Source organism: Rhynchophorus ferrugineus, unplaced genomic scaffold (genome assembly GCF_030347505.1).
Source record: "Rhynchophorus ferrugineus isolate W39M unplaced genomic scaffold, kcgeb_rfMv2 rfM2, whole genome shotgun sequence".
Taxonomy (NCBI): domain Eukaryota; kingdom Metazoa; phylum Arthropoda; class Insecta; order Coleoptera; family Curculionidae; genus Rhynchophorus; species Rhynchophorus ferrugineus.
Window position 1 is genome coordinate 82,565,037 of NW_027472581.1, and position 211,969 is coordinate 82,777,005.

A 211,969-nucleotide genomic window follows, 5' to 3' on the forward strand; every position below is an offset into this window, starting at 1 on the left:
TTACATTCAACTCTTCTTCTTTCACTTCCACACCACTTATTCTAGGTGCGTATTTTATGTAGTGGTATCCTCTGGAGTTCTAATCCACCTAATTAACAATTGTATATCCAAGTAGTATATTTTACCTTTAACGCTTAATTGTTTCCTTCGGTTCACTGTATTTTTTGTTTCTTTCTCCATACTTTGTCCAGTTACACCCTGTATATGTCTCTCTTGACAAAAATAAATTTAATCACTGAATTCTCCCTAATATATTTACAATATCTGCAAAAGAGTTAGCGTTCTTTATCTATTTACAAACATTAACCAAATGTTCGTGTATATTCTGTATAATTACACATATATTTGTGCACATAAATCCTTCACACTCTACAATAAGGTTTCCTACAGTTATCGTATATTAATTATATACAACTTTAGTTGTTTCCACTTTCCTGACCCTATCTTGGAAATAAGAAAGTTTTATTCATGTAAATAACTAAGCTGTTAATTTCCAATTTATATATTATTTGTTCACGATTCCATCATTTGTAAATATATTCTTCAATATGTGTTTATCCAAACCGAAGGTGTTATTGACCTATCCTGGTTCCAGCATGAAATATAATATATGTGCGATAAATTATTAATAAATGTTATGACTAATAAAACCTAATCATTTGTTATTCCAACGTTTGCCTTTCTCTATTAACCTTTGTTTTATTATCACATTATCATGAGTGGTTATATTGGAGTTGGTTATCTAAATGGACAAATTGAAATAAAATGCCTTCCTTGACTGTATTATATCCTTCTAAGAATTGTATTCTCTTGAAAACAGTATCTGGAAGGTCCATTAGACTTGTCCGTCGGTTATTTTTACAGCATTTAAATTCTATATTACAAAACAGTGTATGAAAGCATGTTCTACATCACTCAAACAGCTGCATATCTAGCTTTCTACGGATACCTTCTAGACTAACCATTTCCTCTTAAATAATTATATTAAATTATGTTTATTTTGAAAAAACTACTCAGTGTTTTTATACATTTCATATATTTGATCTCTGATAGAGCTAAAATCAAGCGAATCTTAATTCCTCACCCGCTTCATATGAGGATAGTTTCTTTTCGGTGAATTCAGGATTATATTCTTCATTTTTCTTCATTATTCTTTTGAGACATTTCAGTAACCATGTCCACGCTAATATTTAGAGCAGCTGCAACGCACAAAAAATACTTTCAATAAAAGCCGCAGCAAATTAATATTTAGCAGTTAAAATGCTTAGCTCTCTAATGAATTTTATTTGCGAGAAATCGGAGGTTGCCATGATCTCATGGCTGTTCGAAGGAACTGATTTGCGACGCAATCTGTTCTGTCTACCTTCAGCATTTTCAATCAGAGTAATAATAATCAACGATTTGAAATGTATCAAAAGAAGCAAAGCGTTAAAACAACGTTTACCGGTTTCTAAGCTGTAGTTATTACAGTTAATATTTTGAAGAATTTTGCAGACGTTTGACAGCCGGACGACTTTTGCAAGCTGGTTCAGTTGTATATTCGAACTTACGAGATAGCATTGTGTCTCTTTTTAACTGGAATAAAATGAGAAGGGAGATATTGTCTGATTAATGTTTAATGGCAATACATTAAACATCTTGATGACGTAAATTCACTGTTATTTTGATTAGATTATATTTGTTTTTATCTGTAGCGACTTTGAATGTCATGTCAAATTTCATTAATACCCAGAAATATTATCCCAGATTTTGAACACTTGCGGGGCACCTGATTCGAGATGAGTAGTATATATATAAACCATGGGGTATTATATAACATGCGGACTTTTAACTGGAACACTTGGAGTAGTGCCAGTTGTCTCTCAGAAACGTACCTGTACCACACCTGTGCCCCATAGAAGCAGACTGGGCGAACTTGCATCTTTTACATTATCTTGCTTTTTCTGCCGAGGAGTGGAAATAGTAGGCTATACATGCCATAGTCTTTACAACCAGCGTTCCATAATTGATCTGACCCCTGGAACCTACGGTCGTATTGGAGATCGAGGTATGTTACCTTCTGGAGCAAAGGGATAGGAACTTTTTCGATTTGGAGGCTATAAGTACGAAACCCCTTCTTACGGTGGAACAGAATAGCTTGAATTTTGCTCCGGTTAGTCTGCAGCCGCCAGAATTTCTACCACACAATCACCTGGTTGAGATGGATCGCGGATGGCGGCTGGACTGGAACACGAGGGCTCTAAATATTTACATTGTATACTAACCGGGGATGAAATGAAAATACTGTCAATAAATCTTTGAGCTACCTCTTTTATTTTATTCGGCGATTTTGCCAGGTCGATAATATAACAAAATTTTTGTCAAATGTTTAAAAAAAAGTAAATTTAAAACCATTCAATTTTACATTCCATAATGATCTTTCACATAAAATATTAAAAATAATAACAAGGTGCGTAATAACTTTTGAGTGAAACAAGTGAACAGAATATTAACAGGTGAAGACTCAAAGTTTGCTTTCAGTGTAAGAAAACAAAAAGACGTAACTCTGATATATCTTATTAAATTGATGGCACTAAACAAATATGAAAAAAGAAATAGACGGAAGAGATAATTTTGATTTGCATTATACCAAAGTTTTTTGTTTATAGTTTTATATATGTGTATATAATGTTTATATTTTATTTATATATTTATTTTTATATTATATTTATATTTTACAGATTAATCTACATTTCACATTTATATTTATTTATTTTTTAACATATCTTTTTATTTTTATTTTATTAAATATTATTTAATAAATTGATTTCTGAAAAGAATTGTTTTTTATTTATATTTCATTGGTCAATTAAAATGACGTCAAGGATGTCACGTGCCAAACACTACTAATGAACCATAGAAAAAATAGAACTTTCACGGTATAGGCGACCTTAAGGAAATGTTTTGTTTAGTTCAATCAACGGTAGCGCTGCAATCGCAAATTGTGATTGGATAGATTAAATTCCTGGTGCCGCCACTAACATGGAATGTGATTGGTCGATCAAATTGTGTGAAGTCAGCATTTTCTATGGGCGTCCATTTTTAAGTTTGTCGTTTGAAGGTTTTGGTTTTTTTTGGATCAAGAAATCTTTGTCTTATGTCGAGCATATTTTCTGTTTTACATTAATTATTATGGAGTAATAATATATAAATTGATGACAATGCGCCAGTGTAGTAAAAAATGTAGTGTACCGGGGTAAAAATCTACTACGGAAATTAGATATCGTTTCCCAAAGAATGATCTCGCTCCTTTCCAAAAATAGGTTGATCAAGTAAATAGTGGTAAGTTACCCGGATAAACCAAAAAGCAAATATATCAACGTCATGGTATCTGTCACGGACATTTTAGTGAAAAAGTTAAAATTACCCTTCCTTCACGAACAGGTATTAGAGTAAATGCATATCCAACATTGTTTTTATCAGGTATATATAAAATTATCTATCTACTACATGTCTGCTTATATATTGTTTGTTTACAGAAATTCAAAACCTACTTATGAAGATGTTAGTAGTAATAAAATTCAATTAATCTACCAAGTTATTCGTATGCTGTCAATGTTATGTCTCTACATAAAGAAGTCTTACAAGAAGGTAATAATTAAAATAACTGGATAATTAGTAGTAATAGATACTACTTTTAGTTGTAAAATATCCCTAAAATATTTGTAAAACTTTAACTTTTTTGAACAATCAGTGTTCAATAACTTTATAATAGAGGTATTGTATATTTAAATGTGATTGCCTTGTTAAGAAAATATTTGTTACGGTGCCATCAATTAAAAATTGAATTGCTACTTTTAGGGGATTTATTACCATAAAGAAATCTATTTTGTCTAAATTTACAAATAACTACATTTGTTTAACAAATCTTAACCAAGATTGCTTAGAGAATTTTGTTGGATCTATTAGAGGTCATGGAGGTAGAAACATCATCATTCACCTAGTATGTTCGAGAAATCTTTAAAAGGGCACAATCATCTCTTCAATTTTTTCACATCATTCTCCCGGAGAAAATTGTGAAGAAGATTAACATGTTAGATAACTTATATTCTTTCTTAACGGGAGATCTAGTACCACTTGAGGTTGTTAAATCACCAGTTGAGTCTATATTTTCAGTTCCAGAGAACTTTGCTCTGAGAAATACAAGAGTCTAAAATTGTATTTCACGCTATTTAACAAAACTTCTAAAAACGAGACAACAAGCAATATTTGTCTACATTCTATATTAAGTAGTTCCACAGGTTAAATACTCTAAAATCTAAATATCTTTAAAAAAACACATACATTTTTAGTGTTTTAACTGTCCAATCCATAATGATTTTCAAGACCAAATTTTAAAAGTTATTATGAGGTGTGATTATATTTTTGGTTTAATAAAGTTAATGCAATATCAACAGGGAAGGATTTAAAGTTTGCCTTCAATATATCAAGATAAGTTAGAACTCAAATAGATCTCATAAAATTGATGACACTAAACAAATATGGGAAGGCGTTATAGAAGAATTATAGATATTTTAATATTGCCTAGAATAGAGTTCATAATTGTTTTTTTTTGCTTTTTGTTTATATATATTTATATTATTTACACTTATGTATATTTGTAAAGGATTTTATTTTAATAAATTAATTTTAAAAATTAAATTTGATATTCATTTAAATACTATTGGCCAATAAATGTGACGTCACAAAATAATCAGGCGAAATGGCAGACCAATCAAAGCAAAGTATTTTCCTTACAGGTTTCTACATAACTATTTTAAACTAACCAATCAAATTCACGTTGTCAGCGCCGCCAGTGATTGAACTAAGCAAAACTTTGCCCCACTACTTACCACTGGAGTTGCACACCCCTGCTACTAATGAGGCTAATGACTTAATGCCTTCACAGTAAAATATTTCTCTTACAGGTGCCTATAATGGAGATTTAAACTGACCAATAAAATTACTTGAACGGCCAATTATGACGCCCTATGGACTGCAAAACTTTGCACCAGAGTCCCCTATTGAGTTACATCTCTATTACTCTATGATGTTAATCCTAAAATGATTATTTAAAAATAATGTGGAATATTTACGAAAAACGTTATTAACTAAAATTCGAGAGAGCAGTATTAAATGTTATTATGTTGTAAAATTAGAATGATATAGAATTTAAAATAGGGTGATAGGTGAATTGATAGTAGAATTAAATAGTGGCTATTTCTAGAAAATCCTAACCAGTATTTGACAAAATTCAGTAGTTTCCACTTGATTTTGCGACGTTGCCATTTACAAGCAATCGACACGTAGAATCCAACGAACTGAAACAGCCATTTTGGATTTGACCAAAATGTAAATTTGTAAATTCCAAAATATATATTACACTCTTCAAGTATGCGAATAATTTACAAGAACTATAATTTTGATTTATTAATATAGTGTTTATATATTAATATATAATTACATATTGTATTGTTTTCTCTTTTTCTTTAAATAAATATTTTAAAATGTTATTAAGATGTTTATACAAGTTTTTTGATGTTATATTTTTTATATTATAGAGCACGAAAAATGTACCAAAATATTTTAATTTAGGCCCCAATAAAAATATTAGTTTATTTATATTATATTCTTCAAATATACATAATTCTCAACAAACGGCAATGTTGCAAATTCAAATCGTGCGAAATCCAGCATTCTCCAGAACTCTAAAACTCTTGTCTAGAATTAATTCTCTGCTGAAAAATGAAAACTAAACACAAATGAAAAACTTTTATACGAAGCTATTAATCAACAGCTAATGAAACTAATTTTTAATTACCATTAACTTAATTGGAGAAAAAAACTTTTTGTATTTTGTACTTGATTTAAAACAAAATAAAAGGGCTTACAAAATTACTAATATATAATATGACAAAAATAAAACTATTAATTTATTTTATGTGTTCTATAAAATTAAAAAAAAAAACAATTTTAATGAACAATTAAATTTTACATTTCGAATTACCCCTATAAACGTTCAAAATACTTCTTGATATGCCGCGGTATCAGAAGGAGTAAGTACGTCAACATAACCTCAAATTATGCGCCTGGACTTTTAATGTGCTTTAAATTTCTATGCTCTACTTCCTCAGCCGAAAAATCATTTGTTAAATAAGGACAACATCACTGTAGGGTCGTGGTAAAACAGTGTTCTGGTTTTAGTAATCAATGGTCAGCTGTTTTTGATTATAAGATGAAATTTGATCATAAACTACCTTATACAGAGTGAAGGAAACAGTTTAGTGATAATAGCAAGGAGTAGTGTGATTTTTGGTGAAAACAAATAGTAAAATACAAAATGGGTAGGAAGTCTGGTCAATCAAAGAACACAAATAGAAAAAACAAAGCTCCTAAAGAAGAGAAAGAATTGTTGGAGACTGTAGATAGTTTACTGCGACTAACTACATTGCCTTTGCACAACAATTTGACTCAGTCATTGGATTGCCAAAAAAAAATTAGCTCACTGATAGAAAGAATCAGATTGCTTGAGGATAAGTTAAGTAAAAAAAGTGGCAGGGTAGGTACAATTATATGGTTTTCAATAACTGAACATTCAATTATGCATATATCTTAATCATAGGCTTCAACAAATAATAGCACTGAGAGATCCCGCATTGATCCTGAAACCGTAAAAAATTTCACTAAGTGGATTCAAGAGAATGGGGGTGAGCTGCAAGGATGTAGCATTAGCAGTTTTGCCGGTTATGATGTAGGTTTAAGGGTAGAACAAGAAATACCTCAAAGCTCTTTGGTTATTGCTGTGCCAAGAAAAGTAATGATGTCAGTAGAAACAGCCTCCAACAGTATTCTTAAAGATATTGTTAACAAGGTACTTATATTACGAATAAGATACAAAATAACATGTTATTTCATATAAATTCTAGGTGGAGATCTTAAAAAATATGCCTAATGTCTTACTAGCTGTGTATCTCTTAGTTGAAAAGTTTACACCAAATTCTTTTTGGAAACCATACTTGGATATTCTGCCAAAGTCATATAACACAGTTTTATATTACTCATATAGCGAGTTGGAGGAGCTGAAGGGCAGTCCGACTTTGGAAGTAGCCTTAAGACAAATAAAAAGCATCGTTCGTCAGTATGCATATTTCCATAAATTGTTCTGGAATTCGGACGATACCATCAGTGAATTGATGAAGGACAAATTTTCTTTTGCCGAATACTGGTAAGTGTTCTTTGCTTTATACTTTATAGGTTATGTTGTGTTATTTTGTTTTCCTCAAGTGATAAATAATAAAGATAAGCTAACCACTACACACAGACGAAATAGGGTTTATTCATCTGGACAGTTTTATATTTTCAAAATTGTTGGTCTGGCCTTATCATTAAGGAAATACACTTTATGTAAAAAAATATATAAAGTGTGAGAAAATGTATAAAATAAATATACAATTATCAAAAATATATATTTAAATAAATATTTTACATTATATTTTAGTATATGTATAGATAACTACATATCAATAGTCTGAAAATGTAATATACAAAATTAAATCTTACACGAGTGATAAGAATAAAAAATAAATACATATTGCACTGTTCAAAATGCAATTAATTACTGGCTGTGTTAAATTAATTGCTTTTAGGATCTTTTTTAGTTATCACTTAATATTGATCCCTTTATTTAAATGATGTATATGATACACTACCACTGTTAAAGTTTATAAGACACAGGGAATTATCACATTTACATTTGGTAAGATGGTATATGTCCATTTTAAAATGACAATTTTCTTTCACTGCCTTTATCCCAAATACTATCGCTTTGCAACTGATTTTTGTAATAATTTATTTTTGTTTTACCCAAGGTTTCCACCATGAAAGTTTTGATTTTTTTTGGTTTCACATCAAATAGGGGAGGTTTCAGGCTGTCCCTATGGCATAGACGTTTCTTCTTCTTCTGTGTCCATTTAAATATCATCAGTATTGTCACGAACACGATCAGGGATAAGCCCAGTATTAATAAACTACCCAAAATAGCAGACTTTATGGCCGGTGGAAAATGTTTGAAAAGTATATTGGAGTCCTCATCTACTACTACTGCTAGTTCTTCGTTGGATGCAGACGAGGAATAAGATCTACTGTTTTCAATGTCGTCCAATCGTTGAATGTCGTTTTCGATTATGTCGTCTGGAGGTGAATGAGCTTGGACGGTTTCACTTTCAAGATCCAACAGTTTGGTATATAATTCCTCCCAAGGACTGTTTAAATTAATGGTGGGCGCGTCTATTTTGTAACTAGGAAATGGGGAAGGCTTCTGAGTAGTGGATTCCTCTAGGAGACTTTTTGATTTCCGCGGAAAGGATGGGAAACTGGGAAACCCCTCTTGTGCCGTATTCACGTGCCCTTCCAAAGGCTCGTCGACGGGCTCGGGCTCCAAGGTGTTGTTGTGGAACATATCCGCTAGATGGCGCTGACTCGAACCTCGTTCTCTCTGTTCTATCAGCTCCTGAATGGTCATGTTTCGCGCTTCTAATATCTTGGCCAAGTCTTCCCGACCTTTTGGATCTTTCAGGATCTCCAAGATCTCCTCCTTGGCGGTGAAGGGTTGCAGTTTGTGTCCTTCCTCTGTGTAGGACATGGTTTGAATTGTTGTGGCCTGAGCTGTGACCGGTGTTTGTGTGGTTACTTCTAAGTCTATATTCATTCTTAATGGTTCATCCTGAAAGAGTTATATTTATTTAAATGCTATACGTTAAGACATATAGATAATGCCGATTACCTGATGGGTTATTAGACTGCTTTCTTTCTTGTATAAGCTGATGATTTCATTAACATCGATTTTGTACGGTTTAGGCGGCAGGATGGGTAATTTTGGATAGTTTTCTGTTTCTTCTTCCACCTCCTCCGCGTTAACTACATGCACAGTTTGTTGCTGTTGGTATTCTTTTTTAGGAGAAGGGGCCTCTACTATTTGTTTAGTTATCAGTTTTGTTAATTTAGAATTAGTTAGAGGGAGACTACGTTTAGTACTGGTCGTTGTTGGTATTTCTGTTGTAGTAGTTGTTGTCGTGGTCATTGTCGTAACCGGTAGGTATAACTCTGTCACGGGACTAGCAAAATCGTTCAAGCCCGGCTTGTAATTAATGGCGGTGTAGAGTTTGGGGTGAGAGGGAACAAATATGCTTCGGTTCGGACCTGGATCTTTTCTAGTGGCTAATTTTTGTAGTAAATTCGACCTTTTCCTTTGCATCTCGGCTAAATCCGCGGTATCATCCGTTTGTTCGATTCTACGATCGATTGTATTTTTCTTAAGCATAACCGATGGCGGAACTCGCTGGTATCTGGTGGTACCCGCGGGCTCCGTCGAGCTGACCATTGGGGAAGAGGACGTCAGGGCATTTATGGCATTTTTGTTTCCCATGAGCAGTTCGGCAAGCGACAGATTCTTCTCTTGTAGCAGCTCGCTAAGACTGAAACCGCCGTTCTGTTTCAGGATTATTTTCAATTCGTTTATTTCAGGAATAGCGTTCGATTCGGGGCTGGTGGTTTGTTGAACTTCGACGCTCGCACGGTTGCCTATCGATGGTTCTTGGGAAGCAGGAATCTGTAATTTTAAAACAAAATGTTTTTTGATAATAATTAACAAGTATGATGTGTTTATTGATATAAACTAGTGTTCATTAAAATGGGTGTATTAGTATGTATTAGGTGAGTAAAAACATATACGATAAAAGTGATTTTATTCAAGGAGGTAATCCTTAATCATATCAACAATTTTGTGTGATTTAATTAAGCTTTTACTAGTTCGATTTATTAGATTTCATTAGTAATTATATTTTGTTCCTTATAAGGAAAAAAGAATACCCTAAATTTTTACTTCATAATTATATTGTTTATTTAATTAAATGCAAAAGTAAATAATATTTGCATGTGTGTTCAATGGAATTACCAGTCAGTAATATAGCTATAAATTTATATGCAGTAATATCTCTTCTCGTAAGGCACTTTCGTTTCGACAATTTTTATACGTTCATTGGTCACATTTTATTACCATCTAGTTTTTGAGTTATAATAATCAATCCTTTTTCATCGCATGAAACAATTCTATGAAAAAATAGGTTTATTTACAATTTACTAGTCAATGAACAATTTTACATATCAGCATTATTATTTATAATTAACTATTCCAAAGGCAATAGAAAACGTAAGTATTCAAAAATAATCTCTAAGACGTATAATATAATACATTTGACTAACATTGCCACATAAATAAATACATTCGTTTTAATTAGATTTGAATTTGATTAGAAATAATCACAGCAATAATTAGAAGCAACGTTTTTTAAACTTTTTTCTATACTTTGCCAGATATGTTCGAATGCATACGAGATTCCGTAACATATAGTAGTAGAGAAAACAATTTATTCTATAGAAACGCATTTTTGAATTTCGGAATCGTAATATTATTATACAACATGAAATAATGTTAATAATGCGAGAGTTCATGCCAATTGATTTTTTAATTCATATAGGGTGACTAATACTAAATTGGACCAACTTTGAGTTGAATAGGATGGTAAAACGTGCAGTACTATACGCGAAACTATTGTAAAGCATCAATAGTTGAGTAGGCATTAAGTTGACCAACAGTCTCTCGATTTAGAACTCATTGGTCAGCGCGGCCATTGCACTATTTTTTTTTTTTGAATAAACGTTACTACAACGAATCACAAAAAATTAATGTAATGGGAAATAAAATTGAGTGTTTAGAGTGAAATAGCCACTTCAAATTAATTTAGTTTTGCTTTTTTCTCAATAAATGGTTTTTAAAGTAAAAAAAAAGATAAGAATACATGCAACACCTATTTTATTTTTTAAATACACGTTAACTTTGGCAACTTTTTTTAATTTTTAAAGTATTCTGTAGCTGACAAATGGTCTTGAATCTAAGAATAATTCGAATTTAAGAGTCCAGTCCAGTCCTAGTTGGTAAAAAAGAGGCTTCAGAATACATTTTTAAAGTCCGCTTCATTCCTTTTGTTCCAAATATTTTTGGACTCCAAACAAACAAACCGAACTAATTTGTACTCCCGATAATATCCGTAGATTATGTCTTGATGCGTGACTTATTATTAGCGTTGAGAACTATCAATTGAAAACAACTATGGACTGTTATGATTAATTAACTATTTTTTTACTATGGACTGTTTCTGTCACTATTTTGTTTATTCTTAAGTTTCTGTTTTTTTTTCGTCTTAATCGTGATATTAAAAATAATGTATAGATTTTATGTTTATATGTAAACATATGGTTTTATGTTTTGTTTATAATATGATTGTAAATAGTAATATACGTTAGTACAGCAGCATTTAGGGACTCTTATTTTTTTAAATTGAAACACTGATTGATAAATAGTAAAATAATATGGACTGAATTTATGTTATCTTGGCAACTACTAGGTCTTTTTTGATCTTTTGTATTTTATAGGTCTCTCGATGCTTGTTCAAGCCCTTTTAATGTTAAAACTTCTTTCATTGAAGTTTCAACGAATAATAATTTTACAATATTTCCGATTAACGATTAAGGAAACTATTATATTATTTAAAAAATATGTGGTAGTTGAATAGTTGATAAAAATTCATTGAGAAAATACATTATTTTCATCCTTTCCTCTATCAAAATTAATAAGGAACTTGTACATCTCCGGCTGTGATCAGAAATAGAAAAACAGTAGAAGCGTGTATTTGACTGAAATAGTAATTACGATTTTCAGTTGACTACTTTTTTGACTATCGACTAGTTCGACTGTTTTACGATAGTTTGTTGATATTTTTGATAAACCTTTACAAATAATTATCAAAGTATATTGGAACTTTAAAATTAAGTATCAAAATACACTAAACATTTAAAATTAAATACCAGTTTAAAAGGTTTATTAAAAATAACTAAATAGTTGGCTTGGCTGGCGCATTGGTAAAGGCGACAGGATGGTCCACCTGCTGTTGCGAAAGTTGCTGTTTCGAATCCTGCTTGGGCATGGTCGTACATTTATGTTTGTGATTGTTTAATATTTGTGGTTGTCCTAGGCAAGAGTGCAAAATCCGACAAGGAAAATGATCTCAGTCACGCCAGGAACCAAGCTGGGTAAGACCGGATGTCTTCTGGTATGATTTTTATGTTGGTCACTCGCCAGTCGGTAGGCTTAATCCCGAGGACCGTGGTTCGGAGCCCACGTTAAACAGTAGGTCCAGTCCAGATAAACCCATAGTTGGTAAAAGGGAGACTTTAAATTGTGTTTAAAAAAAATTGAGAAATATCGAAAAATGTCGACTTAGAAAAATATCGATATAGCGATATATCGGCTAAAAATATCCTAGTTCCCGATGCTGCCTACTATATATTTAGCCTTACCGAAGCTTCCTCGCTGTCATCGTCCCATTCTCCGTTGACATTGGGCCTCTTCCGCTTCTTGGGCGGCAGATAGCGATTCTCCTCCTGCTCGAAACGGTCCTTTAACACGGCCAGTCGCTCTTCCTGTTGATTCTGCTCCAGGGTAGGTCCATCGTCCTGATCGCCGACCGAACCGTACCGAACTGCATCTTCGGTGGTCGAAGGGCGCCTCTTCCGTTTCCTCAGCCGGCGCCTCTTGAGCGGCAACGAGTTGGGCCACTCGCCTCCCGACACCTGAGCGATCCATCCGGACGAGCCCGGCTGCGGGACGACCTGGATTCCCCTCCAGTTCTGTAACATATTAGAAATCGTTATTTATCGGGAAAGTGCAAGTACGGCTCGAGTCTGTTTGTATTTCTATGTAGAGAAAGTGGCGATATTAGTATGCTAACGATCATAATTGCCGATAAAATACGTGTGATATTTTCACACACGATGTGTCCATATTTTAAAACAAGAGCTAGCTTAATGAACATAGTCAGAATGCGAATTACAACTCATACTAAGTTTCAGCTATTATTTTGTACTGCGATAAAAAAACGATTACTAAAACTTATTTTTACAATATATCAACATAAGATCAGAAATATATTGAATATATAATATTAATTAAGGTAGATGTGTCTGTATATTAAAATATATGCAAGCTCAAATCTCAAGAACACAATTTAATTAAATATTATTACCATTATGTTTCAATAATCAAGAAAGTTGAACACACCGTTGAACTTTAGAACAAAAGTATCATAAGTAAGAAAACAATAACGAACACAATTGGGTACTTTATTTTTTTACAATTTAGCAATGTATATTAAGGGAATATATTTACAATCATCAAATAAACTATAGACTTTTCAAAACTTAGCTCTATAAAGTAAATAATCAAAATAATTGATACAAGGTTCAAAGAATAAAATGTTATATGCATATCATATTAGACAGTTTCATTTTAACAGCGGCATATTATGATTACTTCATTTATGTGATCATATAATCTTTATCTTTTATCTATATTTCTAACCTAAAATTAAAACTGTAGCTGTTTTTTTTTCCTATCAGTAAACTTAGTTTAGTTTAATTCAGCTTATTGTCCAAGCAACATGCACAATTTCCAAGTTCCATGGATTTTTTTCCATGTTATTTTCAGCTTAACAAAATACGTAGAAATCAGTTGATAATAATCACATAACTTATATATATGTTGCAGACCTGAGGAATTAACATGTAAAATGAATGATTTTGAAGACTTTTGCGACTAAATTAACTATTTAACAATGATATATTGACGTTATATGGTATCGGGGAACGTTTTGGTGCGAATTTAAATATTATAAAATATGTTTAGCAAGAAATTGAACCGACTTCAAAAAGTAAATACCAAAAATTAAAAACTCATAAAAAATTACTCACTAAAAATTAATAAATAATCGAACTTAGATTTTTAACACAAAAAGTGTTTTAAAATAAAATATGTACATAGTAATCGTACGGCAAAAACCTTATAGATATATATGCGAACATAGAACCTCCTTCTTATTTGAAGTCGGTTAAATATAGGAAAAAGCGGTTTTTCTTCCTGAAAACCTTCGGAAACAATTAATACTATTGCTGTTGTTTGTTTTACAACGAAATAGTATTAATTAGTCGTTTTCTCAATTATCCACTAATTTCACATACTCAACGACGTTCACTTAATCAGAATTCATTAATTAATTAAAAAAACAATATGTGTAAGTAATTAAACAAAATTAAATGGCTGTTATTAAAACGAAATATCTTTGCGGCTGCGAAATTATCCCATGGTTTTCATTCGAATTACTATCGGACCAGAACAATTGCCTAACCGCTCAGGACACTTCCGGCTCTACCCTGTTCGTTTCTTGGGGTTCTCGCGTCGTATTTTAAACGTTCTACGTGATGAATGGCATTTCAGTTGCTTGCACAATGTTTATTTTACGAAATCGTTATCTTTTGTCGGGGCGTATTTAATTGATGGTACACCAACCAGTCGATATGGTTATCGATGAAAAGGAATGCACAGATTGATATTTGTACGTTATTGATAAACAACCAACCAATACTTGATATGAGGATTGTGAATAAGTTTTTTTAGAGTTTTTTTTTTATAAATTCGTGTTTTTTTTTCGTCAAATATTATGTAGTTATTTTTATTTTTAAATATGTTGTCCTCTGATGTATTTTTGAAATTATTATCTTACACTAAATATGCTCAGTGCATTCTTAAAATACATATGAATTTATTACTATTGTCCTGTTGTGCTTGCATCAATGTACAGGAAGACGAGTGTGGGATAAATTTAAATTAGCAGGTCGATTGAAAAGTCCCTGGCTTGACGCATAGATGGCGCTACTATAATTAAATCTATATGTTTTTTTACTTAACCCTAACCCTCAAAAGATGGGTGTATAAATTTGACAGCTGTCGGATCATTAGTTTGTGAATTATAGCATTTTGAGTAAAACAACTTCTGTTATTATAAAAAAAAATGGATAAAAAAGAATTTCGCGTGTTGATAAAATATTGTTTTTTGAAGGGAAGAAATACAGTTAAAGCAAAAACTTGGCTTGATGTCGAGTTCCGGACTCTACCCCAGGAAAACCAACCATCAAGGATTGGTATGCCAAGTTTAGACGTGGTGAAATGAGCACCGAAGACGGTGAACGCAGTAGACGCCCAAAAGAGGGTTGTTACCGACGAAAACATTTGGAAAATCCACAAAATGATTTTGAATGACCGTAAATTGAAATTGAATGAAATAGCAGCACTCTAAAGATATCATCTGAACGTGTACATCATATCATTCACGAATATTTGGGTATGAGGAAGCTCTGAGCAAAGTGGGTGCCGCGCGAGCTTACTTTTAACCAAAAACAACGACTAATTGATGATTCAGAGCAGCGTTTGAAGATAATAAAGCGTAATAAACCCGAGTTTTTACGTCGATATGTGACAATGGATGAAACATGGCTCCATCATTTCACTCCGAAGTCCAATCAACAGTCATCCGAGTGGACTGCACACGATGAACCCGCTCCAAAGCGTGGCAAAACGCAACAGTCGGCTAGCAAGATTATGGCATCTGTATTTTGGGATGCGCATGGAATAATGTCTATTGACTACCTTGAAAAAGGAAGGACCATCAACAGCGACTATTACATAGCGCTATTGGACCGTTTGAAGGACGATATCGCCGAAAAACGGCCGCACTTGAAGAAAAAGAAAGTGCTGCTTCACCAAGACAATGCGCCGTGTCATAAGTCAGTGAAAACGATGACAAAAATCCATAAATTAGGCTTCTAATTGCTTCTTCATCCACCGTATTCTCCGGCCCCCAGCGACTATTTCCTGTTCTCAGATCTCAATAGAATGCTCCCTGGGGACTATTGAATTTCGTCGAATGAAGAGGCGATCGCCGAAACTGAGGCCTATTTTGAAGCAAAGGACAAATCATACTACAAAAATGGTATCAAAAAGTTGGAGGGTAGCTATAATCAGTGTATCACCCTTGAATTGAATTATGTTGAATAAGAAAAACTAATTTTGCCAAAAAAATGTGTTTTACTATGGTAGGCCGGGGACTTTTCAATTGACCTGTTAATTATATCACTTCACTGATACCCGATTCGTCAGAATCGGCTATATACCTCGATATCCGTCTTGATGGTAGGTTAAACTGGAAATTTCTTAAACAAAAATCAGTGCAGATCAGGATCAAAATCAAATAACTGTACTGGTTAGTCAGTAGATACTCTCAAATTTACCTATCATCAAAGGGATTGGTTTATCCGTCAATCATAAAGCTAATTCGGACTTATGGAGTCGTAATATGGGGCTGTAGTTGACAGATAGCATCAAACCTAGTAATCCAACGTTGTCAAAACAAAGTTATTTGATTAATTTACAAAGTCCAACACTTACTTTTAATTTTAGCTTAAATGGTTTAATTTTATTTGAATTTGGAAAATGCATTCTGATGTATTTATCTCGTTTTGCCTATATATTGATGAAGTTACAACAGAGTAAGTAAGTAGTAGTAAATTCATTTGTAGTTGTTAAAAGTTAAGATTGTACCGAGCATATCTAATGAAAGATGTAGTTCAAAAAAAAAAATTATGATGATCTAGAGCCTCAGATGAAACTCAGAGGGTTTTTACTGTTCATCCGTATGGTTCGCCAAGTCCGATTCTTTAAAATGGCACTTGGAATGCCTGTTGGTACGTCGAGTTATGTCCGACGCGGGAAACGAGGGCGGTGAGGGGGACCTACAGCTTAAAAATTTTACCACGACATTAGCTGGTGTATGTTTTCGGAATCCATAAACGGTCATATGTTGGGTTAATAACTCTAACGAAGGCGAAACGATAGCTGATTGTACACCGTGTCCCAAATAAGGATACCGTCATCGGGTGTTATAGTTTGTAATAGGTTCTTGAGGACGTCTTTATTCTTAATACTTGGGTCATCGAACTATCATTAATTATAAATTTGGCAATGTTCAAGCCTCTGTGTTAACATTAATTAACATTAAACATTTTTATCACTAAGTATCAGATAGATTGTGATTTAATAGGCTATTTATAGCTATTGACTATTAAGTTAAAATGACTATAATTTAATTATAATAATAATTTTCACTGCCTTTATCAGTATCAGTAATAATTTATTCTATTAATATTGTAATGATGGTTTGTAATTAATCTAGGATCTATAGTTAAATCTCCTAATGATAGCAAAACAATAACGTCGAATTTTTTCTTGAAGATTTTTTACATCAAAACAAATAGGTTACAATTCGGATTAATGTCTATAGTCATTAAATTAATATAAAACAAAATGTATGATAACCACGATGATGACCATCATCTAACAATTTAACAATAATAATTTCTTCTGAAAATATTCTGGGAGCACACAGTTATGTTACCTAAAGGTACTATACATTTTTCTGTCCAAGTTCTTAGTATTTGCATATATTATGGGAGACATTATGGAGGTCTTCGTGTAATTAATAAATGAAACTATGTATCCCTTAACACTTTATTAATAACACTAACTATTATACAACTAATTAACTAATGAAAATGTATGAATGTTTGATTACTGAATGGATGAGTGTTGATTGAATGTAGGATGCTTGGACGTCGAAAGATGAATGAATCTGATGTCTATTTTTCTGCGTGCCCTTGATCGTTTTTGGTCAGTCTTATTATGTGGCCAGTCCGCGATAAAAAAAGAGGCCTGACGTCACCACAACATCATACCTTTTCATTTGACATAAGTAGTCTTAAGAATAAAGCAACTAGGATGAAACATTCTATTTATGCTTTTCCATGTACATTTACAACATGTGGCCAACAACATAAAACAAAAAAATTATTAGAAATCAATTTTTCAAAGTGGACGCTATGTGTGGTATGATCGATGAAAAAATCCTAATACAATATTCGTTGATATCAAGTTATGGTTTATATAATGTCAGTTCTAATGAAGTTCTCAAATAACTATTTCGAGAAAATTTAGTAATACATAGCTTATTACTAAAAAGAAATCCATTATATTTGCATTAATTGTTTATTACGCAGGTTTCTCTTGGGGCAAATTTTTAACCAGCAAAATAACTTGTCATAAACAGGAGCAAGAGGTAATCACTTGGTGCAAGGTCTGGACTATACACTGGAAGCATAAAAATCTGCCAACTATGCCACCGGACTTTCTGATGAGTCATTCATTTGATAAGTGATCTACTTTTCATCGTCAGTCACTATTCGCTTTAGAAATGAGTGGATTTTGTTGCGATTCATAGATGAAAATTCGACCCATGAAGTTTTTTTTAATATAGATGATACGGCACCATACATCCAGCATCTTTTTGTATCCAGGCAATGGTTTCAAACGACTTTTTATAGAATGTTTGGCACTTGAGCAATTCACTTGAACACTTGAGGAAACAGTTCTTATATAATGGTTGGGCTCCATGTCATTTCCATGATTTTATCCACATTTTCGACAGTTGGTCTTCCAGAGCGTGATTTTTCTTTAACGTTGTGGAAATCCGGAACGAAATTTACGAAATTAAAACTGCACTTGATTGCCTGCTAAAATACCACAACTATAAACATTATTCACAATTTCAGCCAACTGTTCCATATAAGAAATTCATCAAACATTGTTCCTTTTCAAACAGTCCTTCAGCCTGAGTTCTGTCTCCTTTTTGCCTCGCTCGTATCACCCAGGATTTGTGAATTAGAACTCCAATCTTATCGTAATTTTTCTTTATCGTAATTTAACTTTGATGTCCATGGCCTATGGTATTGACAAAGTATAAACAATACTTCTCAAAGATAGAGAAAATGATATTTCACAAACCGTGAATTTACCAAGGAATCCTACAAATTAATTCACTTTCTTTATAAGTTCAATCTTTATATAATTTATAGGCCTAAGAGACCATTGATGAATACATAACATACCATACAGGCCGAACAGGTGAATATTACATCGAATCTATTCGATAGGCTTTCCGATACCCGCATTACCATATTTTATAAAGCTATGCAAAAGAGATTGGCCGTTGGAATTCCTAAGTCATACGATTTTCCGCGATAGATAAAAGCGTTCGAAGAAATCAGTGAAAATGTTTAACGTTAATGGTCAAATGTTGTTTATCTCGAACGGTTCGTTTCAGCTGAACACTAATTATTTCGATAAAAGATCTCTTTCCTACTCATTCTCGCTGAATGGAAATACAATATAATTCGTAAATTATATTATTTTCTAGTATATAATAAATTAAATGTTTAGTTGTCAAATAAATAATATTAGTTTTGTAATGTAATTTTGCATTGCGTTTTACGTTAATTAACCAAAGTATATCTGTGTATGTATATTTCGATAAATAATATCATCAATCGATATGTAGTCTATTCAAAGTTTTTTTAGTAATGCGTCATGGATATTTATGACGTCGAAACATTGCAATGTTGTCGCATCAACTCTGAGTTTTAGTTCAGATTGACATACAAGAAAATTCTAATCTAAGTAAAGTAATTGAACGAAAATGTTATCAAATATAATTTATTTTAACATTATAGTACATCTAATACATATATTATCGAAGGACTAAAAACTACAATTAAGAACACACGTATAATAGTTTGTAGGTTAGATTTGTTTTGTTTACATTTAATTCTTTTCCACGCCATCCATGAGGTAGAATTTCTGGGTTTTTTATGTAGTATTGTCCCTAATCCACCTAATTAACAATTGTATATCCGAGAAACACATTTTACTTTGATTAGAGAGCATATTTATCTTTTTACGTTTAGTTCTTGTTGCCTTCGATGGTGTGTTTACTTTGCAAGTCATGTGCATAGCTTTAGTTGTTTCCACTCTCATCACTCTGTCTCAGAAATTCCAGCATTCTTTTCCAAGTTTCCTCCAGTCACTTTCACTTTCCGACTCACTCTCCAATTCAATCACCAAAATGTTCATTTCTAATCTGTCTACAACATGTTCATGATTCCACTATTTATCAATTACTTCCTCTGTATGTGTCATCGAGTTCATTCAAACCAAAGTTGTTATGGTTGACAATGCTTCCTTCCACATATCCAAACAGTTTTTGATGGAATATCCTTCTCAACCAGCAATATATCTGCAATTAATTATTAATAAATTGAAAATTGAATTCTTTTTAAGGTAATGCCTGGAAGTTCCATTAAACCTCTGCGAGGGTTATCTTTACACCATTTGAACCCTATGCTCTGTAAGAGAGTATGAAAGGATGCCTTACATCCCTCAAAAAGCTGCGTGTCCCTAATTCTTTTATGTACAGTTTCCAAAGATATTCTAAAATAATTTTATTTAATTGTGTTTATATGGATAAAATAGTTTGTGTACTTACTGTTCGTATACATTTCGTATATTTGGTCTCGAATAATTGGCCAATATCAAGATGGTCAAGATTTTTCACCTACTTTGTATGTAGACGGGTTTTCTTGGGTGAATCTAACTTATTATTCTTCATTTTGTAAGCGATGTTATTCACAGTACCCACACTAATATTTAGCAAGGCGGCAACCCCCTAAAAGACATTTTCAATTAATTTGTAGGGACTTATATTATTTATTATCATCAATAATTACCTCTCTGACGGAATTTACCGGCAAACGGGGGTCTCCATTATCTCGTTCCTTTTCGAAATAACCTATTAAAGCCTCAATCAATTTGTGACCCTGAATATCTATTGTTTTCGGCATTTTCAAACAAAGTAATATGATATATTACGGAGCAACTTAAAATTTATCAAAATAATCAAAGGGCTAGAATGTTTACCGGTTTAACCTGTAATAATTATAATTAATATTTTAAATAATTTTGCGTACATCTGGACGGCGACCAGCTGTCAGTATAAATTATTCTGGCTGTATAATTAACTGTAGTTTTAGATGCACTATTATGTTAAAATAAATTATATTCGATAACATTTTTGTTCAATCATTTTATGTAGATTAGAATTTTGTTGTATATCAAAGCCAAACTGAATTAAAATTCAGAGTTGATGTGGCAACATTGAAGTGTTTCAGCGTCACAAATATCCATGACGCATTACTAAAAAAACCTTGAATTGACTATAGCATTAGCGTGTCGTATTGACTCGTGATGCAAGACCTCGCTAGAAGGCACATGTCGAAAAGGAGGACAAGAAGTTAGTATATAAGTTTTCCAGTGCAGAGTTCTAAGAAGCATAATAAGTGCATCCAGATACTATTACACCAAGACCTTAAGATAGCCTGTGTCACTCAGGAAATCATGAGTGTTAATATCGAGGTATTGCAATTCTTGGATAACGACAGAACGGGACACAGGCTCAAAATAAACAAACCATTTGTTCTTGTGTAGTATAGTTAGTTTCGTATAAAAAAACCGCAAGATTAATGCATAAACATTATTATATTAGAGACTAAGTTGCTACTTAAATTTGAGCTTAAAGGCTTTTAAGACAAATTATAAGTACTGCTATTGGTACTCTTAACCAGATGTACCGGAAAGTATGCAATGTTATGATTTGACACATATGTCATTTTATTCTACTGATAACACGCTTTGCAGCTATACATGTTACATGTTGGGAAAGTAACACCGTCATAGATGCATACCTCTTTGAACATGTCATGTTTCGTGCCTTATTTATTATTTAATCGAAAGAAAAAAGCCGCTGAAAGACATCGTTTGCTGATAGAAACTTACCTTAAGCATGCTGTAACCTTAAAAACATGTGAGGCGTGGTTTCGAAAATACAAAAGTGGTGAGTTCGATGTGGAAGAAAAATAACGTTCTGGTGGACGGAAAAAGGAAAAGACGCGAAGCTGCAAGAGTTACTGAATGAAGACCCAACCCAAATACCAAAACAATTGGCAGAAGTGTTACGTTGCTGCGAATTAATAATGTTATTTCATTATTTACTAGCGACCCGCCCCGGCTTCACACGGGTGCAATGCTGATACTAAATTAAATACACTACAGAAAAAATATGAACGTTGTATATAAAAACATAGCGGCCCGCTCCGACTTTGCACGGGCATAAAATATATATGCCTATGTCACTCAATGAAAACATGATTAAAATCGATCCAGTATTTTTGGTTCATTCATTACTGCCCTTGGCCTGCACGCATTAAATTTGGAGTAAAACAATTCCTCTTCCCCTATACTTACTATGAAGATTTCCTGCTATCTTTGGAATATCTAAATTCATACAATTTTTATTACATTGCACATTTTTAAACGCAAATTTTAAATTTGTAATATCTCCGAAAAATATTTGTTTAATTTACATGCTGCAAGGAACCATATTGATCTATATTAATTGCACACTGTATTTAAGGTACTTAATTCGATAAGGATTAATGCCGTATTGCTTAAAATAGCTTCGTAAATAAGCCATTTTCTCACGTAAAAGTAAACAATAAAAATGGTTAATGTGGGTTATCCCTAAAAGATAAACATATACCATCGCGGACTTTTTTGTAGACCTTTTTATGGTGTACAATACTGTAGTACATTAATTTGATCTAACTCGTAGGGTTAGGCAGCGTTTTTGCTAATTGCTAAATAAGCCTAAAAAAATAGGTTAATTTACGACATCACGTTAGAAACCTCTAAAATTAGCAATGTTGCCTTAGTATATTATGCATGTATTATACATATAAACCTTCCTCTTGAATCACTCTATCTATTGAAAAAAACCGCATCAAAATCCGTTGCGTAGTTTTAAAGATTTAAGCGCACATAGGGATATAGGGACAGAAAAGGCGACTTTGTTTTATACTATGTACTGAAGGCGAAATCTTGGACAACTTCATATATTCATTTGATTTCGAGGTCGTTGTGCGCTTTTTTGGTGTGCATTACGTAGCGATAAATATTGGATCTTCCAACTTGCTAGTACAGTTCTTTGATTGTGCGTCTGATATAGTCAGCCCTGGTATTTCGCTGATTCTACTTGAGGAACTGGGTTCTAATTTAAAACGAAATCTATTTTTTGTTATTAGAACTTTTAAAACAGTAACTTAATCTTGAGTGATTTACACCAAGATGCTTTTATTTTTATTTTATTTAAGTTTTACGTGTTGTATTACCCGTTAACAAAATACCTCTTCTTCTTTACTGGAAAAAATGAGTAGTTTTGTGTGTATGCCCAAAAATGAATCCAACAAAACCCAATAATGAGTTGACTACCTTGAGCTTTCGATTAACATACTGTACATTTTCTAGCCTAAAATGAATGGATTATCGTGCTTTTAAGCAAGCTGAAACAAATCTCAGTCAATACATAATTATTTTTACAAACAATAATTTATTTACCTATACTCTTATATAATAATGCATTGTATTTTCCTTGTCTCATTAGATCGTTAGGGTGTCGTTGATAGTTTCATATTTTGTTTATTTGATCCAGGTCTATTTTTGTTAGCAAATTTAATTATTTCATTCTTATAGTATCACTGTACACTGTTCTTACATCTTAGGAAAATGCCGTCTAATTTCTTCTTCTCTGATTCTCTGAATTTCACATTCTTCGACTTTCACTCTCAACAAATTTTAACTACATCTTAGCTATAAAATAAATGTCTAATTATTACCAGTTACTACAATTTTTGCTATTATTATTGATGGACAAACCTCATTAATGACTTGACTAATTCCAACACAACTCTTCTCTGTTCTTGTTATCATTAAATTTTGACATATGTTGATACCTATTCGATGTCGTTGAAAATTATATGTTGTAAATGTTGCAGCTAACATTCCCACTATAAACAAAATTGAGGCTGTTTGGTTTTTATTAATTTTTAAAAATTTAACCTTACATTCTGCACTTACCCTTGTTCTTCTATATTTTAAAACATATTAAGGGTATATTTTTGATTGGTTTAGTTTTGAAAATATGAAATAAACTCGATTTTCTTCAAATTTCTGACTAGAACACCCTTAATCTTAATATAATTAAGCTGCTTCTAAGAAATTCTATGAAATCGACTTGATTCAATTTTTCAAACAGAAACCACAGAAGAAACAATGTCGATACCAGTGAAGCATATTTGGTTTTAAGCATTTTAATTTTACTTAAAAAAAACAACGCCACGAACTTTTTCCTAGATCCGATATAATCGAAAATTATATAAGTCTTACGTTCGATGCCTACGTTGCCAATCGTACGTTTAGTTAGCGAAGTTAGTAGAGTTACCATAAACCGCATCCCATTTAACTCGTTAAAACTTTTAAATCGATCTAACTTTATCGGCAATTTTGCATTTCTGTATTTGTAATTTGCGCGTTTTGTGTTCGGGGCAAGTTTCCGCAACGAGGGGCGGCGTCATCGAAACTTTATTATCCCGTTAAATTTGGATAATTGATTTGGTTTTTTAAGTTATAGCGATAGAGAGAAAGTAAATCTTGTTAAAGTTGACAAAAAAATCACGAGTCTTCCGATCTGTCTTATTGAAAGGTACCTTTAGAGTTATACAGGCGGTATTTATACACACCAGCCACAGTATCCGTGGTAATGACAGAATACTCAACACATGTTAAAACATCAGCTCAGAGGAATAGTGGGCGAATCCCAAAATTAACTGACAGAGACCGACGAACCCTAAAAGAGATTGCGACCAGACAACATAAAACTACGGCGGCAGAACTCAATACTCACTTAAGGAATACTGTTTAGTAGGACGGGAGCTCTGCAAAGCTAACATTCCTAGAAGGGATGATTGCAAAACCCTTTATAACGGAAGCCAACGCTAAGCTTTTTAAATTAATCTCTTAGAACTGCAGAAACATATTTTTATGATTTCCGTTATACAATATAACTATACTGACATATAGAAGATCGCTTCAGTAAGTGATTTGCTGTACAAAATTATAATCTAAATCTTATTTCAAAGACTATTATAACTTATTCTAAACTCCATTCTAACTTATTCTAGAGATTATTATATCTCACTCTATGTGTCTATTAATCAGTTCGTATGGTAGTATGTGTTTGATCCTACGCGCTTCATTGTCATCGGCCACATTTAACTGTTTGGTAAGTGCATTGGGTTCTAAGGCGATATCGGGCTGAATTAGTTTGTTGGAGACGTAATATGGGGAATCGACGATGGTTCGCTTTATTCTGGAACCTCTAAAGGATAACTATGTTTGATTTGCTAGCAGTAGCCCACAGTTCAATAGCATAGGTCCAAAAGTATTGACTTATTCAGAAAAACCTTATTATTTAAGTATAAATTAGATTTACGCCCTATTAGCCAATACATTTGGTTTAGTTTAAGCCCAAGCTGTTTTGTGTTTTGTCACTAAACGCTAAACTGCGAAAGAAATGGTGCTCCGATCACAAAACCTGGACACGTGATGATTAGAAGAATGTGGTATGACCGTATGAATCCTGTAGCTCAGAATCTTAGAGGTTCTATTATAATATGGGCAATATCGAGGTATTTAGCTGCTCCTCTCATTCACATCATTGGTCCGATAACCACAGACTAAACATAATCCCAAGATGATAATTCGCCAATGCAAAAAGATTCAGTCAGCGATTGAGGAGCAGCAAAATATCATCAAGCATTCAACCAACACAAATCTCTGACCAACACAGATGCCAGACCTCCACATACCAGGTGTACCGGAAAGTCATTACGGTTTTTTCGAAGAAAAAATTACATGGTTTTCAAGAAAATGGAAAAACGTACTTATTCAAAGTCTTGGCTATTGATTATGTGCAGCTTGCTTAGGTTATCTTTCAGGCAATTTATGGAGGCCATCCCAAAAAAACTCTTTGTCCGGTGAGCAAAAAAAACATTCACCGAGTAATTTTCTAACTTCTTCGAAATTGCTGCTTTGCAAGCTCGTTTCCCTTTTATGCGAAAAGTTAATAGTCGGAAAGTTTGGAGAGTGCGATAATAACGAATCTAAGTGCTTTCAACACTTCCTTGACCGGTTTTGCTTTATGAGACGGCACGTTATCATGCAGTAAAATCACTTTACCGTGTCTTCGAACCCATTCCTAACGTTTTTCGGTCAATTCCATTGTAACACAACAAAAATCCATGAATTAGGCTTCGAATTGCTTCCTTATCCACCGTATAATCCAGATCTGGCCCCCATCGACTATTTCCTGTTCTCAGGTCTCAAAAGAATGCTGGCTGAGAAGAAATTTTCGTCGAATGAAGAGGTGATCGCTGAAAGTGAGGCCTATTTTGAAGCAAAGGACAAGTCGTATTACAAAAATGGTATTGAAAGGTTGGAGGGTCGCCATAATCAGTGTATCACCCTTGAAGGGAATTATGTTGAATAAAAAAATCTAATCTTGCTAAAAAAAATGTGTTTTACTATGGTATACCGGGGACTTTTCAATTGACCTGTTACGTGTCCAACAAACTGATTCAGCGCGATATCCCCATAGATCCTATAACGAGGGTGATTCGGAGTGTTAGTGCAAAGTACTCTGAAAGACTATTAGTGCATCCCAATGCACTCGCCAAACAGTTAATTGTGCGCAATGACAGTGAAGTGCGTAGGCTCAAACGCAAACTACCAACGAACTGATTAATAGACACAGAGTGAGATTTAATAATCTCTAGAATAAGATTTAGATTATAAGTTGTAGAGTAGATCACTTACTGAAGTGATCTTCCACATGTCAGAATAGTTATATTATATAACTGATATCAAATAATAATAGTTATTGCCCACGGGCAGATTGTTGACGTTCTAGGAGATTAGTAAAAAACAAATATCGCCACCGCAGAAGAAGATTCAAGGGCATAATATCTTGCTTGCTGTGTAAATAGTGGGATAAACAAGGCATAATATTACGAACCGTTGGAACCCACACTGAAACTGTTATTGCAGATATATGTCAATTGAACAAATTAAACGAGGCATTGCTGTAAAAAAGACCAGCACTACCAGGTAACAGTCAAAAAATCATCCTTTGCCTAACAATGCTCGGCAACACATAGCATGGTTGAACAATGTGTATCAACACCGAAAAAATTGTAGAAAATGATGGAATATATTTTGATTAATAGTACTAGTTATTCTCAGTAAATGCTTTTTAAAATTAAAAAAAAATGATCAAAAGATATTTAAACAGAAACAGAAATGGTAAAAACTCTATATAAAATTGAAGACAATATAATGACTACTGTATTTTCATCCATATATTCAGAAATAGTACAAGAAGCCATAAAAAGTAAATCATAATCTTGGGCATATAACTCAAAGAAGTAAAACTCTTGGCGGTTCCAGTTTTAATTAACAACAATATGTAATTTAGCATTAATCTAATTAAAAAAACATTTCGTGAATTTCGTACCGACATACTTTTCTTCAAGACATCATTTGTCAAAACCTTACTATTCTGTTAGATACGAAAAAATGTATCAGTATATCTTATATAGAACTGGTTCAAGGTTCATTGAATGAAATAACTGAAAACGTTTTAAATTAGTTTTACTGTTTGACATCATCAATAATAATTTAATGGTTTGTATTTTTTGTGCTAAATATTTTGGTTTGAATTGGTTCGATCCGCATTTTGATTTATTCGGTTGGATATTTCACTGGTTCAACATTTTTAATCGTTTTAACTGCATTTCTAGTCTGGTATTTTTGGGTAAAAGTGGTAATATTCGTTTGAAATAACTGATTGTGACACAATTGCTATTTTATTTATCCAACCAATTCTAAAAATAAATGTTCATAGAATAAATGTTTTTGCTTATAAACACTTTTTTGTTGAGTGTTGAAACTTTTTTGTGAAGTTCTTGAGTATTTAGGTAGAAAATATGGTGGATGCGAAGCAAGACATTTTTCCAAATCAGGGAATTTTAGCACAAAGACGACTTATAGAAAGTCAAATATGAAATATAGTAAATCCGTATCTATTTCAAACATTCTTTTGAAGTCTATTCACGAGTTTGTTTATAGTTTATTATAAGCAATTCCACCATTGCGGGAAGCTGTTTAATATACAAATGAATTGTTAAAATATTCTGCACTTGTTCAGATAAGATGCCCATTGTCTCAGAAGTTTCACACACTTTCACTCTCTGATCGTTTAAGTGAATCTTGTTTATTATTTCTGGAGTGATACAACAAATGATCAAAATTTATTCATGTAAATTCAACCGTTTAATTTTTACTTTAAAATTTTATTGATGATAACAAGACTTCAGAATCGCAATCTCCCGTAACTCTCTATGTTTTGTTCTGTCTATTCTGTCCTGATCTGATATACAATTTTGTCATTGTTCTAAATTGAGGGTTATTTATGGCTTCCACTTACATACTAAACCACTCATTAAACTGAAAAACTGTCATAACTATTTCTTACCAGTTACTTATAGTACAACTCTCGAATTATCGGTAAAATCTACAGTTTTACTGATTTTTCCTTTACACATTAGCTCTGGTTTGTTTTTTCCAAAAAATGTACCAAGAGTTGTACAGTCAAGAAGTTACAGTCATTAGAATCTACTACAGTGACGAAAAATTGCAATATTGTTCATCATTACTTTTTTCTTCAGACCAAATTGTAATTACTTAATTGTTACTCATCACTTACGTAAAACTATTTCATCACTTACGTAAAGCTCATTTTTTAATCACAATAATGTACTTTAACAGACAGTATTGGTTACTCACAAGTTTTTTTTATGAAAACTTCAACTCATATAATTTCGCTCCCTCTCTGTTTGCCCTAGTCAGCTTCGTCAATACTTCAGAAAGTCAAAGGTTCTAGAGAAAGTATTGATATAAATGCAATATGTCCTAAAAGGTTGTGGGGTGTAGCAAACATTGAATACTTCAATTATTGAAATGTTTTAATTAAACATTTATAATCTAAGATCATGTTCTATTCTCCAGATCCTTATAAAAACGATGACAATAATTGGACTAGAAACAATAAGGAAAATGCTAACATTTTCTCTAATCACTTAAATTTGTTTTAAGCCTTTCACATCTGGACTAACTTTCTTTATTTCTTAAAGAAAATTGAATTTCTAACTTCTGAAATTTGCTATTTCAAATGGATTGGATTATAATAGGGAATTTAATAGTGTTGCGAACTTTCGACTGAAATTGACTATCGACTGTTTAGTGATTTATCGACTATTTACTATCGACTTTTTACTATCGACTGTTTCAGACGCTATTTTTGGTTCGACTGTTTTCAGTCGCTATTTTGAGTCCAACTTATTTTATTACTATATACTATCGACTGTTTCAGTAGTGTACTTTTAGTTACTATTTTCGGTTCTACTAGTTTCATTCGACTGATTTTTAACTTTCTGGCTGTCGTCCTAGCCGCGACCTTGACAAAAATATGCCAAACCTAGGGTTATATAGATTTATATGTAATATATATAGTCTTATAATTTTTTTGGTACTTTGCTTGTAAATAATAACATATTGTATATTAATATAACAGCATTTTGGAACGATACTTTTTAAGATTGTTAATGTTATAGAGTAAAAAATTAAAATTGTGAATGATAAATAGTAAAATATTTTGGGCTATTTTTATGGCAATAATTTGTCATTCGTTGTCATTTGATTTCGAAGTCGGTTAACAAGGATCGTTTCGCGGATAACCTCAAATGATACATCGTTCTTTCGGTGTGGAATCCGTAAAATGGCTGCAACCTGGGAAAAATAGTGACTATCGATGGACAATACCTTGAGTAAAATACATTGTACCGATTTTTCGGAATTAATCGTTTTGTTAATAATACGTTTATTATTTAAATCGCATCGTTAATGTAAACATTTAAATAATGTGAACTACACTTGGTCTTAAATTACTTCATATTAATGAACGTCTCGATATGTATATGGCGCTACTTACGTCGATATATTCTCGAGATTCTCGCACTTCACTGGCTTCGTTTTCGATCTCCTCACTGCTGAAGTCCTGTCCGTTCACCGAGACACAGTCCAGAGCGATTATCGTGAAAAACAACACTGACCAGTGGTACAACATCGTCACGCTATTTCGAATCGGTCGAACGAATCAACAATCATCTGCTATATCGTACGGTAACGGAATTGTGTGTAAATGTTCGTGTGCCGCGAAGGAATGGACTGTTAGTCGGCGGTTCATCGGTGGGCAACATGTGTTCAAGCCGCGCCGAATGGTACAGATCGTTGGTGGGATGAATGGTACCTTTGATTTTGTTGTCGGCGGACGGTCGCTAGAGAGAGCGAGAACGAGACGGAAGGGTATTTTGGATCATTCATCGGGCTGTTAATTCCCACAACTGTTGTTATTGTCACGATAGAGAATCAGTAAAGTGCATTAGTGGTACTAACTTTTTTTCTTATTTGATGCACATAGGTTTTTTTTATCTATAGTTTCGATTATATCCTTTTATTCAGCTACGATGTGTAATTTTAAGTACCTTTTGATTGTTTGAGATCAATATTTACCGAACCGGTTTTATGGAAATGGTAAACAATAGAAAACAAGACCTAAAGAAATAACAGTAATCACATTATTTTTAATTTAGTCGTGTTACCTTGTTTGTTTTTTCGTAGAATGTGGTCGAAATTTGTATATTAGAAATTAATTATTACATTATTATCTACTATTAATTATGCTGTCATACTAGTTTTTAAGTTAAGTTCGTGCTTTTTATATTCACATTGAACTCTTTTCCACATCACGTATGAGATAGAGTTTTAGGCGCGTTTTTTATGTAGTGGCATCCCCTGAAAACCTTATCCACGTAATTAACAATTGATAATTAATAATTAACAATAACAATTTTTTACGTTTAATGGTTGTTTCCTGCATTCCCTTTCCAAGTTATTTTCATATCACTATATTTATGATTTTCTTCTGTTAGTACCTGTTTGTGATTTTTCTTGGTAAAATTAGATTTAATCACTGCATTCTACCTAACGCACTTATCATATATACCACATGGGCTGAAAAATCCCTGGCATATCAAAGAAAATGCGTTTTTTTTTTCAAAATTGGCTTTATTCATCAATGTAATCTCCATCAAGAGCCACGCAATCATTCCAGCGCCGCTCTTAACATTTCAATACAACTTTTGTAGAACAATTTATCTTTTGAGTCAAAAAATTGGCCTATCACCAATTGCTGTCCACTCAGATGAAGATCGTTTTGATTACGGAGTGAAGTGATGGATCCATGTTTCATCCATTGCCACATGTCGACGCAAAAATTCCAGCTTATTATGTTTAAACATGACCAAACACTGCCCAGAATCATCAACATATTTTTATCTTTGGTCAACAGTGAGCAAACGCGGCACCCACATTGCCAACCCACAACAGAGCCACATTGTATAGTCTAATGCTCATGCAATATAAAACCAACACGTTCTTTTGTTATCTTTACGATGTTAGCTAACTCACGCAACTTCGTTTTTCGATCATTCAAAACGATTTTTTCTGGTTTTCTAGTGTTACCATCTCATTTGTACGTCCACTGCGTTCTGCATCATCGATGTCTACACAACCACGTTTAAAGTCAGCAAACTAACATTTTATTGTTGTTCTGTTGACACTTTGCAAGCCATTATTCTGATTGAACTGTATTTTTCCCATCTAGAAGCAGTGAATATTAAAACACGAAATTATTTTTGATCCATTGTTGTGAAAGTAACAAAAATAGTGTCATTGTTAGCACAATAACTCACAAATGTATGAGTAGAATATCATGAAATTGTGACAGATTTCTTTTGAAGGGTAGTAATAACTGAAAAAGCGGCGAATGCAATAAAACTAGCGCCATCTATGCGTGAGTTTAGTTGTTTCCACTCCCATCACCCTGTCTCGGTAATTGTCAGCATCGAGTCGGAATCTCATATCTGGAAAGTTTCATTCGGTCACTGTCACGTTGAATCGCTATTTAAGTCAATAACCAAACTATCTAACATAAGTTGTTCAGGATTCCATCATTTATCAATTTCTTCTTTGGTATGTCAGATGGAGTTCCCCCAAACCTCAGTGTTATGTTTTACAGACGATGCTTCTTTCCACATCTCCTCACAGTTCTTGCTTGTATATCCTTTGACAGTAGTTGTAACTCTAACATAACAAAATACTAATGTATATGAAATGAAATAAAAATAGTGTTATCATATATAATTTATTTTAACGTTGTAATTGATCTAATGTATATATTATGAAGGTGAAAGGTGTAATAGTTTGTGGCTATATTATTCATCCAAATGATTTACCATGTATTTTTAAAAGCAATTAAACATTTCATTTATATTTACCGAATAATAATTTGAAATAGTTCACACTTTGGCAAAAAATTAATTTGTCTTGCGAGTCATTTCTTAATAACGACCTTTGTCTTATTAACACCTTTTCCATCGTTGCAATTTGCGCATTATCCTTATCAATAATAGATGGTTCCAAGTTCTTCAACAGCTGATATACCAGAGCAAAAATATGTTATGTTTAATTTCTCCATTGTCCTTGCATTTAAAGGAAAACACTAACTATGCGCCAGGAATAAATCTATTCCTTTTTCCAACGTGTAGAACAAAATATCTGCAATGAATTATTAATAAATATTATAACTAACAAAACCTAATAAAATGTTAATCTAAAGTTTACCTTTTATCATCAACTCTGATTGTCTTTATTCTATTTTTATTTTGTGTTCCTTTTTGAAATATCAAAGGCTAAATACACTAATTGAAATAACAAGTCTTCCTTGATTTCATTATATGCTTCATTTATCAAAATCATTTATTTTGCATATTAATTGTGGATTCTAAAGTATATAAGTGGTATGTAATCCCGTAAAAACGCAGATAAAACAATCAAAAGAGAAAAATATCCAGAAATTGGACAAAGGAAATGATCGCAAGGGGCTAAGTCTAGAGAATATTCTGATCAGGGGGCAGTTTGTTGCTCAGTTTATGGAGTTTTGCCATAGTGACTACACACGTGTGCACTCGTTTTTAACAAGTATTTAACATTTTAAATTACATTCGCTGATTCTTAGGTTCTGACAACAAAATACATATGAAATATCATAATTTTTTATCTAAAATCAATTTTAACAAAAATACTGTTTCTTTTTAGTTTCATAATAAATTCTAATTTTATTACCGGTGTAACAACTCATGTTCTAATGATAAAGAAATCCGACACAATGATATATATGGCATCCTTTTTTTCGTACTGTATTTGTGAGACAATAAAACGTTTTTGCCGATATATCGACAAGAAAAAGGTGAAAAACAACAGACTGGAGAAACCGTACGGTGCGAAATCACAATATCCTCGACTGCTGTGGCTGTTCCACTTTACGAAAAAACCTTAATTACTGCTTTCCCATTCGCGGTTCATCTTCTGCTGATGCTCATTAGTCGACGGTCTAGGTCAAAGCCAAGAACGGAGATTTACGATGGCAATGGACGAGAAATACCGCGGGAAAAGCTGTCTTTTTGTTCGCGGTATTGGAATGAAGATCGGTCGTTTAGTTATTTCATAAGAAAATTACTATCCAGTACGTAGTTCAGTTAATATCAAAAACATCAACCCTTCGATCACAAGGTGGTCTCAGGTTTTATTTTTATAATAATTTTTTTATATGTTGTACAATTAAAATTACTCACAGAACTCAGTGGTGAGGGATCGAAACCACTTTTTGATGAATACGTATCAAACACTATAAAAAATATCTAAAATACTATTGCATATATTTTAAGCAAGTAACGTTGGAATACGTCAGCCAAATGTTTTAAAATTAAACTTTTTTGTCGTTGAGTTGAACCCATTCATTTCGTTCATCTTTAATAGGCGCCATTCTAATAAATAATCGGTCTTTGCATCTCCGAGTTGTTTTCCATAGCGAGTAATCTTTGTCTGCCTCCGCGCTTAATTCACTTACATATTTTTCGAAGCAATTTGTCCGATTACCAGTTCTGTTAAACATTGTTTGTACGGCATTTCTGGTTCTATATCATACTCTTCTACCTTTTCATCTTTCTTTTACCAATTCCTTAATTTCTAAGAGGAAATTAACAGTTATCCCGAATTTGTTCGATTATATTTCGAGTTTGGTGCTCAAGATCTTGGTGTCTTGGTGGACAGTACATAGCGCCAATGTATTTCAGTACCGTTCTTTTCAATCCTAACTACGGTAGCTTGTAAAACAAATCTAATTTGTTGCTCGTACCGACTTAAAACTGATCAGTTGGTAGTAGTTAAAATAATATTGCAAGTAGTTAAATAGGTTTAGGTGGGTATTAAGCTAAATTGTGTATATAGTAGAAAATAAAATACGTGTAGTAGATAGGTTAAATAAAGTTTTTGTTTATTTTCATTTAGTTATTATAACGATTATGATGTACATATTTTATTTTAAAGCGTTTTTTTTTAGTTAAAAATCTAAATTAGATTATTTTTTGCTTTTTAGTAAATTTATTATTTATTTTCTAAAGTCGGTTCAATTTTTTTGTTAAAAATATTTATTATTTATTTGTGTTTCATGTTATAATTATTTTAAGAACGAATTACTCATTTTTGTTTTTCTTTCTTTTATTTTGGGAATTACCGGATTTTTCAAATTTTTCTACCCTAGCCACCCTTTCTACCTAAGCTTTATCAAGTTGTCTTAAACGTTGTACTGCTATAATTTTATTTACCTGAAATTCTTTGTTTAGGTGCAATAAAATATTGCTACTACTATTATGTTTTTCTGTATTAATTTTGTATGTGAATAAAGTAAGGATTTTTTCATGTAGCTTAGAACTAATTAAGTAATTTTGAGTGCCATATAATTATGATGCATAGTTTAATTAAATAATAATTTTAATATCATATCAGACCTTGGGCTTAGTTTGATATCATATACGTACAGTACCGATCATATATGAAGAAATTTTCAAATATTGTAAATTTGTAAATCAAATACTAGAGCCATAATATGATCAATATAACATTTTTTTAAACAACAATGTATTCTTCATACATTCTACATACTTGAATAAAAGTAGAAACATTATCAATACATCTGTCATATGGCCCATATATCATCAAACGCTTTATCTGCATAGTCAGGTTTTCTTTTTCCTTTTATTATTACCAGCTTTCTTTTGACTTTTAATGGCCCAGGCCCAGACCTGGTTTTGTATGGTTTACTCGCATTTTTAATATATCAACATTTTAAAACAAATTATGAAACGAATGAATTTTAATTTAAATTATATAGATTATACAGATTTAGAACATATCTTACTTACTTACTTAATTAACAAATTAAATTTATATTAATAACATCTACTCGATTTATTTTTTATGATACTATTCAAACTACCGTAAAATTTTATTTATGGACAGGGTGAAAGAAATATACAAAATTTCAATGGAATATTATTCAGAATTATATTCTCAGAACTAATATATACACAGAGTTGGGGTAAATATATGCTGAAGATATTTGCGCAAAACAACTAAACACTACAGGAACATCAATAAACGCTGTTATTTATTTTATCCTCGTATAAGGTCGACCAAATATGGCCACGTACATTGCATTCTGGGTATTTAAAACGACATCTTTCCAAAATGTATCAGTTTTAATAATATTTTGGCTAGTATTCACAGTTAAGAATATTTCTATTAATTTTAGTAAGTTTTTAATTGCTTGAGACAGTTGACACCTTAGAGATGTTCGAATATGATTTGACTATAGTTTGACAGGAACATTTTCGATATTATAGATATATATTAGATTATATATAATATATCAATTTAAAATGGGTGATACGTTGACTGAACAAACAAAGTTTTTTTGTACATACGTCATCAAGATGTTTAATGTATTGCCTACCGCATTTTGTAAATTCGTTTTAGAATCAGACAATATTTTCCGTCTCATTTTATTCTAGTTAAAAAGAGACACAATGCTGTCTGATTAGTTCGAACACGTAAACGAATGAGCCTGTTAAAATCGCCCGGTTGTCAGACGTATGCAAAATTCTTGAAAGCAATAGTGATAAGATGTTATAACTCTAAGCTATAAACTATTATGGCTGTATAAATAACTGTAGTTTTAAGATGTACTATAATGTTAAAATAAATTATATTTAATAACATTTTTCTTCAATTATTTTATTTATTTTTATTAAAACTCACAGTTGATGCGGCAACATTGCGACGTTTTGATGTCGCAAATTTAAATGACCTATGTACGAAATAACTTCGAACAAACTATAAACAACATCGCATCGACCATACAAAGCGCAATCTGAATCCGTTGTTGACAAAAGATGGAACTTTGATGAAATCGTCATCTAAGTAGAAGACAGTTGGTGAAAACCGCCCGATGTTATCAAAAATATAATTAATTGGCCACTCGTATAATATTGTATCTGAATTATCTGTTTTATATTCGAGATATGATGCATAAAATTTGAATATGTTAAGAAAATTTGAAAGCTATAAGGCAGAGTTTTTCTTTTGTTCACCAAAGTCTCATCTGTTTTGTAAAAAGTTGTTTGCGTTAAATTCGATATATTTTTCCATTTTCAACGGATATTGATAAATATCTACACCTTTGTGATACTATCATATACACGGCAAGACCTGAGATGTCCATGAATATTCCTCTTCTATATCGATTTGGGTGGTTTTGCGAGGCTAATTCATGACTTTTATGCTTGACATTGTCATAATAGAATCGCCGCTTTTCATCGCCAGTCACAATAAGCCATATTAAAGTCTTTTTTTTTGCCTAGCGAATAATGAAACCGCAATGTTGAAATGGTCCGAAATGGAATTTTCAGGCAAATCGTAGCCAATAAATCTTACAATTTTTTGTCTTTAACCTTTTTTAACTTGATGATTACCACTTGAGTTTCATCATTTTTCTACAACTTCTAGCTTTTCCAATGCGTTTTCAAGAAATATTACAAAATCTTTACAAATAGAGTTTAGTCATTAACACATTCGCTATTTTATGCTCCAAACTCTCCAAACTTGACTCACAAGTAAGAACAGTGACTAAAATTCATGTATTGAAAAATTCAACTCGCCAGCTTGGTCTGCACAGTCGTCAAGACCACAGGACGGTTCTCCTACTGTTGCGATAGTTGCGGGTTCGAATCCTGCCGTGCCATGGTCGCAAATTACGTTTGTCATAATCCAGGAAGGCGAGAGTGTAAAATCCGACAAGGAAAATTATCCCAGTTACATTAGTAACCAGACTGGGATGCGTTCTGGGATGATCTCGACCGTGGTTCAGAGCCCACGTTAAACAGTAGGTCCAGTCCATATAAACACTAGTTGATAGAAAGAGGACTTTAAAATATATCATAAAAAGATAAGTATGAATAAATGCGTTCATGATGGATGTAGGAGAATTTGTTGTTAAATAGAATCGTATTTCTAAAAACTTTATATTTTAGATAGATGGGAAAGGGGCAACTATTTTTAGATTAGACACAGATCAATAAAGAGCCTTATTTATTTTATAAACGGTTAAAAAAACATGGTTAAATTATTCCCTACACAATATTCCGCATGGTATTTAAGCTTCTATTAAAAAAAAATTTCTGACGAATTTTACAAGATATTCTAACGGCATGAGCTTAAAAGATGACTTTTTTTAGCGGTCATTAGGGTTATTTATATTCCCCCTCCCCCTGTTTTTTTTCGGTTCGCCCTCTTTAAAAGGATTCGCATCTTAAACGTTCTTAATACTTTAAAATCTGGGTGAGCCTTTTTGCCATGTTTCTGTTTGAATAATTTTAATATTCATGTGTCTGTAAAAGTTCTGGAATAAGTTCTCGCTGTTTTTATTTGTAAAACTTAATGTTTTACTTAAAATGGTAGATATTGAGAATATGTTAAGGCGGTTTTCGGTTACCGTCTCGTCACAGATTTTCAATATACAGTAGATGGACAAAATAATATGAGAACCTGACTTGTATTGTATGTTATGTATCAAAGTTATTTTGTATATACGTCATCTAAATTTGTGACGCCAAAACGTCGCAATGTTGCCGCATCAGCTCTGAGTTTTAGTTCAATTTGGCTTTAACATACAACATAACTCTATCACTACATAGTATAAAACAAAGTCGCCTTTTCTGTCCCTATATCCCTATGTGCGCTTAAATCTTTAAAACTACGCAACGGATTTTGATGCGGTTTTTTTCAATAGATAGAGTGATTCAAGAGGAAGGTTTATATGTATAATACATGCATAATATACTAAGGCAACATTGCTAATTTTAGAGGTTTCTAACGTGATGTCGTAAATTAACCTATTTTTTAGGCTTATTTAGCAATTAGCAAAAACGCTGCCTAACCCTACGAGTTAGATCAAATTAATGTACTACAGTATTGTACACCATAAACAGGTCTACAAAAAAGTCCGCGATGGTATATGTTTATCTTTTAGGGATAACCCACATTAACCATTTTTATTGTTTACTTTTTACGTGAGAAAATGGCTTATTTACGAAGCTATTTTAAGCAATACGGCATTAATCCTTATCGAATTAAGTACCTTAAATACAGTGTGCAATTAATATAGATCAATATGGTTCCTTACAGCATGTAAATTAAACAAATATTTTCGGAGATATTACAAATTTAAAATTGTATTGCGTTTAAAAATGTGTAATGTAATAAAAATTGTATGAATTTAGATATTCCAAAGATAGCAGGAAATCTTCATAGTAAGTATAGGGGAAGAGGAATTGTTTTACTCCAAATTTAATGCGTGCAGGCCAAGGGCAGTAATGAATGAACCAAAAATACTGGATCGATTTTAATCATGTTTTCATTGAGTGACATAGGCATATATATTTTGTACATATTTTTTCAGGCTTATTTCTAAAAAAAGTAAATTGCAAGAAACGTAATGAAACATTTATTTATATTTACTTAGTAACAATTAGAAATAGTTCAATTTTTAGCATAGTCTCTTCAAAACAGTACAGGTTCTTTAACAATTGATTTTCAATTCATAAGAAAAACATGGTATTGTTCATTCCTCCATAGTAGTCGCCCTTGGAGGAAAACACTAATTCTGCACTGGGAATAAAACCATTCTTATTCACTAAATGAATAACAAGATATATGCAATTAATTATTATTAAATATTAGGACCAACAAAACCTAATCAAACGCTATTGTAACTTTTACCTTTTTCCGTCAATTTTTATTGTCTTTACACTTTTTTTGTTACTGTTTTGCCATGAAAATTTTTAACCATTTAAATTGAATTCTTTTTAAGGCAATGTCTGGAAGTTTCCTTAGACCTCTTCGAGAGTTGTTTTTACACCATTTAAATCCTATGCCTTGTAAGAGTATATAAAGGGATGTCTTACATCCCCCAAAAAGCTACATGTCCCTAACTCTTTTATGTGTACTTATTAGACTAACAATTTTCTCTGAAATAAATTCATTAAATTATGTTTAAATCGATAAAATAGTTTGTGTACTCGCTGTTCTTATACTTTTCGTATATTTGATCTCGAATAGAGCCAATATCAAGATGGTCAAAATTCATCACTCACTTCATATGTAGACGGGAGTTCGCGATTTTAGTCACAGTACCCACACTAATATTCAGCGCAGCAGCAACTTATAATATTTAATATCATCAATATTTACCTCTCTAACGGAATTTACGGCCAAAAGGGGGCCATTATCTCGATCCTTTTCGAAATAGCTTATTAAAACTTTGAATAGATTATACATAATATTTAATGTTGTTGATGATGATGATGTAATTCTAATTACACTATTTCAACCTTTTAAAGTAGCTGCAATTATTCGCATAATAGAGTTTAAATAGTTTCCATCGAGATATTGTCCCATTCTTGCACCAAGACATCCGCCAATTGTTTCAATGATGTTGGAGATGGAATTCTACTCCTCATTCTCTGCTCTAAAACTCCACATAAAGGATCGATTATGTCGATGTATAGCGATTGTGATAGCCTGGGAAGATGTTTAAGATATTCTGATGTTCTACAAACCAAGACTGAACATGGGGGTTCACTGAGATTCTTTATAATGAATATACTCTTCTTGGATTCTAGAGAGATATCACGCTGTTTCACTACACTGAAAACATAGTATGGAGCATCATCCATTATAGGACGCAACACTTTGTTTTGGATGACCAAAAAGAATTCGAATACAGTACATGTAATTCCGCAATCTTAGAAGATTTACAGACAAGTATCGTTATGACGATGGTGATAATAATAAATTGAACATTTTAGAGCGACCAGTTGAAGAAGAAGAATTCTCACTAGATTTTAGAGTATAATTACAATAAATGCATGATGATAATTATTCAGTTAAAATATAGGTACTAAATATAAAATTTATTTTCTACTAAAATATGTTAAAATATAATTAAAATATATCCAAGGTATTTCTTTTCGTTATTTTGCCATTACTTGATAATTATGTTAATATATTTTATGTAAAAATAATGTTATTAATTATTGTATATTAATCTATAAATAATGAAAGGTTTTTCATAACCATTTTTTTCATGAGTAAACTTTATACAACGTATTTTTACTGGGTCTCGCGTCTGACCTTGCATTACACCATATATCTAAAAACCGTTAATTGTATATGTTTAAAATTAGAATTATAAAAAATTATGTGTCCTACAGCATATGGTACATGTTACAATAATATTGAATACATAAAGTTTTCAACTTATTACCCCCCATTCCGAAGCTGTTTTTTTTTTGGTCTTCTAGAATTGTTCAATCTTCATTTCCTGATGTCGAGTGGATTATAAACAAGTAATCAATAGCAATAAAATGATTATAGTATGGTAGGATCGCTGAAGTTGATTAAATGGGCGAGAAAGTACTATCGGCATGAAAATGATAATAATTGTTCAAATATTATGAAAAGGCGCAACTATTCAAAGTCAAAGTAAAACTTGTGATTGTAATTTTTACTGATTTTCGTTCTCCTCTCAACAGTATACACTTGAACTTACTTTGGGAAGCTTTAGAAGCTGAACATGTTCCATGAGCTGCGTCTGATTGTCAAATTTATTTGACATCCAAGCCAGTGTTCGCCAAGAATATGTTGTCTCTTCCCTGTTCTTAACATTGGATGAAAACTGCAGTAAGGAGTAATAGGAGGTATATACAGCAACTTATTATTCGAGGAATAGACATTCCCCAAGAACACCAGCTATAAATTGATAACGAACCCGTCACTTCTTTAAAAGTTTACCTATTGAAGAAGGTGAATATTAATTATCAGTACAAAGAAACTCTTGCAGAAGCTTTTTTTATCATTTATTTGATATGATTTTGGGAAGTGGGTACTGTTAAAGTTAGTTAAAGTAAATTCATCATTTTCCGTAGCTATAGTACCAAATGCTATATGATGCGTTGTCTATTTGTTTTTTCCTTTTATAATTCCTTAATAATCAAATATCCGTAACCCTAACCGCAATGCATATAATATATTCGTATCAAAGTCCGAAATTTCATATCCATAATATCGTTGTTAGCAATGTTAGAGGCCGTTTATAATCTATTTACAAGCCAAGGGAGAAGTAAACAAATAGAAAGGGTTATAACCCCTTTATGCTTGATACTGTGCGCTCCAAAGGAAAACAAATATTCAGTGCTACCAGTCAATTCACAAACATACTAAAATATGTAGTATAAAAATGTAAGAGTAAGAAAATAATTAAATAACAAAGATTTAAATAAACGAGTGTAAGGATAAAAGGAAATATAAAATACAATAATTTTAAAAAGGCCGATTTCTTCATTGAGACTGAGTATTTTAGTAATATTATGTAAAAGTAGTAAAATATTTTCTAAAACATCAGGTAAATGATATCTTTCCCAATCTTCCCCAAAGTTAAACAATGGTCTGATTGAAAACTTTAAAATTAAGTACCAAAATTCACTGAACCTTTAAAATTAAGTATTAATTTAATATGTTTGTTAAAAATAACTTGTAATGTTTGAGAAATATATTTAATTTTTTTGAAAAAATATCGAAAAATGAATATCGTTGATTATCTGTTCTCTAATCTAAAATCTCTGAACCAACAATTCTGAATGCATTGCATGTCTCTGCACAATAAATTTAACAGAATTAACATTCAACTAATTTAAAATTTTAACAGATGAAATATTAGAAATTCCAGTTTTTTCACCTAATTTATTATTTTAAGGTCATTAGCTAATGGTGATTTTAGTGTCAATAGAATAGAACACTTTTTATATATAAACGTGTTTTAATTAAAATAGCAACATTAACAATACATCTGCCAGATGACCCAAACATCAACCAACGCTTCATCAGCATAATCAGGTTGTTTTTTTTTTCACTTTTATTATTACTAGCTTTCTTTTGATCAGCTTTAATGACCCAGACCTGGTTTCCTAAGGTTTACTCGCACTTTTCAATACATCACTATTTCAGAATGAAATCCATCAACAACTAGTTAATATTGATTATTACTAGATTCATACTCGTTTCTTATTAAACAATATTTTTAATATTACTCTACTTTGTTTAACACCCAACATTTAAAGCGTTCGATTATTTAGTTGTTGAAACGGCTAATTATTATTTGCATTTGTTAAGCACATTCTTTTTTATTACAACAGGTTTTTTCCCATTTTACATTTAAATGTATTTTTTGTTTAGCCAATTATTTGAATTTGAGAACAAAGAAATTATTAAATTGGCTAAGGAACGTTTTCTTTTTTACATAATTGGACTTATTAAATATGCTAATTATACAATGTATAGGTTTTTGGTAACAAAACAAAGTTTAAAAAATTAGTTGAGTTGAATGCGTTTATTGAAAGTAATTGATACAATTTAGATTCAATCAACATGTTCCCCATAAGTTTTTTTTATTACTTACTTGGTACCTTTCTTTTTTATGACTTTTTATACCGTGAACCCTTGAATAAATGCTTGGTTAAACACATTTTGCCATGTATCACTCCCCTTCCAATACCAATATTAAGATTTTCTTCTTTAATTTTTTTCTTGCCTATTGAAACAAACGAGAAAAGACCTTCTTTTGTTTCAATTTTGTTATCGTCGTTGATCAAATTTGTTCTTTTCTTTTATTATTTTTTTAAAGTTCATTTTTGTCTTTCATTCATGTTCATGTTTATTCTTGGGTCTGTATTCTACTTAGTGTGTCTTCCCTTTTTCAGTACTTTATACCCATTTTTTGTTTTCTTTAATTGCAACTCTCATGTTGTTATCTTCTCTTATTTATTTCTATTTTTGTACGTCTCAGGTTTCTTCTACCTCTTATCTTATATTTGTTTCTCTTTATTTTCTAGTTATACCAATTTTAACCGCTCTGTGGTAATGATAAATTTCTTATCCACAATTCTAATCGCTTTCCAGTGTTCTCTGTTTTTTTTTTGTCTAGATATTCACCTTTTCTAGTATTTTTATCATTTTGTACTCTCTGACAGGCTGATAAAAATAAAAAATATTTGGAGCTATTAAAAAACCATAAGTTTCTAATTCTGTTTCTAGTAAATAAGCTATATGTTGAAACAATAATTTTTAAGATGCATAGATAATCTTAATGAAAATTATTTTCTTCTCTGGAAGTTTCCTATATAATTTATTTAAAAGATTTCAATGTTTGATCGATGTTTAAACCAGAATTCTCAACATTCTTTGTAAAACACGCAAGACATTGCTGATAAAGTCGTATTCGTGATGTGGTTTGATTTTATTGTTGATGCCTTTTCATGTATTTTTTTCATGATCATATCCTGTATTTAATGTCGACTGTCTTCAAGGTTTTGACGGTTCTTTTTAAAAGGAACAACTCACTTAAAATTAAATATTTTTAATTTTTCCAGAACTTATTGAACAGCTGTTATAACTTGTTGTTTAATGATTGTGAGCCTGTTACGCACTTTTATCGCCCTTTTCTATCACAGTTCCTTATATAGGGTGGGGCAAAAGTCCCGCTACCATTGACTATTTCTCCTCTTTCTTGTGGCGTATATTCGTAATAAAATTAGGACATCTATACTACACAATGGTTAAAGCGAAACTGGAAATATAGTATTAAATGGTAGCGTGACTTTTGCGTGATTTTGATGGATTCACTTGTATTTAACATCTTGTAATATACCACTTTTTGATGATGTCGCCAACATCAGACCGCCAACCACAGAGCCAGAACGCCATCGCCAAACGCAGAGCTAACAGCAACGAGTCTTCCGTTTCTCAACTTCATTATTTCATCAGCAGTTACTCTAATGTCTTTCAAAAGTTGTTTTACCAGAAGTACCTCACTTGCAAATACTGAATTAATTTACTCATACAAATATAACCTCTTTGATTCTACGGATATTCATTGTTATCGACCATAATAAATCTAATTTCAAGCCACTGAAACTAAACTCAGCAGCTAGAATATGACGAAAAGATCACCATTAAATCTCACAATTGTTTAGTGGATTTCGACAGTAGATTTCTTAAAATCAAATATGTTGTACGTAAGTAATGGGAAACGTGAAAATATAATTTTCAGTGGCCGGACAGTGTAGACCATTACCAAGACCATAATATCAAAATTACGATCTAATAAGTATAAAATATATTTTATTATTCATCTTAAGTGCCTTTTAGTTTGACATACTTTGTTGAAAGTTTCACCAAATGTTCGTTTCAGCAACTATTACCGTGAGAATCAGATTTACTCACTAAGTACTAGAAATTAGATTGTTGCGCGTATTCGGATAATTGTTTTCTCTTTAAGAGGAGCTTGTTGAGAAAAAATCGTACAATATATATTAATCGAATTATTTTAATTCGTTTACTATAAGTTTTCGTATCAACCGAATGTTATTTGGAATGGACGTTTATCTGATTTAACCTAAATGTTTTTAAAAATCTATAAATAACCTGCTTGATTTTACAATAAAAACTCTACTATATCTTTATTATTTTAACTATTGCGCGTTATATTCATTTATTATTATTATAGTTGTATCACATGCATGCATTACAAAAAAAACCTATACAGAACTAAAGCGTAAATAAATAGATCCAGTGTGGATTCTCACAAATTGTCATCCATCGCGGACCCATATGGTTTGAAAAAGAAAAACAGTTTTTTTAGGTTCAATCTACTAACGTCGACTATTTTTAGTAGCGAAACATGAAGTACAGTTCTGTAAAAGAATATTGACTTCATTATTTTATTATCTCAAAATACGAAATGATTAAACTTTGGCTAAATATAACAAAAATTGGAGCGACCTTGAGGCATGTCGAATTTTACATAGTGGAATAACGGTCAACAAAGTACCGAAAAATATAATCCCAGATGTTGAATACGGGCGGGGTGCCAGCAGCGCCATCTAGAACCCGATAACGAACAGCTGACAACCCCGAGACGTTTATCTGGGATGTTATTGAAGGGTATTTCCATTCATTCAGTACTCGACCATCGTTTGGTTTAGACGTGCCACCATCGACTGCCCAAGCCTCGTCCCCAGGTAACACCGCTGCCATCCGTTTTATCTATTTTGTATTTTTCACATTTTTATATTACTTCAATAAATAACGGTCACATAATGTAAACACCACTGTTTCATTTCGTTTTACCTCCATTCACCGAACCACATCATTTACCCTAAAGTGGTGACTGCGACGTGATCTTTCGCAAAATTGGGTTTGGGCTCGTGAATGGAGGGTACGTGCAACATGGGGTATTTTACGTGGCCGTTATATTTTTTGTTTCAACATATTGAATATTTTTAAAACTATTCTTCTTCGATTTTATTTTTGTTTGTTCAGCATTATATTCATTCAAACATTTTTTCCCATTAAATTTTATTTTAGTGCTATAACAGTGGACCTTAAATTTCATTTCATTATTTCCATTTCTTTTTTTTTCAATTTTTTGTCCAAATTTTATTTCTTTCACAATCTTTTGAACTCTTAGAGATTTTTACATCACAGTTTAGTCGTCAGTGTCTCGGCTAAACATTTCTTTCGGCGCTATATTTAAGTCATAATGCCTTCCTTCGCTCGCCGTCTCCGTCATAATGGCAGACATTTTGATTTGAAAGGCTTTGGGCAGCTTCGGTCGGATACCGTCGTTAGTTGTTTTCTCTGAATTACCATAACGTATGTGACTACGGATTAGTCACAGAGCAGCTCCAGAAGCTAGGTACCGATTACAGTCACCGTAGACTTGTCATGTCTTCGCCGAGATACCAGAATTGCCAACGTCGTCGAGTAATCGATCCTCCCACAGCGTCGATTACGGGAGCCCTGTCCGAAAAATAGCTTGTTTTCAACGTCGTCGATGGACCACATACAAGTGCCAAAGCGACGATGAAGCAACGGTATCTGTAGGACCGGAAGATATCAACAGCCGTACCAAATCGCAACCGTTTCGATTTATCATATGTTTCAAAACCCTTTTCATGCATCACATTTTGTTTGGTATATCAGTATTTTGAATTAGATTTTTTTTCATACATTTTTGTATTTTTATTTGCTTAAAATAATTGTATCTAAAATTCTGACAGGCGAGTATTGTAGCGACCTTGAGGCATGTCGAATTTTACATCGTGCAATAACGGTCTACAAAATACCCAGAAATATATTCCCAGATGTTGAACACGGCCGGGGTGCCAGCAGCGCCAACTAGAACCCGATAAGTTGATTAATAGAAAATATATATATGTGATAGTAAACATTTATAACACATGGGCTGTGCGTAACAAAGAAAAGGCGGTTCTTTTTGCTCAAAAGTGGCTTTGTTCATCAACGTAATCTCCATCAAGAGCTACATCATTTCACCGCCGCTCTAACCTTACAATACCAGTTTTGTAGAGCGATTTATCTTTGGCCTCAAAACAGGCCTATCACCTGTTGCTGTCCACTCAGACAACCAGTTTTGATCCCGGAGTTAAGTGATGTTAGGTATTTGTTGGTTACGTAGCGATACACATTGTTAATTAATCGTAGAACTTTGTTTTGGGTGCGTTGGATTACTGTTGGTTTAATATTTTAGTACAACCCCATATTTCCACCCCATAACTCCAGATTGGCCTTATAATTGATAAACCAATCTCCTTGATTTTAGGTCAAGTTAAAAGTATCTTCAAACGCTCTGCTTTTTGTCTAACCTGATTTTTCCAATCGATGGTAGGTTAAGCCATCGAGGAATATTATTTAACATAAAGAAACTTTTATTCCTTAGCAATCTATACAAAATTAGTTCAATTACTATTATTATAAGATTTTACCTATAATTTATACTTTGCAAGCGTATTGTCTACTGCTCAATTTCTTTGTTAAGTAATAAATAATACAGGAATAATATAAACATAAAATTAACAGATAAATACCACCTAATCACTACTCTCATAAATAACAACGCGTGGGCACTAGACACTGAAATGATAGGCAGGAATACAGGAAGTTTGGGAATATTTGAACATGTGCAAGACTATGGAATCAGTGAAGATGACTGTATCCCAATGCTTAAAGGAAACCGTTAGTCCAAGTCGTAGGATTTTCTCTTACATACGCTCGGTCATTTGTAGGTAGCAAAGTAATCATACTACATTCTTCCAATCATCAATTGCTCAGGTTTTATGATCGCTGCTTAAATACATCTTAAAGCTCACTCGATGTTTTCTATCCAAATAATTCTGTGAATTGGCTGAAACCTTGTCTTAAATGAGCTGAATATTGTGGTCAGTATCCATCCAGTGTTCAGCCAAAGTTGACTGAACGGTATGTGAAAACACCTCACCTATGTTCCTTTAGACTTGAGCGCTTTGGGATCAAAGAACGCCTATGTGATTTAAATATAAAATTAATTCGGCAAAACCTCACAAATTCACTGTCACTCGCGGTACTTTTACAACATGCTAGCGCCCATTATTTCTCTCAGCTTAAACGATGGTTGTATATGGCATATGTACAATATGCTATTTTGGGAAACTTCGTAGCTTATATACGAGATTTTTTTTTCACAACTTTAAGTAAGTTAACATTTTAAATTTAGTTTAATTTTAACTTGGTATCTGCACGTCTATCGGGCCTTATATTTAATATTTCTTTTACAGGTCTTTCTCTTGGAAAAATATTTATTACCTATAAAATTGAAACGTCGGCGGTGAAAGTTGGCAACTATTCGAGTTTTATTACGTTATTAGAGATATTTTTAACGGGGTTTTAATAATGGTAATGTCGTAAAAAAGACATGCATTGTTTCGTTTCGAGTTATCAATGGCTTCGATGTGTAATTTGCATCAGAGCCGATGACCTTGTCTTTTTGATATGTTTTTTCAAATTAAATTATAGTTTATTGTTTGAAATATCAATGTCAGGTATGAAAGATGGATGGGTTTTGTTGAATATCTCTTTTTATTGAATATCTCATCTTCATGGCCATTTCTTTCATCAATGAACATATTTTCTCTTTTTTTGATATTTGGTGATATTTTTTTTTATTAAAGTAGCCTCCTTTAAAGTGAATTTTCCTTTATAGAAACGACGTTCCTTCAGTTTTGTTGTCTTTAAATATGTGTATAACTCATTTTTTGTCATTGTACTCATAGCTCACTCATATCACCAATGATGGTCAATCAGTAGCTGGCGCTCGGAGATCATTTTCTCACCTAATACTAACTAAAAGTAATAATAAAATAGTAACAAAATCAGTCGGACCGAAAATAGTAACTGAAAACAGTCGACTGAAACAGTCAGTGGTAAAAAGTAGTAAAATCAGTCGATAGCTCCTAACACTACTTCTTGAACAAATTAAAATTATAATTATTTTCATATTTTTCATTAGTTCGAATACCCTCATCGTCAAGTCCTCGGCGCGCCTCTGCCTTTTCTCGGTTTCTTCGTTTTTCGATCGGAGGAAAAAACGTTTCGGATAATACGCTGCTGTTGGTGCCGCAAAACTTATCCTTTGAATACTCTTCTGACAATGGTCTACCCAAATTTCGATGATATCCCCTGTGTGAAATAATGTCCAAATCATTGGTTAACCCAATAGTATACGGCTGAAAAAGTGACCTACTACAATCCGTCTACATGCAAAGTCCTTTCCAAAGTCCACTAGACTAAGTATGTTAGTTCACAGCAACTTCAATCCGCCTTGTATCCTGAACTGCGATGCTTGTATCAGGAATCCGATCCTATCCGGTTACGATGTTTCCTAATCGGAATAGTTTATGACCACGGGGTTTCTGCCTACCTTTTGTGACCTTGCAGCTTCAGCTGCGAGTACAGCCTTATGATCTCCTCGGAATCATATCGATTGCCCCAATTACGAAATGTAAAAAGTTAAAAATAATTAAAACTTTTATTTTACTTTAAAAATTATTTTATTTCAGCAAAAAAAGTGGCATCGAGAAGTCTCACGCGTCAGATCTTTTAGTTCCAGCATAAGCACACAGTGTCTTCCTTTGAATACACAGGGACACATACCCATATATGGTCAATGGAGATTTTAAAACGCTTTTAAGGTTTTTTTTCTTCTCCTGAGATATGGGCTAGTTCAAAATTAATTGGAATTATTGCTACATGCCTTATTTTGCGATTTTTCTTTCAACTACGATGAAACATCCATCCAGGGATATCGCCTTCAATTAGATTGTTACTGGCGTAATATGGAGCGTTAACAATGGCACGGAGCATTTTATTTTGGAGCATTATCTGAAGCATGACTGTTGGATTTGCTAGTAAATCGATTAGTGCTGTTTGATACCATACGTCCATATGGGCCTAAGAATTGACTTGTACATTTTTATCTTATTACCCAAAGATAATTTGGATTTACTCCTTGTGATCCAATACATCTGGTTCAGTTTAAGCCCAAGTTGTTTACACTTTATTAGTATGTTTCTTCCAAATTAATTCAGTATAGATGTATTTCCAGATATGTAACATCATCCGCTTACTGAGGATCATGATTATTAAGATTTACTTGAGGATAAATCCTCATACGCAGTGTGAAGGTAACATGAGTATATTTCGTCTAATTTGTGTTGAATTTAATTTGATGTTATTTGTGATGATGTAGTAAGAGGTTCCTTGTATGGCCGTATCGTCAGCATATGTTGCCCAGTAGTAGTTTTTGAGGCCGATACGTCAGCTATATTCTTGAGGTATAACAATGAATCAAGGACACTGCCCTGCGGAACCCCTGAACGTACTGGATGTAGTTCGGTGTATTCGTCACTTTGTTTCACAATAAAATGTCTATATGTGAGATCCATCGTTCCGTGGTTGTTACGTAAACCAAATTTATGTTCTGGAATAATATTTATTTCTTCTGTGATTATTTTGATGTATAGTTTCTCGAAAACCTTGGATATCACTGATAATAAGCTTATAAGACGATAGAGGGAAACGTCTTTTGATTGTTTCCATGGTTTGAGAATCATAATAACTTGTCACAGCATGAATTTCATTATTTATTGTATGTTTAGCAGATTAATTTAAAATGGAATGTTATCAGAACTATTTAAATATTTTTCCTCGTCTGCGGATATTTCGGATGGAAATGGATTAAATACGTTTTTAAATGTTTATAAGAAACGTCCGCTTTTCCTTTGTCTTTCCTTGCCCAATTATTATCACCATGCTTATTGAGTGGGTTATGGTGTGGCTTTTAATCATTCTTATTATTTTCCAGAGTTGAAATGTGGCGTATTAATGCAAATGAAACAAAATCTACCCATGTAACATTCACCCTTTGTAGAAGAACTTGTTCTTCAGTAAAATTGAATAATCATGAACTTCCGCAAGCAGACAACGTTAAATATCTGGGTATGCATTTTAATCAACATTTGACGTAGAAAAAACATATAGTGACAAAACGCAAAGAGCTTGGGCTTAAACTAAACCAAATCTATTGGCTGATAGGGCGTAAATCTAAATTGTCATTAGATAACAAGGTTTTACTGTAGAAGTCAATACTTAGACCCATTTTAACCTATGGTATCCTCCAGAGGTTCCAGATAAAGTGTTACGAGTCATTGTCGATGCCCCATATTACGTCTCCAGCAAACTGATTTAGCGCGATATCCCCTTAGAACACATAACGAGTGTGATTCGAAGTATTAGTGCGAAGAACTCTGAAAAACTATTAGTGCATCCCATTGCAGTCGCCAAACAGTTAAATGTACGCAATCACAGTGTAGTGAATAAGCTCAAACGTAAACTACCGTACGATTAATAGACAAATAGAATGAGATTTAATATTCTCTAGAATAAGTTAAAGTAGTCTTTAAAATAATTTAGAATAGTATCTAGAATAAAAATTAGATTATAAGTTGTACAGCAGATCACTTACTGAAGCGATCTTCTACATGTCAGAATATGATTATATAACGGAAATCATATGATAATATTTATGACCCACGGGGAGATTGCTGAAGTTCTAAGTGATTAATAAAAAAAATCCATAGAGAATATTCTGCTGTATCGGTAGGCGTTCTATTTTCTAAATATTTTTGTATTTCTTGGTTTTGTTCACTATTCCAGCTCTTTCAGTTCGTTTCTTGTCATTTTTGATCTTCTTCTCGTCATTCTGAGATATTGGCGAATTCAAACAGAATTATTTCCGCGTGTCTTGTTCTGCGATTCTTCAATCAAGGACGATGAGGCATCCATCCAGGCATGACGAAATCGTATGTTTAAAAGGCACGATGTTGAGCTGTCGCTTGCACAATAACCAGGTCGCCGAAATACGACGAAAGCCCGCGTTTTCGGACAGAATGTTAAAACCGAAAAAAGTAAAAGTGCAGTGAGAGCGGACTCCCAGGCCGGAGCGACCGATTGCTACCGCAGCCGTGTCCTGAATGAAGATGGGCCCGTATAGGCGTCCGAACGTGTCGATTTTGCAATTAGTTTCGCAAAAAAGGGAAAATTCGTTACCGATTCGATTACATGCTAATTCGATCGGTATTGTTTCTGTGGATGTTCGAAAATTATGTAATTCGATCACGGCACCCCCGTGGCCGGGAAATAAGCTGAAACAAATCCGAATATAGAGATTGTACGTTTCTGTAATGAAGTAATCTGGTTTATTTAAAGTATGATCACGTATTATTATATAGTACCTGGAAGACCGAGCTTCGTTCAGGTCATTGAAAGGTTGAAATTTTTATCCGACTTCAAAAAAGGAGGAGGTTATGTTCTATTTGTAACTATGTTCCCATTGCATCCAAGTTAGAATCTATTGGTGTATAATGTTACTGCTGAGCTGATGTGACGAAAAATTGGAAGTAGTTCAGTGTAAAAGCCAGTCAGTTTGCTTTTTAAGCACTAACCATATTATATGAGACGTCGTAGAAACGTTACAGGTAACGGTATGACACTACGGTATATCACTTAGAACGTTGGGCTCACACGCGAAGGTTGCGGATTCAATTCTCAACAAGGCAATAATTTTTTGTTCTAATTTAAATGAAACATTTGTCAATTCACCTAAACTAGGTGGCGGACCCCGGGGTCTGAAACGTTCCTTACTTTCAATCATTGTTTCTTTATTCCTATTTTTCCTATCATTCCTATCATTCCTGTAGTAATTATAACTAATATTTTGAATAGTTCTATGTACGTTTGACAACCAGGGCGACTTTGACAGGCTTATGTCTCTTTTTAAAATGAATAAAATGAGAAATGAATGAGATGATTTCCATTTCTGAATTTCTTTAATATACTAGTACTATCCCTTTTATGTATAATGTATGTTTTGATGTTTAATTTAATGCGCTAAATGTTATGATGTCATAAAATAAATATGTTTTTATTACATTAAAAGTCGTCTCTTGATTTCGCGTTATTAAAAGAAAAAATGAAATACTTTTATAACCCGGCAATGTGGTTCGGAGTCAATAAAAACCCACAACATAAACAACAGTGAAACTTACGGTTTCGTTGAACTTTCTCTTTCACCGGCCGAAATAATGATCGTGTTGATGGTGCGTAAATTTCATCCTCGGACGAGCGTTCTCGAAGACCTGATGACGACGATGGGGTTCGGCGCAACTTTACCAATGACATCTGACGCGAACGGTATTTCACGAAATTTCTCTTATTTTCAACGGCTTTCTGGTTAAGGGTGATCCGGGACCTGGTTATTCGAATATTATCATTTGAATGAATCGTTTTTTTTTTCATATTTTCAAAAGCTTAACCCCGTAGAGACACATCCTTACAAGAATTTTCCCCAACCTATTACTTTAATTCTCATCGATGTTTAACAGCGTGAGCTTTCTTGTTAAATCAGTCTTAGCGTTACTGCAGGTTCTGCTTAAGTTTGGCAAATTTACTATTCTTAAACTTTTAAAAATTCTCATTACAACTTCTCTCAATACGCTTCCATTCTTCGTTCACAAAACTCGACGTTTTTACTAAATATGTGCTTAAATATTTCAAGGTTATGTTATTAATACATTTATGGTATGTCCATATATAGTTATTCAAAGTTTTGTGTACGTACGTCATCAATATGTTTAATGTATTGCCTGCCGCAATTTGTAAATTAATTTTAGAATCAGACAATATTTTCCTTCTCATTTTATCCTAGTTAAAAAGAGACACCTGTCTGATAAGTTCGGACGTATAAACGAATGAACCTGTCAAAGTCGTCCGGTTGTCAGACGTATGCAAAATTCTTGAAAGCAGCAGTGATAAGAGGTTATAACTCTAACCTATAAACTATTGTGGCTGAATCATTAACTGTAGTTTTTAGATGTACTATAATGTTAACATATATTATTATATTTGATAACATTTTTGCTCAATTATTGTATTTAGATTAGAATTTTGTTGTATGTCAAGGCCAAACCGAACTAAAACTCAGAGTTGATGCGACAACATTGCGACATTTTGACACCATAAATTTAGATGGCTTATGTACAAAATAACTTCAATCGCAAATTCTTTTTGAAATATGCTGATACGTTCGAACACGTAAGCGAATCAGCTTACAAAATTATCCTGGTTGCCAAACGTCTGAAAAATTCTTCAAAAAATTATTGGTTATAACTGCAGCTTACAGATTAATTACTGCTTTGCTTGTTTTAATAAATTTCAAATCGCTGCTTATCATTACTGTGATCGAAAATACCGAACCCGATTATCAGAGTCAGAAACAGATCGCGTCTTTAATCAGTTACTTCGAACAGGAACGAGATAATAGATGATTATTTATGAGATTTGCTGAGTACAATGAGAATTTTATAGATTAACAGTAACAATTTTCAAGAATGATACATTATTCAGATTGAAATTTTGTTATATATCCAAACACCAAATTATAATAAAAAAACAGCTAAATTGAGCTAAAACACAAAGTTGATATGGCAACATTGCGACATTTTGACGTCATAAATTTAAATGACGTGAGTTCACTGTTTTATTGAACGGGCTGTACAATATGAACTTTTACAAAATGTTAATCTTACTGGTACGCCCTCTTTTGTGGAAGCACGGGATTACTATAGTCCTTCCAATTAAAACAGCCAATTCACGTCATAGATGGCGTTGAATATACTGTCAAATGCGGTTTGCAAAAAAATCGATTTTTTTTTCTCATTTTACCCTAGTTAAAAAGAGACAAAATGGTTTCTGATGCGTCAGAACATGTAACCGAATCAATATATACAATTCGATTCGTATTGAACCCTGTTGTCGAAGTCTACAAAGTTTTTTAAAATATTAGTGATAATGATTAGACATTACAAATCGGCAAACGTCGTAAACCAAAATTCTACGCAAATACGGCAACATTGCCATGTGTTGACGTCATGAACACCATCGAACGTATTACCAAATTCAGTTTATAAAGACCTAAAATGATTCTTAAACTCAGGCCATTTTTCTTCCTCGTTTTACTAAGTAGTACTACTCTAGTTAAAAAGAGACAGAATGGAGTCTGATGCGTATGAACCAAATCGGTCTATAAAATTCGATTTGTGTTGATACTAGACGACACTGTTATCATATGTAAATGTAAATATAATAAAACAACTCTAACCTACAAAGTATTCAATATAAAATATTTCAATAAAAATTAATAATTAATATTTCATAGCGTTATTCTTGTTTCATTATTGTATTTACCTTATTATTTTGTTGTCGAAATCAAAATAAACGAAAACTTAAATATGGTGCGGCAACGTTGCATTATAAATTTTGATGACGTACATTGGCTGTTTTATTGGATGGACTATATGTATTTTACTCTTAATTCTATGCCAAAATAAGTATCGAACAAAACAATCTGAATCCAAAATATTTGATACCGAAATTTTCGGTTTTTACTTTCGATACTTTAGTTGTATTTACTAGATCGAATCATCCTTAGTTCAAATTGCGAATCCTTTATGGAAAGTATACAAGGGAACGGGAAGAGGAATCGCCTTGATGATGATATAATATATTAGCGAAACGTTACGTTTTCGCTAAGAAAGGACATACCAGTATAATTCCTAATAGAACAGCATACATGTCTTTTACATTATTTATATAATGTCATTTGCTTAGGGTAATGCCAATCGCTGTTTTACAACAACCACTAAACGTAGAAAATGTTTAGTTTCCTCTTCCATGAGGTGTTTCCTTAATTCTAATATGTAACACTTATAAAGAATGACGTAAATTCGTTAAAGCAATTAATAATATTATACTAAACATTTGAAATTCCAATAGAATGATTATTTTGACATTAAAGCTGAATTAATGAAGGAATATCAAATGTAGATCTAAATAAAAAAAAACAATAATACTTAAATATATTACAATCAACTTCAATAATCGTTACTAAATCTAAGAATTTTATTTATAACATTAAAGTAATAATTAAACAGATAAAACATTATAGATTAAATATACCTATAGTCTGCACAACGTTTTTTTAGTAATGCGTCGTGGATATTTGTGACGTCGAAACATTACAATGTTGCCGCATCAACTCTGAGTTTTAATTCAGTTTGGCTTTGACATACAATAAAATTCTAATCTAAATACAATAATTGAACAAAAATTTTATCAAATATAATTTATTTTAACATTATAGTACATCTAATACATATATTATAGAAGGACTTAAAACTACAATTAAGAACACAGCTATAATAGTTTGTAGGTTAGATTTGTTTTGTTTATATTGAACTCTTTTCCTCACCATCCATGAGATAGAGTTTCTAGGCGCGTTTTTTTATGTAGTGTTATCCTTTTATCGTTTTTTATGTAGTGTTTTCCTCTTGTTTTCCTGAGAGCAAAGTTCTCTGGAACTGAAAATATGACTCAACTGGTGATTTAACAACCTCTATCTCCCGTTAAAAAAATATAAGTTATCTAACATGTTCATCTTCTTCACAATTTGCTTCGAGAGAATGATGAGAAAAAATGTAAGTGATGATGAGCCCTTTTAAAGATTTCTCAAACATATTAGGTGAAGGATGATGTTTCTACCTCCATGACCTCTAATAGATCCAACAAAATTCTCTAAGCAATCTTAGTTAAGATTTGTTAAACAAATGTAGTTATTTGTAAATTTAGACAAAATAGATTTCTTTAAGGTCAATTTCCTAAAAGTAGCACTTAAATTTTTAATTGATGGCACCGTAACAAATATTTTCTTAACAAGGCAATCAAATTTAAATATACAATAGCTCTACTATAAAATTATTGAACACTGATTGTTCTAAAAAGTTAAAGTACTACAAATACTTTAGGGATATTTTAAAATTAAAAATAGTATTTATTACCACTAACTATCCAGTTATCTTAATTATTACCTTCTTGCAAGACTTGTTTCAAGATTTTCACCCAGGTACACTACATCTTTTACTACAAGGATGCATTGTCATCAATTTTTAAATTATTACTCCATAATAATTGATGTAAAACAGAAAATATGCACAACGTAAAACGAAGATTTCTTGACCTAAACAAAAAACAAAACCTTCAAACAACAAACTTAAAAATGGACGCCCATAGAAAATGCTGATTTCACACAATTTGATCGACCAATCACGTTCTGTGTTAGTAGCGGCTCCAGGAATTTAAACTAACGAATCACAATTTGCGATCGCAGCGCTACCGTTGATTGAACTAAACAAAACATTTCCTCAAGGTCGCCTATACCGTCAAATTTATATTTTTTCTATGCTTTTCATTAAGATTTGCAAAAATTGTATCTAATATAGTTGATATTCCCACTATTTGCCTATTTAATTAACGCGTATTATTTTATTCCAGCTGGGCAGTATCAACAGTGATGACACGCCAAAATATGATACCATCCTTAGATGGTAGCACTATGATTAACGCTTTAATTCCGCTATGGGATCTTTGTAATCATTCTAATGGGGCTGTAAGTTTTACCATATCAGTTTTTTGTTTGGGGAAATGTTCCGAGAGAAAATTTGATTTTTCCTTTTTAGATATCAACCGATTACAATCCACAACTGGACCGTAGCGAATGTTTGGCTTTCAGGGATTTCAAACCTGGCGACCAACTGTTTATTTTCTACGGTCCGAGGACAAATTCCGATTTTTTCATTCATAACGGGTAAGATGTTGTATTTTTTAAAGTATTGATTATTAAGTTCAAGTAATAAGGGTCCAGATTCACAAATTTACGCCTAATTTATTCATTCTCGATATTAAGCTTCGGGTGTTTAATTTTTATGCCCAGTTTGCTCATTTCCAATATTAAAAGTTCAAGGTTAACATAAATCAGAGTTTTACATTTTTACGGCCCATTTGAAACATTAATCATTTTATTAAATTTTATGTCCATTTTACAATTTCCACTTTCTCTTTCCTGAAAATCTCTAAGAATAAAGATTTTTGTCCAGTGTCTGTGTATATTACGGTTAACCGACCCAACAAACAAAAAAATCAAAAGTTATGTGGTGGTTGTCCCTTATCAATAGGACCATAAATTAGACTCCCCAACCTTTCCCTCCATTCCCAACTCAGATAAAGTGAGTGGGTTTTCTGGTAAATAAAATAAAATGTGTTTAGTTTTTTTTTAATACATACGTTCAAGTTAATATATAGTTGATGCAAAAAAATGCTGTAAAAAAATACTAATAATCATACCAGAACTAAAGAGAGTCATTATTAATAAGAATTTGTTCTGAAATTTGGTGCCAACCTGCATCCCCATATAATTCCTACTAGGTTTGTGACAAAATATCAACATTGAGAAAAATTTTTAAAATTACAGCTAGTTTTGGGAAAGAACCTTTTTAAAAATTAAAGTTTGATTATTTTTTATATATCTTTTCAAACAATATTAATAAATATTTAGTGAATTAAAAAGAAATTACCTCTATAGTTTGTTCAAAGTTATTTTCTACATACGTCATTTAAATTTGTAACATCAAAACGTCGCAATGTTGCCGCATCAACTCTGAGTTTTAGATCAGTTTGGCTTTGACATACAACAAAATTCTAATCTAAATTAAGTAATTGAACAAAAATTTTATCCAATATAATTTATTTTAACATTATAGTACATATAAAAACTAGAATTAATTATACAGCCACAATAGTTTATAGGTTAGAGTTATAACCTCGTAACACTATTGCTTTCAAGAATTTTGCATACGTCTGGCAACCGGACGACTTTCAAAGGCTCTCGTCAGACAGTATTGTGTCTCTTTTTAACTATAATAAAATGAGAAGGAAAATATTGTCTGATTCTCAAACGAATTTACAAATTGCGGCAGGCAATACACTAAACATCTTGATGACGTATGTACAAAAAAACTTTGAATAGACTATATATTAAATCAAGTCTCCTAAACTAACCACTAATTTATTCCTAACAGTTTTTAAATCAGCTCGTACACTTTTGTTCTCTCACTTTACATCCTTTTCACTCATACGGAAGTTCCCAGATTTAGTCCACAAGCGTTGCGTTACCCATCCAATAACTAAAGAGCAATAATAACTCTTCGTGGCCTGGCTTTCTTTGAGTGTAAGAATTCATAGGCTTTATGCAAATCTTCATTTTGTACATACCAAAATGTATTCACTACATTATGCAATACCCTGTTCTAAACGTTTACGGAAGCAGCTCGATCATGCTGTCAAGTGGTTCAGTTTCTGGAGGTTGCAAATCAACCTCCTGAAAACCCAGGCCATCATTTTGCATAAGAAGCGTTACGCACTGCGCGTCTCACAACTTAAGACCAACACCGCAATAATTCCATGGCTGGATAACATCACGTACGTCACGGTCTGCACTTCGACCGACGGTTCTGTAGGCATTCCCAAATCCAGAAAGGTTCGGGGTTAGCAAACCTGCTATATTCTCTGATCTGCCCTTCTAGCAGACTTTCCATCTCCATCAAATGCTTATTTTACAAGATGTTAATTCGGTCCGTACTGCTCTACGGATCTAATGTCTACTTCAAGTTTGTTACACCGATCCAGGTGAAACGGCTTCAAGTTTTCCAAAATAAGCCCCTCAGGAGAATCTTAAACGCTCCATGGTTTGTCAGAAATAATCAAATTCATAGGGAAACTGACACTCCAGAAATCAAACACTTCATATCTCAATCATTCCACAAACAACAATTCAGCTCAAGTTCTTCTGAAAACGCGCTTGTTCGCGAGCTGGTCGACATGCTGGGAGCTTATCATCGCTAACCTCCCCCGCCCCCTTTTCAAGGCTGAAACGACCTCATCCATCGCTGCAGTCATAAGTTTTGCCCTCATACGATAGTATCCAGTCGTAGGTTGACGTTCGCGAATGAGAATCGCCGGGTCCTCGTGCCCAATCAGCGGGAGCCATATCCCCAAAATTAATGCAGTAGCAGTAGCAATCCACAGAGGTCAACTGTGAGACGGTTTCGGTTTAGTGTATTGGTAAGCTCAGAGGCAGTCCCATATAACCCGGTCCAACTTGTCACTCCAGGGCAAGTCTCCACGACCAGGTATGCGTCATGCATTCCACCGCCTGGTTTTAGACCAGAATAAAGAAAACACCCTGTTCTAAAGTGTTTGTACATTCTTTATATTGTTGTCCTGAGTAAGTCTTACAGTTTAACGCTTGTTAAACAACGGTTTTGACATTTTGGATTTTTTCCAAGAAGCCAATATAGCTGCCTATAGTTTATTTTGACTTGGCTAATTTCTTCTTAACATGTTCCTTCCAATTCAAAGCAAATACTTCTTAATCATCGCTCGCTATCGGTAAGTATCCTAATTCCATTCAATTTCGGTATATTACTGGTGGAGGCACTCCCAGTATTTCTTTTAATTCAAAATATTTCTGTATATCTAGAATAATGTATATTTATCTCTCGTACGATATAGAGAATGTTAACATCTCTACCTATTACTTTAAAAACATTTTTTATTTTGTATATCACACCATCAGAGCAAACTTTGTCGAGACAAAACATTCATTGTTTTTTATTGTTTTTGTAAAACACCTAAAAATGTATATCTAAACTAGAATACCCACTTAAATTCAAACAATATTGATTAATATAATTTCATCCAGATTCGTTTATGAAGATAACGACAATGACCTGTACTGGATCCGATTGGGAGTGAGCAAATCCGATCCCCTCCAAGAGAAACGCAAAGAACTTCTGAATAAATTGGGAATCTGGAGCACAGCTGAGTTCTCCATTAAAATGGGTCCTCGACCGATAGATGGTCGTCTGTTGGCTTTTATCAGGATCTTTAACATGGATGAGGGTAAGTTCTTATCTCCTACTATCAAACTTTGCCTCTTTCATATAAACAAACGAAATAATTTTAGGTCAATTGGAACATTGGATTGAGTCTGAGAAGTCAGCGGATCTCCAGTATCAAGAATGTGGTCTAGAAACTAGTCTGGAACTGAAGTCGTGGGCTTTCCTGAGAGCCAGGATCAATTTACTGCAAATGTCTTACAGTACTACACTGGAGCAGGATGAGAAATTGTTGTTGGAGGGTGCACTATCAGCCAACGTCCAGCTGGCTATTAAAATGCGGCTCTGCGAGAAGAAGATCCTGAAGAACTGTCTTCAATACATTGACGAGATGGTTCACAAATAATTCATAGCTTACAGGGAAGGGTACAGTTTAATCCTGAGTCCCTATCCCATATTATATGTGTGTGATATAGATACCCTACTAACAAATTAGAAACTATTTTAGCCAGAGTTTGCTCTCTTTCTGAGTGTTTGTTTTGTGATTTGTTTTGTTTGATTTTTAATAAATGACAAACTTCTATCACATGCCTGTTTTAAAAAATACTATCCTATTAATACTACAATACAATTGCCAACAATATCCGATATGAAAAAATAATATAATTTTAATTTTTTCAAGCAATTTGATGCAATATATCATATATATTTGCATTATTTTTACTACTATATATTAAAAAGAGAATTTTACAAGAGCTTTCACTGTTTAGTGCTTATTAATGATGGTTAAATCACAAACTATATTTTTATGGCCATTTCCTGAAAAAAAAACAAAAAGATAAATTATAATTAAATAATTAATTAATTTTAAATTAAATAATTTTATAATTAAAAGTAATTTGAACATACAGCTAGATAAATTTGACACAACCAATTTATAATCTAATCAAAATACAGATTTCAATTGTCAAAAGGTTTCCCACTAACGACAGAAAACTTCTACGCGCTATCTGCACATAAATACCAGAAACTTGTTTACTGTCAATGTTGTCAACCGAGCAATAAACAATGTAGCCTGATTAAACGCCGCAAGAGCTGTTTTTTTATCAAACCAAATAAAAATACACTCTTTATGCACTTTACGATAATTACTTACATATGCATTGTGGGAAATGATGCATGTAAATAAAATGTATGCATCACTTTGACAAGAAAATATTGCACAATTTTAAAAGGAAACATTGTATTATTTTCTGCTGAGAAATTATTTAATAGCTTTTTTCAATTTATAAAATATTCGCTAGAAAGTGTTAAAATCTTATATTTCATATGAATAGCTTTTATTTGTATGTTAATTTTAAAATAATTAAATTATAATAATTTTATGCAACCAATTATACAATATAAATGTTTTGTTAATTTATTTCGTAAATATTTTCTACTTATAGTCGTTTCTTTAATGTTTCAGTTTTCGAAAAGTACAAAGCTTTTTTAAGAGTTTGATTTAGTTATGTATATATAACCAACAAATAAACTGTATAAATGTTACTCTTATAGACAACCATAAATACAACCTTCGTTTATTTTTTATTATGTATAAACATAATATTTTTACATAATTTTTTAAACAAATTTTATTTAGATAAATTATATAGATTTTATTTTTTTAGCATATTAAATAGTTTACAATTATGAATATATTTAGAATTAGATAGAGATCAATATAATATTTTTTAAAATAGTAGTAATTGATTTACGGTAGCAGAATTACTAAAATTATCGGTGTTTGAATTTGAAGCTTTATCAATACTTTAAAAAATAGAAACGATATTGGGGTTTTTATTTTCCATTTGAGGTTTCTATTTGAAGTGTCACATTTGATAATTTCAAATTTAAATTACTGTCAATCAATATTCGCGCCATAGTTCGGTTGTTTTTAAATGATTTAATTGAGATGTAGGTTTACCGACGTAAAAAGAGGTACGAATGTTTTCAAATGTTCTTGTAGTTTTCAATATGTGACGGTAGTGACTTTCAGTTTATCGCGTATAAGAACTTTAATGTTGTTCCTGTTAATAACCCTCGTTTCAAAGTTATTGTATACAAACAAACATGAGTAGGAAATCACCTAAGAAAGTAACTAAGATAACTCAGAGACCGCGAACTTTGGGCAAAAACTATGAAGTTATCAAACACTTCATCCCTCGCTCAAATTCAAATATTTTGCCTTTGAATGGACATTACCAAATACCTGAGATAAATTTGGAAGATCTAAATGAATGTGAAAATACTTTAAGAAATCCTGTTAGGAGAAAACCAATTAAACCAAAGGAAAAGCCTATTACCGACAAGAAAAAAGCACCAGGAAGTAACCCTCAAGTAAAATGCTTAATAAAACCTCAATATAAAAGCAGCTCATCATCGAGTGTTGAAGACAGATTGGAAAAATTTAATAACATCAAAAAATCAAAAGTGCGCTTAGAAAGACCTAGAATAAGGAAAAGGTCAAAAAGTAATTTAGAAGGAACATCCTTTAAACCAAAAAACAACAGTTTAAAATCTTTAACTGACCCAATATTAATCGAAAAACAGTCTCAAGTCCAGTCTATCAAGAAAGAGATATTGGATAACAGAAAAATGATAGAATCTAACTATGATAATAAGTGGGGTGGTGATAACAGTCATGTCCAGAGCATCAGAAATGAACTATTCGAAAGGAAAAACAAAAATATATTAAATCGAAAAATTTTGATTACTGAACTCAAAACTGAAATAGCTGAATACAAAAGATATAATATGTATCATATATATAACCAACATGAAATTGCTCAAAGTCCTGATAATGATAATAAATTGTGTTGTAATGACAATAGTGAACAGTATAATGTTAATACAGTTGACATCAAAAATAATGGGTTGGCGAAGGAGAAAAATGTTCAAGGTTGTTGTGTGAAAGATCTCTCAAAACAGGTTACGGGTAAGTTATTGAAATTAAAATATTTGAATTTCACCATATTAATTTTGATATTTTAGATGAAAGTTCAACGACGTCCGTACAGGGGTAAGTATGTCTTACTTTTATTATTAAGCAATGGCGAATGCGCTGAATCATCTAGTTTAATCCATAAAAATAATAATCCGGTTTTGTCTTGTGTTTTGTGATAAAAAGTTCTGATGGAGGTAAGTACGATATTTTTGTTTTGACTTGCATTACTGTTATAATTACTTTTACTTTATGTTTATTTTCAACTAAAATACCTTCTATATATAGATTATAGGAAATAACAGTTACATCTGTATACAAAAAACAATACGTGAGTATTTCAAATAATGTTTTAAGGTAAGAGTTCTTAAGTTAACTTAATTTTGCCGTGCTACTTATAATTGCAGTATAATATAGTCCCAATTTATAAAACCCTAGTCTTTTGTTTTTAAAATTTTTATTTAATGTGTTCAATTAGTGACATTTTTTTTGTAGAAAAACTGTTTAGGCTAATTAATGAATAGTGTAAAACAAATCCATTTTGTTCAAAGTAAATTATCTTAAACTTTGGTAAACCACTATTATTAACCAACTTGTTGGACAATATTTGCACATTTATTTTAGTTTTTTATAAACGGTTTTATTAGTTTCAATTAAGTTAATTCATAAAAAATTATTCATTCACATTAAGACACATGCAAGTGTTTCAACTAGTATTTTTGTGAAAAGTAATATTTGTATATTATTTGTTCATTATTTTCAAACTGCCTTCAAATTAACTTGGCTTGCTATTTTGCATATGCATATGATCTTATATTGAAATCTGTTAGAGAGGTCTGAGGCCCTTGAGCAGTTTCACAGATTATTTGTCCTTAAACCAGGAAACCGAAAGATACAAATTGAAATCTATGTTTAAACAATCATATTCATGTATTCATTTTAATCATAACATCATGAATGTTATTAGAAACAATTCAAACTATATTTATATCTCTATTTGGGTATAAAATTATTAAAATTGTTTACAATTATTCTTGTAAACTTAGGAGGTGTACTGTTTATTTTCAAGTAAAATATGTTTTATAATAGATTTTCTGGAATATAAATTCTTGAAATAATGTTTTAAGGTGAGTCTTTTTATTTTAATTTTATTTTATCATGATGCATTGAATTCTTTGACAATTTGATATTATTACAATTTATATTAGCATGTCACCGGTGTCTTTTGTTTTTAAACCTTTAGTTTAATGCGTTTGTTTTGTTATTTTATATAATAGTCCAGTTAGTTACGATTTCTGTTTAGAATAACTGTTTGAGATCGTTACTAATCACTGTTGAGCAGTGAGGTATGTAAAACAGTCCACTTTGTACAAAGTAAATTAACTTAAACTTTGATAAACTGGTATCACTAACCAACTCGCTCAACAATGTTTCAGGCTTTTATTAGCGATTTAATTAGTTTGGATTAAGTTAATTCATACATTTCATTCATTCTTAAGAGGCATGCAATCCTGCCAACTAGTACTTTTACATACTTGTATATTAGTTGTTATTATTTTTAGTTCCAACTAAACTGGTTTCGGAATGACATAAATGTGGTTTAAGTATATATCCCTATATGGGAATAAGATAAGTGTTTACGAATTATTCATATGAAGTTAGGTGTGTTGTTTGTTCTTAGAATAGTTGCTGATAAGCTATCAGTGCCACATTCCTTCGCGACGAATTGGGAAAATGTGTATACATTTTGGTTTTATTGTACAGTCAATGAAATCGAACAATGGGAAGGCTGCGTTCTTAATGTGTTCATGTATATAAGCGAATCCAGTTGTTTTGCGGTTGATTATTTAGCGTTGGCTCTGAAACAGTACCGAAGATTTAACGGCATTCCTTCTCGCACAGCGTAATAAGATGTACGGTTTCGATCGCGCCACTCTCTGTTGTTTGCCTCGGTTAAGGCGTCACGAGGTACATGTACAATTTACGTCAAGCGACCGGACAAAGATGCCTCCGGTGTTTATCAAGCTATTAGCGCGGCATCGAGACGACCGAGAGAGAGTATTCGCCAGCGATGCGTGGTGCTGTGGTGGCCCGTCTGCAGATATTGACCGGTCGGGGTCGTAGTAGAGCGCCTGTTGGATGGAGGACGTACGCTGCTACTGCAGCGATAAACGTGTATTTTTAGGCGGCGTTTCCTTCGTTGCCGGTTTTTATGGGCGCCTCCGCTCGCACGAAACTCGTATAGGGCCTGCGTGCGGTTTTTTCAGCAACGTCGTTGTTGTCGACGTCGTCGGGGACTAATTTTAGACCTTCCCGTTTTATTTTCGCGCGCGATCGACCGGCGGAGGCCTTCGATTTTTTTCTCTTCTCGTTTTGAGGCGACGTTGCCGGCTCATCTTGGTCCATTGTGCAAGCCCGGGTCCCTCCGTTTACTGCTCTGTTTCGACCGAGTTGTGTACGCTTTATACTGTTAAAATCTATTATTTTTTCCCTCGGCCAGATTGGTCAGCTATTCGTGGTATTTCACCGATAATGCATCACTTATGGGAGATTTCGTTCGGACGACGAAAACCTTGAGCTGTAGTTGGAGGTCAACGCTCCTTCTTCCCATCAGGATTTGTTTATTTATTTTTATATCAGCCACAAATTTTTGACAATAAATAGATGATTGGGGGACAATATTATATAAAGATAGAACATAGTTCTTGCCTAGATAATCTTTATAAAACAAATGTATTTATAACTATAGTACTATATGAATACAAAAAGTAAAAATTGGTATATATAACAGGTCAAATGAAAAGTCTCCGACCTACCACAATAAAACACATTTTTTTGGCATAATTATTTTTTTTGTTCAACATAATTCCCTTCAACTTTTAGATACCATTTTTGTAGTACGATTTGCCCTTTGCTTCAAAATAGGCCTCAGTTTCGGCGATCACCTCTTCATTCGACCAAAATTTCTACCCAGTGATCATTTTTTGAGATCTGAGAACAGGAAATAGTCGCTGGAGGCCAGATCTGGTGAAAACGGTGGGTGAGTAAGCAATTTGAAGCCCAATTCATGGATTTTTGCCATCGTTTTCACTGACTTGTGACACGGTGCTGCTTCACCCAGACAACTTTTCAAATGTGGCCGTTTTTTGGCGATTTTGTCCTTCAAACGGTCCACTAACGCTGTGTAATAGTCGCTGTTGATGGTCCTTCCCTTTTCAAGATAGTGAATGAAAATTATTCCATGTGCATCCCAAAATACAAACGCCATAACCTTGCCAGCCGATTGTTGCGTTTTCCCAGGCTTTGAAGCGGGTTCATCATAACTCGGATGACTGTCGATTGGACTTCGGAGTGAAATTATGGAGTCATTTTTCATCCATTGTCAAAAACTCGGATTTATTACGCTTGATCATCTTCAAACACTGCTCCGAATCATCAACTCGTCGTTGTTTTTGGTCAAAAGTGAGCTCGCGCGGCACCCACTTCGCACAGAGCTTTCTCATACCCAATATTCGTGAATGATATGATATACACGTTCAGCTGATATCTTTAGACTGTCTGCTATTTCATTCAATTTTAATTTACTTGGATTCTTTAATTGTTTTCATCGGTAGCAACCTCTTTTGAGCGTCCACTGCGTTAACCGTCTTCGATGCTTATTTCACCACGGCTAAACTTAACATTCCAAACATTGATGGTTGATTTTTCTGGGGCAGTGTCCGGTGCAGCTGTCAAATTTATGCGCGCATCTTTTGAGGGTTGAGGCTAACTAAAAAACATATGGATTTAATTCTAGTATGGCCATCTATGTGCCAGGCCGGGGACTTTTTAATTGACCTGTTATATAAACATCGATATAAAAACATATAAATTAATTTTAAATGATTTACAACAGATGATGTTACTCTGTATTAAGTCGCATTTCTTTTGTTTTTCGCAGTTAATCGCTTTTGCGGGATGTTTTACTTTGTTTCTTTGATTTTGAAGAAAATGTCCTCTGAAGTCGAATACTGTGTGAATACTGATTTGGATATTTTAAAAGTAGTAGTTTTGTCATCGAAGACAAAGAGCGTTCTGGACAGCCAACAAAGTTTTAAAAGTATTTGTGCGTGACAGACAGATCTCATGTATCAATCTACGGTGGCGGATTATCAAACGCTCAAAATGGATGCCTACTAATGTTATTTTTTAGATTTAATCCTCGACGGGGCATTTTTTTGATCTCCTACAGAGTGTCCATGAGGTCCCAGTTTAGCTGATCGAACTGCTTGACGAGACCTGCAATGTATACTCTTAGCTCTCTAGTATTTGCTCCAAAGTTATACTATTCCAATGTCGTGCCATTTCTGTTTACGGCCCAACGGTCTGCCCGCTTGTTGCCTACAATTTCAGTGTATGAGCGCAGCCATATAAGAGTTGATTTACTTATTCTTTGAAGTTTTGTATATTTCTCCTCTATTACAGAGACTGGTGGCTCATGGAATCTGGGACAACCTCTATATTTTTATGATGAGCGGCAGGTTTAGGTACTATTAGGCTCTTAGAAAGAATGTCTTACTGAGTATATTTACAAAAGTTTTCACAAACTGGATTCTTTTCTCGTGGTATATTTTATCATGCACCAGGTTTTAGGGTAAATGATGTGGCTCGGTGAATGGAGGTAAAACGAAATGAAACAGTGGTTCGACGAAATTCGACATGCCTCAAGGTCGCTACAAGGTTACTGATTGATTATACTGGCTAATATCAATATACCGCAAATATACCGGAATCGATATGCCGCAAATATTATCATGTTGAGTTATAGTTTTTTATATAAAATGTACTATAAGATCTTCGTGTACCATAAGATCATTCAGACGGATAATTATTTAAAAAAATATCTTGAAATTAATCTAAGATCTGATGGACAAAAACTGGTAAGAGTGATGACACTGTGTCTAAAATATGTTAGATCAGACAAAGAGAGAATTAGTAAGTGGAAGAACAAGGGAAATGGTTAAAAAGAGGAATACGTCACTAGAACTATCTATTTCATTTTGTCTTATTAATCACCATTAATTCTTTAGTTTTTTTGTTTAGGTATTATTCTATTCTTACTTAGAACCCTTTTATATATACAATTATTACAGTAAATTCATTATGTTAACGCTAGCCATGACCATATTTGGCAATCGAACATGATATATTAATTTCCATCATGACAGTGTTCTACATCATGTTAAACCAGTAAATATCAGTTTTCGATACTACAACTTAATTATGTATATTTCGTCAAAACAAATGAACAACAGTCAACTGCTGGAACTTGAACAACTACAAATCCGTGACAACTGCTAATACCGTACTGTCGAAACATTAACCACGATCTTGCCACCTTTGCCGTCCATCCTGAACTATCGATCTGTTGTCGAATTTCAAAATATGTGACCTAATAAAATGAAATGACGTTTAACATTATTTGAAAATGATTCAAGTCGTTTTCAACATTTTCTTTTATAAACAGCAAATATTTCATCTGTATTGGCCGCCAATATCTCATGCCCAGGCATTCATTGATTCTGAACTGGACATTCATGTACCCCATGTCCAGGCTGACTTCATATAGCTTCTGCACTCGCATGACATCATCATTGTCTTCCTGTTCATCAATGGCTACAGGTATCGCAATGGTCTCACCGTAGACACCCATCGCCCTCCAGGTCATTATGAAATTATCAAGTTATGATTCATAATTGTTACTTCTTGAACTATTATTCTCGCAGCTCTAACAAACACTAGCTTTACAAGTTTATATATCGAAATTAACATCTTCTTATCAAATAACATCTAGTATCAACAAATCAACATAATTCACATCAAACTAATATTATCTTTAGTATTTCGTAGTCATCTTTTTTTTCTCAAAAGCACTTCATATTCTTGATCATCAATCTGGTGAACGTTTATACAATATTCAAATAATTGTTCATTCATTTCCTATCTTGAACATAATTTTACACATTTCTTTCACTGTTCAAAAATTGCAATGATTTTACGTAATGCAGTTCCTATTGCTTCATCGTTAGTTTGATAAATCTTCGTACCAAACCAAACTCAGAAGATTGGTAATTTAAAGTAAAAAATAAACAGTTTATTTCGTTTTGAATCCCAACAAATCCAGGTCAGAAGCAATCCATTTACAGGTTTTCAAAGAAGACCATCGAACTTGTTTTGAGATGTCTCGCTGCTTGAATATGAAAATTAATTTTATGTTGTTAAATGTTGTTATTGCAATATCGATATAGTACCGCGCGGCCAACATCCCTATTATAAAAGTTGATTTAAAGGGATGCAAAAGTGCATTCATAATAGAGAAAATTTCGAAAAATAGTGAAGCTAATTTCGTTAATAAATTAACGTCATTTCATTATTCAAATAACAGTAGATCATTTACTCTCAAGATTATTATATAACTGAAATCATATAATAATACTTATTGCCCATGGGCAGATTATTGACGATTAATAAAGAAAATATATTCAACTTAAATATGGAATATTGGAATCGGTACTTAATTTTAAAGATTTATTATATATTATTGATTATATTGATGTTTTTTTGTATCTCAATATTTATATCAAAATTTTTATTTTTTCTAATATAATAAATATCGATATACCTTTTGTAAAATATCAATATTTTTCTTGGTTGTTGATCGATACTTTTCTTTCTGAGATATGTCGATATCTGTTTAATTATTATTATTATTATTATTTTAATTTATTACTAAAAATAGATTTTATTTTTTGAAATATCAATATATTTTTCTCCTCAGCTGAAAACTCATAGAGTAATAGAGAGACAACTCAATAGGCGGCTCTGGAGAGAAGTTTTGCTTTGTCCTACATCCAGATGGGGTAAAATCGGCCATTCAAGTAAATTGATTGATCAACTTAAATCTCCATTATAGGCAGCTCTAAGGAAAGCATTTTGTTGTGAAGACATTTGACTGGCTCTTTGATAAAGATTGGCACGTGACTGCCCTGACGTCACGTTTAATTGACCAACAAAATTTAAATAAAAAACAATTTAATTTCTGAAATAAGTTTATTAAATAAAATTCAACGAATGAAATAAATATAATCTGTAAAACTGCAAGTTATATATCAAAATATAAATACAGTATAAAAATAAATATATCTATAAAATATAAATATTATCATAAACAAAGAACTTTGGAACAAACAAAAATTATTTCTTCTGTTTTTTTTTTCTTTTTTCATATTTGTATATATATAAATTTAACAGGATCTATTAGAATTCTGGCTTCTTATTGTTTCCTTATACTGAAAGTTTGTCTTTCTATGTTAAAATTCTGTTTACCTGTTTCATCGAAAAGTATAAGGTACATATTATTTTTAACATTCTATCTGGAAGATCATTGAAGAGTGTACAATTAAAAGGTTTTAAATTATATTTTATTAAAGATATTTGGCAAAAACTATGTTATATTATCGACGTGGCAATATCGTAAGATAAAAAAAGATAGTTCAAAAAACTACTGACAGTATAATAAAATAATTTTCTGGGGCATGTGCTATTGCCTTGCCTCGTTTGTTCATATAGGAACATCTGCAATTTAAGGAATAAAATGAAATTGCAATTTTTCAACTCCTGGTAGTACATCCCCCGTTAATATGGAATGAATCGTCTTCATAATTTCCTAAGGCGAAAATAATTTGAAAACAAAAACATACAAACAAAAAACATACTAGCCGAAGTATGTATATTCTTTAATCTATGAACTCTAATAAACCCCAAAAAAAATCAAAATTATCTTGAGTAAGTAGCCTTATTAAGCCAATATATTTATTCGGATAATTACACATTTTTTTTCTTTAATGAAATGAACCCCCTCAAGGTGATTATTAATGTTTTGATTCACTTTAACAAATTTGTTCTTGAATCGCTTTGGACCAAAATTCCTAGTGGAGAGATTCCTAGAGTGGAGTGGAGAACTATAAAATAATTGATCCAATAATAAAATTTTATGGCCGTTTGTGTAGCTCCTTTCGGAAAGGCATTAATTTCTAAAATTAAAAAATAAATATTTGATATTTCAGAACATCCCCATAATTGAATTCCGTATGTCCATATAGGTTTCAATATTTGCTTATATAATAGCAATTTATTATGTACTGATAATTGTGATTTTTTTCCAATTAGCCAGTACATTTTCCTATATTTCAATTCCAGTTCTTTTCTTTTCTTCTTTATATGTTCCTTCCAACGAGGCTTTGCATCGAGATTCATTCCGAGATATTTAGCGTTGTTGCTATATGGAATGATAGTGTTATTTAATGTTATTGGTACTTGTACGGTCTGTTTATAGGTGAACTGCACATGTACAGATTTACTTACATTAATTTTTATTTTCCAAGCTTGTGTCCAATTATTTATATTGTCAGTTGCCTGTTGTAATTTTCGTGAGGCTTCTTCACTATTCTCTCCGACAGCTATAATCGCAGTATCATCAGCAAATGTAACCATCGTAATATTTTCCATTTGTGGTATATCACAAGTGTAGAGTAGATAAAGCATTGGTCCCAGTACACTTCCTTGTGGTACACCTGCTTTAGCTTCTTTTATTGTAGAGTAAGCTTCTTTTTGTTTGACTCTAAACATTCTGGTTGTAATGTATGATTTTAATAGTTGATATTTTATATGATTATTAATAAACGTACCTCAACCTACAAGAATTGTTTGTTGTTGGTTGGTTAATTAACAATGTTGGTTAATCCAGTCAGTTTGGGATTTTTAATAATATCAACCATTTTATAAAGACAGCTAAGATGAAATGAACCTATCGAATCCGGTCGCGGTTCATAGCATAGCGATTAAAACAAATAATAAGTTAGAAGCGGCATCTACATGTTGGACGTCGCGAAACGTTTCTCCAAAATTTCCTATAAAGTTAAATCTCTATTTCTCTATGACAAGACTTAATATATTTCGCAAAGGATTATGAAATTTTGATCGACGCGGCAACGCCGCGGCCCCGATATCAATCAAAACTCGGGACCGCCTAAAAAAATAATCTCGCGCGCCTTGCGACACGCTCTCTCGTCCCTCGATAAAGGTTGTTGACAAGAGATTGAGTAATTCCGTAGATATGATCATATCGCGGTTATAATTAAACGACATTGACGGCACCGTTATTACACGATAACCGTTTTTTTTTTCGGGGACCGGCCTCATTGATTTCGGGATATGATATCGACAGAGTCCCCACATATTAGGTATATGACTTAATGTTTACAGATTTTTCGGCATATTTATTTCGTGTCAAAAAATAAACAACGAACCTAATCTTGTAAATATTGTTCTATGTTTTTTATGATCTTACGCAATGTCTCCGTTAATATATGAATGTCGTAGAAAAACTTGCTGGGTTCGAAGTGATAAAAAGTCATTGACAATTTTGCGGGCATCATTCAGTATTTTTAACTGTTTATCCACTAATGGTCTAATGGTCTCGTGGTGCCAAGTCTGAACTGAAAACAACGTTTTCTGAACCATAGTCGCGTCTGTCGGTTTGTTTTTCTTTAATTTCTTTTATATTTTACGTAATATTTTAAAATAAAGGTTAATTTTAAAACCCAGGACGTAGAATATAAATTATGTTTAAGCACAACAATAAAAAACAATTTAACATACATAATCGTTCGCCAAATCGAAAATTGATTTTATGAATTACGGATTTTGTTCCAGTTCACACACTATGTACTAAGTATACAAACATAGATAAATAAAAACACAGCTCAAAATAAATGATTGAACAGCTACTTCTACAATAAATATAGCAAATTATAACCCTGCGAGATCTTGATGTCGAGGTGATCGGGTGACAGTTCTGAAGATGAAGTGGAAACGTACCTGAGCAACCAATTTTCAATCACAAAGGTGAAATTAGAAATGCGACAGGGATCAGTGATTTTCACAAGACATACTTCTAATGTCAGGTACTACAGTAATATAGTGATACTGACAGTTAATATTACTGGCAGCTAATAGTACGGGTAATTAATTATGCTGACGGTACTGATAAGTAATAGTGCCTATCTATAAATGTACTCATAACTATATATTGGTATTGATATTATCTATAACAGAAAATGACAGTAGCAATGACGGAATAACCATGATCGATCGAACTACAATCTTAGTCCATGGTAGTTAACAACAATGACAGACAATCATAAGACAACAATAACAACAAACGATGGATAATAGAGATAACTAATAGCAATGATAAACTATGCTAGGACGAAGTATGAGAAGTGCACAAGGTACGAAGAGAATGTAACACGCGACGTTCTATCTTTTAGCCTAATTCTAACAATAATAGACGTGCAATGAAATCAAACGAAGGTGACACGCGATATCCTGCCACGATAATTAGTAGGCCCATCTAGTCTACAGCCAAAATCCCAAATAAATTATAGCGACCTTGAGGCATGTTGAATTTTACATCGTAGAATAACGGTCTACAAAATACCCAGAAATCTAATCCCAGGTGTTGAACACGGGTGGGGTTCCAGCAGCGCCAACTAGAACCCGATAACGAATAGCTAGCAACCCCGAGACGTTTATCCGGGATGTTATTGAAAGGTATTTTCATTTCATTCAGTACTCAACCATCGTTTGGTTTAGACGTGCCATCATCGACTGTCCAAGCCTCGTCTCCAGGTAACACCGCTGCCATCCGTTTTATCATTTGTATTTTTATATTTTTATATTACTTCAATAAATAACGATCACATAATGTAAGCACCACTGTTTCATTTCGTTTTACCTCCATTCACTGAGCCATATCATTTACCCTAAAAAATAAATAAGTAAGCAACACTCTTGCTATTATACAGTCACTTTTAACTTCTATGATGAACTTGAACTATGAACAAATTGGCTTTATCATTGACTGCCTTTTGAACAACCCTGTGCACTTGGTTGATTGTCGAGTGATGGGGTAGCTGCGAAATAGGCCTGTAAATCCGGTTGTTCTGTCGGTCTATCAAGTTTTTTGAACATACCTTAAAACATTACAGACACTGAATATATATATATATATATATATATATATATATATATATATATATATATCAACATGATGATTGCTTTTCGTGGCAGCTCGTTCAATAATCCAGATGAAATATCATCACTTCCAGGAGCCTATTTAGGATTGAGGTTGTTGTCAATTTCTATCACGACCTTCATTGGAGAAATCAGATTTACAGCTACATCGGGCTGATAAACAGGATTTGTATCTTTTGTAGATTCTATATCATTTGCGGTTGGAATACGTTAGCTTCAGTTTTTCAGTTTTTTTATAGTTGCGTCTGACCCATTCATTTCGATCATTTTTAATAGGCGGTACTCTAATAATTGGTTTTTTAAATCACCGAGTTGCTTTCCATAGCGAGTAATCCGTCTGCTTCCGGGCTTAATTAACTTACATATTTGTCGAAGCAACTCTGTTTATATTCTTTAATCTTTTAATTTGTCTTATTATTAATTTTTTAGGATAAATGATATGACTCGGTGAATGGAGGTAAAACGAAATAAAACAGTGGTGTTTACATTATGTGACCGTTATTTATTGGCTATATAAAAAAATGTGGAAAATACAATTAGATAAAATGAATGGCAGCAGTGTTACCTGGAGACGAGGCTTGGGCAGTCGATGGTGGTACGTCTAAACCAAACGATGGTTGAGCACTGAATGAATCGAAATACCCTTCAATAACATGCCAGATAAACGTCTAGGGGTTGCCACCAGCTATTCGTTATCGGGTTCTAGTTGGCGCTGCTGGCACCCCGCCCGTGTTCAACATCTGGGATTATATTTCTGGGTACTTTGTAGACCGTTATTCCACGATATAAAATTCGACATTCGACCTCAAGGTCGCTACAATTGTTGTGACTACAGCATTTGTGGTTATGTTCCATACTGTTCTAGCTCTTTGTCTTTTATCCCTTGTTGGGGCAGCTTCTTTTGTTCGCTCGTCAAGCTCGTCTACTTTTGAGTCTTATATTTAAACAAAGTCTCCCGGTGTCCCAGTTTGTAAATTTGTTAGTAAGATTAAGTTTTTTTTTCAGGATTGTCGCGCCTAGTGTTAACAATACTGAAGTGTGATCAGATGCCTTTTGAAATATAAAACTCCAGTAGGTCTGGATCAGTTACTTTATTACTGTGGGTGGCGTTGAATAGTAATTACAATTTGTAATATTAATTACTTTAAGGAAAATGAGTCCCCGATATGAGAACTATGTCTCTGTGATTTGTTCTCAGAAATAGTTCTCAGACTCGTTGATTTAACCAATTGGCCTTCCACGTTATAATTGTTAAGAACGAATTACTCATTTTGATTTTTTTATCTTGTTTTGAGATTTTTCCAATTTTTCTACCCTGTTTGCTAACTGACTGAAATTTCAGTCTGAAATATCTTCTAAATATTGATAGTAGATTTTCATTAACGTGGGGTCATGCGTTATCATGTTATAAATTTAATATGTCAAACGAATCAATAAAAGTAGACTATTTCTGTTTGTGTACTCTACTTTCCAGATCGGTACTATAACGTACGGATTAACTAAGGCTCGAGAAGGTATTTTTTCGTTCGTAAATTTCCAAAATATCCTTATCTCCATTGACGGCAATCATCATCATTAAATACGCCACATCGTTCGTTGCTATGTGTAACGATCTATTCGTGGCCAACGATAAGAGAGCTCACGAAATGTTTTCGTTTGATATCAGGAAATATTTTTAAAAATTGGGCCAAAAAAACATAGCGAGATAACGATATAAAACCCGATAATATAATATCAGACAGACTATACGTGACTGTAACGTTCAAATTGATTTGTTATGCTTCTTTTTTATCTTGTCTTACTCGATCCCGTCCCCTTCATCGGCTACTCGTTACGAATAGCGGCGTCATCTTCACCGATGGATGTCAACCGGTACGCCTTTCGAGACATTATCGCCTTTCTCGAGAGTTTGGCGAGTTATTAAAAAAGCGAAATTACGTACTGATTACCAGCGTTATCTCGGTATTAACGAATTATTTGTTTTTATTGTATTGAGATTCAGTCTTTTATATTTCTTGATAAGAATCCAAATAGTGGTTTTTAAAAAACGACGGAATGTCATCAATAAATTATGTGAATTGGGCCTATAAATTAATACTAGTGATCACCCTGTGGTCGAAATTCGATCACATTGTATTAAATTAATCATGTTTCTGTAATAATAGAGTAAAAGGACTAATTTATTGAAACATTTTTAAAAAAACAATTGAACCGGATACAAAAAATAAATAAGGAACTCACTAAAAAGTAAAAAATAATCAAACTTTTAACACAAAATAAACGTTTTAAAATAAAATATGTACATAATAATCGTTGTAATAATTAAATGAAAATAAACAAAAACTTATTTAACGTATCTACTACACGTATTTTCTATTCTACTATATACACATAATTTAGCTTAATACCTACCTAAACCTATTTATCTATTTACAATATTATTTTAACTACTACCAACTGATCACTTTGAAGTTGGTGCCGTATTTGTATGTTTGAGCAAAAAATTAGATTTATTTTGTTCGGAATTTCATTTTGTGTATGTGTCACAAAATTATCTTATGATTTTTGTATTGTTTGGGTTCAGCACAATCAAAGTGATCAGATGGTAATAGTTAAAATAAAATTGTAAATAAACAATTAGATTTAGGTAGGTATGAAAAAAATAATCAAACTTAGATTTTTAACACAAAATAAACGTTTTAAAATAAAATATGTACATAATAATCGTTGTAATAATTAAATGAATATAATCAAAAACTTATTTAACCTATCTACTACACGTATTTTCTTTTCTACTATATACACACAATTTAGCTTAATACCTACCTCAACCTATTTATCTATTTACAATATTATTTTAACTACTACCAACTGATCACATTGAAGTTGGTGTCGAGCAACAAATTAGATTTGTTTTGTTCGTAATTTCATTTTGTGTATATGTCACAAAATTATCTTATGATTTTTGTATTGCTTGGGTTTGGCACAATCAAAGTGATCAGATGGTAATAGTTAAAATAAAATTGTAAATAGATAATTAGATTTAGGTAGGTATGAAAAAAATAATCAAACTTAGATTTTTAACACAAAATAAACGTTTTAAAGTAAAATATGTACATAATAATCGTTGTAATAATTAAATGAAAATAATCAAAAACTTATTTAACCTATCTACTACACGTATTTTCTTTTCTACTATATACACACAATTTAGCTTATTACCTACCTAAACCTATTTATCTATTTACAATATTATTTTAACTACTACCAACTGATCACTTTGAAGTTGGTGTCGAGCAACGAATTAGATTTATTTTGTTCGTAATTTCATTTTGTGTGTATGTCACAAAATTATCTTATGATTTTTGTATTGTTTGGGTTCGGCACAATCAAAGTGATCAGAAGGTAATAGTTAAAATAAAATTGTAAATAGATAATTAGATTTAGGTAGGTATGAAAAAAATAATCAAACTTAGATTTTTAACACAAAATAAACGTTTTAAAGTAAAATATGTACATAATAATCGTTGTAATAATTAAATGAAAATAATCAAAAACTTATTTAACCTATCTACTACACGTATTTTCTTTTCTACTATATACACACAATTTAGCTTAATACTTACCTAAACCTATTTACCTATTTACAATATTATTTTAACTACTACCAACTGATCACTTTGAAGTTGGTGTCGAGCAACAAATTAGATTTGTTTTGTTCGTAATTTCATTTTGTGTATATGTCACAAAATTATCTTATGATTTTTGTATTGTTTGGGTTCGGCACCGACTTCAAAGTGGTCAGATGGTAGTAGTTAAAATAATATTGTAAATAGATAATTAGATTTAGGTAGGTATTAAGCCAAACTGTGTGTATATAGTAGAATATTGAGTAAATAAAATTCTATAACTTTTCTAACTACGTTATAACTGTTAATACTCTATTCAATATTTCATTTTAACTCTTGATGCAAAAATTAAGGCATTTATTACCTGCAATATTCGGTTAGTGCTTTATTAAGAAATGTAACAAAAAATCTTAACAACCTTTAGAATTACTATAATGATATACTACAATGATACACAAAATCTTAAATAATATGTTTAATAATGGGTTAACCGCTTATGTTCTGTTTTAATATCGTTTCAAATATTAAAAACAAACTTAATTTTAAGACTATCCTATTTGATGTTACAAACTTTTTAAAAAAATCATTAGCCCCAGGGAGGTTCGATCCTAGTACGTTATTGTCGGCGAACTACATCTTAGCCCGCACCAATCCTTAAAAACTGTTTTTATAAGTTAGTAAAAATTAATATTATTCTTAGCGAATACTGCATCCAATAAAACAGCCAATCCACGTCGTCAAAATTTACGACGTCAGCACGTCGCAATATGGCTCCCATCGAATTGGATTTACAACATTTACTGGTTTGTAACTACTAATTATTATCACCGATTTTTTGAAGAATACAGTACCAACACAAATCTAAATTAGTGTGATGGTGTTGGTGTAAATGGTGTGATTCAGTTACTTGTTCCGATGTATCAGACAATATTCTGTTTCAATTTAACTAGTGTTTTTTTTTTGATAACATCTTTATTAGATATGCTTAGTACAATTATAATTATAAATTAATTTATTACTACATTTCATTTGTACTTGGATTAACTCGCAAACAAGACGAGTGAGAGATAAATACATCAATATGTATTCCTCAATTATGTTCTTCAAGTTCGTATGGTTTGGTTCGCTTCGATCTTCTGATATTCTGCGCGTTGTCCAGTAATTGTATTGCTTCCACGTTCGTATCATTTAGTAATCTTCTTTCGTGTTTTATGGCGAAATCTTGAATAATTTCGGGAATCAAATGGATTTCCAGGTCATCGTGCAGTTCTTCGTTGGTTACGTGGCAATAGGCATTGGTAATTAATCGAAGAATTTTGTTTTGACAACGTTGGATAATTAGTTGATTTGAATTTTTAGTGCAACCCCATATTTGCACCCCATAGCACCAAATGGGCTTTATGATTGTCTGATAAATCAATCTTTCTGGTTTTAGATCAAATTGAGAGTATCTTCCGACTAACCAGTGTAGTTGTTTTATTTTTGTTCTAATGTGTTTTGCTTTTTCTCTAACATGATGTACTATACTGCTTTTTTAATTGAGTGACAGTAGAGAAGATATTCGATCTTACCCAGCCTGGTTACTGGCGTGACTGGGATCATTTTCCTTGTTGGATTTTACACTCTTGCTTAGGACAATCACAAACATAAATTTACGATCATGCCCCAGCAGGATTTGAAACCGCCAATATTGCAACAGTAAGAGGACGGTCCTGTCGCCTTTACCACTGCGCCAAACAAGCCGACTGCTTTTGGCATTATATTCGACGTCATCTATGACTGTTTTGTAGGAAGGACTAAGGCTTCTGTTTTTAGGAATTCTAAATAGACTTAGTAACTAGATGAAATAACATCATAAGCCTGCATTTTTCCATTTATATATTTCCAGTAGTGACTCAGCAGAATGATCTTGAAGGGTCCTATGACGATTATACTTGTGTCTTTCACACAGAGATATAGATAAAATAAAATATATACTGTTTGGCGTGCATTAAGGGGATTTCCAAATGACCTTGCAACATCTACCCCACCGTTATTTCGTTCAATCGTCTTATAGCCGCCGATAACCCCTCCACGTCCCCGCCGCCCTTGCCGAAAATCAAACCCAAACAAATATCCGAACGAAGACCATGGCGCAGCTTCCCCGCTAGTCGCAAATCATCACCCTGCCACCCCCGCACCAAAAGCGATCGATACGCACCTAACTGCGAGTGTACGGAAGTACAACCGTTCCAGCACTTGTGCTGTCGACTGTACAAGGTTTGACCTGACGGAGCTGACGTCACCGAATCGATGACGACTCAGATCGAGGCGGCCGTGCATTGTTGCCGTTCGTTTAGCAATTGTTTTTTTGTGACTAGTAGTAGACAAATGAAAATCTCGTTATATTTTTGTTAGCCGATAGTTTTTGGATATTATATTCGATTTGAACAAAAATAACCATATATACTTAATAATAATAAAATATTTAGAAGAAATTGACATTTTTAAAATATCGAAAATATATATTAATATTTTTTGAAATATCGATTTTCTCGGCGGCCGACACCCCTACTAGCGGGTACTTATTGAATCTAAATCAAAAGATAATTCAGACTAGGATGATATGCATTTGTTAAATATAATTAGATGCCTTCTAGATTTAGTACTAATCAAGACTGTCATTAACATTTTAAATTTAATTTGATATATATATATAATATTCGAATACCGTTATCGTGGTATATGTGAAAACATAGCGGATAAATATCGAAATAATTGATACGAATAACGTATATCTATTTGTTGATATTATCATTCATGTAAATACTGAAGAAAAAGTATTCGAGGAATTTTCTCGGAGTTAGTAGTAGAATACCGTCCATTTAGACCCATATAGCATGAGCCTCTTTAGCTCAGTGGTAGAGCACTGGTCTCGTAAACCAGGGGTCGTGAGTTCAAACCTCACAGGAGGCAGTTGACTTTTTTTTATTTTTATTTCTCGATAATCGTACACGTGTCACGGGAAACGATAATAAAGATAATAATAACAACGATTGTGAAAATATCGTTTTGTGTGGTCGATTTTTGGCAGGCCGCGGCGGCGATGACGCGAGAAAGGTAATGTACAAATTGGCAGCGGAATCGCGCGAAAGATGATCCCGAAATATGCGCGGACCTGCGACACAGGTGGCCGTTGTTTACGCCAAACGACGGCGAATAAATTCGGCCGGTGACAGCCATCGACGTTTCGTTTCATTCTTTTTCATTCATTCGCGAATATGGCGGCGAATAAATCATTCGCCGGCTTTACTGCATGGCTATTAATGGATTCGGTTCAAAAACTTGGCGCAGTGGCAAAGGTGACAGGACGGTCGTCCTACTGTTGCGATAGCCGCGGGTTCGAGTCCTGCTGGGACATGGTCGTAAATGTATGTTTGTGATTATTTATTTATTTGTATATTATAGACCCATCAGCGTCCGGGACTATTTAGGGTCTGTTTACAGATATACAATATACAACACATTTACAGTATCAGTTAAAATATATAACGTTATTATGTGTTGCAAGGTAACAAGCAAAACATGTAAAAGCATATCACTACATAGTATAAAACAAAGTCGCCTTTTCTGTCCCTATATCCCTATGTGCGCTTAAATCTTTAAAACTACGCAACGGATTTTGATGCGGTTTTTTTCAATAGATAGAGTGATTCAAGAGGAAGGTTTATATGTATAATACATGCATAATATACTAAGGCAATATTGCTAATTTTAAAGGTTTCTAACGTGATGTCGTAAATTAACCTATTTTTTAGGCTTATTTAGCAATTAGCAAAAACGCTGCCTAACCCTACGAGTTAGATCAAATTAATGTACTACAGTATTGTACACCATAAAAAGGTCTACAAAAAAGTCCGCGATGGTATATGTTTATCTTTTAGGGATAACCCACATTAACCATTTTTATTGTTTACTTTTTACGTGAGAAAATGGCTTATTTACGAAGCTATTTTAAGCAATACGGCATTAATCCTTATCGAATTAAGTACCTTAAATACAGTGTGCAATTAATATAGATCAATATGGTTCCTTACAGCATGTAAATTAAACAAATATTTTCGGAGATATTACAAATTTAAAATTTGCGTTTAAAAATGTGTAATGTAATAAAAATTGTATGAATTTAGATATTCCAAAGATAGCAGGAAATCTTCATAGTAAGTATAGGGGAAGAGGAATTGTTTTACTCCAAATTTAATGCGTGCAGGCCAAGGGCAGTAATGAATGAACCAAAAATACTGGATCGATTTTAATCATGTTTTCATTGAGTGACATAGGCATATATATTTTATGCCCGTGCAAAGTCGGAGCGGGCCGCTATGTTTTTATATACAACGTTCATATTTTTTCTGTAGTGTATTTAATTTAGTATCAGCATTGCACCCGTGCGAAGCCGGGGCGGGTCGCTAGTAGATGTATATATGAATGCTACAGTATAATGGTATAAGGATACAAGATACAAAATATCCAAGCGAACATGCATGATATTACACAGATGCACACTATTATATTTATCCAGGTTTTCCAGCCTAAAGCACTGATCCATCGTCTCTGCCAGGTTGACCACACATCTTTGCGAGTTGTATCTTCGGCATTCGATTAGTATGTGTTTGGTTGACAGTGAGGAATCGCATTTGACGCCCAGTGGTGGACTTCCTCCTTTAATGAGAAACTCATGGGTCAGTTTACAGTGACCAAATCTGAAACGCGAGAATCAGCCTGCTGATAATAGTGGTGTTAAGGCCCTGATAATACTCTTTTTTCACCTTGCAAAGCTTGGTGTTTTCTGTTAGGTCGCATCTGAGTTGATCTGGATTCTAGTAGAGTGGTGCTTCATATCTCCAATCAAGAAGAAGAAATTTTCAGCCCTCTTCCCTCCCTCTTCTTGGCTAAGTAATCCGATCTTTCATTTTAAATGATCCCAGAGAAGTGAGATGATCCCAGAGTGAGAAGGGAGCCACATAAAGGTGATAGCTTTGCCGCTCCTTTCCAATTTAGAGGTTAGTTCACGGATAAGCACTCTTAGCTGGTGTAGAGATAGATATGGTTGGAGGCACTTTACGGAGCTCATTGAATCGGAGGCGATAGCTAATCGTTTGTCTTGCATATCTTGTACTTAGGTCAGAGCCCTATACATGGCAAATAGTTCAGCCATTAATACACTCGATGAAACGGAGACCCTGAAGGTGTTCAGGATATTTCCTACTTTTATATTGATGTATGTTGTTGTTACACTAATGTTAAACAATATATTAGTGATTGTCCTTAGGCAAGAGTGCAAAATCCGACAAGAAAAATGATTGCAGTCATGCCAGTCACCATGCTAGGTAAAATCGGATGTGTTCTGGGAGATGGTTAATTCCTCCGAGCGCCGTGGTTCCGAGGCCACGTTAAACTGTAGGTCCAGTCCAGATAAACGATTATTTAGCAAAAAAAGCCTTTAGAACAATTTAAAAAAAACTGATTAACACGCTACAGGAGGACACATTAACAGGTCAATTGAAAAATCCTCGGCCTACCATAGTGAAACACATTTTTTTTGGCAAAATTAGTTTTTTTTTATTCAACATAATTCCCTTCAAGGGTGATACACTGATTATAGCGACCCTCCAACTTTTCGATACTATTTTTGTAGTACGATTTTTCCTTTGCTTCAAAATAGACCTCAGTTAAGGAGAATGGAGACCCAGCGACCATTCTTTTGAGATCTGAGAACAGTAAATAGTCACTGGGATGAGGAAGCAATTCGAAGCCCAATTCATGGATTTTTGCCATCGTTTTCACTGACTTATGACACGGTGTCACATGATCACTTATGACACATTGTCTAAACGGTCCAATAACGCTATGTAATAGTCACTGTTGATGGTCCTTCCTTTTTCAGGGTAGTCAATGAAAATTATTCCATGCGCTTCCCAAAATACAGACGCCATAACCTTGCCAGCCGACTGTTGCGTTTCCCACGCTTTGGAGCGGATTCATTGCGTGCAATCTACTCGGATGACTGTCGGTTTGATTTCGGAGTGAAATGATGGACCCATGTTTCATCCATTGTCACATACCGACGCAAAAACTGGGGTTTATTACGTTTGATCATCTTCAAAAACTGCTCCGAATCATCAACTCGTCGTTGTTTTTGGTCAAAAGTGAAACACCCACTTTGCACATAGCTTTCTCATACCCAAATATTCGTGAATGATATGATGTACACATTTAATTGATATCTTTAAAGTATCTGCTATTTCATTCAATTTTAATTTACGGCCATTCAAAATCATTTTGTGGTTTTTTTAAATGTTTTCGTCGGTAAGAACCCCTTTTGGGAGTCCACTGCGTTCACCGTCTTCGGTGCTCATTTCACCATGTCTAAACTTAGTATACCAATCCTTGATGATTGATTTTCCTGGGGCAGTATCCGGAAACTCAGCATCAAACCAAGTTTTTGCTTCAATTGTATTTTTTTCCCTTCAAAAATCAATATTTTATTAACCCGCGAAATTGCTTTTTATCCATTTTTTTCACAACAAGTTGCTTCACTCAAAATGCTAAAATTCACAAACTAATGATCCGACAACTGTCTAATTTATACACGCATCTTTTGATGGTTATGGCTAACTAAAAACATATGGATTTAAATCTAGTAGCGCCATCCATGTGTCAGGCCGGGGACTTTTCAATTGAGCTGTTAATATTTCTATTTTCTGATTATTGTGGTGTGTATATATAGCAATAATTATTCATTTAATTCATTAACCGACCTTGGTATTTTAATTGATCGTTTTTATCTTCGACAAGTGTCAACTGTAATTTTTTATATCAGCCAACTTGTCCTACGACATATTTGCTTTTTTTTCAACGCTTTTCTTTGTCCTTAGTATATGGTAAACGTGCAGCTTACTGTCTCGTGTTGAGCCACGTTTTGTCTACAAAGCTCGTCAGATTTATTAATATCTTAATCAAATAACGAAATAACATCTTAATGAATTTTTATTCTATTAATATTTTCATTTGAAAGATGGTCTTTGTAAGATTTACGTTGGCTTTTCGCTATGAAAATTAAACCATCTTACATTAATTAGATTCTAACACATAATTTTTTTTATATAGAGTTATTATTATATCAGTCCTATAAATTATTTTAAAAGTATTTTTAATAAGTTATTATCTAAGTTAATTAAAATATATATCTAACATTTGTTCATGATTCCATTATTTGTTCTTATTAATTTCTTCTTCAACCTATCTTGTCGAGTTTATCAAAACCGAAGGTGTTATTAACCATTCTTGTTTCCAGCACGAAGTACAATATATCTGCAATGAATTAACAATTAATGTTATGACTAATAAAGCCTGATTAAGTGTTATTCCAACGTTTATCTTTTTCCATCAACTTTTGTTGTCTTAACATAATTTTTATTATCATCTTGCTATTCTGAAATATCCATGTCTCATTTAAATACACAAATTGAACTAATAAATCTTCCTTGATCTTATTATATGTTTTTAAAAATCGTATTCTTTTAAAAGCAATGTCTGGAAGTTCGATTAGACCTCTTCGTGGGTTATTTTTACACCTCTTACCCAAGAGTGTATGAAAGGATATTCTACATTCCCCAAAGAGCTGCATATTTCTGAGCTTTCTATGAATACTTTTCAGTCAGTAGTTTCAGTATTAAATTATGTTTATATTGATGTTTATAATAAAGATCCACTCACTGTTTTTATACATTTCATGTATTTGATCTCTGGCAGAGCTAACAACACCCGCTTCAGATGTGGACGGTTTCTTTTCAGTGGATCTAAGATTATATTTTTCATTTTTTCATATTTATATTTCTGTGACCGTGTCCATACTAATATTAAATGCAGCTGCAACACGCTAAAAATATTTTCAATAAAACCTCCAGCAACTTCATATTTAAAACGCGTTAAAATAATGTTTGCCGGTTTATAACCTATAGTTTAATATTTTGAAGAATTCTGCAGACGTTTGACAACCGTACGACTTTTGCAGGCTGGTTCGGTTACACGTTCGAGCTTATCAGACAGCATTGTGTCTTTTTTTAACTAGAATAAAATGAGAAGGAAAGTAATTTCTTATTCTAAAACGAATTTACAAATTGCGACAGGCAATACATCAAAGATATTGATGATCCGAGTTCACTGTTATTTTGAATAGACATTCAGTGACATCTGTTATTCTATGCAATTGATAAATGTTAAATATATTAATGTTGAGAAACCCAAACTGCTGTCTTGGTATTGGTTTTTTTTCTCTCTATAGCTGAAAAGAGAACAGAAGTTTCAGCAGCATTTTTTCCTGCAATTAAACCGAGTAGGATTATGAACTCATTTTGAGAGAATTACGGATAAATGATTTTTTATCGATTTATATACGTTTACATTGCAAACATTAATATATTCAATTACGTCGCATATATTAGAGTGTACGTCATTCAGAGTCATCGACGTTTGTTTCCTTTCAATTCCGATCCCCTCGAAATACTTTCCCTTTCTTCCGAGGACCATTGACTGTTTCCCCTATTTCCTTGAAGACACCAGGTAGGTAGGCCAGCTGCGCGGTGCGAGCATCTGCACGACTGCGTCAACCCTTCACGACCAGACAAGACACAATGGAGACACAAGGGAACACGTGGATTTTCCGTATCCACCACGGCTGTTTGTTCACCAGGGGGACCGGTCTTAACCTTACGCGAAGCAGCTGCGACTTCGTCCAAGATTAGCGCCAGAGAATCTATTATTTTCCAATAATAATCCCATCGATTTTGTTTATGTATGTCGTCTACTATGAATAACGAAGGCAATTTTTTGTTTAATTTATGTTTTGGTCGCCTTTTTAACCGATTTCTAAAAAGGATGAGGCCGTCGATGTTCGGCTGTAATTTTGTTAAATGTATGCCATGTCTCCCTCAATTATATACCGATATTCAAAATAGGATCAGATGGGGGGAAGGGTGGGAAATCGAGAGAAAACCTCAAATTTCAAAGGCACGTGCAATGTTTTCACATGTTTTTTATCTAATATAATCAGATATTTGGGTATAATATTATTGCTGAACTGATGCGACGAAAAATTACAAATAGTTCAGTGTGAAAGCCATTCAGTTTACTTTTAAGCATAAACCATATCATATGAGTCGTAGAAACATTTTAGGCAACTGTTTCTATAGTGTAATAGTGAAAACGTTGAGCTCACACGCGGTGGTCCCGGGTTCTAGTAATAAGTAAATATCTAACAGTAAAAAGAGAAAAATAAAATATTTTTACAAAAAACTGAACTGACCCCAAAAATAACTAAGGAACCCACTAAAATGTAAATAATAATCAAAATTAGGGTTTTAACACAAAAAAAGGTTTTAAAATAAAATATGTGCCTAATAATTGATGTAATAACTAAATAAAAATGTGTTTGAAGTCGGTACCGAGCCGTCAAAGCCTACAAGAATAATAATATAATTTTATGTCATAAATACAAAATTAAAAAGGAACAAAACAAATCTTATTTAATATAACTCTTTGGACACGGTACCGACTTCAAACTTTTTCGGTTTTCTGTTTGATAAACCTCGGTAATTAATCGAAAAACTTAATTTTGACAGCGTTGATTTGCTAGTTGGTTTGATGTTTTATTGGGACCCCATATGGGAACTTGATTTTTGATTTTGTTTCATGTTGGTAGTATTTTCCGACTAACCAGTACAGTATACATTACTCAACAAATATCTCCGGATTTGGCATATGCATACTATCCTGCATAGAAAACCATAGAAAATAATAAACTATATTCTTTATATAGTCGATCACGTCAAAACAACAAAAAAATCTAGAATATTTAGATTTTGTGTTACCTTAATAATTCTATAGTAATAATAATTAAATTGATGTGTTATTCTTGGTGGTTTAACATGCATTGGTTTTAAAATATGGAAAAACAAACAAGGTAAGTGCAGAAGGTAAGAGTAAATTTTTAATAGTTATAAAATCCAAACAGCATCAATTTTATTTACAGTGGGAATGTGAGCTGCCAAATTTATAAAACATCATTTTCAATAACATCGAATAGGTATTAACATATACCAAAATTTAATAACAAACACAGAAAAGAAATGATTCTTGTTGTGTTGGAAGCAGTCAAGTCATTAATAAGGTTTATCCACCAAGAATAGTAGCAAAAATTGTAGTAACTGGTAATAATCGGACATTTATTTTAAACATAATATATTTTAGTAATGATTTGAATTTTATTTTATAGATGAGATGTAAGTAGAATTTGTTGAAAATGAATGCCGAAGAATGTGAAATTCACAGAGTCAGAGAAAGAAACAACTTAAAACAACATAATTTAAGAAATTAGACAACAATTTTCTAAGAATAGTGTACAGTGATACTACAAGAATTGTAGCAAAAATTGCAGTAGCGATCATAGTTGATCATATTTGGAAATTTTTAGGATAATTTCACTGCTTTCATATATACTGGTGGCTTTTTCATTTGGTTTTAACTATATTGGTTGTGTTTGATCTAAACGATTTTGGTCTTTTTTATGGTAATGTTTATTTATATGGTTCTTGGAATTATTGTTAATTGTTCAAATATGTAAATTAATTTAAATATGGTGTTTTTATAAAAATAGAGAGGCATATAGAAATTATTTTTATTATTTCATTTTGTTTAATAATTTTTTAAATAAAATGTTTTATTTCAAAAAAAAATCAATGTTATTTCCATCCTTATATGTAGTTTCAGCATTAAATCAATTATTTATCAAATTTGTGTATATTTAATTATAAAAAAAATAATTTCTATATAAAAAGGAGTAAGTAAATGAAGCTGTATAAACATATGCACCAAACTTTAATTATTCTTTGTTTCAAAAATAGAGTTCAGTAAGCGCATGCGTCAAAATCCGGAGATATTTGTTTAGTAATGTATCCTAACCAGTACAGTTCTCTGATTTGGAGACCGAACTGCTCTGCTTTTTGTTTGACGTGATGTTGAAATCGACAATAGAACGCTGTATTACCTACGCAGTTTATTTTGCAATCACTACATAGTATAAAACAAAGTCGCCTTTTCTGTCCCTATATCCCTATGTGCGCTTAAATCTTTAAAACTACGCAACGGATTTTGATGCGGTTTTTTTCAATAGATAGAGTGATTCAAGAGGAAGGTTTATATGTATAATACATGCATAATATACTAAGGCAATATTGCTAATTTTAAAGGTTTCTAACGTGATGTCGTAAATTAACCTATTTTTTAGGCTTATTTAGCAATTAGCAAAAACGCTGCCTAACCCTACGAGTTAGATCAAATTAATGTACTACAGTATTGTACACCATAAAAAGGTCTACAAAAAAGTCCGCGATGGTATATGTTTATCTTTTAGGGATAACCCACATTAACCATTTTTATTGTTTACTTTTTACGTGAGAAAATGGCTTATTTACGAAGCTATTTTAAGCAATACGGCATTAATCCTTATCGAATTAAGTACCTTAAATACAGTGTGCAATTAATATAGATCAATATGGTTCCTTACAGCATGTAAATTAAACAAATATTTTCGGAGATATTACAAATTTAAAATTTGCGTTTAAAAATGTGTAATGTAATAAAAATTGTATGAATTTAGATATTCCAAAGATAGCAGGAAATCTTCATAGTAAGTATAGGGGAAGAGGAATTGTTTTACTCCAAATTTAATGCGTGCAAGCAAAGGGCAGTAATGAATGAACCAAAAATACTGGATCGATTTTAATCATGTTTTCATTGAGTGACATAGGCATATATATTTTATGCCCGTGCAAAGTCGGAGCGGGCCGCTATGTTTTTATATACAACGTTCATATTTTTTCTGTAGTGTATTTAATTTAGTATCAGCATTGCACCCGTGCGAAGCCGGGGCGGGTCGCTAGTATTGTATAATATACTATTTATTGCCTTGGAATTTGGATAATATCGATGGGGTCGATATCATATAAATCGAATAATTTTCGCAATTTCGTTTGATGGCTACCGGCCAATATGCTTTTTAAGAAATCGCGCTGTTTTCCTCGTCCGGCCAGACATCCGAAGACGTCGATAAGGCACGTACCCATCATCATCGATACCGTTCCACTCCGTCCGGGACGAGATTCCTGACCGTCGTCTCTCGTTCTCGAGGACCCAGCAGCAGAGCAGAAAAAGAAAACGGTCGGTCGGTCCCTTCGCGGCGGCGGCAACATTAAAACGGCCAGTCACGAACCCGCTCTCGGACGAGCCGAAGGAGAAGAAACCGTGGAAGATGAGGTGGAGGACGGGGCGGGGTGAGGCTGGAAAAAAGGAACAAAACCGTAAACTTGCGTCTTCGGCTACGGTTCTACGTGACGGGCCTGGGAAATGGACGCGAGAACCAGGGGCGCGTCGGATTTTACTCGGTGCATTGCCACCTGGATCTAAGTTTGGTTTGTTGTATGGATTTTCTGGATTGGGTTACTCACTAAGGAATTTGTACATTTTCCCGTTAAAATTAAATTTAAGTTTGATTCGTTTAATTTCTTTTAATTCTCACAATTTTAACTTTCATCTGAATTTACATCTACCTACAAATACATCAATCATTTCATTTTAGTTTTTTATTTTTTAGGTTTTTGACAATATACTTTCTATCTGAGCAAATACAGCTATTTTATTTTTCTGTATTGACTTGCTCTGTTCAGTATTTTTTGTTAAATTGAGAAATGTGACAAAGTTCATTTATCAACTTCCCCACCTGTTAATTCGTCCTAGTCTTCTATTGTTTATTTCTATCAGGTCTATAAATTAATTTTATAAAATTTACAACAGAACTGTGTCATGAAGAAGCACCACTTTTCAATATGTATTATTTCGTCGAAGTGTGAACAAAAAATGTTTCCAGTGCGTTGAAAATGTCTGAATTTGTACCAGGTAAATCGCCTTTGCAATTTGAAGAAAAATGCGGCTGACGGTTATCGAATGATGTGTAAGGCTTATGGAAACTACGCTCTATCGATTTCAACTACTTACTCGATATAACCATCAATGGAGATCGCTATCAGTTATAATTGATGCAGTGGAATCGAGCACTGCACGAAAACAACCAAAATACGACCAAAGACACAACAATGTTGACAACGGATTCAACTTCAATGACTCATGACAATGCTCGACACCATGTTATCAAAACGGGGAAAACATACTTTTAAACATTAAAAAGGGAAGTGCTACTTCACTAGTCGTATTCTCCAGACCTTGTTGAACTAATTTATAGGCCTTAGACATTTTTGTAAGACATCAAACTGTTTAGATAATATCACTACTTCTCAAATCTGATATTTTGATTTTGTATCAATCTACTAAATGTACAAACATGATTCTGACCATTTTTAGCGTTTTAACCAAAATATGTCTATCTGAAGCTACAACATTCATCCATCTTTCAAGCAATTTGGTATTGTTTTAGTATTATTAATTTTTATTATTTAATTATTACATTGTCACTAGTCGTTTCCGACTAACGTACAATTTGTCTTTATGATAACATAAATCTAGGTATTTAACTAGGACAACCTCTGGTGAAATAATGTTTGTTCATGTCACTGCTGCATTTTTTATTAACTACACCTCACTACACAACATTACACAAGAGCAGATGGTTTGATCCTTGTGAGCCTGTGTCCTGCACTGGTGGTATTCAAAAGTTGCAATACTTCGATATTCTCATGAGAATGAAGTGTTTCCTCATGCCCCCTTGCAATTCTCTTGATTTCTTGATTGACTGTGGGTATCTGAAGGTCTCGATGTAGGTAGAACAAAGTCTTGTAGTATTTGGCTGCGCACACAATACTTCTCAAGGCTTTGTTCTGCAACAATTGTATTTTGTTTATGTTACTATTTGCAGAACATCCCCACAATTGAACTCCGTATGTCCATATAGGTTTCCGTATTTGCTTATATAATAGCAATTCATTATATACTGATAATTGTGATTTTCTTTCAATTAGCCAATACATTTTCCTATATATCAATTCCAGTTCTTTCCTTTTCTTCTTTATATATACCTTCCAGAGAAGTTTTGCACCAAAATAAATACATTCCGAAATATTTAGCATTGTTGCTATATGGAATGATAGTATTATTTAATGTTATTAATGCCTGTACAGTCTGATTGTAGGTGAACTGCACATGCACAGATTTACTTTCGTTAATTTTTATTTTCCAAGCTTGTGTCCAATTATTTATATTGTCACTTGCCTGTTGTAATTTTCGTGTGGGTTCTTCACTATTGTCTCCGACAGCTATAATCGCAGTATCATCAGCAAATGTAGCCATCGTAATATTCTCTATTTGTTGTATATCACAAATGGTTTGGCACCGGTACACTTCCTTGTGGTACACCTGCTTTAGCTTCTTTTATTGTAGAGTAAGCTTCTTCTCGTTTAACTCTAAACATTCTGGCTGTAATGTACGATTTTAGTCGGTGAGTGTGTGTTTTGGTAACATTTTCTGTAGTTTATGAACATGCCAAACCTTATCGAAGGCTTTCGTAGGCTTTTTCAATAACATCTATTATTCTGTGGACCTGGTCTATAATACCAACACAAACTGGTGTGTTGGTATTGGTTTTTTTCTCTCTGTGATCGGTTTTATTATTTTCAGCAGGAGTTTTTCAAAAACCTTAGATATTACTAGCAGTAGCGATATAGGTTTATAGGTTTTTATTTCGTTTGATGGATTTCCAGGTTTTGGAATGTAATAAATAATAAGAGTTTTTACATGTTTTTGTCCAATGTGTCAAAATCGTTGATTTTTACAATTGATATGCAGTCGTTGCCCTATAACCACAATATCGCTGCTGCTGTTGTAACTGTATGTTTGCGATTGTTTGTAACTGTGATTTTCCAAAAGGAACAACCGTCCCAGTCACGCCTGTAACCAGACTGGGTAAGATTAACATAGATGTCTTTTGGGATGGGATTTCTAAGTTGTTACTGAAAAATCGATAAGTTTAAGTTATTGTCTTTTTCTTAATCTCACTCTCTTCCCAGTTTGGAACTTTATTTCGCTTTACGCTACTCCCATTTATCCCCTGCCATTTTCTTTGCTTAGTTTTGAAACCCTATATCTAGAATGTTCTACGCGATAGACTTTTCAAATTAACTATAAAAGTCGCTGCCGAGCCCTCAAATAATACAAAAATAATAATATAATTTTATGTCATGAATACAAAAATAATTAGGAACAAAACAAATCTAATTTAATATAATTGTTTGGACACGGTACTGACACTTCAAACTGATTTTTATTTAGTTGTTACAACGATTACTACGTATATATTTTATTTTAAAATGTTTTTTTTTTGTGTTAAAAGTCTAAGTTTGCTTATTTTTTACTTTTTAGTGAGTTCCTTATTTATTTTTTGAAGTCAGTTCAATTTTTTTTGTAAAAATATTTTATTTTCCTCTTTTTTAGATTTAATCGCAGTCACACATTTTTTAATTTTATATTAATGGAAACAAATTAATTTTAATTATTTATATCGTCAGTTGGAATAATATATATCATATATTACATATTATAATATTTATTTTTGTTGTTTTTTGTTGTTTTTTATTGTTATACCTTATAGATGAAGTCTCAAAATCCCTTTATTATGTCCTACCTTTTGACTCTCTCCTCATTATACCTCGTAATCATCTGTTTAATGTTTTCCATTGAATCAAAGCAAAGGGCTGAAGAATGGTGTAAACCATTATCAAGTATTAGGATAACTAAAATGTTTCTATGATTTTCTTGGACGTAAAGTAATTTTTTTCGAGAATTAACTGCGAAATGTACTGAATTATTTTTGCTACTGTTTGCTATGCACCAAATGTATCTCCACTCAATTTTTGATTATTCTCAAATTTAAAAAACATATATATACTAAAGAAACGTTTTAATTAACCCTATCAATATTATCCAAATTTAAATTTATATATTGTAAGTGTCCCTTCAGGCGAAACTCTACATGTTCCTTCAAAAAGAAACAACTCTATCAAAATTTAATGGCTTATTTTAATAGTCTTCGGGAAAATTATTAATGTTATAACCAAAGGAATATTAGAACTATATATTATGTGGTCTGTTGAATTGTAATATATTTGAAACCATAACACTTATTGATAGCGTTGGGAACTATCGACTGAAAACAGTCGAAACAATCGATAGTCGCAAAACATTCCAAACAGTCGATAGTCAAGAAACTAGCAATCAAATGCAGGGTTCGACTATTTTTTTCAATTCGTGATGTCAGACGGAGATGTACTAATCCTTTCCTGTACAAATTGTGAGAGAGGAAAAGATGAAGATAATTGCTTGGGGCGTTTAATTTTATATGTGGTTATATTTTCCAACGGTAGTGTTAGCGAGACGGAGATGTATAAATTCCCTCAGGAACTAACTTTAAGAAAGAAAAGGAAAAAAATTATTACTGAATACTATTATAATAATATATAACATGCAATTTATAATTTAATTATAAACGAAGTGGAATTACTTTTAAAAACCATAAAAAGAATCATAGAAAAAAAAACTAATCCATGACATAATTAAAAGTGATCTGAATGAAATGATATAAGTGCTTTATTTACTATTGAACATAAATATTTTTAGCAAAAATCGAGGGAGTAATCGAACCTATTATTGCCATAAAAACAGTCAAAATATTTTACTATTTATCATTTCCAATTTTGATCTTTTTACTTTATTATATTAACATTCTTGAAAAATATCGTTCGAAAATGCTATAATATTAATATATAATACATTGTTATTTACAAACTACCAAAAAAATCATAAAACTAAATATATTACATATAAATCTATATAAGCATAAATTATGTAAAAATAGTAACTAAAAGTAATAATAAAATAGTAACAAAATCAGTCGGACCGAAAATAGTAACTGAAAACAGTCGATTGAAACAGTCAGTGGTAAAAAGTAGTAAAATCAGTCGAACCAAAAATAGCGACTGAAACAGTCTATAGTAAAAGGTAGTTAGTCAATTACTAAACAGTCGATAGTCAATTTCAGTCGATAGCTCCCAACACTACTTATTGAACAAATTAAAATTAAGATTGTTTTCATATTTTTCATCAGTTCGAATACCCTCGTCGCCAAATCCTCGGCGCGCCTCTGCTTTTTCTCGGTTTCTTCGTTTTTCGATCGGAGGAAAAAACGTTTCGGATTCGTTCGATCGCGGTCCAAGGTTCTTTCGCGCTCCACGCTTAACATACCTCCGGAGCCATTATTCGTCGTAAATTGTAGCCGAATTATAGAGATCGGGTTTGGGCGCTCGGGTCACATACGGCGACCGGTTTCCACGTCTTCGCCGTTTTTGCGTTGCTCTCGATGGACGCTGCCCGCGTTTTCATTACCGCCGGGAGTTTTGCGTTTTAGGCCCGCCAAGGTGGCCCGAGACACCGGACCAGAGCGGGAGGAGAGGCAAATATCGATGTCGTATGTATCGATGCTGGTCGATCGGGTGTATCAGTGCCGAGGACGAGTGTAGATGTTTTCTTTTTTCTTTAATTTTCTGCTTTTACATGCTTCGGATTAAACGGGTAGTGAATTAATTATGAGGGTTTTTTTGTAAAGCCTATGTTTATTCGATATTTGTTACTTCTATCCGGCTCGAAGGACCAGTGTGAATTGCTTGTTTAATTCAGTAAATAATTTCCGGAACGCTGGTTAAATAAGATCAAAAATAAGTTGTTCTTAGAGATGTCAGTGATTCACGAAACTGACATCAATTAGTTCCTGGGTATCTTCCTTTAAATAAAAGTAAACTGTTTCTTAATTACTTATATTACTTATGTATGCAGTTACACAATAATAGATGCAATGCAATGCAACACTATAAAATACTCGAACTATCTTCTATCATACGGATCGATCTTAATATACAAATTTGACTAATAATTAGTCAGGATTATTTCATGAATGCCTTATTGTGAATTGGTCGTGAATGATTGCCCGGTTATGACTGGGATTATCGTAGTTGGTTCACTACCGAGGTTTGTGAATGGGTAGATCGATCCTCACTTGAAAGGACCTACCGTCCAAGTATGAATCTATCAGGGAGATTAGGTCATTTGGTAGACCAAGTTCTTTCGCTTTGAATATTAGACCGTTGTGCCATACTTGATCGAAAACTTTGGAAACATCTAAAAAGATGGCTTCAGTTTTTCGACCCTTTCTGAATCCCTGGTGGATTGTTGCTGCGATGCGAGCAGCTTGATGGGGGCTTGAATGTTTGGCACGGAAACGGAATTGTTCGTTCGGAATTATGTGGTGTGCGCCTGTGAAGTTGCTTAAAGCGTGTAATATCGCTTTTTCGGCAAGTTTGGAAAGTGAACTAATCAGAATGGGCCTGTAGTCAGATGGATTGGACTTGGCTTTCTTTTAAGGAATGACAACGACAAGCGCATATTTCCAGTTCTTTGATAAATGCTTTAACCTCAGGATGGAGTTGATGATATTAGCAAGTTCTGATAGTTGGATAGTTGATTGCTAGTGAGGTTTTTCAGATGGTTTACTGTTATGCCATCTGAGCCTGGAGCATTTTTAGAACACATACGTTTTATGGAGAGCTGAAGGTCTCTGGGAGAGACGATGACTCGATAGAGAGTGAGATTGCAGTTGGATGTTATTTCTAACGGCGATGGATGAGCTACCGCCGTGGCCTGTTCTGTCGTTTCGAGAAATCGAATAATTCGGGATCTTGAATCGGATGGAGAGTTTTAGGAAGGTTTCCTGGAGAAGCAATATGTCGACATTGTGTGTCGACAGTGCAGTGATAAGTTCCTCCGTCTTACTACGCACTGAAAATGCATTCCAGGACATTATTGTTAGTGATTGGGGAGAGGGACTAACCATGGCGGACCGATGGTGGTTCTTCCAGAAGCTGAGTACTAGTGCTTGCGGACCTCTTGGTTCGCCCTATTTAAGGTGCTGTGTATGTCACATCTACTCTGAAACTATACGGTTTTGACAATCACCTTTTCGTAGAACCAGTAGTTATATAACCATTTATAAGTACATATTTCAACCATCTTCCAATATTTACCTTTTGATAGTTTTGGACACAAAAATTGGTTAAAAATAATGAAATTATAATATCTAGACAATATAACAACAGTACCGCAAAGCGCGCGTTTTAACGGACAATGACTGAATGAGAAGAAACGTAACACAATTGACAAAAGACGCACGTTTACTGTGTTGCCAATTCACAAGAACATTAATAATGATACCACTACCTATTTAAGATAAGAATAACCCTTTAAAAATAAAATAATTTATTCAAACAAATATAATAAACTATAAATTACATAGATACAGCCGGTTTGGTGGCACAGTGGTAAAGGCGATGGGACGGTCCTCTTACTGTTGCGATAGCCGCGGGTTCGAATCCTGCTGGGGCATGGTCGTAAATTTATGTTTGTGATTATATAAAATTTATGAACGTTCTAGGCAAGAGTGTAATATCCGACAAGGAAAATGATCCCAGTCATGCCAGTAATCAGGCTGGATGTCTTGTGGGATGATTACTAAAGTTGGTCACTCGCCAGTCGGTAGGCTTAACGTTAAACTTTAGGTCCAGTCCAGATAAACCCATGTATATATATATATATATATATATATATATATATATATATATATATATATATATATATATATATATATATATATATATATATATATGTATATATATATATATATATATATATATATATATATATATATATATCTAATAGTTTGGCCACCTACTGTAGATTCATAAAATCTGAAAAAAAATCCCTGCTAATATTTATGAAATAATCGAATCTGTTATCATTTTATTAATATGAGATTAATATTTACGCTATTCTTTGTATGAAGGGGTGTGTCTCTGACCCGGAAAATATCGATATAAGCTTATAGATTGTTGGAAAAACCTGATACGGATTTCTATTTTTAGAATTTTTCCCAAAACGACTTGTTCCTGATAACCCTAGGTACATCCGTTGTCTCTGTATGTTTATGGGTTCTGCAGGTCGATTTTATCGTTCAGGATACGTATTCTGTCCCCAAACCTCTCGGGTATCTTTTATTTTATTCCCCCATCGTTCGCAGGAAGGGACAACGAGAGCCGCGTCCCCCACACCCCCCGTCCGGAGTGTCCGAGTCCTTTCCTCAAAAATCAATTGCCAGGGGGTCCTTACTCCGACACGCGAGAACCGGCAACATCTCGCTCTGTGGGTCGATCGATGCTAGCGGCGTCTTCCCCCCGTGCCCCGACCGCTCTCCCCCTCGTTCCGTTGCGCGTTCCTGTTCTGTTTCCGTTCGCTCGTGAATGGATCTGAGGGGAGTCGAACGCACCCCTCTTTCCTCTTCGCACCTCCCTCCCCCTCGCGTGCTTACGCTCGTCGGGCGTCCTGAAATTCTTTCGGATTTCGTTCGTGCGGTTTTTTTCCTTTCGTGCTGGTCTCTTCTAGGTGTGACGTTTGATAGTTATTTCTCTGTTGTCATGATATAACATGTATATATTTTATTCACAATTAGGGAGTCTCAGCGGTAGCCAAAATTGATTAATGCTGACTTGTGAATGTTACTCTAATGAATACAGTGTGTCCAGGTTTTAAAATATCCTAAAGCAAACAAAACTAATTGTTGAAAGGTATTGAAATAACAAGTTTATTATGTTCATATTCAGCCAGTCCAGTATCTATACTCGAAACACTGCAACCCCGACCAGTTGAAGACAACCATACTGAATCAATTGAAAAGTTACAAACAACTATTGCCTAAATACAATGCTAGACAGAAAAATGACAAGTCAAAATGTACCAAAATAAATCAGTGCATATTGATTTCACTAACAAAAGAATCAACCACAAGCCAAGGAAATATAGCCAAATATCTTGGCATGGCCCTTGATGTTAAACTCAAGCAGAATTTGTATATTAAAAAAATATGAAGATCTCAAGCTGAAATATAAATAAAACTACTATTAAGCCCTGTCAGTATATATAAAAAGCTTAAAGTAAAAGGCAACAACTTTTGAAACCATTGCGGACTTATAATGCTCAACTCTAGGATTGTACAGCCAAAGCAATAGAAATATCATGCAAATATTCCAAAACAAGGTACTGCGAGGTATTGTTGATGCTCGATGGTATATTCCTAGTGATAGTCTGGGTAAGGACCTGAAAGTAGAAACTGTCAGTAACATTCTCGAGAACTATGACCAAAGACATGAACAGAGAGTCCACCAGCACATCTATGTTCAAGTTCTCCAGCTCGTAGATACTTATGTCTAGAGAGTAATACCATTTAATTTAGTTCAGTGAAGTCACATTAATAACAGTGACATAGATGTTAAACCCAAAATGTCTATCGTATAATAGTACTTTGTAATTAGTGTTAATTTACTAGATTGCCATAATAAGTAGTAACAAAAATATTCAAATTAAATACCCATTTATTCAGGAGTGCAGAGAAGAGATAAAAATAGTAAAATTACCGAGTGTATTGAGAAAACTCAAGAATCAACATGCAGCGTGCAAGATAAAAGTATACCGTTCAAAAGGCTAATGAATTATTCGTGGAAATTTACAATAGAGTATGGAAAAAGATTTGCGGATAGAGAGAAAGAGAGAGAGAGAGAGAGAGATAAAAAGGACTGTAATTATTACTGTGTTGCAGGAATACTATGTTGGGCACAAGCACAGTGGTTGTTTGCATGGTATGAATTTTACTTTATTGAAGTTATAAAAATATAAAAAATACAAATAAATAAAAGGAAGCGGCGTTTAGTTTTTCTGATGACGAGGCTTGGGCAGTCGAAGGTGGCACGTCCAAACTGAACGATGGTCAGTCACCGAATGATCGAAAGTACCCTTTAATAATCTCCCAGATAAACGTCTCGGGGTTGCCAGATATTCGTTATCGTGTACTAGTCGACACCCTTCCCGTGTTCAACAGCTGGCATTATATTTCTGGGTATTTTGTAGACCGTTATTCCACGATGTAAAATTCGACATGCTTTAAGGTCGCTGGAAAACTATAAAACAAGACGATGAATTCATCGATACGATATTGTAACTTATATATATATATATATATATATATATATATATATATATATATATATATATATATATATTCCTACTACCATAAAAATCACTATACCAACATATGTAGATAACACAGCAATCTTAGCATCTCACGAGAATCAAAGAACTTCCAAACACACCTTGATAAAATACATCTGTGACTGAAGACATGACATATTAAAGCAAGTGAAAGTAAATCTACCCATATAACAATATAACATTCGTTCTGCATAAAAAAACAACATGCCCACCAGTCAATATTAATTATTTTCAACTTCCTCAAGCTTAGAATGCTAAATATCTTGGTATGGATCTGGATCGACGCTTAACTCGGAAGCACATACGTGCTAAACGAAAACAACTTGGACTTAAACTATATCAAATGCATTGGCTTATGAGGCGCAAATCCAATTTATCAATAGAGTTAAAAAGGTTTTACTATACGAATCAATACTTAAGCCTATTTGATCCTATGAAATTCAACTCTGGGGTACTGACTCTGGAATTTTGAGAGATGCAACTTTTGTTATTGTGAAAAAAATTGATTGTGAATGAAAATGAAGAAGGAATTTGGCGTGTTGATAAAATATTGGTTTTTGAAAGGAAAAATTACAGTTGAAGCAAAAATTTGGCTTGACGCCGAGTTTCCGAACACTGCCCCAGGAAAATCAACCATCAAGGATTGGTACGCTAAGTTTAGACATCGTGAAATGAGAACCGAAGACGGTGAATGCAGTGGAAGCGCAAAAGCGGTTGTTACCGATGAATACACTAAAAAAAATCCACAAAATGATTTTGAATGGCCGTAAATTGAAATTGAATGAACTGGCAGACACTCTAAAGATATCAACTGAACGTGTACATCATATCATTCACGAATATTTGTGTGAAAGTGAGTGCCGCGTGAGGTCACTTTTGACCAAAAACAACCACGAGATGATGATTCGGAGCAGTGTTCGAAGATGATCAAGCGTAATAAACCCGAGTTTTTGCGTCGATATGTGACAATGGATGAAACATGGCTCCATCATTTTACTCCGGAGTCCAGTCGACAGTCATCCGAGTGGACTGCACACGATGAACCCGCTCCAAAGCATGGGAAAACGCAACAATCAGCTGGCAAGGTTAAAAATCGACGAAAAACGGCCGCCTTTGAAGAAAAAGAAAGTGCTGCTTCGCCAAGACACTGTACCGTGTCACAAGTCAGTAAAAACGATGGCAAAAATCCATGAATTGGGCTTCGAATTGCTTCTTCATCGACCGTATTCTCCAGATCTGGCCCGCAGCGACTATTTCCTGTTCTCAGATCTCAAAAGAATACTCACTGGGAAGACATTTTCGTTGAATAAAGAGGTGATCGAGGAAACTGAGGCCTATTTTGAAGCAAAGGACAAATCGTACTACAAAAATGGCATCGAAAAGTTGTAGGGTCCGTATAATCAGTATACCACCCTTGAAAGAAATTATATTGACTAAAAAAAAAAACTAATTTTGCCAAAAAAATGTGTTTTACTATGGTAACTTAAACGCCTACCTCCATCCGATCTGATTATAGGATATATATAGACTTTAGAATAAGACTTAATAGAAGTAATTTTCTACATGTCATTTATTGGGCAGATTGTTGAATCACTAAGAGTACCAAAAAAAGTTTCGGAATCATAATATCTTAAATAAGACAAGCTTTTTCGATCTTTAATCTATAAATAAAAATTGAGAGCGAATCTGTTTTTATTTTAAACGGCGTACAAATAAAACAAAATTAATTTACTATATTTGCGGAACGTTTTCATATAGCATGTTTCCCATTTACCTGGAAAACGCTCGGCGAGCGTGTGCATTTGCCTCGGATGGCCCGGATAGGGTCCTCGACGCCGCGGAGCCCCAGTAAATCGATAGCGGAGGTAGGGTAGGTCCGAAATGGCTCTGCGTCACGCCCTTGTGCCACTTTCGAATCGATAACGTCAGTTCGTACGACCTCCCCTTTTCTGTCGTAGTCGGACGCTACCGGCGCACCCCCTTCCCCATCCGCCCCCCACGGCGGCCCGGCACCCCGGACGCCCCGACGAGTCTAACGCTCTACCTAGAATGTTTTGACCCATTGATTTTCACTTTTTAAGTGATTCAGCACGCACTATCCCGTCGATTTATTTTATTTTAAATAGTGAAAAGAACTTTAAGTAATTAACATATTAAAAATAGAGAAATTAATATTATTTTTGAGAATTTTTGTTTTAAACCTTGTCCAAAGTAATAGGCATGATGTAATTATGAATCAAAAAAATATTGATTCATAATAATAGTAGAGATATTTCATAAAATAAAATATTTTTAACGAAAAAACTGAATTGACTTCAAAAAATAAATAAAGAACTCATTAAAAAGTAAAAAATGATCAAAAGTACTACAATTGATAGACCAAGTAAAAGTACAGCCCGTATGAAGAAAAGCAGTCCTAAAGAGACTATGATTGAAAATAAGGAACGTTTCAGGCCCTGGGATCCGCTCCCTTGTCTAGGTAATTTGACAAATATGCAATGATACGCAGTTACTTTATTTAATATTAAGGCGAGTAGGCCAAGTAAAGTTGCAGCCCGTATGGGGAAAAATAGGAATAAAGAAACAATGATTGAAAATAAGGAACGCTTCAGGCCCCGGGGTTCGCCACAACCTAGGTGATTTGACAAATGTTCTAACCAAAGAGGAACAACAACAAAAAATCGATGCCCCTGCGGGGAATCGAATCGGCGACCTCCGCGTGTGAGCTGAACGATCTAACCACTAGACCATAAAAGCAGTTGCCTTCAATATTTCTACGGCCTCTCATATGATATGGTTAGTGTTTAAAGAGCCAACAGAACAGCTTTTCCATTGAACGACTTCCGGTCTTCCATCACATCAGTTCAGCAATAATATTATACACAAATATCTGATTATTTTAGATAAACAATTTGTGAAGACTTTGTACGTGTCACTATCACATATAACTAGGAGGACCCATCGGCCCTAACTCAGTCTCTGGTGCAATAATGTTTATACATGTCACTGCTGTATTCTTTAATATATGCACCACAGTACACAACACTACGCAAAATCAGATGGTTTGATTCTTTTCAGTCCGTGTCCTGTTCTAGTGGTATCCAAAAGCTGCAATATTTCAATATTCTCATGAGAATGGAGTCTTTCCTCATGCACCCTTGCAATTATCTTGATTTCTTGAGTGATTGTAGGTATCTGAAGGTCTCGATGTAGGTAATCAGTCCTACAATATTTGGGTGCGCCCACAATACCTCTCAGGACTTTGTTTTGAAAAATTTGTATTTTATTTATGTTACTCTTTGCAGAACATCCCCGTAATTGAACTCCGTATATCCATATAGGTTTCGGTATTTGCTTATATAATAGCAATTTATTATGTACTGATAATTGTGATTTTCTTCCAATTAGCCAGTACAATTTCCTATATTTCAATTCCAGTTCTTTTCTTTTCTTTTTTATTGTTCCTTCCTGCGAAGTTTTACATCAAGATTCATTTTGAGATATTTAGCGTTGTTGCTATGGAATGATAGTATTATTTAATGTTATTTGTGCTTGTACGGTCTATTTATAGGTGAACTGCACATGTACAGATTTACTTTCATTAATTCTTATTTTCCAAGCACGTTCTGGTTGTAGTATATGATTTTAATAGTTCGGTGTGTTGTTTTGGTAGCACTTTCTGTAGTTTATGAACAAGGTCTTCATGCCAAACCTTATCGAAGGCTTCTGCTACATCTACGAATTTAGCTGAGCATACTTTTTTATTTTCGTAGGCTTTTTCAATAACATCTGTTATTCTATGGACCTGGTCAATTGTTGAGTGCTTGTTAATAAACCCAAACTGGTGTGTTGGTATTAGGTTTTTTCTCTCTATGATCGGTTTTATTCTTTGCAACAGGAGATTTGACACTTGTTGAAGGCTTGAATTTAATTGATGTGTTTCTTGTATTTTGAGAATATATGGTCGTTTAGTAGTGGACAACAATTAATTTTCAGTGAGTTAGAAGCCCATTTTCTACTGCGTGGTTGACATTCGAATCTTGATAGGAATATATACTGACTTCATGCCCACATGTACGACTAAACTCATTACTTTATATTGAATATAATTTTCCATATTATTTAATAAGTGAAAAAATATCCACATTTTTAGGAACTTATATACACAATAAACAAAACTAATGAGGCCCAACCTCAAATGTTATCGGCAATGTTATTACCTCGATATTACCTTAATTATGCATTTAAACATAATTAAAGGCACTTAAAATAGTAAATACTTACATTATAATGGTCGTTAACAAATAATAAAAATAATTGATATAACGACATTTACCTAACTTTCTTCTGACTTGGGAAAATACACAACTTATTTGGAGTTTTTACTGATGTATAATTATACTAGGGACCTACCATCATATACATTAGAATGTTCAGTTATAACACAGAATTAGTGTAGAATACAAATCCGTGAGAGTGACAAAAGAACTACGTCACACAGAGATTTAGAACTTTTTAACGCACCTTTCAATTTTTTTACAGAAATAATTGTTATTCCGGTTAAAGTAAATACGTAGGCCTCTAATACGTATTGTCTGTTTTGGTTTCAACGATTTGATGGTGATTTTCGTGTCAACGGCAAAGAACGGTCTGAGAAACCAAAAAGTTGATCAAATTCAACGAAGTATTGTGCAACAAGCGACACTTAATTCAACACAGTAGCGTAAAATCAATAAAATAACTTAGTGGTTGTTGGAGGTAGTTCACATATGTTTGTAATCCCTTAATTTGACTTCACTGGCTTACTTAGAACGTTAATTATATTCCAAAACCTTTCCATATTTGCGTTGTAAAATTCTTGTAAAATTGTTTGTATAATAATAATAATAATTTCCACTTTTTTATTTTTTGCATTCATATCATATCAAAATAAATAAAAACTAGCGCTGTTTTTTTTTGGTAAAATTTTCAAGAGATTGTATCCCTTTTTATTTCGACACTTCTTAATTCAAGCCAATATTGGGCAATATTATTTCACTACTCTGTATGCATTATAGGGTGTGTATTGTAGTGACATATTGTATATCAAATTAGACGCTAAATCAATCTAAATAATAACGAGATTAAGAGGGGAGTGTTTCTGCCCTGACAACAATGCACCTAGTTTTATCGAAGACAGCGCTTTTTATTTTAGAATAAGAATGAAATATCATTTTTTACATTTTTATAATGTGGTCTAGTTTTTGTTCTACATATTTAAAAGATTTGTAGACGTAATAACGATGAGGAATGCTGACGCCAAACCACATATTGCACTAGACATCTATACTCAGCAACTTCTCAAGTTACTGTATAATCAATGAAACTATTGCAACTTTTAACACATTTTAATCTCTGTAACGGTCACTCGCTGGTAAAGTATGTTTGGCATAATCTATATATTGTATTTCAATAATTATCATAATCACAATCGACAAAAAAACAATTTTTTTCTGAAATAAATTTATTAAATAAAATTCAATTAAATATAAATAAATATAAATATAATCTATAACATTAAATATAAATATATAATGTAAATTTATCTACAAAATATAAATATAATATAAAAATAAATCTATCTATAAAATATAAATATTATATACATATGTGGCGACCGCCACGACCCTTTAGGCCACCACTAATTCACCATCAACAACTACAAAGGTTGGCAACGCCGGTGGATTGGTACCATGCAAGTTCCAGGGTATAAAAGACCATCACGACGACGTCTCTCTCTCTCTTTTCTTATCACCGTCCCCCTGTAACAGTACCACTTCCACAGCGCTACCGTACTTCCTCTACCTAACCTAATATCCTGTCAATTCTCCCATCGACCACATGTATCAATCGTAAGTTAAAATAAACAACTTTGATTCAACCAGTGTTTTTAGTTCCCGTGCAAATTCCTTCCAAAAATAGTAGTGAGTGTTCTGACAAATAATCGCAACGGTAGCCACACATTTCGACCGACCGACCGACCCGACGAACATACCTACACATATATATATATATATATATATATATATATATATATATATATATATATATATATATAAAACCATGGGCAAAAAGCTTTGGTACATTGCAAATCAAAATTATCTCTTCCCTCTTTTTCTTTTATCATATTTGGTTACTGCCATCAATTTAATATGATCTATCAAAGTTCTGTCTTTTTGTTTTCTTATACTGAAAGCAAACTTTGAGCCTTTCCTTTTCTCTTAATATTCCGTTCACCTTATTCTCTGCAGTTCACCTTAATATTCCGTTCGCCTGTTTTACCCAAAAGTATATAGCACACCTTGTTAGTACTTTTAATATTTCATCCGAAAGATCATTATGGAATGTACAATTGAAGGGTTTTTAATTTTCATTTTTTTTCAAAACATTTGACAAAAATTATGTTATATTATCGACGTGGCAACATAGCTCAAAACCTATTGACAGTATAATAAAACAATTTTGTTGGAGTCTGGCGCACGAGATATTGTCTTGCCTCTATAGAATTAGTCTCAATATATGGGTCTACTGATTTATTCTTAATTGTATGTAAACCAGAATCACTTAATTTCTTTTTTCAAAAGTTTTACTAAATAACCTGAAATATACACTACGGTAAAGTGTAAAAAAATTTGTTTGCTCTCATAGGCACATCTGGACTGAAGTCAAGTAATTAACGGTAAGAATGAACAGAAGGGGGGATACTAGCTGAATGAATACAAACTTTACCATTACCTTCCGAAGTTTGTTCAGGTGTCGATGATACTTGCTTCAAACACCCTGGTTCTGGGCCTGGAATGATGGAAATAGGCACTGCAAATATAGTAAGACAGTTTAGTAATTAATGGCAACAATTATGGACAGAAATGTGACTGACTCCTTCAATTTACCTTTTATATCATTTTGATTTTGATCCATTTCTATTTGTACATATTCTGGGCTCGTGGTATTATTTTCACCATCATCAAATTGTTCATAAGTACTTAAAGGAAAGTTTACATGTATCACAAAAAATATCTGATATGGTAACGATCAAATCTGTTTCATGTTTAACCCAACCAGTTTAGGATTTTCACTGTTTTCTATCCATTTCTTAAACATCACCGGGTACTATTTTAACGGAAAATATGCATTTCCTCACTATCTATGCATCCGGACACACAATACTTCCTAGAACGAGAATGTATTTCAACTACAAACTTGTATATATTAATAAAATAAAATAATAATTTAATGTATAAACGTAACTATAACCATAGAACGAAATGAACCAATCAGATCCCGTCGTGGCTCTTAGCATAGCGATATATGTTAGTATATGTTTAATATGTACGAGTAATATGTTAAAGGTAGCGACATCTACATGTTGGACGTCGCGAAACATTTCACCAAAATTTCCTATGAAGTTAAATCTCTATTTCTCTATGATCATAATACTGTGGCGACCGCCACGACCCTTTAGGCCACCACTAATTCACCATCAACAACTACAAAGGTTGGCAACGCCGGTGGATTGGTACCTGCAGTTCCAGGGTATAAAAGACCATCACGACGACGTCTCGCTCTCTTTTCTTTTCACCGTCCCCTTGTAACAGTACCACTTCCACAGCGCTACCGTACTTCCTCTACTTAACCTAATATCCTGTCAATTCTCCCATCGACCACATGTATCAATCGTAAGTTAAAATAAACAACTTTGATTCAACCAGTGTTTTTAGTTCCCGTGCAAATTCCTTCCAAAAATAGTAGTGAGTGTTCTGACAAATAATCGCAGCGGCAGCCACACATTTCGACCGATTGACCGACTCGACGAACATTCCTACAATACAAAAAATTGCATTGGTTATTTCGAAGAAAATGTAAATTATCCTTACAAATAAGTTGCTGCTGCATAAGCACATACTAAAACCTATATGGACCTATGAAACCCAGTCATGGGGATGTTCTGCCAGAAGCAATCTCAACGTATTGCAAGTATTCCAGAATAAATTCCTGAGAAATATTGTGGATGCACCCCGATATTATCAGAACAATTACTTACTTGCATGGAAACCTTCGGATTCCAACTTCCATAGAGGAAATTGGAAGTTTCGCATCAAGATATGAGGAAAAACTTAACACCGAAGTGCGACAACTCTTGGACAACACAAACTCAAGAGAACTAAACCATGTGATCTTGTATAGTTGTATAGTGGACTGTACAAAATCGTAAAAACACTGAAAAATGCTACTAACTTTTATTTTATTGGAGTCAAAGTAAGGGCCAACGTAAAGCTCTTCTTAGAGTTACGTCTTAAGTCACTAGTGGCAAATTAAGTAAATTAGTCGACAATGATTAGTTAAAAGCCAAGCTAAAATTATATTTTCATGGCACTCAGTGTATTCTCTCTACTATTATTATCTATTATTATTATTAATCCGTAATTCTGTGATTATTATCTTCTGTCACTTTTTGAAACTGTATAAAAAAGTTTCAGTTTTTTTACTGTCTGCATCCTCTCTCCATGAAGTATCCATCTTTACCCTTTGTCTCAGTCAAATATTCAAATGAAATCGAATATTCAAATAATATTGCATTTAATAGAAAAACTGTAGTATTAATACACAAGCATTATTACACCAGAAACTAAGATATAACTGGTCAATTCAAATATCCCCGGCCTGATGCATAGATGGCGCTACTAGAATTAAATCCATATGGTTTTTTAGTTAGCCCTAACGCTCAAAAGATGCGTGTATAAATTTGACTGCTGTCTGATCATTATTTTGTGAATTATAGCATTTTGAGTGAAGCAACTTTTGTTATTGTGAAAAAAATATATAAAATGGAATTTCGCGTATTGATAAAATATTGCTTTTTGAAGGGAAAAAAATGCAGTTGAAGCAAAACCTGGCTTGATGCCGAGTTTCCGGACACTGTCCCAGGAAAATCAACCATCAAGGATTGGTATGTTAAGTTTAGACGTGGTGAAATGAGCACCGAAGACGGTGAACGCAATGGACGCCCAAAAAAGGTTGTTACCGACGAAAACATTTAAAAAATCCACAAAATGATTTTGAATGACCGTAAATTGAAATTGAATGAAACAGCAGACAGTCTAAAGACATCAACTGAAAGTGTACATCATATCATTCACGAATATTTGGGTATGAAAAAACTCTGTGTAAAGTGGATGCCGCGCTAGCGCATTTTTTAACCAAAAACAACGACGAGTTGACGATTCGGAGCAGTGTTTGAAGATAATCAAGCGTAATAAACCCGAGTTTTTGCATCAATATGTGACAATGGATGAAACATGGCTCCATCATTTTACTCTGAAGTCCAATCGACAGTCATCCGAGTGGACTGCACACGATGCACCCGCTCCAAAGCGTGGGAAAATGCAACGGTCGCCTGACAAGGTTATGGTGTCTGTATTTTGGGATGCGCATGGAATAATCTTCATTGACTACCTTGAAAAAGGAAGGACCATCAACAGCGACTATTACATAGCGTTATTGGACCGTTTAAAGCACGAAATCGGCGATAAACGCCCGCATTTGAAGAAAAAGGAAGTGCTGCTTCACCAAGATAATGCACCGTGTCAAAAATCCATGAACTGCTTCTTCATCCACCGTATTCTCCAAACTAGCCCTCAGCAACTATTTCCTGTTCTCAGATCTCAAAAGAATGCTCGCTGGGAATAAATTTTCGTCGAATGAAGAGGTAATGAGCCGAAACTGAGCCCTATTTTGAAGCAAAGGACAAATCGTACTACAAAAATGGTATCGAAAAGTTGGAGGATCGCTATAATCAGTGTATCACCCTTGAAGGGCATTATGATGAATAATAAAACCAATTTTGCCAAAATCATGTGTTTTACTATGGTAGGCCGGGGACTTTTCAATTGAGCTTTTATACCTAGATTTGAATTATTGTAAAGGTTAATTGTGGAGTAGTAGTTTTGTAGAAATTGTTTTATTCTACCAGGGTGTGAATTCCAAGTCCAAGAAAATACCCTCGACAACCTGCAACACTGTGTGCCCGCCGGCCATGTTTAAGTAGCGCGTTTGAATGCGACGATCGTTAGGTCAGCCTCCGTCGCAAATCTCCTTCGGAAAAGGGCTCTCGTTTTTAATGAAAGTATTGTCGAATCGGGCGCTTTTATTGCCCCATGCCGCACCGACCGGAATACGAAATATCCGACCGAAAATCTCCTGAGAATAGATGGCGTTCCAGTGATAAATTATTTGTCGGTCTCGATCGTGAAATTGGAAAAGAAAAACTTTTCAAACAAAGAATGTTCGGATTCCAGTAAGTATTCTTTGTTTCAAAGAAGGAACATGCTTTTATAGATTTCTACATCATCATAATTGAACATGGAGCGAACTGGCATAATTTAACACAAATATTGTTCAAATAAGTTTGAGAAGCACCGTCTATTCAGTGATAGTATTGTCCAGGACGTCAGAGAGATAAATTAGAAACATTGTATGTTTATAAATTTCTAATATGTACTTTATAACATTTGCCTTTTTGCAGAAAGCTAACGGTATTTTGGGTCTCTCTGGCAGAACATTTTATAACGGTCTAATATTCAAAGCGAAACAGCTTCGTCTACCGAATGACCTAATGTCCCTCATTGATTCATATTTGGACGGTAGGTCCTTTCAAGTGAGGATCGATGACACAGTCTCCTCTCGAAAATCTCCCCTGCCCTGTTCAACCTTTACATGGCTGATTTCCCATTCCACAAACATTCCCACACAGCATTTTATGCAGATGATACAGCTTTCTTTCCAACCACCTCAAGTCCAACTGAACCAGGTGATTGCGTGGCACACATTTTGACGGCTGCAAATAAACCCGAGCAAAACTCAGGCTATTCTGTTCCACCGCAAGATGGAGTTCCGCGCCCATCGCCTCCAAATCGATAAAGTACCTATGTCCTAGCTCCAGAAAGTATCATACCTCGGTCTCCAGTTCAACCGCAGGTTCCAACGGTCAGCCCAAATCCAGCACGCTATCTGCAAAGGTAATGGCGTGCATAGTCTACTCTTCCCACTCCTCTGCAGAAAAAGTAATCTCCCAATCTGCCTCTACAGAACACAGGTATGGTACAGGAATGTCTCTGAGAGACAACTTGAACTACTCCAGGTGTTCCAATCCAAAAAAGTCCGCGCGTCACTCAATTTCCCATGGTTTATGAGGAACGTCAACACTCACCTCAACAACTTATTTTTAACCCTATTGAACCTGAGATCCGAATTTTTTTTATGAATTAAACAAGTAATTCAACAAATATAGTGAACAAGAGTATTTTTTGTCTATCTAATCAATTGTTATTCCAACGTTTACCTTTTTCCATCAGCTTTTGTTGTCTTAACACTATTTTTATGATCATCTTGCTATGAGTGGCCGACTGCCCCATTCTGAAATATCCATGTCTCATCCAAATACACAAATTTAAATAATAAGTCTTCCTTGATTTTGTTTTAAAATTGTATTCTTTTAAAAGCAATGTTTGGAAGTTCCGTTAGGCCTGTTCGTGGGTTATCTTTACAGCATTTAAATCCAATATTATTCTACAGTGTATGAAAAAATGTTCTACATGCCTCAAAGACAATAGCTCTAAGCTATCTATGAATACATTCCAGACAGTTTCCTCCGAAATAATTGTATTAAATTATGTTAATATTGAAAAAACTACTCACTGTTTGTATACATTTCATATATTTGATCTCTAATAGAGATAACATCAAGTTGATCATGATTCGTCCCCCTCTTCGTATGAGGACCGTTCTTTTCGGTGCCTATACTAATATTCAGTGCAGCTGCAACATGCTAAAAAATTCTTTCAATAAAAATCGCAGCAATTTAATATTTAACAGTAGAAATGTTTACCTCTCTAACAAATTTTATTGGCAAGAAGGAGCCCCCATTATCTGGTTCCTATCCGAAATAACTGATTAGAGACGCAATCTGTTCTGTCTGGCTTCAGCATTTTTAGTCAGAGTAATAACAAGCAGGGATTTGAAATTTATCAAAACAAGCAAAGCGTTAAAACGACGTTTACCGGTTTATAGCCTGTAAAGGTTATAACTAATTGAATATAAATAATATTTTGAAGAATTTTGCAGGCTCATTCGTTTACGTGTTCGAAAATATCAGACAGCATTGTATCTCTTTTTAACTGGAATAAAATGAGAAGGAAAATATCGTCTGATTCTAAAACGAATTTACAAATTGCGGCAGGCAATACATTAAACATCTTGATGACATAAGTTCACTGCTTCTTTGGATAGACTATACAAACTGCAATAGGCAATACAGTGTACATTTTGATGACGTAAGTTCACTGCTTCTTTGGATAGATTATACAAACTGCAATAGGCAATACAGTGTACATTTTGATGACGTAAGTTCACTGCTACTTTGGATCGACTATATACGGTTTATACCCAATAGATGACGTATACTAATGATGTCAAGACTATGTTGTTGGACCATTGTTGCATAATGGTGTAGTGAGAGGTTATGAATGGCCTTTTAAGTACGTCTTTGTGTGTATATATATCGTCGTCTCGAAACGTTTACGTGAAAACTCGAACCGATGAGAAAGTTTTAAACGTTTAGCCGCCGCAAACGATTGCGCGAGCCTGTGGGGATACTCCGTCGCGAAAGATACCGCGTGGGGACGTGGCAACGGCGGAAACTGGTTGTATTTTTATGTCCGACGTCGACGGCGAATAAGAAATAGAGTTCAAGGCTACAGACGACGTTTCTCGTGCTGTAGATCCGTTGTTTGTGATAGCCGAGCAACAGCAGCAGCAGCAGTAACAGTCGCAACGTTTAAGGCCACGTAGCGGTTCGTTTTTAACCTCAGCACTCTGGTGGGCATCGATAAGAGACAGTAAATTCTCGCGACGCGAGAAGAAAACGGCACTTAAAATGTTATAAATTCCACTTCAGGTGGCACTTTGTTGCCAGATAGCTTAAGCAGAAAAGGTTTAAATATTTATGTCACTATTCCCTAGCAATATAACAATTTTAAACAAAAGATAATATTTACTACTTAACGGAATATTTTTTAGGGAAACATTTTAGAAAATATTTTAGCGACATTTTAATTTTTTTCTCTCCTTTTTCACCAATGAGGGTTTATCTGGACTGGACCTACAGTTTAACGTGGGCTCCGAACCACGGTCCTCGGCATTAAGCCTACCGATTGGCGAATGATCAACTTAGAAATCATCCCAGAAGACATCTGGTCTTACCCAGCCTGGATACTGGCGTGACTAGGATCATTTTCCTTGTGGGATTATAGACTCTTGCTTAGAACAATCACAAACATAAATTTATGACTATGCTGCAATAGTATTCGAACCCGCGACTATCGCAACTGTAGGGGGACCGTCCTGCCGCCTTTATCTAAATTTACCACAGCGCCAACTAAGCCGGCTTTAGCGAAATTGTTCACTTATTCACAGCTTTCGTGTTTTGTTTTCCTTTGTTTTATTTTAATATGCTAAATCCTTATGTAGTTTACATTAATTTTAATTTTTTTTTTCAATTATTGTACTACCGTTTGACTGTTTGATTTACTATTTTCAGTTAAATGCACGGTTCGACTGTTTTTTTCTTAGTGATGTCAAACGAAGATGTACGAATTCTTATATACGTATAAAATGTGAGATAAGAAAGGACGGAGATAAATGCTTGGGGCAGTTAATTTTAAATGTCTTTATATTCTTCAATGGTAGTATAAGCGAGACAGAGATGTACATATTCCTTCACATCCTAGGAAAAAAATATATTAATTTATATTATCATGTAATAAATAATATGATTTTAAAGGAAGTAGGATTACTTTTATACTGAATGTTCTGTGGATTTGTAAAAAGGAATGGAATAATAACACCACAAATGTTTTGTCGTGTTTTAATATATTAATTGCTATTTTTAAATAACGTAGCATAATAAATATAAAGAGTACAATACAACTTAAATAAAACCTAAAAACTAAAGATTTTAATAACCATAACTACTAAATAAAATATAAACATATACCTAATCATTGAAAAATCTAAACCATGATGAACCTAAACATGATCGTACAATAACTACCAAACCCTTTTTAAATAAAAATTTCTTCGATCGTTAATTATTTGCCCAGATTTTGAAAAAACTCGTTCCCAGGGGATAGATGTTGCGGATATAGAGGAATATTTTACGTGTAACTGATATAATTCAGGTAGTTTCATGTTATGGGTTTGCGGAAATCCAATGGGTTTTCTAAACGCCCAATAATGAAATTTCCAAATGTTGCTAAATCTGTAAAGTTGCTGCAGTACTTGGAGTAATTACTTCTTTCATTCTAGCCATTTTTTTATCAAAATATCTCCAGATGTCAATACATTCTTGGTCAGTAGTTTTGTCTTGAATTTCGATTTGTGGAACTATATTTGTATTTTTTGAAGTTAGAATAGAAGATACCTATTTTGTGATAACTTTTTGTATCGCCTCAGCATTATTTGTAATACCAAATCCTGCTTTTTTATATCTAGGATCTAAAGATGTGGATTTCCCGCATATCGTATTTGTTTCTAAAATTGCCAGTCTTTGACATCTAATAGACAATTTTGCCATTTTTCCCCATTCACTTGTTGAAATCCTGGATTTGATGCAATGTTCCAGTCCTCTTATTAACCGTATAATTAAAGACATCGTTGGGATATCTTTCACCAGATAACTCGGTGGTCATTATTTCAATGGGCTTTAAAAGTTGATCACATTCTGTTAAGATAGTCCGTTCGTTAACAAATAAAAACTGTGGTGCTCTTTTTAATAGCAAACAAAATAAATTGTTGAATATTAAAGTAGAGTTCTCCTATCAGAAAATGTATTTATTACAAATATTTAATATATTTTATTCACCTCTTTACGGTTAATATTTTTAAAAGAAATTTAACAACTGCTACTGTAAAAAATTCTTCAAATCTTTTGGATCTATGCAATTAATGAAACCTTGGAACCTAATTTTAGTTTTCAAGATTTTAGAAGAAAAGTTTCGACAAACAAGAGGCTTGGACAAAAATCGTGAAAGTTTATCAAAAAAGTATTACCTATTATAACAGTCCAAAGTATTACCTATTATGCCAGTCAAAAGTATCTTACTTATCTTATTTATCATTTACAATTTAATTTTTTTCCCTCGAAAACTAACGTTCCAAAATGCTGCTATATTAATTTACAATATATAGTTATTCACAAGCATACTACAAAAAAAAAAACATAAAACCACATATATTACATATAAATCTATATAACCATAAATTCGGCGCATTGCTTTCAAGGTCGCGACTAGGACGGAAGACCAGAATGTTAAAAATCAGTCGAATGAACTAGTAGAACCGAAAATAGTAACTAAAAGTAAACGACTGAAACAGTCGATAGTAAATAGTAATAAAATCAGTCGGACCGAAAATAGCGACTGAAAACAGTTACTAGTAAAAACAGTCGAACCAAAAATAGCGACTGAAATAGTCGATAGTAAAAAGTAGTCACATTACTGAACAGTCCATAGTCGATTTCAGTCGATTGTTCCCAACACTAATACAAATATAATAATATAATTTTGTGACACAAAGTTGAATCACGAACGAAACAAATCTATATAAATTAATATAACTGTTTGGGTTCAGCACCAACTTCAAAATGATCAGTTGGTACTAGTTAGGTATTAAGCTAAATTATGTGTATAGAAGAATATAAAATACGTGTAGTAGATAGCGTAGTTAAATCAGGTTTTTGTTTATTTCTATTTAGTTATTACAACGATTATTATGTACATAGTTTGTTTTAGAATGTTTTTTTTTTAAGTTTGAATATGTTTTACTTTTTAGTGGGTTCTTTCTTTATTTTTTGAAGTCGGTTAAATTTTTTTGATAAAAATATTTTATATTTGTTGCCTTTGTCTTTAAGTTACACTTTTAACTCTCCATCTAATTTTTATTATAATGAAGTATTTAGTGACAGCGTTAAGTCGATGATTTGGCATAATTAATCCGATACGATCCGACGCAAAAAAATATTTATATCGAAATAAGCAAAGATGATCAGCGACGTATGAAGAAGAAAACTTTTGTCGAGTTTACCTCACTTGTTCGGCTCGACACCCGAAAAGTTAAAGAGAATAGGGAACCGAGAGGAACAAGGAGACTATTTACCCGAACACAATGGACTAGTTAAGATTGGTAGAACAATAAAACGATAGATTACCCGGGGTCCGTCATGGACGCTGCTCGAAAAGAACGCCTATGGCCTCGGCAAGACAATGGTAGACGTGGAGCGTTCCCATGGAAGCGAGTTTCCTTGACTGACAGACGGGGACAGTCGTCGACGATATGGTCCGTTGGACGACCTTACTCGTTCCTCTTTTGTTTCGCCTTCTGCACATCCGCAAGTAAATACGGAGTTTTATCGAAAAACGATTTTCAGCGAAACGAAAACATTACTTTGGCGATAACGATACGTGAAACTAGTATTTGGCATCATTATGTACATATTATGCGAAATATTACACTTACAGTACATTCATTTAAACAGTGAACTCACGTCATCGAAATTTATGACATCAAAACGTTGCAATGTTGCCGCATAAAATTAGATTTTTTAACCGAGTTTGAAAAAGGAGGAGGTTCTATCTTCGGCTGTAACAGGTCAATTGAAAAGTCCCCGGCCTACCATAGTAAAACATATTTTTTTGGTAAAATCTGTTTTTTTTACATAATTCCCTTCAAGGGTGATACACTGATTATAGCGACCCTCCGACTTTTCAATACCATTTTTGTAGTACGATTTGTCCTTTGCTTCAAAATAGGCCTCAGTTTCGGCGATCACTTCTTCATTTGACGAAAATTTCTTCCCAGTGAGCATTCTTTTGAGACCTGAGATCAGGAAATAGTCGCTGGGGGCCAGGAGAGATCTGGAGAATATCTAGAGAATACAGTGGATGAGGAAGCAATTCGAAGCCCAATTCATGGATTTTTGCCATCGTTTTCACTGCCTTGTGACACGGTGCATTGTCTTGGTAAAGCAGCACTTTCTTTTTCTTCAAATGCGGCCGTTTTTCGGCGATGTGCTAGAACGGTCCAATAACGCTATGTAATAGTCGTTGTTGATGGTCCTTCCTTTTTCAAGGTAGTTAATGAAAATTATTCAAATGATGAAGCCATGTTTCATCCATTGTCACATATCGACGCAAAAACTCGTGTTTATTATGCTTGATCATCTTCAAACTCTACTCCGAATTATAAACTCATTGTTATTTTTGATCAAAAGTGAGCTCGGGCGACACCCACTTTGCACAGAGCTTTCTCATACCCAAATATTCGTGAATGATATGATGTATATGTTCAGTTGATATCTTTAGAGTGTATGCTATTTCATTCAATTTTAATTTACGGTCATTCAAAATCATTTTGTGGATTTTTTTAATGTCGTTTAATGTTCGACGGTAACAACCTCTTTTGGGCGTCCCCTGCGTTCACCGTCTGCATTGCTCATTTCACCACGTCTAAACTTAGCATACCAATCCTTGATGGTTGATTTTCGCCGGCAGTGTCCGGAAACTCGGCATCAAGCCAAGTTTTTAGCTTCAACTGTATTTTTCCCTTCAAAAAGCAATGTTTTATCAACACGCGAAATTCCTTTCAATCCATTTTTCTCGCAATAACAAAAATTGCTTTACTCAAAATGGGCTTAAGGGCTAACTAAAACACATATGAATTTAATTTTAGTAGCGCCATTTATGTGTAACTTTGGGGACTTTTCAATTGACCTGTTATATTTTAATGTATGTTTTTTCGTTAACTATGGACCGATTTTCAAAATCTTTTTTTAGTTGAGAATATTCCGAGATGGCCCATAGGAATCAAATCAGGATCATTTGGGGAGTAGGGGGGAAATCGAGGGAAACGCTTAAATTTCAAAGGCACGTACAAAGTTTTCACATATTCTCTATATAGAATAATCAGACATTTGAGTGTAATGCTATTGCTGAGCTGATGTGACGGAAATTCGGAAGTCGTTCAGTGCAAAAGCCTTTCATATTGCTTTTCAAGCACTCGCTATAGTATATAAAACATCGTAGAAATATTGTTGGACAACTACTTCTATGGTGTAATGATTAAAGCGTTTAGCTCCCAAACGGAGTTTGCGCGTTCGATTCCCGGCAGGGACAATACATTTTTGTTGTTCTAGTTTAATTAGGACATTTGTCAAATGACTTAGGCTAGGTAGCGGAACCCAGGGCCTGAAGCGCTCATTATTTTCACTCATTGTTTCTTTATCCCTATTTTTCCTCATACGGGCTTTTATGATATTATTAATGCGTAATTTATTGAGTATATATCTAACACTAAAAAGAGAAAAATAAAATATTTTTTGCAAAAAATTGTACCGACTTTCTTTCGTCGGTACCGAGCCCAAACAATACAATAATAATAATAAAAAATTGTGACATATACACGAAATTAAATTACGAACAAAACAAATCTAATTTGTTGCTCTACACTGAGTTCAAAGTGATCAGTTGGTAGTAGTTAAAATAATGTTGTCAATAGATAAATAGGTTTAGGTAGGTATTAAGCTAAATTGTGTGTATGTAGTAGAATATAAAATAAGTGTAGTAGATAGGTTAAATAAGATTTTTGTTTTTTTATATTTAGTTATTACGACTATTATTATGTGCATATTTTGTTTTGAAACTTTTGGTTATTTTTTAATTTTTAGTGAGTTCTTTATTTATCTTTTAAAGTCGGTTCAATTTTTTGTTAAAAATATTTTATAGTTGATTTTGGCTTTGATCTATAACAAAATCATTCGAGTAAATTAACTCTAATAAACTATTTATTTTATCTTAATTTGCTACAGTTTTAAAATGACATAATACTTATTCTGCGATAGACACTTTGGACTTAACATCTATGGCACTGTTTTTAATGTGCACTGGGTTTTACTTATAACTTCACTCAACTAGATCTCTCTTTAATCTTCTCACAAGGCCATAATTAAGGATCTAAAGAACTAAAGATCAACATTAATGTGCTGATGGAGTCTCTGTCTATGCCTTTGGGCATAGTCCTAATAACGTCATCGACAGTTTCTATCTTCAGGTCCTTATGCAAATTGTCGTTACGAATGTACCATGGAGCATCAACAATACATCGCAGTATCTTGTTTTGTAATCTTTGTATGATATTTCTATTACTTTGCCCACATTAATTTTAAGACTTATTGGTAAACAAAAGCTTATTATTTATTTACAGATCTGAATACCTACCCAATAACTAGTACATTGTTTTGTACTTCCGCTTGTTGAGTGAAATTAATATGCACTGATTTATTTTGCTTTGATATCCAGCATTGTATATCAATTGCAATTTGTAACTCTTCGGTTGATTCAGTGTTGAATCCAGTGACTATTTATTCTTAATTTCTTCTGTTACAAAATATACACATTTTCCTTGGTAAAATTAGATTTAGTCATGCATGCATTTAATGCTCATGTTTAATTCTGAACAATTATCTACACATCTATGCATAGAAATCCTTTACACTCTACAATAAGATTCTTCCCTAGTAATCCTATATTAATTATATACTCACATTTAGTTATTTCTACTCTCATCACTTTGTCCTCGTAATTGTTAGCATTGGATAATAATCTCACATCAGCTATTCCGGCCTGACACATAGATGACGCTACGAGAATTAAATCCATATGATTGTTAACCCTAACCCTCAAAAGATGCGTGTGGAAATTTGACAGCTGTCGGATCATTAGTTTGTGAATTATAGCATTTTGAGTGAAACACTTTTTGTTATGAAAAAAAATGGATAAAAAGTAATTTCGCGTATTAGAAGAGAAAAAATACAGTTGAGGCAAAAACTTGACTTGACGCCGAGTTTCCGGGCACTTTCCCAGGAAAATTAACCATCAAGGATTGGTATGCTAAGTTTTAGATGTGGTGAAATGAGCACCGAATACGGCGAACGCAGTGGACGCCCAAAAAAGGTTGTTACTAACGAAAACATTTAAAAAATCCACAAAATGATTTTAAATTACCGTAAATTGAAATTAAATGAAATAGCAGACTCTAAAGATATCAACTGAACGGATACATCATATCATTCACGAATATTTGGGTATGAGAAAGCTCTGTGCAAAGTGGGTATCGCGCGAGCTCACTTTTGATCAAAAACAACGAGTTGATGATTCGAAGTAGTGTTTGAAGATGATCAAGCTTAATAAACACGAGTTTTTGCGTCGATATGTGACAATGGATGAAACATGGCTTCATCATTTCACTCCGAAGTCCAATCGACAGTCATCCGAGTGGACTGCACACGATGAACTCGCTCCAAAGCGTGGGAAAACGCAACAGTCGGCGGCAAGGTGATGGCGCCTGTATTTTGAGATGGGCATGGAATAATTTTCATCGACTACCTTGAAAAAGGAAGAACCATCAACAGCGACTATTACATACCGTTATTGAATAGAAATCCATGAATTGGGCTTCCAATTGCTTCCTCATCCACCTTATTCTCCAGATCTCACCCCCAGCGACTATTTTCTGTTCTCAGATCTCAAAAGAATGCTCTCTGGGAAGAAGAGGTGATCGCCGAAACTGAGGCCTATTTTGAAGCAAAGGACAAATTGTACTACAAAAATGGTATCGAAAAGTTGGAGGGTCGCATCAGTGTATCACCCTTGAAAGGAATTATGTTGAATAAAAAAAAACTAATTTTGCCAAAAACTATTGTAGGCCAGGGACTTTTCAATTGCCTGTTAACAAGTCGCTGATGTATGTTATATGCGATATAAGTGTTATTTTAATTAACAATACCCACTGTGATATTTATCTTATACAAATGGCTGTTCATCAGGCTTTCCTGAAATATTTAATAAAACAAAGAAAATTATTATGAAAAATCCTTAACATTTAAAGAATTTTAGCAAAGTTGTTGGATTTAATCCGCCAGTAAATATAACAGAATACAATTTAAGCAATAATAAACTTAAAAAAAAGATTGTATTCGTCTTGTAAATATGTTTAATGATTTAATGAAGTACATTTATGGAAATAACTGGAAAATTCAATGTTACGAAATTTTTTTCGTACAAATTTATCGAAATATTTGTATTAATTACCAAAAAATGTGTATATATAATGTACCCAAATATTATCGTTAATATAATCGAACAGAGTCATAAATATAAGTTATATATAACATAAGTTATTTTTGATAAGTTAAATTATTTAATTATTAAGCTATTGTTTTTCGCTAAATATTTTTTTGCAAATTTTTCCCAACCGATATTAAATAATAATACATTTTACAGGATACTATGTTTTTCTTTCTCTCTCTTTCTCTCTCCACCTAGATTTGGTTTAGAATGTTCTGTTTGTCGTTTTAGGTGAAAATCTCGATCGTACAGGGCCAGTTTCTGTTTACGCGTTTCCAGTAGTCTGTGATCCGGACCAGTAGGCTCGTCCTCTCTCTCCCACCTCCCTCCCCCCAATCCTCGGTCTACCGGCATGGATCGATACGGCGGTCCGCCACCTCCTGCAACTCATCGATCGGGTTTCCTGGGAATGCTGAGACCGAGGAAATCGGACGAATGCAAAACCGAATCTTTCCACACGATCTCATCTCGTGTATTGGGCTGATAAGATCACCGATGTCTATTCGGGAATATAATTAGAGTCGCATGTTATCGGTCGGATCTCGTTGCATCAAACGTCATTTGAAAGGCTTCAGCTACAGGCCATAGTTAGGAAATTCAGTTATTATTCAAAAATATTACTCATGATCCAGACGATTAATTAAGTTTGTATAGTATATTTTTAACCAGCTCTTGAAATTTATTAAGAATTGTAGGTATACGAAATATATTATGAATTATATTATAATATTGAGTTACAACATGCAATCATCATTTGTTTTCAGCGTACAAAGTACAGAGCTCTAGGTTCTGAACCTACTTATAATTATTAACTATACTCTAACCACTTGTTGACATAAGACTGTCTTCACAAGCAATCAATCTAACTTACAAAGAATTATTATCGGATCTGCTTTTGTGCTTTCTGGATGGACGTCTTCAAAATGCAAGGAATCATTCAAAATAGTATTATGATTCATTGCATCAAATACTGATAACTGCCGAAAAACACAAAACTATTACGGTCATTCAAAATCATTTTGTGGATTTTTTTAATGTTTTTGTTTAAAGTATTTTTATTTTCAGGTGTTCTGTTTTGTTGCCATTTTTTTCGTAATTTTCGTTTTTCCGCTATCATTTCCTTCACTTCTTTTGGATAATTAATTCCTTTAATTGTACTCTTAATTTCTGGAGTATTTTTTCCAGCAGCTTGCTGAATATCTACTACGAATTTTTCTGCTTGAAACTTTAATTGTTCAGTTGTCTTGAGCGATGGATGTTATGTTATGTTTCTTACTATGAAGAAATCTAACATGGCCGGGGTTTTCTCTTGATCAGTCGGCCAATAAGTTAGTTTTCCAGTTAACATGATGTACACGTTCAGTTAATATCTTTAGAGTATCTGCTATTTCATTCAGTTTCAATTTACTGTTATTCAAAATCATTTTATGGATTTTTTAAATGTTTTCGTCGGTAACAACCTCTTTTGGGCGTCCACTGCGTTCACCGTCTTCGGTGCTTATTTCACCACGTCTAAACTTAGCATATCAATCCTTGATGGTTGATTTTCCTGGGGCAGTGTCCGGGAACTCGGCACCAAGCCAAGTTTTTGCTTCAACTGTATTTTTTCCCTTCAAAAAGCAATATTTTATCAACACGCGAAATTCCTTTTTATCCATTTTTTTCGCAATAACAAAAGTTGTTTCACTCAAAATGCTACAATTCACAGACTAATGATACGACAGCTGTCAAATTTATACACGCATCTTTTGAGGGTTAGGGCTAACTATAAAACATGGATTTAATTCTTGTAGCGCCATCTATGTGTCAGGCCGGGGACTTTTCAATTGACCTGTTATTGTAGATTTTATATCATTCGGTTGGAATAATGCTACACATATGTTGAGACCAGCAAAGTGTAGCAAGGTATTAAAAGTTGCTAAAACCGAAGGGCACTGCTACTGTACATGTCTATGAACATCAATTCAAAAAATATAATGTCATATTGTTGCAAAAACACGGCAATAGCGAATAACATATACAAAATCATCCTCTTGCATGAGAACGCTCAGTTATACGTTGCAAGAGTTTGAGTGATAACGTAACGGACCAATGATTGGATCGCTGCCAGACAAACATTGTTCTGACACGGTATCAAGGGAAAATGTTGGAATGTGAATTAATATTTAAGAAATTGGGGTAATTATTACTTTTTCTCAGCTCTTTTTGTTTTTATTAAAAAAAAATCCTAAAGTTATCTTCACGTTTTAGAAAATATTTTAAATAATGAAAATGTTCTGGTCCACCGAAAAGGAACATTAGGGTACTTGAAACCATCATAAGGGAGCCCTATCGATGGCAATTAATATATTTATACCTTGAATAGTACCCTTTGTATAATGAACGAATAGCGAGGGCTACCTAAATAAAAATGCAACAAAATAATTTTGCAGTATGACCTACTATACACTATCATCACTGATTCGGTTTTATACCACTTAGCCTGGCTGAACAACCCTTTCATTTTTGTGAAGGTAGTACTTTTTTGTTATAGGTTTTTTTTCTTAAATTTACAAAACTATCCATCAAAATTAATTTATATGTCTTCCATCTCCGAATTTACTGTTAAAATGCACGTATTTTGCTCTTTATGCAAGTAACTGTGTCTTATTTATAAACAAAGATTCCTATCATACTCCTGATACTTGAGCGAGCATGTTCGCAATATATGTTAAGGAAACGTTGTCTAAGATGGGGAAAACAAAAATTACGTCAGTATGTGTTTACCCAGCTTGCCACGTCGATTTCACGTGGATTCTCGTTCAACATAAACTTTTATCTCTTAGGGTCCAGCTTGTCAAATACAGAGACGGACTACTCTCTGATTACGGATACTATAGTTTAATAATCTTAGTGTTAGTAACTACCGATATTTCATAATAAGTAGTACAATTACACAGTAGTATATAACTTATACATAGATAACTCAGTTTTATTGAGAATCACTAAACATTTTAAGTTTATTTTAACTTACATAAAATATTATTATTTGTATTATAAAATTATATTTCCGAAATTGTTTCTTAATCGTTTTTTTTTATTACATTCTATATTCAATATGCGTAGTACAATCTTAATATACAAATTAATGTATTACTATTCTACAGTTTTACTCGCATCAATACACAAGCACGCCAAGTGACTTATATATACGTCAGTGTGTTATGTATTTCCCAAATTAAAATTAAATTAGACTACTCAAGTTAAAATTAAGATTAAATAATTGTATTCCATACAACTTCATAGGGTTTTGTTCGCTTCAATCTTCTGATATCCAGCGCCTCGTGCAGTAACTATATTTATTCAAGGTTGTTGTGTAAGAAATCTTGGATAATTTCGTAAATCAATTTCATTTCAAGATGACGTTTAGTTCTTCGTTGATTACTTTGAGCATTGCTAATTAATCGAAGAACTTTGTTTTGCCAATGTTGGATTGCTAGTCAGTTTGATGTTTTAGTGCAACCCCATATTTACATCTCATAAGGTCAAGTAGACTTTATAATTTACCGATAAATCATTGTCTTTAGACTTTGAATCAGTACAGTTCTTGAATTTTCAGTCATATCTACCCTGCTCTTTGGTAAAGTGGTATTCTTAATCATATATTGCATAGCATTGGCTTAATTAATACAAGAATTTCGCTAAATTTGTACGAAAAAATTTCGTAGCATTGAATTTTCTTGTCATTTTCATAAATGTACTTCAGTAAATCATTAAACAAATTTACAAGACGAGTACAATCTTATTTTTAAGTTTATTATTGCTGAAATTGTATTGTGTTATATTCACCGGATTGATAGATTAAAACCATTAATTTTGCTAAAATTCCTTAAATGTTTAAAGATTTTTCATAATACTTCTTTGTTTTATTAAATATTTCAGAGAAGAATGATGAACGGCCATTGGTACAAGATAAAATTTTACATTGGGTATTATTCATTGAAATAACAATTATTCATTTTTCTAAGAATAAAAGGACATATTAACTAATAATTTTTTTACTTATTTAATTTATGTTAGAAATATGCGTTCTTTATTTAGAGATACTAGAGTGTAAACAATATAAAAAGGAAACTTAAGTGAAAAAATATCACTAAATTTTTAGCGAAAAGTTTTCTTTGTATACAGCTTGGTTAGCTATTTTGGTTTTTCACTATTTGGTAAAAAAATGAACGACAAACATTTTTGTATATATGTTGTATAATGAAATAGTTTCTTCTAAATTACTGGATTTGTTTGTATGTAATTGTAAGAACAAATTTAAGTGAAAATATAAGTATTTAGTGAACAAAATTAGGGAAAAAAATGTTTTCATCCTAAAACCAATAATATATTATGTTAGATTCTTCGTTAGAAAGTGGAGAAGTGATCTCGATAAGGCGCGGAACTAGGGATGAAGAAAAAATATCGATCTATCGATATTTTCTGGAAAAGATATCGATATTTTTAGCCGATATATCGATATTTCTTTTAGTCGATATTTTTTCAAAATAAATTATGTATAACTTATAAATATAATTTTTAACAAACCTTTAAGATGATACTTAATTTTAAAGTTTTTGTTTGGCTTGGTGATCCCATATCCTTGGACTTGTTAGATTTGATTCCCGGGACTTATCGTAAATCTCCAATAACATAAACACTGTGGAATTCAGCACTAATGGGGCTTTGGGTTAATCCTGTCGCTGATATATCAAACAACTTCATCTAAGATGACGTAATCAATATGATTACTTATGGCGCTAAGATATTAGGTTTTTTTTTATGAGAAAGTCTGACATTTATGAGAAATACAGTCCTGTTTGGTGTTTGCTTTCTGTGCTTATTGTCGTTGAAATACTAACACGTTATCAGTCGTGATCAACGGTTTTGTTTGGGTTATAAGCCACGATAATACGAATAGCGGTATCATTACGAATCCCATTTCCTCTAATCAGTAACCATGTAACAAATCGTAAACAGAATATGATTCGAACTATTGGGTTATTACTGCACTAGGCATTAATTAATTCAGAAATAAACAACTATACGACAATGTCTGCATTACATTATAAATATCTATAAATACATGTTTATTATAAGCATAAAAAAGATATTTCTGCAATGTTTTGCAAAAATATCACGAGTACAAATTGAAAACCGTTATTATTTTTTAAAGCTTTATTACACAACCACTGTTACATATTCATTTTGGGAAATACTCTCAGCCATTGTCTAGAATTTCGACTCATTTTTCGTGTAACTGCATCAATAAAATTCGTGTTTTTTTAGAGACGATCTTTAGAGAAGAATCTTTAATATTAATCAATCAATTTTCAAAAGAACGAAACTACCGTTCAGTCAGACCGTGTCCTATTAATCGGAATAGATGACAATCCGATGGAGAAATATCTGGACAATAAGGTGGATGGGATAGGATGTCATATTTCGTATGAACATTGTAACTTAACAAGATTAAATTGTCGTGCCTTTCTTGTTATAGCGGTTTCTCTTTTATTGTCCCGCTCAAATGTATAAGTTCAGTGTTCAGTGATCATTTCGTCCGGTTTAACAATTGATAATACATCATTCGGTGTGAACCTGCTATATATGCCATATACATGGCAATATCTTCGCGCGATGAATATTGATATGCAGACGCGGCTGCGGTATCCCTAAGATTTATCTGCTTTTGGTTGTCATCGTAAGTAAGCTTTTCGTTTCCAGGAACTATGTAATGCAAAAAACCCTCTCTTTTCTGTCGTTGGAGGCTTCAATTCATACGGTAGCCAATATCCTTCCTATTGAACCATTTCAAATGCCAGTTTGACAACAATCTGCTATTAACAGTACCTTCTAGACCAGAATCAAGGATCGCACTTTGTCGTCCACGTGGAAATTACCAGTTTTAAGCCTCTTGAACAATTCCACAACATCTTCTTTCACTATTAAAGGCATCACCATGTGTCTATAGTCTATCCAAAGTTATTTTGCGCATACGTCATCTAGATTTGTGACGTCGAAACGTCGCAATGTTGCCGTATCAACTCTGAGTTTTAGTTCCGTTTGACTTTGACATTTGACAACAAAATTCTAATCTAAATAAAATAATTGAACAAAAATGTTATCAAATATAATTTATTTTAAGAATATAGTAAATCTAATGTAGTACGAATGACTTAAAACTACAATTAAGTACATAGTTATAATAGTTTATAGGCTAGGATTGTGTTTGATTAATTTACATTTAACTCTTTTCCATACCACCTATGAGTTAGAGTTCTAGGCGCGTTTGTAGTTGTATCCCCTGTAGGCCTAATCCATCTAATTAACAATTGTATTTCCAAGTAATATATTTTACTTTCATTAGAGAGCATATTTACTTTTTTGCACTTAGTTATTGTGTCCTTCAGTGCAGTGTTTCCTTGTAAAGACATTTTGATATCATTGTATTTCTCCTTCATTAAACTAGATTTAATCACTACATTATCCTTAATACATTTGCCATATCTGCAAAACAGTTACTATTCTTTCTCTCCGGACACATTTTAACCAAATGCTCATGTATATTCTGAACAATTACACACATATCTCTGCACATAAAACTTTTGCACTCACTCAAACTATATACTCACCTTTACTTGTTTCCATTCTCATCACCCTATCTTAGAAATTAGCAGCATTGAATCATATCATATTCAGAAAGTTTTACTCAAGTGAATAAGTAAGTTGTTAATTTCCAATCTATCTAACATTTGTTTAACAATGTGTCTTATCGAATTCATCCAAACCGAAGGTGTTATTAACCATTCCAGCACGAAATACAACATATCTGCAATGAACTATTAATAAATATTATGACTAATAAAACCCAATCAATTGTTATTCCAACATTTACCTTTTTCCATCAACTTCAATTATCATAACACTGTTTTTGTTATCATCTTGCCCAATCTGAAATGTCCATGTCTCATCTAAGTACATAAATTGAAATAATAAGTCTTCCTTCATTTTATTAGATGCTTTTAAACACGTTTTTCCCTTAAAAGCAGTATCCGGAAGCTCCATTTGACCTCTTCGATACTTTTCAAACTAACCGTTTCATTTGAAAAACTTGTATTATTATTCAATAAAAATCGCAGCAAATTAATATTTAACAGTAAAAATTCTTACCTCTCTAACGAATATTACTGGCAAAAGGGGCCTCCATTATCTCGTTCCTGTTCAAAGTAACTGATTAGAGACACAATCTGTTCTGTCTGGCTTCGGAATTTTCAATCAGAGTAATAATAAGAAGCGATTTGAAATTTATCAAAACAAGCAAAGCATTAAAATAACGTTTATCAGTTTATAACCTGTTATCACTATTGCTTTGAAAAATTTTACATACGTTTGACAACCGGACGACTTTGACGATGGCTAGTTCAGTACACGTTCGTACCCATCAGACAGCATTGTGTCTCTTTTTAACTAGAATAAAATGAAAAGGAAAATGTTGTCTGATTTTCAAACGAAGTTACAAATTGCGACAAGCAATACATTAAACATCTTTATGACGTATGTACAAAATAACTTTGGATAGACTATACGTGGTAGTACCTTCGCGCCATGAATATCTGGCTTCGTGGTTGATATGGAAAAGTGGCTGGGGTATTCTCACGATATTTTCGGGTTGGGGTTATGCTAGTAAATAATATTTTCGTCTCCAATAACTATACAATGCAAGAACCTCCTCTTTTTCTGTCGTTGAGGGCATTAAATCGTATCAGCCAGCATTGTGTCTCTTTTTAACTAGAATAAAATGAAAACGATAATGTTGTCTGATTTTAAAACGAATTTACAAATTGCGACAAGCAATACATCTTGATGACGTATGTACAAAATAACTTTGGATAGACTATACGTGGTAATACCTTCGCGCCATGAATATCTGGCTTCGTGGTTGACATGGAAATGTGGCTGGGGTATTCTCACGATATTTTCCGCTTGGGATTGTCATAGTAAATAAGATTTTCGTCTCCAGTAACTACGCAGTGCAAATATGGTAGGCAATATCCTTCTTATTAAACCATTTTCAATGCCTCTAATCGTTAGGATATAGCTTGTTGAGTAATCTCTAATTAGTTAGGTACGTTCTTGATCACTTTGACAATATGCGACCAGTAACACTTTCAGTTACTCACTTATATGTTATATCACGCTGTGTCTCAGTCGCAAATGTATTGATGAGGTAGACAAATGTTTTGCCTTGATATATCAAATTCCCGTTCTTCAATTTTATCTCTAGTTTTGTGCTGGTTCCATGTTTTGTCAGATTTCCATTTGTATACCTATAATAGAGATAAGTAAAAGGAACCTACCTATAGTACTTCCAATAAAACAACCATTGCACGTTATAGATGACGTCGAATAAAAATAAAATGTAGTTTGTAAAAATGTAAAATTTATTTTAAACACTGAGCGGATTTTTCTTTCTCATTTTGCACTAATTAAAAAGAGACATAATGCTGTCTGATGCGTCGGAACATGTAACCGAATCAGCTTGTAGAATTCGATTTGCTTTGGTACTGATGGACCAAATGTCAACAATATTCTTCAAAGCGTTAGTGATAATAATTAGAGGTTTCCATGTAGAGCATACCACCTTTACGTCATCATCGAATTACACCATCAGTTTGTATAAAGACATTTTCAAATTAAAAAAATATTTTTGTCTAAAATTCACAATGTTGTCCAACATAGAAAATATCTTAATTGTATAAAACCATTTTTTATCAATATCAATGATATATAACCACTTGATAATAATAATAGAACAAAACACTTAAAAATGTGAAATCATTTGAATTAGTATGATAAATATATTTATTTTGTGAAAAAGCTGTATATAATTTTAACACTGCGTTGCATTTTTTATACTATTCACTTATTATTACATACATTTCCCTCCAAGATAACAAAAACTTTTATATTAACAACAAAAGCAAAATAAAAGTAAAAGTAACTCAGCTCGTATTATAACAGACAAAAGACTATGTTGATATGATGTCAAATATTAAGTATGTAAAAAGTAGCGTTGAGAACAATCGACTGAAAACAGTCGAAACAGTCGATAGTCGCAAAACAGTCAAAATAGTCGATAGTCAAAAAACTAGATATATAAACACTTGATAATAATAATAATAATAGAACAAAACACTTAAAAATGTGAAATCATTTGTATTAGTATGATAAATATATTTATTTTGTGATAAAGCTGTTTATAATTTTAACACTGCGTTGCCTTTTTTATACTATTCACTTATTATTACATACATTTCCCTCCAAGATAACAAAAAACTTTTAAATTAACAACAAAAGCAAAATAAAAGTAAAAGTAACTCAGCTCGTATTATAATAGACAAAAGACTAAGTTGATATGATGTCAAATATTAAGTATGTAAAAAGTAGCGTTGGGAACAATCGACTGAAAACAGTCGAAACAGTTGATAGTCAAAAAACTACTACACAATAGAATTTAAACTAAAACCTAAAAACTAAAGAAGTACAATAACCATAAATACTAAATCAAAATTAAACATATACCTAATCATAGAAAATAAAACTAATTCATGACATAATTAAAAATGATCGCACAATAACTACTAGAGCTTTTTTAAATAAAGTAAATGCTGCATTTATTATTGAACGGAAATATTTTTGAACAAAAATCTGGAGAGTAATCGAAATATTACCTATTATTGCCATAAAATTTTTTTTTATTTCTTGGTACATCGACCTAATTTCGTCATTTCAATCCATCAAACGATCCAATTCATCTGAATTGAGTGTAATTTTTGTTAATAAAAATATTTGTACCTAAAAATGTCTAATCTAAAACTCAATCAAACTTGACAATGCACGGAGTAAAAGGCGGTAAAAAATCAGATAAGTAAATTCCTGTTTTTATTTGTAACGCATTCACGTAACGAGCTCATGATATTCAAGCACTCATTAACCAGTTATCTGTCAGAGAGAGTTATCTCAACAAATACACGAGATTACATCAAGCAATATTTGCATGGTTTGTTTTTTAAACGATTGTTTAAAAATTAATCTCGATTCTCACGAATACATTTGGTTTATGAATATGCCATTGAGTGAAACTGTCTATGAACCTCTCAAACATAAGAAAAATTTCCATGTTTACTCCGACGAGTTTTTGTTTTTCGACAAAAAAAACAACTTCAATCAACAATATATTTTGGGTTCAATATCCAAATTGTATACTTTTATATGAAATTAATTTATTGTACTCTAAATAAAATTCCATTTGCATAAAAGACCATTTGCTTCTAGCTGGTCATTCTGGAATAAGGGAAAAAACGTCTCTCTCTCTTTTCTGTACCCCTTATAACAGTACCACTTCCATAACGCTTCCCTACTTCCTTTATCTAACCTAATATCCTGTCCATCCTCCCATCGAACATATGCTAGCATTTTAGATCGAAATAAACAAGTTTTTATTCGACCTGTGTTTTCTGTCAAACTCACCATTTGATGAAATTGGCATTGTGCCTTCATCACACACCTTCGTATCTTTTTTATAAAGCTCAGCTTGATAGAGACATAATAGAAACCAGCAGAAACGGAAGGTGCTATCTTTCAGCATTTGAAGTTCAAAACCGAATTTATTATGGAACTCTAACTTTTCTAGGACATGTCGAGATATTACATCTGGCAAATTCATGATAATTTCCTCCTGGGTATCTGCAAAGGCAGCATTTCTGGCAAGAGAAAAGAAGAATCCCTCATTATTATTGAAAATTTTTCATTAAAAATAAGTAAAAGAATGCAAATGCTAAAATATCGACTTACCAGATGATCTTCGATGACATTGCCAATACTATAAATATTGCAATTACTATTTATGGATTTCCTTGAATGATGCATGTTTTTCTTTGTGTTTGACAAAAATATATATAAAAGACCTAAGATAGAAGAAACAAAAAAGGAAACACAATTAGATTTTGGAAAAAGGATGAAGTAGACAAATGGCACCGAAAACTTAAAACCTTTTACAAAGTTTTAAAAACTTGCAGAAAAGAAATAGCATATAGTTATAGACACATAAAAGATAAAAAGATGACATAATAATTGAAGATGAAAAAATTATGGAGAGATGGAAACAATACTCTCAGGAATTGCCTTGTCTGCGTGAAGCGACAGACGCAAAAATATACCGACCAATAAGAAAAGAAAGAAAGGAGAGCAGAGAGGGAATAAAAATTGAAGAATTAACGAGTGTACTGAGAAAAATGAAGAACGGGGAAGCACCTGGTCAAGGAAATGCTGAAAAAGCTACTGAAGTACTAGATGAAATTTACTGTAGAATAGAGTATAGAAAGAGGAATAAATCCTACGAAATTGGCAAATAGCGCTTTTTACCAAGTAAAGCGAGGTTAAGGTTAGAGAATGCTCACCGTATTTTTTTTTTACCAGCTTCTTTTTTTAATCAAATAAGAAAAGTAATGCGTGCCGCAAATGCACGTGTTCACGTGTTACTTTCCCAAAATATAACATGTATAGTTTTGAATCGCTTGATATCAGTATTTATCAAATCATAACATAGCATACTTAAGCCCAGCGAGCCGGCTTGGTGGCGCAGTGGTAAGGCCGATAGACGTTTCCCCCCTACTGTTGCGGTAGTCGCGGGTTCGAATCCTGTTGGGGCATGGTCGTAAAAACTGTTTGTGATTGTTTAATATTTGTGATTTTCCTAGGCAAGAGTGTAAAATCCGACAAAGAAACTGATCCCAGTCACGCCAGTAACCAGACTGGGTAAGACCGAATGTCTTCTGGAATGATTTGTAAAGTTTGTCACTCGCCAGTCAGTAAATTTAATGTCAAGGACCGTCGTTTGAATCCTACGATAAGCTGCAAGTCCAATCACTAAAAAATCCAAGAAGTTGATAGTCATGTCAATACAATATAACATTTAACATTGTAAGCCTAGTGACATCTGTTCAACTAGACAAACTGCTAATAACTTTCCGGTACACTTGGTATAGACAGAGGAAGAGAGAAAAGACAATAAACATAATACACCTACAAAAAAAGAGTTTTTCCATTATATAGAAAAGAAACTCGCTCTTGCAATCAACCATTCCAAATAAGAATTGTTTACCAACGAATTTCGACGAATAAATTTATGAATATACCATTGAGTGAAATTATAAACCACTCAAATCAAAAAAAAATCTCCAAGTTTATTCCGCCAGTTTTCTGTTTAAATTACAGAAAAGGGAACTTTAATCAACGATCTGCTTCCAACAACATCCACTTCCTAAAGCGCTCGCCCGTTGTATATTTTGACTTCAATATCCAAACATTATACTATTATATAAAGTTTATAAGCAGATGTATAAACATCTCCGCGATCCTACCGAAAAAGAAAGCATCTGCCCGCTGCCAGAGCCAGTCGAGATACCCGTGACTCACGCAAGAACCGTATAAAATTTTAAAATAGATGGGCGTTGTATTTTCGACGATTATTTTTAAGTCGATTTGGTGGTGAGCCTTTTTTCCGACCGTTTGCCGATACTCGAGCTTGAAATACGAAAAACACGAATAATAACCGGATAATCTTCCGGTTTATCGAATGATTTATTAGTGGTTTATATTAGTCGAATGCAAACATATTTTCGGAATTATTTTACTTATTTTTACGACGAAGCAGATAAACCAAGAGAATATAATAGCTTCTAGCCATGTCGGTATTTCCTTTCCTGTTTCTTCGCTAAAGAAAACACGTTATCTACAATGAATAGTTTTTTTTTACTAATAAGGGTTTATCTGAACTGAACTTACTGCTTAATGTGGGCTAGCGGTGACCAACCTAGAAATTATCCCAGAAGATATCCGGTCTTACCCAGCCTGATTACTAGCGTGATTAAGATTAGTTTTTGTTGGATTTTACACTTTTGCTTTTTGGGCAATCACAAACATAAATGCACGACTATACCCCACCAGGATTCAAGCCCGAGACTATCGCAACAATAGGGGAGCCGTCCTGTCGCCTTAACCAGCGCCCCGACCAAGCCGGCACAATGGATAGTTAAAATTTATTTATTAAAAGTATTGACCATTTGATTCAATACCTTTTGCCCAGTTCTCAGGCAATTTATAAATGCCAGTCAAAAATAAAGTTTTAAGCCAAACTATTCATTTGAGCCATTTTTAACTTCTTTAGGATCGGGAAAGGACTGACCTATAAGGCCTTTGATGCACATAGATGGTAGTCGGATTCAGCCAGGTCTGGGGAATACAGTGGCAGTTATGTGGAAACTTGGCATCCAAGTGATTTCAACAGTTTGACTTTAACTGATTTTGTATGAGACGACACCTTGTTATGCTGAAAAATCACCTTATCATGCTTTTATGCCTATTATTTATTTATTTATTTATTTATTTATTCATTTTTTTATTTTGTGGCGCCCTTCAGATGTTTCGAATTTTCCCGCAATTCTCAGCAGCGAACATATTTTCGGAGTTTTTCTACTTATTTTTACGACTAAGCAGATGCATTTTTCCTCGCTAAAATCTTGAATAATTGCCATCAAGAGAAAAAAACTAGTCTAAATTGAACCTAGGAGTTACTAGATTCGAACCTAATAACTTCTAGGCATGCCGGTAATTCCTTTCCTGTTTTTTCACTAAAGAAAACACGTTATTTATAGTGGATAGTTCTTTTTGTTATATTTCAGAGTCTTGGTCTACTCGTTCTAATAATATTTTAAAGTAACTGCGTAATTTATTGAGCAAATATCGAACACTAAAAAGAAACTCCAAGAAATATTTTTTTTATTTCACCTCGTGAGTCCACAATCTACCCTATTATTAATAAGTATTTCTTATGTCTATATTATATATACATGGCATGTAGAAAATCACTTCATTAAGCAATCTTCTGTATAAAATATTATCTTAATTAATTAGTCTTATTCTAAAGTCTACATATGTGTTGTTAAACGTTTTAGTCTACGCACTTCACTATCACGTCGCATATTTAGCTGATTAGTGAGTACATTGGGATGCACTGACACTCTTTCGAAGTACTTCACAGAAACACGTTGAATTACACTCGTTATAGGTTCTAGAGGAATATCGCGTTGTATCACTTTATTTGAAATATAGTACGGAGCATCAACAATGGCACGCAACACCTTATTTTGGAACCGTTGAATGATGGATATATTAGATTTGCTAGCGGTACCCCATAGTTGGATTCCATATGCCCAAATAGGCTTGAGTATAGACTCATACAGCAATACCTTGTTATCTAATGATAACTTGGATTTGCGCCCGATGAGTCAATACATTTGATATAATTTTAGTCAGCATCAACAATGGCACGCAACACCTTATTTTGGAACCGTTGAATGATGGATATATTAGATTTGCTAGCGGTACCCCATAGTTGGATTCCGTATGCCCAAATAGGCTTGAGTATAGACTCATACAGCAATACCTTGTTATCTAATGATAACTTGGATTTGCGTCCGATGAGCCAATACATTTGATATAATTTTAGTCCCAGTTGTTTCCGTTTAGAGAGTATGTGCTTCTTCCAGGTTAGGCGTCGATCTAAATGCATACCAAGATAAAGAAATAAATAAGGAACTCAATAACAAGTAAAAAAATAATCAAACTTGAGAAACCTTATTTAAAAACCTTATCTACTACACGTATTTAATATTCTACTATATACACACAATTTAGCTTAATACCTACCTAAACACTGTATCTGTTTACAATATTATTTTAACTACTACCAACTGATCACCTTTGCAGAGGCCAAACAATTATATTAATTTAGATTTGTTTTGTTGATAATTTAATTTTTTGTATATGTACCAAAATTATGTTATTATTTTAGTATTGTTTGGGCTCGGAACCGACTTTAAAATCATCAGTTGATAGTAGTTAAAATAATATTGTAAATAGATAAATAGTTTATAATAGATCCGCTACAACATCAAGTTATTGCCCCTGCCGGGAATCGAACCCGCGACATCCGTTTGGCCGTTAAACGCTTTAACCATTATACCATAGAAGCAGTTATGTACAATATTTCTACAAGGTCTTATATGCTATAGTTTGTGCTTAAAAAGCAAAGTGAATAGCTTTTGCACTGAACGACTTCCGATGTTACGTCACAACAGCTCAGTAATAATATTATGCACAAATATCTGATTGTTTTAGATAAAAAATATGAAAACTGTGTACGTGCTTTTGAAATTTGAGCGCTTCCTTGGATTCACCCCACTTCCCCCCAACATATCCTGATTTAGTTCCAATGGGATCACCTCGGAAGGACACTCTTTCGAATAAAAAAGAATTTTTAAAATTGACCCACAATTGACAAAAATAGATAAAATATATATATACAGCCCAGCATAGAACATAGAAAAGTTTGCAGCATAACAACGCCTATTCATTATCAAAACAGACATATCAGAGGCATTATTTCTATCAAAAGAATTGCAATCTCCTCATTCGTTGATCTGAAGACATAACAGGTCAATTGAAAAGACCCCGGCATACCATAGTAAAACATTTTTTTGGCAAAATTAGTTTTTTTTGTTTAACATAATTCCCTTCAAGGGTGATACACGGATTATTGCGACCCTCCAACTTTTCGATACCATTTTTGTAGTACGATTTGTCATTTGTTTCAAAATAGGCCTCAATTTCGTCGATCACCTCTTCATTCGACGAAAATTTCTTTCCAGCGAGCATTCTTTTGATATATGAGAACAGGAAATAGTATCTGGTGGCCAGATCTGAAGAATACGGTCTGTGGGTACGGTGCATTGTCTTGGTGAAGCAGCACTTTCTTTTTCTTCAAACGCGGCCGTTTTTCGGCGATTTCGTCCTTCAAACGGTCCAATAACGCTATGCAATAGTCGCTGTTGATAGTCCTTCCTTTTTCATGCGCATCCCAAAATACAGACGCCATAACCTTGCCAGCCGACTGTTGCGTTTTCCAACGCTTTGCAGCGGGTTCATCGTGTGCAGTCCACTCGTATGACTTTCGATTAGACTTCGGAGTGAAATAATGGAGCCATGTTTCATCAATTGTCACATATCGACGCAAAAACTCGAGTTTGTTATGCTTGATCATCTTCAAACACTGCTCCAAATCATTAACTCGTCGTCGTTTTTAGTCAAAAGTGAGCTCGCCGGCACCCACATTGCACAGAGCTTTCTCATACCCAAATATTCGTGAATGATGTGATGTACACGTTCAGTTGATACCTTTAGTGTCTGCTATTTAATTCAGTTTCAATTTGCGGTCATTCAAAATTATTTTATGTTTTTTTTTAATGTTTTCGCCGGTAACAACCTCTGCGTTTTCGGTGCTCATTTCACCATGTCTAAACTTAGCATATCAATCCTTGATGGTTGATTTTCCTCGGGCAGTGTCCGGGAACTCGGCATCAAGCCAAGTTTTTGCTTCAACTGTATTTTTTCCCTTCAAAAAGCAATATTTTATCAACACGCGAAATTCCTTTTTATCAATTTTTTTACAACAAAAATTTCTTCACTCAAAATGCTATAATTCACAAACTAATGATCCGACAGCTGTTAAATTTATACACGCATCTTTTGAGGGTTAGAGCTAACTAAAACAGGTGGATTTAACTCTAGTAGCGCCATCTATGTGTCAGGCTGGGAATTTTTCAATTGTCCTGTTAAAACAAAGTGGCTGGGCCGATGTTGTCGATTTTGTTTGTGTTATTGCAAATTAGCGTCACATTATAGGAATATTGAAAGACATAGAAAATACTCGGAATGTATTTTTAAGTGGCTCTTTGGTCAATTTCTTAGTATTTGTACTGATTATACAAATACTAAGTACTAAGACTTATACTATACTCTCTGCCGTACGTATTACGTATAAAAGTAATTTTAGTACGAATAATTTAAAGCTAATATCAATAGAGGTAGCTGGAACAAAAGGATACATAACAAAAAAGTTACATTGCTGAACGATCCATCTACTGAAGATTTCCCTAAGAACGTCGCCATTCAGAATAAAATCACTAGCTGTTTGAATCCATTCAAATCTAGTTCGTATCTACTGTCTAACAAGCTAAGACGAAACCACCAATTATCCAACTGACTTTTAAACTTCTTCTTCTTCATTATATAAATGCGAATAAATATATAATATTACTAGTAAGTAATGTAGTTGACAAAGTCCATAAAAATTATAAAAACATATGTTCAATACTATCAATGCCAAGGTTATTCAACCACTTGATAACGTTAATATTATAGAACACTCATAGATGATGAAACCATCTGAATGGAACTATAATCGAATATAAAAATACTTTTTAAATTACTTTAATTATGTTTACGACAAATGTATTTATTGAAAATATACGTATTTTTAAATTAATAATGTTAAATTGTTTTGTTATTTAGAAGATCTCTCTACAGTTAACAGGTTTGAAATGAATAATGTTGATAATATTAAACTGGAATAAATTTGTATATTGATACATATAACTCTAAACGACAAATACTAGCCTGTTAAGATCAATTAGCGAAAAATATTTACCCTACTCTATTTATATTATTTTAGTGAAAAAGAAATACCTGTCAGAAATTTATTAAAAATATTCGTATTTTATAATAGTGTTTTTGTCTTTTTGTTGAATAAAAATCAAGCATTTTCCGATATAGAAAATAAATTTGTCTCAAAATAAAGAGTTTAAGCATTTTATAAACAAGCTTAACTAAATACTTGAGAACTTATTGTACACCGAATTGTAGCTGACATTAATTTATATCGGTCGTGAAAACATTTTTCGACTAAATCTCATTTACAAGAAAGGTTTTTAGCGGAAAATGATTATTTACTAAATATTTTCTAGGGTATTTGAAGAACAATTATCTGAAGATGTAAAAAAACCAGTAATTTTACCCAAAATTAATTTTAATACAATCGACGTATATTTATTGATATTTCCGGTGTATTTACCAGAAATATACTTACACTGTATTCCCATGTTTCATAATTTTGTGTGAAGTATTTTTCTCACTATATCAAGATAAGAAAACGATAAAACCCAGGATATATAATACATTTTGATAACTTCTTCATTAATGTTAATATCATCGGCTGTTATTTAATGTATAATGTAAAAAACGTGTCGTTTCCTCAACAAAAAGAAAGCATAAATATACTGATATATCCGGTATATTTAGCAGAACTCTTACTATATTTATAGTTTTTTCTATAAATAACCCTTTTCCTAACTCTAATGTACCCGTAAAATTTTGTCGAAATGCAATTCGATCGTTTGACGTGCCATAAAAAGCACATTTTTATTAGTCAAGCAAGACAACAACGAAAAAAACAAATTCATGGCCTACTGTTTACGAATCGCTAACCTAGCGCTACAATCGGCAAGCATCGACGTTTGTGCGTCCGGACAGCAGCGGGGCTGAGGCGGGAGGCGGGGAGCCGCGCCAGCGGCCAGTGACTGTCGGAGAGACGAGTATCGCGGGGAAAAAAGCGAGGCGTAAGGGGGAACGAGATAAATGGGACCAGCTAGGGTAATCGTTACGGCCGTGACGTCACGACCAATGGCGGCGACGTGCTACGTCACTGGGTGCGCGCGGCACAAGCTCGTAGTGTGTTTAGGTTGTAAAATTAGACTGGTTCAAGTATTCTGCGGCGTTGCCGATATTAGCGGAAAAATATTGTGTCTGGTGGCATTGTTTTTATTATACTGCTACTACAAGTTTACGCACACATGCGAAATATAAATAATGTTCGAGTCATTTCTAATATATTACGTAGATATTAAGTTCGTTCATTAAGTCTCGATTAACTAAAATTGGTATTTTTGCCATATTGCAGTTACTGTTAACGAATATTTTTATTTAACAAAATGTTAGGAGAAATTATGAACGAAACTTGAATGAATTTTACGAAACTTGTTAAAATCATAAACCCAGTAAGTATTTTCATAAAAATTAATTTTAATAAAACGTGACAAAAAATAAAAAGAATATAGCAAATGATCAAAATATGTTTGGTTATACATTAAAGCATTTGTATATATTTAAGAGTATTTGGACTGGACCTATTGTATAATGCAGGCTTCAAACATGAATTCTCGATATATAATCAACTTGGAGACCATTTCAGAAAATAGTTTTACCTGTTCTTACCCTACCAAGTTACTAACGTGACTAAGCAAACACCTTAGTCCTTGTCGGCTTTAATTTTATGTTTAGGACAATCACAATATGCATAATTGTAATATAATAATGAAATAGGACAGGGAGGTTCTAACAAACACTTGTAACAACACAATTACAAGTATGATAACAATCTTCAATATGAAATCCAGAACCAATCAGAATTGTGGTGTATTGGAGTAATATTTTTATGTGATATATTATAGTGGTAAGGTTAGTTTTGTGTTATCGAAAGTACGAGAAAGAAACGTCAATTATGAAAGAAGTATTTATCAAGACGAAAACCTCAAAACCGACCGAATTACTATTTGACTATATTTAATAATCAACTGAAACATAACCATATTATCGTTTAGAATATTTTCAGTACAGCATTCTTCTAATACACTATTTTTAATGAAATTTCAAAGAAACAAGGCAGATAAACCTCTAGATAAATCCTTTTTTATATTTTAAAATTTGGTTATTCTGTTTATAACTGGCAGACAGACAAGAAATACATTATCCAAAGTATATATTCCATCATTTAGGTAGTTTGCAGTTTTCTTTTATTTTTTCCTATCTTTTGTTTGTATATCGGTGAATGTATTTTGATACATTTAACATTAAGTTATTTTATTACGGTAACATTCTTATTATCTGTATTGTTTGATTTTTGTGGCTGTTAAATTTTATGTAGTAATAAGCACAAGAACATATTTTCAAGACAACTAACTACTTCTTCAGGTTTGAAAAATTGTTTAGATATCTATTTGGATATCTGGACATGTTATAAATATAACAGGCGATTTCAGTAACAGTTTTCAAGTTATAACGTTTTGACAGTTTTAGTCTCTAGTTATTTCAAGTACGACACTTGAATGCAATGATAATTATGCTGTATAATAAATTTTCTATAATTTGTTGGAGTCCTCATTCTTATATGTTTTCTTATTTCTTCGAATACATTTTCATGAAATATCAAATGCTCTTTTAGGGAATGTCAGAGGATGTCTCAATCTTACTATGAGTCATAAACAATCTTTATCTGCATAGAGCATTAATTTTTACCATAACAACCATCGAATTTGAATGATGAAGACTATAGAAACTTTATTATTGATTTTCATAGTTTCATAAATTCAGTTCTTATTACTGTGTATAGTACGAGATACATGGAATAGTTTCCATGTTTTTTTAGAAACAGTTTTCCCGTTCCAAGTCGAAAGCCGCTGCTGTTGCAAGTTGCAACGGCGGTAAACGTGGCAACGTCGCGTTTGTATCGGTTCGTCGTCGCTCCCCGATCTCCACCGATCCACTACACCACATCAGTCTTTCAGCGGCTGTGTTTGGGTGTCGTTCTCCTGGTTACCTCTCGTCTCGACCGTTTTCAGACGTATTGTTTTAACCCTTTTGTCTTTGTCGGACGACCGTCGCATAAAGACGAGATATTCGTCGGGATATTGGTTATACAACGGATACTGGTCTCGTTCGTATATTGACCGTGTCGCGAACAGCGTGCACCAAGCCGGAACAGTGCGGATGACTTAAATTTAGCGGCGTCCTGTGATAGACGACGCGAGTGTGACGAACCGACCTCATCAGTATCGATACCATGCACTCCGTCTCTATTTGATAGCGGGCCGTGATTCGCAGAGTTCAACGACGGCGTCAACATGTCGGTGATGCAGATGCAGCAGGCCAAACGGCAACAGTGTTACTTGTGCGATCTACCCAGGATGCCCTGGGCCATGGTGCACGACTTCTCCGAGGCGGTGTGTCGCGGATGCGTGAACTACGAGGGTGCCGATCGTATCGAAGTGGTGCTGGACGCGGCCAGACAGATGAAGCGCGCCCACGGCTTCCAGGAGGGCAGGGGGGCCGGACACGCATCCAAGAGCCACCGCGACCATCAGAACGGCGAGGTGGTGGCCGGTTCCGGTCGCTCCCAGACCCAGTCCGCGGCCCACCATCAGACCTACGGGATACACCATTCCCGTAGCGCCATGCTCGAAGCGTATCCCACGGCCCAGCCTCCCCCGCCGCCCAGGGGAGCGCAGGGATTGCCCAGGGCCCAAGTTGAGGCTGCCGGCGATCACGAAGCATTGGTGAGTTATCCGGACCGGATTTCCTTCCTCTTAACGAGCTCGAGTAAGGAACACGACAAGATCGACGTTGTTTTAAAATTTTATCAATTACTAATCTAAATACAACGTCATTTTTAATAGTTCTGTTCAGTCATTTCTGATTCATGTGCTTTTAAGCAATAATCGCCCAAATGACAAGCTCGCGAACACTCAATGTTGTGCAGTATTCGCTGTAATGTTACGTCGCCACAGTGACACTGATTTAAATTCATCGTTGTTAACGATTGTGTAGAAATATTTGTCTTCAAGGTCAGCGGTAGGATTCGCAAAAAAAGCGGTGTAAATAAAAGCGATGGCGATTTCGAGAAACGCCCCTGCTTGTAAATAATCATGCACGGTTTTGTGTACACAACAGCGAACGTTTATCTCGTGTATCACTTCACGTGATATAACGAGAGTTTGTTGTAGATACGAGCGAGTTTGTCGCCATCATCTTCCAGGAATAAACCGACCCGAAACGTTGATGGAAATTCTTTTTTTCTACCTGGTACTCTTTCTTTTCGCGGCTTTACGATGTGTGCCTTTGTCATTCTAATCTTGGTGTCGTATTATCCTCGGGCTGTAATTTTTTTCCTTGGGCGTCTGGTACTGAACAAATTTAGTGTAACAGCTGTTCGGTACCTGGTTTTGGTGAAAGACCTTGGACCAATGTTTTGTTTACTCTTGTTGGAATGGTGATGTCTAACGGATGAAATAATACCAAGAAGTCTTTGTTTCGATTCTATTTATATTTCTGTATGCTTGTGGATCTTTACAGCAAAGTAATAATTGTTTTTTTTATGTCTGTCCCCGTCCCATTTAGATCAACACCGTATATTTCTAATGCAAGTGAATACAGTGAATACATACATATAATAATATATAGATGTGGGAAAACTATCCTAGCAATTTATTTTGGATATCTGGATATATCCTATATTCATCAAACTCTCTCAAATTCACTTCGTAGAATAATTCTTCAGAATTGTATTCTTCTCGAGAGTCCTCGTTGCTTGATTTTTCATATTTCTACAAATACTGTTGACAAAAGGGTTGTATAACATTTTTACGTAAATATTCGTATTGAATTCCTCTTCTTGTTTGCTATGTTTCAATCTTAAACGAGTCACATAACAATCTTGCTCTGCGTACAGCTTTCATGTTTACAATAACAACAATCGATTTTGAATAACTTTTACAAAATTCATCTCTGTACAACTACGACTAGTACTTCATTGATGGAGTTAAGGCATATCATAAGTAAAACATTATAACTCCAAAGTATTAACCATTTAATTCAATTTTTGTCATCTCTTATATTATAGACCAGGATATTACTAGTTGAATGTTAATTGTTCCTAGTTTTTATGTTCATTTTATTTTTGAACTCGAGTCATCACTATTTATGTCTTGATTTACCAACTAATATCTAATGTGCACTGGCTGGATTCCTTTTTTTCCACCAAAATCTTACAGTAACTTTAGTTTTGATAGTGTTACTTACTTGAGTGAGTCCCCATACCGAAATTATAATATAGTCATATAACCAATTATTCCTTTTAAGGTGAATCGTACTTCCGTACGTCTACCAACGCATCTGGCGGCAGCAGCCGCTCACCACTCACTCCAACCTCACCACCACACGTCCAGTGCTCGGCAAACTAGCCTACCGTCTCAGGGCATAAAAAGAGCTCTCTCCTCAGCCGAGGAAGATGACCATCACGGCCATCACCACACTAACGGTGAGGTTTCCACGAAAAGGATGCTCTCCGTGGAGGATCACAACGCCGGCAGACAGGAGTCTCAGATGGTGAGGCCTCCCTTGGCCCGGGGTGATAGTCTACCAGCAGTGTCCCTGTCGCAGCCCTTCGTGGTGGCTGCAGACAGAGCCTTCAAACAGGAAAAACATCCCATAAGGACTGGTTCCTTCGATGCAGGGACAGCCTTCAAAGGCACCGGTAAGTCTAATTATATTGAGTGTAAAATGGTTAACCTTGTAAATATTGGTTAAGCCTCGGACCTTCGGCTTTTAAACATTTTGTTGTGAATAATACACAATTATAATTTTCCGTGCTAAATAACCTTTGGATTCAAATTTTTCAAAGCTTTCAAACTATGTACGTTGCACATTTATAATTTAAAAACACTCGACTGGATTTATTTTTACTGTTCAATCATTTTAATGGTGGAATAATTATATGTAATTGGTCATCAACCAATTACATATAATACACAATACTATACAATATAATTATAAACAGTAGTTTGTGCTGTATTTCTGGCGGCATTTTAATTCTTCGTTTGTAAAGTAACACGTCTGTACATATATTATCAATTAATAATTATCCTGGTATTAAAATAGCTCATGTAATAGTCATTTGTGAGATTTTTTCTGTATTAGTCACGTTCATGAAATATTTTTGTATTAGTTTACCTTTCGTTTTCTTTTTATTATGTGTATTTTCACGTTTCCAGATCCCCAAGTTTTATTAAAATAGTTTTTGGTCATTTATATTGAGTCCAACTAATTTTCTATATATTTATTTCCAATTGTTTTTAATAATTTGCATTTTTTATTTTTTTACATACATTTATTTTTTAAATTTATATATTACATTGTTACTAGTCGTTGCCGACTAACGTACAATTTATCTTTGCAATAACCTAAATTTAGGTATATATATCTAGGAGGACCCATCGGTCCAATCTTAGTGTCTGATATAATAATGTTTATATATATAATACCGCGGTTTATCTACGAGTTGTTAAACTTTAATATTGACATAAGAATGGAGTCTTATGTCTCATTGTGATTCTCTGGATTACCTGATTGTCAGTCGGTTGCTTAAGGCTTCGAGATAATCAGCACTGTAGTATCTGGGTGCAGAGTATTTTTTTTGCAATCTTTGCCATATAAGATTGATTTTTGTTGATTTATATTCGAACACCATGATAATATCAATTTATTATTTAACTCAATAACGTTTTTATGCCTTAAATTAGCTGATTTAAAACACAAACTATTTTGTGTAAATTCACTGAGTAATATTTTCACCCAACTATTCAAAGTATCCGTCAAAATTCCAGTGTATTCAAATAACTTGTGACCTTGCTAGACACCGTGTTTCTCACGCTAGCTGCCGCGGTGCATCTGCTTTGTGGCGGCTTTACTGTCGCCTCCATTGTTGTCTTCGATGGCTGTCTCTTGACGTAGGAACGTCGGCGTCGTTTCTTTTGCCTCCGATGATATCCGACGAGACGACCCTGCTTTATCGACCATATGGTGTCGATGGGTTTATGGGAAACTCGAGAATCTAGGTCAGGGGGTGTTGTTAGGGTAGATGCTCCTTATAGTAGAGTAACGGAAACAGTTATGTTTTCTTTTTTTCACTTGGTTTAGGTGGGATCCTGAAGTGGTTATATTTTTGGCAGCTTCCGATATATTTTAGTGTAGATTTTTTGTTAGGTTTATGATTCCTACAGATATATATTATTCCGTATCCCTTTTCTGTAGTTTCCCTAATGTGATAACTATATTTTTGGAATATTGTGTAGGGATATAAAAGATATTTTTTTCCTTAAACGCCGCATTTTCATTTTGACTTCAAGTACCTTTAAGACTAAGATATTTAGGAATGTGTCTTTGTGACCTCTGCCAATTTTATCGAGTATTTTTTGTTATGTGTATCGACCTGTTTTTTTTTTTACAGAATTAGTTAAATTTTTTCATCTTTGTCACAACAGAGTTTCACGAAACTGTTAATTTTGTAAATATATATTTAATGCGAATGCACTGAGTCCTGGTACATTTACAGAAATTCTTCATGATTATTTCATGACGTTTTACTTGATCAATCAGTAAACATATCCACAACTGCGAAGCTTTGATAAGTTCAGGTATCTTTGAAAGCTGATATAGTATATTTTACATCCCATTGTTTAACATTATCAGTCAATACATATATTTCAGTTTATGATGTCATCAAGAACCTAGTTTCCTGTGTTCCTATTCAAAACCATATAACATATCAAAACCTTGTTAATTTTAGTACGGCAGTTTCCTATCCATTTACTAATTATGTCCAATGTAATTTGCCCGAGATTGTTGTGGTTATATCTACTGTTAAGGGCGGCAAAAATGGTATATTTAGTCTGACGAATGTTGCAAGCACGCACTGAAAACACTTCATCTAATATAACAAGCCCAATAATATTGATGTAAGCAAAGTTATACAATAACCTTTTTACCAACTAATAGCCTTTTTAATGATTCATCACTACTTGCTATTTAAGAAGTCAGGTGAGATTAGGTGGCCAGTTTTCAGGGGAATGTTGACCTCATTACTAATGTTAGAATTTTTATGAGTACAGAAATAAAAGTATGCCTTGCAGTATTAATATATGTGAATATTCGCGAATTAGTTTTAGGATATATTTTTGTGAATATTGTACATCGCTAGCCACTAATTTTTATCATCATTTCAAGTTATTTGAATTTAATTGATATTTCCCAAAATAAACGATTGTTGGATAAAACTTTTTTTGCAAGTCGTGGCTCAACCTTATCAGTTGCAAAATTTACCGCTGTTTTGCTTATATGACAACCACTTTTCTCAAATCAACTAAAATCCAATATCAACCTCAAATATGTCTTTAATGGTTCATTCTAATTTAGCTTCCAATTTCTAATTTTTAAAACTCTTTGTTGAAGTACGACATTCTTTGTTATCTCCATCATCGAAATCATAACTGCTGCAGCATTAAAATATCACAATTTTTGTTTTGGGGCCTGGCAATCCTGCTAGGTTCCATTTGACGTTTCCATTTAAAAATTTAACCTTCATAACCATAACGTTCTTCATTTGAGTTAAACTTGCATTGTTTACAGTGACTTGAAAATTTTGCCTTAGTGATAAAATTGAATTGACTCATGAACATTGATTTTACTACTTTCGACTTGGATTATCAAGAAAGGAGTGCATCGATGAACTCACTTCGACTTTCGACAATGAAGCCTCATCATGTCCATGTGAAACGTTGATATAAAGAATTTTATGATGGCTGCCACTCGCTCAGGATCATCTAAAATCAGTTGTTATTATTGTCGAAATGGTCGCTATGTGACTTGCCATGAGATTGAGTCATTCTTGGGCGTTAGTATGACGAGTTTCAACAAGATATTGCATGAACATTTAGAATAAGATTTGTCTACGTTGTATCCTGCATAGTTTGGCAAATGTTACCTCAGCGAAGGTGGAAAGTGTTCCATCATCATGGAGAACATTTCGAAAAACGATAAAGCTATTTTCATTAATAAATTATTGTTTTTTCATAATTGGGCTCGATATTTAAACAGCAACCCGTATACAGTAGGCCAAGTTCAGTTTAGTTTATAGCCGTGTGAAAATAGTACATTTTACTTTCAATACTACAAATATTAGACCTATAAATTAATTTTAAAGGATTTACAACAGATGGCGTATTGTGTAAATCGTATCGAGTACACGTGTAACTAACGTCAAGTTAAAGCCTCACTAACGCGCTTCACTTGTCAGTATGTCATTTCATCGAAATGCGAACAAAACATATTCTCAATGTTATTCTTCAGCGTGATAATATTCGTCCATTTGTTGCAAAATCGTTGAAAACATTAAAAAGGGAAGTGCTACTCCACCCTCCGTATTCTCCAGACCTTGCTCCTTCTTATTCTGAGCAGAGCTTCACTTTTTATGAAATTACCAAAAAAAAAAGGTGGAATTTGCAAGTTACCTGAAAGATAGGAGAAAATCGCGGCTTTCGATGGACAATACTTTGAATAAGCCATTTCATTATTTTATTTACATTAGTGGTTTGTGGTCGTAGTCGAAATAGAAGAAAACTAACCGGCAACGTTGCATTATAAATATTGATGACGTGCATTGGTTGTTTTATTGGAAGGACATATATATCCCTTTGTTATTATGTGAAGTATCTAGTAGTATTTACGATATTTTAATTAACAAGTCACGTCGGTAGTGTAGTTAATAAATACTGAATGTAAGAAATACTTTTGTTTATTCGTAAAAAGTTCTTGGGAACAAAAAATTATGATGATCACTATCAGGTATATATAAGGTATTACAATGGTGTTTCCAATAACATTGGTCTATCAACTACGACAAGAAGATACTCTTCTAGAAACTCCTAAGTAGCTAAATTATTTCCAGTCAAGGGCGCTTTGCACCCAAAAAATGTACATCTCTGCATTTCCATCATCCGGTCCCGATTAGCGAATGAGTTTACATATTCTTGTATCTAAAAATTAATTCACGGCTCTAGTAGCATTCACGATATTTTAATTAACAACATATTGCTAGTATAGTTGATAAATATTGAACAAATAGATAAGATATTTAATATATAATGCATATCTCTAGGATATCAAGGAAACTTTCATAGATTTTGTTTATCATCAAACGGCGAACTTTCTCCGCCTCCTCGGGCTCTCCGCCGTTCCGGCAGCGACTCCCATCCGATCCCCCGAAGCCGAACGCACAGATTCCGTCGTCGCCAACGTGCCGTGAGTCACTCACGTCGCGAGAACGGTTACCGCACAATGGTATCGGACGGCGAAAAATTATTGCGCAGCAAAATGCCGCCGTCCAAATTAAAATTCGCCGATGGTAGTAGTGGAAAATGTGCCGACGACGGTCTAGCTCTGCCAAGGCCATCTCGATCATCGTTGTCGACATCGTAGCTGCCGCCGCCAATGCAATGCCGTTGTTGTGTGTTGTTTTTTTTCTCTTCTCTGGCCTCCGTCGTTTCGTAGGAAGCGGTCGGGACACGTGACCCGGCTCGATTGAATAACGGACGTCAGCGGCGTTCTGAGCTTTCGCCTTTATGCGGGCCTCCTTACTCGCCAGAGCTGGAGCCCGGTCTCGCGCTGGTTTTCGATTAATACTCGCCAGCGGTGTGTTTTACGTTCTAAATCTATTCGACGACGGGTAACTGTAATTGTTGATTGTTAGATTTACCTAAAGGTTTTCGTCATGATCGAGCAAATACCGAGGGTACCGGAACTTAATTTTTCGAAAAAAAAACAACTTAATTTTTAAGAAAATAGAAAAAATTATGTACTGCCCATCATTCAGGCGATTTATGGATGCCATCCCTAAAATAATTGTTTGTCCTTTGGGCAAAACCATTTCGATGAAGCATCATTTCATTTTCTAACTTCTTCGAAATAGACGAAATACTGCTGCGCAAGTGCGTGTCCCATTGATGCAAAAAGTTAATAGTCGGACGGGGCAAGGTCAGGAGTGTACGGCGGGTGCGATATGTCCCATCCAAGTGCTTTCGCAGTGCAACGCTTCCTTGATCGGTTTTGTGATACGGCACGTTATCGTGTTATAAAATCATTTTACCATAGCTTGGGGCCCATTTTGACCGTTTTTCCGATCAATACAAAGTGACTAATTGTTGTCCAAGCAAGCAGCTCTGTTTCCGCCAGACACAGAGTATTGTCTTGCGACCAAAACGATTTGGCCTTGGAAGTTGCAATTCTTCGCAGAATGGATTCGTAGATTGGAATAGTTTCTAAGGGAATGTAGTCCCACTTGTTACCCATATTATTGTTATTATTCAATAATATTATTGTAAGTAACACTGTATAGTGTAACACACATTATATCCCATTAAAATACTAAGTCAGCAAATATCTGCGATGGCGTTCAGTTGTGTCAGTGCCTCTTGATGCGTCAAAGAATTTACGTTGTATAATACGGAATAATTTTAGAAGATTTTAAACTGCAAATAAATGCATTAGCGAAAACTTTTGCTATTAACTTATCAGATATATAAAAAAGTAAAGGAGTTCTTAAGACTACTCTATACAATGTTTTCTTCGTTCCTGAGGCATATCGGATTAGTTTCTTAGATCATCTGGAAGCGGGTCTACTTAAATGTATTCGTCATTATGGAGCAAATAAACTACCGAAACAATGTACTCTGCTGTGATGCTAAACAATGGTGATAAATATAATATAAACATAGGAAATTCAGAGAACTTTCGATTGCAAGTAAATACATTAGCGATTATGTTTGAACTTATGTTTAGAATGAATTAAATGATTAAAATTATTAATGTTTTAATTATATATATATATATATATATATATATATATATATATATATATATATATATATATATATAATATATATTTCTTAGTTGAATCCGTGATGATGTCATTCTAAAGTTGAATTTTGAATAGTTTTTGGTCATAAATCAGTATCTGTAGACTAGGACCTATTCAATAGCTTCTTGATTGGTTTACTAACCTATAATAATGTTCATTTCTCATCAGCTGTGTCGATGCATTTCGATTTTTTTTAGCATATATTATGAGGATTATTGAATTTAATTAACTTTTCAGAAGCATGAGTCATTATGCAAGTCGTGTGTCAGTTATCATTCTTGGTGATACAGTGATGTTTAGGGAGAATAGTTTCTTACAATTGTTATTATTTCTTGCGACATTTTTCTCATTTAACAGTAAGCAGTTGTCAAAATTGTCAAATGTATACCCTTTATCTTTAGCTAATTAACTCTATTATTTATATCACCAATTTGAATAATTAGTTTATAAAAAACACAGATGAATACGAGGGTTTCTTGATGAGTGGCTGACCTTGAACAAGAAATAACACAAACAATATAAAACATGATTATTTATGTATTGTTTACCATTAAGTAATTAACTGTATTTATACCATTTGTATTGATTAGTATTCACCAACCTTTGATTTGTGGATTCAGAATACCGAATGTTTTTGCTTACCTATTTTCTTTAATTTTGAATCTTTTTTTTAGTTTTGAAATCGTTAATTATTAAATTTAGATTAAATTAAATTAATTTTTTTTAATTTGAAGCTTTATTGTGAAAAATCGGTACAATGTATCTTATTCAAAGTATTGACCATCTTGTAGTCACTATGTTTTTTGAGTTCACTATGAAACTATATATCTTTTGAGGCTATACGCGAATACAACAATTTTTGTTATCTTCATAAGAAGTGAACCGGCGCTCAGCCAGGTTACAACTCATGTCTCAGAACAAGTAGTAATCAGATCGCACCTTCTGATCTGGAGAATACGGCGGGTGGTATAGCACTTCCCATTTTAATGTGTTAAAGTATGTTTTTTTTTTTGTATGTTTTAAAAAGTTTACACGTGACGGACAATTGTCATTTTCCAAAATAAGTTGGTAGCGTTTCTGTTCAAGTATCCCTCACGATGGTTTCGTTCAATTAAAACATCCATATCATTCTTTTCCTGACTTTTTATGTTAACTAGGACGGTATTGTCAAAGATTCCAGTCCTCTGTATTTTCTGTCTTAAAACTTAAAATGTTTTGAAGCTGTTGAAGCGTCACACCCGTCGGAAAACTCACTTAATTACGACTCGATCGATCATCCATGTCACTAAACAAGACGGTATTTGTTTATTGATTAGTAAACTGTCAACTTTATCAAACAAGATTACGGTTGTTTTAAAAAATAGAAATATGGTGTAATCAAATATAAATTCCCTTACTTGAGAAACCGATAATATATATAAATAAACAAGTTTCGATCGCAGATAAGAGAAATTCATTTGTGTTTCGCCAGGAACGATTTCATGGAATCGATCCCGTCCCGAGATTCAAGAACACATCCAACGCGTGTTAACGCTCGCCCGCTTCGGAACAGGGATCTTTCATTGATAAACTCCATCGGTTTTGCGCCTTATTAATCAGCCGAGAGTTCCCCATTTGCCGACGACGACGGCGATATGGAAAACACAAACAAAATAATTATTCGGCGTCTATTTTTATCGATCCGGCAGGCGGACGTGGCAACGCGGCGGCGGCTCGTACGCAGCGCGGGCGCCGTTGCCGGCTCTCCTCCGTCGCCGCCTCGATCGTACGCTCGTAGCGATAGTTTCGGTTGGAGTGTCTCTCCGCCGCTGACGTCACAAGGTTAGTCGCTAACCAGTGAAAGCCTCTTTGCGGATCAGCGAGCGGACCGACTGTCCGCCGCTGACGACGATGGCGAGAACGGACTCCACGCCGTGTTTTTAATTGTTGAAGTTGAGGTTCCGATATATTGTCTCAAACAGTTGAGATCTTGTATATTCTTGAATGAAATAGCAGAGTAATAAATAATGTCTCATTATTATGCACAATCTATGAAAGAGTCTTCTTTGTTACGAGGTTATTCCAAGCTGTGAAGAAGCATCATATTTAAGATTCTAAACTGGAAACCCTAATGTATTTGACAAGGACAAAAATTTTAGTTTTGAACCACCACTGTAAGCATATATGGTACCTCTCTATTAATGTTAAAAAATACTGAATAAATATGTATCCTTCTCGACCAGCATTTAGCATTGTAGTGATTCTTGGCCACATCCCAATATAAATTCGATTGAATTGAATATGCACTTATAGGGAGGAATAAGTAATACTCTATGGCTTGCAGTTAATTATTATAAAATATTATGACTAACAAAACCTCATCAAAATGTTCTAAATTTTACCTTCTTCCATCAATTTTTGTTTATTTACACTCTTTTTGTTAGCGTCTTTCCCAAGAGTGACTCCAAAGATCCATTTTTCGTCTAAATGCAGAAATTGAAATAACCGATCTTCCTAAATTTTATATTCCTTTAACAAATGTATTCTTTTAAAAATAATGCCTGTAAGTTCCATTAGACTTCTTCAGTTATATTAACACCATTTAAACCGTATTTCATAACAGTGTTCAAAAGGATGACTTACATACCTTAAAGACCTGCAGATCCATAAGTTTTCTATGGATACTTTCAAGAGTGACATTTCATAAATCTGATCTCGAATAGCGCTAACATCAGATCACCTTGATTCGGCATCTACCTGAATTGTTCCGCACTTTGTATTCAATCACTCTCAATGCTTATATTAACTTTAAATGCAACTGGAAAATACTTCCCATGAAACTACACCAACTTAATATTTAATAATATCAATACTTACCTCTCTAAAGTGTTTTACTGGCTTACCGTTATCTCGTTCCTGCTCGAAGTAGTTTATTATAGACGCCTGTATATAACCTCTTAATTATTATCACAAACGTTTTGAAGAACATTGTATATAAAAACAGGGTCAAGCAGTACTCAAATTAAGTTTTATAGATTGATTCAGTTACATATTCTCATGCATCAGACATCATTCTGTCTCTTTTTTTAGCTACGCTAAAATGAGAAGCAAGGTTTTCATTTCAACTTTTTAATATTTTCTTGACTTTGCTGCGGTTTTTATCGATCATTGTAATAACAAATTGATTGAAACTTTCTTCATATTTCACATTTATTTTTTTTTCCTTTACTGCTATTCCCATTGATATTTTCTTATTTTCATTTAATTCTAAAACCTTTGATTCTCGTTGCTTGTTCACTGGAGCATTACACTCAAGATAAGTACTTTTCACAGGAAATTCATTTTGATCTTAGAGTTTACAACAAATCCAACTATTGAATTTTTTTATTTCCGCAAATGCACTTGTGGTAGTTCTATTACACCATAAAAAGGTATTTGTTTAGGTATTATAGCCACTATTAGTCAGTCTAGATTTGCCACAACTTTGTTACCTACGTAATAATATAAAATATTTGATGTAGAACAGGAGACAGGAGTTAGATTTTTGCCAAAATGATCAATTTATAATAGATAGTGGGATCCTATTTTGACCAATGTCAAATATTTCCTATATAAAGGGAAAATTAGTAATATCTGACAACACCGCGGGATACGATAAAATTGGCAATATCGCCCGAATGGAAAAATCCGTCCTTTTCCCCCGCGTTACACACATTCTGGTACAGTTCCCGCATATCGATATCGATCCTGTCCTACCTAGGAATCGGATATGTGCCAAAAATTGGAGCAGCGACCACGCATCACTGTTGTCGCCGTTCCCAGTTGAATTCCGCGAAATATTACCGTCCAATATCGGACCCGGTGTGTCATTCAGACTCTTTCGAGGAGGCAAACCTATCTAAAACACCGCGACTCGGGCGAAGAAGGACCCAACGCCGGTTGAAAGGTTAAAAACCCGAGACACGCCAAGAAAAATGGCATTGCGACTGACAAACAACGGTATCCGCTCAGGTAGTCGGCTACGCAACGACTGCCGCTCCCCCCTGACCCCGACGCGACCACTCCACGCGTCCGGGGACCGTGTATTCCAAAACCAGTTGTGAAAGCTAAGCGGTGACGTCACGGGCGACGTTGCCGCTACCGTCGATTATTCCGCGACCGTCGGTTGGTCGATAGAAACAGTAATAACGTTTGATTTTTCAATCGCGGACTGCAGGAAATCATAAAACAATTTTTTGTTCGAGGAGCGTAATGAATTCTGGACGGGCGCAATGGCGTTTGGCAATAAACCTTGGATGTTGCCAGGAATAAACTCGAATGGCCTTTCTATTTGTGGCATTTCCGATAGTGCGTCCGCGGCTGGCTTGAGAGCGAGGGATCGATCGATCGGCCTACGGGTGGAAGAGAGAAGGGAAAGACTGAAACCATATCCTGTTTATTTTTGATGCGACAACTGGCACGGTACTGACCTAGTTTCGGATGTTACTGGCGATCACTCGTTTGAGCGAACGCTGACAAATATTAAATCCATCCATGCACAACCCTCCTGTGACAATTCTAAGAGAAATAAGCGAGAGCAAAGAGGCTCTGGATCGGTTTACACGCTGGATTTTGAACTCCGTTACATGAAATGCCTCTACGTTTTCTTCAATTTGGTTTTACGAGAGAGTTGATATGATCATGATATGATGATTATGAGAGAGGCGAGTGAATTTTTTTCCTGAAAATTTGTGACGTTTTAAACGCTTGACTAGGTCTTATTTGAGGCTCTAGAAGCATGAGTTTTAAGTGCTTTTTTGCACTGAAGTGATTAAAAATATATTAATGTTATAAGAATCTATCAAAATAAAATGAACATATTAACTCTAGTTATTATTATATATGATGTTATGATTGTCGTCCTAGTAAGTAATCTGAAATATAAAAGGGCATCTCTTAATCTAGAGAAGTACTACTATTATCCAACAAAGTACAAAGAGTAATAAGTTGAAAACAAGTTAAAAAAAAGTACAAAGATTTTTGCATAAAATTAAGGCTATTCTAGAAAATAGACATTTTGACCATACTAAGAGATACTCTTAGATGGCTATGCTTTGAAGATATTTAAGAAATTGTTGGCTGGCTTCGTTGACGCAGTGGTCAAGGCGATAGGACGGTCCTCCTACTGTTACGATAGTCGCGAGTTCGAATCCTGCTGGGGCATGGATGTACTTTATATTTATGGTTGTAAGTGTTAATGTCTTTATAGGCAACAGTGGAAAATCCGATAGTCAGGGCAGTAACCAGGCTGGATGAAACCGGATGCCTTCTGGGATCTAGTTGTTGGTCATTGACCAGTCGGTAGGTTTAATGCCGAGGACCGTGGTTAGGATCCCACGTTAAACTGTAGGTCCAGTCCAAATAAACCCTCGTTGGTAAATATCAGACTTCAAAAAAAATATATAAATTTTTTTTTCAAATTTTTAGACTTTTCAGACTTAGTTTTTGTATTGATGTTGATATTGTCTAATTATGAGACATGATTCAGTGAAGCAAAAACAAAAGGTGCTCGAAATTAGTAATTGTACAAGAACTTCGATTATTTCAATCTTGGTATTAGTGGTATTATTAGTTCTATTATAATTATCATAATTTAAAATTCACTTTAATGACACATTCAGAGTGGTTTCTCTCTAATAGTGTTGTCAGCATCGAAATAACACACAATAGCCGTATAAATGGTTCATTTATACTTGAAGTAGTAGATTCTTTATCGGCTGTGCCTCAAGGAAATAAACAGTGTTTACATTTACATAGGGTAAGAGGGAATATAGGAAAACGCGTAGGCGTCATTGAATTTTTCCCCATACTACCATTGTTGCCGATTTTCTTATACTGTAAATTGTTTCTACCTAAATATGTAAATCATTTATTCGAACTAGTTTGATTCTAAATATAATAACTCATTGATGTTCTTCGGAACGACAATACCGATATTATATTCAGTGCAGATGGACAACGTGATTCCTCAATGACTGGCGTCATTGACGCAAAATACTATTCGAACGGTGTCGTTGCAAACAGATCGGACGTTTGTCGACGTTTTCTGTTACTTTTGTGGGTTACGCGAGGAGTTGAACGAACTGTTGTTGTGTAACACATTCCGACCGTCGAGACACGCCGGCAAGTGTTGAAAAAAAGAGCATTTTTTCCCCTCAGCTGCCGCTGCTTCTTCTTCGCGGCTAGATTCGGCCCACGGATCCGCGTCGGTCGACTTTCTATCCACCACAGCCGAAATACCGTTCCTGGCCATCTGAGGTCGTTGCTCAGCTGTCGTATCGATAATCGAAGTGATTCCGTTTCGAAACACCATTTTCTTGAAATACCGAACGTCCTTCCATTCGATAGGTTCAAATAATAAAACAAAAAATGCATAATTAATATGAATATCAATAAAATATTATCGAATTCGTTGCATATATATACATAAATCAACATCTTATTACGTATAAACTATTTATCAAAGGAAGTTCAGCAACATTTTTAATTACTCCATTAAAAAGCTAATAAAATAGTAGTATTAATATTAAGCAATTTCGCTATATATATATATATATATAGCTATATATATATATATATATATATATATATATATATATATATATATATATATATATATATATATAGAGCTATATAGCTATATATATATATATATATATATATATATATATATATATATATATTATCTGTTATCAACTAGTATTATATATAACTGAGCATTTATTACAATTTGTTATCATTAATATTACTGAAATCATAAGTATGTTTAAATAATAATTGCGATCAATTTCGAGAACATTTTGTAGACTTTAATTTATATTATCATTCATTAATATACTATGTTTTTAATGGTATAGATGAAAGTATTCTCAATTTTCAATTAATTTGGAAATAGCATAATCAGAAAATTTCATTGAGGAACTATATTTTCACATTATAAATATCATTCAATGAATCGCAAGTATGATATGGTCATTTTAAAATTACTCTTGTAAGATTTAGAATTCTGTTCATAAATTCAAAAATTATTCAGTTAAATTTAGCCCAGAAGGTACCTCTTAAACCTCTTTACCTGAAGTGTTTTTATGAAGTCTGCATATAGCCTGATGTCCAAATTTGTGCTATGGGAATTGAGGGTGTACGGTGGCTGTATACGTTGTCATATTTTGACTCGGTGTACTGTATTATTTCAATGAAAGTTGAAATTTTAACGTATTATTATGAAAGTTATTAACGTTCGAAAGTGGCGCTATTTCTATGTCAAGCCTGCGACTTATAATTCTTGTTAATTAATAATTATTATTATTATACATTATAGAAAATCTAATGTCCATCCTAATCTAATAAAGTAATACGCACATATAGTCTATCTAATAAAACAGCATCAAATTTGTGACCTCAGCACGTCGCACTGTTGTCGCATCAAATTGGACTAATTATTATCACTAACTATCCTTTTGAAGATTTTTTTGCATATTTGACAACAAGGTCAACCAGTACCAATATAAATAGAATTTTATAAATGGTTACGGTTACATGCTCTTGTTTCGGTCTCTTTTTAACTAGAGTAAAATGAGAAAAATAATTCCGATTCTAGTTTAAAACTACTTTAGTACTGCGAACAGTACCTTTATTTGACGTCATCTATGACGTGCATTGGTTGTTTTATTAGGACTGTACAAATATATCTTATTATATAATTTATATTAAATGAATCTTATTTATCTATATTTTTGGTTGAAGACTAATACTTCTACTAGTTTCTTTTCTTGTGTCCCCTTCACATGTTTCTTCGTACGTGATCAATTGTTACTTTTCTTCGGTCTTTTATAACCAGACACCCTCAGCTGACAAAGTCGACTAGAAGTGACAAAAAGATATATTTCAAAGAATAATAACTGAAGAACCAAAAAAAAGGAATTGAATAAAAGGTAGTGATTTTGATAAACTGTAGATGATTTGAAGCACTGTGGCGCTAAATTACTATTATAATAATACATTTCACAATATTTTCAACAAAACGAATAATAGTCTGTGCAATTAAAATTAATTCTAAAAAATGAAAATGCCCTTCTGCCGTAGATTATCATTGAGAAATATTTTTCATTAACATAATAATTTTTAGAAATGTTTTACCATGTTTTTATGTATCGCGTACGCTCTGTGATACTCTCATCAAAAAGATATCTGGTTATGGCCAAGGTCTACCAGCGATTATAAGCCCTCCAATTATCTACGAATTAATATTCGGCCGGATGACAGTTTTGATATGGGTCATCAGGAAACAGGTGCCGACCACAGGCAGCTGTTGAGACCTCTCGTGAATGGCCGGCACCTGATTCTGGACTTATACACAAACACACACACACACACACACAAAATAAATATTGATCGATGACCGAAAGCTAAAAATACGTATGGTCTAATGCGACGATCGGGGTGGAGAGAGAAAGGGGGGAAGCCCGCCAGCCCGGCAATAACAGTTCATTACACGATGAATAAAACCAAGCGGCGCGGGCTGACCTTTAGAAAAATGTCTGGCTTCGACCCGATTCGAAAGGTTGGCGCACTCATGAGACCTAAATTAGAACGGGCCGTCTCTGTAAATCATTCGTTCGTGACATATACGTAGGTTAAAACAGCGACTATGTGACAACACCAACTCGCAAAAAAAACAACTCTATATCATTAAAAATATTGTTCCACATTGGTGCGATCATGCGGTTTTTTTGGATAATGTTTTTGGGTCAATTTTAACGCCACCGTGATTTTGATTGAACTGCCAACGTTCCTGTCAGAGTCGTGATTCAAATATGTTGATATTCAGAAGAAGGACAAAAAATATGAACGCCTGACATATACACGGTATTTATTTATTTGTTAATAAAGTGTTGAGCTACTATCTGCTTTTAAAAACAGCTGCAAATAGTTTCCAACGCAATTTAATTTATAATTAAGATTATACTAAGCATATCTAATAAATATGGTAAATATCAAAAAAAAAACTATATTGCAGATCCCCTCTATATTATTAACACTTTTATGCTGTAGTACTAGGATTGTGAGAATTTTTTTCAAATTCAAAACTGTTGTGCATTGCTGTTTCTAAAATGTTTTCCATATTTCCCTATCTTGTGTTATTCCATTTTTTACAAGCATATCGGTTTTTTCGCCATTTTTGTTTGGTCTTTTCAACTGTGTTTCACAGTCATCTTCATAACCAATACCTAGCCGGCTTTAATTAATGTCGGCACTAGTCGAATTTTGAAAAATCATCCTCTAAAGCTTACTTTGTCAAGTTTGTGGATCCAAAAACTTCCTGCTTTTATTTCTTTTAATCTGGGAGATGATGCCATCTTAATTAATCTATTTCCTCAGAGCCCTGACGTTAACCAGGCGAGAAGAAAGAGTTTTTGGCTTAACCAAAAAAGTTCAAATTGGATTTTTACTGACTGAGCATATCATATATTCCTTTTATTTGTACAGTTTTAGTGCATATAAATTTATAGCATCTCAGTACGTAATCTCAATCTTCTTTTCTTTTTTAAACTAATTTCTTTAAAGCTTCACTGAAAATCTAATCTATAAGTTCACCTTACTCACTCCTGTGAAAATTGAAGAAAGTATGAAAAATTCGTCAGGTTGGGATTCTACTATACTTCTACTATTCTTTCTCCTGACACATACATATACATTCAAGAACACCTAAAATTACAGCCGTTTTTTGGTTTTTTCGTGGAGCTTGTTTTTATTTATTTATTTATTTAAGCGTCAGCCTCTTGGGCTATTTAGGGTGAATTACAATACATTATATGCACATTAACAGCTTACAATACTACACAGTAGATTATAAACAGTAGAATATATACAATAAAATGTTTCAATTACACAATAATAAATGTATGTTACAAGTGTTGAAGTAAGTCTATGGTCTTTACATAGTCAATCAGCAGATTCAGTTGCTCAGGTTGGACCAATTCAATTGGTTCCAATGTTGTTGGTATCTCAAGTTGTCTCCTCAAATCATCATATTTTTGGCCTAACGCCTGACGCTAAGTTGAATCTGACACAAAACACATAAGGGCAGGCGCTGTCCCTTCAACAAATATTCATGTGTCAGTCTACAGTGCCCCATTCGCAGTCGCGCGAGGACGCTTGACTTGTATCTACTGATGTTATTATGGTCTATAGATTGATAAAAAGTCTTCCATAGTTTATTGTTTTTTATGAGAAGGTCCCATTCTAATTGAGTCAGTTGCCTATTTAGGCCCTTCATATAGACTTCGGCATCTTTTTTGCTGAACAGTTCGTTTAACTTGATCGATTCCTCTTCCCTACTTGCCAGATGGTCGGCTCTTTCATTTCCAGATATTCCTTTATGAAAGGGGACCCAGAGGGTGGACTGTCCTTGCCGATCTTAAATTCTCTAGGGAACTCGTAGAATCCGATAGTATGGACTCGCTAATCCGTGATTCTTCCAAGGCAGATAGGGCCATATATATAGTCAGCAGGAGCTTGTTTTTATTCTGTTTTAAACCCATTATTATCTTTATTTATATTTTCTTTAACTTGCGTGGATAGTGGAATAATCATAAATATAAATATATGCTGATTTAATTGTGTTCAGATCGTGTTGTGAAATCAATTTACTTTGAACAGTTCAATACAAGTCAACAAAACAAATTAGCTATACACTGATGTATTGATTGTAAATATAATTGATCCATGACAGACAGAGAGAAATCTGAACAAAATACACAAAAATGACTATATATATTGAAACAAGAATGGATTAAGTTATGTAAGAGAAGGAAATAACAGAGACGGCAAGAACAATATATGTGACGCATAGAAAAAATAGGGAATAAATTATTTTAGAAATGTTCGATGAATCAATTTTCAGCAAATAAGATTTTCATCAAGAGACACGTAACTGCCGACTTTCATATCTCTGTTTATGCAGTTTCTACTTCATTAATATGATTTGTTTTAAAATAGGAAAGCGAATCAGATGGTGTTACATGATTCACCTACCTAGGATTACCTAATCTTTTTCAGTTTTTTTCTGAATCATTCGGGATGTGGTCCGGATACTAAAACCGACCTTTTGTTAATATGGCTAGATTTTTTTCTGGTTTCTTATCGTTTTTTTTTTCATCCGGTATTCTTCAGTAATTCTCGTACAATCGCTATTCGCAGTTGATGATCTATAGAAAATCATTTTTTCAGCGACACATCAAAACACATTAATTCAGTTATTTCCAGTCATATTAGGTAAAATTTAACTTTAAGCGCCGTTCGGTAGTCATTATTGCAAAAACTTGCGATCCAGACTTTTTGTACCTATAGCTGGCTTAATAGACAGAGTGACCAAGGGAACAGGGAGCTCCTCCTACTAGTGCTGTAGTTGCGGGTTGGAATCCCACCCGGCATTGTTCCCGGAGTATTCTGGATCACTAGTCTCTACTTCTCGACTAACACTGTTTTAGTGTTTAACATAAGTTTTTACAATATGTATGTAACAGGTCAATTGAAAAGTCCTCGACCTACCATAGTAAAATACATTTTTTTGGCAAAATTAGTTTTTTCATTCAACATAATTCCCTTCAAGTGTGATACACTGATTATAGCGACCCTCCAACTTTTGGATACCATTTTTGTAGTACGATTTGACCTTTTTGTGCTTTATAAACAAGGCCTCAGTTTCGGCGATCACCTCTTTATTCGACGAAAATTTCTTTCTAAGTTGGTCACTCGCTAGTCAGTAGGCTTAACGCCAAGGACCAAGGTTAGGAGCTCACGTTAAGCGATCCAGTCCATGTAAACTCTAATTGATACAAAAAGACTCTAAAATATAACTAAATAAATAATCAAGATAAAAGTAAGAAAAGGAAGTTGTTTTGTCGATGATATTCAGTTGTAAATACTTCGCAAAACAGTCACTGAGGTCTAGCCAGTTACAGTCGAAATATGGGTTGAAAGAGCAGTCAAGAGCTCATGCGATGGATGCAACGCCCGATGGGGAAACAAGACGTGTATGTATGTGTTTTGTGCACGTGAATTACACAACAAAGTGACGTCACCAGCGAGACGACTACGGCGACGAACCAGACAATCCACGGTCGCAGTTTTCCTGCTAGTCACTGCACGGTTGCCGCCCGCTGCACGAGTCCCCCCCTCCCTTCGTGATCTGCCCGGCGTTTCTCCGTACTCGCGTCGGCCGGCGCCCCCCTCCGTCGTGGACATTTTTTCGCAAAGACGTCGACCAACATGGCGGCGGCCGTAGCGCCGAGCGGAACGCGAGCGCAGGAGAGGTCATGGCGGTCACGTGACCCGGTTTAGTCGATCGCGTGACGTAACAGGCCGCTGCAGGCGGCCTTCGTGCCGGGTCGGAGACGATCGTGCGCGTTCGCTCGCTCTCCGTTTGCCCGAGATACCGACGACTGACGTTGGCTTTGGCGGGTTTTTTTTGCCTCCGCTCGGCCCCCTCCTGCCCGTTCCGCGCCTCGGTCTAATACGGTCGACGGAAATGGCGTCACGCCGCGCGCGACGTTGTCGGTTCCCTCGGGCTTGCGAGAGATTGAATCGGAAATGCGGCGGTTTCACGGATGGTCATTTTTCCAGTAATTAAGTCGGTAATTGGGACGGGAACATTTAGGAATCTTCGGAGCGGTATCGTGCTTTTGCGATTAATTATGTCTACATTCTGTCATGCCACATCTTCATTAGAGGACCGCTGTGTAACATGCTATAGTGTTGTTGTTAGCAAAGATGGCGTTAAAAAACCCACATATAGTTTCTCATTAAATCTATTAAAACAATATTTATATAAATATATGACGTATAAAATATGACTAAGTCAAAACGTTGCAATGTTGCCGCATCAACTCTGGTTTTAGTTCGGTTTGGCTTTGACATACAACAAAATTCTAATCTAAATAAAATATTGAACAAAAATGTTATCAAATATAATTTAATTTATCATTATAGTACATCTAAAAACTACGGTTAATTATACAGCCATAATAGTTTATAGGTTAGAGTTATGATCTTTTATCACTATTGCTTTCAAGAATTTTGCATACGTCTGACAACCGGACGACTTTGACAGGTTCATTCGTTTACGTGTTCGAACTAATCAGACAGCATTGTGTGTCTTTTTAACTAGAATAAAATGAGAAGGAAAATATTGTCTGATCCTAAAATGAATTTAGAAATTGCGGCAGGCAATACATTAAACATCTTGATGACCCATATACAAATAAACTTTGAATAGACTATATATTGTATATAAACGTAAATAAGTTAATACGACAGCAGCACAAATGCTCCATATATAATTGTATATATACCAGGTAAAAACAATTCTAAGCTAGTCGCATACACATACTTAATGTAACTAATTTGGGCTTTTTGACTTGATTAATGCATTTTTGAAATAGAGCTGGAAATTTCCGAGTGGTCAAGGCGACAGGACGGTTCTCCTACTGTTGCGATAGTCGCGGGTTCGAATCCTGTTGGGGCATGGATGTACTTTATGTTTATGATTGTAATTGAAAATGTCTTTATAGGCAACCGTGGAAAATCCGACAAGCCCGTGTTCAACATCTGGGATTATATTTCTGGGTATTTTGTAGACCGTTATTCCACGATGTAAAATTCGACATGCCTCGTAGGTCGCTACAAGTCAAACGCCTCGAAAATGTAGTCTCAGACAATTCTCTGGTTTTGCTTATTAAGTTAATCCTCCATATTACCATTAACGTTATTTATATTATTTTACTATGTACGACACACTATTATATTTATGTTATAGCCTCGAATAACGTCTTGTCGTAAAATTAGATATTGCTGCGTGACCTAACCGCCTCAAACTCTGTTTTATGTCCGAGCTATTTTAAATTTATGATCAGAAATTGTCATCAGTTTTCGTTACTAATTCCTCCGTCTTTTACAGTACCAGTCTCCATCGCTTCTGCCAACGGCTCCGGTGGTTCTCCTCTGAACAGGACCGGTTCCCCGCCGGACGTGAACACATCGGCACCGGGTGCTCCCCCGGCTCAACCTCAGGGCGGATCCGGACAGAGCCCGATGGCAGCGCTTATGTCGGTGGCCGATAATCTGCCTCCGGGAAGTCCACGGTCAGCAGGTGGAAGTCCTCCGGGTACCGCGGCGCCTCGTAGCGCCAGCAGGGGTAGCCAGCATTCACCAAATTCTACAGGTCAGTATATAATGTTCACAAAGGAACAATGTTATGTCAGATCAAGATTCATTGCGAAATAAGTTAATTTCGATAGCATGCAACTCAGGATTACTAGATCACTATAAATAATCGTTTTTTAGAGTTACCCGCTAAATATAAGTAGTGGAGCGACTATATCTCTTCACTTGACACGTTTAAAGAATCTTCTATTGAACTTCTCAAAACTGAGTTTCCTTCCAATATTTCTTGAGTTTTTGTTTCACTCTTTACTAACTTTAAGTTAGGAAATTTATATCTAACAAAATTATCCGCAAAGTACTTAAAACTCCTTTAAAATTATCTACAGTTTATCTTTAATAAACTTTCCAGCTTTATTTAAAACTATTAGTGTATTTAACATTGATTTCAATAAAGATAGTTAACTATTACTTACATTTGCTTCATCAGATAAAATGCAACACTATGTTAGTACCGTAGCAAATACGTACCCCACAATATTAAATACAAGTCAAGAGGGAGATATAGGGGCTGTTGAACTAACAGTTTGATCTGATGTTATCTCCATAGTAGAGAAGACTTCTGTGTGATCCTGCGTAAGTAGACATATGTCTAAACAGTATGATCATAATCTATTGTAGAAACAGTTTTACTCCAACCACTGACTGTTAAAGATAATTCATATCGAATATTACAATTTGGTTCGAGATGCCATCTTTATTACTGCCCCAAATACATGTAGCCATGAAATACTTAAATTATTCTGTACTTTTTTGTTATCTTTTGTAAAGGTTTGAACAATATATCACCGAAGACCTTTCCTATCACCACTATTATGTGAGGATTCTTTAATCTTGACTTAATAAAAAGAATATATCTTGAAAGAGATAAATACACGCAGAATTCTATGTCTTCTATTCTAATATCATTATTCTATATTATGCATTATTATGTGTAATACTGATGGATATAAGATTCTCTCTATTTTGTTTCTATTTTTGATGCTATTAAACACTTGTAATACAAGATGCATTACATTAACTTAACATTAACTTTTCTTTTGAAGTATTCTTCTACTACTACTACAGCAATTTGTTTGCTATTTTTCATATGTAAGAGGTACCAAACATCACAGCAGACATCACCAATCATAGTGATAAATTTATTAAACATATTAAGGTCATACAAAGTTTCATGAGTAGTCAGGTATATAAACTGTCATACTTTCATAAAGGCAATATTAATAACTCACGTTTTATGATAACAATCAGTGGAAGATGTTGACCACTTAACTTCTAAAATGTCCCCAATATTTTTCCCAAAGATAAAATGATCTATTTCTTTGCAACCATGATTTGATACTGTCGGTGTCAAGCACTATAGCCTTGCTATTAAAAATTAAACTACCAGATGGCGTGCTATATACTATATGATATAAATAAAACGCAATAGGTTAGATAACAAATTACTTTGTAATATTTGGGTAAATAAAATGCACAAATGATAGATAACTGTAACAAAGACTCACAAAAATATTGATTTATAATAAGAATATACTATAAGTTCTAAGATCAAATTGCCTTCTATTATTTGGGTAAATAAAGCGCACAAATGGTAATTTTAAAGTTTATTTAGATAAATTTTTACAAACTTATAAGCACATGCAACTGCAATACTTCATCAAGATATCAAGTTCTGAGAATGAATTATATATGCTATGATATATGCTTCTTTTGCTTTACAACATTTGGATTCATACACCATCGGCATGTCAATATTGTTCTAAATGTTTCATACTTCTATTTCCAGTTGGCACATACTAAGCTGTAAAGACTTGATAAAATCATATTAACCATTCAAATATGTATCAGTTGCCCTTAACCTGGTGAAGTATAGTACATCGAACTACTATATATATTTGATATTGACTTTTTGGAATCTAACCATTGATAGAATTTGATTAACACTTGTTGAAGGCTTGAATTTAATATTTTTGTTCGTATTTTGAGAATATATGGTCATTCAGTAGGAAACAGCAGTGAATGTTCTGTAAAGGCCCATTTTCTTCAGTCTAGTTGACATTCGAATCTTCTAATCTAACTTCATGCACGCTTGTACAACTAAGTCTATCACATTACATTAAATATAATTTTCTATATTATTTGGTAATTGAAAAAAGAACAACGTTATTAGATACTCATATACCCAATAAACAAAAAATTAGGTCTAATCTCAAATGTTATCAACAGTTTTATTTACCTGTGAACAAATTACCGATGATTAAACTACACCTGATTCGCACCTTGAAGATTTAACCACATTTTAATGTGAAAATACACAACTTGTTTTTATCTATCGAGTTTTTACCGATGTCTAAACACATTAGGGACTCTCACACCATTGATACACATTAGAATGTCTAACTATAACACAAAAGTTTTCAAATAATGTATAAATAAGACCTAAACAACTACACCAGGCGCAGATTTGGAGTGTTTTAAACGTCAATTTTTCCTTGAAATTAATTTTTTGCATAAATAACTTTTATTCCGGGTAAATTAAACACGTAGAATTGTCATAAAGTAGTTTTCCAAAAATAGTCATCTAGCCTGTCGTAAAAAGTAGCTTTTAAAATACGAAAACCGACGTTATTTCCCGGACAACCGAATCGTGCCTTCGATCGCCGCGACAGGTTCTGACGGTAGACGTAATTTAATTTAATATTCTGAGCCGAATACGCGCCTAATCCTAAGGGGAACCAACGCGCCATAAATAATGCAATAGGTGCCGTTTGTCCGTGCCCGGCGTCCGAAATCGACTCCGCTACGACGAAGACGACGACGACGACGTTACTTTTGCTTTCGAACGAAAAGAAGTGACGGTCAGGTCTCGCCTAGCTGTACCCGACATTCCTGCGTTCGTTGACTAACCGTTGTTCGACGCCCAAAGAACTACCGTTAAAAATCTATGCGAAGAACCGCCGCCTGCCTACATCGAATCTATTTAACGGTTCGGTATTGTTGATGGTCGTCTATGACTTCAAGGATTTTTCGATATGTCCATCCCGACCGTAGGACCACGTTGGAAACAGGCTTTACTACAGTAACCGTGAGAAGTATCTTCATACGGATGATTTAATTCAAAATAGTAAAAATAAGGCATGGAATATTATTAGACCATCATTTTAAGAAGTTCGGATTATTCAAAATCGTTACTCTGTAACTGTTACTGCTACCTCTATACTCTGTTACTTCTGTAAAACCATATACAATCAAACGTTTCATTCGTCAAATTAACGTTTGAAACGCAAATAAACTATTTATTTACTTCAAAATGTTAAGGGATGAAGATGTGACCTGTTGAACGGCGATACAAAATGACAGTGAGGATTTTTATCTATTAGAAAACAGAGCAAACCCCTCTTGATGTTTATTCTAAATAAATACATGACGACGAGTCCTGAAATATCAGTGGCGTAACAGTCGAAAAACCTGCTTCTTCGTAAAAAAAGCGATCACAAGGATGTATGTGGTCGTTGTCCTGTCTGGACAACTTACAGCTCTAATAAAATTATTTTTGAGTAGCGTCTGTACCTTCGTCCGCCAATTTGCCTTTGTTGATCTTCTGTCTGATCATATTTCTACCCAGATTTCCATAGTATACCTGTATGAAATGGTTTTACAGCAACTCCAGTCCTCATTTGGTGTTCTCACGCCGTATACTATGTTGCTGGCACCAGAAATCCACCGTCTAGGGATATTTTTCAAAGCTTGAATGTTTCCTAATTGGAAGAGTTTATGGCTACAGGTCTATGAATACTTTCAATCGACCTTTTGTGGCTTTAACAGTTTTCAGCTTAATACTTTGCCCGAACTCCATTTAACTACACCAAGGAATGCTTGGAATAACTGTAGAAGGATTGCTAAACCAACGTCAACCTACCTTTTTTTCTTCAAACATTGTTTTGACGCTTTTATTTATCTATTTAGCAACATTGTGACGTTCTGATAAATTTTGATGACAGTATTATATCAGAATGTACAGAACTTACGAGCCTCTTGCCCCTTTTATCAAAAAATAATATTTTTATTTCTAAAGAAAGAATTTTTTGAAATTTCTAAAATGTTTCCTTTCTTTCCAGCTGGATCAACAAGCAGCCGTCGTTCCAGCGGTTCCCGGCACGTCAGTTCCACCACGGTGACCTCGACCGAGGCCGGTGCGATGGCCAGCGGCAGCGAAGCCCTGGCCGGAGGTGGCGAGAATGTCGCCACAGCCACCACACCGGCCGCCACCGCCACCCTGAAGTGTACCCTGTGCCAGGAACGCCTGGAGGACACCCACTTCGTCCAATGTCCCAGCGTACCTCATCACAAGTTCTGCTTCCCGTGCAGCAGGGAGAGCATCAAGAGACAGGGAGCTGGTTCTGAGGTAGGTTTGATCTTAATAATCATTTTGATTAAATGTTCATTGTGCCTAAACTGTCGTAATTGATTGAATTAATATTGCTTCTTGAACACTATATCTAGATGATGCTTAATTTTTAAAAGTATTTTGAGAGTACTTGGTGTAATTGAATGGTGTGCTAAGCATGATGGCTCATTAGATAACCTCATGGAAACGAAAGGCATTTCTAACTTAGGTTATTTAATGAATTAAATTAAATTGCTACCTATACTACTGAATTCAGTCATAATATCCTGTAGATGGATATATCAGACTTTTTATATTTGTAGTCTTACTAATAGAAATGTTTTTATATAAATAATGGTGGCATTTCCAGTAATTCATCAAAATATCTTTGCTCATTCTTGAATTGCTTTCATTCATATTATCTTAGGCATCTCCTCTTACAATTTGGAAAGGCATTTCTATTTTTACTGATTTAATGTAATAAGCTAAATTGTTACTTATATTTTATATTAGTTCTACTGCATTGAGACATAATCTCATTCCTGTAACTAGGTATATCAAACTATTTATATTTTTAGTCTTGCTAGAAGAGTCTTTGTATAAATAATGGTGATTTTTCCTGTAGTTCATCAAAATGTCTTTGCTCATTCTTAAATTGCTTTCAGTCATATTATCTTAGGCTTCTCCTCTTACAATTTTATGGAAAGGCATTCCTATTTTTGGTGATTTAATGTAATAAGCTAAGTTATTACTTATAATTTATATTAGTTCTACTGCATTGAGACATAATCTCATTCCTGTAGCTAGATATATCAAACTATTCATATTTTTAGTCTTGCTAGAAAACACTCCACTTACAATTTTGTGGAAAGACCTTTCTTTTTTGGTTTAAAGTCTGTAGTCTCTCTCAACAACAATGTTTTCTTCTTTTTTTTCCTATTGTCTTAAACATTTGCTGGGCTGATAAAATGTATGTCCAGTAAATGTTTTATTTATTTGTATGAACTTGTTTTATGAATCTCATAGTTAGAATTGAATTTTTAATAGTGAAAATTATGATTAATTTTTGATGGTATGAATTAAGGTTGGAAATTACATTGTTAACTGGAGTAATGATTCTGAATATTTATTTACATATGTTGAATCATTCATGGTGGTGCATCGTACTGAATTTCCTCTATTCTTGTTGCAGGTGTATTGTCCAAGCGGTGAGAAATGTCCCCTGGCCAACTCGAACGTGCCGTGGGCGTTCATGCAAGGCGAGATAGCGACCATCCTCGGCGAGGAATACAAAGTGAAGAAGGAGCGGGAATCGTAAGGGGACAGTGCGAAGACGCGACGCGCGACTACAACCGACCCAAACACATTTGACGATGGCGGCGCACGTCCGCTCGTCAGTTAGCCATTTTTTTGGATTAACGGTTCAAAGAATCACATGGCGATTGCTCGACACATTTTTTGATGATGGCCGCACGGATCGGGAAGAACGGCAAAAAAGAAGAGCGATTTTTTTCTGTACAAACCGAAAAATAGAGGGAGACGGCTGTGGAATTTCCGATTTTGTTTTTTATTTTGTTCTTCTTGGGATGGCGTCCGAGCTAGGCGACGACGACAGCACGGGGAACGAAGGAGGTGGAAGTGCGGGGGGAACGCGACTTGTACATAGCAGGGAAAAAAACCGCAACGACAGATCGGGGAGAGATTTGTTGCTTTGGTGTGACGAGAATAGGTCGTCGAGTTTTTTTCTGATATTTAGGTTCCCCTTTGTGATGAACTCTTTCAGCAACCCTTACTTGTAAATATTGTTGTAGCTATATGCAGAAGAAAAAAAATGACAAACAGAAAATGTACAAAATGATGAATATTATTTTTAAGTTTGTTTTATTTTTTTTTAATTATCGTTACTATTATTAGTCTTTGTTGGTCTTCGCTTGAAAGAAGACTTAATTTTTTAGTTTAGTCTTATCTCGTTTATGAGGAGATAGGGCTTTGGAGTATTGTATATTAGTCGATTGTTACATTGACGGGCCCGCGCCCACTCTGTACAATCTATACAAAAAATTATACATGAGAATAAATATTGTTTACTTTCCTCCAAAATGGAGCACTCTTTGTTGGTTAAATTGTGAGAAACTAAATATTGGGATGGCGTGAACTAGTCATGGTTGAGAAATATTTTAAAAAGATAATAATTAAAACGAAAAGAGCAAAGTTTTTTCGTTAAGAACTTTGTCACATAGGAACTCAAACACTCGCTCATAATTTTTAAGAAAATACTAAAAAAAAAGAGACATATTTAAACATTGTTTAATACTTAATGTAAACGTATCGAAGGGGAGTTTGATGATCCGTCATAGGTACTGTTTTGGGGACTGTGCTGTAAACAGTCCCTAGGTTTTTGAGTATGAATATATACAAATCGAGGAATTTTCTCGATTTTCTTTTCTTGTATTTTTAACTCGAACTTTGGCGTTCGAACATTTTAGAGGAACAGCTGATGATTTATGTCCAAATACTCGTTAAGAATTTGCTTATAAATTAAATGCATTACATACATTTGATGATAATTTAATTAAGATGAATTGTTAATATTTGACTCCATATTATTTGTTACATTTTAAATAGCATCATTTACTACCTGTATTTCCATTAGTAACCATGTTTCCATGTCTTTATTGGAAGCATAATTCACTTGTAGTTTTATTGAATTTATTACTCAAAGTGCTTACAAATTTAACTTATTCATAATTCATGATCTAGTCATTTAATTTGAGTAAATATCTTCAGTCTGTGTCATTTTGATTAAGAATTTAATTTGTTCATCACAATATTAGTTGTAACTTTACGGACCTCAAAATGGTTATAATTCAAGTTTATACATAACTATGTGATCAATTTTTTACCTAATATTTATTAAGTGAAAAATATTCTCTTATTTATGCACTTTGAAGTACAATCATTCATTTTGATTCAGTATCTATACAAAGAATTATAATTTATTATGAAATATGGTAAATATCAAAATCTATAGTGTCTTAATGGACTTTAAATCTCTAATAAAATTACCAACTTTTAAAGAGAGTCAAATATCCAATGTCTTCTAATTGTAATGCAGTATTGTGTCAAAACCTCTCTTGTGACAACATTTACATAAAATCGCAGCTGTTGGAAAGCATTCAAATATAACTGAAACATTTTATTGTAAATATATTGTACATAGGATATATATCACTACTATACTTTGTCTCTAATGTTTTTTTAACCGATTTTTGAACGATCTTATTTATTACGAAACTTGTTTTGTAGATTTTTCAAACAATTTCGACCAGAAGAACCGCTGAGGATTTTGAAGTTTTTTTTGTTTTGAATTTGGAGAAAAACAAAAAGAGAGAACTAATTTGTGATACATGCACAGATTGATTAGTGTTGTACATTTATTTGTATTGACAATGTCAGATTGTATATTATTATCAACAGTTGTTTATTTGTATAACAACTAAAAAATATTGTATCTTTAATATATATTAATTGCGTAAGGCTTGTATCATACAATTTGCTCTTAGTAAGTGTCAAAAATAAAAATTATGTAACAAAAAGACGATGCGTTTGGTTTTTAAAAACCCTATCCTTTTTTCCTAAATCATTCAATTTAATTGAATATTTGATAACGAGTTTATATTAAAATATGTTTTTGGTTATTGGATCTAATTAATAAATGTATGTACATTAGTAATATATGAGACTTGACCCAGTTCAGAATGCCTCCTTGATAATTATACTGGGAGCATATCACACCAGTTCGGTTGAGAGCCTTCAATGTGAGGCAGAAATTCCATCAATTGGATCACGACGAGAGCTTCTCATGAACTATGCAAGCTCACTCAGATTTCATCCAGAGCTGAGTCAGTTCGACTACTTCTTCTCTAACAACCTAGACAACAACACTATAATAAGAAAACATATAGGCCCGTCATCAATATTTCGTGGGATTTGCAATGAACTGAAAACTACAATTGCTACAGTCAACAGGACTGCGGCAATACCACCCTGGCAGTACTCCAATATATCTATAGACCTATCCATGAAGGTACTAAACAAAGAATATATTAGCTTCTCCGTTGTAAAAAGTTCGCCAGACACTTGAGGAGAATTACCCAGATCATTTCGCCGTTTATACGGATGGTTCTAAACGGGGAGATTCCGTTGGTGCCGTATACACTTCGGGACTGTTGGAGGAGCACTTTTGGCTTCCTACAATTACTAGCATTTTTTCCGCGGAACTTTTGGCCATTTATAAAGCCCTATCTGCCCCGGATGTACTGTCGGTGGGTGCATCAATACTTGTGGTATCAGACTTAATGAGTTCTATGGAGAGTCTGATTTCAGTAAAGACAGTTCACCATCTAGTTATAGCTATCAGAGAGCTACCTACAACACTGCAGAAGAGGGGAGTAAGAATAAATTATCTATGGGTTCAATCTCATAGGGGAATTCCCGGTAACGAAGTAGTAGCAAGACGCTAAAACACATAAAAACTATATACAAAATTGGATCAACTAAATTGGGATCTCCTTATGGAAAATAACAAGTTGTGGGAAATCAAGGGGAGTTTTCACCAATCTCCGATTATTAACAATCTCAACAGGTTCCAATTGAGCATCATTGCTCGGCTGCGAATAGGGCATAGCAGACTAACGCATGAGCATCTGTTAAAAGGAAGAGACCCCCACAATGTGACGAATGCCAAACACAACAGAGTGTCAGGCACATCCTTCTGGAGTGTAAAAAGTTTGAGGTACTGAGACGGCAACTCGGAATGCCAAGGTCATTAAAACAACTGGTCCAAGCATTTGGATATGCTTTTTAACTTTTTAACGGCCGCTGGATTAATACACCTTTTGTAATTCTTCTCTATTGTAATTTGTATAGTATATTATTTTTTAATGTTATTGTAATTTTTGTATACTTTATTTAAAAATACATTGTAACTCGACCCTAAATAGCCCAAAAGTCTGATGGGCTTTTAAAATAATAAATAAATAAATAGCAATATATGTTCATACTGATATTTTTAACGAGCGATTTTTAAAACTATTGCCTTAATAAAAACGATGTTAGGATACCATGCCAAATGAGTAGTATTTAAATATATATTTGATTCAGTATGTATTCGCCAGAGCTGAGATTTCATATTTTCGTTTTATATAGAAATTTATTAGCAATATATTTCTTGTAGAAATCATGAACTGCCAATGGGAAAAATCAATGCTTACGCTGAGCTTGTTGGTGATGATGTCATCAAGCAGAAAATCGAAGACGCCAATGTACTAATCGAAAAGGTTAAGAAGGCCCTGGGCAAGATTAAGACCATCAAACCGGTCAACGTTGAGGATTACGCGGAAACCAGTAACGACAGCAGTACGGATATCGAGGTGACCATCAAGAAGCTGAAGAAACAAGCGGAAGATTTGGTGAAAGGGTAATGCGTTAATTTGGTGGAGGATTTAACCAAGATCATAACATGAATTGTGTCTATATAGAGCTGAAATAGCCAGTCACTCACAGATAGTTAGTGAGGAAAAACCATCAGATACGTCGCAATCCGATGGAGATTTTCGAGATAATACTAAAGATGAAAATGAATTTTCCCATGAAGAAACACCAGTTAACCAGGAGCCGGATTTGGATAACAGACCTAAAACCAGACGAAGCAGTTTCGGTAAGAACTTGGTGGACACAATCTCTTACAGCAAAATAGCCTTTCATCTGACTCAATTTGATTGACACGTCATCATTTGTCATCAAAATTACAGTACGATATTTTACATGCATACTTCCATTAAATCGACCGAATCTCAATTTCACAGAAGATGACCAATCCGAAGGGTACCGGGTGAATAAATTCCGTTGCACTCCCGAAGAAGATCAACCAGAGATCGGCACCAGTTTAGAAGTATTGCAGGAAAAGCTACAAACTATTTCTGAAGGCACCGAAAGCACCATTAGCACACCCAAGCATGCTACCCCTACTGGTATTAATTTTTTTTGTTCAGTTTTATTAAAGGTGTATCGTTTCTGATCTAATATGCTGGAAAAATTTAATAACTTAATAATTTTGTATGATGACCTTTTCATCATTCTGATGCTAAAAAATAAGTGTGAATAAGTTATAATCAGAACTAGACTAGGGCGGAAAAACATATATGATACAATAAAGCTTCTATAATTTATCTAGTAGAAATAAAAGAACCAATTGAAATCTATAAAGAAACAGTTATGGTCGTTTTTATTTAATAATACTGCATATCTTGGTAATACATACAGTGTACAGGTCACTCTATTTATTGAATGCATCTAAAGGACGCAATTCTCTATATCAAAATCTATTTTGATTATCGAATATTGAACAAAACTAAAGATATCTATTTGCTCCACACTAATGCTTATGGTATTGCAGTTATGCCTATACCGAAAGAAGTGAAATGTTGTGGCTGTAACACAGACCCTGTCGTAAATGATTACAAAGAAATCCAAGTTGATCCTCCGAAAACCAACGTTTGCATAGGTACCACTGCGCAGACGTGAGTACCGCTTTATACTTTATACTATCATCGAACCGATCAACTTGATGTATTATTTGTAGTAAACACCAGCCAGTGCAAACTGATGATAACGTCCGTAAGAAAAGGCTTCGCGAAGAGCACAACCGAGCCCTCGCCATACCTCCGATCACCCGGAAACTGACACGAGAATGTTTTGACGGACAGGGCATAGCGCCCGACCGAAAATCTTTAAACAGGTGCGAAGTGACCGTTTTGCCGGTGGAGGAGATCCTACCAGATCCACCAAAGAAAGACGAGCATTGTGCGAGATGCCTCAAGCAAATGAAAGAAGAGCACACCCCTGGAATCTTAATAAAATCACCTTGTCCCAAGGTCAGTTGCGCCACACCCATATTCTATGAAAGGTTTCAGTCTTTTCATTCACAGAAAAAGCAATTGGTTATCCAGAAACTGCCCCCCATCACTGTCAGTCCAGGACTCACCAAAACGCAGGTGGCATATTTCGCCATCACTTCCAACGGCGTTACCGAGAATTTCCTGAATAACTCTCATAATATCCGATTTATAATGACCAAGGATCATTCTCTGATGGAAGAACACTTTAATAAAAGTAGGTATCTATGTTTTTTTAATTAATTACATCTTACATTAGATATGTCTTATACAATATAAATAAAACAATCTAAAAGTTAAAAATACATTGGTTACGGTTCATTGGTTACGTAGTGATAAGCATTGGTAATTAATCATAAAACATTGTTTTGACTGCTTTGGGTTACTAGTTGGTTTGATGTTTCAGTGCAACCCCATATTGATATCCTATAGGTCCAAATTGGCTTTATGATTGACTGATAAACTAATGTATTTGATTTTAGGTCAGAAGATTAAGCAGTACAATTGCTTGGCATTGAATCTAATCTGCTCTGCTTTTTGTCTAACTTGATATTTCCAATTTAACCTACCATCGAGATCGATGCCGAAGTATTTAGCTGATTCTCCTTGAGGAATCGGCGATCCGTCAAGTGATATGATTAAGTTTTTGTCATTTCGCCTCAACACAAAATTAACATGATCAGATTTGGAGCTGTTAAGCTGTATTTTCCAGCCTCTAGTCCATTTATAGATCTTGTTGACTGGTACTTATACTTTTTCTACAGCCAGGCAGCGTTGCCAGATTTTTTAAGCATAATTATTCGAGCAACCTTAAAACGTTCCGGAACATGCTTCAGTCTCAAATAGACATTGAATATATATGTCAACATGATCAATTCAATTAACCTTTTTAGGATTGAGAAATCAGATTTACAGCTACATCGGGCTGATAAACAGGATTTGTATCCATTGTAGATTCTATATCATTCGGTTGGAGTACGTTTGCTAAATATTGTGGGAATAATTCAGCTTTTGCATGGCTGTCGAACCCAGTCATTTCGATCATCAGAAAATGAGGATTAGTTTTTTTTATGTACTTAATATGTGGTAAAGTCCATAGAATATTGTTCAATTTAAATGGCGCTTAAACCAAGAGATATTCTGCAACATTACCTTACTCTTCTATCTAATTATAGTTCATCCCCATGGTCAAACTCCCATGTCCCGTAGCGACTCAAAACTGTTTCTGAAGATAAAAGAAAGTCTCCTTAAGACTGCCGGTAGATAATGTCCAATACTCACTCTACAGCAGTCCTAATAAGACAATTTTTTCAGCGTTGCAGAAAGAACCCATAAATGAAACAGATAGAGATCGACAGATGGTGTACCAATCTTTTCTTATCTACGACAATCCAAATTTTCATCTGCCCGAACCATTGGATAAACGATCAAAGGAGAAGATGTCGATGATGAACCTGGACGTTTACAAGACTTATATCAATCCAGAGGGCTGGTCTGAAGGGCAGGAAATTCCAGAATACTTCTTTTCTAAGGAGGTAGGTTAGCAACAATTTATATCAAGCCTCAAAATTAATTTTAAAGGATTTAGAACAGGTGGTGTTATTGTGTATTAAATCGTATCAGTTACATTGGTAACTAACTTCATGTTGAACCCTTCATTTCAAGGCTTCACTCTGCAGTATCGAAGTCGAAGTGTGAATAACACATTTTTTTCAATGCATTGAAAATGTTTGAATTTGTACCAAGTAAATCGCATTTACGGGAAGTTTTACTTTTAAATTTCAGTTTTTAAATTTTAAAAACTGAGGAAAACATACTTGGGAACATTAAAATGATAAGTGAATGCTATCCCACTCACCTTATTCTCCAAACCTTGCTTCTTTTGATTACTATTTGCCCTGATATATGAGTCGTAATATGTCTGAACAGTGCTTCACTTCTAATGAAGATACTAAATAATGGGTTAATTCGTGGATAGCCTCAAAAGATACATCATTCTTTCAAGATGATTACATACATTGCTTGAACCTGTGACAGGACGTTACTTATACATTGATAATAAAACACATTGTACGGATCTCCCATAATAAAGCTTCAAAGTAAAAAAAATCCTTTACTAATCTATCACTAAATCGAGACACTATGATGGATCCCATTTGTTATATTTAAAAGAACGCGACAGATATTGTAATATTATTTTTCCAGTTCAGATCTAAGGTTTTTAAGGAAAGACCGAATTTTCTTTTATACTTATTATCATGCCAATCCAATATGTATACTTGTTCTTGATGTATATTTGTACTATACTTTTAGGTGCAGTGTGACATACCATCAGAAAAGCAGACCGAGGAAGAATCGGTAGAATTATCCGAGGAGGAACTTGGTGGTTTTATGGCAGAAGGTAATGAGACTGTTCTGACGAAGAATTCTGTTGCCGTACAAACATCTCAGATGTCTGACCAACGCCCCTCAGCACATAAAAATTCAAATCCCGAAGTATACCTGGAGGACTACCATTCAGAGAGCGTAGAGACACCGACAATTAAGAAACAGCGCAAAAGCGTCAAGATTAATTCATCGCCAACGGAAGAAATTCTAAACGAAATGAAAAAGACGTCAAAAATGTCGTCGAAAGGCGTAATCGCACAGGGGAAAATTTCAGACCACAAACCGCACTTGTTTCAAGACAAATCCACAAGCATGAGTTATCAGAACATCACGGCCGTGGAGACGCTTCCGACTCAGATAGAAATACCGAGTCCATCAGACGAAGGGAAAGAAAACGACGGAGAACTATCGACGTTTTCCGAACCGATGTCACTACCTAACATAAGCAACATTACTCAGCCCGTCCAACAAGGCGATGTGACTGAGAAAAGCTTCACCTCGGTCAAAATGCATGCCAGCAGCGTTCGTAGTAAGGACACCTCAAAAGCTCTCCAATCAAACGAAGAGATAGAACTTTCACAGGTAATTACTTTAGGTTCTTTAACTAATTATTGTTATTTTTTTGTTTAAATAGACATTAACTGAGAAAAATTAGGACAAATCTTTCAGAATTTATGGTAAAATCTGAACAAGTGATAATCAGAAATATTACGTTCTTCATTCAAATTGTTCAATGGGCCTTGGTAAATAGGCCATAGTAATGATTTAGCTAATAATACACTAATAATAGACTAATCGAATCTGAGTGTGTAGACCATCGTTCCCCATCATTGTAAATCTATGGTATAATCCATTCATATAATCATGTCGGATATTAGCTATTATATTAAAAAACACATCTCCTTGGCGAACATCGGCTTAATCGCACTTAAATCTCTGGCACGTAATTCGTTATTAATACTAGAAAAGGACATTTTGAAGGTAAATAAATTGGATTAAACAAATTATGTTAACAAAATGCATAGCATTCTATGATTAACATTATTTGTTAAAAATAGATCTAAAATGGATATCAATAAAAATGGAATGATATAGAAATAGATGTAACATAAACAATAAAACAATGGGTATTTCTCAGTGCGTGTAATGAGAAGTTTTGATACCAGCAGAAGGGAAGGTTAAGATTGAGATGGTTGGATGAAATAGAACATGATTTGTTGAAGATAAGAATAGAATAAGATGAAATAAGCCAAAAGTCATGGAAAAGAGATGGATTGGGATTAAAACAAATACTCTTAGTTCGCTTTAAACCATATTTTGCTTGGCTTGTTAAACTATATTTTAATCCAGGCACTTCAACGATTTCTTAGAATATCCAGTTACCCCTCCTAATGACCTAATAATTATTTTTTACAGATATTCAAAGAAAAAGACAATCTATACGGCGATATTCGAGGCTCTACGTTCATCGACGTTCAAAACACACCAAGTGACTATTCATTACCCTCCGAAGTAACCTTAACAATATCCTACAGCACGGACTCTGACGAAAGGTAACTTAATATTTAATACTCGGACCGTGGCTGATTGAAAGCCATCCGAAATTCGGCAAGAGTTTCAAATAACCTAAAGAATTTTAGTTCAGTTCTTCAACAGGTCCCGGATGTGCGGGAAAAACAACGTGTCACCAAGCAAAACACTGAGTATGAATTAGAATGTATCGAGTACAACTCTGATCAGAATCTTGAGGTAAGGTTGTGGTTTATGTCGACGTAAGTAGGAGGAATATGTTTAATAACTCTTGATACGATCAGGAACCACCCAAGATGTTGACTGCTAAAGATATGAATACCATCACCAAGGTGAAGGAGAAATTGAGGACTTTGGATACTTCCATGTCGAATCCTATACTTAATTTGAGTCAAAGCATGACTCAGTCAGGTGAAACAGTAAACACTTTCATTAAGGGATTGACATTGGTCACTACAAATTCCACCAATGATCCTAATGCAGGTAACACTCTTGTAATATTAAAATAATTATAATAAAAATATTTTTAACAAAAAATAAAATAACATTCACACCAACTGTGGCTTCATTGGATTATTGAAACATGTTATTAGTGATAATAGATGTTTTGATTGTCTGAAGAATATAACATCATTTTTCAACAAATCTGAATTAATTTTTACTTTATTAAACTATAATAACTACAAGAAGCAGTTTCAGTTTAGTTATATTTTTGTACACACATATCGGACCGATAATATTGTTTAACATATTTAATCTACCATGAATGAAAATGTACGAATATCAAAAATAAAAAAAATATTTTGAATGACGTGTTTTACATTACAATCTTATTTTCATTAATTTGTTAGCCTATTCAGCTGTTTCTGGTAAAAAACCGAATCAAAACCAAAGCGTTAATTACTGTTTTATCACGAGCCCACAGTCTACGTCCCTGAGTTATTCTAGCCCATTGGAGCTTGATAAAAATGGTATATTAAACATGATTTAATGTGTTGATACTAATATTAAACTGTTCTATTATTGTTTTACAGGTAGATATAAAGATGAAGCAAATTTATTTGCTCCAAATATATCTCTTATACCGAAACGAAATCACCGAACTGTTTTGAGTGGCATTAGTGGCAATAAACACTTAGACAATCCCAGGAGCAAGTTGTTAACTTTGCCGAAACAACTGCCAAGATATTCACCAGATACATCTAATAGGTAATATTTAATTTTATTTATAACATCCCATAATCGTGATGTATAGTTTTAGCGATACGATAACAACACTATCTGATGGAGAAATACGGTGCAAACATAGCATAAGTAACGGCGAAGTCCATCTGTGTAATACAAAGTATTCCAGCAACGGTGGAAGACCGAAAAGAAACGTCCTGTCCAGAACCTATGATTTCTATGAAAGAGCTCGTAAACATTTTGAATTTTCCGATAAAAAAATTATTGTCGAGGAGCGTAGGAATCATTTCAACAATTGGGTTACCTACTATATAAAAGCACAAGAGAGAATCAATGATAGTAGCACATCAAGTTGTAGTAACAATAAATAAATCCTAGTAAAACATTTTTGTTTAGTTTCTATGAATATTGCCTTTAATAATTGCCCTGCGGTTACGCAACTAATAAAGCACATGTGTACGACTGGTTTCCTACTTAATTTTGATATAAACGCGCCATCTATAGACCAAGGTTAGTGTTGGTAATGAAATGTCAACGCAGTCGATAACAGTCGGGATCCGTATCGTTCATAAACGAAATAAACAGAATGGAAAATCGACTGTTCGAAGAAAAAACATGGCCGCGACACCTGTGACAGATTGACAGCGACAAATATCGAAAAACCTATAGACGAAACGTTGTTAAATTAAATTAAACAAAGGGCATTGAAGGAATCAGTTCGTGCAATAACCGTTCAAAATCCGAGTCCGTATTGACCCGTGCACCGTAAGTGAATATAATGTGAAAAAGTGCTGAAAATTCCAGTTCAAGTGTTGTTTTTGTGACCACCTGGCTTACTGCCGGGCCCCAATCTTATAAAAGATATGGGCGATGAACGTTTTGCAACCTATTATTCAAGGTCTCTAGTATTAAATTGGTAAATAAAAGTCCAAGTGTTCTATCATTATTTTTATTTTGTACATCTTGTTTGATAAGAATGTTGGTTATCTAAAAAGTAATTGATGAAAATACCTTTATGTTCTTAGAAATATTTTCGAATATCTAAGTTCACCTACAAGTTTATCGGGGGAATAAGTCAATAACGCACGCTAAGAATTTTTCAAGCTATGCCGAGTACTATCAGAGGTTCAGTAAACTGTTATGTATTTACAAATTGGCGAGATTAAGTTTAGTATGTATGTTCAAAGTATTCCTTTAAAATATTCAGCAATTATCAGATTTTTTTTTATTATCGGAGATGGGAAGTGTATTTATAACCGAACAATTGACAGTACTAGCAGATCCTTACCAGATAAAATTTGCATATTGGGACAGTGTTTTCTTAAAACCTATCATTTAAAATTTAACGTAGTTAATTATTTTGAAATTTACAGTTAATTTATTCTTTTTAATGTTATTGTTTCTAATTTGGGGTATTGTTATTGTTGATGCGTTTCTCTGGGTTAGTACATGTTTATTTTTCTTTGAATGCTTTCTGTTTAGATCTGTTTTTGATCTTTTATACATTCTGCGGTTTTCATTTTACTGCATTCGTTTAGTTCAACCTTTTCATGTATGGATGGTGCAGAATTTGTGTTTTACTTTGTTATTTATTATGCATGCATATTATTCCTTTCAGGTTTTTAAATGTTGAATTTTTTATTTAGTTGGACAATTCCTCGCATTAACAGGCTTTTTTTAATTCATATTCTTCCAATGAATATATTAAAATGATTTCATTATCATATATGATATATAACCAAGATTGATTTAGATAAAACAAAAACAATATATATACCGAAAATATAAACGTATAGTTGTTTTTTTTTTCATCATAAAAATTTACATTTTTAAAACTGTACAAGTTTTTTTACTATTTTGCTGGGAAAATTAGCTATTATAATTGTTTGGAGTTTTCAGAATTCAGTAAAAATAAACGAGGTAAAATAGTGTTTTTTATTGGCAGTAATTCTGAGTATATCAGCATAAATAATTAGTGTTCATTTGTGGGAATTCTTCATATTTATCACTGATAACTGTGTATAATGTTTAAATTATGCTTTTCTTTATATAAGTACTACAACGAAGTAATTGTAATTTTTTTATTACGAATCTGCAGTGATATAAATATATGATTTAACAAATGTACATGTATCACTAATTCATAATAAATTAATTATAACAAAGACCCATTACTAGAGCTCTTTAGCAATTGAAGTCTATTGGAATGTATTTAGCACATACCTTGTCATCATCCATCTGAATTAATCGACAACAGGCTGTATACGCTTATTTTACGTTTTGATAATGTGGTTAATAGAAAATGAAATGTTAAAATATTAAAATAATAATATCAAATATATTATGTTGATAAATTGATACTTTTTAAATTTCATATAAAGCCATATTTGCATCTAATACTTTTGTCGGATAACAGTTACTAAGTTAAATATTTAAGTGAAGAAACTAATTTCCAAATATTAGAAATGTTACTAACAAATTTAAATGTTGAAATTATTAAATAGGGTGGGGATTTGAATATATTATAAAATAGATAATAAACACCCTTTTGAGTGGATTGTTTACTGAACTGTAATATTCTATTGTGATGATAGCTACTTGGTTAAAAGAAGATGGTATCTTCAGGAAGAAAATGTTGCTAAGAGAGCATGTTTGGTTTGGTAATTGCAGAGGTAGCTGTTGTCTGGGCACCGGATGCCTCCATTGGCGGGCGACCCCCTGCCTGCCCGCCAGCTGAGGCGTATGGACCGAGCAGAGCGGAGCTCCACCACCTGCGCCTCCCTGTCCGTAGAGTCCGCTGATTCGGCGCAACTCAGCAGACTGTGCACCGCCCTCTACGACTATGAAGCTCAGGGTGAAGATGAACTCAGTTTGCGCAAATGCCAAATTGTTGAGGTTCTGTCCAAGGATGCCAAGATATCGGGCGATGAGGGCTGGTGGACGGGGAAGATTGGTAAAAAGGTCCGTAACTCTTACCTTTCAACGCTACCCCCCGCCAAGGACCAATCTATTGAATCTTTACAGGTCGGGATCTTCCCTGCCAACTTTGTGGTGCAGTACGACCCGAATCACGAAATCAATCATGTGGATTCGATCTTTGCGGACGTCAATCTGACCAAGATCGATTTTAACGAGCTGAAATTGGAAGAGGTGATCGGTGTAGGCGGCTTTTGTAAGGTAGGTGAATAATAGCTGAATTATTTCTATAAAATAGTACAATTATTACCAGGATATTTAGCCACAGTCCAAAGACAACGCGTATAGTCTGAAGTTCACGGGTTTTCCTACGTTGTGTCGAATCTAATTATTGTGTGTTTTTTTAATTATTCATTTATTGGTCTATTTTTGCAAATTTAAACATTTGCTCTTGATGGGCTTCCGCGAAAGATGAAAAGAAGATGTAATGATCTAACTTCATTATCATGAATACTTGAGGACATTGTGATTTATACTTTTATTGTAGGTTGATGGCTTCAATATGCCGGGTGTACCGGGATGTCATTATCGTTTTTTTTTCTTCGAAAAAAAAACTACATAATTTTCGATAAAATGGAAACATTTATTTATTTAAAGTATCGGCCATTTAATTCTATACATCTTGTCATTTGAAAAAAAAACTGTTTATCCTGTGTGCAAAACCATTCGAGTTTTTATTATCTTGCTGCTTAAAAGCTGCTTTTAAAGTGCTGCTCTGCAAGCGCGTATCCCATGAATGCGAAAAGTTGATAGTCAGACGGGATAGAAGGTCTGGAGAGTACGGCGGGTGCGATAATATGTCCCATCCAAATGCTTTCGACGCTTCCTTGACCGATTTTGCTTTATGAGACGGCTTGTTATCGTGCTGTAAAATCATTTCACCATATCTTCGGGCCCATTTTGGTGTTTTTTCGATTAACGCATGCACCAGGTTTCAACAGTTGGTAATTTACCACGCCACTCTGGTCCCATCAACCACAGAGCGTTGCGACCAAAATGATTTGACCTTGGATAGCCATGATTTTTTGCGCTTAGGGTTTTTAAAATAAATCAACTTTTCATCACCCATTACTATTCGATAATGAAATGACTTCCGATCATACCTTTGAAGCAGCATTTCACAGACGATTTTCCATTTGCTATCATTCAATTGATGTAGCACCCAGCTTCCCATCTTTTGGATTTCCCCATTGGTCGTAATCGATCGTTTCTTGGGTCACATTTAACGCTTGTGTCAATTGTTTCGAGTTTGGGTTGGGTATTCATCCAGTAACAATGCAGATTTTCATCTTAAAACTTTTGTGGTTTCAGCGGCTTTTTCCTTCTGATTAAAGAAAGAAAGTAACGCGTGCCGCAGATGCACGCTTTCAGGCACGAAACTTGACATTTGCAAGGAGGTATGAATCTATGACAATGTTACTTTCACAAAATATAACTTGATGTCAGTAGAATAAAATGACATATGTCAAATCATAACATTGCATACCTAAGCCTAGCGACATCTGTGAGAAACCGGTAATGACTTTCTGGTACAGCTGGTATTCGCACATTGAAGTATTTTAACACGAAATTTCCTTTTGTATGTTTGCTCTTGATAGGTTTTGACGAACGAAAGAGAAGATGTAATACAGGGTGTCCGTTGAGAAAGTTCGTGTATTAACTTTGGATTGTGAAGTTATAGTTAATGTTTGATAGTGGGGAGCGATTCTTTTGAAGTATTTTACCTCAGTACAATATTTGCCGATTACAAAATGCCCCCAGATATTTAAAAAATTGGATCATACTAGAACAAGTTCTTTGAAACAGGTTCAGTACTTAATAAACCAATGTTGTTACTAATCTGCGATATTCTCTACATAAAGAACAGCCTGATAATTTATCCTATCCTCTTTAAAATGGAGGATTTCTGGCTTGGGAGACTTAGGTTATAAAAATCTGTACCCTTGCTTAAATGAATCAATCTTAGATATGATTACATTGTTCCATGACTCCGGTGACAGTTGTACTGCTTTAATACGAATATTTAAGTTGAATTGATTATCTTAACGTTAGAATTTTTACTGTCTCTGGTTTTGATACAGATCGATGGCTACCTTATATAAAGTATAGCAGATACTTTGAATGGGATTTTTGGGAACTGTTTGTTTCTTTATTTGAGTAATGATAAAATTTAATATATAATATTATTAACTGCAATATATCATGAATACTGCCATTTATTATTTTGATATGTATTCCTTTTAATAAAACATCCAGAGCACGCCATAGATGGCGTCGAATATATTGCAAATGCAGTATGTAAGAGTGTATGTAAGATTGTATGTAAGAATGAATGTATAATTAGTGTTAAGCTCGGAACGAATTTTTTCTTCTTTTACCCTAATTAAAAAGAGATAGAATGCTGTTTGATACGTATGAACATGTAACTAAATCAGTCTATAAAATTCGATTTGTGTTGGTACTAGTCGATATTGTGGTCAACTTTCTACAGAATTCTTCAAAGTATTAGTGATAATAATTAGAGGTTGGAAACCAGCAAACGTTGTAAGTTAAAACGACGTCATAAATTTTGATGACGTGCATTGTCTGTTTTATTGGATACACTATATATTGATTATTTCCGCATTAGTATGTTATGATTAATAAAGGAAGCATATTTTTTAACTTTTGTTTTAATGCTCTTTATTGGAAGATGAAGATGTAATAACATGTAATATTATTATTTTATTTCTATGTATTTTTTTCCTAAACACTGGTACTTGATGGACTTTAACAACAGATAGTGACTATTCTCATTATAGTCGATCCATAGTGGGCGTTCGCTAAAAGGGTCTACTTCTCTTGGTTGAGAAGTAGACCCTACGTTGCTGTTGGGGAACATTCTCCATAAAATTTTGCCACAATCAGCGACAATCATTTGGGGCGTCATTCATTGAGCCTTTTGTCTTATATTTTGTGGGTGCTCGTTATGTATTTCATCCAAAAGGTCGATTTTGTCAAGGTCTATAAGAAATTCGCTCATTCATTCGACAAATATGTCTAAAATTGTTGGGAGTAACAAGAATTCATTTCCAAACGTTTGAAGGACATGGGAATGGTCCAAAAGCTTGCGCCGTATGAATTGAAGCTAACAGACATTGAAAGGCGTTTAGAGATACTGCTTCAATGGCAAAAACGGTTTGTTACGTCGTATTGTTTCTGGTGATCTATTACGAAGATGATCCGAAGCGAAAAATTCATGGTGTGATATACTGTGACCTGCTGAAATCTAAAGAAACAATAATAAAATGGGAAGTGTTACCCCACACGCCGTATTCTCCAGACCTTGCTCCTACTGTCTACTAAAAAATATGATTGTTTTGTAGATAGCCTCAAAAGATACATCGTTCTTTCGGGATTAAGTCTGTAAATTGCTTGAAAGACGGGAAAAAGTAGCGACTATCGAATAATTTGGATAAAATGGATAAAAACATCAAAAGTGATTTATAGGCCTCATAAGTTATTCCGTTATGATATTATTAAGTATTAAAAATTAAGTTTTAAATACGATTTCGGTAGTCGTGTTAAGAGACAGAGTGAGGAAAACTGATTTCTCTGCTTTATTTCTGATTCGAATTGCTTAAACTGTTGCTCTTGTTTTAACTTCATGCCATTAAGATACAACAGCAAGGTCTGTCAATTGCAATACCTTGGTCTTTTCTTCATTTATTCTTAAGTTATATGATCATGGATTGCGATCTATATCGTGAACAATGCTCACAAGTATCAGCATTATTGATAGCAAATATGATATTGGTTAAGAAGTTTGTCGCATCATCACATTAGATGCCATGTCTTTTTTAACTATGTTGAATAGTAACTATGTTGAATAGGAGTGGACAGACGAAATCGCCTTTCGCACACAATTAACAGTTTAACAACAGGCTGAAGTTTAATAATTTTTACGGGAACACGTTCAGCCTAAAATGAAAGAGGCACTCGGCATCTAATTTAATTAAATTTAATTAAAGTTTTAAAATCATATCTCCACAACTTCGATTGTTCCTGTTCCTGTTTCTTCGCGATCTCTTTAAAGTTACATTTGTATAATTTTCAACTATAACACTGCGTATAACAATGTACTATGTTTTGTCATGTTCTGTTGATATTTGCAATGTTCTGTGATGAGATTACAGAAAAGTAAACAAGATACTGTATATGATTGATTAGTTGAGGGCATGTACATTTAAATAAAATGAATAAAATTTCAATTTGGTTTAGTTATGTATCAAATGTTGATTATTTATAGGCTCGTATTTCGTTGGGAAGCAAATTTAACGATATTGTTTCTTTTTCGGAAACAGTTCATCACAATGCGATTACAGTTATCAATATATTAAGATAATTGGTGGAATTTAACTTATATCAGTGGATATTTATTATGTTAAACAAATTTGCTAATATAACATATCTTATTCACTAAATAACAATGTAATATAAATAAAGGTTTTTAATTGAGGCATTGAAAACATTAATGAAAACAAAACACACAAAACAAAGTTGACGTCAAGTATGGTATATTTCATTATCGAAGTAACAGCATTTTATATTTTATTATTTTAACACCACCACCTGCTCTAAATGTTCTTTGTATGTATATATTCTTCCCTTGTAATTTAATTTTTCGCCCAGTAGGATTTATGTACTTTTCATACACTCCAAACACGTACAGTATTATTTTCAAGAGCCAGTACCCATCTCTTGTGTATATGTATATGTATATATATATATATATATATATATATATATATATATATATATATATATATATATATACTCTTATTAAATGTACATGATTACACAAATTTAATATCCACTAAGAACCGTGATTTTAATATTGGTATATGTAAATTTTACATCTAATTTATCATCATTTAACATCCCTATCCTGGTAATTTTGTTGATATTGCACGTCTAGAACATGTTATAATTTTAATTTACAGTTCAATTTTAGCTATGTTCTCGTAGATTTTTTTTAGACTTTTTCTGAATCTCATTAAATTTTCACAACCATATACAAGAAATTAACAAGTGAAAACATAACCATAGAATTAGCAAATTATAAGCATAACCTAATATATATTATATTGAAGCGCATGCGCAGAATGAACCAATTATATACCCTATCTTGTTCACTTCCCCTTTACCTTGTTTTGATGGAAGTTAATATGTTATTTAATAATAGGTATTATATAATATTTTCTTTGTTCAAGGTTTATCGTGGCGAGTGGTGCGGCAACGAGGTAGCCGTGAAAGCTGCGCGCCAAGAAGCCGACGAAGATGTCAACGTTACGATGGATAACGTTATCAAGGAGGCGAAGCTGTTCTGCCTCCTCCGACACGACAACATCGTCTCACTGAAGGGAGTATGTCTTCAAGAACCCAATCTTTGTTTAGTGAGTATTAGATGATCGTGGACACCGTCCGTTCCGTATACTGACAGTCGCTATGTCATCTTCCAGGTATTAGAATATTGCCGAGGCGGTTCCCTGAACAGGGTGTTAGCGGGCCGAAAAATTCGACCTGACGTCTTGGTGGATTGGGCCATCCAGATCGCGAGGGGCATGGACTATCTGCACTGTCGCGCACCTATCTCCCTCATACACAGGGATCTGAAGAGTTCGAATGGTAAGTTCTGAGGAGAAACATGTGCTATAGGTATAGGGTTATGGTTTTGTATAAAATATTTTTAAAATTTTGTGATATATCTTGAGCAAGGTATGTGTTATTTTACTTGCGGTAATTCTACGTAATATTTTTGAGATTTTGCTCTTCATTAAAATATTGAACAGAGGGAAAGTCTAACAAATAATTATTTCACATTATTTACACTAAAAGATTATATTGGTATCCAACAAGCCAGGTGATCGGTTTAGATATATAAAGTATTTTAAAGTTTTTATTTGTACAAATTTATTTACTAGTTACTTTTATTTATACGATCAAAATATTAGTAATTACAGTATGTTAACTACTTAGGCTTATCAGCTAAGGTTTTTCAAATGCGATGCTTTAAGCAAATTCTGTTTCGCTCCGAGATCGTATCCAGCAAATTCAAACAACAGCAAATTCAGAGTTTGGACATGTCTATCGAATGAAAAGTGACAGAAGACTTCTGTGGCGAAGTCGACGACCTTTTCGGTAGCAGGCGAACAATTTCGAAAAAGACAAATACATATTGGTTGTTAAATAGACACTCCCCCCAAACTCAGGCTATAGGTTGATGTTATGCCCTGTTACTAAAAATTGCAGTATTTATTCTAAGCTCGCTAGGAAAATCTTTCAATATTTTTCCGGTACAAAAAAAGCATATTTCTTTAAATCTTGCACTCGTTAAATTTTATAAGGATAGAAATGCTATACATAAAATAGCTGAATGTTTACGTGTAGAACATCTGGGGTCTTCAATAACTGGAGCAGGCCCTCGATGCACTTTTTTCGATTTAAACAGCAAGCTCGGTGTTGGCTCATTAAAAAGCTCATTAGTTTTGGATGATGTACTAAACGATGCCTAACTATTGTTCGTTTGTAAAAACCACGTCTAATGAATGTGATACCTCTGAAATATATCAGTATCTTATAGGGAGGATTTTGTGTGCTGTATACTGACAACATTTTGTGAATGCAACCTCAAATCATTCTTATATTTTTTATATATTTAATTAATGTTTATTTTAACAACGTTTGAATGTAAAGCTTCAATACTAATATTTTTTATCTGATATGCAAGAAGAGTACCATAAAGCTTATATTGTAATAAGTCAAAACAAATTCTACTTATGGAGAGTATTGTTGATACTAATATGTTGTTCAGTATTCATCACAAAGTCTAACAAACTAACTAGAATAACAATATTTGCAAATAATTGTAATTTTTTTTTGGTATTTTTGTTAAACCAGTTGTGCAAACAGGCAGAATTATCGAAATTGGCATGCGAACTGTTCTCGCTCGCCAGGCACTTTTCTCGGATGTAATCGGGAAATTAGTCATAGATTCAATCCAGTCATAAATTTTACAATCACTGATGCATGATTTCCATGCTGCATTGATGTGAACAAGTAATATTCAGAAATGGCTATGTCTTGTAAGTAAGCTGGGTGCGACTGGAACGAGGAATGTATTATTTAGAACTTTTCCATTATATCACCAAGCGTTGTCATGCAAAAGGACGACTTTTCATCAGTTACTTGCTGTGGTTAGTCTTTTTGCAATAATACGGCGTTCAATTTGCCCAGGTGACTTTGAATTTGCTTTGGTGTAGATTTGGATGACTCTCCTGAACTGAACTATGAATTTTGCGCTTGGGATAATCATAACAGGTCAATTGAAAAGTCTCCAGCCTACCATAGTAAAACACTTTTTTTGGCAAAATTAGTTTTTTTTATTAAACATGATCCCTTCTTCATACACTGATTATAGCGACCCTCCAGCTTTTCAATACCATTTTTGTAGTACGATTTTATAGCGCCAACTATGTGTCAGACCGGGGACTTTTCAATTGACCTATTTTGAAGCAAAGGACAAATCGTACTATAAAAATGGTATCTAAAAGTTGGAGGGTCAGTACAATCAACGTATCATCCTTGAAGGGAATTATGTTGAATAAAAAAAACTAATTTATGCTAGACCGGGGACTTTTCGATTGACCTGTTCTCTGTTCCTTAGAGTCTATACCAGTCTATACCTAACCAGAAATTACTTTCTGCTCGGCAGATGATATTATCGAAAGTTTGATGGACAGAAGCCTGAGATAAAAATTAGAACAAGCGTTATTTACACCACCGTCGCGTCTCTCACCACCCCAGGCCGTGACCCCGCTCTGTCTCGTAAAAATTCCGAACGTCCCCAGTGTCGCTTGGCCCGCTCGCTCTTTATTATCCTCGCAAAATGCGAGAATATTCGCGAATATATTTAGATGCGGCGCGACCTAGGCCGTTTTTATGGACGCCCGAAGAAATGCCAATCGATTGAGCGGTCTAAAAGCGGGCGCCGCGTTATGGCTTGCCGATGGAAAAAAATTGAACCCTTCGCCGGCCTTTTAACGAAACGTTTTTCGTTTAATTCTTTCTGAAACGGAAAATTAAATTGTAATAGGCCTATAAATTAGTTTTAAAGGATTTTTTTAATTGTGAAAAATCGCTACAATGTATTTTATTCAAAGTATTATCCATCGATAGCCGCTATTTTCCCCCATCTTTCAGGCAATTTATGGATTTCATCTCGAAAGAACGATGTATTATTATAACAATGAGGCTATCCACGAATAGACCCATATTTTGGTATCTTCATAAAAAGTGAAGCGCTGTTCAGACACGTCACGACTCGTATGTCGAAACAAGCAGTAATCAGAAGGAGCAAAGTCTGGAGAATACGGTGGGTGGAGCAGCACTTCCCATTTTAATGTTTCCAAATATATTTTTACTGTTTTTGCAACGTGTCGTCGAACGTTGTTATACTGAAGAATAGCAAGCTGAATCCGAACGTCTTCTCCTTTGTAATTTTTCTTTCAGAAGTGTAGCTCTGATGACGTTGTTTATTAATTTCTTCACCACAAGGCGGGTTCTATTACAAATACACAAATGTTCCGCAAGATAATGATTACTAACTATTTTGTTTTAAATCTAGAAATTCATTTCGTTGGCATCAACATTTTATGAAGCGAATATAACACTTTCGTTCAATCAAATATTATTTTTATAACGTTTAGTAATGTTTAGGAACACCATCTCGATGAATTCGGTATTTGATTCAATAAAGCAACAATAATTAGTAGGGATTATAATTATTCAGACAATGTGTCAGTAGGAATTTTGCCATTACCAAGTCCAGTGTTTGGAAAAAATTTCGTCAAATCGGTCGTTCTGTTCATATTTAATGGCTTTTTACGTATTTCCATAAAATTATATCAATTGCAAATAAAACTCAGAACAGAACAACACCATTAGATGCAGGTTGGAAAGTATCTGATTGCCTAATTAGTGAAAATGTCGATAATAGTCTATAGTTTCGAGATGAGATTCGACACACGATAGACTGTGCCACTTATTAATTGGAAAAGAACAGTTCACCACGAGCTACTTCTCGACCTTACTAATTATAGAGATGTTGTTTTTTGTCATGATGACTTTCCATCGCCCAATTCTTTGATGACCTGTCAAATATAGCGAGAGAAATTTAGTGTATCCACCATAAAGTTTGGACATAACACCCTATATACTTTTCCTCATATACATTATAGTATTAATTCCACAGTTTCACTACTAGATACTATTTTTGTGGGAGCTCCATTTCATGTAGCATTAGCTCTGCTGAACGGTGATCTTGTTGGTTCATATTATATACCGCTTATGCGGTAAAAGTTAAACAGGACCCATAACATTTGTACAAATTGATGCAAATTTCAATAACGTCAACGATAATGGGTTCAATAACATTTCCCAATCAATCGAACAGTGTTACATTTCGACCGGGTTGAGTACTTTTACTATGCCCGAAGAACTGGTTTTGTCGTAATAGATAAAAAAAAATAGCAGAACGAACGAAAATACGTCAGTCAAGGTCGGAGAATAATTAAACAAAAAACAACAATATGCGATGGTAATTGTTGCTTATTAACACCTTTCGGGGAGCGTGACGACGTCACATCGGGTGATGTGATTTTGTTGATGTTTCTTTCTTCGACTTTGTTGTTGACGGAATCTTTCTTTTATAGTTTTACTGAGCGAAGCAATCGAAAATGACGACTTTATGTATAAGACACTGAAAATTACCGACTTTGGCCTAGCCAGAGAAGTATATCAGACCACAAGGATGTCGCAGGCTGGTGAGTTTAAGACAAAGTCTCTAGTTTCCCATATTATACCAGTAACATTGTATTGCAGGAACCTACGCTTGGATGGCGCCCGAAGTTATTAAGAACTCGACGTTTTCCAAGGCGAGCGACGTCTGGAGTTACGGGGTCCTACTCTGGGAATTGCTCACTGGCGAAGTGCCTTACAAGGGCATTGATACATTAGCGGTGGCCTATGGAGTAGCTGTCAATAAACTCACCCTCCCAATACCCAGTACTTGTCCCCAACCATGGAGAGAACTAATGGAAAGTAGGTGACAACCTACCCTTTATTCTCACCATTTTATACCTTGCTATCTTAAAAAATCAATCATGTTTTAAAATAACTTGAAATTGCAATAACATTACCGTTGGAGAGATAATTTCTACCACTACTCATCCCTAGCTTCTTCACTACTTGTTCGTCTAAAAGTTAGACCAAAACAAATAGTAATCAAATGAATAAATGTTTGGTTTATATGGAGAATATAATACCAACATTTTCCATTTATTTGATGTGTTTCATGGAATAATAAAAATATTTCAAACTACCAATAATGAGCGTTTTTCAGAAAATTTTTACTATATTTCAAAAATTGTGGTTGAACAAAAATATTTTGGTTAATGGTTTGGCACAATATACCCATTATAGGTAGCTCTTTAACTCTATACTCTAATCTAGGGTTGTCATAGTCAATCTATTTTTTCATCAATTCAGTCAATAAACAGATCAAATTAATCCCTTCCAATGACGATATTGAGAGGTTTCCTTATCATTGGATGAAGTGTTACACTTTAATGAAAAGTCATCATCAGTTATAATATCTTGATTAAATCTGCATTCCATTGCATTTGTTTTATTTTTAAAATCGACCAATTGATTCACTAAACAAAATAAATATATATATACTGATGAAATATATTTTTAAATGATTTCTATAAATAATGTTCATAAAACAGAAATACTTAAACGAAAAGGTTTATTTATTTCTAACAATTTTCAACCCAACAACCTCATGGATTTTTTAGGATTTGTTCACAAACATTAAGAAATACAATACATCATATAGGAAACTAATACTAATAGTTATATGCTAACAATTGAGAAGAAAACATATACTATACATAATTTGATATGTAAAAGGAATACTTAAGAAACCACACCTATCAAAATATATCAAGCATATATTAATACTATAGTAATAATAATAAATAGTAATCCATGAATAAGATATATACATCAAATGTTATAGTAATGAAATAAATTCTGAAAAAACAATTATCAATAATCATACATAAATATTTTTTAACTAATAATTATTATATGCTCAGCGTTTAATATGGTACACAAAGAAAAATTTCTCCCAATAAAAGCAATACTTTTTGTGGCTTTTTTCTTTCGTGTATTAGCAGGTTATAGTAGAAATTGATATATTTGTTTCAATCTGTAGAATGTTGGGAATCAGACCCACACAATCGGCCCACATTCGAGCAGATCCTACAGGACCTGGACCATATCTTCAATTCCTCTTTCACCAAAACGCCTCACGAGTCGTTTCACAATCTGCAAGACGACTGGCGCCAGGAGATTGAGGAGGTGCTCCTTGAACTTCGCAGGAAAGAAAAGGTAAATTTCCGCTCTTCGGCGTTTCGTTAATTTTCATCCTCTCACGACCCACCAAGTATCATGTCTAACACTCATCGCTTACTAATCGATATATTTTTTATTTCCGCTCATCTCTGACCGGTAAGGCCTGCAAGACATACGAAGAGGTAAATTGGGTGTGTCGTTAGGTGCATGCCGACAGTTTGGGTTTGTAGAAAATATTGCGAGTGTACATCAATAGTACGAGGGTTATTCAATAAGTTTTTAAACATCAACGAATCCTGACGTTAGATATGCTATTGACTAGAAATATCTGTTTAGCAGATATTTTTCTTGCTGATATCGCCAGAGGTTTTAGGACGCTAGTGTAAGTGGCCTGTATCTACATTTAAATGTTATCTACGAAATAATTGCTTATGCAAGAAGGTCGTGTCGTTCCATAAAGAGTATATTACGCGAGTTTTCTCGCAATATCCGCTATGAATAGTTTTAATAATGCGGGAATCATGGTGAAACCTCAAGGAATACCAGATTTGATGGATTTCCAGTTGGTGATGTTTGAGCTTAGTATCTAAAACATACTAGTACACTCTAAGCATAAAGGAACAGTTAAACAGTTGGTTTTTGGAGAATAAGTGACTCAGAAGAACGCGAAAACGGCTAAATCTGGCGTCTAATGGAAACTCGATACTTAGTTACTGTATCGGTTCAATAAATATACCAAGAAATATATCATCACTTGCTTTTTAGATGGTTTAACATATTGAAGAAACATCTCCAAATATTTATATGAATAAATGAGATTATGCTGCAAAATAAGTAAATAAACCCAAAACAATTGTTTTTCAATATTATTTAGCTTCAACTTATTGAATCTCCCTCGTATCTCTTTCATTAGGAAATGTTTTGGAACTTAGTACTCTTTTTATGAATTAAATGATATCACTTGTTTTTTTATATCGTGTTATTTCCAAATACTGTAAGCATGTATTAAGCATATTTATATGTGTAGCTTCTAACAATAATAGTATAACCGTTTTCTGTTGTTTCGTAGGAGTTGCGGAGTAGAGAGGAAGATCTTAACAAGGCCCAACTGAAACAGAGAATGCACGAAGAGCAGCTGAAGCAAAAAGAACAGGAACTGCACGCCAGAGAGATGGATATACTGAAGAGAGAGCTGAACTTTATCATGATTCAGCAAAGGACTCCTACGCCGATCAAAAGAAAAGGTAATATGTCTATCTTTGAACGTTTTCTGATTCGATTCGATTATATTTTAAATCTCCAGGAAAGTTCAAACGATCTCAGTTGAAGCTCTTGAAGAAAGAACCCGGCTCAATTATCAGTCATCCATCCGACTTCAGGCATACGATTACGGTGCAGCATACAATGGATACCAAGGGGGGTTTAGGCGGTGTGATCAGCCCTAACAGCCCTCCCGGATCCCCGGCCATTCCTCGTTTCCGAGCAATAGCCCGTGAGTATTCATGTGATTTGTTTTCTGTTCTATCATTCAGATGACCGAATTGGCGTCATCTTCTGTTTTAAATAATACATGCGGTCTCGAACGTTTTCTGACTCTAATTAGAAATTCAAGTATTCACGGAGCACTTGATTTTTCCTTAGAGTCAAACCTTCGAGCCGACGTTAGCATGCCCTCTTTACTCGCATGGCGTTCACTCGATTTTTTTCTTAGTTTGAGAGTGTGTGTTGTGTTTTTATACAGTGATAGATTTCAATATTAGTTTTTATTATTATTGTTATTATTTATTTATTTATTTATTTTGATAAAGGCTTTGCAACTTCTCATCACCGTCACTTGTGTCGCTTTTCTTGTTTCGTTTATTTAGTTTAACTTTTAGAAGATTTCGAGCACTATTCCCCAATAAAAGGCGACGCGTAAAAAGCGTTATTTCAAAATTAATCGCGTCTGCCATTTCTGATATCGGCACGACTTTAGTACTTTGGTACATCGGCCGTGAAGTGGTCGTGGAGGTATATAGTAACCACAACACACACATCCTGGAAGAAACGGTCGAGTTAATACATGCAAACGTTACTGGTTGTCTCCAGAAAGAACATTCAGAGTCATTCAACAAATGAACGTTGAATTACAACTGCAACTGGGTATATCAGTGCTGTAACAGGGCCATTTATTCATATAATAATATCTTCCTGAGATATTGGTTAGATCCTCGCAGCTTAATGAATAGCATCATTGAATGTCTTTTCATTGGACATTAATTTAGGCTACAATTAAATAATGTTAGATTATCGAGAAGGAAGGTTAGGTTTGATATGAATCAGTTTTGTTAACTGTACCGATTTGTTCATTAGTTTATCATTTTGCTTCATTATATCAGGCCTATACGTTAGTTTTAAAGGATTTAGAACAGATGGTGTTACTGTGTAGTAATCGCATCGAGTACGTTTGTAACCAACTTCACGTTGATGGTTAACTGACATTCAGTATGTGTCATTTCGTCGAAGTATGAATAAAGTTATCAGTGCATTGAAAATGTCTGAATTTGTACGAAGTCAATTACATTTGCGGGAAGTTTTACTTCTGTACTTTAGTTTCAAGGAAAAAGCGGCTGAAGGTCATCGAATGCTGTGTGATGCTTATTTATGGTAATCATGCTTCATCGATTTCAACATATGAATACTGATTTTTACATTTTAAAAGTGGCGATTTTGAGACCGAAGACAAATAGGCATTTCTCAATGATGATCCATAAAATGCAAGAAGAATATGCAAAATTATTGGGAGTAAAACAAGTAACAATTTCCAAACGCTGAAAGAAGATGGAAATGATGCAAGAGCCTATAGATCTTTTGTGTCATATGAACTGAAACCAAGAGGCACTGAAAGGCGTTTGGTTATGTGTGAAATGCAGCTTCAACGTCAAAATCTGAAGGGTTATTTAGATCGTGGTAAAAAGTGGATCCATTACCATAATTCAAAATGCTCTATATTTTGTGGAATCTGCTTGGTGTGAGCTGCTAAAATCTAATGAAACCATCAATGGAGATCGCTATCGAATACAATATATAATATAATACAATACAAAACCGAAAGCGTGCTTGATTCAAGCACTGCGCGAAAATATAGCCGGAATACGAACAAAGAAACAACAATGTTATTCTTCAGCATGACAACGTGTTGCCAAAACGGTGAAAACATACTTGTAATTATGAAAATGGGAAGTGCTACCTAGCCCGTCGTATTCTTCTGACTTTGCTCCTTCTGATTACTACTTGTTCCGACATATGAGCCGTGACCTGTCTGCCTAACGTTTCACTTATGATGATATCAAAAAAGAAGTCGTGAATAGTTTGAAAAGACACATTGTTATTTCGAGATGGAATCAGTAAATTGCTCGAAAGATGGGAAAAGTAGCGGCTAACGATATTTGGGCTAAAATACATTGTACCGTTTTTTCATAATAAAGCTTCAAATTCAAAAAAATAATTTAAAACTAATTTATAGGCCGAAAAAAGAACCGTTTTGTTTAAAAAAAACAATGAGAAAATATAGCTATCTTCAATCACTAATCCACCATTAGTTGAGTTGCAATGTTACAGATTTTAACAATTTCTTTATTATTATTACGGGTGTATAGCCGTCTCAACCTCTTAAAATTTTTCACGGTACCCTGATTTAAGACATTTTAGCTTTACGAATTTATAAAACCTAGCGACTATCAAGTGATCAATGTGGGCGTCATTTCATCCAGTCTTGACCGGCGTGGTTACACTTGCCGTTAATTTAGATGATTATCTCGTCATATTTTTTACGTTTTCCCATATAACAACCATAATATTATATATAATTATATATTTAAGGTTTACCTTATATCTGATCTAGCACCAACTTATTAGTAATTGTTTCAATGGTTATAAAACTTTTTGGATGATATAATATTCACTAATTATGTAAATTCTTTTTTTATTTTAGTGATAAAGGTATGATATTCTGCGATAAAATAACCTGTACGTACAAAATGCGTTTTCTTATTAATTAAAATCCTTTGATCTTAATTGTTACTATTATACTTTCACATTTATTAGCTCTACGCACGCTCAACCCAGTTGTATTTGTAAAAGAAATGTATTGGAGATTCCCGGGATTTTCGCGGTACCACAGATAGCCTTTTTGTTCCCTAGTACCAGCCGACGGCGTCAAAGGTAAAACTTGGGGCCCGAGCACGTGTCATCAACGCGAACGGGGCCAACTGACAATGATGAGGCCCACCGACAAGCATGCCGCCATCTGGTCGAAGAGCGCCCCCAACCTAGACAAGACGAGACCATCGCAGGGCCATCAGCATCACCCTCACAGCCAGACCGCCCCCGACTTAGGTAACACAGCTCCCGATAGCACCAAGTCCGCGTATTCGACGGGCTTCAAGATATTCCAAAGACTGGTGACTACCCTGAAAGCGTCCGAGTGGCAGTTCGGTTCCACGCGCAATCACAGCATAGCGGCATCGACGCCCAAGGAGACAGCCGCGGTCGCAGCCAACGCTGCCTCCTTGCGCAATAACCGGCTCAGCCGTTCGTTTGGCAATCTCACGGAGTCACACTACGACACCGTCTTCTCCACGCAGAAATTCGTTATACGAAGACACATCAGTGGTTCCATCAATCTGGACTCGGACGCTTTCAACTGGGATCGAAAGACTGACAAAGAATAGCTACCAGAACGTCCTTTGTTCCTCATCGTCTGTATTTGTCTGCTCGACTTGCTATTTCAACGTCCTAACATACTTGAATTGATCAAACCAAGGCATACCGGTTGCATATTTTCTCACATCCAGTTCCTCTTCAATGTTCCCTCTTACCAGACTCTTAGTAAGTTTTGCGTAATCAACATTAACTTAAGATTTGTTGCAATGAAGAAGTCTGATACCCTAACCCTAAATTGATTCTAGTCATGATTGTCAGTCAAAATTATTCATTCAGTGAAAATCAACGAAAAACTGTATGATAATGATTACATTTGTAAGAAATAAGCATTCTCAAGTCGTGCAGACAGATGCGATACAACTCAGTTTTTCCAGCGGCTCGATGTTATGCAGCCAGGCAAAGCGCGAAACTCTCGCATGTATATATCGAAAAAGAAAAAGACATAAACAAAATAAAATACGGGCTAGTGACCACGTTTACTTAATTTATGAACGCATTTCAAAGGATTTGCGACGATCTTCGTTTCGGTCTCACTATTGACGCTTTAGTTTTGATAGTATGACAACGGTTGTCTTGCATGATTACATTATAAAACTGTTTAAGTATTGATGTGCGTGGATTAGTTTTGTTCCGATATTTCGTGGAGTTTGAGGATATTCTTAACGACTCGCACTCTGATCTTTATTTCACTGCCCCATCCATACACAATCCTAGACTTCTACAGATTCCTCTGCAATAAAATGATTTTTTTTTGTTTCTTTTCACCGCCACAAGATGGTCTCCCGAAAATAATATGTAAGTTATATCAACTACTACAATAGATACGAGAGATAGTACTCAGTACATTGTTGAATTTTAGTTGATGATGTCACCCGAACCAGTCTCCCCTTCGCATGTTTTTAGTGCCCCCTCCACACTCCCCACATCCCCCACAATTTGATTTGTAATCTGTAGCTTATTAATTGATTAGATTTTGTTTTTTTTTTTGATTTTTTGGATTTTAAGTATTCTACTGTAGCTGTGTGTTTAGCTTTTTAATGCCTATTTTTTAATTTTAAATTAATTTAATTGCTTTTGATTTTGAAAACGCCTCTTTGTCGGGGTCGTACTGTCGTTTGTTGATGACAATTATGTCGGCGATAGTTATGATACGACGGTAGCGACGGACCAGGAAAGAGGCGTGATTCAATTGTTCTCTTTGGTGACGGTCGAAATTTGTAACATTTTATATTTAATAAAATCCTATAACATTCTAATGTTGCTGTTTATTTCACTTGATTTCTCGCTGGTTTATTTGACGATGGGGCCAGGTGGGTGTGTGACTATTTCGAACTCCTATTTGGTTCGGATTAGTAATACCATTTACACCCGCTCCTTCTGTCACGTATACGGTAACAATCGCGCGTCGATGGATATCTGTCACATTTATTTGCTCATTGTGTTAACGCTGACAAATAAATGTCCTATAGGAACTGTAGATCCGTCTCTCTCTGGTTTGGTATAGGGTGTTGGGACATACTAAAATATTAACTTTTTAAAAAAGAAGTCGCAGGCTTTATTCTTTATACTAATGCGCCTCTTCCAGGACCTTCAACCCTCACCATCGAATAACTATATTAATACGTTTTATGACACCCTATACGCCGTACGTCTACAGTTCGTACATTCTCGATATATGTACTGTTTGTCGAAAAACATATTCAAGCTGGTGGGGGAAACGTTTGTCTTTTATTTTAGCTGAATCTTCCAAAGCCAACTTAGCGTGTTTTGTTCACTCTTAAGTCTCTGTATTTTTGCTTAAAGTTAGAAACTATTGTTCATTAATTTCTGTACCATTGAAACTTGTTAAAATTAGTATGATCATATTTTTTTCCTTATTTTTATATTTCTAAAGATACTATTTTCAGCATAGCTTGGACAAAATCATCCACACTTTTAGTTACTTTTATTTTGTTTTTATTATTACTGAACCTTTTCGAACCGTTTATATTTGTACAGAATATGTTGTTGTTTCTAAAGCTTCTTGTCTCGTGATCATTATGTTATCCAACCATTCGGATATTCGAAAAAGGTAAGCATCCGATATGAGTCGACAAACAGTAAATATTGTCGTGTTTAAGAGTCGCCACCAAATGGCGGATAATCATTGGGCCGGTACTAACGCTGATTGAACCTTTGAACTAGTTGTTGAACGAGTAGTTGTTGGTGTTTTTGCTCGATGATATCGAAACGCACTCCCAGTCGAAACGTTTGGTTTGTTTGACAGATTACGTGCCGCCAGAAGACTGGGGACCGGAATATCCAATCGCCGGCGCCGTCAGACATAACATACCGATGCCGACGCTGTATAACGCTGATGGTAAGTACCGACAACGAGGCAGCTCAGTTCCCCTACACGGGTATCCGTATAACAATGTATTTCTTTGTAGGTCATAGGCTTAAACCAAAGTTAAGTATAGTAGAACTAGTTCTGTACAATATCGCCGCTATGTTAGCAGGTGTAGCGTCCGGCTACGACGTAAGACTGTCGAATATATCGCCGCTGCATCCGAGCTTGCAACCGAACAGGTAAGGCTTGCCATTAAACCTCCATTCATCACTGGAACTCATTTGCCAATTTTTTCTTCGCTTTACAGTAGGATCGAAGTAGTGGATATGCCAGCGTGGCGCCCAGTTGAACCTCAAGACTACGAATACTCGACGGTGTCTGGATACAACCATAACACTTATCATGGGCCGACGAAGCACTATAGACCCATGCTAACCGGATCGCAACTATTGACCTTACAAAATGAGGAGCGAAGGCCACTTAGGTATGTTATATCTAATATTAACTTTATTAACTAATATATATTATTTAATATTTCATTAAAATTCATCAAAAAGTTGTTAAAGTTAAAACATGTTATACACAATATTCAGATATTTACTAAAGTTCTTTCTGTTCTGAATATCTTAACATTAAATATGAATGATAAAATAGAAACATGCAGAAGATGGCACGAATAAAGCGCACTTTTAAAAATTAAAATAAAATACTTATTAACTTTTAATGTAAATAAATCTTTATGGTTTATTTTTTGAAAATTATATTACCACATTATCTCTTATAGACCACCAGTAACATTTGTCTAAAAGAGATTATACATTTCCGAAAACACGCCTGCCAATTGCTTGGTACTTTGGCGTCATATTTCGAATAGAATGTTTGGATCACTGTTGAAGACTCATTATTTATATAATCAGAAATATTACTTAATATTAGTACTATCTAATGTAACAATTGATAACTTATGTTGAAATTGTACGTTGTTATTGCCTTAACTTAAAAAACTATAAAGTAAAATACAAATTGTCCAAAATATAATTAAATATTTGAATTTTTATTATAAAACATTCTTTTCTTTTTTATATACATATTTTTATACGTATATAATTGGGCACTATCCATATTATATGTAATGTAAAAATGCATGCAATATTTTTCATTTTTACCATCTGCAGCCCTGTTCACTTTTTTCATCCATCAGAAAAAGCATCACCTAATTATTTTTCTTATTACGTTGCCTTGCTCAGGATGTTATACATAATTAACCGTCTACCATTTGCTGATATAATATCTTAATAAAATGTTTCCTTAAATGTGGTTTTGTACATTCTATTGTCAATAAATAAAGAAGCCTAGAGAGAAGAGATAGCTTCGAATACAAACGAATTAAAATAGCTTCCTGCTACCCTTAAATCACATTTAGATAATATAACAAAATAGCAGAATCATAAAATTATATGTAACAATTCATGCTTGCAACATTACCACATATACCTTAAGTTCTTAGTCTTTTTGGTGTTATGCGTATCTTCGTGAAGCTGAAGGTACACATTCGTCTGTTTCAAAAGGATCTGCGGTTAAACACGTGTAATTTTCAGTTTTCAAACATCTCAGTTCTAATGTGTTTCGCTCTAATGTTATTTCCTTTTCCATACATTAAGGGAAATAATTTGTGTATATATTACGTATTTCAATTTAATTATCGATGTAGGTTTTAATGAATGAAGACTTACTATTAATTAAAATTACAACCAGGAATTGCATTTTGGTCTAGAGATTGCATCTCATAAGAGGTTCTCTGAAGTTTAACATTGTTTACTTTTAAAAACCGTTCCTGCGCTAGAGTGGAATCTTTTGGAGAATAATTAATTTTATTTTAATCTTCACATCCTGTAAAACAACATTCTTATTATATTTTGGAAAATTAATGTTATAACAACAAATTTCCCCAAAACTGTATACAATAATAGCAAAAAAAACAAATATTTTACGCCTTTGACATGGCAGTGTTTGGCATTAACATTAAAAACAAAACAAAAGTGAATTTTATTACCTCCCACTCGTTACAATTCTATGGCATTGTATAAATGCAAACCCTTTAATGTATCATATATTTATCGATAGGTTTACGGATTCTCCACAGCATCACGCGCCCAATCCATCACCGAGAAGGAAATCGAGCTCGACGAGTAACGACGGGTCCGATCTGTACGGCCCCTTCGAGCGTAACGCCACCATATACATTCCAGGAGATTACCACGGGTAAAATATCGGATGCCTGCCAACGGTACTTAAAATAAGAAACGAACTCGTTATTGCAGATGCCAGAACGAGTCAGGACACTGTATAGGATGCAATATCAGACAGACTGAACCGTACAATACATACAACAGCCAATATGACCAAAGTTATGGTTACAGTTCGGAGCATAGTGGTACCACCACGACGTTGTACGGTTACGGTACGGACTACGCGTACGATAATCCTAGTAGTGTAAGCAGCCATAGTGGTTCAAGAACTCCGCAAAGGTAATTGAGAAAAGAAAAAACCGCTTGTGATATTCTTCAGTGTTGTATTTACTGTAGGTTACCAGTTCAAACTCATAAGAGGACGTCTTCTAACGTGTCCAACGCCAGTTCGACGAACACTAGTGGGTCTAACGTGAATCCCAGTTTTCGGTAAATAGTAATGCTTCTGGTTTCGATACGTGTATAATCGTAAATCTGTTCTAGATTGGAAGAGGATTACACGGCCCCTCACTACCTACCCAGGAGGCCTCAATTTGATTACGATTACAATTCATACTCACGAACAAATTCTAATGAGTTGAATAGCTTCGAAAGGCCGAACACGCTGGAAACGGTGAGAGTTGCATTTCGTTGTATCATGTGTAATTTCTTTTTGACCATATGATTTGTTTTAGGCCGGGTATACTAAATTACGCTCTAGCTTGAAGCGAAATAATTTTACCGCCTCACCTGGCGGACATTCCGGTGGTAATACGCCAACCAATCCTACGCCACCTGATAGCTTGACTAGTGACGATAGCTCATATATATCTGCGAAGGATAGCAACAACAGCTCTATTAGTAGGTAAAGAACTGTTTTTGTCTATTTCTTATTAACATAAAACCTTAGTGCTTTGACCAATATTATAGAATCATTGAACAAATGATGTGTCAAGCGTATGAAAAAGTAATCCATATATTAAATTTATATAAAATACGTTTTAATAACTTATATTCAGTAAAATAAGAGGCATTGATTATAGTAATAATAGAGTGAAAACTCAATAGGGGTCTCTAGAGAAACGTTTCGCGTCCGATATCTAGATGGGGTTATAATCGCCCATCCAAGTAATTTACTTTTTTTTACAAAAGGTTTTAAATTTATTTTTTTTACGATATCTGATTTACGATGAAAAATTATCAATATATTATCGACACGTGGCAATATCGAGGGATAAAATAAAAGATATATAGCTCAAAGACCAATTAATAGTGTAATAAAACAATTTTGTTGCACTCTGGAGCATGGGATATTGCATTATAAACTATCTTGGTTAATTAGCCAATATATTTTTGATACTAACTTATACTTATTTTTGTTTAAAAATTAACACTTTTAAAGCAGTTATTAAAATTTTAATTTATGATATTTAAACAAGTTTGTTTCTAGTTGGGCAGTAAAATTTTGCACTATTTAAGTACTGAATAGCTCTGCACCAAAATTCTTCATGTATTGAACTTACTGTTAATTCTCCCTTAAAAGGTTAGTACTCAAGAGCTATTCTTTTAATGGAGTTGCAAGTATCATAATTATATGCTCCAAGAATAAAACAATATCTTTTGTTTACATAGCTTATTTCTGGCACATAATATACATACTTGAATGATTATTAATATGAATAAACTTGCCCAACTTATCAACTTATTTTTTAAAGACAAGCGGATACTTCTTCAAAGAAAAACAATGCTGCACTATACTTATACTGTACTATTAACTAATATACTAATGAACTAAGACTAATAATTTATTCACTAAAGAGTATTAAAAAAAACAGTTATTAAAACAAATATTAAGTTCAAAGTAGTGACATCTAGATATTGAACGTCGCGAAAAATGTTTCCAAAATTGTTTCGCAGGCATCTTTGTGGCATAGATCGAAATATTTAAAAATATGTAATACGGGAAAATGTGTATCAAATGTAGTGTGTGTAAAATGTTGATTGTATATGTTGGATAAGGTAAAACAACATTTTTTGATAAAGAAAGGTGCCTTTTTTAATTGAACGTTCAATTAACGTTCTGGACAGACAAAAAAATTGAAGACGAGATTTGAATGCATTACTCGATGAAACTGTTGATGGGGCTTGCTATTGACTACAATTAATTAATTTGAGCTGAACACTGCGCGAAAATAGCCGGAAGCAAAGGTAGGAGCAAAGACACAACAGTGTTCTTCAAGATGACAACGCTCGATCACAAAACCTGTGAAAACATACTTGGAAACATTAAAATTGAAAGTGCCACCCCATGAATTTCTAGTATCAATCGCCGCTCTTAATATATACTTCAATATCAAGATGGCTTTCCATCACGCCCTGTTTTAACACCTTCACTGCTAACATTTTGTAAAATTTTGGTGCATGTGGTATAAACTATAATGAACAATTGACAGTAAATTTTGTCACCGACGTCTGGTTATTGGCATCACTGTCGGATTTTCCCATCGACAGCAGTGAGTTTGTTCTCTGTTTTCTTCCGCATTTTCACATTCACCTGTACAATATATTTTAGATGTTATCTTATGTTCCCTAATGTTTTATTATTATTTTCAGGGTCAGATTTTCACCAACCACCTTAATTGACTTACCTGACATCCCGTTACCCTTGCAGACGCGACGAAACAGGCAGAGGCCATCCTTAGCCGAACTGGACCGGGATTTCCTCTCATAATCGATCGCGAATACCAGCCAATTTTCATTTCGACTTTTGCCAAAGCTGCAGCAGCTTCTTACATAGGGAATAAGCTTCTTAGACAAAAGCAATATTTTATATTTATATAATCTATACTAGTCGTAACTTTTTTTTTCGAGGAAAATATATTCTGGCTTTGTTCGCCATCATTATCATCATCAGTAACAGAAATTGCTTTAAAAGCTTTTTAAAAAACCAATACAATGATGATGTATTAACTCGATAATGTTATATATATCAGAATTATTTATAAGGTTCGATATATATATGTTTAATTTTGCATTTTTATCAAGTAATCTAGTCAATGAAGCAAAAATCGAATCAAAAAAAGAGTTTTTAATTTAACTGAGTGGTAATTAGGTTTTTTTTTTATTTAAAAGTTATAATGTACTGCTCAATGATCTGTGTAATTTTTAACCCACAGTGCCTGTGTTTTGAAGGTGAAACGGTGGACGATAGGCTTCGGGGTAATAAGTTCATCAGAAGCTCGGCCCTATCGTCCAGTACATTGATACTAAAAGTGATAACGTTCTTAGTCATTTATTGTGCAATGTTTTCTTGCATTAGGATATCGGTTTTAATGTAAAAAATCGTAGGGTTTCTATTATTACTTTTCAGTAAGGAAAAGTTTCCTTAGTTTATTTAACCAAAGTGCCATGTTATAATGCTAACGATGAAGCGCCGTTTTCACTCTTTTGTTTAATATCTCAAAACTGGTTAGGCCCTCCTCCCTGTTATACCAGCGAGGATTTTCACTTACGTGGAAGTTTCGTCAGAAGCAATATAAAATGGCATCACAAAAAAAAACAATATTGCATGGACTTTATTATCGACCAAGACTGTTGTACCCATTCCATTTTAACGCATTTTTTTTAAATTTCGTTCTTTGCACAGACAAACGTTGAACTGAAGTGACCAATTTTTTAGCATTGAACGTACTTTTTGTTTTTAGCAAGTAAATAAATCAACGCGTACTTAAATTATATGATATACATACACAGTTGTATATATTTATATATCAAAACGCTAAAGTATAAATAGGGTTCTTGAGACAGAATTTAATATAATATTATACATAATGTATATACGATATATATGTCTTTTTTACATTAATAATATTAAATTATTGAGCTAATGTTAAACTCAGTCAGTTTCAGTCGCTTGAAATTCGATGAAAACAAAACCCCCCGACCCCTCTACTACTGAGGGTTTTATTTTTATGAAATACCTGTACTATATATTTATACATATATGTATTAAAGAAAAAAATATTAACAATGTTCAAGTGGCCATTCTAGTATAATGATATTATATTCCTGGATAAATTTAATAACGTGAATCCCGGGGTCTTTGTTAATATTCTCCGGGTCCTTAACGTTACACCATCAGTCAGTCGTGCTTCGATAAAAATTCGTTTTGCGGATTGGTCTCCCACCACCCTCGATCCCCCTCACCTTATCTGTCTCTCAAAAGTCTAGTTTGTTTCTTTCTTTTTGTTTAATTGTATAATACATTCCAAAAATAAAAATGAAATAAAAAAGTAAACTTAATACTCTGTAATGTGTGAATATACAAAGTAGCGATTAAAACGAAGTAAATAAAATCATTTATTTATGACCGGAGTCGTTTTATTCTCTATTAGTTTTAAATTCTATTCTATTATTTCGAGTAACCTTAGATCGACCTACAGGCGAGTAATAAACTCATCATACAACAATATTTCGGGGAAACAACCGAAATCAGTTGTACCAGAAAACTTGGTACTGTGCCCGAAACGATATTGCAAAATTGCAAGAATTCATTCATAGAACTTTTACGCTCCGTAGAAAAACATGTCCACCAGGCTATATCAATAACTGTCAACTCCCGCAATGCAACTAGATCGACGCCTAACTTGGAAGAGGCACATACTCGCCAAACGGAAACAACTTGGACTTAGACTCTACCAAATGTATTGACTTACCGGGTGTAAATCCAAGTTGTCATTAGATAACAAGGTATTATTGTATAAATCGATACTCAAGCCTATTTGGTCATATGGAATCCAACTATGAGGAACCGCTAGCAAATATAATATATCCATCATGTAACGGTTCCAAAATAAAGTGTTGCGTGCCATTGTCGATGCTCCGTACTATATTTCAAATGAAGTGATACATCGTGATATTCCTCTAGAACCAATAACGAGTGTAATTCAACGGGTTTGTGGGAAGAACTTCGAAAGAGTATCGATGCATATCAATGTACTCGCTAATCAGCTAAATATCCAAAGTTATAGTGAAGTGCATAGACGTTTTAGTCTAACATCATCTGGTATGATTATTGGACATATATAGACTTTAGAATAAGACTAATTAATTCAAATATTTTATACAGGAAATCACTTAATTAAGTGATTTTTTACATGCCATGTATATATAAGCATAACAAATAATTGTTGTCCTCTGGGCAGATTGTCGAACTACTAAGAGCAATAATAAAAAAAGAATTCAACTCTATTATTTCGAGTAAATATTACACTTTAGGTCGACCTACAGACGAGCAGACTCATCATACAACAATATTTCTGGGAAACATCCAAAATCAGTTGTTGTACCAGAAAACATTGCTATGTCCGAAATGATATTGCAAGATGGCCTTGTGACTTATCGTAAGATTGATTCATCCCTGAACATTAGTATGATGAGCATTAATAAGATATTGAAAAATATTTGTTCGCGTTAGTTCGAAACTGTCAGTTGCTGCAGAGAAATGGCCAAGAAATACATTTGCGGATCATCAAAAGCTGTAGTATCTATACAGTTGATGAATCTTGGATCTATGCGTATGAGCACCAAACAAAACATCTTATATTTTCTCTTTCAATTAATTGATAATGATTACCAGATTTTGATCTGGCAAACAAATAACATATTCTCTTCATTACGAACTTTCATTTACATTTCATTATTCAATAAATTTGTTCTTCTAAATATGACCTTGAAGAGAAACAAGTAGAATATGTTTAGAGATGTGGAATGCAAAAGTTTTATGTATATATAAAAGTCAATATGTATATCATTACAGGTTTGACATTTTGATATATATTTTAGCGTTCACATCACTGAGGTAAAAATTATTTTAACTAGAAGAAGCAGTTAAACACGTAAGAAAGGTATTCAACTTCACTTCCCGGTTTTTGCACCTTTGTCTCTTGCAACTCCAATGTTTTATCGAAATTCTATTGAATTTGGTATACATCTTGATCTATATAAGACCATCGGCTCAGCGTCTTCAAACTTT

The 211,969-nt window shown here is 34.0% G+C and overlaps 5 protein-coding genes, 3 long non-coding RNA genes and 1 other non-coding gene across 24 annotated transcripts; 5 read left to right on the top strand and 4 right to left on the bottom strand.

Moving 5' to 3' along the window:
* The first annotated feature begins 6,071 nt into the window (after positions 1 to 6,071).
* Setd3 (SET domain containing 3) lies at positions 6,072 to 61,312 on the top strand. Its single transcript, XM_076396657.1, has 7 exons — positions 6,072 to 6,577; positions 6,641 to 6,889; positions 6,945 to 7,243; positions 57,326 to 57,440; positions 57,511 to 57,638; positions 60,591 to 60,790; positions 60,855 to 61,312. The coding sequence occupies exons 1-7, from the start codon at positions 6,359 to 6,361 to the stop codon at positions 61,130 to 61,132; spliced, it is 1,488 nt and encodes a 495-aa protein (XP_076252772.1). The 5' UTR covers positions 6,072 to 6,358; the 3' UTR covers positions 61,133 to 61,312.
* On the bottom strand, positions 7,466 to 30,176 carry LOC143191488 (uncharacterized). Its single transcript, XM_076396647.1, has 4 exons — positions 29,907 to 30,176; positions 12,433 to 12,762; positions 8,801 to 9,625; positions 7,466 to 8,740 (listed from the first exon to the last, which is right to left on the bottom strand). Exons 1-4 carry the CDS (start codon positions 30,039 to 30,041, stop codon positions 7,796 to 7,798), a joined length of 2,235 nt encoding a protein of 744 aa, XP_076252762.1. The 5' UTR covers positions 30,042 to 30,176; the 3' UTR covers positions 7,466 to 7,795.
* On the bottom strand, positions 20,447 to 20,751 carry LOC143191502 (uncharacterized). Its single transcript, XR_013004522.1, has 2 exons — positions 20,638 to 20,751; positions 20,447 to 20,576 (listed from the first exon to the last, which is right to left on the bottom strand). It is a non-coding gene; the product is annotated as an uncharacterized LOC143191502 (long non-coding RNA).
* Positions 61,313 to 62,702: 1,390 nt separating the features above from the next.
* Positions 62,703 to 182,625, top strand: LOC143191481 (uncharacterized). 8 transcript variants are annotated; one of them, XM_076396626.1, is made up of 17 exons: positions 62,703 to 63,703; positions 63,760 to 63,787; positions 175,416 to 175,658; positions 175,720 to 175,898; positions 176,047 to 176,211; positions 176,637 to 176,760; positions 176,823 to 177,114; positions 177,169 to 177,352; positions 178,311 to 178,394; positions 178,450 to 178,670; positions 179,449 to 180,105; positions 180,940 to 181,076; positions 181,164 to 181,272; positions 181,338 to 181,536; positions 181,905 to 182,024; positions 182,088 to 182,262; positions 182,309 to 182,625. In XM_076396626.1, exons 1-17 carry the CDS (start codon positions 62,839 to 62,841, stop codon positions 182,607 to 182,609), a joined length of 4,083 nt encoding a protein of 1,360 aa, XP_076252741.1. In that variant the 5' UTR covers positions 62,703 to 62,838; the 3' UTR covers positions 182,610 to 182,625. The 8 variants fall into 8 exon arrangements, 7 of the variants coding, with proteins under 7 accessions (XP_076252741.1, XP_076252743.1, XP_076252742.1 ...); XM_076396628.1 differs by lacking the exon at positions 181,905 to 182,024; XM_076396627.1 differs by lacking the exon at positions 178,311 to 178,394.
* On the top strand, positions 81,358 to 81,429 carry TRNAT-CGU (transfer RNA threonine (anticodon CGU)). The gene has a single exon. It is a non-coding gene; the product is annotated as a tRNA-Thr (tRNA).
* LOC143191892 (uncharacterized) lies at positions 107,302 to 107,794 on the bottom strand. Its single transcript, XR_013004660.1, has 2 exons — positions 107,649 to 107,794; positions 107,302 to 107,571 (listed from the first exon to the last, which is right to left on the bottom strand). It is a non-coding gene; the product is annotated as an uncharacterized LOC143191892 (long non-coding RNA).
* LOC143191893 (uncharacterized) lies at positions 128,065 to 130,697 on the bottom strand. Of its 3 annotated transcripts, XR_013004663.1 has the most exons (5): positions 129,183 to 130,697; positions 128,908 to 129,101; positions 128,645 to 128,841; positions 128,393 to 128,519; positions 128,065 to 128,333 (listed from the first exon to the last, which is right to left on the bottom strand). It is a non-coding gene; the product is annotated as an uncharacterized LOC143191893 (long non-coding RNA). The 3 variants fall into 3 exon arrangements; XR_013004661.1 differs by having other exon boundaries at positions 128,065 to 128,519; XR_013004662.1 differs by having other exon boundaries at positions 128,065 to 128,519; positions 128,645 to 128,851.
* On the top strand, positions 139,516 to 173,775 carry LOC143191492 (interferon regulatory factor 2-binding protein 2-B). The gene is made up of 5 exons (XM_076396656.1): positions 139,516 to 143,359; positions 144,942 to 145,335; positions 165,527 to 165,790; positions 169,911 to 170,197; positions 171,372 to 173,775. Exons 1-5 carry the CDS (start codon positions 142,928 to 142,930, stop codon positions 171,495 to 171,497), a joined length of 1,503 nt encoding a protein of 500 aa, XP_076252771.1. The 5' UTR covers positions 139,516 to 142,927; the 3' UTR covers positions 171,498 to 173,775.
* Positions 182,626 to 182,779: 154 nt separating the features above from the next.
* LOC143191483 (mitogen-activated protein kinase kinase kinase 11) lies at positions 182,780 to 210,304 on the top strand. Of its 7 annotated transcripts, none has more exons than XM_076396634.1 (20): positions 182,780 to 183,136; positions 184,909 to 185,199; positions 185,263 to 185,415; positions 190,467 to 190,649; positions 190,716 to 190,881; positions 194,967 to 195,077; positions 195,136 to 195,354; positions 196,535 to 196,710; positions 197,744 to 197,918; positions 197,978 to 198,166; positions 200,857 to 201,051; positions 203,645 to 203,737; positions 203,808 to 203,946; positions 204,015 to 204,191; positions 205,832 to 205,969; positions 206,029 to 206,235; positions 206,293 to 206,385; positions 206,440 to 206,569; positions 206,631 to 206,800; positions 208,549 to 210,304. In XM_076396634.1, exons 2-20 carry the CDS (start codon positions 184,933 to 184,935, stop codon positions 208,664 to 208,666), a joined length of 3,099 nt encoding a protein of 1,032 aa, XP_076252749.1. In that variant the 5' UTR covers positions 182,780 to 183,136; positions 184,909 to 184,932; the 3' UTR covers positions 208,667 to 210,304. The 7 variants fall into 7 exon arrangements, with proteins under 7 accessions (XP_076252749.1, XP_076252748.1, XP_076252753.1 ...); XM_076396633.1 differs by having other exon boundaries at positions 182,807 to 183,154; XM_076396638.1 differs by having other exon boundaries at positions 182,807 to 183,154; positions 206,631 to 206,796; positions 208,549 to 208,712.
* Positions 210,305 to 211,969: the final 1,665 nt, after the last annotated feature.

Excerpts from the sequence above, each read along its gene's own strand:
- LOC143191488 (XM_076396647.1), bottom strand. The coding sequence starts at position 30,041 with ATGTTGTACCACTGGTCAGTGTTGTTTTTCACGATAATCGCTCTGGAC. Across the intron at positions 12,763-29,906 it reads AATCTCGAGAATATATCGAC|AACTGGAGGGGAATCCAGGT; the intron begins GTAAGTAGCGCC and ends AATATGTTACAG. Across the intron at positions 9,626-12,432 it reads ATGACAGCGAGGAAGCTTCG|ATTCCTGCTTCCCAAGAACC; the intron begins GTAAGGCTAAAT and ends TTAAAATTACAG.
- LOC143191481 (XM_076396626.1), top strand. The coding sequence starts at position 62,839 with ATGAGTAGGAAATCACCTAAGAAAGTAACTAAGATAACTCAGAGACCG. Across the intron at positions 175,899-176,046 it reads AACCAGACGAAGCAGTTTCG|AAGATGACCAATCCGAAGGG; the intron begins GTAAGAACTTGG and ends TCAATTTCACAG. Across the intron at positions 178,671-179,448 it reads AATACTTCTTTTCTAAGGAG|GTGCAGTGTGACATACCATC; the intron begins GTAGGTTAGCAA and ends CTATACTTTTAG.
- LOC143191483 (XM_076396634.1), top strand. The coding sequence starts at position 184,933 with ATGCCTCCATTGGCGGGCGACCCCCTGCCTGCCCGCCAGCTGAGGCGT. Across the intron at positions 185,416-190,466 it reads GTGTAGGCGGCTTTTGTAAG|GTTTATCGTGGCGAGTGGTG; the intron begins GTAGGTGAATAA and ends TCTTTGTTCAAG. Across the intron at positions 203,738-203,807 it reads GACGCTGTATAACGCTGATG|GTCATAGGCTTAAACCAAAG; the intron begins GTAAGTACCGAC and ends ATTTCTTTGTAG.
- Setd3 (XM_076396657.1), top strand. The coding sequence starts at position 6,359 with ATGGGTAGGAAGTCTGGTCAATCAAAGAACACAAATAGAAAAAACAAA. Across the intron at positions 6,890-6,944 it reads TTAAAGATATTGTTAACAAG|GTGGAGATCTTAAAAAATAT; the intron begins GTACTTATATTA and ends TATAAATTCTAG. Across the intron at positions 7,244-57,325 it reads TTTTCTTTTGCCGAATACTG|CTGGGCAGTATCAACAGTGA; the intron begins GTAAGTGTTCTT and ends ATTTTATTCCAG.
- LOC143191492 (XM_076396656.1), top strand. The coding sequence starts at position 142,928 with ATGTCGGTGATGCAGATGCAGCAGGCCAAACGGCAACAGTGTTACTTG. Across the intron at positions 145,336-165,526 it reads GACAGCCTTCAAAGGCACCG|TACCAGTCTCCATCGCTTCT; the intron begins GTAAGTCTAATT and ends CGTCTTTTACAG. Across the intron at positions 165,791-169,910 it reads GCATTCACCAAATTCTACAG|CTGGATCAACAAGCAGCCGT; the intron begins GTCAGTATATAA and ends CTTTCTTTCCAG.